This window comes from Mustela putorius, unplaced genomic scaffold, assembly GCF_011764305.1.
Source record: "Mustela putorius furo isolate JIRA1106 unplaced genomic scaffold, ASM1176430v1.1 tig00000281_pilon_pilon_pilon, whole genome shotgun sequence".
Lineage (NCBI taxonomy): Eukaryota > Metazoa > Chordata > Mammalia > Carnivora > Mustelidae > Mustela > Mustela putorius.
In genome coordinates this window covers 30,684,834-30,967,484 of record NW_025421343.1, presented here as the reverse complement: position 1 = coordinate 30,967,484, position 282,651 = coordinate 30,684,834, and the positions used below count along the sequence as shown (strand labels likewise).

General features: G+C 44.0%; 2 protein-coding genes and 3 pseudogenes across 9 annotated transcripts; 3 read left to right on the top strand and 2 right to left on the bottom strand.

Annotated features, from left to right (window-relative positions):
* The first annotated feature begins 12,915 nt into the window (after window positions 1-12,915).
* LOC123391794 lies at window positions 12,916-16,553 on the top strand (annotated as a pseudogene).
* A 23,011-nt stretch (window positions 16,554-39,564) lies between these two features.
* LOC123391812 lies at window positions 39,565-39,721 on the top strand (annotated as a pseudogene).
* A 6,086-nt stretch (window positions 39,722-45,807) lies between these two features.
* On the bottom strand, window positions 45,808-178,052 carry ASXL2 (ASXL transcriptional regulator 2). Of its 7 annotated transcripts, none has more exons than XM_004745947.3 (13): window positions 177,626-178,051; window positions 130,302-130,384; window positions 125,185-125,187; window positions 101,007-101,115; window positions 97,322-97,472; window positions 80,977-81,092; window positions 78,990-79,119; window positions 77,798-77,941; window positions 70,291-70,454; window positions 66,240-66,336; window positions 63,974-64,079; window positions 60,640-61,354; window positions 45,808-57,035 (listed from the first exon to the last, which is right to left on the bottom strand). In XM_004745947.3, the coding sequence occupies exons 1-13, from the start codon at window positions 177,680-177,682 to the stop codon at window positions 54,558-54,560; spliced, it is 4,353 nt and encodes a 1,450-aa protein (XP_004746004.2). In that variant the 5' UTR covers window positions 177,683-178,051; the 3' UTR covers window positions 45,808-54,557. The 7 variants fall into 7 exon arrangements, with proteins under 7 accessions (XP_004746004.2, XP_004746005.2, XP_044935230.1 ...); XM_004745948.3 differs by having other exon boundaries at window positions 77,798-77,938; window positions 177,626-178,049; XM_045079295.1 differs by lacking the exon at window positions 177,626-178,051 and adding an exon at window positions 177,037-177,159.
* Window positions 160,209-160,615, top strand: LOC101675977 (annotated as a pseudogene).
* Window positions 178,053-213,646: 35,594 nt separating the features above from the next.
* KIF3C (kinesin family member 3C) lies at window positions 213,647-248,471 on the bottom strand. Of its 2 annotated transcripts, none has more exons than XM_004745951.3 (8): window positions 246,038-248,471; window positions 227,151-227,252; window positions 226,352-226,474; window positions 225,160-225,278; window positions 224,576-224,692; window positions 216,757-216,865; window positions 216,412-216,578; window positions 213,647-216,160 (listed from the first exon to the last, which is right to left on the bottom strand). In XM_004745951.3, exons 1-8 carry the CDS (start codon window positions 247,610-247,612, stop codon window positions 216,067-216,069), a joined length of 2,406 nt encoding a protein of 801 aa, XP_004746008.1. In that variant the 5' UTR covers window positions 247,613-248,471; the 3' UTR covers window positions 213,647-216,066. The 2 variants fall into 2 exon arrangements, with proteins under 2 accessions (XP_004746008.1, XP_004746007.1); XM_004745950.3 differs by having other exon boundaries at window positions 216,406-216,578; window positions 246,038-248,470.
* Between the last annotated feature and the right edge of the window lie 34,180 nt (window positions 248,472-282,651).

The following is a 282,651-nucleotide window of genomic DNA, read 5'->3' as shown; positions in this document are numbered from 1 at the left end:
CTATAATAAACCTCTCTTGGAATTAACTACTCTAAGTACGTTTCTATTAGCATCTCTCCTTCGCCGTTCTGTACCTCATCACCTCCCACATCCTCAGAAAACTCCTTTCAAACATATTTCGATCATGCCCCAGCTCTCACTCCCAGAATTATCAACCATTCTTACCTTTTCCTTCACCATCTGCTGTGTTCAAGCTTTTCCTGTCCTCAAGAAAAAGAAACCCCTCTGTCCCTCTGCATTGTCTTCTAGGTACTGCTTGCTCCCTTTCTGTAGTTTCCTTCACAAACATCCTGAGAGCAGTTTGCACTCATTGCTGCCAACTCAGCAGCTTCTCCCTTGTCAGCCCACGGTTGTGTGACTTCTGTCCCCACCACATCACCGTGCCACTCAGTCATTAAGGGCTTGCTTGATCAGAAATGCCACAGGCTGTTTTTGAGTCTGTATCACAGAGCTTTTGGTGGCATCTGACGACACAAAGCACCCCAGTCTTTTTGAAACTCCCTTGGCCTTATGACATGACTTATTTCTTCATCCCTCTCACCCCTCCTGAGTCTCCTGGGTTCTGTTCTCAGCTTTCATTTCACCCCACACAATCTCCTGAAGCCATTCCATGTGCCTCCGCCTGCCACATAGGCCAGCAACTCCCAAGTTCATTATCTGGCTCAGACCACTCCTCTGAGCTCCACAGACACAAAAACCTGCTGGATTTCTCCACCTGGATGTCCTACAGTCACCCCGAGCTCGACAAGTGTAAAACTCTTTAGGATCACTGTCTACTCAGTTGCCCAGTTCAGAACTGGGGAAGTCATCCTTGGTTCCTTCCTTCCCATCCCTACCACACTCAACGACGCGGCTGATCCTTTTCATAAAGAACTCTAGAATCTGTCCCTCACCTAGATTGATGCAATAGCCTTTGATCTTATCCCTCTCCTGTGGTCTCATTCCTTCCATTCCATATTCCATACTGCATGTCAGGAAAAAACTTTCCAGAATGTGCTGCCTGTATAGGTTGCTACTCAGCCTGGCAGGCAACACCTTCCATTTATCTAGCTCCTGTCTGTCTCCCCACTCCCTCTTTTGTCACTTCCCACACACATCCCATCCAAACTTCTGGAATGTTCCTACTTTCCCTTGCCTCGACAGCTTTGTGCTTATTTCTCTCTGGGTTTGGAGTGTCATTTGAGTACAAGCAAAGAATGTCCAACATTGGTGTAGCTGAAGTTCCACATATAATGAAACTTTCTGGAAATAAGAAAAAGTGAACCAACATAATGAAAGAACCCCTGTGTACCTGGGGAAATCATCACAAAGCAGTCAATTCTAAGAGCCAGCCTCTTCAAACTATTAGATAAAAATAAGAGTTGCCAAAGCCTCCGTGCAAAAAGCTCAAATTACTTAAAAGGGTAAGGACATGAGGCTGCAGTACATTAAATTCTGCAAATTCTGCAAATTCTTTGTCCCTTCATTTGATCCATGTTGACCCAAGTAAATTGCTTGACCAAAGAATGTGTGATGTATATGGGACTTCCAGGCCTAGGTCATAAGGAGTCTGAAGAATCCACCTGCATCTTCGAGAACACGTGCTCTTGAGGTCCTGAGCCACAGTATGAAATATCTAACTCCTTGGGCACCTGGGTGACACAGTCGGTTAAGCATCCGACTCTTGGTTTCGGCTCAGGTCATGATCTCGGGGTCCTGGGATGGAGCTCCACATCCAGTTCTGTGCTCAGCGTGGAGTCAGCTTGTGATTCTCTCTCCCCCTCCCCCTGCCCCTCTTACTCATGCAGTCTGTCTCTCTCTAAAATAAATAAACCTTTTAAAAAAAAAATCTGACTCCCATGGAGAGGCTCTGAGATGGCATAGAGAGGGAGAGAGGGAGAGAGGCTAGACGGCCCTAGCCAATGTGAGTGAGGCCATCACGAATGTCCTATATTGGTTCAGCCGTCAGCTGGGTACCACTGAGTGACCCCAGTGGAAGCGATGTGGAACAGAAGAATAATCCACCCAGACCCCCCTAAATTCCTGACCCCAAAGATTGTGAAATTACAATCAAAATAGTTCTCTCCTTAAGCCATTACTTTTTTTTTTGGTAAAATTTATTTATTTATTTATTTATTTGACAGAGATAGATCACAAGTAGTCAGGCAGACGGGGGGTGGGGGGGAGCAGGCTCCCCACTGAGCAGAGAACCCGATGCGATCCCAGGACCCTGGGATCATGACCTGAGCCGAAGGCAGAGGCTTTAACCCAGTGAGCCACCCAGGCGCCCCAAGCCATTACTTTTCACGGTGGATGGTTTGTTACCGAATCTGGTAACTGACGTCAGACTTCTCAAGAGCAAAGCAAGGCAATAGTGATGCAGCATTTTCTAAAAACTTAAGCAAAGAAAATGCAAGCTACGGGATTTTGTATCCACCCCCATCCATGCTGGTTTTCAAGCACTGAACTCTATAGAGAGAGGGAAAAAAAAAAAAACCTCTTTTTAAAATGCAAGAACTCAAAGAATAGTATGCACATAAGCCCATCCTAAGTATTTGCTGAAGCAGGGGTCAGCACATTTTCTCTAAAGCATCAGATAGCAAGTGTGTGGGGTTTACAAGTCTAATATTCAACGCTGCCGTTGAAGCACAAAAGCCTCCATAGATACACACAAAGAAGTGAGTGTCGCTATGTTCCAAATAAGTTGGATTTACAAAGATAGGCAGCCAGGGTCGCTGGGGTGGCTCAGTTGGTGAAGCATCTGACTTGGTTTTGGCTCAAGTTGTGATCTCAGGGTCATGAAGTCAAGCCCCACATTGGTCCCTGCTCAGCAGGGAGTCTGCTTCTGTCCCACTCTCTCTGGTTCATTCTCTCTCTCTCTCTCTCCCTAAAATAAACAAATAAAATCTTAAAAAAAAAACTTGAATTGACCTGTAGGTTGCAGTTTGTCACTCTTATACCAGAGAAAAGAAACAGAGAAAGTTATTTCTCCCAAAAAACACAAGGCCCCTATGATTTAAGAAAATAACATACTGTGACCAAATAGGGTGTTCTATTAGTCTGCTAGAACTACCATAACAAAGTACCATAGATTGACCTGAAGAATAGAAATTTATTTCCTCAGAGTTCTGGAGGCTGAAAGTCCACTATGAAAGTGCCAGAAGGATGGAGTGTCTGGGTGACTCAGTCACTAAGCATCTGCCTTCAGATCAGGTCATGACCCCAAGGTCCTGGGCTTGAGCCCCGCATCCAGCTCCCTGCTCGGGAAGGGAAGACTGCTTCTCCCTCTCCCACTCCCCCTGCTTGTGTTTCTTCTCACTGTGTCTCTCTGTGTCAAATAAAAAATAAATAAATAAATAAATCTTTGAGGGGGGGGGAGAAAAAGAAAGTGCCAGAAGGATTGGTTTCTTCTGAGGCCTGTCTCCTTGACTTGTAGATAGCCTTCTCCTCCCTGTGTCTTCACTGTATACTGTGAGTAACTGTCCTAAAGGTACCAGTCATAGTGAAGTAAGGCCCACACTAATAACCTCATTTTATTTTTTTTATTTTTCTTTACTTATTTATTAGTAATCTCTACACCCAATGTGGGACTCAAACTCACAATCCCAAGATCAAGAGTTGAGTACTCCTCTGACTGAGCTGGTCAGGCACCCCCTGATGACCTCATTTGAATTTAAGTACCTCTTTTAAGACAATATCGTCACATTCAGTACTGATTAGGACTTCAACAATCTAATATAAAGGCTAAAACTATAAAACTCTTAAAAGAAAACGTAGGTATAAATCTTTGTTACCTTGGCAAAGCCTCCTTAGCTGCACACCACAAGCACAAATGACAAAAGAAAAAGTAGATAAATTTGACTTTATCAAAATTAAATACCTTTGTGCATCAAAGGACACTATAATAAGATGCAAAGATGTTTCTTTGCATTTTTTCCAAGAAGATATATACATCTGATCGATAAACACGTGTAAAGATGTTCAACATAATTAGCTCTCGGTGGGACGTAAGTCAAAAGCATGAGGTACCACTTCACCCCCACTGGGATGGCTCCCATCAAAATCACAGACAATAGCACGTCTTGGTGAGAATGTGAAGAAATTAGAACCTTGAAACATAGCTGGTGGGAATGTAAAAAGGTGTGACTGTTTCAGAAAACAGCTTGGCAGTCCTCGGATTGTTAAATATAACATTACAGGGCCTCACGATTCTATTTCTAGGTGTATACCCCAAGAGACTTGCAAATAGACACCCACACTACAACCTATACACAAATCTTCACAGTCTTAGTCATAACAGTTAAAAAGTGAACATGACCCCAAACTCCATCACCTGATGAATGGATAAACAAAATGTGGTACATCCATCCATATAATGGAATAGTATTTAGTAATAAAAAGGAACAGAGCCGGGGTGCCTGGGAGGCTCAGTAGGTTAAGCCGCTGCCTTCAACTCAGGTCACGATCTCAGCGTCCTAGGATCGAGCCCCGCCTCAGGCTCTCTGCTCAGGGGGAGTCTGCTTCCTCCTCCTCTCTCTCTCTGCCTGCCTCTCTGCCTACTTGGGATCTCTGTCTGTCAAATAAATAAACAAAATCTTTAAAAAAAGAACAGAGCCAGGGTGCCTGGGTGGCTCAGTCAGTTAAGCATCCAACTCTTGATTTCTGTTCAAGTTGTGATCTCAGGCTTGTGAGATTGAACCCAGCTTGGGCTCTGTGCTGGGCATGGAGCCTGCTTAGGATTCTCTCTCTCTCTCCCTCTTCTTCTCCTACTCCCTCTCCCACCCACACCACCCCACCCACACATGCATGCTCTCTTTCTCTTAAAAAACAAACAAACAAACAAAAACAGAATTGAGCATATGTTATAACATGGAGGGAAGCAGGTTCCCTGCAGAGAGCCCAAATCGGGGCCCAATCCCAGGACCCCGGGACCATGACCTGAGCCGAAGGCAGAAGCCCTAACCCACTGAGCCACCCAGGTGCCCCTGAATGTTACACTTTAAATGGATGAATTGAAAGGTATGTGAGGGGTACCTGGGTGGCTCAGTGGGTTAAAGCCTCTGCCTTCAGCTCAGGTCATGATCCCAGGGTTCTGCGATCGAGCCTGGCCTCAGGGTCTCTGCTCAGTGGGGAGCCTGCTTCCTCCTCTCTCTCTCTCTGCCTGCCTCTTTGCCTACTTGTGATCTCTGTTTGTCAAATAAATAAATAAATCTAAAAATAATAATCATTTAAAAAAAGAAATGTATCTGAATTATGTCTCAGTAAATCTGATAAGACAATCCTCAAAGACAAAAGTATACTTGGAAGAGACATCCTCTGGTTTTTGTTAAGAGTTCAACATCGTTAAGATGACAGTTTTCCTTATATTAACTTATAAATTCAGTAAGATTCTCCCAAAATGGAGAAAAGTTTTTTTTTCTTGTTTTCTGAAGCTAGACAAATTGATCCCAAAGTTCTTGTGGAAGAACAAGCACTTGGGAGCAGCTGGTAGAACACTCAAAGGACATATGAGAGAAGACCAACTCTACTACGGAGCCTCTTGGCTGAAAACGGTGTGATTCTGGCACATGAATAGGCAGACCAGTGAAACCGAGTGGAAGGTGCAGAAGTCAGTCCAACTACATGTGAATTCTAGCATATGAGAAGCAGTCAAATGACTGAGACAAAGAAGGACTTTTTATTACGGTGTTGGGACGACCATCCAGCCACACACAGCCTCACTCTCTTGGTGAGCTTATGGAGATCAAGCATTACTAGAGGGAATGGGAAATAGTACAACCCCTTTGGAGGGGAGTTTGCCAATATCTAACATGCATTAGTCTGTGCATTTCCCTTTCTTTTTTTTTTTTTAATGTTTATTTATGAGAGATAGAGAGAGAGAATGATGGGAGAAGGAGGGAGGGGCCGAGGAGAGGGAGAGAGTCTTAAGCAGTCTCCATGCTGAGTGTGGGGCCAGACGAGGGGCTCAATCTCATGACCCTGAGATCACAACCTGAGCCAAAACCAAGAGTCAGATGCTTAACTGACTGCACCACGCAGATGCCTCTGTGCATTCAACTTTCAACCTAGTACTCCAACTTGTAGGAATTAACTCTAAAGATATCTCCAGAAATAATATGTTCACCTGCATAGGTATGCTTCTTCACTGTACCATTGCTCATAAATACAGAATATCGGAAGCTACCTAAATGCCTGAACAGAGAGGACTGGTTGAGTAAACTTACAATGGACTCCTAGGAAGCAATAAAAAGGAATGAGGAATATCTTTATGAACTGATTCGTAGTAATTTCCAGGGTATATTATTAAGGTCTTTTTAAAATATATTTTATTTATTTATTTGACAGAGAGAGAGAGAGATCACAAGTAGACAGAGAGGCAGGCAGAGAGAGAGGAGGAAGCAGGCTCCCCGTGGAGCAGAGAGCCCGATGCGGGGCTTGATCCCAGGACCCTGAGATCACTTGAGCCGAAGGCAGCGGCTTTAACCCACTGAGCCACCCAGGTGCCCTATTAAGGTCTTTTTAAATTTTTATTTTATTATTATTTTTTAAGATTTTTGTTTATTTATTTGTTGAAGAGAGAAAGAGAGCACAAGCAGGAAGAGCAGCAGACACAGGGGAAAGCAGGCTCCCCACTAAACAGAACTCTGATCCCAGGAACCTGAGATCATGACCTGAACCGAAGGCAGACGATTAACCGACTAAGCCACCCAGGCACCCCATATTATTAAATTTTAAAAGCAAAGTGCAAAAGCAAATGTATAGTATGCTACCTTTTGTGTAGTAAAGATAATAAATTAGAAAATAGGGGTACGTGGGTGGCTCAGTGGGTTAAAGCCTCTGCCTTCGGCTCAGGTCATGATCCCAGGGTCCTGGGATCGAGCCCCACATTGGGCTCTCTGCTCAGTTGGGAGTCTGCTTCCCCCCTCTCTCTGCCTGCCACTCTGCCTACGTGTGATCTCTGTCTATCAAATAAATAAATAAAATCTTTTTAAAAAATAACAAATAAATAAATTAGAAAATAAAATGGAATTGATTCTTTTAGTAAAAGATCGTCACAAGGACAATAAACCAGAAAACAATAAAATTGGTTGCTGGGTGCCTGGGTGGTCAGTCGTTAAGCAGCTGCCCTGGGCTCAGGTCATGATCCCAGGGTTCTGGGATCGAGGCCCACATCGGGCTCCCTGCTAGGTGGGAAGCCTGCTTCTCCCTCTCCTGCTCCCCCTGCTTGTGTTCTCTCTCTCTGTGTCTCTCTCTGTCAAATAAATAAATAAAACCTTAAAAAAAAAATTGGTTGCTTGTAAGGGATTGGGTAAAGGAATAGGCAGAAAGGATACAAGAGGGAGAGACAATTTTGGGGATATCTTTTGGGATAGTTTTGGCTTCAGGAAACATGTTAATGTCACATACATTCAAAAGTAAAATTAAGGGCCACCTGGTTGGCTCAACTGGAGGCGCATGCAACTCTTGATCTCAGGGTTGTGAGTTTGAGCCCCCTGTGGAGATTACTTAAATAATAAAACTTTTAAAACTCATCATAAGAATAAAATTAAATAAAACTAAATCAACAAACATAAGAAAAAGTTAAAAACCTGTAACTAGATGCAAATAGAAACAAATACACCCAATTGTGCTTCAGGTGCGTGACATAACCACATGAAGAGGAAGAAAGAAGTAAACCAAGAAATTTCTTGTAGAGTACTTAGATCCACCTCCAGTTGAATACAGATTACAAGCTGGAAAAAAAAGAATACCAGGAAAAGACAAAACACAGCGACCAATAAACATTTAAAATATTATCTTTATTGCTAAGATTTATAAGTTAAAATAGCAAAATCTTTGATATTTAATATCCAGTGTTAAAGAGTTTTTTGAAGAAATATAAATTATAGGACCTTTCTGAAAAGTGATTTGGAAATATATCTATCTTTTTTTAAATGTTTATTTATTTGACAGAAAGAGAGAGATCACAAGTAGGCAGAGACAGACAGAGAGAGATGGGGAAGCAGGCTCCCTGCTGAGCAGAGAGCCCGATGTGGGGCTCGATCTCAGGACCCTGGGATCATGACCTGAGCCGAAGGCAGAGGCTTTAACCCACTGAGCCACCCAGGCACCCCTATCATTTTTTTTTTAATGTTGATATCCTTTGACCCAGAAATACAAATTCTTGCTGTCTCTTTGACAAAAACACTCAGCAATGTGTAATTAAATTTATGCATTTGGATATCTTACCAGAATTACTTCTAAAACTGAAATTGAAAAAAAAAAAAAAAACAACAGGCATAAGACGTCAATTGAATTACAAGATATCCATTAGATAGATGGAAGATGTCACCACCATGAAAATGATAGTGTAAAAGAATGTTTCGTGTCCTGGGAAAGTATAAAATGGTATGTGTAGTACAATTCTGATTTTGCTGAATAATATTTGTGAGAGACAAACCACCCCTAGTGGAAAAGGTTCAAAAATATAAGCAGACATTTTATAGGAGGGTAAACACATATGGCAAGTCAATGCACGGAAAGATCCTCAAGTTCATTAGTATTCAGGAAAATGCAAATTATTACTACTATGTTATAAATCTACTAGAAAGGCAAAAGTTTTAAAGTCTGACAATTCCAGGGACACCTGGGTGGCTCAATCTGTTGGGTATCTGCCTTCAACTCAGGCTCAGGTCATCATCCTAGGATCCTGGGATTGAGCCCCACGACTGTTTCCCAGCTCAGCGGGGAGCCTGCTTCTCCCTCCCCCTCTGCCTGCTGCTTCCTCGGCTTGTGCTCTATCTCTGTCAAATAAATAAATAAAATCTTAAAAAAAAAAAAAAAAGTCTGACAATTCCAAATATCGGACAGGAGGCTGATCAGATGGAAACATTCTTTATAGCCAAAGATTTCACCCCAAAGACACTCTTGACACATGCACCAGAATGACAAAATACTGAGAACAATTCAAGTGACTAGCAAGAAACGAACAAACACATAAATTATGTGCAACTCGACAACGGAAGTACTGGATAGCAGTCACAAGGGAAAAACTCCAGCGACACAACCCAGTGTGGATAAAGTGAACCCATGTGTTTTTTTGAATGAAAAAAGCAAGAGACATATGATGAGAGCATGATAACATTTTTATAAAGCTTAAACTCAAGTAAACCCAAACAATTTATAAAATCACTTTTTTTTTTAAAGATTTTATTTATTTGATAGACAGAGATCACAAGTAGGCAGAGAGGCAGGCAGAGAGAGAGGAGGAAGCAGGCTCCCAACTGAGCAGAGAGCCCAATGTGGGGCTCGATCCCAGGACCCTGGGATCATGACCTGAGCCGAAGGCAGAGGCTTTAACCCACTGAGCCACCCAGGTACCCCTAAAATTACTTTTATAAAGCAAAGGAATAATAAACCCAGACTTGGAGAAAATAGTTACCTCAAGGGAGGCAAGCTGGGAGAGCCATTAGATAAATGACAATTATTATCAATTATTCATATTGCTCGGCTTCTTGGTGTTTGTGTTAAAAGAGATAGAGGGAAAGAGTATTATAGGGGTGTGTGTGTGTGCATGTGTGTTGTGTTTCCTGAAGAAAAAACTGGAAGAATAAAAACCAAATAGTAGCAGAGATTATCTCTGGGGGGTAGGATTAGGAGTGCTTTTAATTTTCTTTGTATTTGTTTATATTTTCCAATGGTCTTAAACGAATATGCACTTTTTTGAAGAAGGGAGAATTTTATTTTATTTATCTTTTTACTTTGTTTTATATTTATTTGACAGAGATCACAAGTAGGCAGAAAGGCAGACAAATGGTGGGGGCGAGGTGGGGAGAGAGCAGGCTCCCTGCTGAGCAGAGAGCCCAATGTGGGGCTCAATCCCAGGACCCTGAGATCATGACCTGAGCCGAAGGCAGAGGCTTAACCCACTGAGCCACCCAGGTGCCCCAAATGTGCACTTTTTTGAAAACAGGAAAAAATATGTTTCAAAATCTATCTTTAGAGCCTGTCCCATTTGCATGCTGCAGTCTGAACATCCAAGTCTTAGTTTCCACGGTAATAAATGATCCGAGGAAAAGGTACACAGCGGAATCCCCAAGGTCATCTGTGACACCAAGTTTGGCCAGGTAGTGAGCTCACGGTGGGGGAAATAAAGCTGCAGAAGGATGTTAGCGAGCTGCGTGGTAGGGCAGACACCTTCCAGCTGAGAGTCCGTGTGGGCAACAAGGAGGTAACAACATCTCAAGGAAAAGAATTTAATGAACCTGAAAACCATTTCTTGAAGTTACGAATCCACTGCCCTGCCCTGCCCTTTACCCCCTGACAAAAATCCCTGATAACGTGTAGATAAGAATACTGGAAACAAAATATCACAATCCCATCCTTGTATCAAATGATAGGAAACTGTCACCATAATGTGTGTCATTCTGTTCTCTGGCACTTACGGAGGGTACCACGGGACTGGAAAGAGTTCAACAGAGAGTAATTAAAACGGCAGGCGGAAAGAGTGCTCTTCACATGACGACAAGCAAAAAAACCGAACACTGGCCTGCAGAGGAAGACCAGAGCTTAAAGGTGATATGCCAAAGGCATACAGAGTCGGAAAGATGCAGTCGCCGAATCTTCTGGGCCAGCAGTCAGGGGTGGCTGATGGTAGCTGAGAGAGGCAAATTTGGAAGAGATTAATAGGAACTGCTACTTTGCATGGTGGGTAGCAATGTGGAAATCTGTCCTCCCTCCCACAGAGGCTGAATCATTGGTTCTCAGTCTTCACCACACATGCAGTGAAGATGGCCCAGGAGACCCACCGGGAGGCTGGAAGGGACAAGACCACCAGGAAGAGAGACGGTACTGAGACCGTGGTAATCTCGCGCTCCGTAAGGTCTCGTGAGGTCTGAGAGTCTGGGACGGATTGCACGGAAAACCTGACAAATGAAACCTTGTGAGATGTACATTACAGTCAGCAGGTTTGCTTTTCAACAGAACTGTCCTTGGGCGTCATGCTGGGGATTGTACTGAGCCACCCACTGGGGTATTTCCCATGTGCCAGTGGTCACAGGAAGAGCTCCCATTCCGCCATGCTGTAGAAAGCTTGGGAGGCCGGAGCCTAAATGATACACTAAAGATCCTCAATAATTCCCCCAGGAGGGGCACGTGGGTGGCTCAGACGGTTAAGCATCTATCCGACTCTCGGTTCGGCTTAGGTCATGGTCTCCAGGGCCTGAGATCAAGCCCCACATTGGGCTCCACACACAGCACAGATTCTTCTTGCCCCTCTCCCTGTGCTTTTCCCCCTCCCTCTCGCGCATAAGTAAATAAAATTTATTAAAAAAAGAAAAAAAAGAATTCCCCCAGGAAGGCAACCCAGAGGCCACAGCATCAATGGAAGGTAAATCCTAGGTTTCGAGGATTTACCAAAGGCTAATTTTTTATGTGGTGTTTTCAGACACCTCAAAAGATCAACAATTTCTGTATTGACTAAACTTTCTAAAGTGGCTCAGATTTGTAAATCCAGCTGTTCTCAATCTGGCTGCCTACCAATCACCTGGTATATTTTTTTAAAAATCCCTCCATCTATGTGTTGTAATGGGCACTGGGTATTATATAAGACTGGTGAGTCACAGACCTGTACCCCTGAAACAAATAATACATTATATGATCATTAATTGAATTAAAATCAATCAATTAATCAATTAATTAATTAAAAAAGAAATGCCTCTGTCTCAGGCCCACCCTAAATGAACTGGATTTTTCTCAAGTGCCTGCAAACGATAAGAATGTGTAGCTGAAAGGGAGAACCACTGAGCTTCTCCATTTGTCCAAGTTAATTATTTGAAGAGGTTCTGATCATAGGAAGAGGGCAAAGGGCACTTGCGGACCAGCTCAGTGGAAGGAGGAAGACAACTGTGCTGGCGCGCTAGTGCCCACACGGGCCCGAGTGCCCTTCCCCCACACTGCCGGCCGCTCCCTCGTGGGTGACGGGGGCTTTATATGCCAGAAGGTCCCCAGACAGCCTTGGACATTGGAATAAAAGTTTTTCGGGTCCCTGTTACCGTGTAGCGAAGAAAGAGAAGAGAACTACGCATGCCCAGTGCCCTTCTGAGCCCCACTTCTGGGCCCCTCTCTAGAACCAGAAAGATGGACGCCCGAGCCCAGCAGGCCCCGGCACAAGAAAGTGCTTCCTTGTTACCCGTGCCGAGCTGTTCTGCCTTTTCTCGAGTCTCAGCATTCGCTGCTTCCTTGACTTGCGGTTAGCCTCTCCTGCTCCATGCCTCAGCACATTCGTGTTCCTCGTCTCAGCATTTCAGAGCTCAGCCTGTGGCAGCCCTCGGCGCCTTGTTCCCCACCGTGGATTCTTCCAGGGCCTGGGTCACCCCTGCTGAGCGCTTCTCTGGGCCTCCACAGGGGCCTCTGTGGCTTCATCTCATGTCCTATGAAGGGTGCTTCCAGTATGCGCTAGAACCATGGTGTGCCTAGAAAAGTTCCTCCTTTTTCTCTCACTGGGATGTTTCCATCTGTTGCAGAGACGCAGGAGTGGCAGAGCCCAAACGCAGAAAGGAAAAGAGTCACCTGTTGGAACTGAGGAGCAGGGACAGCTGTAGCAAACCGAGTGGAACCCCGGGAAGGCCAACTCCCTCCCTCCAGGCCAGCGGCATCATCCCAGCCGCGCCCCCAGAGCTCTGGGCTCCCCCTTGGGGACGGGGCAGCTTTCCACCTCCTCTACTTCTCCCTTCTTTAACTGCCCCAAATCCAAAACCACTTCACTGTCGGGTGAGGGAAAACTCCAGAAACAAACTTCACCCACAGAGGCCATCTCAGGTACCGAGATGACCCACTGGGTCCAGTTTGATTTGTTGAGGCTTTTAAATGCACATCTGTCCTCTACTTATCTCCCCAAACTTTTTTGTTTCCGCCTCCGGATCTGATTATCTCTACCACACATCGAGGGCTCATTTCCTACCCCATTCATTGGACTCCAGACCTTTCCAGACACTAATACTAGATCATCTTCTATTGTCCCCACCAATATCCATCCATACCCTGTTTCTAGATCAAACTCGAACTCCACCTTCTCCAAAGAGCCAGTGTATTAGATCCAGTCTCCCTGCATTCTGACCACTTCTGTGTTGTATCCCCTACACGGTCAGGCCCAATGGCCGTGTTCTGATTTTTGCCTTGGTTGACATGTTGATTAGTAAGTAGTTCGGGCTTTCTCATATGTGCCCATTCTGCTTCCTCAACTAGATTTCAAGTTCCTCAAAACCCAGGACTCATGGTCAGAACATGTGATGAGAGCCGTGGCCATAAGAGATGAGAGGGAGGCCTTGGGCTTGGGTTGGGCCTCAAAGGGTCTGCACCTGGCTGGGATGCAGGTGTTAAGTGTAATTATGATGGAGGAGACTATATTCTGTTCGTAGACTAACATAGCTTAAACCGCATTCCCACCAGTCAGCATCCTTTCGTGGCTCCTCAGAACTCTGGAAAAGTCATGGACCTGAGGAGATTGAGAACCTGTGTAGTACTTGGGTGTTTGGTGAGAAACATCAAGGAGGAGCTCCATGCCAGCGCCACACAAACTACCATACCTTGTGCTGTGTTTCTAGAACTTTCTTACTATCAGTTCATATTTAATGAACAATTACTGTGTGCCTGGCTCAGTCAGTAGAGCATGAGACTCTTAATGAACAATTACTGTGTACTAGGCTATCAATAGAATAGAAGGTCTAAAAGACAGACCTAGAAATTTCTGCTTAAAGAAGCTTACAGACTTTCCTCAGGTACACAGGAAGATGGCGGACATTCAGGCTGAGCATGTGTACCAGAAACAGCTGACCAGCTTCCAACATAAGAAGAGGGGCCTGTTTGGAGAAACTGGCAAAGAGAAGGTCCTGCGATACTAAAGAAACATCAGTCTGGGCATTGAGATGCCGATGGAGGCCACGGAGGACACCTGTACTGACAAGTAATGGCCCTTTACTGATCGTGTCTCCATCTGAAGACAGATCCCGTCTGGGGGGGGTGACCAAGATGAAGACACAAAGGCCCATTTTCACCCCCTGAGACTACCTCCACCACAACCTAAAGTACAGCTACTTCGAGAAATGCCACAAGAACATATCCATGCACCTGTGCCCCCCTTCCCCGTTTCAGGGACATCCATCCAACATTGTCACCGCGGGTGTGTGCCAGCCCTTGAGCGAGACTGTGCTCTTCAGTGTGCTGAACATCACCAAGGCCACTGGCAACAAGAAGCCAGAAGCTCTGAGATTAGACATCTGCCCATCCATCCCCCCAAAGAAAAAAGTTATGTTCCTAGTCAAAAAAAAAAAAAAAAAAAAAAGAAAAGAAAAGAAAGAAACAGTAGCAGCTTACAGATGGCCAGTGAATTATACAGAAATGACCATTTTAAAGACAGACTATGTTGGGCGCCTGGGTGGCTCAGTGGGTTAAGCCTCTGCCTTTGGCTCAGGTCATGATCTCAGTGTCCTGGGATCGAGTCCCGTATTGGGCTCTCTGCTCAGCTTCCCCCTCTCTCTCTGCCTGCCCCTCTGCCTACTTGTGATTTCACTTGGGGAGCCCAAAGAAGAAGACTCATTGAGTCTAGAGGCATGGTGTGGCTGACTGGAACAGTCATGGTCCCCAGGGAGTCATGCCTCATGATACCCATGCCCTTGGGTGTTGCCTTCCCCCGTCAACTCTGACTTGGCCTCGTGACTTGTCCAGTGGGACAAACGACACACATACACAAGCAGAGGCTTGCACAGTAGGACTTGCTCTCGTTGCCAGGTAAGGAAGCCAGTCTGGCCTAGAGAAGAGCCCAAGTGCAGGAAAACAGAGACAGTCTCGCTGTTGGTCGGCACCCACTGCCAGACGCGGGGGAAAGCCGTCTTGGACACTCCGGTCCCGTTGACCTTGCAGTTATCGTGCAGCCTTAAGAATGCGCCCTAGTAAAACCGACCGAGGAGCTTCCCAGCTGGTGCACAAACATGAGAGAAACGGTAATACTGTTTTAAGACTCCAAGTTTGGAGTGATTGGTTATGCACTAATGGATAGCGTACAGAACTAAGGTAGCACCATAACAAAAGCACAGACATGCAGTATTGGCCTTGGATTGTGTGGCAAAGGGAGGCTGGAGGTCTCAGGGGAAATTTACTGAAGGAAAAGGCAGCCACCTGTGTCCTCTAGCAGTGAAACAGGGAGTGGTGACAGTCGTCCCACAAAGCTGTCCGCAGCAGCAAATTAGAAGGTAGAAAACTTCCCTAATAAGCTTATGAATCTGGCTCAAGGAATTTTCTGGCAGAATGTTAAAAGTGTAAATTGTCTTTTTTTTTTTTTTTTAGAGGCTTTTGCTCTAAGAGACTAGAAGGAGGAATTGTTCAGTGTCCCATAGGAATTTGGAAGAGGGGGGGGTACTGGCTTCCAAAATAACATGTTTCAGGTGCCTGGGTGGCTCCCCCAGTTGAGCATCTGATCCCTGCTTCAGCCCAGGTCAGGATCTCAGGGTCGTGGTAATGAGATGAGCCTCAAGGGTTCCTGACCCAGCATGGAGTCTGCCTGCCATTCCTCTCTTACTTCTCCTTCTGCCCCTCCCCCTGCTCACTCTTGCATGCTCTCTCTCTCTCTCTTAAATAATAGTAATAATAATAATAAATGAAATAAAGTGTTGTGTATTTCCAGTCTCTCTAACCCACAAGTTTCCAAGAAAGACATGGCTTCAAGGTAGAGACCAAATCAAGTTTGAGGCTGTGACTCTTTGTTAAGACCTCAAAAAGAGGGCACCTGGGTGGCTCGGTGGGTTGGGCCTCGGCCTTCGGCTCAGGTCATAATCTCAGGGTCCTGGGATCGAGCCCCCCATTGGGCTCTCTGCTCAGCACAGAGGCTGCTTCCCCTCTCTCTCTCTCTGCCTGCCCCTCTGCCTACTTGTGATCTCTGTCTGTCAAATAAATAAATAAAATCTTTAAAAAAAAAAAAAAAACCTCAGAAAGGTACGAGGTGGTGCCCAGTAGCCCTCCCCAGATCCAAGAATCATAAGCTCGAAGCCCCATAGCTCTCCAACATGGTGCCCAAAGTGAAGAGAGAACCATCTCCAAATTAATTGCAGGAATGGCTTTTGTCTAACCAAGCAGACTCTTTTCTGGGGGGGTCGTTGGACGGGGGGTTCTACTGCAGAAAGCAGGATAAGGGCTCCTCATCTGCAGGCACAGCTCTTCCTGACCAGGAGGAGTATCTCAGAAGGCAGAGCCCAAGCCCTGACCGCAAACAAAGAAGCACCGAGAACAATGGACAGAGGGGTCAGTCCCAGCAGCTCACAGCCGCCCCCCCCCGCCCCAGGGCAGGAGCACGCTTACCTCCAAAGCAGAGAGCCTTGACCGCCCAGCTCCTGCTCTTTTCAGAACTGCCCCATGACTGTGTGTCTCCTGCTGCAGCCGCTTTGGAGGTGAGTACTTACAAGGTCATCCTGCCCCCTCTCACCATCGCTTGCTGGGTGTCTGGAGAAGAGGAGGTGGTTTATCATTCAAGCTCACAGTCCTCAGACCAAGAGCTGCAGAGGCATGGCACCTGCAGAGTCTGCACGCACCGGGACCCGATCTGATCAGGAGGCCCTGCGCTGTGAGCCTGGGGCGTGATCAGATGAGGTGTGAGGGCACCGGGAGCAGAGAGGGGATTTCGCACGTGGGAACGATGGGAGCCATGTGTTCGAGGAAAGGTCCCCTGAGTTATGCCTCCCAGTATACCCACTGTGCATGTCTCCCTCTCCCATAGACTCTGAGTGTGGCCTTGTGATCTGCTCTGGCCAACGGGACAACGTCAGACCAGAGGCTTGACAAGCACATGCCCATTAGAATATCGCCCGTGCCCATTGGGCCCACCGGTGGAGGAGAGGCCACAGGAAGGGGAACTGCGATGCCCCAGCTGTGAGCCAACAAGTACCAGAGATCTTGATGGTCAGCCCTCCTACCCCTGTTGAATGAGTGTTTTCAGGTGAAACCAGCATTGAAAACACTCAACCCACAGAAAGACGGGAAATTACAAATAATTGTTAGTTTGCGGGTCTCCTGGGTGGCTCACTGGGTTAAGCGTCTGCCTTCAGCTTAGCTCATGATCTCAGGGTCCCGGGATCAAGTCCTGCATCAGGTCCCCTGCTCAGCGGGGAGCCTGATTCTCCCTCTCCCTCTGCCTGCTGTTCCTATCTTATGCTCTCTGTCGAATGAATAAATAAAATCTTTAAAAAAAAAAAAAAACGAATAACTGTTAGTTTGAGTAAAAAGTTTCAGGCACCAATAGATAACTGATACATAGGAAGATTTTTTTAAAAAGCTTTCTTGGAGGACCTAGTACTGAAAGATCAGAGAGGGTGAGCACAGACAAAGCCGGAGAAAGGTTATTCCTGGCCCCGCAAGGTAGGAGTCTAAGTGGAGGCAAAGGGGAAGGGAAAGACAGGCTACTTCATGATTAATACGCCAGTCGCCCAGAACCACCCCCAGAAGGAGGAAGGGAGCCCCCCCTTTTTTTATTTGACAGAGATTACAAGAAGGCAGAGAGGCAGGCAGAGAGGGGGAAGCAGACCCCCCGTTGAGGAGAGAGCCTGATGCAGGGCTCAATCCCAGGACACTGAGACCATGACCTGAGCCAAAGGCAGAGGCTTTAACCCACTGAGCCACCCAGGTGCCCTAAGGGAGCCCCCTTTTAGAAGCAGCACCAGTCAGTCTTTCATTATCGCTCAGAGGTCTTGGCTTAGCTGTGGGGTCTTAAAGGTCTGGAGCTTTCCCGCTTCTACTGCCCCAGCATACGCGGTGCAAGAGATGCTCTGGGTGGTACGGTCAGGGGACAAACATGCACTGTCACTTCTCTGCTGTGCATTAACAGGAAAGAAACAAACCCCCAAACTGGGGCCCCTGCATGGCTCAGTAGTTAAACATCTGCCTTCGGCTCAGATCATGATACGAGGGTCCTGGGATCGAGCCCCACATCGGGTCACCTTGCTCAGTGCGAAGCCTGCTTCTCCCTCTCCCACTCCCCCTGCTTGTGTTCTCTCTCTCTCTGCCAAATGATAAATAAATAAAATCTTTTTAAAAGAACAAAACACCCAGACTGCACCAGCTAGGCGTGCGGAGGGCTCAAGGACCAGGCAATCAAGGATTCCTGTACAAGCGCTATTGTTTTCCAGCCCTGCAACGATGAACGCTGTACATGATTTCTCTGGGGTTCATGCTTTGTTCGTAAAATGAGAGGTATCCTCCAGCTCTGAAAGCCTAAGGTTCTAGGAAGATATTTTAATGCAAAAATCGAGGGCCTCCTGGGTGGCTCAGTCACTTGAGCATCCGACTCTTGATTTCGGCTCAGGACGGGATCTCAGGGTCCTGGGATCCAGGCCCCACGTCCGACTCCATGCTCAGTTGGGAGTTTCCTTGGGATCCTCTCCGTCTCCCTCTGCCCCTCCCCCAGCTCATGGACACACAATCTCTCTACTTAATAAAAAAAATCTTTAAAAAGAAATGCATTCAAATATTGTTGAATCTGAGTAGGCCTTAGCAATAGCATGGACTGTGGTATCATTGAAATGCTGTGATCTGTAGGTCAGTACAATTGGATTTTGGAATCCAATAGGGGAATAAGAATCGAGAGTCATGAAAATGTTTGTCCTTTGACTTTGTCATCCCATTCTTGGGAATTTGTCCCAAGGAAATAATTAAACATATTATAAAAGCTATATGCATCAACTCCGATGTAAAAAAAAAAAAAAGCCAGAAACACTCTAAATATCTAATAAAAAGCATAAATAAATTATTGTGTAGGCAATATCATATGGCCATTATAAGAGTTATTATAAAAGGTGTAAAATCACAGGAAAGTATTCGTGATTTCACAATTAGTGGAAAAAGCTATATATATGCATATATCTATCTCATATTACAGCAACTCTATAAAAATAGACTGCATATGGACACAGCTAGAAAGAAACATGCAAATATGAAAATAGTTGTATAAAAGAGCTCAGATCATGGTGAAGGTTTTTCTTATTTCTTATAGGTTGCCTTTATAGTAAAGTGTTTTTAAACCCCATTATTGGATGCCTGGGTGGCTCAGGCGACTGCCTTCCACTCAGGTAGTGATCCTGGAATCCAAGGATCAGGTCCTCATCAGGCTATCTGCTCGGCTGGGAGTCTGCTTCTCCCTCTGACCCTCCCCCTCTCTCTCAAATAAGTAAAATCCTTTAAAAAAAAAAAAAGCCCTTATCTCTGCTCTTCACTCTGGTGACTAATCAGGTATTTCTGTGGGAGCAAGAGAACAGGAAAGCCCACCACATGCACTCTGGAGATAAGGCTCCTTTCAGGGACAGGTCACCGACAACTTTAGACTGAGATTTTCAGGGAGGTGTTTAACACAATTTTTGAAATTATGGCATACTATACATAACAGCAAATTCGCTTTAGCCTTTGTAAAGAGTGTAGTTCTGGGCACCTGAGTGGCTCAGTGGGTTAAGCCTCTGCCTTCGGCTCAAGTCATGATCTCAGGGTCCTGGGATGAGGCCCACAGCAGGGCCTCTGTTCTCTGCTCAGCAGGGAGCCTGCTTCCCCACCCTCTCTCTGCCTGCCTCTCTGCCTGCTTATAATCTCTGTCAAATAAATAAATAAAATCTTTAAAAAAAAAAGTGTAGTTCTGTGGCATTAAACAATTGACATTGTGCAATCATCATCACAATCCATTTCCAAAACCTTCCCATCATCCCCAGCTGAAACTCTGTATCCATTAGACACCAGTTTTCCAGTTTTCCCTCCACCTCAGTCCCTGGTAACCACTGTTCTTACTTTCTGTCTCTAAGAATTTTATTTTCTCTATCTCCTCTTGGGGAAACCATACAATATTTGTCTTTTTGTGACTGGTCTAATTAGCATAATGTCTTCAAGTTTCATCCATGTTGTAGCATGTGCTGTTAAGCCTGAATAATATTATATTTATGGGAGCGCCTGGGTGGCTCAGTCAGTTAGGCATCTGCTTTTGGCTCAGATCATGATCCCATGGTCCTGGGATCAAGTCCAGCATTGGGCTCCCAGACCAACAGAAGTCTGCTTCTCCCTCTCCCTCTGTGCTCATGCTCTGTCTCTCTCTCAAGTAAATAAACCTTTAAAAAAATATATTGCATTGAAAAAAAATATATTGCATTGGATGGATAGGCATTTTGTTTATGCGTTCGTCGGTGAGAGGACATGTGGATCCATTCCAGCATTGGGCTACTGTGAACAACGCTGCTGTTTGTTGGTACTTGTTCAGTCTCTGTTTTCAATGCTGTGCATGTACCCAGGATTGGAACTGTCCACGATGTGTTCTTCAAAACAATGTACATGACCAAATAAAAACAGACCAATACAACTTGGACCACAATGGGTGATGTTGGACCTGTGGGAGCTTGGAACAAGCCAACCGGCCTGGCTTGGGCTGGGGCTCACACCCTGCCTACAGCCCTAGACTAGGGTACCTGGTTCGTCTTTTAGGATTCAAGGCCTGACCCTAGAAGGACATTGGAGCATTTCAATTTTGGGAAGGAAAGGAGCCTGCCAGACCTCCGAAGACCGTTTCTGGAGGCAGAAGCGTGAAGCTCCCAGACCCGCTGTGGCTGGAGCCCAGGTGGTAAGAACAGAGCTGGTCGTTCCTATAAACGAAGCCCCGCTGGGAGGAGGAACCCAGCCTTCCCTCGCTGCTCTGATTCGTGCCTTAAAGCCGGGCTTGGGCATCGACAGCCTCTGCTTCCATCCATGCTCCCCTGGAGTTAGCTCCGTTGTCCTGGGCAGGGTGTTCTGTCCCCCTGATTCTGTTTCCTCCTCTGCCAATCGGGCGGCTGAAAGGATCCAGCAAGTTCGGTGTGCAGAAGTGGCTAACCCAGAACCCAGGGCACCCGAAACTGTCAGTACACGTCGCCTTCCTTCTCTTCCCACCTTCGTGGCTTCCTTCCCTGCCCCTCACCCCGCTTTGGGAGTCCAGGAGCCTAGGAACCCTCTGTTCTCTAGCACCTTCTCCCAGTGCTTCCAGCTCCCAGAAACGAGGCAGAAACACTGCAGCTTTGCCTTCTAGTGGTGAAGCAGGCCCATCGCAGGCGCGGAGGACATATGAGGGTTCCTGCTTGATGGGCTCGCGAAGAGGAGGTCAGGTCTGGTTGACCAGTCCATGTCTGGGTCACCAGCCGTGTCTGACAGGGACTCGAGTTTATTGCTTACTATTATCCATGATGACACACACCAGAGCAGGGTCATTAGAAGCCCCCATTAAATATGTCACGTTTATTTGGTTAGAATGACTGACTCCAACACTAAGTGTACCTATTTGGCCTCATGCTCATCGGCTTGTAACTGATGAGGAGGTGACGGCTGAGGGGTGCAGGAGGCCACCGGGGAGCGCCACCGCCCGGGCTTCCGGGCCCAGACCCAACACAGCATCCCAGAGAGCGCGGACTAGGAAGGCATCCCTTCAGAGGTGATCCGTGAAGGACCCACATGACGGAGGGTGAGACTCCTATGCGGTTTTTCTAGAAAAGCTGAGAAATGGATGCTGGAAGGAGCCTCAGCAGCTGCCAAGCACGGCATTCGCAGTAGCTCCCGGGGTCCTGCTCTCTGACTGGAGAGGGATTCTTCCAGAGGTGGATGGGCCGGTGGAGGGGAGGAATGACCAGAATAAGAACATGTTTCAGGGGCGCCTGGGTGGCTCAGTGGGTTAAAGCCTCTGCCTTCAGCTCAGGTCATGATCCCAGATCCTAGGAGTGAGCCCTGCATCGGGCTCTCTGCTCAGCGGGGAGCCTGCTTCCTCCTCTCTCTCTGCCTGCCTCTCTGCCTACTTGGGATCTCTGTCCCAGAGATCACCCAGGTGTCCCAGGTGATTCCTGTTTCTATTCCTAAGGCTGATTAGCTCTCCCTTGACCAGCCATAGGACGATTCCAGATGCTTGTGCAGGGCCAAGGGGACAGAGCGATGGGATAGAAGATGTGGGGGGCGGGGGAGGAGCCTCCACCTTACCCGCTTCACAACCCCCAGCTGTAGCTGTGCTAGTCCTGGAGCCAAACAGAAGTTCACCATGTGCTCTGGCTTTTGGAGCCTGATAGGACAGTGTGGGTTCCTGCAGTACCAAAAATGACACAGGCCTCAACATTATTCTCTTACATGAGTTTTTTGGTTTTGGCTTGCTTTCTTTCTTCCTTCCTTCTTTCTTTCCTTCTTTGATGAAGCATGAGTTGACATAGATAGAACCAGGGTTAGTCTCTGACAAAATAGGTGAGCGTTTTGGTTCTGTCCTATTACAACCCCATCCTGTGGTACCCGATGGCTTCACATGGCAGCAGATACCAGAACCTTCACTAGGGCTCCCCTGACTACCCCCTCCCCCAGTGACTACTGCGTTCTCTGGCACCTTCTTCAACGGATGACTTCTGCAAAAATCCAAATATGCAGCGAGTAAGGCAGTGCTATGTCACCTGTGGTGCACATGAACTCAACGGATTAGGCAGCCTTTAAAGCTACCATAAAGAGGGGCGCCTGGGTGGTTCAGCCAAACCTTTGACTCTTGGTTTTGGTTCAGGTTATGCTCCCAGAGTTGTTCGATCAAGGCACATATGGGGTTCTATGCGCAGCTCAGAGTCCGCTTGGGATTCTTTCCCTCTCCACTGCTCCTCCCCCTTCCCCACTCTCACGAGTGCATGCTTGCTCTTGCCTATCAAATAAATAAATATATAACATCTTTTAAAAAGGGGGGGCGCCTGGGTGGCTCAGTGGGTTAAGCCTCTGCCTTCGGCTCAGGTCATGATCTCAGGGTCCTGGAATCGAGCCCCACATCAGGCTCTCTGCTCAGCGGGGAGCCTGCTTCCCCACCCTACCCTCCCGCCTGCCTCTCTGCCTACTTGTGATCTCTGTGTGTCAAATAAATTAATTAATTAAAAAAAAAAACACCATAAAGGTTGTATAGAAACTTAGGGCAAGGGGCGCCTAGGTGGCTCAGTCAGTTAAGTGTCTGCTTTCTGCCCAGGTCATGGACACAGGGTCCTGGGATGGAGTCCCACATTGGGCTTCCTGCCCAGTGGGGATCCTGCCTCTCTCTCTCTGCCCCCCATACCCCGCTTATGCTCACTCTCTCTCTCTCTCAAAATAAATAAATAAAATCTTAAAAAATAAATTTGGGGCAATATTCATATTTTTAAAGACTTTTACTTGATTTATTTGACAGAGAGAGAGATCACAAGTAGGCAGAGAGAGAGGAGGAAACAGTTTCCTTGCTGAGCAGAGACCCTAATGCGGGGCTCGATCCCAGGACCCTGAGATCATGACCTGAGCCAAAGACAGAGGCTTAACCTACTGAGCCACTCAGGCGCCCCTCGGGCAATACTTATTAAATAAAATGTACTATGAAGAAAACATGGGCACTTACCTCTCTGAAACTGGTCTTAGCAACATTTTCTAGAGACGTCTCCTCAGGCAAGGGAAACAAAAGCAAAAATAAACTACTGGGACTATACCAAAATAAAAATACTTTTGCACAGCAAAGGAAACCATCAACAAGACAAAAAGGCAACATACTGAATGGGAGAAGACATTTGCCATGATATGTCCAATAAGGGCTTAATATCCAAAATACATAAAGGATTTACACAGCTCAACCCTAAAAAAAAAAAAAAGTAATCTGGTCTTTAAAAGGAATCCTCATGCCCTGTTGTTGGGACTATAAAGTGGTGCAGCCACTGTGGAAAACAGTGTGGAGGTTCCTCAAAAATCTCCTAAAGTAGAGGAGCGCGTAGGTGGCTCAGTCATTAAGTGTCTGCCTTCGGCTCAGGTTGTGATCCCAGGGTCCTGAGATTGAGCCCCGGGTTGGTCTTCCAGCTCAGCAGAAAGCCTGCTTCTCCCTCTCCCACTCCCACTGTTTGTGTTCACTCTTTCACTGTCTCTTTCTCTGTTAAATAAATAAACAAAATCTTTTTTTTTAAAAGTTTAAAAAAGTTAAAAATAGAAATACCGTATGATCCAATAATGCCAAAAGAAAAGAAAATCACTAACTTGAACAGATATATGCACCCGATTTGCAGCATTACTTACATTAGCCAAGATATGGTAGCAACTTCAGTGTCTATCGATAGCTGAACAAAGAAGATGTGGTATACACATACAGCGGAATATTACTCAGCCGTTAAAAAAAGAACGAGAGCTTGCCAACATAGATGGATCTAAAGGGTATTATGCTAAGTAAAATAAATCAAGGAAAGACAAATGCCACATGATTTCACTTCTGTGTGCGCTCTAAAATACGAAACAACTCAACAAATGGCAGGGGACAGGGGCGGGGGGAGGGCAGAAACAGACCCATTAGAAAGAACAAACTGGTGGTTGCCAGAAGGGTAAAGGTGGGGGATGGGCAAAATGGGTGAAGGGGGGAGGGAGGGGCAGACTTCCAGTCATGGCGGGAGGAAGTTACAAGGATGGAAGACAGAGCATAAGGAATATAGCCAATGATCCTGTGACAGTGTCGCAGGGTGACAGATAGATTCTACTCTCATGTGAGCCTGTGAAGCGTACAGAGATGCCCAATCACTGTTTATACCTGAAACTAATGTAACACTCTACTTCAACCACACTTCAATAAAAAAATATGCCAACTAGGGGCACCCGGGTGGCTCAGTTGTTAAGCGCCTGCCTTCAGCTCAGGTCAAGATCCCAGTGTCCTGGAATCGAGCCCCCCATCAGGCTCCCTTCTCGGCCGGAAACCTGCTTCTCCCTCTCCTTCCCCCCAATCCCCTTTTGTGTTCCCTCTCTTGCTGTATCTCTCTCTGTCAAATAAATAAATAAAATTTTTAAAAATATGCCAACTATGCTTCCATTTTTAAAAAATAGGTATTATTAAGTGCAGAAAATACCATTATAGCGACACAAAAATTTAAAATAGCGACACAAAAATTTAGAAAAGCTATGCCAAAAAGAAAACGTATGAGAGTTGTAACCATCTTTGTTTCTTTAAAACTTTTTAAACTGTTTGAGTGTTACAGCCCCTAAAAAAAACGACCTTGTTAACTGTCCCTTTTCTCCTCTGAATTACAAGATGAGAAACCATACCCTGGATGGAAACATTTAGTAACAGAACTGCTTAACTGCTGAGTCTCCACCAACCTTGAAAGGTCAAAAGCATCCCTGCGCAATCCACGATCGATCGATGATGCGCTGGCTGGCAGCTCGGAGCCCAGCCTGTTCTCAGCAAGGGGAGCCTCAGCTCCCAGCAGCTAATGGGCTCTGGCCCAGGCAGGTGAAGAGGAGCAGCCCCGGAGCATCTGCTCAAGCAGCAGGCTGGGAGGGGCTCTGCCCAGGGCAGGAAGATGGAGGTCTGGACAAGGTGGCGGGAAGAGCTGACAGTCCGACTTGTTATTTGGACTAAGGCTGTTTGAACTCTACCATGAATAGATTCCCGCCCCGTGCCACGCTCTACCTCCAGCCTGTGCCTGGACAGGACTAACAGGAGGAGAACACTCCGAAAGGGCCAGCTCCCCTTCCCAGTCTGCGAGGTGGGGGGAGCCACGATCCTGGTCCATACACACTGCCCGCCCGCGGGAAATCCAGGGGCTGGGCACTGCCGGATGAGAATGCAGGGAGGGGTGTCGCTGGGCCAGGAGATGCAGTCAGAGGAATCCTCTGTGTCGATTTCCCGGCTGTGAGCTCAGGGAGTGGCAGAAGCATCTTTCCCTGCGGAAAGAGGGCAGGAAGAAAATGCCGGTTCCCGAGATGTGATTAGAGATTGGGAGGACTTTGCTGGAGAAAGGGGGCCCGCATGGGGCTCACGGGGGATGCGTGTGAACTGGAAGAGCCTCCGCACCCCAGAGATGCGGGTGCTGTGGGGGAGCGGGCTGGCAGAAGGGGAAGAAAAGCATCTTTTTCTTTTTTTTAAAGATTTTATTGATTTATTTGACAGACAGAGATCACAAGTAGGCAGAGAGGCAGGCAGAGAGAGAGGGAAGCAGGTTCCCTGCTGAGCAGAGAACCCGATGCGGGACTCGATCCCAGGACCCTGAGATCATGACCTGAGCTGAAGGCAGAGGTTTAACCCTCTGAGCCATGCAGGCACCCCAGAAAGCATCTTTTTCAAAGGGAAACAATAGAAGATGCTTCCCTTTGGGGCCTTTGGCTCTTCCGATCCCTGGGAAGCTGAAAATTAGAAACACTACATCTTGGAGTTAATTCCACCCACGGGTCTTAAAAACGGTTCTGCGAAATGAAGGTGGTTAACTAGACAAAAAGTTGCTGGCTTACAGAGATAACTTAAAGCAGTGGTGCACTGAAATGAAAAATGCAAATTTCATATTTAGTTTTAAGATTCTACAGTCTGTTGCGGCTTCTTCCTCCCAGGCACAGCGTCTGTAATTTGTGGACTGACAGGATGTGTGCAGCGGGATGGAGCTTTGGCCCCGTTAGCACTAATGGGAAAGACATAACCCAGGTGTGAACAACAATTGGAAAACAGGACATTAATACACAACGTCTTTATGCTCTTTCTTTAAGCACTATAATTCTCAATCCATAGCTACTTCTCCAGTAAATGATCCTTACTCTTTCAAGGTGAGGGGAAGAAAGAAGAAAGGAAGAAAGAAAGAAAGAAAGAGAGAGAGAGAGAGAAGGAAGGAAGGGAGTGAGGAAAGAAACATGTTATACATATCTATCTTCAAAATTTCAGTTACTAATACTGACATAGCAAGTTCAAGTCAAGCCTCGGGGCGCCTGCTCAGTGCGTTAAGCCTCTGCCTTTGGCTCGGGACATGATCCCAGAGTCCTGGGATCGAGCCCCGCATCGGGCTCTCTGCTAGATGGGGAGCCTGCTTCCCCCCACCCCTCTCTCTGCCTGCCTCTCTGTCTACGTGTGATCTCTGTCTGTCAAATAAATAAATTCTTTAAAAAAAAAAAAGTCAAGCCTCAACACACAACAGTTTCTAAAGAAAACTTAGTGCAACATTCCAAAATGTATGGGATGCAGCCAGTGCAGTACATAGAGGGAAACTCATAGTTAAAAAATGCCTGGAGGTTCTAAATCAGTCAGTTAGGCAAGAAAATGAAAAGGGGTGCTCAGATTAGAAAGGAAGAAGTGAAGAAAAATCACGTTCTAATTAATACTGTAAATGTAAGTGTTATGGGTTCGTTCATGTACCCCACCTCCAAAATTTGTTGAAGTCCTAACCCCCCACCTTAAAAGGTGACCTTATTTGGAAATAGGGTAGACGTAATCCGTTACGATAAGGTCATACTGGAGTAGGGTGGGTCCTTAACTCCATAATGCTATGTCCTTACACAAGGAATGCCGGGACACACAGGGAGAGAAGTCCATGTAACAACAGAGGTCAGGACAGGAGTGAGGCAACCATGAACCATGGAACACCAAGGATCCCTGGTGGCACCAGAAGGTAAGGAAAGGGCATGGCATCCACTTCCGCCTAGTGCCTTGGGAGAGCGTGGCCCTGCCCACACCTTGATTTCTGACTCCGGGGCTCTAGAACTCAGAGAGGACAAATTTTTATTGTTCTAAGCCCCAGTTTGTGGGCATCTGTTACATAGCCTGAAGATACTAACACTGTTGAATGCCTCCGTCCATTAACCTGAAATAAAGCCCCCCACCCCCACCCCCCCCCCCCCCCCAGAAACGTTGGAAACTCCTGTTGGCAGAAACACACCCAAGTCCCCTGCCACATCCCTGTCCCTTCTTCGGTATTTGGCCAAGCCCTGTGGATCTGGGGCCACCCACTCTCAGCAGCTCAGAAAAGGAAGTGGGCTCTGCCATTGACTCTCTCACCTCCCACGCCGTGGTAGGCTCTGCTTGGGTGCTCACCCAGCATCCGTGCCCCATTTCCTCCTCAACAAACAGCCTCCCTGCTGCTCAGAGGTCCACTCGTCAGAAACGATAACTCGGTCCCCCGCACCACTCAGGGGTGTTCCCAGGCAGTCTAGGTCAGTCCGGGGATCTGTCCCTCTTGGCGGTGACTGGTTTAGGGGTGGGCACGTGAAGGGAACTCCGCCAGGAAGCTTACGCAAATGGTCGCTCGCTCTAAATAAGAGGTGTTCTCTGGGCGCCTGGGTGGCTCAGTCGTTAAGCGTCTGCCTTCGGCTCAGGTCATGATCTCAGGGTCCTGGGATTGAGCCCCGCATCGGGCTCCCTGCTCAGTTGGAAGCCTGCTTCTCCCTCTCCCTCTGCCCCTGCTTGTGTTCCCTCTCTCACTGTCTCTCTCTCTGTTTCAAATAAATAAATAAACATCTTTTTTTTTTTAAGATTTTATTTATTTATTTGACAGACAGAGGTCACAAGTAGGCAGAGAGGCAGGCAGAGAGAGAGAGAGAGGGGAAGCAGGCTCTGTGCTGAGCAGAGAGCCCGATGGGGGGCTCGATCCCAGGACCCTGAGATCATGACCTGAGCTGAAGGCAGAGGCTTTAACCCACTGAGCCACGCAGGCGCCCCAATAAAAATCTTTTAAAATTTTTTTAAATGAGAGGTGTTTTTTTCTTCCACTGCACCTCCCCGATGAAGGCAGGACCATCCCCAGATATGCGACAGGAGCAGGAGGAAGGCCAAGGTCAGAACGGAAATGCTGAGGGTGCACGAGCCAGCAAGTAGGAAGACTGGTTTTTGCAGGTGAAAGACCCAGGTGACAGGTGGTGGTGTCTTGGGCAGGGTGGTGACAAGTGACTGGATTCTGGATGTATTTTGAAGATAGCGCCCAAAGGACTTGGAGGCCAGGGCTGTAAAGAGTGAGAGGGAAAACATGAGTCAAAGGAAGACTCAGGAGGCTTTAACGGGAGCAGCTGGAAGGAGCGTTGCCTTGGCTGAGACCGAAGGAGCCCCCGGGAGGAGCAGCCCAAGTGGGGAGGCTGTTGGGTGTGAGATGCCAGATCCGAGCGGGGATGCTGCGTGGGTGGTTAGACGTGCTGGGAGAACAGCAGAGAGGTCCGGGCTGGAGACAGGAGTGTACTCTGCCTCCCTGCGGATAGTAGTAAGGACACAGGACGGCATGAAATCGCTAACTGGTGATTGGAGAAAAGAGAAGGAGCCCTGAGGGCTGAGCAGGAGGCAGCACACACACTGAGAAGGTACTACTGTGTAGATAAAAAGAAACAACCGGGCTGCCTGGGTGGCTCAGTTGGTTAAGCCTCTGCCTTTGGCTCAGGTTGTGATCCCAGGGTTCTGGGATCGAGCCCCAGGTCAGGCTCCCTGATCAGCAAGGGGATCCTGTTTCTCCCTCTGCCCCATCCCTCCCCTGTGCTCTTGCTTTCTCTCTTTCTCCCTCTCTCTGTCAAATAAATAAAATCTTTAAAAAAAAAAAAAAAGGAAAGAAACAACCCTCAACAAAACTATCTAAGAAAAAAACCACAAGGGGCTGGTGTGGCTCAGTGGGTTGGACCTCTGGGTTGGATACCTGGGTGGCTCAGTGGGTTGGACCTCTGCCTTCGGCTCAGGTCATGAACCCAGGGTCCTGGGATCCAGCCCCACATCGGGCTCTCTGCTCCTCAGGGAGCCTGCTTCCTCCTCTCTCTCTCTCTGCCTGCCTCTCTGTCAACTTGTGATCTCGGTCAAATAAATAAATAAATAAAATCTTAAAAAAAAAAAAAAAAGAAAAGAAAAAAACACAAACAGGGGTGCCTGGGTGGCTCAAATCAGTGGGGCATCTGACTCTTGGTTTCAGCTCAGGTGAGGTTCTTGGGGGTGGTGGGATCAAGCCCCAGGAGGTTGGGCTCTGTGCTCAGAGGGAGTCTGCTTCCACTCTCCCTCTTTCTCAGGCCCTGCCCACCACTCGTGGAGAGGGGAGCTCTTTCTCCCTCTGAAATAAATAAATAAATCAAAAGAAAGAAAGTACAAATATATAAGGTCAATATTAATTATTATTATTATTTTTTTTACTCAGTAGCCATCAATAGTAATACTGATAGCTTCCTATATGCCGGGCTCTGTGCTCTGTACTCTTTGCATAGTATCTCATTTAATTCTCACAGAACCTCACTAGCCATTTACAGATATCAGTGAAACAAGGTACTATTCCACAAACCAGAATCCATAAAAATGAAACCTGTTGAGATGGGGCTGTGGAGAAGAGATGCCCCGTGCTCCAGCTGGAAGGAGCTCTGAAGTCTGTTGACCTTACAGGAGGAGGAGAAAGTACCTCTTACATGTGTTGTCTGTAGCTCTAGCAAGAGTATTAAAACAAAACAAAACAGGGCGCCTGGGTGGCTCAGTGGGTTAAGCCGCTGCCTTCGGCTCAGGTCATGATCTCAGGGTCCTGGGATCGTGTCCCGCATCGGGCTCTCTGCTCAGCAGGGAGCCTGCTTCCTCCTCTCTCTCTGCCTGCTTCTCTGCCTACTTGTGATCTCTCTCTGTCAAATAAATAAATAAAATCTTTAAAAACAAAACAAAACAAAACAAACCTGAAAATGACTTCAGTCATTGTGAAACAAGCTGCAACGCATTAACAAGAAGGACCAGCCATCTAACCTTTAAAAATGAGACGTGTACGGACTGCGTAGACACAGGTAAGGTGATTTGTCTTGGTTAGGGATTGCTTCCTGCTGACCCCGGGCTCTAGCCAAGTAGCTTTAGAGAAAGGAACACGTGGGGTGCGTGGGTGGCTCAGAGGGTTAAAGCCTCTGCCTTCGGCTCAGGTCATGATCCCAGGGTCCTGGGATCAAACCCCACATCGGGCTCTCTGCTCAGCAGGGAGCCCACTTCCCTTCCTATCTCTCTGCCTGCCTCTCTGCCTACTTGTGATCTCTGTCTGTCAAATAAATAAATAAAATCTTCTTTAAAAAAAAGAGAGAGAAAGTAACATTTATTGGGAGACTAGGAAGGAAGATTTATTGAGATGTATCTTTGGGGTCCCAAGAGCAACAAAATAGCAAGGTGTCTCAAAGACAGGGACGTGTTCTGGAAAGTCATCAGGGACAAGGCCAGCCATCCGAGTGGTGACCACCATTCCCTCCTCGACCAAACTCCAGCCAGGCTTCTCAGAGCCTCTTCTCAACCTTGGCCTAGAAAGGCTTTTTTTTTTTTTTTTTTAAGATTTTAAGATTTCTTTGAGAGAGAGAGCATGGGGGGCAGGGCAGAAAGAGAGGGAGAAATAAATTCCCCTCTGAGCAGGGAGCCCACCAAGGGATCTGATCCTAGGACCCTGGGATTATAACCTGAGCCGAAGGCAGACGCTTAACCAACTGAGCCACCCAGGCGCCTGGTGTAGAAAGACTTGAATGAACACTGACACAGTTGCCAGCAGCTCAAGTCCGCATCCTTGGGATGACGGAAGGCCCCACCTGAAGGGCCTGCTGAGAAAACTCAAGGCTGCCAAAGGAATGTTCTGTTCGTTCCAGTACAGCCCTAAAAACAGAGCCCCTGTCTCTCAGCCTTGGTGGGAGGACAGGGACCTAACTTGGACAAGTGAGCTTGCTGACTTTGGGAGTCTTTAACTGGGAAGTTTCCTGACAAAAGCCAGGAAAGCTGAAATGGTACATGCAAGATGAACATTGACCAAATTCCTTTTTTTTTATTTTTTTATTTTATTTTTTTTTAAGATTTTATTTATTTATTTGACAGAGAGAAAGATCACAAGTAGGCAGAGAGGCAGGCAGAGAGAGGGGGAAGCAGGCTCCCCGCTGAACAGAGAGCCCGATGCGGGGCTCGATCCCAGGACCCTAGGATCATGACCTGAGCCGAAGGCAGAGGCTTTAACCCACTGAGCCACCCAGGCGCCCCAATTCCTTTTTTTTTTTTAAGTTTTTTATTTAATTCCAGTTAACACACAGCATAACATTAGTTTCAGGTTTTCAACACTTCCGTACATCACCTGGGGCTCTTCACGACAGGTGCACAGGTGCGCTCCTTAATCACCGGCTTCACCCAGTTTCCGGTCACCGGCAGTGCCTTCTCTCCAGCTAAGGATTGTTGCTTGGTTTGCATTTTTCCTCCCAACACCCCCCCAGTTTCTCTCTCGTTTTGGTAGTGGTGGGGGGGCGGGTTGTCCTTCATTTTTTATTTTTGCCACCTGCATTTCTGACCCAGGAGCAGGTCTGATGAGATGCAAAACTCTGTGAGGTGCCTGCCCACAGTGCCGCTCCACGGGTGACAGTGCAGCGTTGGCCCTGCCCTCCACCGGCCCTGGAAATGCCACCTCCCCGTGCACCGCGCGTCTGTCCCCTTCGGAGCCTGTCCCCTTCGGAGGGCTTGCAGCCTCCCTGCCCCCACCCGGCTGCCTTCAGCACAGGTCTCCGTTCATCGATGGGGTCTAGGTTTGGGAAAGCAAAGGAACTGATACCTAGTGTCGAGTTTGGTGGAGGAGAAGCTGGCAGGAGCTTCGGGACCCCAGGCTTAAAGGCAGGGATGGGGGGCACCTGGGTGGCTCCGTGGGTTAAAGCCTCTGCCTTTGGCTCAGATCTTGATCCCAGGGTCATAGGATGGAGCCCCGCATCGGGCTCTCTGCTCAGCAGGGAGCCTGCTTCCCCCTCTCTCTCTCCCTGCCTCTCTGCCTGCTTGTGATCTCTGCCTGTCAAATAAATAAATAAAATCTTTGAAAAAAAAAATGGGCAGGGAGGGGCTTCGCCACGCTCTCCCTCCTCTCCATTGGGAAGCAAATAGGAAGGCTGCATGGCCAAGGTCACTGCAAAGAGGAAGACACACATTCTACAGAGGGACAGAGAGGAAAATGGGCTTTTTGTAGAGGTCGTGACAGAGAACACGACCCAAGGGCCCCTGGTCAAGGACACAGCAGGGGGATGGAGCAGGTTTGGGGCCATTGGGAGAGTCTTAAGAAAGGGTTTCCAGAGAATGGTCAACTCCGGGTGGAGAAGAATTGGAAAGGGGAGGGACTGGACGGGGTGAGGGAAAGAAAAGCTGAAAGCTGTCAGCTTCACTGTCTTGCCTGGGGCTGATCTGGAAGTTTTGCCTTAGGGTTGACTTGTGGCTTTGATTCATCGTTGAGGAGGAATTGTTAGAGGGTTTCTTTTCCTTTAGTGCCCAAGGTTCTTGGTCAGGCCTGCCTCTTCTTCAAAGAACAAAGTGCCGGACAGCAAAGCAAAGTTTATTGAGTCATAGAGTAAAGCAAAATTCATTGAGGGATTGTACAAAGCTCCCAAAGAGGGAGGGGACCAAGTTGCCCCACCTTTTTTTCTACAATGTCCTGTGCTCATAGTTTCCGAAACACATTTCAGAACAATTATGTAGTGGTCTCCACGTAGGTAAAAAGGGAGAAATGTTCCACCACCCGTGGTTTGCATATGGATAAGGATCGAGATGTGACAGCGGATTTAGAACAGCCAAAGAAGAAGAGAAGACTTGAGGGGCAGCTGCTACAAGGTCAGTAATTCTGCATTTGGAAGGAAACATCTTCCCACACATTGCCAGTTTCCGGTCTCCAGGGTCCTTAGCGCAGGACTCCTACTCACACTCTTTCTCCATGGAACTTACTGTCCTCTTGTTAATGGAGCCCCATGTGGGGCCCGGATGGGAAAGAAGAGAGAGGCGTGATGTGACTACAGGCTACTAAACCATCCATTTGTGGGTTTCTCCTCCTCGGCCTGGAACAGGGATTTCTTCTTCTCTGTGAAATTCCTGTACGTCCTTCAAAAAGCCCAGATCAGGGGGCACCTGGGTGGCTCAGTGGGTTAAAGCCTCAGCCTTCGTCTCAGGTCATGATCCCAGGGTCCTGGGATCAAGTCCCACATTGGGCTCTCTGCTTGTCAGGGAGCCTGCTTCCCCTCCTCTCTCTCTGCCTGACTCTCCTCTGCCTACTTGTGATCTCTCTCTCTGTCAAATAAATAAAAATTAAAAAAAAAAAAAAGCCCAGATCAGATGGCATTTCCTGAACAGAGCTACTGCTAATCGCTGTCGAAATGACCGCCAGTGCCTTGTGTTCCTATGGCACGTTCTATTTTGGAATTTGACGTATTGTTTTATAATTCATTGTGTGCACATTGAATTATATTTCCCTGCCTTTGCTCAAGGTCAGGGACGATGCTTCACTATCTCTGGCCCTCTGGTATCGATGCAGTTCTCGGCAAACCGGAGGTGCTCAATAAATGCTTGGTGACTAATTGAATTCCTTCAGTATTCCTTCGCTCATGTATTCCTTATCGACTCCTCAATGGGCTGCTAGGGAATCAATATCAGGACTAGTTCAGATTGATCTTTCCTGATCAGTCTGGTCTTCCCAGATCGATGCAGCCCCTCTCAGCTGGGAGCACAGAGAAAGGCATGGAGGGCTCCTTTTTATGTTTCCTGATGTAAGACTATAAAAGAAGGCAAGAGGCCATGGTGTACCCTTAGTAGCTAGAGAAAAAGGAGATCAGATGCCTGCTCTTGCGTGACCTTCCTTCCCTAGACAACTCTATCATTCTTTCCGGCTTCCCAAACTGAGTCCTGCTCTGCAACCAGATGGAAAAGATGGAACCAGAAGGAGAAGGATTCATCCATTTTCCTGCTGTGGGGTCTGGATGAAAATCACACATGCACTGATTTCCTGTTGTTGCTGTTACAAATTATAAAAACTTAGTGGCTTAAAACAACACGAAATTATTTTTTTGTTATTTTATTATTTATTTGTTTGTCAGAAAGAGAGCACACAAGCGGGCAGAGTGGCAGGCAGAGGCGCAGAGAGAAGAGGCTCCCTGCCAAGCAAGGAGCCCGATGCAAGACTCAATCCCAGGACCCTGGGATCATGACCCGAGCCAAAGGCATCAGCTTAACCGACTGAGCTACCCAGGCGTCCCCAAAATTATTTTTTTTAATAGTTCAAGGGGTTAGATGTCCAGTGAGTTTTACAGGACTAAAATCAAGGTCTGCAGAGCTGTTTCCTGCTGGAGGCTCTGGGAGAGAATGCATTGCCTCACCAGCTCTTAGAAGCTCTCCTCATTCCTTAGCCCTCAACACACCGCCTCTTCTGCTCTGCTTTCATCATTGCATCGTCTTCTGCCCATTCAGATCCCCTGCCTCCCTTTCCTAAGGACTCTTGGGATTACACTGGGCCCACCCAGATGGTCCAGGAGCATTTCCCCAACTCAAGATCTTGACCTTCATCACACCTGCAAACAGTTGCCCTTCTGTCTGCCGCATAAAGCAACACCACTTCCATGAATTAGGGTGTGGACGTCTCAGGGGCCCATTATTCAGCCTGTTCCAACCGGCCGAAGGTGAAACTATTCGCCTTTGCAAAGTCCTGCCTGCCCAGAAAGCTCTTCCCCGTTGCTTCTCACCTCCTCAACCGTTGCGGCAAATCAATGCCGTAGCCAACTCACTGACGGCAGATGTGACTGGACAGTGTCGGGGAGAAAGGAGATGACCCAAACGAGCCCACTGGAAGCATAACAGCATCAGAGCTAAGTGGCTCTGCTGAAAAGAAGCTTTTTACCTGCATTTTGGGTTCATGCTTTCTCCAGTTCATGGAGGGGCAGTAAACTATCACGCGTAATGAGCATCGGGATATTATCTAGAACAGTAAGTGTAGTAATTCCGGAAACTGTAGTGCATGGTGTGAAGTTCAGAATATGAGGATCGCTATCTGGAATTACACTGTTTACACACAGCTTTCTTCCCCACCTTCCTTCCCTAGCACATTACCAATGCCAGAGAGAGCAGGAATCTTCCTGTGTCATATGTCCCTAGGATCTGCAACAAAGTTTAGAGCCTAGTTAAAAAAAAAAAGTCTCAATACATGTTTAAAAAATATATACTAGTAACTTCCCACGCATCAAAAAATAAATGAGATTGGAAGACCTGGCTTTTTGAGTTTTTCCCCTGTGTGGACGGGATTGGATTAATGAAATAATAGGAAATCATCTTCATAGTAACATATGACATGGGTTCACTGACAAAGGAGAGGGATGTCCTAAGTGCTCGTACCTGGCTTTCCTCGCAGAAGGAAGAGAGCACCGTGGGAGGTGAGGGCCAGCGCACCTGTTACACAGCAGCCCTGCCCCTGGGGGCGGGGAGAGGCAGCGGGCTCCGTCCAGGGCAGCGCCCCCCCCCCCCCCCCCCCCCCCCCCCCCCGGCTCCTCACACCCTGCTCTCCTTTCCTGAAAGCACCCCCCGCCCCTCCGCGGCTCACCTCTGGGACCACCTGCAGGGTCTGTGTTGGGGGTCTATTTCCTTTTTTTTCTCCATCTCCCAAAGCAGGTCTGTCTGCCTCCCTGCCATGGGATCCCCAAGACCAGGAAGATGCGGTCATGCGTCCCGTGGCTCCTCTCTAAATTAGAGCATGCTAGCTTTCGCCGTCTGTGCTAGAATCGGTTGTGTGCTCGATGTCTCTGCCCAGCTGGACCCCCGGTCTGTCCTGTCTGCCCGACTCCCGGACGCACATCCGGTGACCGAGCAGCTGCCTACACTGTAACTCTTAGTAAAGAACAAGAGAATGCTTACAGATGAAAAAGGGGTACGTGTAAAGAACATGAGCTTCCTCCTGTTCCCAGCTCGCTCTCTTCCCCACCAAAGACTCCAGCAGGCCACCATCCAGCCGGGGCCACAGCAGCAGAGGTGAGCAAGCTCCCCGTCTGGGTGCTGCCTCACACCCTACGGGTCCTCAGGAGATGCTGCATGTTTGCCTTTGCCTGTTCCTACCAGGCCGGTCTGGTCCTGCCCGCTGCTCATCCTGTGTGCTGGCTGCACCCCGACTTTGAGTCGCTTAGAGGCTATTGGCCCCAAGCCAGGTCTTGTTCATCTGCCCCTCCCCAGCCCACACAATAGAGACTGTGACCCACCACCGTGCACCATGCAGGGAATCCTAACGCGTGGAATGCAGGAATGGGTCTCACCAGCTCAGCACTCGGAGAGTTTGTGCGTCCTGCTCTGTACTGTCTGGCAGAGTAAAGAGTCAGCCCAACCCTGCATGGTTCGGATGTTGGGTTACCACAAAGCAGCCTTGTGATGTGAAAAGAGGCATGGGATCTCTTAGGGCCTGTGTTTCCCCGTTCCTACCATAGAGATGATATGGCAAAATCCCTCCATAAGGTGACGGGTAGATTGAAAAGAGGTCAATCTCGTAAAATGCAAGCACACCATTTTGAGAAATGAATGAAATGACTTAGATTCCCAGTGTTCTGGCGATGTGAGCTAAGCCCTTCCCAGTTTCAGCTGGGGTGGGGTGCCACCTGAGTACTGTTTACCCTGGTTTAAGTATTGATGGAGACAAAGATGAGTCCTGAGACTGGCTGGAGTCCCCAGGACAGGAGCAATAATTCCAGGACTCTCCTCATCACCGTGGCACCCCTAGTGTCTTTTGAACCAGGGAAATCTAGCTGGAAGAACGCCGAGGACACGGGGACTCACTCTCTGCCCGCCCACTTCCCCAGAAGGAGCTGCGGCTCTCCCCAGTCTGGTCTGTAAGAACGTTAGCTCATCCAGTTGAGAGCAGAGCCCGGGGGAAGGACAGGAACGGGGAGGCAAGTAACAATTACACAATATCTGATTTTGCTTTATTGAAGAGTTTTACTTTAATGCCTATCCTATTAGTGTCATCGTGACGATTAGAGTTAATATAGGAACATGGATGGCATAGGGCTTGTCACGTAGTATTTGCTCAATAAATCCTGCCTTCATCCCACAACTGTTTATTAAATATCTAGCACGTCTCCAGCCCTATACTGGATCCCAGGACTATGGCAGTAACTAAGAAAGATGAATGTAGTTCCTGCCCTTGGGAGCTTATAATTTAGCAGAAATAACAGCTTGGAGACATGCCTTGCAAGCTATGAAGGTTTTGTTTTTTTTTTTTTTTCAAGATTTTATTTACTTATTTGACAGAGAGGTCACAAGTAGGCAGAGAGGCAGGCAGACGGTGGGGCGGCGGGGAAGGGGGGAGGGTTGGGAAGCAGGCTCCCTGCTGAGCAGAGAACCCGATGTGGGGCTCCATCCCAGGAGCCTGGGATCATGACCTGAGCCAAAGGTAGACACTTAACCGACTGAGCCATCCAGGTGCCCCCCAAAAATTTGATATCTTATATGTATATTTTGGAACAGAACATTCCATCTTCTCTAAAGAAGTAGTTCTCAACAGGGGTCAGTTTTGCTGCCCAGGGGACATTTGGCAAAGTCTGTAGGCATTTTTTGACATTTCTGTCATAACCTGGTGGGAGGGGGGTGCTCCTGGCCTATAATGGGTGGAGGTCAGGGAGGCGGCTGAACACACAGCAAGGCACAGGACAGCCGTCCAGCACAGACTCATCTGGCCCCACATTTCAGTACACTAAGGCTGAGAAACCACAGTCTAGAGGGGACCTGCTTATTCCACAATTGGTTACTTTGGATCACGAAGGGAGAGAAACACATTCTACCCATATGAGTCTTAGAAAAACGAGCCCTTCAGTTCTAGGCTCATGACACTTACCATGTTACAGGAGGCTCTTACGGTTTCTTGAACCAGAAGCTTATTCTTCTCGGGGGCAGAGAGAATGGACCTGGAAGTCTGTCTTCAGCGTACTCACCACTAGAACTGCATTTGACTGACTCTCTTTTTACAAAAAGTTCCGAGGGCACCTGGGTGACTCCGTTGGTTAACTGTCTGACTCTTGATCTCAGGGTCATGAGTTCAAGCCCCACTTTGGGCTCCATGCTGTGTGCGCAGCCTACTTACAAAAAGAAAAAAAAAAGTTCCTGGAAAAGGCCTTATCTATTCTACCCTTTGAAAACCCTACCACGATATGCAAATGAACCAAATTATCTCAAGGCTGCTGAACCCAAGTTTTCAGTCCATTTAGTTTTCTTTCTTTTTAAAAAGTGTTTGAAAAGCTTGTCTGGGCGTAATTAATCCAATTCGGTCTTTAGGGCAGCCCAGACTTCCAGAGTGGCTGGCTTTTGATCTAATGGTTTTCTCGCATCTGTGCAGCAAAGCAATACAAATTTTGGACAATGCAGAGAATGAGGACTAGTGAGGCAAAATAACATGAAGCCAGAAGGAGAGGGAGGGGGGAAGGAGGGAGAGAGAGCACGAGCTCAGGACAGTTAGAGTGAGACAGAGAGAAAGAGAGAGAGATGGAGGAGAGAACCAAAAGACTTGGGGGTGGGTGGGGGAGGGGGGTGGAGTTACCAAGCCCAGAAAGAATGGAAACGGCCAGTCTTAACCTTCTTAGCAATAAGAGTCCTGGATCCTCACCTCAGCTTCCTCCTTTGCCTTCTGTAGTGTTTTCTGGAAGCTTTGCATAGGGCTCTAGCTTCCTTCCCTCTCCTCCAGCTTCTGGGGAGCTCCTGTCTCAGAGTGGGCTTCTGCAGCCGAATCCTGTGCTGAAGCCACATACAGACCGGAAGGGAAGCTAGGTTGTGCACTTGAAATGCAACACTACTTACCATTTCCGCTCACCTTATCGTAGCGGATTATCGGTACCTTATTGATGAAGCCTGAGTAGCGGCGCAGGAGTGCCCGACACAGGATATGTGAGTCATGTCCCACTCATCTGGGTTAGATGATGATTCAGACCAGGCTGTGAACCCTTTGAACTTTGTATTTCATGTCCCACAGGCTGAACAAGCCATGTTCCTTTTCTAAAAAACGAGATTTGGTTTTAAAATATGCAAACGTGGGATCTGAAACATGCCCTCCGTTTTTTCCACAGATGGGTTTACAGATTCTTTGACGAAACAGTTGATCGAGCTTTGCGCAGTGGCAGTATCGTAGCCAATGAGGTTTATCCGAGGCGCGATTATTGCTAATTGAAACAGTTGCGCGGAGCCCACCTGCAGACGTTAGGCCTCTAACATAAAGTCAGCCATGACAGCCAGTAACAAATTGATGAGAATTATTTATAATGCTTGTGCTGAACAGAATTTTGTGTTCTATTAAGCATCGTGCTTCACTTTAAAAATTACTGGGGCACCTGGGTGGCTCAGTCGGATAAGCATCTACCTTCCACTTAGATCATTATCCCAGGGACCTGGGATCGAGTCCCGCGTAGGGAGCCTGCTTCTCCCCCTCCCCATCCCTCTGCTCTCTCTCTTGCTCTCTCAATTAGATTAATAAAGTCTTTTTTAAAAAAAGATTTTATTTATTTATTCGACTAAGAGAGACACAGCAAGAGCGGGAACACAAGCGGGGGGAGTGGGAGAGGGAGAAGCAGACTCCCCACCCAGCAGGGAGCCTGATGCGGGGCTCCATCCCAGGACCCTGGGATCACAACCTGAGCCAAAGGTAGACACTTAATGGACTGAGCCATCCAGGTGCCCCTAAATAGAAGCTTTTAAAAAAACAAACAAACAAACAAAAATTTTGTTACTGTCCCATGCCAGGTATTCTTTTTTTTTTTTTTTTAAGATTTTTTTTAATTTATTTGTCAGAGAGAGAGAGAGTGTGTGAACACAGGCAGAGGGAGAAGCAGACTCCCTGCCGAGCAAGGAGCCTGATGTGGGACTCGATCCCAGGATGCTGGGATCATGACCTGAGCCGAAGGCAGCTGCTTAACCAACTGAGCCACCCAGGCGTCCCCCATGCCAGGTATTCTATGGCTCTCCCTTAATTTAAACGAGAGCTTAGTAAAGGCTTCCTTGAGACCCCATTTCCTTGCTTAAACTTGCCCCTGACATATGAGCCTTCAGTAAGGAAACTCAGCCCCCAAACTTACTGGTACAAGCGCATGTCTTGACCAAGGTTATCTTTCTCCTCTTGAATTTTTCTAACTTTGGTTTTGCATTCGACGCTTAGGGATCCGGGGCGGGTTTCTTCTGCTTTCCTTACAGCGCCTTCTTTCATAAACTCCCCACGTGGCTCGCACCTGTGCTCAGGGAGTGTTTGCCGGAAGGAAGAACAAGGAGGACTTTGTGACACGGGCTGTCGCCGTATCACGCAACTGCCCGGCCGGCTGCTCTGTCCACGGTCTCTGGTCCAGAAGTCTCCCGGACGGAGGGCTCTTTCCCCGGGCCAGCTTTCTTCCAGTTCTAAATGCAGTCATTGTGCGGGTGTGGGAAGCTCGGACCTTCCTCAGCCACCCCCCCCCCCCGCATGTCTTTTCTGTTAACATTTGTCTCCGGGCTGATCCCATGGAAGCTCTAGCTAGGGAGAGGAATGGAAATGATGAGGCCTGAAAATTCCTCACTCTTTGTTCTTCTGATGGGTGACGGGATAATTAGTCCAAACGAGATGCAGCCTCACGCAGACTATATTTAGTCTAATTGCAGAGCCTCTTCCCCTGGAGGAGCTGGGACTCCTCCCCAGCGGGTGGTAATGCCAGAGAAGGAACAAAATCCAGCAGGCCCGCTGCAGCCACAGCAGGGTAAGTGCTCCCCTTCTCCGAAGGGAGGCAGACGCGCGCTTGGGTCCCGGACTCCGGACATGGGGTTCCACTCCCAATTCTGCTACTGACTCCCTGTGTGACTGGAGACAGACCCTTTATCCCCTCGAAGCCTCAGATGTTTACACGTTAAATAAGCATGATGATCTCTACCTAGCAGGAGAGTAACGAGGATGCAATGTGATACCTTTTGGAAAGCAGTCTACTGAAATGTAGGCGAGTTGCCGTAAATAACAGAAGTGCCCAGATGTCCCCCTCCACCAAAGGCCAGTGGCCACTGAACATTCCTGTGTGAGGCTCTGGCCTCCTTGTGAAGTGTGTCACCATCTTCTGGCCCTTCCTCCCCTCTGGGACCACAGTGTCGCCATCCTCACGCTCACGGTGAGTGCTCAATGACTATTTGATGGCTAATATTACTATTTGCAATTAAAGTATTAAACTAGAGGGTGCCTGGGTGGCTCAGTGGGTTAAGCCACTGCCTTCCGCTCAGGTCATGATCTCAGGATCCTGGGATCGAGTCCCGCATCGGGCTCTCTGCTCAGCAGGGACCCTGCTTCCCTTCCTCTCTCTCTGCCTGCCTCTCTGCCTACTTGTGATCGCTCTCTGTCAAATAAGTAAATAAAATCTTAAAAAAAAATAAAGTATTAAACTAGAGATTTATTGACTCTGCAAACAGAAGAGATAACTGTATGTTTGTCTAATATACATTTTGCAAATAAATTGAGAGGTGAGCATTTTTTTTTTATTCCCAGGTACACTTCAAGCAGTACATAACATTGATATGTCTTTGCTTATCCCGTCAGCTTTATTGTGGAATTTAATAATTTTAGTAGAATTTGACATCAAGTTAAATATAATTTGAAATTAGAGAGTTTAATGAACTCTTCCCTCTTTCTGATGGTGCTTCAAAAAACAAAACAGGGGCGCCTGGGTGGCTCAGTGGTTTGGGCTGCTGCCTTCGGCTCGGGTCATGATCTCAGGGTCCTGGGATCGAGCCCCGCATCGGGCTCCCTGCTCCGCAGGAAGCCTGCTTCTCTCTCTCTCTGCCTGCCTCTCTGCCTACTTGTGATCTCTGTCTGTCAAAAAAAAAACAAAAAAAAAAAAAAACCCAAAACTTCCTTCCCCTTGCTTTCTTTTTGTCTTAAAGTTGCAAATGAAGAGTTCTACTTGATTCAATATACATTCACATATGCAGAACTGAGAAAGATGTCTGAGATCTATGGGCTTTTTTCTCCAACTCACCCAGTCGTAAACCTCCTGTTCCCATCTCCACGTGGGCTTGCTACTCAATACCTTGGATTTCAGTGTTTCAAGCTTTCTCTTCAACCTAATTGGCACCTGCAATCCATAATTATTGGGTAATAATGTACTTTCCCTTCCTGGGAGCTCAACCTCCCTGTGCCCAGGCTCCCCGCCACCCTTTCCCACCCACTGGAGTTTATCGCCTGAAGGAAGAGAAAGGTGAAGGGCTGGGGGTGGGGGGAGATATCTGGCTAAAACAAAGCAGTTGTGGCTCAACTCTGGGCTAGAATGAGACTTTTTGAAAAGGTCACCATGAGACAATAGTCTTGAGAGCCAGGGATTTTTGAGAAATAAAAAGGCATTTGTCAGAAATGCTAAAGTTGATTTCTACACTGCCTTTCAGGGGACTGACCACAGGGGAAGCCATACATTCCTGTCAGAGGTGGAGGAGAAAGCCCTTCCAGCAGGGTGGGAATGAGCTCAGAATGAGGAGAAGGGCAGGTTTATGCTTTATTATTTTTGAAAAACTATTTATTTATTTATTTATTTATTTATTTATTTATTTGAGAGAGAGAGAGAGCACATGAGCTGGAGGGGCAGAGGGCCAGGGAGAGAGAATCTCAAGCAGACTCTGCGCTGAGCACACAGTCCAACCAGGGGCTGGATCCCACAACCTTAAGATCCTGACCTCAGCTAGAGGCCCCATTGACCACGCCCCACTGACCATGCCTCCCGGAAATGTGGGGTCTAAATGTAGGTCTCTTGCCTCACCTGGGTGTCAACACTGTGCAGCAGCTAGATGCTAGGTAAGCATGGGTAACATGAAGAATACCGAGACCGGTGTTATGGTTCCCCCCTGAGCCTGAGGAAACTCTAGGCTTCTCTCAGACTTTGGCTTTGTACTGGAAGAGGTGCCTAAGGTACATGGGCCTGGCGTCCATTTCCTAAGATACCAACCATACAATACCAACTTCAAGGGTCAAGTTGACCCTTGAAGGGGGGAGTGGGAGTGTTAGGAGCGTTGACAGCCCCCGCCAGCCAAACGTATAGGGGTGTCTGGGTGGCTCAGCTGTTATGCCTCTGCCTTCTGCTGGGGTCATGATCCTGGGCTTCTGGGAATGAGTCCTGCTCCCCCTGCTTGTGTCCCCTCTCTCACTGTCTCTGTCTCTGTCAAATAAATAAATAAATAAAATATTTAAAGACAACAACAAGACACTACACACTTACTAGAATGGCTAAAATCCAAAAATACTAACAACATTAAATGCTGGCAAAGATGCAAAGAGACAGGAACTCTAATTCTTTGGTGACGGGAATGCAAAATCATACGGCCACTTTGCAAGAAAGTTTGACAGTTTCTACAAAACTAAATATATTGTTATCATATAATCCAGCAGTCATGCTTCTTGCTGTTTACCCAAATGAGCTGCAAACTCAGGTCGAAACAAAAACCTGCACACTGAAGTTTATAGCAGCTTTATTCATAATTGCCGAAACTTAGGAGCAACCAAGATGTCCTTCAGTAGCTGAATGGACCAAGTAAACTGTGGTTTGTCCAGACAGTGGGATATTACCCAGAGCTGTAAAGAAAGGAGCTGTGAAGCCATGAAAATACACGAGGAAACTTAAATGCATATAACAAAAAGAAGCCAATCTGAAAAGTTTACATACTGTTTGATTCCAACTACAGGACATTCTGGAAAAGGCAAAACAATCGAGACAGTAAACAGATCAGTGGTTAAGGGGAGCGAGGGATGACCAGGCGGAGGCCAGAGGATTTTTACAGCACTGAAGCTGTTCTCTCTGATACTATAATGGTACATGTACCATTTGTACACATTTGTCAAAACCCCTAGCAGTTACAACACTAATGTAAACTCTGGACTTTGGGTGATAATAATGGGTCAATGCGGAGTCACGGATTTAAAAAAATACATCACGCTGGTATAGGATGTTAATAACAGGGGATGTATGTGGGCAGAGGGTGTATGTTCACTCTGTCCTTTCCCTTCAGTTTTGCTGTGAACCTAAACCTGCTCTTTAAAAAGTCTATTAAAAAATATATGAAACAAAAACTAATAGAACCTCAAAGAGAGAAATCTACATTGTAATTAAAGATTTCAATATTCCACTCTCAATAGATTCATCGAGTATGCAGAAGTTAGCAAAAATATGGATGACACAAACAGTTCTATCAACCAATTTGACTTAATGGACGTTTTTGTTACAGCAGCAGAATACACATCTTTCTTCTCAAAAGCATAGAGAATGCGAGCTATAATTATGGGCTATAAAACAAGCTTCAGGGGGTGTCTGGGTGGCTCATTCAGTTAAGCGTCTGACTCATGGCTTCCGCTCAGATTATGATTTCAGGGTGATGGGATTAAGCCCCCCATGGGGTTCTGTGCTCAGTGAACAGTCTGCTTGGGATTCTTTCTCCCTTTCTGCCTCTCCCCCTGCTTCTGGACTGGCGTGTACTAGCTTTTCTCTCCTTCCCCCTAAATAAATAAATAAAATTAAAAAAAAAAAAAAAGGGCAGGGGAGGGGTGCCTGGGTGGCTCAGTCGGTTAAGCATACAGCTCTTGGTTTTGGCTCAGGTCATGACCTGCAAATGGGGGGATGGAGCCTTGTGTTGGGCTCCCTGCTCAGCGGGAAGCCTGCTTCTCCCTCTCCCACTTCCCCTGCTTGTGTTCCTTCTCTTGCTGTGTCTGTCAAATATGTAAACAAAATTTAAAAAGCAGAAAAACCCCACAAGTTTTTAGTTTTTAAGGAAACCCCATTTCTGTTTTTTCTTTCATTGCCTGTATTTTTGGCAAATGCCAGGAATCACTGTCAGATCAAATTATGAAGCTTTCCTAATTTTCTTCTAAGGTTTTTTATATTTTTAGCTTTCAATGTTTAGGTCTTAGATCAATTTTGAGTTAATTTTTGTATGTGGTATAGGGTAAGGGTCCGATTTCATTCTCTTGCATGTGAATATTAAATTTTGCCAACTACATTTATCGAAAAGACTGCCCTTTTCTCATTGACTGGTCTTGGCACCCTTGTCAGGAATCACTTGATCATATAGGTGAAGGCTTATTTCTGGATTTTCTATTCTACTTCTTTGGTCTGTACGTCTGTCTTCATGCCATCACCACCCTGCTGGGATTACCGTGACTTTGTAGTATAGGTCTCCTTGTTATCCTTAAACTGCACAACACTTTCTTTTTGGCTCTTTGAGTGTTGCTTAGAGACTGGCACTTTCTGTAGGACCCAAATGGAGCCAGGACCCAGGGATAATTGTGCGATCAGGTGCAAGCAAAGGAGCAACAGACAGGTCATTCAACATGGTATCTGGTTTCTTTGGAAAAGAGAAGGCACGGTCGCTAGAGTAAAACTGTATGCCTTTATTCAACTTAAATGAGTCATTAGGAGAAAATACAATTTGCCCATGTGCAGAAACATTATACATTCAATTCTGAGGAAGGTAGTTTTATACAACCAAGACAAGGAACAGTCTAGAAGTGAGAGGAATAAAGACGATAGTGAGAGGGAGCTAAAAGGCAGAGTTTTGTCTGTCAAAGTGCTAAGGCCTGTGTGCACAGATTTTAAAGTGAGCAAGACCAGCCTAAGGTCATGTCTTCCATTCTGATTTCTCTTGGTGCTGGTGAAAGTTTTGGGGTGTGATGCAGTGAGTCACAGGATTACGATGGTTTAAAAAAAAAAAAACAGGTCATAGCACTTAGGACTAAGAGAAAGGTTTTAATGTCTAAAGTTTCATTAATCATGTACTCGAGATCTTTCATGGATTCTATGAGTTTTGTGAATTTAATAAGAACTTGTCCTTCAATCAGTAGTTTATTATCAAATAACAAATTATCAGCTTCTTCCCAGCCCTGAGTCTATCTCCTTACAAAATAAAGGGGAAACCAAATATGAGACTCTGCGGGAGTTTCATTAATTTTAAGTTGGTGTTAAGTGATTAATGCAGGTTTAGCTGGGGTCCCTACCCGTGTCTTCAAATTGCTATTGCTAGAAAACCTAAAAGGAGAATTGATGACTTAGGGCCAGCCCAACTCTATCATTCCCAAGCTTTAGCTATCTGAAAACATCAGACGCTGGCTTTTGGAAAGCAAGCAAAAAAGTAAAGCTTTTTTGTACCACACTTCCCATAGAAAGGAAATAGGCTGTGTAAAATAATAGTTCTAAAGTATCTTCAAATATTTTGATAAAATTTAATGCATTTCTTTCTTATTGGATTAAATTTTAAATATTTAAGAAGAGGATCCATGATTGAAATTATTAAAATTAAGTGTTGACTCAAGTTGGCTTAATAGTGTTTATGAGCAATGTGGGCATTATTTAACAGAAACCCGTGCCCAACCCTAAATCCTGATCAGCAGCAAAAGCTGCCACTGGATAATTCAATAGAAAACCATCACTTAACACATAAAACGTCTCAAATCAATGTTCTAATCATGGCAATTTAACATTATGTGAACCTAAAACCTTACAAAATTGTCGTAAAAGAGTAAGTTAAGAATAATTGAAAGTTTATTTAAACCTATTTTAAATCCAATCTTGGGTTTACCTTTCTTCTCCCTTAGGCATTTTCTGGGTTTTGTAGCCAAGATGGGAATCAGCAGGTTTTTAATTTCCCTTTAGCCTCTTTTGAGTTAGAAGAACAGGAACATTGTGGAAGTTATTCTTCAGGAGAACTAGCTGTCTGGTCATAGCCCATCTCCACAGCCTGGTCATCTCTGGCTCCCCCCTCCAGACCCAGTCCCTCCTTCCTGTTACAAGGAAGTCTTTCTAGGGATGCCCTTCAACAGGTAAGACTGAAAGCTCCAAGGAGGTATAGAGATTCCTTAAACAGTCTTGATAGAAAAAAAACCAATCTTCTGTGTAAGGTCAACAAGTATTAGGAAAATACAGGATACCCACTGTGCTACTTCCTGGACAAAGCTGAGGCATTTCACGGTGGACTTCGCCAAATACCTCTTTGACTGAAAGGTGAATATGGCTATTTTGGCGTGTAGAATTTGACTTACAAATCCAACAACCTAAGTCAACAATAAATGGTAAGGAAAATTCAAGAATAAGGACTAACAAAATACAACGATTTATCCTTTAAAAACTTTTTTTTTTTTTTTTTTTAACTAGAAATTCTCAAAGGAAGAACTGGGAATTTAGGCCACTAAAAAAGGGGTAGGGTCCTGTTGAAGTTTCTTGTAATTCAAGTTCTGTGATTAGAGATGGGGTGGGGGAGCCAATTCTACAGTATTAGAATAAAACTCTGTACACTAATTTTATCCATTATGGAGAAAAAAACACGGATGCAACATCTCTTTAACAATATAAAATGAAGGGATACACTTCTCAACAGAGTACAAGATAAAAATCAAGGTTAAGTTTCAATTCCCTTTAGTTTCCTTTCAGTTTGAACATCAGTGACAAGCATGCTGCATTATTTATCTAATGGTTATTAGAAAGGGTTAGTTACTATCATCTTTAGTATCTTCCCGGACGCACTGACCAGATTAATTGAAAGGGATTCTCTTCAACTGAGACGTTACTAAGAAATTTCTTGAAGTTTCTATTAAGAATTCTACATCTTCCAGGGGCGTCTGGGTGGCTCAATGGGTTAAAGCCTCTGCCTTGGGCTCGGGTCATGATCCCAGGGTCCTGGGACGGAGCCCAGCATTGGGCTCTTGGCTCTGTGGGAAGCCTGCTTCCTCCTCTCTCTCTCTGCCTGCCTCTCTGCCTACTTGTGATCTCTGTCAAATAAATTAAAAAAAAAAAAAATTCTACATCTTCCAGTGATTGTTTTCAGAAAAGGTAAATTTTATTAACACGGATCTTCAGTCCACATTGTTATTTCACTAGGGGCAATGCCTTTCCTTAACTTACTTCATGTTTTGTCAGTGTTTCATCCACGGCCTCAAACGCTTCCCTTCAATAACTCATTTACACTTCAATTTCCTTCAATTTGCTTGGGAAACAGGCAGCACACAGTACCCCTTGAGCCCCAAACTAGACACATGCTGTATGGCCTCTACCTTGTTAGGAATACCTTTTACAATTCATATGGCTGCTTGTTTACCCCTGCAGAACCCGAACCTTAGTACAGTGCTTACCACATAGTAGGTGCTCCCAGAATTATGTGAGCTAGTGAATAACATGATTTGTACACAAAACCAGCTAAAAAACATTATGTAAAAATCCTATTTCTTAAAACCACTTGTGGTCAAGTAGTGTCAAATCATCGAACACAGCTCTCTGGACTGTGATGTAAATAACGGATGACTGGGGAGTCCAGTTGAAGTTGTGTTCTAGTAGATCATTCTTTCATTCAACTGCAGATCAACTAACTATACATTTAGGCCCCTAGGTCATTAACCTGAATATGAATTTCACTTCTGATGAGGTAGGAGGCCCATTTAAATAATTACAAATATCTACAAGAAACGCCAAGCTGGGGGTAGGGGAGTATATGTCTGGAAACGGCCATAATGGGCTGGTTCACACACATTTAAATATTATCACTTTCACTCCTATTATATATGGGAATTACATGGATGCAGATGTTCCCTGAGACATAAGAATTCTCCTTTAGAAAAAGCATATTTTCAGCAAAGATTTAGAATGCTGTTCTCTTGGACTGGTAAACGATCTTCAATGTCTTTGGGCAACAATGTTTGAAATTTCAATTTTTGAAAAATAACAAGGCGATCTTTTAAACAGCATTCTTGTATCCTTATTAATTTCCAAAATATGCTCTTTTTATCAGTGAAAATAATCACAGCTGAGCGATTATGGGGAGAACTAGGGAACTAGAACAAAAAGTCAGTTTCATGGGTCACTAAGATACATTCATGAAATTCTGACATTTTTTATTTCATCCAGTCTATATTCATTTTTAAAGAATGGGCTAGATACCTTTGTGACCAAAGACTATCTAGGTACCATTCTGCTCCTTCAATTATATCCGAAAACCAAGTTTTTGCAACCACAAAATTCTCTTGAACAGCAGGATCCAGGCTATCTGTAGGTATGAGGACTAAGGGGAATTAAGCCTTCTTAGTACCTGGCTCAGTCCTTGTTTGCATAAATTCCCTTTATGACACTAGTGAGATCAAAATCCAAGTTCTCCTAGCTCTTCTAGCTTTCCGGATCAATCAGGAAAAGCCCTAAACTTGTTAAGAAACTCCCTCTCTGGACCAATCAGGAAGGATATAGAACTGGTTAAGAAACTCACTTCTAAGAGAAGAACTGGGAAACAGAAAACAAGTTTTCGATGGTCTTCATGACATTGTTTCTTCACATACTCCTACACCTGGAAGCTGGTGGCAGTGAATGTTTGCTAAGGAATTATTAACCACTGTTGAGAAAGAAAAACCCATCTTTACCCCTGAGATATTTTCTTAACCATTCTTTGTTTTAGAAGCAAATACTGGGCACATTAAAAAAAAAAAAATGCACGCACCATGTTTTTGTATTTGTTTTTGAAGTTCCCAATAACATCCCATGGTTAAGAGACGGAACAGTTGAAGGGTGAAAACAGAGACAGACAGATTAGGCAGATTTAATATTTTTACTAGAGTTCTGAAAGAAATGTGCTACCCTGAACTGTTTATCACCGAATCTCTCATTTTACTCTTCGGGACAATCTGCAGTAATCTTCCAACGGAAATATAAGGCAACGGCTGAGAGCCCTTCCCGCCCCGCTCTCAGATGGGTGTCAGACCTCAAGATTCACCAAAAACTCCAAGGTTTTTATTTTCACTTTAATTATCTTTTACTTAATAATAAAATGAAAAATAAGAATATATGAATACATACAATCTATATACATATATTTATTGCAAATACTTAAAATTCTTATGTAAAATGATTTTTCTATATCTGTGAAAAAATATGACTTTTTAAATGGTGTTGACACCAACTTCTCTGTACATACCCTCAATTCCAATGTTAACAATTCCTTTAAAAAGGCAAAAGACACAAAAGTTTAGCATTTACCAAACCAGTCTGTACAAACCTTATAAGCCAGAAGGAAAAAAAATAGCTTGTGGTAAATAAGTCGATTTTCTTTTAAAATAAAAAATAAACTCCAAAACTATTCCCCTTATTGCATTTTTTTGGAAATAATCTGAGTGTCTTTAGAGTAACTTCCTTTGTAATAATTTGTGCCTTAACAGTGAGGTCCTACATAAACATACCATATATGAGAAATCGAAGTCTTCCACTGTCACTTTTTACATAGATATTAAAATATATATTACTTAAAATATATTACTGGAAAGCTATTTTTAAAATTGATCTTTAATAGTTGTATCAAATGTAAAGCATTAAAAAAAATAAAGTAACCAAGAATCTATGAAGCTCTTACTTCAACTTTAGGAAATGTTTTACCTATTGTTCCCTTTCAATAGGTACGTAGGTATTGAAACATGGTAGGAAAAGATCCCTGCCCATCATCATGTTTCTCAGTCTCTTTGGACTATTCTATAAATTGAGCTGAAAACTACCGTTGGCCAAGTATTTACTTAGCCCGTTGCTGCAATGCAACGGGGACTTCTCCCTCCGTGCTATGAAAAGCAACCTCTAGGTCCCAGAGAAACCCTGGCACTGCTCACTGATAAAGAGTTCTAGAAATAAATAGTGGCGTAATGACCAGAGAAGACCCCCCTCATTATAACAAATCATTTCACCCAAGAGTTTTTTAAGGGCTCTAAGGCGGAGAAAGGCAGTAATAAACGATTAGGATGGTAACTGTCCAGTTATCAGTATGTATGGATTTATACACCCTCCCCGGGAAGGCAAGGAGGTCTTCCTTTGGCTATGTGAATGAGATAATTCCTAAAACCCCTACAGCTGGGTGCCTTGCCAGCCCATGCAAATATACTTCCCCTTCTCCAAGAAAAATGTCCCATTTGCCAGATCTTATTCTTAGAAATGTTACAGGGGATACCAAGGATAGTCTCGGCGTCTTGAGCACGGGGGTTAAGGAATAGTAGGGCAAACCACCCCAGGTTGTTTAACAGGATGGAGAATTTTTATCAAAATTTTTCTTTTTTTCAGATTCAGGGAGCCTTCTCTACTAGTAGACAACTCAGAACAGTCATTAAGACTGAGATGACATAGTTATTGTTAATGCTATCTCCCCAGGGTGACCTACAATGGAAGGTAGCGGAAGGCTCAGGCTCGAAAAGCATACCCTGGAGGCATAAGCATCAGGCATAATACCTGACTAGTCACTGGAAATAGTGCAACTAAATGCCATTTAAAAAAAAAAAAAAAAAAAAAAAAAGCTCAGCATTTATTAGCAACCTTTCGGATTGAGCTGAAAGGTAGAGCAACTCCGAAAACCTAAGACAAAAAAACTGCTTTAAAGATACCGGTGTACCATGCTCTCAATCATATGAAGATTTTTCTTGTTTCTACTGCTTCATTTTCAAAAGGGCCAGACTGTTAACGTGTTTGGATTGCTGCTGTTGTTTTTCTGCTCAGCTCTGAGAATGAATGATCTTCTACCTGAAACCACTGTTGTGACACAGACAAACAGGTTGTATTCAATTTACTACCAACCCTAGAGAACCAGTCTCTCATTCGGTCAAGATTGAGGCAGTGTAGCTGACAAATCCTGTTTTAGGGACATTCACAAATGCAAGTATTTTATTAGCTGAGTATTAGTTGTTAAGAGAATCTGGGGAAAAATAATGCTTAGGACCGATCTGCAAGAGCCTGGTCAAGAAGAAGAGGCACGATACGGTTTGCTCTCCTAATGGACGTGAAAATCCCTGATCCCTCTCCTCCTCTCCTGGTCAGTCTGTCCAACCGCAGATTAGAGGAACTGCGGAGGAGAGGCTTCCTGTGACAGGAAAGGTGTAAAGAAGAAAGTTCACTTTGATCAATCCGAATTGGTAATTCACATTGAGCACGGAGTCAGTTCTGAAATACTCAGGCACTTCCAGCACAAAGACCAGCCCTCAGGCCTGGCACTGGCGTGGGGAGTGAAGAAGCTGAGCGTGGAGAGTTTTAACCAGCAATAATAGGTCCTTTTCGCCCCTGCCCTTGGATCTACCCCGAGTACTGAAAGTTTGGGGAACCGAACCATGTTTCTTTCTTACTGGATCGTGGCTAAAGAACTTACTCCTTATCCCAGGATCCTTGGAGCCTTCGTATTTTTTAGCTATGTGTGTGCTGGAAGAAAAAGGGAAGTTAAGGAGGACATCCTATTGTCTTGGCTAAAACTAGAACAAATAATCTCGTATTTGCCTTGAGCCACAAAAAATAACAGAAGCAAAAACTGAAAACAGTCAAATAGGTTTCTTATGGGGTTCAAAAGTATTAAAAGCATACAGGGGAAGAATGGGGAACAGAACGGGGCGAGCAAAGAGCATTACTGTCTACTTTCTCCTAATCTGGAATGTGACTTAGTAAATTTACACTGTTCTGCACTTGGTAAGTATCACATCCTGAACACTAAGCACAGCCGTAAGTATACTAGGCTGCAGTAATATTCTTACTTTACACACTTGAAATCGGGAAACTTGAAATCAATATGCAAATGATGCACAATGCAATACCCAATTCTTCAATACCGAATTGTGGTAAACTGTAGATTCATTTTAATGTTCTTTAACCAGGACCTAAATGTATGTTCTCAAAAACTCTTCAGTCACTGGCGACAAGATTTAAAAAACAACAAAGGAAAACCAAAAAGAACCAACAAAAACAAGCAACAAACTTTGGAGTTAATTTCTCTTCCTTTCTAGATGTTCCCTTAACCATTTACTGAAGCCCTTTACATTAGAGATTCCTAGTGCATAGACAGCAGTAATCTAAAACAGAGGATATGTTTTTTAGAACAGCAGAAGTGTCTAACTTTTACTCTGTGTGTGTGTATGTGTGTTTGTGTGTGTGTGTACGTACACACACACATTGTGTTCAAAGTAGTATCTAGTAAGATCACTCCTCAGATGCCTGGGAGGTCAAAACAGGCTTAACAGAACAGGCAAATGTGGCAACAAGGCGCTTTCCCCTCTGCACAACATTGGACTACAGACCGTGAGGGAACAGGGTTGGGCAAGAAGAGGAAGAGAGAGGCTACCTTGCTTCTAGTGTTAAAATCGTTTTCCGAAATTCTTTATGTTCAGTTTCTGCACTTTTTGAGGCCCTGCCCAACCAAACGCACAGTTCAAATCACCCTGTCCCTAACACTCTTTGCTCCTGCTCTCCTAGCATGCCTCCCACCACCCCCGCGTTTGTAAGCGCCCGTGACTGAGTTCCTGGATGTTACTGCTAGAACTGCTGCCCCGCACAGGCCCCGCTAACAGCAGGGGCCAGGGTGTGGGGGTGCATACCCATCCTGGGCCACATTCACGTTCTCAGGGCAGGGCAGGGGGCCTTGAGGGCGGGGCACCCTCAATTCTTGTGGGGGACATGAATTGCCAGCAGAGAGCTTGGCGACAGTACTCGTTTGTGGAAGCCAAGAACCAGGTCAAGAGCTTTCAGAGTCTGAATTACTACCTGTAAAATTAAAACAGTATCAAAAATTTGAACTTAAGAGGTTCTGTTTAAGGTAAAGGGATGGAGTAAACCCTGAATCCAAATCCCGCCAAGGCTGAATAATCTTATGTAAAGCCTGCAGTCAGCCCGACATGACATAATCAGCTTGAATGGTCATTTCTCCAGACCATTTCTTCATTCCTTCCTTTCCCTGGCCTCTTAGGAAAGGGAGAGAAGAGAGACCGCTTCCTTTAACCATGCATGGCATTAAACTTTTCTCAGAGTCACGTGAAGCAGAACATAAATCTGAATTCAAATACATCATTACCTAAACACTTGGGAAAACAATGTTAAAACAAAATGTGACATATTTACATGATTTCGTAAGTGCAAACTTGTCACAAATTCACGAAGTCTTGCTTGACCTAGACTTACTATACAAGGTGCTCTTCCTCTACAATGTAAGATCTGTACTCTGTATTCCTGATTAAGTAACATTTGTCTCTTAAGACAACTGAAACCTACTTATTTATTTCTGTGATTCCGAAAGGACGCAAAAGACCCCACATCTCATCAATCCTTCCCTCCCTGCCTCCTCCCCAGGTATCCTCTTTCTAGTCTTGTTACCGAACGACAAGGCAAGAGACACAAAGTTTCGAGGGGCCAATGCAATCGTCGTGGCAGAACGCTCCACACCCCTTGCACATGATCATGGCTTTCAATCGGCAGTAACATTTCGAAGGTGTGTCCTCTATGCTGTTCTCTTCTGAAAAGGCCTGAACCGGAATGGACTGGCCATGGCTGCTGGGATTCATCGCTTGGCTAGCAGGGATGGTAGTGACAGTCACCGAAAAGGACATGACATCGCCTACGTTGCTGGCCACCTGGCTACAGTCCGGCATCCCCGGGACAGCCGAGTTATGGTCCATGTCAGACGAGGTGGAGACATTGATCATGCCTCTGTAGCTTGGCCCGATCTGGCTGGGGCTTCCGTACAGCTTCGGGGTCTGCAGCGGCGGGAGGAGGAGAGGCTGATGGGTAGGACTGTCTGCGGTCGGAGGAAGGGCAGTCGAACTGAAAAGCTCAGGGCTGCTACGCATCGTCTTGCCTCTCACCGCATGGGCCATCTGTTTCTGGGCGGCCTGAATAAAATCTCTGGCTAGCGTCTTTTCATCAAATGTCTGGCCCCTCGTGAACAGGTAATTCTCCTTGCTTAATGTGGTCTGCTCGTGCACAGGTGTCTCCGCCTTCACGTTCTTTTTTGCCAAACAATCACTGGCGGAGAGGGCTTCTCTGCTGTGGGTTCCCGAACTTGCTTCACACTTGCCAGGACCCTGGGCAGCCTGGGGTTCCTCCTTCACCATGATGGCTTCTTGCTCGTCACCAGAACTTTCCTCGTCGGTATCATCTTTGCCGCTGCTGCTATCTCCGGCGGCATTTTTACAGTCGGTGTATCCCATTTTCAAGGCCTCTGTGGGGCTACTTAGACACAAACGGTCTTCGGGGTTTACAGAATGGGTCCTCCTCAAGCTCTCTGAACCCCGGCCATAGGTGGAAATGTTAAGTAAGTAGTGACCTGCCATGGCAGGCTTCGACGTCCTTCTGCCAGCAAAACCCAGCATGAACCTCTGGCTTGTGGAGATGTCTTCTAACGGGAAACCTGAGTGAGTGAAGTTGAACTGGGAGGGCTGCACAAATGGGAGAACGTTCTGCCTCCGAACCCTCTGGATGAGAGTCTGAAGGATCTGATCTTGGGTAGCTTTGCTGAGGCCTTCCTGGTACTGGTGTGCGTCGATGCTAGAGTCCCTCAGGTCCTTACCTGAAAAGAGCTGCAGGGGTCTTGGAACCTGGGGGAGCTGCGTACTTGGCAAGGCTTTACCCAGCTGCTGCAGCGCCGGGAGGCACTGCCTCTCGCTACCTTCCTCTCTGCTGTTGTTTTCGGCGGCGCCACTGCCTGTGAACACTGCTGCCCCCGGCTCCTCTTTCGTGGCCAGTGGAACCGTTTTCATTTCAACTTTGGTGAGAGGTTTAGGCAGAATTTGCTCCATGGGAACATCCTTGCCCTGAAGCAGCTGAGTGACCAAAGGGTTATTCGCAGGGATACTAGAGCTTGGCCTTGACAGGGGTCCATTCAAATTTGAAGACGTTCCTGGAGTTTTAAGGCTAGAAGCTACTGGCAAAGTGCTCGAGGATGGAGCCGATCCCGTCGGTGCTACACTTACACTGACCTGGGGTACAGGAAGCTTTTCTAAAGTGGCTGCGGTCAATAAAGATGTTAAAGGAGAGGGAGGCACAGCTGCTGAAGCGCCAGCAGATGTCTCTGCTGAGGCCGAAGGGTCTGGCACATTCCTACCAGAACCTGCACTGGGCTCGACGGTGCCATCGGCCACAAAACGAACAGGTGAGGCACCTGAGCGGAGAGCAGGCTCTGTGGGCGCAGAGGGCGCGGTCTCCTGCAGGCAGGTCCCGGGAGCTTGCAGGTAGGTGAGAGAGGCCACCGCGGCCGCTGCCCCCAGGGGATTCAGCCGTTCGTTCGTCAGCTGCCCTACAGCTGCTGGGGGGGCGTCAGTGCGGGCTGGAGAGGGGACGCTTGCGCGCGCTCCTCCACCGGCAGCTGCTGGAGGCCCTGAGGGGGCTTGCTGTAGTTGTGCTCCAGAGACACGAGGAGGCTGTGCCTGGTCTGGGCTCTTGGTCTCAGACTGGGGCTGAGACTCTGGACCACAGGGTAAAAGCTCTCTCGTACCTCCCCTGCTTCCAGTTCCTGCCAATTCCAGTGTGGGGCCCTTTCCAGGTTTGCAGCCTCTGTCTGAGTCTGGACTCCCTCCTCCAGCAGTTTTCCTGTCACCTCCCTCTCCTGGACCTTGTCCGCCCCCGGGGCCAGGTCCCGGAATGGTCCCTCCAACGGCGGCGGCGGCAGCGGCGGCGGCAGCGGCGGCGGCGGCGGCAGCCCTCTGTGCTTTGACCAGCTGGGCTTTTGCTTTGATGTCTGCGAGAGTTCTGGCTCCTGTTCTGTTAGGACTAGTGATGGAGACTGGAAAACGAGCCCTGGGAGAGACCTGCGATGTAGGAAAAGGCATGGGGGAGATTCTGGAGACCGGGATCTGAAAGGAGGAGGGAGATAAAAACCCGGAGCTTAGTTTTCATCGACAAGAAAAACACAACTTCCAGAACACTTAAATTGTTCCAGTGACCACTGCACACCAGTGACGCAAATGGGAGGTCCATGGCCGAGAGACCTCAGAGTGGAGACAGCAACGCGACTGTGCCCCTAGGGTCCTTCCACCTCCTCTCCTGGGGCCAAAGCCTCTCGTCCCTCGACACCCTCCCCACCCCGAATCCCTATGCCTCTTTTCTCAACACAACTCCCTCCTCCTGGCATTGCTACTCACGACAGCTTATTACTTAAGGTTCAGACCTCCCAGGGTATTTGCACTTTCGCATGCGTGCGTGAGAGAGGCAGCATACAGCACTGCACCACTGTCTTTTTCTTCTTAGCTCTCCTGCTAAGCTGCGAGGAAAATTCTTGCTCTCTTCTGCTCTATGCACATCCACACATGCACACTTAACCAGAGAAGCCGAGTTAGCTCAATGACAGAGGTGTCTAGATAGCACCGGAAGGTAGACATGTGGGATCCACAGATGTACCCCACTCTGTCCATCCAGACGAAGGGAGTATAGACAGAACGTATATAATGTTCGCCACAGTCATTTTCACCCGTGGCTGCCTTTATACTTACTTGGGGAGCTGTTTAAAAATAAATGTGCTCTGGGTCCTCTCCCAAAACTGACAAATTAGAACTCTAGAGAAAATATCCACTTCTGAAACACTTCCTGGGAAACTTTGCTACATCACCGAGTTTGAAACCACTGATTTTCACAGCATAAAATACTGTAGCTGAAAGGAATCTGACTCCTGTCTGAAACAATACTTTGGAAGCTATCAGACTTAAATGAGAATGCATCAAAGCCTGGACTCTTCTAGTAAGTTGTTAGAATTTAAAGGAGCAAATAACTGTGACAGATGTTACAGGGCATTTAATTTAAAAAAAAAAAAAAAAATTTAAGCCAAAGGGCTCTAAGAAAATGCATGTCATCCTTCCGGAAGTCCTTAAGTTAAGAATAATAAAGTCACTAAAAATTTTTCATTATTTGCAATATCCATTTCTCAAAAGGTCAGTAGTTCTGAGAAACAGATTCTCTGTCACGCAGAAGTCAGAGCTATGGGATCATGTCACAGCTGTCACAGTCCACACATCTCACATCAGGACACGTACCTACTCTCTTAGCACTGAATCGCTTTTACATCTAACTGCACAGTATTTCAGAAGCTACCAACAGAGGGAAAGAAGCAAATGTTGCCCCTTGGTAATGTCTCCTGTAGATAGCTCTACAACCTGTTTATGTTGTCTGGGCATTGGTAACAAATAAACAAGAAGCCCCACCCTGATAAAGCAAGGTCGATTTTCTTCATGTATCCTGAAAAGATGGGGCGCCTGAGTGGCTCAGTTGGTTAAGTCCCTGCCTTCAGCCCGGGTCATGATCTCAGAGTCATGGGATGGATCCCCACGTTGGGTTCCCTGCTCCCTGGAGAACCTGCTTCTCCCTCTCCCCCACCACCCCCCAGCCCGGCTCCCATTCCCACTTGTTAGCTCTCCCTCGCTCTTTCTCTCAAATAAATAAACAAAATCTTAATAAAATAGAACAGATGCATACCAAATAGGAAACACCGTTTTCCATCTCTCTATACGTATTATGGTACAGACATCCATGTTATAACATGTAAGTGCATACATATGCATGTATATAACATATATACACACGTATAACATTTGTAATAAGATTTTATTTTTCTACTTAAGTTTTGGTTAGAAGATTTTGCTCTGTTATAAATTACAGTAAGTTTTGTCTAAGAACGTAGTAGGATTTGATGGGGTGCCTGGGTGGCTCAGATGACTAAGCATCTGCCTTTGCCTCAGGTCACCATCCCAGGGTCCTGGGATTGAGTCCTACATTGAGATCCCTGCTCTGCAGGAAGCCTGCTTCTCCCTCTCCCACTCCCCCTGCTTGTGTTCCCTCTCTCGCTGTGTCTCTTCTTTTTGTCTAATAAATAAAATCTTTAAAAAGAAAAAAAAAGAAACAAAGAAAGTGGAATTTGAGATACAGGTCTAAGGGGAAGAGTTATTAAAGCAACTTCTGGTAAAAAGTATTCTGCAGGGGGGTGGAGGGTATAAGGAAGAAGAAGAAAACAAAAGAAAGGGAAAAAACTGAGTAACAATAACACGTCATGGTGGACTTTAATTTTCAGTGTGGAGCCTCTCTGGATTAGGGAAGCAGACCAAGCAGATGTAAGTCAGTCTCTATAAAGATGAGGAAAGAGAAATGACACATCTCACAGTATCATGTATATTAAGTAAGACCTGAAATGTGATTCAACAATCAGGTCCACACAGAAGTTCTGACTGACACTCATTACAGAAAGGTTTCTAATATTTTTGTAACAGGAAGAGTGGGGGATAAAAGAATTGTAAAGTGATTTTCATTAAAAAATCACAATCTCTGGCAAAGCATGCAAAGTATGTTAATGGTGGAAAAGTGGCAAACATTTTTTTTTTTTTAAAAAGGGAGATTCCTAAGTGCATAAATCTTAAAATTAAAAAGTAATGAGAACGTCATACAGTTAGTAATTAAGAAGCAACACGAGAGAAAAAGAGATAGTAAATTAAATGGGTCAAGTACTAGCAACTGAATGTCTCTAAGGAATATTATCTGATGGAACTAGCTTTGGTTCATCTAAGTTAAATAAAAAAGAGGGAAAAAGTATTTCTATGTGGCTTTTTTTTCTATTTATATTTCTAACGTGAATGAACCCAATGTCTGGGCCGACAGTAGACACAACAGTATTAATAAACACCACTAATAAAAACTTATTAATATATACTATTTACTAAGTGAAAAAATGAACTGCAAACTGACCTTAAGCACAAGCCCAAGTATTAGTAAACCTTTAGGTCAGAAGTAAAAATATGTTTGGGCTTTAAAGGGCTCACTACTGGTTAGATGCACTCTTGTATACTTAGATAAGGATACCGCTTTATGAATGTGAAATATTTGCTAAGTAGCAACAGAATGCTAACATGAAAGTCAGGGACAAAGCCTTAGCAGCAGAGCTTAGGAAGGCTAGTCTACCTTACTGATGTCCCTCAAGTAACAGCAGCCACACAGGTTTTCTTTAAGAGGGGGGAACTAAAGGTAGTTCTAGAGCCAAAGAACATCCAATCAGTTATGGCAATAAGAAAAGGACCAAGGTACACTTAAAATGTCATGGCTCTTGCTACAAAGATCTCTTGATCACACCAAGGGCTTCCTTCTGTTTATTATTATATTTCTTGTTTTGTCACATGAGACAGAATAATGTCCACAACTATCTTAAGAGTGGCCAGCCAGGAGGATGGGTGGAGGTGGTCCACGTTAGTTAGATATCCAGGAACTTTCCTTACTACCAAAACACTAATAAAGATCTGTAGGAATGCAGTTCTAAATGCCTCTTTAGTCATAATTTTGTTCATGTAAGAACGCAGTTACGTGTTTATCAAATATATACAACTGCTTCTGTGTTAAAAATACCACGAATGACTTGGTATTAAGTAAGACCAGAAACTTAGTGTTCAGACACTTTCTCTTTTTCAATCCTTCCCTCTCTCTTACCTTGAGAGGTGGTACTCTTCGCACCTGGATCCTGTCCCCTCTACTGAGAAAGGGCTGTGGCGAGACTTGAAATGGCTGCTGGTGCTGGCGATTCTCCGTGACACGTGGCCTCTTCTCCCAGCTCACGGGGCCCTCTTCTTGGATGCAAGACTTCCTCTTGAGGCTTTCTGGGCTGTGATCAACAGGGGCCGATGGAGGGTCTTTTGCTGCGATCTCCTGTGAACCAGTTTCTGCCATGGGCTTCATTACCGGTTTTTCCACCCCGGGACTCTTGGGTTTGTTTGGGGACGTAATTAAAGCTTCTTGGCCTTCATCTTTGTTGTAACTAGGAGCTGTGGTGAGATGATTCTCTTTCTCAGACTCCTGTTCAGCAGAGGCAACTGGCTTCTGCTCCAAGAAACTGTCATCCTTTGGGCACTGGATGGGGAGAACGCTGCTAAGCTCTTGCGTATTGCTTGCTGAGGGAAGCAGGGGCTCTGTGGATTTGGGGTTTGGTTGCACCATATCTTGGCTTTCGTGCTCTTCTTTTCTTACTGGGGATGGCATTTGCACCACTTCTTCTTTTGACCCTAACTGGGGAATTCCTGGGACAACACTGACAGGCGAGGCCTCTGATGGAAGCATGGATTTTGGTTGCTCAGCTGGGGTTTTCTTTACTTTGAGATCGCTGGGTGAGGCTGTCAATTTCTTTGAATCCTCAAGGCTCAAACCAGAACTAAAAGGTGGAAGAAAAAAATATCCTAGTTGAGAAATGGCCCATGTTTAGTATTAGGAGATAATAGTATATGGCAATGCCTGGAAGAAACCCTGACACAGAGTAGCTTTTCCTCATATATCATCACCATTATTACGATTATGATTAGTGAAGCTCTGGATCTCAAGTGTTTGGAGGCAAAACCGGGCTCTGATACACACATGTGACATTAAGTCAGTCACTAGTCTTTTGTATCTCAGTTTCCTCATCATATACTGAGGTTCATTACTTTGTATTATTGGTGTGATTAAATTAATGCATATAAAGTACTTAGAACAGTACCTAGCACATATTAAAGCTTGATACTATTAATTGTCATTATTATTTATGCTTATAAAAGGGGCTACCACGTCTAGAGGCAAGCGTCACAGACTACCCACGAAGGAAGTGAAAGAAGGCCGAGACCCACGCCCCCTCATCAACTCTGCTCTGTAGCACCTGCAGAAAGGACGGCCCAAGAAGTCTACGGGCCCCTGAGGAGACAGGAGGAGGTGGCTGTCAATGTTTTCCAGAGGTTGAAAATTTGAACTCTGGGATTTCTGGACGCCCAATTACACTTCACTTAGTATAGTTCCATAATGCTGAGACCAATGACTCTGAGCTGTCCTAGGAGTGATAGTAAACTGGGACTTCCACAGTGTGGCCCCATTAGAATTAGGCTACTCAGCAGAGGTCATCAGAGACCCCTTGTAGTCTTTTAGCACATTGTTTAAACAGGCAAAGGCAGGAGACCCTCTTTGGTGACTTCAAATGATCAGTACTGCACCTCTGAGATAGAGTGGCTAACAACAAAAATAGACAAAAACAAAAAAACAAACAAAAACAAAAACAAACAAAAACAAAAAACAGTCCTCCTGTAAATGCTGGCCAAAAAGAGGTACAGATGAAAACAGAAAGACCCCAAAACTGCTACAATGCTCTATCTGCCTATGGAGGGAATGTACAATATCTACGGAGTGACATCTGTGACAAGAGTCTAATGGAAATACTATCATTTCTGTAGAAAGGCTCAAAACTCATACCAAGAGTGTAGAAATATCAATATATGAGACTCTTTTTTAAGACCAACATGGGGTTCAAACACATAATCCCAATATTAAGAGTTGCACACTCAGGGGCGTCCGAGTGGCTCAGTCATTAAGCGTTTGCCTTTGGGTAAGGTCATGATCCCAGAATCCTGGGATCAAGCCCCGCGTCAGGCTCCCTGCTCAGCAGGAGGCCTGCTTTCTCCCTCTCCCACTCGCCCTGTTTGTGTTACCCCTCTTACTAAGCCTCTCTCTGTCAAATAAATAAATAAAATATTAAAAAAAAAAAAAAAGAGTTGCACACTCTACCAACTTAGCCAGCCAGGCGAGCCCATACGGGAGACTCTTAACCACAAAAGGAACCACTTCCTACGTAACCATAAAGGGGATCGATGAACTACTGGGAGATAAGAAAAAGAGCCAGTAGTTGTCAAACTGTGGTTACAGAGTGTCCTTAAGGTCTGCCATTAGGTATGCAGAAGACAAGGGAGACAAACCAGTAACTCTCTGGATGTTCAATTCTACCTCAAACAACGGAGCTCCACTGTCATCTATTTAAATGCCCCCATTAACATTTTAGTTAGATTTTTCTCTAAAGATTTTATTTATTTATTTGACAGAGAGAACACAAGTAGGCAGAGAAGCAGGCAGAGAGAGAGGGGGGACGCAGGCTCCCTGCTGAGCAGAGAGCCCGATGTGGGGCTTGATCCCAGCACCCTGGGATCATGATCTGAGCCAAAGGCAGCAGCTTAACTGACTGAGCAGCCCAGGTGCCCCTACTTAGATTTTTTATTAGGAAAATAAATCCCCTTGAGATTTTATTAGGAAAATCATCCTCTTGAGAACAGAGTTTGTACCTTCATGCAGCTATGAAGACCTGCCAGAGTGCTTTCTAGAGAGAAGAGGTTGTTTATTGATGCCCTGGGTATAATGGTTCATATTACGGGATTCCTAGAACTCCTTGGTGATTCTAGATGAACTACCATCTCGTGGGATAATTAACTATTAGAAAAAAACTTCAGTGTTCTTTTAACTTATAAACTTACTGGAAGAACAATTCAGACTATTCAAAGAAAGGGACTCCAATTCGAGATAATAATTTTTTTTAAATGAAACATCCCACCCACAACAATAACGTTTCAAGAGTAACCCAATTTTGTACATCCGTGATTCATAAAAAGAAAAAAATATCTTGGTTAAGAAGAATTGGTTAAGAAGAAAAATACGCAGGTTAAGCATCTGCCTTTGGCTCGGGTCACGATCCCAGGGGATCCCTGGTCCTGGGATCAAGCCCCGTGGCAGGTGCCCTGCTCAGTGTGGAGTCTGCTTCTCCCTCTCCCTCTGCCTCCTTCTCCCTCCTCATGCTCTGTCTCTGTCTCTCACTCTCTCTGTAAGATAAATAAATAAAATCTTTTTTTAAAAAAAGAAAAAAACCTGGTATAATAATAGAAGGAAATTGAGGACTAGAATTTCTGCAAAGGTAGTTAAAATGAAACACTGTGTGACACATATGTAGGAATTCACATTTGGTTTATAGAACCTGTCTTGGTATTACCTTTGACCATAGTAGCTTTCAAAGAATTGTTCTTTCCATGGCTCTACTTTTTTCTCCTTCTCAATCTCTTGGCGAATTCTCACCTGCATCTCAGGTGTAAACTCACCTGTAATGTAAAAAAGGGAAAAAAAGGATATTCAACAAAAATATGCTTTTTTAAACTTTTAAATATTTGTAAAAAACTGGTGCAGGAGTCAGAATACTATCATGTGTAAGTTAGAGAAATTTCTCCCAATTTCTCACTGGAAAGAAGCCCCTAGAAGCCACTGGGGGACATCCAGTGCTTACACACCACCGTGAGCAGCTGCCAGTGCTCAGCTGAGGCCACCTGTGTCTTTCCTCTGGGCTTCTCTTACAGCACCTCCCTCCTGCTCCAAACATCATACTCCCTACAGATTTATCACTAACCTTGAATTTGTCATTTCTTAAAGAGTCACATGGTTTCAGTAAATAATACCATTGGGCATTCTGTAATTTTAAAGTTCTGCTTCCCTTAGGCAAGTTGTATTTTGTGCCTTTTGTCTCGTACTGCATAATGAACAGCTGTGACCCAGGACCCAGCTTCCAGGCAGCCGAGGTTCCACTAAAACGGCAGGGAGTTATCTGGGAGTGGTCAGTTTTCAGTTAGAAACTATACCATTCTAGTGCCCTGGCATAAGGCACTGAACATGCCAATGACCGCCCCGCTCTGAATATGACATTTACTTGCATACACCACTATCTACCTCCATCCCTCCCACTCCGACAGCAGAGGACACCTGAATCTCTTGGGTAGGCCATCTTCAAACTGCGGCTCAAAAAGCCTGCTCTTTTTTATACTCTAATACCCAGGACGTCAAGGAAAAATAGATAGAAATGGTAGTGTTCAAGTTTAGGTTTCTTCAGGTTAAAAGAATAGAGAGGAAAAGTGTTGAAGGACATAGTCCTGGGCACGGGAGTAGAAAAGAGGACTTTGCCTGTCAGAATCTAACCCAGAACTACTTTTTCAGGGAGTCTACTGTATACGAGAGAATGAGGAATAAAACATACTGACTTCTGTTCACATGTGTACAGTGTTCAAAGTTTTTGTTGCTCATAAAATACGATCATATGACTAGGCACAACAGTGACTGCTCATATGCAAAAAGAGAAAAGAAAAAGAAAAAGAGAAAAAAAAGAAACACTGATAACAATCAAAGTACCACTGATGACATTACCGACTTTAAAAAACTGGGTGGTGGGGGAACCAGGGGGCGCGAGCGCCTGGGTGAGTCCTGATTTTGGCTAAGGTCATGATCTTAGCGTCCAGAGATCAAGCCCTGCTTCCAGCTCTGCATTGAGCCTAGAGCCTGCTTAAGATTCTTTCTGTCCCTCTGTCTCCCTCCCTCTTACTACTGTTTGGTCTCTCTTTCTCTCAAAAACAAAACAAACGAAACAAACAAACAGACAAAAAATGGGGAGTTAGGCAGGGCAAAAATCCTTCATCAAATTATTCTTAAAGAAAGGCAATAGTAATGCGTATGTTTTAAAGTGTTTATGTGACTGCAGTTCAGGAAAAAAAAAAAGTGGTCTTTGCTCAAGGAAATCTTTAAGAGACAGGACCAGAGTAATCAGTGAGAAAGCATCTCTACACAGAATTGCTTCTCCCCACCCTGCCCAAAAACCACAGGAAGGCAAACATCAACATTGCAGTCAACAATACAGAGGTTAATCAGTTGGTCAAGTAACTCTAAATGCTACTGATCGGACAAAATGTCAGCAAGGAGTAGCATTCCTAATGCTCTCCTTACAAGTGTATTCATTTTAAAGCTTCTCACAGTTGTTTTAGGCTATGTCTTGGTACACCTTCATGTGACCTTCCAAGTGTTAGTTTGTATTCCACGTGTACTGAAAAACAAACATAAGAGAACACTGTAACTCTAATTCTGTACTCTGCTTATTAAAATTTCAATTCCTAGGCATTCACCTAGAATTAAATCTGAATCAAAATCTTTAGGAAGAGAGACTAAAAATCTATTTTTTTAGTTTCCCTAAATTCAAAGGTGACTTTGAATTCTTGAAGAAACATTGCTAGACTCCACCTGGAGCTAGACCTGGTTACATAGGATCCAGACAAAAGTTAGTATATGGTTCCACACAGGATAGCTAGTTCTATGCTACGGAAACATCCTGTCCTTAGCCCACTAAAATTGCTCAAAAACTCGCCGAGGCACAGAGGTGCCAACATGCCCTCATAGTAGCTCCAAGTACATACACACTCTAGGAGGCACAAAGTTTGAACATTTACCTTCTGAGAGTCTTTCCTTCCAGCCTTGGGCTGCTGAAGTGAAGAACTCATTGTTAAGGGCTGAGCCATTTAACTTCATCAGACCATCTGGACCAACCTGAGACAAAGAACAAGCCAAGAGAAGCTTACAAAGAAAGCCAAATATACCATGTGGAATTGTACTTTCTTTAATTTTAGAGAAGAATGTATATACATTTAATTTTATAGAAACCTGAGTATATCATCCTGGATACTTAATGTATCACATTTTCTAATAAATTTCTTTCCTGTTTACCTCTCATCCCTTCTTTCAATTCCATTCCCCATTAAGTATACTCAAAGAATTGGGGTGCCTGGGTGGCTCAGTTGGTTAAGCAACTGCCTTTGGCTCAGGTCATGATCCTGGAATCCCGGAATCTAGTCCCGCATCAGTCTGCCTGCTCGGCAGGGAGTCTGCTTCTCCCTCTGACCCTTCCCTTTCTCATGCTCTCTCTCTCTCAAATAAATAAAATCTTAAAAAAAAAAAAAAGTATACTCAAAGAATCATCTGCAAACAAATAAATCTACATGTAAGAAGGTTTCTCCCTGGGAGGTTTATTATTTCTCTTATAAAACTGTGACCAAGCTTTGAATCTTCTTTTTCTCACGTAACACACTGGGGAAGTCTCTCCAAGTCGACTGGCAGAGTGTTCGCTCCTTCGTAACAGCCGAACATGTTTCACTGTAGGCACGCACCTCAATTCATCCTCCAGTTTCGTAATCATAAACACACACCTTGTTTCCAGTACTTTCCCATAATCAACCAAGCTGCAGTAAGCATTCTGGCAAAGATGAATACACTAGAGCTTTTACTTCTGTGGAATAAACTCTAAAAGCAACGAAATATCTGTGTCTATAACTAGGTATTGTTAGATTATTTTCCAAAAAGGCTACAACAATTCATATTTCTATCTGAAATATAAGAGTGTACTCTTTGTCCTGTGAACAATATATATTAATGCGACTCTTTAATTTCTGCCATTCTAATGGGTTTAAAAAATGGTAAAAATTTCCTTTATCTTGACTACTGGAGTTTTGTTCACCTTTTTGCATATTTATTAAATATTTAGATTTGCCATCTTGTGAAATGCTTATCATTATGTATATTTTTCCAAAAGGCTACTTATTTTTTTTAAGGCTACTTATTTTTATTATCAATTTGTGAGGATCCCTTACATACTATTCATAGTAAAACTGTCACATCCGCAAAAAATACTTTCTCTCATTTATCTGCCTAGAGACTTGATTTGTGGTATCTTGCCAAAAGGTTTTAAGACTCTTTCTATTCAAGATTTTAGATTTCCTATCATGGTTTAGAACCATAAATCTTATTTAAGGACATAAAACACAGATCTAAAAAAGATTTAGACAGAAAAGTTGAGTAAAATTGCCCTTCTCCCCACAGTTAATATCGACATTCCAATCAGAACCTCTATGCAGAGCTGTCATTAACAAAATGATTTTCAAGTTCATAAGGAAAAAACAAGAAAAACCACCTTTCCAATTATTAAACATACCACATACGAAGCCACTGCAGTTGAAAGTCTTATTACTAACACTTGAAGGAACAAAGAAACAAGTGGAAGATGAGAGAGTATGATAAACACACACTGCTTATAACTGAACAGAATACATAATGAAGATGGGATTTCGAACTGTGAGAAAAAGATGGCTGTATCAAATACGTAGTGGTGAAACAAGAGGCTATTAATAAGCAGAAAATACAGTTGAACCCTGATTTCAGAGCAATACAAAAAAAAAAAAAAAATCCTAGGTAGATTAAAAATTTAAATGTAACCCGTAAGTCAAAAACAATTTTTTCAGAGAAAATTTAAGTAACTACTGGGACATCCTAGCAACTGAGGAACTTCCCCACCAGCCTCACGTTCTATACCTATCAGGGCCCACATTATCTGCCCCCACCCCTACTCCCGCCCAGCTCTAGAGCAGAAACTGGTGAACTTTGCCTGTCAAAGGAGCAACTGCAAGTATTTGAGGCTCTGAAAGGACATAGGCCCTCTGCTGCCACTACTTCACATATGCCACTGCTGCACGAACACAGCTCTATGCCACATGTAAACTAACGCCAGTGACCATATGTCGATAAAACTTTATTCACAAAAACAGGCAGTGGACTAAAACTGGCCCAAGTTTGCTGACCGCTGACTTGTTCTCTAGAAAGTGGGAAGAGGGGTGACAGTTTCCCCTGTAAGAACAGGGGACCTCTGCTTGAATGGTCCAGAAACGAGCAAGTTACTCCATCATAAGTCAGTCCATTTCAACAGCTACAGCTGTTTGCATCGGACAGTGAAGTTGACTGGAGCTCCATACTTCTAGACATAAGGACGTTGTTTCTCAAATTACCATGTGTTCTCACCATACTCAAAAAAGGCCAAGTAATGTCCTATTAAGAACTTCCCACCAGCCTGAACTCCATGGGAAATTGAATAGATAAATTATAAAGTCCCTTTTCATTCTAGAATTTTATGTGGCAATCCTTCCTCTGAGAGAGGATAAGGGCCATTAGTCAAAAGCCCATTCTAAGAAACCTACACTAGAGTTCATAGGCCTTTAGTTAGGTCCGAGCATATTCCCAACCTAATAACCTGAGCCTTTAAAAAAAGATGAGAGCAAACCCCAATGAGAAGTTCTTTAAAAACTTTGCAGAAATCTCAGCCTCCTAACTTGTTCAAACCAAAAGGTGGGCATCCCCAAAGCTGTAATTTCCCCCAGGAAGTTTTAAGGAGGGAGAAGCAGTAGCTGGGAAGGAGCAGCTCTACTTTCTTCTTTACCCCACTGCTGGTAGTGTAGCTGACTTACTTGGTCTCCGGGGAAATGGAATCTAACCTGCTTTCCTATGTGCTGACTCACATCATTACGCTACTGAAACTAACATCAGTACAGTTTAATAGAAAGATGATATTCTGAGTTAGAAATATTTTATTTTTGACACAGACAATTAGCTAAGATGAGTTGTATACCTTACTCTTCTTTAATCTCTTACCACAAACCAGGGTATAAATTTAGTTTTCATACTGTTAACTTGGGAAAATGCCTCTCTTTCATCTTGTTTTTATAATGATTAGGAAATGAGGGGAGAGCCCATCAGGTTACTTCACACAGAGTACGTGTTTGGAAATAATAAAAAAAAACCTGGGGCGCCTGGGTGGCTCAGTGGGTTAAAGCCTCTGCCTTCGGCTCAGGTCATGATCTCAGGGTCCTGGGATCGAGCCCCGCATCGGGCTCTCTGCTTATTGGGGAGCCTGCTTCTTCCTTTCTCTCTGCCTGCCTCTCTGCCTATATGTGATCTCTGTCTGTCAAATAAATAAATAAAATCTTTAAAAAAAAAAAAAACCTTTAGAATTAAATAAACCTCAGAAAATCATAATGATTCTATCTTCCTTTTGTAGAGAGGAAACAGATGATCAGAAGGGGGAGTGACTTGCTAGTCACTCTTTCCTTGATAAAAGCTAAAATCTCAGATCTTGACCTTATTACTGACCACTCTTAATCTCTCTGGTCCCTACCCAGAGAGACCAAATACCTTTGGTATTTCTTCTAGCTATCTTTTTTTAAAGAGTATGAACTATATTCGGTTTTGAAAGTTCTCAATTATGAAGGCAATAAATGTTTTTGTTTATTAAAAAATCTAACAAAAGAATGAAATAATTAACATTCTTACTCTCTTAGAAAAAATCCATTCAAAAAATCCTTGTTCAAGGTCTTAGGCAAGACAACTCTTCCTCTTCGACTGTATTCATTGAATACCTCACTTTCTAATATGATAGCTACATAAAGTTTATTCCATGATCTTGACATTCTGATAAGAGTTTTTTTTCTTTCTAAGACTTACAGGGCAAAACTATTACGAATACTTAAAAATGTTCTTATTTCTTGTTTTAGCACATTTGATGCCACTTCTTTATAAGTATATATAAAAAGCTATTTTAAAAGTTTTAAGGAGTGCTAAAGGGGATGTGAAGAAAGCTTCAGAAGGGTTTCTGAGAACTGCTTATGCGTGAAAATAACACACCTGTCGATCCACCTCTGGAAGCAGTAGAAGAAGTCGCTGCTGGCAGTCTCCAGGAAGGACGGAAAAGGTGTGCTTGTTGATCAGCGCCCGAAGGTTTGTATTCACCAGAATGGAGTCTGGGGTCTCAACATCAATTTCAGCACATTTAGTCCTTTTCATTTGCCCTACAAAACAGGGGGAAAGAATCATTTGGGTCTCCTTTACATTCCTTTCTATTTTAAGTATAGCTTACACTGCAGTGCAAAAAAATCACAATTGTAACTACTTTAAATATCACACTGTGAAGAAGGAACACTTAAAAGGGTTTTAGAAATTTCTTCTAAGACGAACAAAAGCAAGGCATGACACATACACAAAATTATCAAAAGAAATCCAGAGGCGCCTGGGTAGCTCAGTGGGTTAGGGCCTCTGCCTCCGGCTCAGGTCATGATCTCAGGGTCCTGGGATCCAGTCCAACATCAGGCTCTGCTCAGAAGGGAGCCTGCTTCCTCCTCTCTCTCTGCCTGCCCCTCTGCCTACTTGTGATCTCTGTCTGTCAAATAAGTAAATAAAAATATTTAAAAAAAGAAATACAGAAAAATTCAAATCTATGTATATCATCCTGAGATCCCTTTTCCTTTGCCATCAGAATTTTTTCATCAATTTTAATTCTGATTACCTAGAAATGTTGTAACTGTAGAGCTTAGTGGTTTCAAGAAACCTGGTCACTATCAAAAGGTTACAGTCATGACAAAAAATATTATAAACAAAAGACTAACTTGCCAAAAACATTTGCAAATCCTGACAAAACTTTACAATTCTTCATATTAAAAGTGCATCTAGGGGTGCCTGGGTGGTTCAGTGGGTTAAAGCCTCTGCCTTCGGCTCAAGTCATGATCTCAGGGGTCCTGGGATCCAGCCCCGCACTGGGCTCTCTGCTCAGCAGGGTGCCTGCTTCCTCCCCTCTCTCTCTCAGCCTGCCTCTCTGCCTACTTGTTATCTGTCAACTAACTAACTAACTAAATAAATAAATAAATAAATAAATGCATCTAGGGGCGCCTGGGTGGTTCAGTAGGTTAAGTGTCTGTCTTCAGCTCAGGTCATGATCTCAAAGTCCTAGGTCAGAGCTCCACATGCACTCTCTGCTCAGTGGGAGGTCTGCTTTTCCCTCTCCCTCTGTGCTTCCCCCACCCCACCGTGGCTTGTACACTCTCTCTTTCTGCCTCTCTCTCAAATAAATAAATAAAAATTTAAAAAATAAATTAATAAATGTGCATCCACATGGGGTGCCTGGCTGACTTAGTTGGTAGAACATGCGATTCTTCATCTCTGGGTTGTTGAGTTCAAGCCCCACACTGAGCATAGAGCTCACTTTAAATTAATAAACAGACTGGTAGATAATTTTTTAAAAAGTTTACGGGCATCTATAAATCAACATGGAAAAGAAATATTACCATGAGAAAAATGAGCACAGGTAATTAATAGTTGGCTAACCATAAACAAATCCTACGGTATTATTATTTTTTTTTTTTTGAGGATTTTATTTATTTATTCGACAGACAGAGATCACAAGTACACAGAAAGGCAGGCAGAGTGGGTAGGGGGAGAAGCAGGCTCCCCACTGTGCAGAGAGCCCAATGCAGGGCTCGATTCCAGGACCCTAAGATCATGACATGAGTCGAAGGCAGAGGCTTTAACTCACTGAGCCACCCAAGCCCCCCAAATTTTTTTAAATGCCCATTAAACCAATGAACACTTTTGTCTATCAAAATGGCAGATACTGCAATATAATGACAAAGCTACACACAGAAAAAGCAGAGACAATTGTCAAATACTGCTGATGTGTCCCAAATTAATATAATCTTACTGGAAGAAAATTTATAACAGATGGAAAAATTTAATTGCAAGGAATCGAAGATCCAGAAATTTCACGTTTAGAAATACATGCACAAAGCTACACAATCCTGGATGTGGATAACCTCTGCTCCTGGTTGAAGGTGAAACAAAAGTAATCTCTCCTAAGAGGAAAGGAATTCCCTTAAGTTAGGCCCATAGGATCTTACAAATTAAAATCCAGCACTATCTCACACAGAGACTGCCGTGACAAACCACCAGACATTCTACCATGACAGAGTCAATAGAAACCAAAAATAAAAGGTTGAGTCCTAAAAGTACTGCTACCACTGAAACTGTCAAACATAAAATACTGAACAGTGCAGAATGAAATGATTAAAGAAATAAAGCATGTGACTGTAAAAATGGGGATAAAATAATCAGGAATGAAAACAATCAGGTCTCAGTAAATTCCACATAATGATCAGTAACAGCAGCACTAAACACTTCTAGAAGCTTCACTAGTGCCAGGCATTATTCTAAACACTGATAGGTGTTCACTCACTTATTTTTCACATAACCCTAGGAAGTGAGACGCTACTACTGTACATTTCACAGATCAAGAAAATGAGGCTCAGACCTGGTAACTTGCCCAAAATTGTACTGCTAAGTTAGAGTGCAGGAATTCGAACCCAGCACTGGGGCTTCGGACTCTGTTTTTATCACTGTATAGAGGAAGAGCCATCATAAACAGCATGAACTCTGACTACTAAGTATTTAAGTTAAGGGTTCATAACAGAAACATAAAATACATACATATTTTATAAAGACCTTATTTTTTTTTAAAGATTTTATTTATTTATTTGACAGAGATCACAAGTAGGCAGAGAGGCAGGCAGAGAGAGAGGAAGAAGCAGGCTCCCTGCAGAGCAGAGAAGCCGATGCAGGGCTCGATCCCAGGACCCTGGGACCATGGACCTGAGCCGAAGGCAGAGGCTTAAACCACTGAGCCACCCAGGTACCCCTAAAGATCTTATTATTAAGTAATCTCTACACACACTGTGAGGCTTAAACCCACAACCCTGAGACCAAGAATCACATACTCCATACACCGAACCAGCCAGGTGCTCCCAAATCCCAATATATATCTTTAAAATTTTTTATTTAAATTCAATTTAATTAACACACTGGATTATCAGTTTCAAAGGTAGAATTTAGTGATTCATCAATTGCATACAACACCCAGAGCTCATAACATCAAGTGCCCTCTTTAATAGGCAGAGAGAGAGAAGGGGAAGCAGGCTCCCTGCTGAGCAGAGAGCCCAATGCTGGGCTTGATCCCAGTATCCTGTGATCATGACCTGAACCAGCGGCAGAGGCTCTAACCCAATGAGCCACCCAGGTGCCCTATCTCTTTCGTTTTAAAAAGCTGCACTATACATGCAGCATGATTCATTTAATTACACACCCACCCATAGGTGGTTACCATTTGTTGTTTGCATGAACAATTCTACGAAGGTTCCAGGGAATGAGAACAGCACCCTAGTTCTGCTCTCCCATATGACTGATGAAATGATAGTGTCAGCAATCCTTGAACAGTTTTCACTATTTGTGCATTCATTCTGTATATCTACATCGGAATCAAACTTTAATTAAAAAAAAAGATGAGGGCGCCTGGGTGGCTCAGTGGGTTAAGCTGCTGCCTTCAGCTCAGGTCATGATCTCAGGATCCTGGGATCGAGCCCCCGCATCCGGCTCTTTGCTCAGCAAAAGGAGCCTGCTTCTCTCTCTCTCTGCCTGACTCTCTGCCTACTTGTGATCTCTACTTGAGATCTCTTCTCTGTCAACCCCTGAGTTGGGCTGTGAGCTCAGTGGGGAGTCTGCTTGAGATTCTCTTCCTCTTCCTCTGCCCTGCCTTCTTGTGCAGGTTCTTGCTCACTCGCTTGCCCCCTCCCACCCTCGCTCCCTCTTCCCCCACCTCTCTCTGAAATAAATAAATAAATACTTAAAAAAAAAAAAATAAGGGGACCTGGGTGGCTCAGGGGGTTGGGCCTCTGCCTTCGGCTCAGGCCATGGTCTCAGGGTCCTGGGATAGAGCCCCGCATCGGACTCCCTGCCTCTCTGCCTACTTGTGACCTCTGTCTGCCAAATAAATAAATAAAATATTAAAATAAATAGTAAGTAAAATAAAAAATAAGAAAGAATTCTTGAAATCTGGGAGCACATGGCTGGCTCAGTCAGTGGAGCGTGTGACTCTAAATCTCAAGGTTGTGAGTTCAAGACCAAGTTGGGTACAGAAATTGGTTAAAAATAATAAAATCTTTAAAAGAAAAAAAAAGGATAAATTTTTTTTTAATTAATTTATTTATTTCACAGAGAGAGAGAGACAGCGAGAGAGGGAACACAGCAGGGCAGTGGGAGAGGGAGAAGCAGACTTCCCGAGGAGCGGGGAGCGCAACACACGGCTCGATCCTAGGACTCTGGGACCATGACCTGAGCTGAAGGCACATGCCTAACGACTGGGTCACCTAGGCATCCCAAAGAATTCTTGAAATCCAAACTTGCCTTTCTGGGACTGATTTACATTTTAATTATAGTGCTTTTGGAAAATTATGCTACATGTGTGGATGTAGAGGCATTTCTGGTCCCGCAGGAGCTGTGGCTCAGGTACCCTGGTGCCTGCAGAGAGCAGGACCTATTGAATTTGTTCCTGCTCCCCAAGAACATGCTTGAGTGACAGGTAAGGCAGGAAAGGAAATAATTGAAAGATCACCAGGCACAATTCAAGAACCTAGTGTACAACCGGCCGGAGGCACCAGCTTCTTTGCCTTACTGCCCTCCTTCCAGCAGCCAGACAACTTCCTTGTAAAAGTTGGTTTGCTTCTGGGTGGATAATAAAATGGAGCATTTTTGTTAGAGGCAGTATCTGCGATAAACTAAGCATACCCTTTGATCATCAATTCCACTACCAAAGATTAAAATTATTCATAAATTACATACTTACAGAATGTATACTAATATGTCAAACCCAGAGTTTGATCTCATGGCCCTGAGACTATGACCTGAACTGAAATCAAGAGTAAGATGCTTAACTTCATTGAGCCACCAGGCGGCTTTTTTCGTTTGTTTGTTTTTTAAGATTTTATTTATTTATTTGACATACACAGATCATAAGTAGGCAGAGAGTGGAGAGAGAGGAGGAAGCAGGCTCCCTGCTAAGCAGAGAGCCCGATGCAGGGCTCAATACCAGGACCCTGAGACCATGACCTGAGCCGAAGGCGGAGGCTTAACCCACGGAGCGACCCCAGGTACCCTCTTATTTTTTAATAAATAATTTCATAAAAACAAACAAAAAAAGCACAGTCTGAAAATATTATTAATTCTGTTGTCACACTTAACAGCTTGGAAGGGGCTGGAACCTATAAATGGGTCTGGTATAAACTAATCCTATGAATTTTGTCAGCATTGCTGCACATTTTGGGCCTCTATTCTTACCGAGATGTTGATCATCCCAATTTTTGCATCTCTGTATATGAAGTATTTTCTTTTTCTTTAGTTGCTTTTTTGGAATCCTCTCATTATCCTGGGTGTTTTAAAATTTGAAAGAATTCCCTTGGAACAGGTTTCCTTTTATTCATGTTTCTTTCTTTCTTTCTTTCTTTTTTTTAAAGATTTTCTTTATTTGACAGAGAGAAAGAGATCACAGGTAGGCAGAGATAGGCAGAGAGAGAGGGGGAAACAGGCTCCCCACTGAGCAGAGAGCCGGATGCAGGGCTTGATCCCAGGACCCTGAGATCAAGACCTGAGCGTAAGGCAGAGGCTTAACCCACTAAGCCACCCAGGCGCCCTTTATTCATGTTTCTTGACACCAATTACAAACTTTCATCTTGGGAATCTGTGGCTTTCAATTCTCTGGAATTTTATTATTTCTCTTATTATCTCAACCCCTCTTTCAATTTCTGTTCTTTCTGATGGTCCTACCATTTTTTAAAATTTTATTTATTTGTCAGAGAGAGAGAGCACAAGGACGGGGAAAAGCAGACAGAGGGAGAGGGAGAAGCAGGCTCCCTGTGGGCTTGATCCCAGGACCCTGGGATCATGACCTGAGCTGAAGGCAGATGCTTAACCGACTGAGCCACCCAGGTGCTCCATCTATTATTACATTTTATTTCAGTTACTTTCTTATTAATACCCTGGAACTCTTTGCTTATTTTTCAGTTTTTAAAACTGCAGTCTGTTCTTTCATGGATGCAGTATCATCTTTTATATCTTTCTGTGGGTATTACAGTTTTTGAAGTTATTTGTTTCAAATCTTCCGGAATTGCCTGTTTCTTCTGAATCTGGATTTCAGATTCTGTGTCTCATGATGGAGGTCTTCTTCAAAGGCAATCACAAATAATCACAATGGAAAGGCATTAAAAGGGGTGACTCAAAATTGTGGGTGGATAGGTGAGTCTTACAGAATTGTGTGCTTCCCAGAAGTGTGACCAAGAGGATTTCTATTTAGCTGGGAATCTATAAATTTGCCTTCAGATGTTTTTCTGTAGGCTATTTTTTTTTTTTTTAAAGATCGGATTTATTTATTTGGCAGAGAGAGAGAGCACAAGTAAGGGGAGAAGCAGGGAGAAGGAGAAGCAGGCTCCGCGCTGAACGGGGAGTCCAATGCAGGGCTCAATTCCAGGACCCTCGGATCAAGACCTGAGCCACCCAGATGCCCTAAGGCTATTCAATTTCTTAAGGCATCAATCCACCCGTCTGCTGCTGGAACACAGCTGGGGCTGGAAGGAAGCTGTAGTGACAGAAATATGCCTTACTACTAGCATTCTGGAAGCCAAGCAGAAAGATCACTATTGGTATTTATATTTTTCTTGATTTCCCTGATTTCAGTACACGGTCTCATTATCTGCCATTAGCCATGAGTGGTATCTCTGAGTTTGAAGTCTGTACGGTTGAATGTCACCTCAAAAATAAACCACTTGAGGCACCTGGGTGGCTCAGTGGGTTAAAGCCTCTGCCTTTGGCTGAGGTCATGATCCCAGGGTCCTGGGATCAAGCCCCACATCCGTCTCTCTGCGCAGCAGGGAGCCTGCTTCCTTCTCTCTCTGCCTGCTTCTCTGCCTACTTGTGATCTCTGTTTGTCAAATAAATAAATAAATAAAGTCTTTAAAAACATAAAATAAAATAAACCACTTATCTCCTGCCAGGGTGAGGCATCAAACTGCTTCCTATTAACCTTCCAAAAAGGTTCCACTTTTCAAGCCTGGACTTTACCCTTCCCCGCTATGATACACGAGGTCTCCTATTCTTGACTCTTTCTCGTGTTCTGCAGCCTTAGTTAGCTTGCTTGTTATTGACATCAGCTGCTCAGCATCCAGTTCTCATCAGAGTTTCTTGACACTGCTTGTGCTTGCTGATCTGTTGTCTCCTTGTTTTATTCACTCTTATGAATCTGATCTTTTGTATTTCCATATTCCCATCTCAGTGGGATTTCAAAGGGAGCAGGAAAAAAGGGTCAGTTTACCATGTTTCATTATGAGTCCTTCTCCTTTTCTGTGCACAGAAGTAAGGCATAAATAATGCCAGACAAAACAACCTACTGCCAGAAAAAGAACCAAACCCCACAAAAGAGCTGATGAATTTCAAACACGAAGTTGACAAATTAAGATGCAGAACCAAAGTCTGTAAATTAACTTACTTGTGTGGAGCCTGTCAGACCTCTGGAATGACTTCTTCCCCAAGCCTAGCAAGGGATTTTCCACTTGAACGGAACACGAATAGCTGGAGTTGGAGTTCTGAGGGCTGCCTGACTGCCCATCAGACGGCTTTCCTTCCCATACTGCTAAGAGAAAAGATACATCAGAGACTGGTGACACTGAGGTTATAGATAAAAACCAATCGAACAAATCATTCAACACAAACTGAAAGGAGTTATGTGTGATGCAATGTGACCCTGCAAATGTGTTTTAAGTCTGCAAATTCAGAGTTAAAAAGTAAAATAAAATCACTTCCTTCTCCCAACACATTATTTGCTTCTGGTGTTAAACTTCCCTCCTAACAAAAATGCAAAGTTCTGCAAGATGCCTTTTAAATTTGGCAGGCCCATATAACCAGCTAGGATAAAAATGCATGGATAATATAATACAAAGTCTGTATCTAATCTGGGGGTTAGATGAAAAACAAAACAACAACAAAAATCCAAAGGCCTGTGTTTCTATCTAATGGAAACGCAAATGTAGCCTATGTTCTTAGGAAAGCTTTTTATCTTTTTTTTCCCCCCCAAGAGCTTTATCATTTTCTTTTTAGAGATTACTTGTGTCTCCCCCCACCCAAGATTTTATTTATTTATTTGACAGAGAGAGAGAGAGAGAGAGATAGATATCACAAGTAGGCAGGGAGGCAGGCAGAGAGAGAAGAAGAAGTAGGCTCCCCGCTGAGCGGAGAGCCCGATGCAAGGCTCGATCCCATGACCCTGGGATCATGACCTGCACCGAAGGCAGAGGCTTTAACCCACTGAGCCACCCAGGAGCCCTGAAAGTTTTTTTATCTTTAAAGCAGAGAGCTGGTAAAGAGTTTAGTCTGGTTTAGTCTTGGCAACATCACTTTGTAAGGTCACTGTTTAGAGGCATCCAATATCAGTGGGTTACGCATCTTGGAAGTCAGTCATTGATTTCATTCTAATGTGCCTATTTTGCCAATTTATTTTTTCATAACTGCATGATGATTCTGCATAAAATTTTCCCATGTATCCTGAAAGGATTTATATTGATGATCTGGCAATAATAGACTACGTAAAGAAACCCAGTAACTTGAAAACAAATGGTAAGGTATACAAATTAGAAAATTAGCTTAGAAACACTGGAAAAAGACAGACACCCATGTCTGCCTACCAGGTTTGGTGGGTGCAGAGTCATTGGATGCTTTGACAGTCTTCAGAGAGAGAGGCTGGCTGGAGGAGATGGACATGCTCGGCCTGCATTGCTGTTGCTGCTGCTTCTTTTGCTGTTGCTGTTTCAAAGCCTGTAAGAGAAAACTAATTAGAAGCAATAAAATAAAATCATTTTTTAGTAATAACAGAAATTGAACGATTGCTGTTTAAGTGATGAGCAACATGATGATCATCCAATTTCTCTGAAATCTTGATATCAAAGTAAACAAGAACCTAAATGAGACGAATTAAATACAAGTCCAAAATGATATTTAAGAGTCGGAATATTTTTTGGCAGTATTACTCTTGTGTATAAATATGAGAATTACTCACAACCATTTTTAGAACTTAAAATCACCAGTAAAGCATGGACTTTCCATACTTGTAGCAGTGTAAAAAATTAGAGGTTTCCAATCTTTTCTGGAAATAAAATTCTAAGCCCTTCACCAAAAAGAGTACCACTTCCATTAGCTCTATGTAAAAATATAAATATTTAGCTTACATCTATTTCAGAGATGATCCACTTGAACAATAGGTGTTAAATAATTACTTGATTCTGATCTCCTGTAAGAGCAGTAAGATTTGGCCCAATGACCAAATCCTCAGCAATTTATCGCAACATAGTGAAGAGATGGGAAGAGAAGTCAGAAAATACTAGTTCCAGGAATAGTATAGTTTCTTCTGGCTATTTCAGCATAGTTTCATTTCTATAATGTTTCTAGTTTATATCAAACACAACACTAAACTATTCAGAATGAATAAGAAGACAGCTTCCTAGAGTTTAGTCATGAAAATATGCAAAGACAACTTTTTAACACAAGGGTTAAAAAAAAAAAAAGACACAGAATCTAAGAAAGTGAAGCTACATTTCAGAAAAAGATTGGAAATCTATGACCTTGCTAAATTGCCAGTTTAAGCTTTAACCTTCAAGACAATCATGCAAAAAAGGAAGAAAAAAAAAAGTGTGGAGTAACTGGCTACTCGGTTCCCACTGCCTCTTCATACTCATTTCCCACTATGTTCTTTTCTTTTTTTAAAGATTTTATTTATTTATTTGACAGAGATCACAAGTAGGCAGAGAGGCAGGCAGAGGGGAGAGGCAGGCAGAGGAAAGGGGGAAGCAGGCTCCCCGCCAATCAGAAAGCCCGATGTGAGGTTCGATCCCAGGACCCTGGGATCATGACCTGAGCCAAAGGCAGAGGCTTTAACTGAGCCACCCAGGTGCCCCTATGCATTTTTTAAAGTTAGATGAAATAGACTATTTTTCTAAGAGATATATATAAAATTAAGAAAAATTTTTTTCCAAAATTAGTTTAAAAAGCAGGAATCAAATGAGTAACAGATGAAACTGAAATGTTAAGAAAACACTTCTTAATTGTTTTCCAAAATCTAGAAAAATAAGCAAGCTACCCAACTTATTTTATTAATAACCACCCTGATTCCAAAATTGTACAAGTATTATACAAGAAAACAGCAAAATCCAAGCAAAAATCTTAAATAAGAAAAATTCATAACATATTAAAAAATATGTAAGAAACATGTAATTTATTCCTGAAACCTAAGTATATGTTAACATTAGAAAATTCTAGTCATGGAAGTTGATATATTAGCAAATTTAAAGAGAAAAGCTACCTGATCATCCCAATAAATGCTGAAGAAACAAACCTGAAAAGTTCAACACCTATTCATAATTTAAAAACCACAAACATGCACACAAACCTCTTAGCAAATTAGGAACAAATAAAGAGCTTTTAAAACGCGATAAAAAGACTAGCTACCACAAACCTAAAACACACAAGTACATAAATTATTAAATCCAAATTGGGAAACTGCATGAATTTCTCCTTAAAAGGACCTAATGCCCTTTCAAGAAATTTTCAGTGACTTCTAGAATCATGAATTTATAATGTAGGAGATAAGACTTGATATACACAGATTAGCATGATTACCTGCTTCAGTGCCTTCTTGCTGTGCTTCTGTGACGGAGAAATGACTTTACCTGCTGGAATGGTAGGTGATGGGCAGCCTGACTGGGGAGAGGATGGCTGCGACAGTCTAGACGATACTGATGGAGAGAAAAATGACAATAAATAATGTGGTTATCACAGTTGGTATCAAGCACCATTCCTTCCCCAATCATATGCTGCTACCTGTATTAAGAACTGTGACCAAACACTTTTGGGAAGGATCTTCTTTTTGGAGTTCTACTGCAAACAGCCTCCCTTTTCAGATTATTTCCTCAGAAAGCTCTAGTGAAGGATGATAGGATGGGGAAGGGATGGGTGTTAGTATTCATTACTTTTCATTCTTTGAATTTTTCAATAGATTGACTGAAACAGGAAGCAGAATATACCATGAGTCATCAAGTTAGATAAAACCTGAGAAGATTCTAGAGCTTGCTGGATAGTATGTAGGTTCTTAACGTACATCTAAAGACAACATGATATAGTGAAAGAGCCCTGGACTGACAGAATGGGTCCCGGTCTTCCTTATCTTTAAAATGAAGGCAGTAAGGCCATTCTACCTCAAAAACTATACTACAACTTTAATTCTTAATATTCCTTCATCTCTTAAACCAACAGTTTCCGGCCCACCAGTGGAAGAGCATGCTTCGGGACTTCTCTCATGGAAGCAATGCACATTTGCACTGGTGTAATTCCTCTCTCCTTCATCACTACTTGTCTCAGACCTCATCAGAGCTTGCCCAAACCTTAGCCTTATGTGAGTTACAGTTTTCCCTTCAGGAGCCTATACCCTACTATACTAAAATAGCAATCAGATTTTTATGTTCTGTAAAGTTCAGCAATGCATTACTCATGGTAAGAGGTGACAAATAAAATGCTGATTCAGATCCCTTAAAAACAGAAATAATAAAACAGTAATCCCTACTGCCAGTGAGGACTCTGGAAGACTAACACCTTCTCCATTCCACAGTAATTGGACTGAAAGGCCCGGATAGGAAAATGGCATCTCATGGTGTAACTACAGAGTTTAACGACACCATGTAAAATGTGTTGGTGGGTAGCTACCTGATTTAACAATGCAGAAGCATGGTTCACTGGACTATACAAGTTTGGGAAAACAGCTTTTCAACAGATTCTTTTAAGTCCTAAGAAAGGAATACATAGCAGATAACATTGAAAGAGGATGCAACAGCAGACGATACTAAGAAGGTGACTTCTCACACCTGGCATACCTGCCTTTGCACTCCCTCCCTTATGATCAGGTTTATATATGGGAAAGAACTGACATAAAGTACAACATCAAGAAAAAATTCAGTGTGATATATTGTACAAAATACAAAAATAAAGATGGATAATTCCTGAGATAACTGAGCAGCAAAAAGAAACCACATCCTTTGTCTACTTATGTTGACCAATTTTAAAAAAACAACGGCTTACTCATAGAAGATTTATGTAAGATACAACTCACCTAAAGTGTAAAATTTCAATGGCTTTGGTTAAAAGTTGTGCAACCATCACCAGAATCAATATCCACGACCCACAAACATCCTGTACTGGTTGGCTATCACCCCCCTTTTCCCTAACTATGCCCCCAGTGCTATGCAATCACTAATCTACTTTAAGTCCCTATACATTTGCCTATTTTAGACCTTTCATATAAATGGAATCAGACAATACAAGCTCTTCTGTGACTAGCTTTTTTTCACTGAGCAGGTTTTAAAGTTTGATCTATACTGAAGCATGGATCAATGCTTCCTTTTTATCATCGAACAATAGACCACTGTATGCGAATGCTGCATTTTGTTTATTCACTAGGTGATGGGACAACTTGGGTTATTCCCCCTTTTGGCCATTCTGAAATATGATATGAAGAAAACTAATTAGCATGATTTTGTGTTGGACATATATTTTCAATTCTTCTGGGTTCAGATCTTAAAGTAGAACTGCTGGGTGGGGCGCCTGGGTGGCTCAGTGGGTTAAGCCGCTGCCTTCGGCTCAGGTCATGATCTCAGGGTCCTGGAATCTAGTCCCCCATAAGGCTCTCTGCTCAGCAGGGAGCCTGCTTCCCTATCTCTCTCTCTCTCTGGCTGCCTCTCCGTCTACTTGTGATTTCTCTCTGTCAAATTAATAAATTAAAAAAAAAAAATCTTAAAAAAAAAAAAGAAGTAGAACTGCTGGGTGTCTTACATCAACTTTATGTTTAACTTTTTGAGGCACCGTCAAAATGTTCTCCAAAATGGCTATACCATTTTTACAATTCCACAGGAATGTAGGAGGGTTCTAATCCTTCTCAACACTTGTTACTTCCTGTCTTTGATTTGACCAATGTTCTTAAAGGGACATAATAAAAATAAAGACTATTAATATTTGACTATGTTCCTTCTTTTTAATGGTTTGCAGAAATCTGAAAATATACATTTCCTAACCTGCCTCAAATACTACCCGAGAATAAGCAGAAAACAAACAAAATAATTCTCTTAAAGTATATAAGAATTGCACTTTGCAGCCTGAAAAGTAGACAATAAAGCTATCTCTAAGTACCTCGGCAAACTATTTGGACCGTTCCCCCTTAAGGCAAAAGCCCTTTCTAACAAAAGAACCATAAACATATCTCAAGCCAGCTGAACTAAATGAAAATTTCAGGACCCACCAGTAAGGAACATCTCCCAGAACTAACTCAATGCCAAGTACAGGTCTCGTAACATCTATGAAACTTAAACTTTGTCCCAACTTTTAAATATTAAAGGCTTAAAAATATGGTGAGAAACTTCTGTCTCATAATTACTTCCAGTGGCTACACTGTCTTCAAACACAATTTTATTAGGAAGAACAACCAAAAGTAATTATCTCGTATGCCTCTAACAGCATGCTAGGTTCATCTGAACAGGATTTCACTGAACTACCCTCTAAGACGGTACAATTGGGGGACCTGGGTAGCTCAGTCATCAAGCGTCTGCCTTCAGCTAAGGCCATGACCCCAAGGTCCTGAGATCCTGTCCCATATAGGACTCCCTGCTCCCTGCTCAGGGCTCTCCCTCTCCCATTCACGCTGCTTGTGTTCCCTCTCTCACGGTGCCTCTGTCAAGTAAGGGCGATTTTTTTTTTTTTTAAAGATTTTATTTATTCACTTGACAGAGATCAAAAGTAGGCAGAGAGGTAGGCAGAGAGAGAGGAAGGGAAGCAGGCTCCCTGCTGATCAGAGAGCCCGATGCGGGACTCAATCTCAGGACCCTGGAATCATGACCTAAGTCGAAGGCAGAGGCTTTAACCCACTGAGCCACCCAGGCGCCCCAAGTAAGGGCGCTGTTCAAAAAAAAAAAAGTAAGATGGGTAAAAGTCCTTTCTATTCCCATCCAAACTCTTCCAATTCTACCCGCAGAAATAACTAAATGATATATTTGGCTTAGCATCCTTACTGACATTTTTCTACACAAATAAAAATATGAAAAGATTTTTAAAGACATATATTAATTTTTTAAAACGTTTTAGTTATTGATTTGAGACAGAAAGAAAAAGAAGCACAAGCAGGGGGTACCAAAGGAGAGGGAGAAGCGGACTCTCCACTGAGCAGGGACATGACACAGGCTCAAACCAAGGACATATATTCATACCTAAATTTCAAATATATACATTCTTTGTATATTGTAATATCATCTGAATTTTACATATCAGGAAATTTAATTAGTTTACCAGAGGACTCAGGGGCACAGCCAAGATTCAAACTTAGTATATTTTCTTTTTCTTTTTTTTTTTTTTTTAAGATTTTATTTATTTGTCGGAGAGAAGGAGAGGGAGAGAGTATACCAGCAGGCACAGAGGCAAGCAGAGGCAGAGAGAAAAGCAGACTCCCTGCCAGGCAAGGAGCCCAAGGCAGGACTCGATCCCAGGACCCTGAGCTCATAACCTGGGCCAAGGCAGCGGCTTAACCCACTGAGCCACCCAGGCATCCCAAACTCAGTATATTTTCAAAATGAATGGGTAGTTGTTATGGGATGAATAGTGACCACCAAAAAATTATGTCCTAATCCCCAGAATCTGTGCATGTTACACTATTTGGAAAAAGAGTCTTGGCAGGTGTAATTAAGTTAAGGATCTTGAGATCATCCTGGATTATCTCAGTGTCCTAAATCCAATGACACAGAGGGCAGACAGAAAAGAAGGTGAAGACAGGCAGAGATTGCAGTGATGCGGCCACAAGGCAAGGAAGTCAGCAACCACCAGAAACTGAAGGATACAAGAAACCGAGTTCTCCCGTAGAGCCTCCATAGGGAGTGTGGCTGACACCCTGATTTCAAATTTCTAGCCTCCAGAAAGGGAGAAAATAAACTTCTGTTTATTTTATTTTAAGGCACCTGGCTTGTGATAATTTGTTTCAGCAGTCTCAGTAAAGTAATGGTATGTAAAACTGATTTTGAAGTGTCATCATCAACCCACTGACGTTTATGTATTTGGAATGTTTAAATCAAAAACAATCATTATGAATTTGGCACTCAAACTGTAACCTTTTGGTTTTATGGAAGACCCTTCAAGTTGTGAACCACCTCTGCGACATGGCTTCAGCAGTATCCAGCTTCTTCACTATATGCCACAAGAAATGTCTCAGGCAACCTTGCATATTTTTTTGCCCAACTTGGATCAGCCCCTTCTACAAAGACCCTGGTGTCTTTTAATTGGAAATGTTGTTAAAAAGACCACATGGTGCATGGTAGGGAGTGCTCACTGCTATGTGGTTACTGCTGGTTCTAGGACTTTTCAATGGCTGGAACAAGAAAGGCCTTTCTTTTAGAAAGAGAAAAATAAATTCATGGATGGATACCAAACTAAATTAAAGATCACAGGACTGGCACCTAACTTTTCTGATTCTATTATTCTATCACTTCTCTTCTTCCTTGATAATCCTGGTTCCTGATAACATTACTGTAATTATCAATTTGATTTCTACTATAGATCTAATTTCAAAGAAACCATACCTATTACTGAAAATAAGACAACTGAATGAAGTCTAAGATTTATTGGTGTTTGGTCTCCTGTAACTAAGATATATTCCAAACAACATACTTATATCATTATGCCACAAATTTGACATATTCTTGAGCTTGTTGTGTTTCATATTTCTACAAAGTACATTTTAAAAACTTACTTTAATTATGTAAAGTGATAAAACAACTTACTTCCATGTAAGTCTAGCTCCCTCCCCTGTATATACCTCTTTATTCTCCCATTTAGGAGGTCATTTATATTAATTTATACCCTTCCACTGCTTTCTTAAAAATATTTTTTAAAGATTTTATTTATTTATTAATTTGAGAGAGAGAGAGAGAGAGAGATCACAAGTAGGTGGTGTGGGGCAGAAAGCCTGATGTGGGGCTTCCGAGGACCCTGAGATCATGACCGGAGCTGAAGGCAGAGGCTTTAACCCACTGAGCCACCCAGGCGCCGCCCCTTCTTCCATTGTTTTTTAACTAGTGTTTTTGTTTTGGTGAAAACAGTATAGATATTTAGCTCATTTAAGCAAAGAATCAAATATCATAAGCTGTCCAGAATATTGATTTTTTAAAAACTTAATATATTCAATATATCCTTGGGAACATTCTGGAACAGAATATAGAGATCTTCCACATTCCTTTTCCTAGGTACACAGAACTCCACTGTGCAGATGTACTATAATTTCTTCAACCAGAATGATGAGTATATTGGTTCTTTCTGGACTTTTGCTCTTATTACTACAATCTTAACCAGTGGCTCTTAAGGTATTACACTAGGAAAAACACAATCAGTATTTAAAAATCTGTTGGGGGCGCCTGGGTGGCTCAGTGGGTTGATGCCTCTGCCTTCGGCTCAGGTCGTGATCCCAGGGTCCTGGGATGGAACCCCTCGTCGGGCTCTCGGCTCCATGGGGAGCCTGCTTCCCTCTCTCTCTGCCTGCCTCTCTGCCTACTTGTGATCTGTCAAATAAATAAATAATATCTTAAAAAAAAAAAATCTGTTGGAGGGGCACCTGCGTGGCTCAGTTAAGCATATGCCCATGATCCCAGGGATCTGGGATAGAGCCTCACGTTGGACTCCTTGCTCAGCAGGGAGCCTGCTCCTCCCTCTCCCGCTCTCCCTGTACCCACTTCTCCCTCTCAAATAAATACAATCTTGGGGTGCCTGAGTGGCTCAGTGAAGCTTCTGCCTTCAGCTCAGGTCATGATCTCAGAGTCCTGGGATCGAGCCCCACATTGGGCTCTCTGCTCAGCAGGGAGCCTGCTTCCCCCTATCTCTGCCTACCTCTCTGCCTACTTGTGATTTCTCTCTGTCAAATAAATAAAATCTTTTAAAAAATAATAAATAAATAAATCTTTAAAAATTAAAAATCTGTTGGAAATGGAATTACTAGATCCCAGCCCAGGTCCACTGAATCAGAAACTCTGAAGGTAGGGCCCAGGAATCTGTGTCAAAATAAGCTCCATGGAGGCACCTGGGTGGTTCAGTCCTTAAGCGTCTGCCTTTGGTTCATCAGACTCCCGGCTCAGCAAAAAGCCTCCTCCCTTTCCCACTCCCCCTGCTTGTGTTCCCTCTTTTACTGTCTCTCTCTGTCAAATATATAAATAAAATCTTAAAAAAAAAAAAAAAGCTCCATGTAATTTTCATGCATGCTCAAGTTTGAGAGGCATTAGTTTAAGCTATGTTATTTTGTATTGCTGATGGTGTGTCTGTGGATTGATTCTGAGAAGTGGGTTTGCTGAGTCAGGGCATAAAATCACACACTTCCAGAAACAGTTTAAAGTTTCATTATTCTCAGGTTTTAAAAGGAATTCACACATGCTTTCCCTAAGTACTTTGTTTCATGTTTTACATTATATCCCTCATTTTTTGGGAATTTATTCTAGAGTATGGTATGAAAAATAGACCCATTTCACATATGGTTGAATTTCCCTGGAAAACCATTTAAGTATGGTGTTCATTTGAAGGGGAGCTCTTCTATATTACTATTTGTATGAAAACTTATTGTTTAGATTTTCTATCTCTATTGGGTTTAAGTTTTATGCATTCTATTTTCCTACAAAATCATCCCATTTCATCTAAGTTCTTAAAGTACTATGAAAAAGGTTTTCTTGTTTTGGGCTTACTTCAACCTGAGTTTGTGTATGTAGGTCTTTTTCCTTTTTAAAAAAAGGCAAATTAGTGCTTTCATCACTGCATACCACAAATTTTGATACATTGTTTTCATTTTCATTCAGTTCAAAATATTTTAAAATTTCAAGACTTCTTCTTTGACCCTTGTTTTTATTCAGAGTATGTTGCTTAATCTCCATGTATTTCGCTATTTTCCAGTTATCTTTCTTTTTTTTAAGGTTTTATTTATTTATTAAGGAGGAGAGCATGCACACACATAAACCAGGGACCAGGCAGCAGACGCCACGCTGAGTAGGGAGCCTGACGTGGGGCTCCATCCTAGAACCCCAGAAGCACAACCCAAACGGAAGGCAGACACAACCAACTAAGATACCCAGGAGCCCTCCAGTTATCTTTCTATTACTGATTTCCAGTTTAACTGTGATCTGAGAGCAGACATTAGATAATTTCCATTCCTTTAAATTTGTTAAGGCATGTTTTATGGCCCAGAAGAAACTATTTTCATGTCAGTGGGAGAGGAAATTTTCTTAAGGATGTACTGGATTATATTAAAAATTGGGAAATTGTATGCCTCAAAAGATACTTTTTACAGAGTAAAAAAGACGGGCCATAAAGAGGGAGTAGTTACTTATAAGATATATATTCAATAAGGCAATATATTAAGAACTACAATCATTAAGGAAAAGATGACCCACGAAAAATGGAAAAGACTGGAAAAGGCACCCATAAAGAGATATTCAAATGATTCATAATGAAGAGGACTCTAATTCTGTTGGCATTATGAAAATACAACTTAAAACCACATGGAACACTATTACATATTAACCAAAGTCTAAAATTTAAAAGACCGACAATAAGTGAGCGTGTGAAAGAGCTGAACTCACACACTGGTGGGAGTATAAATTGGTGCAACCGCTCTGAAGAATGGGCAGGACACACTACAGTTAATTCTGCTCCCAAGTACATACCCAAAAGAAAGGAGCACACAAAAGAAAGAGATACAAAAGCATTCACAATAGAATAGGCAAATACTAAAAATAACCTGATGTTTACCAGTGGTAGAATTGATAAGTAGAGCTCTTGGGGGAAATAGCTAATAAAACAGAATACTACACAGTTTTAAGAATCTGTTGAATATATACAAAAGCATGGATGAAAACTTACAAACATTACTGCGCAGCCCCCTCCCCGCCGCCAAAGGCATGATTTAAGTTCAAGAACAGCTTCTGGTTCTGTCCCAGGCAGGTCTTATCTACACTAACAGAAATTATTACAGTGGTTACTTGGGGCAACGGTTATTACCAGAAGGGAGCAGAGAGAGGACTACTGGAGCACTGACAATGTTTTGTTCTTAGATCTGAACACTGGTTCTCAGTGCTATCCCATCTGTGAAAATCCAGCAAGCTTTATAAAGTGTGTTTTTCTGAATTTTATTTAAAGATTTTATTTATTTATTTGACAGAGAGATAAATCACAAGTAGGCAGAGAGGCAGGCGGAGAGAGGGGGGGGAAGCAGGACCCTGCTGAGCAGAGAGCCCAACGCGAGGCTCAATCTCAGGACCCCGAGATCATGACCTGAGACGAAGGCAAAGGCTTAACCCACTGAGCTACCCAGGCGCCCCTCTGAATATAATTTAATAAAAGTTTTAAATAGGCAAAACTAATCTATACTGACAGGGGCCACAACAGTAGCTACTTCTAAGGAAGGATGAGCAGTGACTGAGAGCTGGCCTAATGCCTCTGCAGTGCTGGTAAACAATCATTATAGTTCATTATTTGCTCAGGAAGGTGGAGTTATTTTCCACTCTAAATTCAAAGAAGGGGGGGCAAGATCATTTTATGTTGTTCTTCCTTTAAAGGAGAAATACAAGATTTTCCCTCCTTCCTTGTTAAAGAAAAACCGCATTCCCAATAGTTTATAAGACTAACAAATCATTTAAAACCACTGCTGTTTAAATGTAGTCCAGCTAGACTATTACTATTCAAATATAGTCCAAAGACCGGTCTGTTACACAATAAATACAAAAAGTGAGAACAAACATTTAGGTACTTTCAAAGAAATCTGACATCGCTGGGCCATTTTTACTATATTTTACTTAAGTTTCAGTCCATAATAGACAGAGGAGGGAAGAGAAGAATACTTTGTGATGAAAAGTCTGGGAATAAACCAGCTGGCCGGGGAGGGGAGGATGCAGGGTAGGAGGTGTATGGGAAAGGCATGGAGAGTTACAGAGAGTTACAGAGTTACAAAATAAGGAACTAAGATCTCCTAGAGCTACATTTTAAAAAGGATAAAGATATTAAGAATAGGACATTGTTTGAAAAATGAACATTAATGCTGCATTTTAACTTGATCAAGCACCTATTTATCATCTTTTTTTAAAAAAAATGACATTTATTTCTTGACTATTCAATGACAGTATGTGTGTTGCAGGTTAATTTCAGTGTAAATTCAATTTCAGTGCAAGACACATTATATTTCTTTAGCTCTCAAATCAACACAAAGCAGTGGGAAATCATGATTTTTGCTTTCCCTCCATTCCAATGTTTCCTGGGTTTCACAGATCACTGGTTAGTGCTAGGATACCAGTGTGTTGGCCCACAAAGTCCCACAAGGACTGAAACACTGTTCATAATCCTATCTTACACAGTGGCACTTGGAGAAAAATCATCCCTCACGCTTCTATATTATCAGTTTGTTTTTATTCCAAATAAAACCAATTAATGTTACCAATTAATCCCATCCTATATCAAGGAAATCCACAGAACAAATTATTTTTTCAAGAGTGAAATGGAAATGAACTCTTTTAGCCCAAATACCAGTGATTAGAAATAAACTGAACTAACATAAATGTAGAGGTTGCTTTTAGGCAACAGGCTTGAGCAACGGAATGTAGAACCAGGCAAAAGGGCCCCCTCCTCCCAGCCCCCTGGCATAATACAGAAGGGTCCCCAGTGGACCCTAATCTGACCAATATCCACAAGCCCTAACTGACCAATGGGCGACTTATAATCAGACACAATTACCACAAAAGGGGAAGATGCCATATATCCCCATATGTCCGAGCTCTTCTCCTTTAAAAACAGCCTTCACCTATCACTTTGTGCAGACAGTCTCTGTTTTGCTGTCTTGCCTGCTTCTCCCTTGTGGTATGTATTCAATAAACTTCTAGCTCCTTCGTTCTGCCTCAGGTGAATTGACTGCCAGTGCCACCAGCGCCACCAGCTAACACCTGATTGTTGCCCCACATTTGGGGGCCCCCATCCAACTGAGAGAGACACCACAATCAACAATAATCAGTAGAAAAACAAATCAAACCTAGTGGATTTAATGAACTGGAATTTAAATGAAAACTTGAAAGAAAAAAATAAATAAATTGAAATTAAAATTTCGAAAAGCTAGTGTAGTAACTCAGATCTTAAATGGACAAGAGGATGAAACCAACAGCAAAAGGTCTATAAACAAGAATTTTGTTCCTCGGGGCACCTGGGTGGCTCAGCTGGTTTAAGCATCTGCCTTAGGCAAAGGGCACGATCCCAGGGTCCTGGGATCGAGTTCTGTTTAAGGCTCCCTACCTGTTTCCCTGCCTGCTGATCCCTCTGCTTGTGCATTCTTTCTCTCTCTCTGTCAAATAAAATCTTAAAATTTTTTTTTTTGTTCCTCTTGGTATGTGGCTATGAAAACTTGAAGTCAGTGGTGTTGCTATTCCCTGACCTATACATACTACATTTCTTAATTCTCCTAAGAAATCACTTTATGCACAGCAATACCCTATAACTAACAGAGACTAGCATTAAGGATGAACAGACTGATCCCTACACTTCTTTCCACGAATTTCCCCCTCCACCCAAACTTATCTTCATATGGCTTCCTTTCTACCTTCTTGTCTTTATGTATGTTTTCTTTCCATGATACATCCGGTCTTCCTTAGAGGTTATACTCCATCCGGTCTTCCTTAGAGGTTATACTCCAAATGGAAGAAAGTATATTAGAATATCCTGTAATTCACACAATACTTACTAACCCAGGTAAAGTTAACAACTTCTTACTCCAATGTTGCCATAACATGATACATAAACACTTGTTACTTATTAAAGCCATCTGCTAACTATCTGCTTCTTTTTCTGTACTTCTAGATATGGACAGGGCCCATACCTTATTTATATTTCCTAAATACTTGACAAACAGTACATACGTACCAGAGAAGGAATGAGTGCGGTGAGCAGTCTAAATAGAGATATTTCTTTGATTTTGTAAGTAATCTAATGAATGGCCTAAATAATACTTCTCAAGATTATATCCTGATCTACTGGTGCTCCAATGTGGACTGCTCAATGCTTAAAAGCTCTCTTACTAGACAACTATCACATGACCTCACCGATATGAGGAATTTGAGAAAGACAGAGGAGCATAGGGGAAGGGAGGGGAAAATGAAACTAGATGAAACCAGGAGATAAGGCATAAGACACTCTCAATCTCAGGGAACTGAGGGTTGCTGGAAGGGAGGCGGGTGGGAGGAATGGGGTGTCTGGGTGATGGACACGGGGCGGGGGGGTGGGGGGAGAATGTGCTATGGAGAGCGCTGTGAATTGTGGCAGGCTGATGATTCACAGACCTGTATCCCTAAAGCAAGTAATATGTTAATTAAATATGTTAATTTTTAAAAAAACCTTATTTAGGAACATTTTAGTATCTAATTAGAAACAAAAATGCTTGCTTTCATATAAATACATAGACATAAAATATTAGCCACTTCTAAAAATATTAACAAACTCTGATCAAAGGACTCACAGTTATTATTTGACTTAAAAATCAACTCCCACCCCCCAGCAACCTAGCAGAGAAGTGAGTTTTTAAGCTTATTTTCAGAAAATTATTGTTATTTAAATATTATTATTATTTAAATTATTTAAAACAAATTTTAGAACTTGAGGCTTGAACTCATGACTCTAAGATCAAGACCTGAGCCAAAATCAAGAGCTGGACGCTTAACCAGCTGAGGCACCCAGACGCCCCTAGAACTTGAGGCACTTAAAGCCAGTTTTACATAGTTGACTGAAGCAGTTTCAGGTTGCTGGACAACTACTACTACCCACTGAAAATATATACATTCAGAAGATATTACTTTTCAGATATATTACAGCACTGAGAATTTTCTATTTCATTGGTAATATACTGAACAAGGTCAAAAGGATATAGACTATCCATATTAGATGCCTTTGAATTAAAGACTTTAGTGAATAATCACTATTGTATTTCTTCCTGAAGACATCTAAGGGGCCCCTTCTCAAGTATTAGAAATACTATCAGACATAATGAAGCAGTAACAACAAAACTGAAGCTCATTTTTCTATAGTTGAAGGATTAATAGCTGAAAGACTGATTAACAACTAAAGTATCCAAAACTGTTATAATCTTCCTAAACCATAATCCTTCTCCTAAGGGAGAGTTTTTACTTTCACCAGTCTGTCTTTTGAGGAATTTCATTTCCAGAAGTTAACAGACTGTTTCGGTTTTAAGTATCTTCTTCCCACACCAAGTAGAGAGAGTCTACCTCAAACTCGGCAGGGTGCAGCTACTGATTAACATTCAAACAATCCCCTGATCAAAGATGAAGAGGCCACACCTGGGTACCTTTCCTTGCTTCTGGGTATCCTACCTATCCAAGTCCTAATAGAGCCATGTTTAATACATGACGGAACTCAAATCTCTTACTCAGCCACCAACCACAAGACATAAAAAAAGAAGATCTCTCTCAAAGATCGCTCTCCACATAAGTTAACTTTGCCCAAAGGAGTTTTTCTCCCAAGTAAAGGACACATTTCTATGCATAATCATCCCCATTCAGTAAACTTACATATAGAAATGATTATTACAGGGCAGGCAGGTCTTTGGTATGGGAAATTAACTCTAAACATGGTATTTATCAAATTCCTAATTTAAAGTAGCTTTGAACAAGCAATTAAATTAACGTTAGATTATGCCCCTGGAAAGAATTAGTAATTCCTTATAAGTAAAAAGGTGTATTTTATATAATTAACTTGTTTCTTAAGACTCTTTAAAAGCAGGCCAAAATTGAATAAACTTTCTCTACCAGAAGATAAAAATAATACTTCTATCATTGCTTCATGCATCAATACTTATATTTTATTTTGGGGAAGAGACTCTGCTTAGCTATGATTCTACCAAAAAAGCAACAGAAAAAGTTGATTTTAATCTTTTTTTTCCTGGATTTAGTCCACCTTACCTTGGCTTGGAATTCCATAAAGCTCTTCTCTGAACATTGTTTCCTGTCTGACAATTAGGAACCAAAACTATGAACTTCTAAGTTCTTCCACTTTACATGGAAATCAATAAACTACTTTTAATATTGGACTCAATTTCAAAGTTCTGTTCTCCGTTCCTATTTGGCTGAAAGGTATACCTATTATCAAGCCAGTTTCTATCGATTTTCAACTAGAAGTATCAGTTTTGCTGTCAGAGCTCTTTATTTTTGTACATAAAAGGAAGTGGGTTTTGATACTATCTCAATGTTCTTCCTGTCTTACAATGCATTTGAAATAAAGTGATGTCAGATTGAGAGTTAAAGCCCTAAATAAGACAAAGGAATAGGCACAATTACTTTTCTCTACCTTTATTAATAAATGCAACTGATTTAGAAATGCTCTGTCGCACACTGCTGCTAACACCACTAAGTACAAGCTTTGCATGTTAACTTGCACCAGAGGCCATGAACATTCACAGGTTATATAATATGTACCTAAAAATTCACACATCCATGCCATATGCCGTGGTATGACCCGTGAACAAGAGAAGCACATCCTATGAGAAACAGAATCATTCTGCACTGTTGGTCGCTCAGCAAAGAGTAAACATGAATTCCATATGACATCATGCACACCTCTTACCTTCATCTTCCAAACACCATCTATAGCCCATTCTACTCTCAGTTTAGACTACCTATAATCAGAAAAGAGCTTTACAGAACATCTCATCTTAATGTAAACTGAAGATAAATACACAATAATATGATCATTTCTAGAAGAAGAATGAATAACAACGCAGTTCAGTAACATTTTATCTGGACCACAATTCTGAATTTGCTATCATATTGCTATTAAATATCTTCTGTTACAATGCCAAATATAGTACAAGGTTAGGCTATTTAAATCTATAAAACTTCTGACAATGGGACTCTGTTGTTATTTCTTGGATCTTCTTATATCACAATACATACACCTTAATTTCTTGGACATCCCCTGTAACAAATATGTTACAGCCACTACTCAGAACAGCTACTGCAACATATGTGGCTATTGAAAGTGGAAAGGACGGGGCACCTGAGTGGCTCAGTGGGTTAAAGCTTCTGTCTTCAGCTCAGGTCATGATCCCAGGGTCCTGGGATCGAGCCCCACACCGGGCTCTGTTCAGTGGGAAGCCTACTTCCCCGTCTCTCGTTGCCTGCCTCTGTGCCTACTTGTGACTTCTGTCTGTCAAATAAATAAATAAAATGTTTCAAAAAAAAAAAAAAAAAGTAAAAAGGAATGACCTTTGAGACCATGATTCTGTTCCCCAAATTTCTAGTCTGGCCCACTTAGTTATTGATTTTCCTGTCTTTGGACACATCCAGAAATTATGAATCTTACTGTTTCTCCTGCTTGATGATTTGGCTTGGTTTCTAATCTTAGATCACCAACTTCCAAAATTTAAACTAGGTGGGGCACCTGGGTGCTGTAGTTGGTTGTGTCTGACTCTTGGTTTGGCTCAGGTTGTGATCTCAAGGTTATGAGACCAAGCCCTGCGAGACTGCCTCCACACCAAGCATGAAGTCTGCTTGGGAATCCCTCTGGCCCTCATGCTTGTACTCTCTCTAAAACAAATAAAAAGAAATCTTCAAAAAAAAAGTTTAAACTCGGTACAAGCAGGAATGACAGAGCCCTTAACACTTTCGGTTCCACCCTCCCAAAGATCCTTAGTGGACTCTGAGGAATGTAAGGCCATACCTCCTTTCACCACTGATCTAAAACATATCTCTATCTCAAGAATACTGGTCATATGAGCTAGCTTTATCTTGACTTTATCCTATTTGTTCCTAACATCTGAGATCTGGGTTACTCTCCAAGTGAATGTGATCTTACAGCTAAAATGCTCTTATTATAAAACGTGCCCAAATTTGTATGTGTGGTAGCTTTACCAGAGAACACAAACGATGCCACCAATTATCTCAGTTCTCTCCAGGAGTATCACACATATGAATGCAGGGATGGTAAGGAATCAGAGTTTTTTCTGATACAGCACCAAATCAATAGTTCCAAAGCACTTAAAATTAATGAATCAAGTATTCCTACATATAAAACTCCAGGTTCTAGATCCAAAGACTGCTCACCTGTAACACAAACCAAAGGGGATATCCAAGCTAGGGAAATTCTTGGATGTCATTTTGTTCTAGAATATCACTATATCAGTCCTTGCAAAGGAACCATCATGAGCTGGCTTAAATCTGCCCTGCCGTGTACGACTAAGTTTATAAATATTGAGGTAAAAACAATGTGCCCTCTTCAAGAAGACTCTGCTAAGAAGCTACAGATAATTACCAAGAATAGATAATAAAGTGTATCCCTAAGTGGAAATTCTATCCCAGGGAAGCTGCAGCAACAGACATTACTCCCTAAAAAATGGTTTTTTGGGTAAGCTATGAAGCAGACACCAAGCAGGGGAGAGCGAAGAACAGACTAAATTTAGTCCTTGCTAGTACTTTCCCTGGTAAGTAGAGGGCTGTTAGAGCAGTAAGTGTTCAAATTTTAGAAGAGAGGATTAAAGAGGCAAATAAGAGCATCCTTCAAAAAGGCTATGGATGACCAAGAGCTGAATATTCATCCAGGTAAAACATAGAGAACCGTGCTGTCCAATTGATAGCCACTAGCCATGCGTGACTATTCAAATGAAAATTTAAAAAGAAGAACAAATTCAGTCCCTCAGTCAAACTGCCATATTTCAAGTGCTCACAGACATAACGAGCCACTGGCTACGTTGGGTTGGACATCACAGACACAGGATATTTCCTCATCGCAAGAAATTCTACTGGATGGTACCAATCTCAAGGGAAAGGAAAGAGACGGACTGTCCCGGGGTCTGAATACAGAGGAGCTACTAACAAGGGCATGTGTCCTATAGCATTCAAGACTTTATCGAGAGATCAGGTGGATTTACCTTTCCTTTTCCACCTGCTCTTTTTTCCCTCCTTGTTGCTGCCACCATCACTGCTGCTGCTGCTGTTCTCAGAACTCTGGGAATCTGACTGACCATCACTGCTTTCTTCTGAACCTTCTGATAGCTCTTTCACCCCATCAGGCACGTCTTTCTGAAAATGCAGGCATCCAATTAGGATTAATCATTACCATTTCAGCAAATAGGAATTAGATTTCTGATATACATTGTTGTAACTTAACTGTGCTGATTAATTTTGAGTATTATAGGGTTCAGTAGCAGAACCAGCAATATTTTCTGAATTCCTGTCATCTCCCTTCTGTGGGTCAAATTAGCTCATGTTTCCATCTACATCCAAAGATAAAAATTATACATGACAATCACATGAAAGCACAACACAGAGGCTTAAATTAGAACAAACTGGGTCTATGGAAGTCCAAGTAAATGAGATGTTCAGAATTTAAAAACTACAATAATAATTTTGTGAAAGGTAGATATACTCATTATCCATCGATATGTGCTTGTTTGTGTATGTATTTGTTAAGTATTGTGAGTTCAGCTGACTCTGGATAGGAAGAAACAGTACATTATTTGAATCTCATTGATTTCTAAATACTGGTTAGTAAGCAGCAAGAGTCAAATACAAAAGGAATAATTCCAATCCTTTTTTTCTATTTTTAAATAAACTCTTCATGTGGGCCTCACACTTACAAGCCCAGGATTAAGAGTTGCAGGCTCTACTGAATGAGCCAGCCGGGCACCGCAAAAGGAAAAAGTTTTTTAAGAACTCACAGGACTCTTTGGTGTCTACACTGAATAGTGACAATGCTAAACTGAAGAGCATCCTTCAAAAAGGCTATGGATGACCAAGAGCTGAATATTCATCCAGGTAAAACATAGAGAACCGTGCTGTCCAATTGATAGCCACTAGCCATGCGTGACTATTCAAATGAAAATTTGAATATTTGAATACCTGTGTCAGCAGAGTATATAAGAGATATACAGTAGGATAGGTGCAAGATCAAGAACTAGAAAATGAAGATGTTCTGGAGTTGAATTCTGGCTTTATCGTCTGCTAATTATGCAGTCCGATCAAAATCTTAACCTCTTATGCCTCAGTTTCCTGGTCTAAAACATGGAAATAATAATACCTACCTTATGAGATCATTCTGAAATTAAACGAGTTAAATGTAAAACGCTTAGGATAGTGCCTGGCACATAATAAATACGAACTACTATGTACACATGTAGTATATAAAAATATACACAGGTAAACATATTAGTGAATTTCTAAGTTAAGAAACTATGGCTAGTTCTTTTTTCCTCTCAATATATTTTTTTATTTTCCCACATTTTATAATCAGATAAAAAATAATTCTGACCGTGTGACCCTCCTTCCTAGAACTGACTCACAACATTATAGCCAAGATAATAACCTCTGATCCAGAAAGGAACTGCTTCTTCCCATGATATTTATATCCTTTTGCCATTTCTAAGACATTTCTTATATACTTTTTTAAAATACACCCCCCATATTTTGCTATCCTTTCCTTCAAAACATGGAAGAGCTCTTACAGAGTTAGTTGCCAGTCAGACCCCCTGACCTGTAGGCGCCATTAAGTATTTTAAGTACAAATGTAACTTCTTAAGCTTAGATTCGTAACCTATCCAGGATCAGCTGGTCAACTGCGAGTGTGGCATATCTCTGAAACATTTCACCCCTCCTTTTCCCCACTCCACAGTATCCATTTTATTTCTCTAATGTCCCTTGCCTCTCTTTTACTGATCTCATAGTTCAGGCCAATTATCTCTTGCAAACAATCCATTTTTACCCTTAAATCTATCTGATTTGAATTATCTTCCTAACACAGATTTGATCATACTATTCTGAAAAACCTCTGCCATCTCTTCAGCTCTCTTTCTCTCTCTCACTCTCAAACTGCAAGTCAGGTTTTCAAAAAGCCTCCAAAATTTGATTTTCACTTAATGTTTACCCCGTCCCCAAACCCTTACCACACTGGCCCACACACAGAGGATGGTAACCACTTCTCTATCTACGCTGGTTTCAAATCCATTCTGAATCCTTCTGTGTGTGCCTCTGCTTCACTAGTTCCTTATCCTGGAAGGTCCTCCCCACCAATTACTTATCAGCCAACATTCAATGCAAATTTTAAAAGTTAAAACAAAAACAAAAGCTTCCTATAGCCTCTTATTCAAAATGCATCTTTGTTTCTCTACATTATGTTGATGCCTTATAATACAGTACTTTGTATCACAACAGTCTGGCAGTGTGCAATTACTTCAGTAATCATATGAGCCTCAAGAGATAAGGAACCACAGTTTATTCTTCTTTACAGTCTCTACAGTGTTCAGCACAGAACAGACATTTAATTAATGTTATTAACAATATGGAAGGTCTAGAATAGCTAAACCTTAAAAGGAACACAAAAAGCTCCCTGTAGGAGTAGAGCCTTATATCACAGGAAGTTTAATAAAGTGTATAAGAAGGAGGTACTATAGGCAAATTAGAACTTTCTAATGTTAGTGGGCCATTCACAACCACTGAGCATAGTGATGACTACAGCTCAAAGCTAAAGAGGGGACAGAGCCCACGTACACATGGATAATAGTCAGTGCATGCCAAGTATTAATTCTCCTCCTGCTGATAATTCTTTTGGCAAACAATCCCTTTCCTGAATTCATCTGGCAGAGGGCTTCCTCTCCACCTGATAGCAAGAGTGATCATGAACCTACAAATCGCCTATCAGAAGACTCAGTGCATTTGGCAACAGTGATTATTCAGGCAGAGACACATGGGCCAAGCCAAACCAATTAAGCCAAATCAGAACTAACTCAAGAGGTCCCACTTCAGCTCCTGAAGCTCTTTTCTCTTCAGACTTACAGCCTACAGAGTGGGGGTTAACAATCAAGTCATGTATGATAGGAGAGAACCTGCCAACAATAAAGCCAAAAGAAAGCAGAGAGATCAATCCCCAATGACATCATTTGAGCTCCTGGATCCAGACTGAGTGTTCTTAGAATCTATAGTTACATGAACTAATAAACTCTCTGTTTTAATCAAGTTCATTTGAGTTGGTTTTCCTGTTTGTGACTCAAGGGACACTGATAAGTCAAGGTGTCTTCTCAGCGCCAGAATTAGAAATCAGCAAGACTGTTATAGTAAAAAGAACAGGAGCTCAGAAATTTAGTCAAATCTGGGTCCACATTCCAGTTCTTACACTATCCGTCAAACACAAAGTAAGAAAATCTGATCTTCTGAACTTGGGCGTTCTCCATTACAAAAAAAGAAGAACTGCAGCTCTGATTTGTAATGGAGAATTAAATAACAAAGTAATAGAAAGCATCAAGGCTCTATTTGCTGCAAGGTAACACTCACTACTCAAACGCTATGAGGTCTTTTAAAAAGGCACTGGAAGAAGTCATTTTCACTTCATCCTTTCAAGATAGCATTATCATACAGAACGAAAAATATAGTTAGTTCTCTGGTCTACCTACAGATGCCCACAGATTAGTATAAAAGTGCACAGGATACAGAGTTACACATATTACCTCTTTCTGAAAATAAGCTCTTCAAGAACAGAGTTCTGTATTTATGATGCAAGTATCATTTAGATGTAGTCACTTCCTGTTTTTACCTTATAAATGATGCCCTAACAGAAATATTTACCTTTAAAGTATATACTCCCATTCTACCTGGAACTTTATAGAAGATGCCTTCTTCACCTCGGGAGTTTGTATGCAGCATTGCATTCAGGCAAGCAAGAGGGGAAGTCCCGCTGCAAAAAAAAAAAAGAAAAGAAAGAACAAGAGGAATACAATGGTTAGTTTCTGTCTCGGAGTAACGTACGTTACACTGACTAAGATAAAATTAACTGATCAACATCATTTGACAGAAACACATTTTATAAACTATAAAAAGTCTATCCATCTATAGAGAGGCTGCCATGGAGAAAACTGATGTAAAATTCACCCCCATGTATCTAAAGGAAAAAAAAAATTTTTTTTTAATATTTTATTTATTTATTTGACAGACAGAGATCACAAGTAGGCAGAGACCCCCCAATGTGGGGCTCGATCCACGAACCCTGGGATCATGACCTGAGCTGAAGGCAGAAGCTTTAACCCACTGAGACACCCAGGCGCCCCCCAAAATTCTTTTTCTTAATCCTGATCCAGTATTTAACATGTAAGAAAACATGGACCTCAGAGAAATCTTACAAATATATTTTGTAAATATTGTATTTCACTTATGATTTTGTCAATTATACCTCAGTTAAGGTGAAATTAAAGAAACAAAACAAATAATCCCCTTCATTTAACACAAACTTTACAGGTCCAGAAGTAAAACACAGGGAGGAAAGAACACATCTACAGATTCCAATAAACAATATTGCTCTCCCCTAAAAAGGTAAAAAAATTAAAATATATATACATACACACACATCCATTCTCTTGCACACTGCGGCAACAGACTGAATCTGAGGTGTGAAATGAACACATTTCTATTGCCTCTTATATTTTAAGTTTTTTTATTGATATAACTGACATATATTAGTTTCAACTGTACAACATAGTAATGCCATGCATACACACATGTACACACACACATACAATGCAATGGTTTCTTGTACTTAAACCTACCACGATTTCACTTAAAGAGGTAAGAGGTAAGTTCTGGAATATTTATCATCCATGTAGCACCATGGTTAAAGGTTTACTAATTCCAATACACATTTACCATATTTCTAGAATTTGGGGCCTATAATAAATCATCTGTAAAAAAATAAACATATTATTTTCCTTTCTGTTATCACATTATATTTCCTATCTTTTTGTACTTCTCTAACATGACAAATAGCAAAATAACAGAAGATGTGTGGCATCCTATATTTTTAAAAAAAAATCCGTCCTGGGAGCCTGGGTGGCTCAGTGGGTTAAGCCGCTGCCTTCGGCTCAGGTCATGATCTCGGAGTCCTGGGATCGAGTCCCGCATCGGGCTCTCTGCTCAGCGGAGAGCCTGCTTCCCTCTCTCTCTGCCTGCCTCTCCATCTACTTGTGATTTCTCTCTGTCAAATAAATAAATAAAATATTAAAAAAAAAAAAAATCCGTCCTAACACCTGAGGGATAAGGCATCTTATGTGCACATTTTGAGCTGTTCTCCCTCTCAGTTCTCTGCGGGTACCACTTAGTATATCTCAAATAAGCCTACGGGAAGATGCTGCTAGGTATCTTGGGTATAGTTAAACATAGGAGTTCTCTGTAGGGGAGAGCAGGACCATGAGTCCATTGTCCCCTGGTACTTGCGAGAGTGTTGAGGGTCAAAAACTGTAAAGAAGACAGAGGGCAACCAAGAAGATTTTTCAAAGAATTTTTTGTCAAGGAAATACTGAGAGTCTCCAGATTGATTCTCACAGTTATTTTTATATAATTTGGAATTTCCATCTTAAAAATACACATGCCATTCTAGTCAGAATCCCAAAGTTTGTATCAAATAAATATGTAAGAAATTTCTGGGGAAAAAATGATGGGAGCCTTAAGAAGATATTAAAATGTACTCTAAGCTACTACTATTGAAGCAATAGGTTTCTAGGACAGGATAAATAGGCAAATGAACACTAGGCTGTTGCCAGAACAAATCAAAATACAGAAACAGATCATAATAAATGTAAAAGGTGCAATCTCTGTACCTTTGTACAATTCTGCACCTTTCTGTAAGAGCTACGATCTGGTCACCTGTGGTCTGATTCCCTAGCATCTACGCAAACACTCTTCAATACCTAAAATTTCCCATAAAATATTATCCCTTTCCTGGGCGTCTGGGTGGCTCAGTGGGTTAAGCCACTGCCTTCGGCTCGGGTCATGATCTCGGGGTCCTGGGATCGAGTCCCACATCGGGCTCTCTGCTCAGCAGGAGGCCTGCTTCCCTTCCTCTCTACCTGCCTGCCTCTGTCTGTCAAATAAATAAATAAAAATCTTAAAAAAAAAAATATTATCCCTTTCCCACCTTCATACAGGGGGTTGAGACTGAATTAATACCCTGCACATCACAGGTATAAGTCCAAACTGTTACAGCACATTTCCTGGTTGAAAAAGCCAGTGAGCATCCCTGTGTGCACTCTATTCTTCCCCACTCCCACAGTGACAAATTCAGGACCAGACACATTACTCAATCTGGGGCAACAATCTAAGGAGCTATTTTCTTGGGCATTTAAGAAAAGAAACTTTTTCTGCTGAGAAGCCCCAGAAAGAGACTCTTTCTCCTCCCCTGAGCAGTAAGAGGAAGTAATGCCTAAAACTTTCAATATGTGACCATGAGGAAAATATCTGGGATTGGGGTAAACAACAAACAGGACAGACAAGGAAAGGGTTGGGTAAGGATCACAGAGAAAAACACAACACCCAAAAAGGCACTGAACTGCAAAAAAACAAGGAAAACAGCAATAATTTTAGCAATATTACTTTTGTCACTCTATCAAGCCTTGCCTTGAGTCATTCCTACCTTTGGTATTGCTGAGGTTTTACATCATACACAACCAAAAGAGTCGTAAATAAAATAGTTTATGTTAGGTAGTGCTGGAATAGCATGTTATACATCTGTGGAAAATAATTCTCACAGAATACCTAAAACACATCTTAAATGTATTAAAAAAAAAAAAAAACACTAAGTAAAAAAGGAGAAAGTATAAAGTAGAAGGCATTAAAAGGAAAACAGGGAGTGCTTCCGTGGCTCAGTCGGTTAAGTGTCTGCCTTCTGCTCAGGTCGTGATCTCAGAGTCCTGGGATGGAGCCCTAGCTGCTCTGTAGGGAGTCTGTTGCTCCCCTCCCTCTGCTTCTGCTCTCTCTCTTCAATAAATAAAATCTTTAAAAAAAAAAATAAAAAAAGGAAAATAGTATATAACCTGTCAGATGGATAAACCTTACTAAAGAGAGAAAACCTAAGAATCACAAAAGAGAAACCAACTGACTAAATAAAAATAAAAAGCTCTACGTAGGAGGAAAAAAGCAACAACAAGATCAACCAAACTACAGAGTGTAAGAACCTGAAATAAATAACTGCAGAACAAATGGCAGACAAAACGATCAATAGTCCTGGGGTGCCTGGGTGGCTCAGTTGTTGGGCCTCTGCCTACGGATCGGGTCATGATCCCAGGCTCCTGGGATTGAGCCCCATATCAGGCTCCCTGCTCTGTGGGAGGCCTGCTTCTCCCTCTCCCACTTCCCCTGCTTGGGTTCCCTCTCTCTCAAATAAATAAATAAATCTGTTAAATAAATCTTTAAAAAGAAAAAACAATGGACAGTCCTAAGAGAGCTGCTTTTACGAAAACACAAATTTAAAAAAAGGATAAAAGGATATGAATAAATGATCATAAAACATAAATGGTCACTGGAACACATGAAGAGAAGCCCAAACTTACTAGTGATCAAAGGAAAAAAAAAAATCAAGATACCACTGATCAGACTGGAAGAAATCAAATGAACCCAAGTTTAGTTAACAGGACTGTGCTAACATCAATTGCCTGACTCTGTTATTGTATAACAGTTTTATGATGTTACCACTGGAGCAAGCTGGGTAACATTTGCACGGGACTATCATTCCAATTTTCTGTAAGTCTGTAATTACTTTAAAATAAAAAAAACAGAGGCTCCTGGGTGGTGCAGTCAGTTAAACATCCAATTTGAGCTCAGGTCATGATTTCGGGGTCTTAGGATGGAGCCCCACATCATGCTCCCCGCTCAGCAGGAAGTCTGCTTGTCCTTCTCCTTCTGCCCCTCCCTGACACTGCTCATGTGTGAGTGTGCACCAATGCTCTCTATATCAAATAAATAATCTTTAAATATAAACAAATAAAGCACTGAAAATGACTTCAAAGTCCATTAATAAGGGAATGGTTGATCATATGTTAGCAAAGTGAACAACAGGATATGCATGAATCAGTAACAACTACATTAACAACTGAAATCTAGGAAGCATTCTGTTTAGCCCTCACAACAATCCTTCGAGGCAGGCAAAATTGTTATGCCATTTTTATAAATGAAAAAACACAGAAGGGTGTCAAGTAGCAAGACCATATGATTAGGAAACAGTGAAGCCAAGATTCTAGTAAGGAGAAAGAAAACAGAAGCAGAACAGGAAAAAGACTGCTTAAATAGAAAATTAAGACCAATGAAAAAACATGTTATCTGTAGTTCAATAATCCACCTGGTGAAAGTTTGCTGCATCTAATGGTATTCAATTCCAGTATTAAGTAGCCACTCTGTTTAGCCCTATAAACTAGGGTCTCTGGGTAGGTCCAAAGAGGAAATCATTCTTAGCTCAGAAAAGGGAAGACAGAACCAGAGCACACCATAATCAGTGCTATCAAAAGAGACACAGGACCACAATCCGTGACCCAAAACACTTAAGGCCAAATGTTTTAGGTATAAAAATCTTTTGAATTTTAGAAAAGTAACATGATATGCCATCTATTAGGTAACACCATCAAGACGATTAGAGACAGCATCCCATAACCAAACATACTGAAACATAAATGTTTACACTATATAGGATAAACTAATAATATATATAGTTTTATGTCAGTTTAAGGGAAATGCTATTGTCAAACAAGTTTTGGTATGTATGAAAAAGTTGAAGCATGTGGGGCGCCTGGGTGGCTCAGTGGATTAAAGCCTCTGCCTTGGGCTCAGGTCATGATCCCAGGGTCCAGGGAGCCTGCTTCCTTTCCTCTCTCTGCCTGCCTCTCTGCCTACTTGTGATCTCTGTCTGTCAAATAAATAAATAAAATCTTTAAAAAAAAAAGTTAAAGCATGTTGGATTTTAGAATTATGGAATAGAGCCTGCAGATCTGTATATTTAAAGTACTTTGGGGTACCTGCCTGACTCAGGCAGTAGAGCCTATGACTCTTGATCTCTGGGTTGTGGGTTCGAGTCCCATCTTGGATGTAGAGATACTTTAAAAAAAGAAAATCTCAGGCGCCTGGGTGGCTCAGTGGGTTAAGCCGCTGCCTTCGGCTCGGGTCATGATCTCAGGGTCCTGGGATCGAGTCCCGTATCGGGCTCTCTGCTCAGCAGGAAGCCTGCTTCCCTCTCTCTCTCTCTCTCTCTGCCTGCCTCTCCATCTACTTGTGATTTCTCTCTGTCAAGTAAATAAATAAAATCTTAAAAAAAAAAGAAAAAGAAAAGAAAATCTCAGGTTGCCTGGGTGGCTCAGTTGGTTAAGTGGCTGCCTTCGGCTTGGGTCATGATCCCCAGGTCCTGGGATCGAGCCGCACATCGGACTCCCTACTTGACGAGGAGTCTGCTTCTCCTTCTCCCTCTGCCTGCTGCTCTGCCTACTTGTACTCTCTATCTCTCTGTCAAATAAATAAATAAAATCTTTAAAAAATATAAAATAAAAAAATGTATAAATAAATAAAAAAGGAAAATCTTTGAGTTGCCTGAGTGGCTCAGTAGGTTAAGTTTCTGCCTTTGGCTCATGTCATGATCCCAGGATCCTGGGACTGAGTCCCACAACAGGCTCCCTGCACAGAGGGGAGCCTGCATCTCCCTCTCCTGCTTCTCCCCAACCTGTGCTTACTTTCTGTCTCTCTCTCTGTAAAATAAAATTTAAAAAAAAAAAAAAAAAAAAATCTTTAAAATTTTTTTAAAAATAATAAAGTACTTTAACTCTAAAAGATACAAATATCGCAATCTAGGATCTAATAATAACTAGAACCCCAAAAAAACAAAAACAAAGAAAATCAAAACAACCTAACCCAAAGCAAAAAACTCTTTAAAGTAAAACCCAAGAAATGAAAGTAAATGACATGCACATCTGGTGAAAAGATGTGGTAAGGTCACGAAAACACCATCATAATACTTTCCATGCAAATCTGGGTATAATTTTCCTTTAAAGGAAATAAGGAAGTTTGGAATAACCCACAAGATATACAGAACACATACTGTTTTCTTTTCTTTTCTTTTTTTTTTTAAGATTTATTTTTTTATTTGAGAGAGAGAGCTTGCAAGCAGGGAAGGGGCAGAGGGAGAGAAAATCTCAAGCAGAACTCGAGGCCTGGATCTTACAACCTGAGGTCATGACCTGAGCCTAAAATGCCTGAAAGAGTCAGATGCTCAATCAAATAAGCCACGAAGGCACCCCCAGAACACTACACCATTCAAAACAAAGTTTTAGATTTGGTTTCAGGAAAATACAAAAAGTCTAAATCCTGACAGAGTTTCTTCTTATGAATAATGAAGCAACGGCAGAGAAGTACGATAAGCCACGGTTCCTGTGATGGAAGGAATAGATCTTCAAGGAAAATAATACCAGAATTATATAATGAAATAAAAATAACTGGATTAACTCCAAGAAATAGGTACCATCTGAACAAGCAGTAACACCCTGGTACTGAGAAGATGAGCGCCAAGGCAAGGTCAAGTACAGTACAGTATGAGGGAAGTCCAGACACCCGAAGCATCTAAAGCTAGAGTGTCTCAAAAGATTACATGATTATCATGAGACAACACAGCCTCTGATTTTTCTTACATGTGCTCAAGACAGCAGAGCTGGAAAGGAGGGTCAGGAAAGGAAGAAGTGCAGAGCTAAAATCTTACGCTGAATCCACCTCACTTACGGAAGTACACCAAGATGTTTCATACACAAAGCCCCAAAAAAGAAGTTCCTTCAGGGGCGCCTGGGTGGCTCAGTGGGTTAAGCCGCTGCCTTCGGCTCGGGTCATGATCTCAGGGTCCTGGGATCGAGTCCCGCATCGGGCTCTCTGCTCAGCAGGGAGCCTGCTTCCCTCTCTCTCTGCCTGCCTCTCCATCTACTTGTGATTTCTCTCTTTCAAATAAATAAATAAAATCTTTAAAAAAAAAAAAAAAGAAGTTCCTTGAGTTATACTGCCAACAGACCTTACTTAGTTCTCTCTGCAGGGAAAGTGGTTACTTAGCAGTGGCAAGTAGGGCTGAAAGACCTGAGGTTTGCAATTACACTGCTCAGAAGAAGCATTACATACAGTAACTAATGAAAGGAAACATCACCTTGTAGCAAAAAGAGCCCAACTCAGATATTCACGAACACATTCCAATTCAAATCTGACAGTGGCCATGGGCAAGTCACTTTAAGCTTCATTTTCTCCTCCATAAAATGGATGCAATCCCACCTACTTTGTAATTTGATTGTCCAGATGACAGATAATACACAGAAAGTGTATTGTGAGAGGAGAGATCTGGCGACTGTGGTCATTACCCTAAAAACCTGCTCCTCCAGTCCAGCCTCATAGTGTTCCAGCACTCCAGGTCTCAAGTGAGAGTCGATTCACCTTCACCCCCAACAGTTCTCCACTCCAAAGCCAGGGGAAACTTTTAAAAACAAATATGATCATGCCACCTTGCCAAACTTAAAATTTACCCATGATATATTATTATATTCTTAGAATCAAGTCCAAAATAATTACTATGACCTGACCATGATCATCTGCCTACACCCTCTGCTCCAGCCTACTCTAGCACAACCTAAATCTATTAGTGAGAAAATAGCAGACACATCCAATTTGAGGGACAGAAGAGCTGGCCATCTTTAAAAATGCCAAGTCAGGGCTCCTGGGTGGCTCAGTCAGTATAGCATCTGCCTTCGGCTCAGGTTGTGATCTCGGGAACCCGGGATCAAGCCCTGTGTTGGGCGCCCTGCTCAGCTTCTCCCTCCCCCAATCCCCTTCCTTCTGTTCCCTCTCTCGCTGTGTCTCTGTCAAATAAATAAATAAAATCTTCAAGAAAAAATAAAATAAAAATGCCAAAGTCATGAAAGACTAAAGAACAGCTCTGCAATTAAGGAGGCTATGAAGACACATGGAAACTAAATGCAAAGGCAATGTGTGAGCCTGAATTAGGACATCAGAGGAAGAATTAACTAATCTGAATAATGTCTGTTGATTAAATAATAGTAGTATTATGTCAATGTTAGTATCCTAATTTTGAGACTTACATTGTGGTTATGTGAAAGAATTTACTTTCCTCTAGAAAACACAGTGTGAAGTGTTTAAAGGTGAATGGGGCATCAAGTCTATAACTTATTCAGACATTTAAGAAATACAAAATAGATACAATGATAAAAAAAAGTATAAAACATTGACTTTGGGGAATTTGGGTAAGAGTTACATAAAAATTCTTTGTACCACTCTTGTAACTTTTCTTAGCCTGAAATTAGTAGGCCAAGCAAATAAATAAAAAGCTAAAAGCATGCATTATATGAGAAAAGTCTTCAAAAACAGTATGCGCCAATGAAAAAGTACAAAGTACTGCAAAATGCTACAATATGGATTAACCTCAAAAACCACATATGAGGGGGTGCCTGGGTGGCTCAGTGGGTTAAAGCCTCTGCCTTCAGCTCAGGTCATGATCCCAGGGTCCTGGGATCAAGCCCCACATCGGGCTCTCTGCTCAGCAGGGAGCCTGCTTCCTCCTCTCTCTCTGCCTGCCTCTCTGCTTACTTGTGATCTCTGTCTGTCAAATAAATAAAATCATTAAAAAAAAAAAACAACAACACATATGATTCCATTTATATGAAATATCCAGAAATGCTCATTCTATAGACAAAGTAGACTAGGGCCTTGTCTGCAGGAACTTCTATTAACTGTATACATGTATTAGGGATCTTACTGGGAGATGGAAATATTCTAAAACTGGATTATGGTGATGGTTTCACAATCCAAGAAACTTACTAAAAATCATTGACTTGTACACTTGAAATGGGTGAAGCTTATAGTATGTATACCATACCTCAATAAGGCTGCTTCGGTTTTGTTGTTGTTGTTGTTGTTGTTTTAAGATTTTATTTATTTATTTTGACAGACAGAGATCACAAGTAGGCAGAGAGGCAGGAAGAGAGGGGGGGGGAGCAGGCTCCCCACTGAGCAGAGAGCCCGATGTGGGGCTCTTTCCCAGGACCTGGAGATCATGACCTGAGCAGAAGGCAGAGGCTTAACCCACTGAGCCACCCAGATGCCCCTGCTTCTGTTTTATATTATTTATTTCAGAGAGAGAGAGAGAGAAAGTATGGGCAGAGGGAGAGGGAGATAGAGAATCTCAAGCAGACTCCATGATGAGCACAGAGCCTGATGGAGGACCTGATCTCATAACCCTGAGATCACAACCTGAGCTGAATCAAGAGTTGGTCACCAAGGTGCACCAATAAAGTTGCTTTTCAAAAAGAAACAATGTGGAAAAGAAGTTAATCTGGTTTCTCATTCACTGAAACATTTACAGAGGAGCAATCACATAAGCACAGGGTAGTAAGTGTTGGTGATATAAAAAAGGAAGCAAAGGTTTCCGTAACTACACATTCTTACATTTTAATGTAAAAATAAGAAGCACCTGGGTGGCTCAGTGCAGTAAGCACCTAACTCTTGATCTGGACTCAGGTCATGATCTCTGGTTCTGGACTTAGTCAGGGCTCCATGCTCAGATTCTCTCTCTCCCTCTCTCTCTATGCCACTCCCCATGCTGCTATGCACTCACACACTCACTCTGTAAACAAATAGTAAGTAATAAAAGTAATGGAACTTGCACTGAGCAGAGCCAGATAGGTTTTTATTTCCTAGTGCGTGCACACACACTATGCACCGTCATTAAGCTGATGATTAACTGGTATTTCCCTCCTACCAGAGAGATGAGGCACGTTGGTGCTGATTTTAAATGTGCAGTAACCAAAAAAACTTGGCCGTATTTGCAATTTTGCTATAAATTTAAGAACTGAACATAATCAGAGGTAATTATATACATAACCATAAACCTAAAATGGACCATCTCAACCTAAGTGTACACTTGACTCACACTTAAGTACCTTCACACTGTTTATACAACCAAGCTCTAGATCTCTTATCTTGAGAAACTCCAATTCTATTCCCATTAAACCCCTCTTGATTTCTCCCCTACATCCAACCCCTGGCAACCACTCTCTACTTTCTGCCTCTATAAATAAGATACATGTAAATGGAACCACAAGATTTCCCTTCTTGGGTCTGGTTTATTTCACTTAGTAGAGTATCTTCGAAGTTCATCTACAGTGTAGCATATGTTAGAACTTCCTTCCTTTTTAAGGCTGAATAATAGTCCATTGAATATATATGTCACATTTTGTTCATCCATTCACCCATTAGTGAATCCAAAGAAATGTAAGAAATTTTACAGTCCATCTGCAAAATTCACCACAGTGGAACGCCTGGGTTGCTCAGTCAGTTAAGCATCTAACTTTGGCTTAGGTTATGATCCCAGGGTCCTGGAATCGAGTCCTACAACAGGCTTCTTGCTCAGCAGGGAGCCTGTTTCTCCCTTTGCCTGCAGCTCTCCATGCTTGTTCTCTCTCTCTCTCTCTCTGACAAATAAAATCTTTAAAAAATAAAAATAAATTGAAAAAATAAAAATTAATTAAAAATAATTAATTAGGGGCAGCTGGGTGGCTCAGTGGGTTAAAGCCTCTGCCTTCAGCTCAGGTCATGATCCCAGGGTCCTAGGATCGAGCCCCACATCGGGCAGCCCACTTCCTCCTCTCTCTGCCTGTCTCTTTGCCTACTTGTGATCTTTGTCTGTCAAATAAAGAAATAAAATCTTTTTCAAAAAAAAATTAATTAAAATACAATAAAATTCCCTAATGTCCTCTTGTATTTATTATGCCCATTTCAAAGCACTGATAAAAAAGCTTTAAGGGGCAGGGGGTGTGGGTGGCTCAGTAGATTAAGTCTTTGCCTTTGGCTCAGGTCATGATCTCAGGGTCCTGGGATTGAGTTCCATGTTGGGCTCTCTACACAGCGGGGAGCCTGCTTCCCCCTCTCTCTCTGCCTGCCTCTCTGTCTACTTGTGACCTCTGTCTGTCGAATAAATAAATAAAAATCTTAAAAAAAAAAAAAAAAAAAAAAAAAGCTTTAAGGGACTTCACCAGTCTAATTTATTTATTCTTACTGACATTTCTCCTTGCAATAAATTACCCAGCCTAATCTCTAATCTCAATCTCTTGTTCATCTTTCTGTACCCCTTCCTACAGAACAGGCTTGTCAAAAGTAGGCCTCAATTAATCAGCTTCCCTATCTCTGACTAAACTATTATACACTCTATATTTATCCTTCAAAGTTCAATCCCTTGAATTTCAATAGGATTAAGTAACACTCAGACTCCCAAGGTTAAAAGAAATGTAAAAGGTCATCCCCTTCCCCAAACAGATGCTTGAATGCCCTATTTCAGGTCAATTTTAAATATACAAAGATAATAAACATGTAAGACTCTTTCACTCACATGATATATGTTACCTATACAAACACAGAAATGCATGTACAGTAATTATCCACATATAAACTAAAAATTCAGCACCAATAACTTTAAAACTAAGAACTGATTTTGATGGCATGCCTACCCACACAAAACGAAACAGAACTCAACAGCACCATTATGCTGAAAAATAGGGAGTTTAGGGGCACCTGGGTGGCTCAGTGGGTTAAGCCGCTGCCTTCGGCTCAGGTCATGATCTCGGGGTCCTAGGATCGAGTCCCGCATCGGGCTCTCTGCTCAGCAGGGAGCCTGCTTCCCTCTCTCTCTCTGCCTGCCTCTCCATCTACTTGTGATTTCTCTCTGTCAAATAAATAAATAAAATCTTTAAAAAAAAAAAAAAAAGGAATGGCTAAAGGAAGTTCTTTTAATAGAAAGAAAACGATAAAAGGGATACTAGAGGGCACCTGGCTGGCTCAGTCAGTTAACCATCTAACTCTGGCTCAGGTTATGATCCTAGGGTCCTGGGATTGAAGCCCACGTTGTGCTTCCAGCTCAGTGGAGAGTCTGCTTCTCCCTCTCCCTCTGTCCCTTCCCCTGCTCTTACAGGTCCCCCCCCCCAGCCTTGCAAATAAATAATTAAAATCTTTAAAAAAATATTTTTTAAAAAAGGGATACTGGAGGGGCGCCTGGGTGGCTCAGTGGGTTGGGCCGCTGCCTTCGGCCCAGGTCATGATCTCAGGGTCCTGGGATCGGGTCCTGGGATCGAGTCCCGCATCGGGCTCTCTGCTCAGCAGGGAGCCTGCTTCCTTCTCTCTCTCTCTGCCTGCCTCTCAGTGTACTTGTAATTTCTCTCTGTCAAATAAATAAATAAATAAATAAATAAGTTTTTAAAAAAAAGGGATACTGGGGGGCGCCTGGGTGGCTCAGTGGGTTAAAGCCTCTGCCTTCGGCTCAGGTCATGAACCCAGGGTCCTGGGATCGAGGCAAGCATTGAGCTCTCTGCTCAACGGGGAGCCTGCTTCCTCCTCTCTCTCTGCCTGCCTCTGCCTACTTGTGATCTCTCTGTCAAAATAAAATAAAATCTTAAAAAAAAAAAAAAGGGATACTGGAGGGGCACCTGGGTGGCTCAGTGGGTTGAGCCTCTGCCTTCAGCTCAGGTCACGATCCCAGGGTCTTGGGATCAAACCCCACATAGAGCTCTCCGGTCAGCGGGAAGCCTGCTTCCCCCTCTCTCTCCCTGCCTCTCTGCCTACTTGAGATCTGTCTGTCAAATAAATAAATAAAATCTTAAAAAAAAAAAAAAAGTGAGGGGGATACTGGAGCATCAGGAAAGAAGGAAGAATAGAAATAAGGGTACATGCAAGAGACTACCCCTCTCATGAATTTTTAACTAATATTTGATGACTGAAACAAAAAACTGTAACATTAAGTGCTAAGACCCTAAATGGAATGGGTTCCACACTTCAAAGTGGTAAAATGTTCATTCCATCAGACTGATAAATCACATAAGTACACTGTAATACGCAAACACTGAGGAAATTATGCAGATACAAAGAAATACACTATAAATAAACCAATATGGAATCCTAAAAATATAACCCATGAGAAGGCAAGAAAAGAAAAATAGAACAAGGGGGGGGGGCCTGGTTGACTTAGTCGGTTAAGCATCTGCCTTTGGCACAGATTATGATCTCAGGGTCCTAGGATCAAGCCCCACATTGGGCTCCCTGCTCAGCAGGGTATCTGCTTCTCTCTCTTCCTCTCCCTCTGTATTCTCTTTCTCTCTCTCTAGCTCTTGCTCTCAAATAAGTAAAATCTTTAAAAAAAAAAAAAAAGTAAAAGAAACAGAGGAAACAAACAGAAAACAAATAATAAAATGGCAGACATGGGCGCCTGGGTGGCTCAGTGGGTTGAGCTGCTGCCTTCGGCTCAGGTCATGATCTCAGGGTCCTGAGATCGAGTCCCACATCGGGCTCTCTGCTCGGCGGAGAGCCTGCTTCCTTCCTTTCCTCTCTCTCTCTCTGCCTGCCTCTCTGTCTACTTGTGATCTCTCTCTGTCAAATAAATAAATAAAAATCTTAAAAAAAAAAAATAAAAAAAAAAATAAAATGGCAGACATAAACTCTTATCAATCATTACCTTAAACATATATGATGTAAATATGCAAATTTAAAGGCAAAGATTAGCAGAGCTGTCCTTAACAACCCCCCAACCCAACTATATGCTATTTACAAAGAATCCATTCCTATATCAGAGAAATTGGATCTCACATATAATGCCAGTGAGAATGTAAAATGGTACAATTACTCTGAAAAACAATGTGAAAATCTCTTTAAAACTAATACGCACTTACCAGACCATCCAACACTACACTTCTGGCCATTTATGCCAGAGAAAAGAAATTTATGTTTACACAAAAACATATGTGTAATTTATGTTTACACAAATTTTCATAAAAGCTTTATTTGTGGGGCACCTGGGTGGCTCAGTGGGTTAAAGCTTCTGCCTTCGGCTCAGGTCATGATCTCGGGGTCCTGGGATCGAGCCCCGCCATTGGGCTCTCCACTCGGCGGGGATCCTGCCTCCCCCCTCTCTCTGTCTGCCTCTCTGCCTACTTGTGCTCTCTCTCTCTCTGTCAAATAAATAAATAAAATCTTAAATAAAAAAAAAAGCTTTATTTGTAATAGTCAAAAACAGGACAAAGAAAAACTGGAAACAGTTCACATGTCCTACTGTGGGTGAATGATTAAATAACTCCGCTACACATGTCACTGAATACTACTCAGCAATAAAATGGAGTGAAATATTGACACATACGACAACCTGGATGTAATCTACAGGGAATGACACTGAATAAAAGCCAAATAATTACATAATTTATATAACTCCAACAATACAAATTCTTAAAATGGCAAAATGACAGAAATACAGAACACATTAGTGGTTTTCTGGGGTTTAGGGGAATGGATGGGCTGGCACTAGGGAGGTGTGCTTGTGAAACCGACAACACAAGGGACTTTCTTGTTGATGAACCTGTTCTGTATTCTGACAGATAGTAGATCCATGAATCTATACATGTGATTAAAATGCACAACCCAAATATACATCCATACGTCTGTCCGCGCACGCGCGCACACACACACACCCACACACACACAAGCACAAAGTAGACTGCAGCAAAAACAATATTCTGATCATGATACTGTACTAGAGTACAGCACATGTTACCACTGAGACAATCTGTAAAAGGGTTACTTATTACAACTGCTTGTAGCTTCTACTTTTCTCTTGTAATTTTCTACCATGAGCAACATGTTTTTTCTCTCCTTCTGGAAACAGTGTGTACTTTGCTTTGGGGGAACTATGACCTACCCTATTGGAAAGTCAAAGTATCTCACCATGCCTAGACAGTGAGCCAGCCAGGTTCACCCTTTCTCAAATTTTAACCTTGAACAGAACAGAGACTAACTCATCCCAGCTAGAAGTGTCTTGATGAGTCAATCCGTTAGTTCTAGCTACCTTAGTTAGTTAGTTAGTTAGTTCTGAAGCTGCCTTAGTTCTCTCAATTTCAGAGCCTGTTTCTTTCCTGAGGTTATGAGCTACCCCACATTCTTTAAAAAAAAAAAAAAAAAAAAAATCCCCATTTTGTTTTAATCATTCACATTTGGTTCCTGTTACTTGTCCCTAAAGCATCTAATCAATATTAAGTCCCCCTAAAAACATACACACACGAGGACGCCTGGGTGGCTCATTCGTTAAGCGTCTGCCTTCATTTCAGCTCAGGTCATGATCCCAGGCTCCTGGGATCCCACACCAGGCCCCCTCCTTGGTGGGAAGCCTGCTTCTCCCTCTCCAACTCCCCCTGCTTGTGTTCCCTCTCTCTCTGTCAAATAAATAAATAAAAATCTTGGGGTGCCTGGGTGGCTCAGTGGGGTAAGCCGCTGCCTTCAGCTCAGGTCATGATCTCAGGGTCCTGGGATCGAGTCCCGCATCAGGCTCTCTGCTCAGCAGGGAGGCTGCTTCCTCATCTCTCTCTCTCTCTCTGCCTACTTGTGATCTCTCTCCTGTGTCAAATAAATAAATAAAGCATCTTTTAAAAATAAATAAATAAATGGATGAATGAATGAATAAATAAAATCTTTTAAAAAAATACACAAAACTTTTCTTATCTAGTTTTTAATATTTTAATTTATAATTTTAACTGTTTGTACAACCTGGATTAAGGTTTCCTCCATAAACTGATACTCAAAAATGAATAAATTCTTGTAAATGAACTTAATGGAATGCAAATGTAGCTGGAGTTAAAGAGATGTACTAAAAAAAAAGTACTAAGCTCTAACTAAATGTCATGCCATGGCTATTTACATGAAAATATATTGTTGTGATTCCTGTTCTCATGTCTCACAGGCAAGGCAGATAATTATAATATGTAACTATAATATAACAGAGGAGTTGTTAAAACAGAGGTGTGTCTAAAATGCTATGTCAAGCACGCTTGGGTGGCTCAGTCAGTCGAGCAACTGCCTTCAGCTCAGGTCATGATCCCAAAGTCCTGGCATCAAGTACAGCTCCTTGCTTGGTGAGGAATCTGCTTCTCCCTCTCCCTCTGCCTACTTGTGCTCTGTCAAATAAATAAATAAAATCTTTTTTTTAAAATTTAAAAAATAAAAAATAAAATGCTATGTCAACACACACAAAAAAAGCCAATTCAGTAAAGGATCCAAACTATGAATTTTAACCTGTTCTAGCCTGGTTTTAAATAAGTGTTCCCACAGAAGATTTGGCCAATACAGTCTCTAAATCAGAGCATAAACATATATATTTTCAATCCTACTGCCATAAAGCAAATGTTAGCCCACATATTTTCAAACTGAAATAGTTTCTGCAGAACACTAGGTATCCCAATGATAGTATAAGTCAAATGATAATTTTAAAACTAAATGTTGATTGGTTTCTAAAATTATGACCAAATAAAGTTTATTACAAACAGCAAGGACAAAAGAGCACATATAATAAAACATTTACACAGTCATTTCAGTCTTATTGTTTCTAGACTAATTGTTTACTTATAAAGTAAAAATCATGCATCCAAAGGTGAGTTCAATTAAACTTGTAGAAGAGACTTTATCATTGTACATACATCCTTAGAATAAAGTAATACTTCTTACCTTCTGGAGTTGGAATGTACCCCAAGAAAATGAAAGAAAGAGAAAAAAACTTTTAATTTTAACAATAAAGGCAAAAAATAAACTCTCCCTTCCCCTCCCAGCAATATCCACAATTCTTCAAATTAGCACCCTCCCCCCACTTTGCTAAATAAAACATTTATTTCTTCTTTAGAATTCGCAAGTTAGCTCACAATACAACTTTGTCTAAAAATGCAATTAAACTCAGCTAAATAATCTAAACCATTTCAGAAAGCAGGTGCAGTACCTCAATTATATGGCATACTAAAACTATTAAAGCAGTCTGGAGTTAAATGCGGATGAATGAATATTCTTTAATATTCTTCCCATGCATTTCAGTTTCAAGGAGCCATCATAAAGCCATCAGCTATGGACCCTAAGGTTTACTAGCTTCCCTTTGATCCATAATAAACTCACTACCATGAAACTTAACACAATGGATTAGAATACTCTTTTCTGTCAATATCCAAGCCTTAGGGGGTTATTTTTTCATCATTAATCCTTTTTGACATCCCTACAAAGTCTGTGTTCGAAAGCAGACTATAACAGACAGATAAAGAAAACACAGGCCGAACTCAAAGTCAGCTAATTTTTAGTTAATATGGCATCAATTTAATCAATAATGTTCTTCATTCTTAAACTGAGATCTTTTCTAGTGAAACACCTTAAGACAAATCAGTTTGGCAAATAGTCCAAAGACCTACTCTGCAGGGATAATGATTTCTGCTGAAAAGCACAGACAATGTTGACTGTACTTCCCTTGCGACCTATTTTACATAAGGACAGACAGGAAAAAAACAGGTGCTAGGATTAGTTTTTGGTATGAGATGAACAAAAACATACTATGATACCATATGAGGGGGATTATTTTGCTCATAAGTAAATGTATTAATACTAATCAAACTCAACCAGGACTCCACTGAAGAGGTAAAATTTCAATCTGGCAAATTGTTTACTGAGCATGATCTTTGCTAACTGGTTCCCAGGATTCATTACAATTCCAACTCTAAAGAAGCTTGCTTGGGATTTAAGACTGAGACGTTAAAAAAACAAAACAAAACAAAAAACAGAAAAACAACTTTTGTTAGAAAAGAAACTGAAGCAATACAAAACAACAATATAAAGGTCTATTTAGGGGCACCTGGGTGGCTCAGTTGGTTAAGCCTCTGCCTTCGGCTCAGGTCATGATCGCGGGGTCCTGGGATCCAGCCCCAGGAGCCTGCTTCCCCCTCTCTCTCTGCTTGCCTCTCTGCCTACTGATGATCTCTTTCTCTGTCAAATAAACAAATAAAATCTTATTAAAAAAAAAAAAGATCTGGGCGCCTGGGTGGCTCAGTGGGTTAAGCCGCTGCCTTCGGCTCGGGTCATGATCTCAGGGTCCTGGGATCGAGGCCCACATCGGGCTCTCTGCTCAGCGGGGAGCCTGCTTCCTCCTCTCTCTCTGCCTGCCTGTCTGCCTACTTGTGATCTCTCTCTGTCAAATAAATAAATAAAATCTTAAAAAAAAAAAAAAAGATCTATTTAAATACCCCATTATTATAAATTCTTAAACTTGTACTGGCCCTTAGGTGGCTCAGTCGGTTAAGCCTCCAACTCCAAATCTCAGCTAAGGTCTTGATCTCAGGGTCATGAGTTCAAGTCCCACACTGGGTCACACACACCCCTACCCCCAAAAATGTACCAGCCCTTTCAGAATCCAAGTTATTATAATGTCTGAGGTTTTTGTTTCAAATTCTTCCAGAAAGCCATTTACAGTTAGACAGCAACTATCCTAAAGTTATTATATGTCAGCACATAATATAAGTTTGATTTGAAAAAGAGACTAATCAGAAGAGTAGGGAAAACTAGGGATGTAGAGGCAATATGATACACTAGTAAGAACAAAACTTGAAGCAGTAAATCTGGGTTTCTAGTTTCATAGAACTTGTATGACCCTGACCAACCTCCACGGGCCTTAATTATTTAGTAATAAAATGAAATTAAATGGTAAATTCCAATTATCTCTGCCAGCTATAATATTTTATGACTAAAGTAACATAACTGGCTTAGAAAAGGGGTTCAGGAGGGACAAAAGGATGAGGAATGCAAGAAATTGCTCTTTAAATTGGGGCTATGATTTGTAAACAACTAGAGAAACTTCATTTGCAAGAAACCCACAACCACGCCATCTGCTTGTCCCCAAATTTTCCAAAACTACTATATAACTAGCATTTAGTCTTCCTTTGCAGGTCTTTTTCCATCAAGAACCAATGCTTTTAAATACTTCTCGACTTCTTTGAGGAGGGGCAAATAAGTAATGATCAACCTAACTTAAAAGCTAGGTAGTTGGCTACACTCTTACTAGCTACATAACTTATTCTCCCATATCAATTTTATGGAAGATTTAAGATTCAAATTCATGCCTCACCAAAATTATTATATATCAAGAATCCTTCTGACTACTCATAATTGGCCTAACTCAGAAAATACTCAATCTGTGGATGATAAATTCATAAAACCAAGAAATCTTCCTAATTTGTCTTTCCTCTTCTACTTATGAATGTAAAGAAAAAACAGGAAGAGAACAGCATCTCAGAAAATTATTTTGTTATTTTTCTCTCCTTTCCTAAAAACTTTCTCTATTAGCATATATAAGAAGAGTCAAGGTGGGGCGCCTGGGTGGCTCAATGGGTTGAAGCCTCTGCCTTCAGCTCAGGTCATGATCCCAGGGTCCTGGGATCGAGTCCCGTATCGGGCTCTCTGCTCAGCAGGGAGCAAGCTTCCCCTCCTCTCTCTGCCTGCCTCTCTGCCTACTTGTGATCTCTGTCTGTCAAATAAATAAATAAAATCTTAAAAAAAAAAAAAAAAAAAGAAAAAGAAAAATCAAGGTAATAGACCTAATATGATGAACAAGGCAGGTTAAGAAAACTTGGGGGTGAGGGACAGGCACCAAAAGCAATGGCTACTTTAGAAGGAAGGCCTGAGTCCCACATTTAATGCTATGAAAATACACTGTAAACATCAATGGTTGCCAAGCCGATGAAGGGGGGAAACCTGATGTACAGAAGACTAAGGAAAAAAGTAATGAGGGATAACAGCAAGGATTAGCAGGAATGGTCTCACATACATAAAGCATTAGCCTTTGTATGCTTTACCCACAGTAGGCATACTTAACGTCTGTGCTTAGCTGCTCTCTTTCTGATAAGACACAATATCCAGTTTGCACTCAGTCTTTTAACTTCTCAGCTGTTAGATATATACTGCAATGCTGAAGTAATAAAAATGCCTAAGGCTAACTTCAATATAGTCTGGGGTGGGAAGACCATTTATAGTTTAGCTGGAGGATATATACCTTTGTTTCAATTTGCAATTTTCTAAAAGTAAACATTTATATTTAAATAACTGACTTCAGTTCCTACCTTACTAACACAGACTTGTAACATAAATGAAGTATATTATCATTTAAAAAAAAAAAAAAAAAAGGAGGGGCGCCTGGATGGCTCAGTGGGTTAAGCCTCTGCCTTTGGCTCAGGTCATGGTCTCACAGTCCTGGGATCTCTCTGCCTGCCTCTCTGCCTACTTGTGATCTCGATCTCTCTCTCTCTGTCCAATAAATAAATAAAATATTAAAAAAAAAAAAAGGATATATTCTTGGATTCTGTAACACACCAGGAGAACTCCTTACTCACTGATTTCCAGAACAGGTATTGGGTATTTATCACAGACAACAGATACCTACTCTACAGCTCCAGATCATTCTACCTTTTCACTGCTATCTCGAGACTTATAATCAGGTCCTACACCAGAAGACCTTCGCACCTCTCCAGACATTCAGAGCTTTTCTTTTGAACCCACAAGTACATGCTCAGTGAATCCTTTATCAGTTCCTCACATGACCAGTTCCTCTGTTCTTTTCTACAGTAAACGGTAGCTACTGAAACCCAGAAATCATTTCTTATCTCCTCCTTCCTTTTCCTTCCCACATCCAATCCAAAAGCAAGTCTTAAAAGATGTATCTCAAATCAGTCTATTGCCTCCAGCACTAGTCAGGTAATCCAAACCACCGCATCTCATCTACTCTAATAAAACAGCCCCTTTATTAACCTCCTTAACCCCTTCAGTCCAATTTCATGATTTAAAATTGAGTGGGTGAGACCTGATGAAGACAGAGTAGACCCACAACAGCCTCTTTCCCTCTGGCTGGTTACAACTAAAACCTGTGGACAAAAATACAAAAAGCAATTTCCTATATAAATACATGTACACAGATGTTCACAGTAGCATTATTCCTAATAGCCCAAAAATGAAAATAACCACAATGTCCACCAACTGATGAATGGAGAAACAAAATGCGGCATGTGCATACAATGGAATACTATTTAGCAATAAAGGAACAGAGTACTGATAAATGTTACAGTATGAATGAATTTTCAAATCATCACACTATATGAGAAAGCCAGTCACAAAAGGACATGAATTTCATATAATGATTCCATTATATGAAATACCCAAAACTGCAACTCCATGGAGACAGAAAACCCATTATTGGTTGCCTAGGGCTGGGATACTGGGGCTAAGGCAAGGCAAGGAAGAGGAATGACAGCTAATACTGCAGGGTTTCTCTGGGGATAATGGAAATGTCCTCGGTGAATATATTAAATAAAAAGACTATGGGGCACCTGGGTGGCTCAGTTGATGAAGCATCTGCCTTTGGCTCAGGTCATAATCCCAGGGTCCTGGGATCAAGTCCCACATCAGACTCTGTGCTCAGCACGGTCTGCTTCTCCCTCAAACCCTCCCCCTGCTTATGCTCTCTCTCTCTCTCTCATAAATAAAATCTTTTTTTAAAAAAGAAAACACTGAGCTGTATGCTTTATAATGTTTTTAGAGTATGTTCATTATATGTTAATTTTTAAAAAGCAACTACAGGGATGCCCGGGTGGCTCAGTGGGTTAAGCCTCTGCCTTCGCTCAGGTCATGGTCTCAAGAGTCCTGGGATCGAGCCCCGCATCAGCTCTCTGCTCAGCGGGGAGCCTGCTTCGCCCTCTCTCTGCCTGCCCCTCTGCCTACTTGTGATCTCTCTATGTCAAATAAATAAATAAAATCTTAAAAAAAAATTAATTAATAAAAAGCAACCACCTTAAACATTAAAAATTAAGAAAACTGGCACATTTGGGAAATCAAAACTTGATTCATATGGGAGTATGTAAAAAGAATTTAACTTTACCCAATGAGAGGTCTGGTCATTGCTCCTGGAAATAATCACAAGGCCCTATGACAGAGTTGAGCAGCCAGACAGCAACACTGTAATTTCGGGGAGGGTCTTTTATTTTTTTAAGATTTTATTTATTTACTTGACAGAGAGAGACAGTGAGAGAAGGAACACAAGCAGGGGTAGTAGGAAGCTACCCACTGAGCAGGGAGGCCGATATGGGATTCGATCCCAGAACCCTGGGATCACGACCCAAGTGAAAGGCAGACACTCAGCAACTGAGCCACCCAAGGACCCCATGGGTAAGAGCTTTTAGCCACATTGACAATAAGATTAAGAGTGAGAGCTTGGTCCACACAGTAACAGATTATCTCTAGAGGGGCTAGATACTAGAAACTCAAGATCAGCCACATGGGTCATAAATCATGCCTAGAGGATGAACCACCAATAAAAACTCTAGACACCAAGGCCTGAGTGATACTGGCAGTGTTCCAGGCATATTATCACAAACTGATATTGATATTTAACACTACCCTAAGTCATAGGGCCAGGATGACTGGAAGGTCTGTATTTGGTAATTTACCTTAACTCTGCCCTATACATTTCTTCCCTTGGCTAATCTTCATCTGTATCCTTTCCCTGTATCCTTCCCATAATCGTTAAAGTTTTCAGTGAGTTATACAATTATGGAAAATTTATGGATTTAAATTTTAAAATTATGGAGCCTTGAGAGTAGTCTTAAGGTTCCCTGAACTATACAGTTGGAACTAATAAGTGAAGTCAATCATGTGAACTGTTCCCTCTAACGCTGCAGTTGGCTAAATTCACACATTGTGAGTTTTCTGGGGGTTTTCTCACCATTTTATTAAAGTGGCTCCCAGACCCTGGTTGAGGAGATATACCACTGTAGGTGACAGATAAAATTATGAGAAAAGCTCTATCTTTCTGGCTAAGACAGGGAAAAAGAACACCAAAGGCTGGGGGTAGGGGAGATTGTACTCCTGAGAGAAAAGAATAGGACAAGGAATACCCTAATTCTCACAGGAGCCGTGGGCTCATCCTGGAGCTCTGTATACTTGGGACATTCCCAATCAACACAGGAAAGGCTTTGAGAACTGATCCACAGCTCACATCTCAGACTAATAACCCTGAGTGGCACATGCATGAAACAAATCTCACCTACAGAAAAGTGAACATGTAGTCTGATGACAACAGGATTGACTTGAAAGAAGGATGAAAGGAACAAAGCAAGGAATCACCATTCTCCAGAGGTTTATAATAGTAAAGCAGAGCCTAAAATAATATAATATTAAAAACGTCCAGAATACAATCTTAAATTTCTCAGTAAACAATGATCCAGGAAAATGTAAGCAATTCTCAAGGGAAAAGCAATGGACAAATGCCAACCCTGAGATTACCCAGATGTTAGACTTACCAGATAAAAATGCATTCAATATTACTATACTCCATGAGGGAAAGAGAAATGAACTAATATATATGTGAAAGAAAAACATATTATACTGCAAAACTCAAATTATTCAAAAGAAGGCTCAGATGGTTAAGTGTCTACCTTCAGCTAAGGTCCTGGAATCGTGCCCCATGTTAGGCTCCCAGCTCAGGAGGGAGTATACCTCTCCCTCTGCCTCTCCCCCTGCTTGTGCTCTCTCTCACGTGAATAACCAAAATCTTTTTCTTTTTGTTTTTTAAGATTTTATTTATTTGACAGAGAGAGAGAAACACAGTGAGAGAAGGAACACAAGCAGGGGGAGTCGGAGAGGGAGAAGCAGTCTTCCTGCCAAGCAGGGAGCCCAATGTGGGGCTCACCCCAGAACTCTGGGATCATGACCTGAGCCAAAGGCAGCTGCTTATCGACTGAACCACCCAGAACCCCAAATAAATAAATAAATAAACCGTTTTAAAAATCCCTAAAATCCACCAGATAAACAGGCTAAATAAGAAAAAACATATGAGTTGGTTTTAAAACACTGTCAAGATTTTTCATAAAAAAGTGAAGATAAAAGATTAATCGATGTTCTAAGGTGAGAAATCCTAGATCCCATACAGAAAACAGTCTTGTAACCACTCCGCTTGAGAGCAGATGGAAACAAATCAAGTAAACCAAAGTGGTGTGTGGGGCCAGACAATGATCTAAGTTATTCCACTGAAAAACCACTGAAGGCTGCTCAGCTACTTATCAATTTACTGATTTTTACCTCCAAGTTCAACCTTCTTTATCTTTCTCTGTGGTAGTGGAGCTGGACCCTATAAACACTTCTCCTTTGCCAGCTGGCTCGGTATTAAGTTCTGTCAGCAGAGCGCTGGAAGAATGCTGCAGACTGAAAGGGGGCTTTTCTTCTGGTTTTACTGTGCTCTTGCCTGCCCGCTCTTAACGGCAGGCAGCACCCAGCAACATGAGGGACATTCAGTGGCACCCAACCTTCAGCAAGGTTCAGCAGAATGACTGTGGGTAGCTTCCCAGAAAATTCTGCTGGTGCCTCAGCTGGCTCTGCAGTCAATGTGGGATAACTGCCCAGCAGGAAGCTTTCCAGCAAATTCTACTAATACCCAGTAGGCAGTTTCCTATTTGCCAGGCCAGGCTACAGCACCAGTGATCTTTGTCTCCACTGGCAGAGCCCCACCTACTTCACTAAGAATCACAACCTTGGGACATAGAGGGAGACCTTGAAAGTTACTCTTTCTTAGGGCACTCTGCCTCAACCCTATAGGTACTGGTTGCTCCCCTTAAATAGTTAACTTCTGGTTAACCAACTAATAACTTAACCAGTTAACTGAATAACTTCCCTGTTCACATTACCATGTAGCTTTTGTTTGGTGACCAGACCCTGAGACTTAATAAAACTGTATAACACCAAGACTGCAGAAAGCATCCTGAAAAACCCTTTTAAGTTCTTGAAGAGACTAGTACATCAGTCTTTCTCAGCCAAGAGCCAATCACTTCATGTTTAATACTTTTTTTGTTGGCTGGTTGGCTGGCAAATATACATAATGTACAAGTTACCATCTAAACCACTTGTAAGTATAGATTTCACTGGCACTGAGTACACTCACAATGTTGCACAACCATTACCACTGTCCATTTCCAGAACTTTCGGATCATCCCAAAAAAAACTCTGTACTAATTAAAACAGTAACTCTCCGATCTTCCCTATTCTCAGCCCCGGGTAACCTCTATTCCACTCTGTGTCTCTATCAGTTTGCCTGTTCTAAGTATCTCATATAAATGGAACTGTACAATATTTATCCTTTTCCCCCCTGTTATACCACTATTTGTCCTTTTGTGTCTGTCTTATTTCACTTAGCATGTTTTTCAGGTTCACCCACATACATGTATCAGAATTTCAATTCTTCTTTTTTTTAAAGGTTTTATTTATTTATTTGTCAGACAGAGAGAGCGCACAAGCAGGGGAGCAGCAGGCAGAGGGAGAAGAAATCCCTCATGTGGGACTCATCCGAGGATTCTGGCATCATGACCTGAGCTGAAGGCAGCCACCTAACTGACTGAGCCACCCTGGCGCCCCAGAATTCCAATTCTTCTTAAGGCCAAATAATATTCCATTGAATGTGTATACTACACTTTATTTACACACTCATCTTCTGATGGCCATTTGGGCCGTTTCCACTTGAATATATTTTAAAATAAAACAATATAATATGGACTACTCAAAATTAAGTGAGCTTCCTCAGAATGGGGAACACATGGAAAACTAGAAAGGGAAAAAAGGATTGAAAGCCATGTACTGAGGACTGAAGACTGAAAATTAACTAAAAAGTAGCACATCTTCAATAAAAAAATTATCTATTTCATTCTGTCTAAAATGACCTCTCTAAAAACTTTAAAATTTTAAGACTATCACTTAACATATCACTGCAGCAAGAGGATAAGCTGTGACTACATCAGAGTATAATCTTCCAACGTCTGATACTTCATACACGTATTAACAGGTAGGTTTTTCAATGTCTGGTATGTATCAAGCACAAAAGAGGAGGGGGAAGAAGAGATGCCACTGCCCTCACGCAGCTCCCTTAATATAAGCTATAGAAAAGCTGTGTGATTTTTTTTTTAAGATCACGAAAATATGTAATTTCAAGTCTTATGAAGAAATAAACAGAACACTATAATACACTAAAAAAGGAAATTTGCTCTAGCTCGTAAACTCAGCCAAAGTTCTCTGGAAAAAACATATTCAAACTGAAACCTGACAAATAAGATGGAACTGAGAGAAAAGCACATTTCCTGCTATGAAGGCAGGATATACAAAGGCTAAGGTGGGAAAAGCTTTCCTACCTCTTTGAGAATTGACAACATATAATACTTAAAGCGATGATAATGGAAAATTGCACTTAAGGTAGAAGGTAAAGAGCAGGGATGCCTGGGTAGTTCAGTCGTTAAGCGTCTGCCTTTGGCTCAGGTCATGATCCCAGGGTCCTGGGATGGAGTTCCACATTGGGCTCCCTGCTTAGTGAGCCTGCTTCTCCCTCTCCCACTGCCTGCTGCTCCCCCTGCTGTGCACACATGCGCTCATGCCTGTCGAATGAATAAATGAATGAATGAATGAAAGAAAAAGATACTGAGCAAAAAAACTGAGATGGAAGAAGGAAGAATGCCTGTGGTCACTTCAGGTAACAAAAGAGAGTTTCAGGAAGGAAGCAGTATTCAGCTGTGTTAAAAAATGTTGAGAAGCAAGAGCTAGGTACTAAAAGTCACATGGAGTTAACAAAATGGAAGTCACTGGTGAGTTAGAATGGCTTTGTGGTCCCATAACTGCATCACAACAATATAGTTTAAACAAGAACATCTACTTATAAATTGTTACCACTAAGCGAAGCCAGAAGCTATTTTTGATGACTCTTCCATCTGGTTACTTTTTCTAAATTTCTTCTTTTTATCCTTCTTTGTTTATTTACTATTCTTTACTTATTTACTATTCTTGCCTGCTCCCTAGAAATGATAATGACAAGTATAAAGTCATAGAGCCTTAGAAATTTGGAGCTTGGGGCGCCTGGGTGGCTGAGTGGGTTAAAGCCTCTGCCTTCAGCTCAGGTCATGATCCTAGGGTCCTAGGATCGAGCCCCGCATCCGGCTCTCTGCTCGGCGGGGAGCCTGTTTCCTCCTCTCTGCCAGCTTCTCTGCCTACTTGTGAGCTCTGTCTGTCAAATAAATAAATAAAATCTTAAAAAAAAAAAAAAAGAAAAGAGAAATTTGGAGCTTGATGACTCTGCACCTGGCATTCAGAGCTAAGGGACTGATGGGAGTCTGGTCTCTATACACCAGATACCCTGGTCAATTTCCCCAGTGTTTCAAAAGTCTAATTTCTATTCTATAACTTAACACTGTTATGAAACAGTATTAGAATACCTTAGCAGAACTGTTTCTCAGACCACAAAAATTACTGTCTTTTTCTCCTATAACTTTGCACAAATTGGTGGTATTAAATAGACATTATGCGGGGATGGGGTAACTGGGTGATGGACCTTAAGGAGGGCACGTGAGGTAATGAGCACTGGGTATTACATAAGACTGATGAATCACTGAACTCTACCTCTGAAACTAATAATACACTATATGCTAATTAACTCGGTTTAAATTTTTTTAAAAAGTAAAAAAATTAGGGGCGCCTGGGTGGCTCTGCGGGTTAAAGCCTCTGCCTTCGACTCAGGTCATGATCCCAGGGTCCTGGGATCGAGCCCCACATTGGGCTCTCTGCTCAGCGGGGAGCCTACTTCCTCCTCTCTCTGCCTGACTCTTTGCCTACTTGTGATCTCTGTCTGTCAAATAAATAAATAAATCCTTTTTTTTTAAGGTAAAAAAATTAAATAAACAGGCATTATCCTTTAGTCTTAATCTAATAAATCTTATCTAATTCAAGTAAATATTTAGATTTGTATCATTGATAAATTAAGAGATTACTTTTTTAATTTACAAAAATGTTTAAAAGCTAATTCTTTGGGGCACCTGGGTGGCTCAGTGGGTTAAGCCTCTGCCTTAGGCTCAGGTCATAACCCCAGGGTCTGAGATCAAGCCCCACATTGGGCTCTCTGCTCAGCAGGAAGCCTGCTTCCCCTCTTTCTGTCTCTGCCTGCCTCTCTGCCTCCTTGTGATCTCTGACTGTCAAATAAATAAAAAAGCTAATTCCTCAAATGCATTTTAATGTTTTAATTTACAAATGTTCACACAAATTCTGAGATGCATTACATAAAATGAAATAATACTAATTTATATTTCATTGTTTCATAGTAATAAAACAAACCTAATTTGTTCCCGGCCTACTGACATTTGGCCACAAGTCAAAACAAAATTTTTTTAGCTGTGTTAGCAAAGCGCCAAGAACTCAATTTTGTATTAAAGAAAATGAGAATTAAAATCTAGAACATGCAATAGCTACATATCAAAAAACTAATTATTGTCCATTTACATATATTTCAGCACAGCTCACTATTACTCTGGCATCTGACTGAACAATTCTTTGGAGTGAAGGACTATATAGCATAATATAAGACATTTAGTCTCCCTGTTTCTTGAACATTACATGCCACAGTTCTCCCCTTCTTTCCAGACACTCTGAAAATCAAAAATAACCCCATAAATTCTGGACACCTTCCCTAAGGGCGTTTACACAATGCCACCCCTACTTGAGAACAACTAGCAGCGGCTTTAAAGCACTGCCACCCTTTCCACCTTTTAGCGACAATATCAGGCAGACTCCCAGATTTCCACATTAACAACACCAAGTATGTGGACCGTAATTTTAATGTTTCTTGATGGCAGAGGATCTTGATTATGAAGTGACTATTATGTGCTATTATTAATACAAGGCTCTAATAATTAAAGTATGTTTTATCTTTGGTCCTGTATTAATTGACCCTAAGCTGTTTTATTTGCTATACATAAAACTATTACTTGAAATATATACTACTTTGTTCGTATCTTTTCCACTTTATTCCTCTGGGCCAAGGTTATTTCTTCCTAGACTGTCCACCTCGAGAATTTTCCCTGTACTAGACAGTACTTTTCACCTGCTAATGACAAGCTTACTAAATCAAAAACCTGAACTCATAGATGAAGGCTTGAAGATGGCTCCAGGCCTTCCTAAGAATTAAAGTGCATGGGTTGGACACAGCTAAGAATTTTTTTTTAATTTACTTGTGGTTTTGTGACTGTGCTATTACCGAAAACTTAAAAGATCTAACAACTAAATAAATCAGAAACTAGCAAAGCAATTATTACTAAATAATCAATCTTCAGGAGTAATGTATACTGCTTACATGATGAAATAGACTAATCGAGTATTATAATTATCACTAATAAAATTTAAATAACTCACCTGATTTCTTTTAGTCCTTCTCTCTGGATAACTTGAAGAATTTCTTTATGACTCATGGGTGTATTGGGGTATTTTTCTAAGACCTGAGAAACAAGTATATAATAATAAATTATTTTTAAATTTTAAGTTACAATAATTATATATGTAATTATATTTCTTATTCTTATTAAAACTAAGTATTAATTTCTTCCAGCACATATATATCCACAGACTTCCTACCCTTTTTATTTTGGGACAATAGGAAAAACAGAAAATTAATGGAATATAGATTCTTCTCTTTTTCAGCCACAAACCACATGTCAAGTCCTGAAGTAAAAATAGATCAAAAGGATAAGATTAATAACTAAATTATTATTGTGTAATATGAAATTCTTTACTTTCTGCCTCTACCCCCATCACATGCCTAACTGTGGATCTACTGTAAGTACTTAAAGATTATCCATCTTTACATTTCCAGCAAAGATTAGTATGCCAAGAGTGCTCAATAAATTCTTAACCAAAACAAATGAGTAATACAGTTGTAGGAATATTAAAAGGTACCTATGTTCTGGCGCCGGGAAAAGAGGAATAAGCATAGTCTGTTCTGTCTCTCAGGCTGAATATAACTAAAAACCTGGACACAAGGCATGAAGCAGCTATCTAAGGACCCTGGAAATGGTAGTCAGCCTGGAGAAGGAAACCACAACTCTAAGTCATACTAACCCCAGAGTGAATTTTCTGGTTTTGTTTCCTCTGGGACCACTCAGCCTAGACTCAAAGGCAGTACAAATTCAGAACTGTCAGCAAAGTACAGACAGAATTGGCTCCAAAAGAATTCTTTTTGGTCTAAGTATACATAAAGGGGGCCCCTAAGGAGATGGAGTTTTCTAGGTTTTTCCCTCTTCCCCTTGACCTATGCCCCCAAACAAGCCAAGGGCAGCAGCCCTGGCATTGATAATATCAACAGTGGCCAAACAGGGACCTAAAACTCCAATAAAACAGAATCCTTTTGTTTCCGAAAGCATGAAGGGAATCCACATGGCTTTCTTTCTCTGCCATCTTGTTTGGCATCAAACTCAAATGTGGTTGTGGAAGTATACAGTAAAACAGAGAAATGAAGCCCCAACTGTCCAGCCATGGGACAAGGAAGAGAGTCTCTAGGAGCCAGAAAGTATCAGGGAACTTGTAAAGAGAAAAGAGCTCGAAAAACTGATACCATGAAGATCTAGAAACACTCCTGGGGTCACTCCAGAACTATGCGTATGTGTATCTGACCATAATCGTACCATGAAGATCTAGAAACACTCCTGGGGTCACTCCAGAACTATGCGTATGTGTATCTGACCATAATCGTACTATCACGTCCCCAAATTAGCCACTAGGGGTGCACACTTGGAAGAGACCCAAAGCCCTCTGCAAAGGCTTTGAAAACTAGACATTGGAATTTTAGTGCAAAGAAGACGGGTTTAAAGTTTGTGATCTAAACCTAACAAAGTCAAATGCCTGCTTTTATTTTTTTTTTTTAAAGATTTTATTTATTTATTTGACAGAGAGAAATCACAAGTAGATGGAGAGGCAGGCAAAGAGAGAGAGAGGGAAGCAGGCTCTCTGCTGAGCAGGGAGCCCGATGTGGGACTCGATCCCAAGACTCTGAGATCATGACCTGAGCCGAAGGCAGCAGCTTAACCCACTGAGCCACCCAGGCGCCCAAATGCCTGCTTTTAAAAAACCGTCCTCCCCCCATCTCTCTCCACTGATTTTAAACTTGACTTTCTGAAGCACAGTTTTAACAGCTGCTTTAAAGTCTTTGTCTGGGGACACCTGGGTGGCTCAGTCATTAAGTGTCTGCCTTCAGGTAGGGTCATGATTCCAGAGTCCCGAGATTCTCTGCCTGCCACTCCACCCACTTTTATGTGTGTGCACATACTCTTGACCAAAAAAAAATTTTTTTTAAATAAATTCTCTGATAATTCCAACATCTTTGTCATCTTGGGTTTATTGTGTGTAGGTTGTCTTTTCCTTACGAGTTCTTGAGGTTTTCCTAGTTCTTCATTTGTCAGGAGATTCTCGATTGTGTATTAGACATTTTGATGTTATGTTATCTTATTGTATATCTCTTTAAGTACAATGGAGAATGATTGGGGGGATGGATTTTTAAGGGAAATCCACAGTATTAATCTGGCTTGTTTCACTTAGTATACAGCTACCACCACACATATGGCAGATCTCCTTCTTTGTTTGTGGCTGAATAATATTCCATTGCATATATATAGTAATTTTTTTTCATATAGTAATTTTCTTTATCCCATCATCTGTTGTTAGACACTAAAGTTGTTTCCAGAGGCACCTGGTGGCTCAGTTGATAAGTAGCTGCCTTCAGCTCAGGTCATGATCCCAGAGTCCTGGGATAGAGCGCCATGTTGGCCCCCTGCTCAACGGAGAGCCTACTTTTCCCTCTCCCTCAGCCTGCTGCTCTGCCTAATTGCACTCTTAATCTCTCTGTCAAATAAACAAATTTTTAAAAAAATATATAAATATATATAAAAATTAAAATAAAGTCATTTCCATTTCTTAGCTATTGTGAATAATGCTGCAATGAATACAAGGGTGCAGATATCTCTCCAAAGATACTGATTTTATTTTCTTTGGATATATACCTAGAAGTAAGATTACTGGTAGTTCTCTTAAATTTTTTGAGGAACCTCCATATTGTTTTCCATAATGGCAACTTATGCCCCTTATGTAGCAAAGAAAGAGGTTATTTTTTTGTTTTTTGCTTTTTTTTAAGGTTTTATTTATTTATTTGATAGAGAGAGAGAGATCACAAGTAGGCAGAGAGGCAGGCAGAGACAGAGGGGGAAAGAAGCAGGCTCCCCGCTGAGCAGAGTCGGATGCAAGGCGTGATCCCAGGACCGGAGAGCATAACCTGAGCCATAACCCAAGCCGAAGGCAGAGGCCCAACCCACTGAGCAATCCAGGCACCCCCAAAAAGAGCTTTAATATAGAGATATACACACAAAAGATGATCAAATAAGAACACAAAAGACTGATATACTTAATATAAAAACAAAACCTGAACCCACAAAAAACATTATCTTCCTATAAAGACTATTTTCCTATTGTGCTACCCAGATAGAATTTTTACATTTCTCCCTTAATCTGTAAATATTTCTCACTGGCTCATGGTTTACAAACCTTGCATAGCCATTCTACTTCATCTGACCCTCACAACAATGCAAGAAAGAGCAGAAGAAGGTACGTCAATTTCACAGGAAGAAAAGTAAGACTCAGAGAAGTTACAAGCATAGCCTCAACTTAGAAGGTAAATAATGTATATGAAAATAAGAACATCTATTAAAAAAAAAAAGAATATCTTTAACTTATGGAGTAACCATGAGCATCAAAGGAAATATTTTACTTTGCTTAAAACTGGAAAAAAAAAAAAAGCAAATTCTCAGGAATTGTGTTACTGATTCTTTTTTCACTGTAACAAATGCCAAATGTTTCAGATTATTTTTAAGTTTTCAAACAAGGGGAATTGCTGCATAAAGTTATTTTAAATATTACCAAATTGCTATCCACCAGATGTATAGGAGTTTCAATATACCCTTAACTAGCATTTGTATCATTTCAAAAATCCTTGGCAATTATTTTAAATACACAGATACATAATTTTAAAATGTTAGTTACTAATGAGGTTTAATTTTTCACATCATTAGACATTTATATTTCCTCTGCTGAATGACCCTGATATAAGGTCATGAGCTACTTCATCTAAATAATAAAAATCGGATTAAAAAATAAAATTCTTGGGCGCCTGGGTGGCTCAGTGGGTTGAGCCTCTGCCTTCGGCTCCGGTCATGATCTCAGGGTCCTGGGATCGAGTCCCGCGTCGGGCTCTCTGCTCGGCGGGGAGCCTGCTTCCTCCTCTCTCTCTCTCTGCCTGCCTCTCTGCCTACTTGTGATCTCTGTCTGTCAAATAAATAAATAAATAAATAAATAAATAAATAAAAATGATTAAAAAAATAAATAAATAAAATGAAAAATAAAATAAAATTCTTGGGGCGCCTGGGTGGCTCAGTGGGTTAAGCGTCTGACTTCGGCTCAGGTCATGATCTTAGAGTCCTGGGATAGAGCCCCGCAGTAGGTTCTCCGATCAGCAGGCATCCTGCTTACCCCTTTGTCTGCCTGCCTCTCTGCCTACTTGTGATCTCTCTCTCTCTCTCTGTATCAAATAAACAAATAAAATCTTTAAAAAATTGTTCTTAAATAAAAAAAATAAAAAAACAAAATTATTTAAAAACGTGTAAAATTGAACAACCACGGGGTGCCTGGCTGGTTCAGTCAGTGGAGCATGGGACTCCTGGTCTTGGTGTAAGGAGTTTCTGCTCCATGTTAGGCATAGAGCCTACTTAAAAAACAGATAACAAACAAAAAACTTAGCAATTATATCACAGAAATATCAGAGTTGTCTTAACACTAGAAATAACACGGTTTTTATTCCATTACAGAAAGCAAAATAGTCATTGAGTTTGCCAAGTCTACCTAAATGGATTTTCTTTCAACAAGTAAAAGAGTAAAACTGTACACCATATTTGCCCAAAGCAGAAAACTACATTAAAAGCACTGGTATGGGTATAGCTCCGTATTTAGTTGCTATTCTAGGCAGACTCAGTTTCAACACAGAACTTCCCTTCAAATAATTCATTTGGTTGCTCAAAGGAAACACAAAGCCACTGAAATCGACAAGGAACTGCAAGTTCTTGGAAAGTGGGAAGATGTAGAGGGTTTTGTAGACCATACTGAAAACCCGGGAGTTGACAAAAGACCACTTTGTGCAACAGACATTATGCTTGCCCTGGTCAAGAACTAGAAGGGATTTCTAGGGAAACTGATACAGTCCTCAACCTGGCGATTAAATTTCACCCTGTTACTAATCATTAGGAAATCCGGAACACTAAAACCACATAATACAAATTTAAATAAGGGCACAAATAAGAGATCTTGATTTTCTTAAATGGTATCAAGTGATTACAATAAATATTCCTCTCCCTACAGACACACAGCAGTGAATAGACTGAGGCTCTGTTTTGGTCTCTGTAAGAGCTATTAACATAAGTAAGGGATTTAGGCTGGAAAAAAAATTTTAATTGATGGAAAACATTCAAATGTTTCAAGGCATAGGTACAGAGGTCAAACAGCCTGCTTCTAATAGCTCTAAGAATACATCCTAGGTGACTAAAAGACTCTAAACCCCGATCCTTCATTGCTAGAGTGAGGATTAGAACATTCTCATAAACAGGAACATGAAATAAAACATTCTGCAGTATTCTTAACTTACCATAAGTGGTTGATAAACAAAAGTGGCTTTTGTTATTATTAATCAGCTATAACTATACAACAAAACTGTTTCCCCAGTTCACATTTCTGTTACTACCCTCATTTAAAATTTCACCAGTGGGGACACCTGGGTGGCTCAGATGGTTAGGCATCTATCTTTGGCTCAGGTCATGATCCCAGGGTACTGGGATCGAGAGCCCCACAGTGGGCTCCCTGCTCACTCACTATCTCCTTCCCCACTGTCCCCCCTACTTGTGCCATCTCGCTCTGTCAAATAAATAAATAAAATCTTTTCAAAAATAAATAAAAAATAATAATCAAGTTTCACCAGTGTTTGTAAGGGAGATGAAAAACACAAAGAAGGGCTCCTGGGTGGCTCAGTCAGTTAAGCGGCTGCCTTCAGCTCAGGTCATGATCCCAGGGTCCTGGGATCCAACCTCACATCAGGCTCCCTGCTCAATGGGAAGCCTGCTTCTCCCTATCCCTCTGCCTGCAGCTCCTCCTGCTTGGGCATTTGTGCTCTCTCGCTCTCAAATAAATATTTTTTTAAAAAGCTGAATATTTATGGGCACCTGGGTGGCTCAGTGGGTTAAGGCCTCTGCTTTCGGCTCGGGTCATGATCCCAGGGTCCTGGGATCGAGCCCCACATCGGGCTCTCTGCTCGGCAGGGAGCCTGCTTCCTCCTCTCTCTCTCTGCCTGCCTCTCTGCCTACTTGTGATCTGTCTGTCAAATAAATAAATCTTAAAAAAAAAAAAAAAAAAGCTGAATATTTAGAAACAACAACAAAAAAGGCTACCTGCCTTTTGATTTTTCCACTATTTTCATCTCAGATAATTAACAATGCCCTACACTAATTCCTACTGGTAGTAACAAACAATTACACAAGCAAAATTTACAATATGAAATAATTTTACATTAAATGGCAAGACCTGGGGCGCCTGGGTGGCTCAGTGAGTTAAGCCTCTGCTCAGGTCATGATCTCAAGATCCTAGGATCGAGCCCCCAGCCCTCCATGGGGGTGGGGGGGTCCTCTGCTCAGCAGGGAGCCTGCTTTCCCTCTCTCTCTGCCTGTCTCTCTGCCTACTTATGATCTGTCAAATAAATAAATAAAATCTTTAAGAAAAATAAAATAAAATAAATGCCAAGATGTCACAATCATATCATTTCTCTAGACTTTTTTAAAAATATTTTATTTATTTAACAGAGAGAGATATCCCAAATAGGTAGAGAGGCAGGCAGAGAGAGAGGGGGAAGCAGGCTCCATGCTGAGCAGAGAGCCCAATGCAGGGCTTGATCCCAGGACCCTGAGATCATGACCGGAGCCGAAGGCAGAGGCTTAACCCACTGAGCCACCCAGGTGCAACTTCTCTAGGCTTTAAATCCTGTCTACATTACAATTATCTAACTATATAGAAGACCAGCTATAAGACTATTCTGCAAGAAAAAAGAGTGAAAAATTACTGAATAAGGCACTTGCATTCATTTGCAAAAATATTTAATTAATGATTATGATTTAATTAATCATAACGAGGCTTTTCTGTCAGCCCGAAGAGCTAGAAAATGGAAATTAATAAAACTTTCTCTGGTGGGGCAGCTAACTGGCTCAGTCAGTACATTTAACTCTTGATCTTGGTGTCATGAGTCTGAACGCTATACTAACTGTAGAGACAACTTTAAAAAAATAAAATAGTTTTTAAAAAGAAATTTAAAAACTTTAAAAAAAATCAAAAATAAAAATTTCTAGGGGGCGCCTGGGAGGTTCAGTCACGTAAGCATCCAGCTTGTGATCTTAGCACACGTCATGATCTCAGAGTCATTTCGACGGACCCCTAAGGTCTGGCTCTACATTCAGCAGGAAGTCTGCTCAAAATTCTTTCCCTCTCCCTCTGCCCCTCCCCCACCCCAAGACCTGGGCATGCACTCTCTAAAATAAAAAAAAATTTCTATGGCATATCAGATTTTTTTAAAGATTTACTTATTTGACAGAGATCACAAGTAGGCAGAGAGGCAGGCAGAGAGAGAGGAAGGGAAGCAGGACCCCTGCTGAGCAGAGAGCCCGGTGCTGGACTTGATCCCAGGACCCTGAGATCATGACCTGAATCGAAAGCAGTGGCTTAACCCACTGAGCCACCCAGATGCCCTAAGATTTTATTAACTTATTTGACAGAGCGAGATCACAAGTAGACAGAGAGGCAAGAAGCAGAGAGAGAGAGAGAGAGAGAGAGAAAGAGAGAGAGAGAGAGAAGGAAGCAGGCTCCCTGCTGAGCAGAGAGCCCAATGCGGGGCTCGATCCCAGGACCCTGAGATCATGACCTGAGCTGAAGGCAGAGGCTTTAACCCACTGGGCCACCCAGACGCCCCTGGCATATCATATCTTAACTGGAAAGTCAGTACTAGGGAGAGCCTGGATGGCTAAGTCAGTTGAGCCTCTACCTTTAGTTCACATCATGATCCCGAAGTTCCAGGATCAGGTCCTACATCAGGCTCCCTGCTCAGCAGAGAGCCTGCTTCTCCCTTGGCCCCATGCTCTATCTCTCTCTCTCAAATAAATAAATAAAACCTTTTGGGGAGGGTATGTGTTGTGGTGAACACTGTGTGTTGTGTAAGACTGATGAATCACAGAACTGTAGCCCTGAAATAAATGATACATTGTATGTTAATTTAAAAAATAAATAAATAAAATTACACCCAACTAATAAATAAAATCTTTCAAGAAAAAAAAAGGTTGGGGTGCCTGGGTGGCTCAGATGGCTAAGAGTCTGCCTTCGGCTCAGGTCATGGTCTCAGGGTCCTGGGATCGAGCCTGGCATCAGCTCTCTGCCAGTGGGGAGCCTGCTTCCTGCCCCCTGCTTGCCTATCTGCCTACTTATGATCTCTCTCTGTCAAACAGATAAATAAAATCTTAAAAAAAAAAAAACATTATTTGTGGGAATGCCTGGGTGGCTGAGTCAATTATTCATCTGCCTTTCGCTCAGGTCACAATCCCAGCATCCTGGGATCGGGTCTCTCACTGGGCCCCTTGCTCAGCAGGGAGTCTGCTTCTCCCACTGACCTCTCTCCTCTCATGCTCGCTCTCTCTCTCTTGCAAATAAATTAATAAAATCTTAAAAAAAAAAAAAGACTGAAGTACTCTATTTTTAATTTTTATTATGAAAATTTTAAAATATATACAAAAGTAAAGAGAACACTACAATCAAGAATTACAACACATGGCTTATAGCTTATTTCATCTATACCATCAGCCTCTTTCCTCCACAAAACTGGATTATCTTGAAGCAAATCTCAAATAGTTTATCCCTAAATACTTTAGCTATATCTCAAAAAAAAAAAAAAGACTCATTCTCTAAAAAGCAAAAATACCATTTTAAGGGGCACCTGGGTGGCTCAGTGGGTTAAGCCTCTGCCTTCAGCTCAGGTCATGATCCCAGGGTCCTGGGATTGAGCCCCACATCGGGCTCTCTGCTCAGCAGGGAGCCTGCTTCCTCCTCTCTCTCTCTCTCTCTGCCTGCCTCTCTGCCTACTTGTGATCTCTGTCAAATAAATAAAATAAAATCTTTAAAAAAAATAAAAATATAAATATATAAAAACTAAAATAAAGTTGTTTAAAATAAAGTTGATCTCAGGGTCCTGGGATCAAGCCCCGCATCAGGCTCTCTGCTTAGATGGGAGCCTGCTTCCCCCTCTCTCTGCCTGCCTCTCTGCCTACTTGTGATCTGTCTTTCTCTCTCTCTCTCTCTGTTAAATAAATAAATAAAATCTTTTTTAAAAATACTATTTAAATCTTCAAAAAGTAACTATAATTCTTTAATATCAATTTAGACCATGTCCCCAATTTTCATGGAAAAAAAGCGTTTTTCTTTTTTAAAGATTTGAGGAGAGTAAAGAAGCGCACGCGCGCGCGCACACAGGAGCAGGGTGGCAGGAGAGGAAGAGAGAATCCCAAGCATACTCTGATGTGAGCTCTGGGCCTGACACAGGGCTCAAGCTCACCACCCTGAGATCAAAACCTGAGCTGAAACCAGCTCAGGTCATGGTCTCAGGGTCCTGGGATTGAGCCCCACAACGGGCTCTCTGCTCAGCAGGGAGCCTGCTTCCCCCTCTCTCTCTGCCTGCCTGTCAAATAAATAAAATTTAAAAACAAAACAAAACATAGTTGCTTTGCTCAAAACTGTATCCAAAGATCCCTACACATCACATTTGGTTAACACAAGTCTTAAACTCTCTTTGATTTTATGACTTCTTTTTTTCTTCCAATTTATTTACAAAGAAACCAGGTAGACTACACCATATAGTTTCCCACATTGTGTATTTCACTAATTGTATAGGTTTGTGTCCCTCATATTTCCTAAAAATTAGAATTAACACCTAAAGGCCTGCTCAGATTCAGGTTCTATTTTAGGAAAAACACTTGACAGGCAGTATACTTCCTGTCACACCCTATCAGAACACACAAAATTACCTGTGGTCTCTTTTTCTGAAATGACTATTATAAAGTTTCATATTATAAACTACAAATTATTTTATATTACAAACAACAGTTTCCCACCAGCATTCCAACCTCTTGTCGTAACCACTACTGATCACCACCCTAGACTTGTTATTTTATTTAGGTGTTCACAAATGGTGATAATGTCTACTATGCCTTCTTCATTCATCAGCTAGAATCCTTCTAAAAAAATGTTTTATCCCCATCTACTATTTGGTTACCTGAAGGACACATGGCTCATACAGAAAAAGGGTAAGTGCTTATTTCTTTTAATGATTTTAAGAATAATTAACTGGCTCCCCTAGTATACTCTAAAGGTAACCAGTAAATTTGGGTTTTTTTGGGGAGGTATCATTAGAAATATTTTATGAATAACATTTTATGGAATGTTATTATGAATTTTAATATACTTTTGTGAATTACTGTATTTCCTCCCTTGCAAACTGGTTATTCATGACCACCGCCCACTTAGTATATATTACATTTGTAGAGTTCTATCTTCATATTCAATATAGTAAAACTTTAAAATAAATAAGTAATAAAACTTACTGTCACATTTCTTACAAATATTTTTTCCAGCTTATTATTCATCTTTTCATTATGTTGCCTTTCCATGGAGGTTTTTATTAACTTCACATATCACAACTGATTGGTCTTTTCTTTTGATTTCTTTTTTTTTTAAATTAACATATAATGTATTATTTCTTTGGATTTCTTTTAGCACTTCTAAATTTATCTTCTCTCCCTTCGATAGCTTAATATTTTTCCATATTTTCAGTTCCATCTAACTTTGAATTCACTTAATTTTTAATAAGAAAATATGCACAGGGGCACCTGGGTGGCTCAGTGGGTTAAAGCCTCTGCCTTTGGCTCGCTCGGGTCGTGGTCCCAGGGTCCTGGGATCAAGCCCTGCATGAGGCTCTCTGCTCAGTGGGGAGCCTGCCTCCTCCTTTCTCTCTCTCTGCCTGCCTCTCCGTCCACTTGTGATCTCTGTCAAATAAATAAATAAAATCTTAAAAAAAAAAAAAAAAGAAAAGAAAAGAAAATATGCACAGGCAGAGTGACAAAAAAATGTACGCATAGTAGAGAAACCCAAGAGTGAAAGACGGAGAAACAAAATGGCTACGTAGATTTCTGAGCAAAAATAGTGTAGTCCATCAAATCAGTATTACATACTATTATATATTGTATTACTAGTCCTATTACATTATTTTACTGCAAGTTTAATGTAAACAAGACAACAGTACCTTTACAAAACATGTAGCTTACTTTAACCACAGGAGGGCAGTGTTTATCAAACAAAAGTATCATTTCTTTGGAATTGTTCAAGGAACTACTTCTAAAACAGTTTTTATTACTACTTCATGACAATCGGAGTAGGTCCTCAAAAGAATATTTTGTTTTAATGTAAAACCTATGCCCAGCGTGAGGCTACAACTCACAACCAAAGATCAAAAGTCACCAGCCAGGCGACCGGGCTCAGAATAATTAAAATTAACACCACACTGAATTAAAGCATTATAAAATGGGTTTTTAACATGTACTTAAAGGGTGCCTGAGGGGCTCAGTAGACTGAACATCTGCCTTTGGCTCAGGCCATGATCCCAGGGTCCTGGGATCAAGACCCACATCTATCTCTGCCTGCCACGCCAACCCCCCTCGCCCCTTGTGCACATTCTCTTTCTCAGACAAACGAATCATTAAAATCTTTAAAAATAAAGTCCACTTAATACATCTGTTTCTTTACTCATAGATTCTTCCATCCAGCTAATAAAAAAGATATTAAAATTATACTTTCAGTACCAGGAGTAATGTAGAGAGCCCCTAAGACTCAAGTTTAACTCTAGCATAAATAACAGCAGTATTTCCATTATTCCTGCACTTAGGAGCTCCTTCCAGATACGCGGAGATATGCAGACCCCAAATTCTACATCATCTAGATGATTTTATTTTGCATTTAAAATGTACAGGTAAAATATTATAATCTTTATAGATTTGTCTCAGTGTTATATGACTTACTATCCAAAAGTTTCAACTGGTGTAACTAATGTCGCAGTAATGAAGGAGGTCACCCAGAGCACATGCACAATGACGAAAGCCTATGCTACAGAACCAACACACCAATGCCACAGAGTCACGAGAAAAGCCAGTGAATAACTAAGGAGAAGAACAGGAAGAAAATCAGAAGATCATGAGCTCTCAGAAAAGACAGAAGATTTCTAAGAAGGCTGGAATGGTGAACAATGTCAAAAACAGATAGGAGTTGCGATAACAAACCTCAAAATCCACTGTATTTTGCAACAAGGAGCTCTTTAATTAGCTTTACAAGTTCAGATTCCACTTAAGAGGGAAGAAATCAAACTTGAGAGGGTCTAAGCACTCCACAGGAGGTCCAGAGGCAGCAACAGGGAGTTAAAACAACTCTTCCTACAACAGTGAAGGAAATGTGGAATCAAGGAAAAAATCCTTTAGTCAAATGAACCTGATCAAGTTTTCAAGAACCAGGATAAAAGGAAACAAAAGTACCCCTAGCTGCCCAATTCCCCCCATTCCAACATGAGAGGGGAATAGATGACCCAGACCAAGTTCAACAAATCCTTCATTATCCAAACTTGTGCTACTTATGGTTTCACCCTTGGGAACAAGATGAATTCCTAGGATGCAGTACCCCCGACCTACCAAACTATCAAAAACTCTCTAAGTGAGTTTAGAAGCGAAACAGATAACAACACATGGAATTTTGAAGGAATAACTAATAAGAGTCAAATATCTGAAACGGAAAGAGGGAAAAGGACCCTACCTGGCTGCTTAGCGTATCTGTTGATCACTACCTCTGTCCTGAGATGCACTCCTCTGTTCAGCGCCGTGACACCAGACTCTCCTATCCCTCCTGCCTTTCCACCTGCGACTTTTCATTCTCCACAATCCTTTAACATTGATCTTCCTCAGGATTCTCTCTTAATTTCTAATCTCCTTGCACCTTTTCATCCTCACATGGTTTCAAAAACCAATACGCTTCTACAGTAGCATTCTACACACACACCCCAATAAATACAGCTTATCACACTGTATTTATTATAAATGCATTTTTTAAAAGAATTATTTATTTGTTTGACAGAGATCACAAGTAGGCAGAGACAGGGAGAGAGAGAGGTGGAAGCAGACTCCTCGTTGAGCAGAGAGCCCGATGCGGGGCTCGATTCCAGGACCCTGAGACCATGACCTGAGCCGAAGGCAGAGGCTTTAACCCACTGAGCCGCCCAGGTGCCCCTATAAACACATTTTAAATCACTGGTCTTGCCCAGTGGTATGTAAGCTTCATAAGGGTTATGCCTTCCTCTCTTGTACATAGAGTATCCCTAGTACCTATCATATGGCAGATCTAAAACGTGGTCGCTGACTGACCAAATTAAGAACACAGGTGGCAAAACTGTCTTTAGACAATAGTAAAAATACTTGTGTGGTTTTCTTTTTTAAAAAAAGAAAGAAGGATGAAAGGTGAATGCAAATGCAAATAAGTTTATAGATTCAGGGCAGAAACTGAAATATAAGAAGTGGCAGAAAATATTTAAATAAGAGGAGACAGCTACAGATACCAGAGAATTACTGCTGGCTTCGTGAAATCACAAGTATAGGTTTACCTTAAGGTCCCTCAATTCTGAACAGCTCTATCAAGTCATTCTGATCTAGTCCATTCTATTTAGACTCCTTTTACCTGATTATCCAGGAAGTCTGTATGTCATGCACACTCCTTAGGTTTAACCAAGAAGAGTTCACAAAACATAATTCTCCCAAGATCCTTGATTTAATACTTATCTAGCAGTTAAGTGCCAGCAGTTAAGTGTTGGAAGTGCTTAATCATACATCAGCTCATTTAATTTTTATGGTAAACCTATAAGGCAGATATTACAATGGCATTTTTTATTAGATGTGAAAACTATGGCACAGAGAAAATAAGTAACTTGCCCAAGGTCACAACAGCTAGTAAGTGATGGAGGACAAGATTCTTTCCTCCTAAGCATTATGCTGTCCTGCCTCTCTCACTCGGTAACACATCCACACTACTACAATTAACCATTACTGTAATATACACAATTACTAAGTGCCAAAACCTGGGGCTGCAAAGACGAGTAACAATCAAGTCCTATAATTCACAACTAGGGTAGAGACAGACTGGTGACACAAAGAGAAAGACAATTATTAGACAAGAAATACTAAAAAGATATAAAGAACTATGGAAACATTGGGCCCCTGGGTAGCTCAGCTGTTAAGATCAGAACCTTCAGCTCAGGTCCTGATCCCGGAGTCCTGGGATCCAGCCCCACATCAGGCTCCCTGCTCAGCAGGAAGCTTGTTCCTCTCCCACTCCTCTTGCTTGTGTTCCCTCTCTCACTGTGCCTCTCTGTCAAAAACATAAATAAAATCTTTAAAAAAAAAAAAACTATGGAAACAAAGATTTTATTTATTTATTTGACAGAGAGAGATCACAAGTAGGCAGAGAGGCAGGCAGAGAGAGAGAGAGGGAAGCAGGCTCCCTGAGCAGAGAGCCCGATATGGGACTCGATCCCAGGACCCTGAGGATCATGACCTGAGCCGAAGGCAGCGGCTTAACCCACTGAGCCACCCAGGCGCTCCAAAAGTTCAGGTTTTAATAAAAAGAGAACTAGAAAAAAAAAATCTCCTGAAGAGGACAGGTAACCAGGTAATTCCAACCTAGAGTTACTGAATTTCGCCTTCTTTTAAAAGAAAACTCAAGTTTTGTTTTGTTTTCTCACTGTGATTAATACCATGACCCCTATAGTATCCCCCTAGAGGTACAATTTCTATTTAAAGCTCCATGAAAAAGTGGATTAAAATACCCTTTTTCTGGGCACCTGAGTGGCTCAGTGGGTTAAGCCTCTGCCTTTGGCTCAGGTCATGATCTCAGGATCCTGGGATCGAGTCCCACATTGGGGTCTCAGGGAGCCTGCTTCCCCTTCTCTCTCTCTCTGCCTGCCTCTCTGCCTACTTGTGATCTTTATCTGTCAATGAATAAATAAATTGTTAAAAAGAAAAAATACCCTTTTTCTGCCCTTGCAAAGTTTAAAAGAAAAAAAAAAACAAAATCACAGGCACTGTCTAAAGAGAACTTTACTAAATAATGAGGGAAAGTTGCACAATACTAGGAAGGAGAAATAGCATAATTCACACTTTTCTATGAACACATTGCAGAATCTCACCATAATGACCTTCTAATACCAATACTCTCTGCTCTAGTTCCTGCCCTTCCACCTCCTCAGCAGCTGACAGGAGGTCCAGCCAACTGCCAGAGTTCATGCAAGAAGTAAGAGCCATCATTCCTCCACAATTAGTAAGTCCAGGGTTAGCTCAAGGTCAGTGATCAAGCTACATACTAACAATTCTCCACTAACCAAAACAAGATTAAGTTAGGAGGGGGCAAAAAAAAAAAAAAATTAAGCTGAAACACCAGTGGTGTTTGCCACTGGGTGGTACATTAGCAGGTGATTTTTTTTCCTTTTAAGCCTCCCCACATTTTCTATCACATACAAGTATTATTTTGACCCACAAAAGTTTTTTTTCATTTTTATGCAGTCAAATCTTATCCCTTATGGATTCTGCTTTTTGTTAAGTATGCTTTCCACAGGATGACACAACAGCAGGGCAACAGGAAGAAACACAGAATCAAAGGTGGACTACATAAAAATGAAAAACTTGGTACCGTAATGTGCATGTGTATATACATGTACACACACAAACCCATAAACAAAGTCTAAACAAAAACTAGGGGAAAAATTGGAAAATATATCACACACATGGGGCAACTGGGTGGGCTCAGTTGGTTAAGAAACTGACTTTAGCTCAGGTTGAAATCCTGGAGTCCTGGGACTGAGTCCGTGTCAGGCGTATCAGGCTTCCTGCTCAGCGGGGAGTCTGCTTCTCCCTCCGACCCTCTCATGCTCCTTCTCTCTCTCAAGTAAATAAATAAAATCTTTAAAAAAAAATTAAAAAAAAGGAAAGGAAAGAAAAAAAGAGATGCTTGGATGACTCAGTTGGTTACATGTCTGCCTTCAACTTGGGCCATGATCCCAGGTTCAGAGAGCAGCCTTCTTCTCCCTCTCCCTCTGTTGCTCTCTCTCACCCTCTCTCAGATAAATTAAATCTTATAAAAAGTTGTGTAAGTGAGAAAAGCAATTAAAAAAAACAAAGGACTGCCAAAGGATATAAAAGCGTAGGTCAGAGAAGAGAAATACAAGCGTTCAGTAAACATCACAAAGATGTTCAGCCACAGCCATACATCCATAAAGATGGAAATCAAAATCAAAACCAGGGTGTGTTTTTTTTGTCACCTATGAAGCTTGCCAAAGTCAAAAGGACTAAAAAGCTCGTTATTTGCCCAAGTGTGGGGAGCAGATACTGTCTCCATTGCTGCAAAATGGTAGGACCCGTCTGAAACAAAATCTGGTACTCTCCAGGGCTGGATAGATAGGTCTTTGACCCATCAATTCCAATATAAAAATGCACTCTATGGCTACATTCTGACAAGAACACAAATATGTACAACACTTACTTAAAGTATTTCTGCAACATCATAAATAGCCTAAATGACAATAAGTAATCAGTAAAACAGATTGATAATTAACCAAATAAAAGAGGACTATACCACTATCAAAAAGAGTCATGAGGACATCAAAAGAACAGGTAACAAAAGCCAGACACGGGGGGTGCCTGGGTGGTTCAGTGGGTTGAAGCCTCTGCCTTCTGCTTGGGTCATGATCTCAGGGTCCTGAGATCCCCCTTACTTTTCCTTGTGCTCTCACTCTTTCTGAGACAAATAAATGAAAAAGACTTAAAAAAAAAAAATAATCGGGCGCCTGAGTGGCTCAGTGGGTTAAGCCGCTGCCTTTGGCTCAGGTCATGATAGAGTCCCGCATCGGGCTCTCTGCTCAGCAGGGAGCGTGCTTCCTTCTCTCTCTCTGCCTGCCTGTCTACTTGTGATCTCTGTCTGTCAAATAAACAAATAAAATCTTTAAAAATAATAATAATAGGGACGCCTGGGTGGCCCAGTGGGTTAAGCCACTGCCTTCGGCTCAGGTCATGATCTCAGGGTCCTGGGATCAAGTCCCACATCGGGCTCTCTGCTCAGCAGGGAGCCTGCTTCCTCCTCTCTCTCTGCCTGCCTCTCTGCCTGCTTGTGATCTCTGTCTGTCAAATAAATAAATAAAATCTTAAAAAAAAAAATAATAATAATAATAATAATCATGTAGCACCACCTATATATAAAGGGGCCCAGAAATAAAATATTTGGGCAGCTGGGACAAGTACCCACTCTGCATATTGTTTCTCACCTTTGACCTAATGAATTAATAACTTCCTAGTAACAAAAGAACTTTGCATTCTTAGAATAAACTGGTTAATCATGGTGTGGTGTTCTACTATATTGTTATATTTAAAATTTACATATATATATACTTAATAAGTCTGTTTTCCTTTTCTGTCCTATTTTTAAGCCAAGTTTTTTGTATGAGTTAGCCAGTATCACTTTTGCTACACACATGGTAGGTGTTCAATAGTAAAGTAAGGGGTGCCTGGGTGGCTCAGTGGGTTAAAGCCTCTGCCTTCGGCTCAGGTCATGATCCCAGGGTCCTGGGATCGAGCCCCACATCGGGCTCTCTGCTCAGCGGGGAGCCTGCTTCCTCCTCTCTCTCTGTCTGCTTTTCCGTGATCTCTTGTCTGTCAAATAAATAAATAAAATCTTAAAAAAAATAGTAAAAGTAAAACTCCTATCCTGTCAGAAAGGAAGACAGAAAGAAATTCAACAATCACTTATCAACAGACGTACAGATCTTAGCTGCCACAACATAACAGAAGAATCACTACAGGGGCGCCTGGGTGGCTCAGTGGGTTAAGCCTCTGCCTTCAGCTCAGGTCATGATCTCAGGGTCCTGGGATCGAGCCCCGCATCGGGCTCTCTGCTTAGCAGGGAGACTGCTTCCCTTCCTCTCTCTCTACTTGCCTCTTTGCCTGCTTGTGATCTCTGTCTGTCAAATAAATAAATAAAATCTTAAAAAAAAAAAAAAAAAGAATCACTACAGAAACATAGCAGTGAACAAACCAAGAAGCTGATATATTCTCAATAATAGTTGTGTTAAAATTTAAAACTAAAGGGTCCCTGAGTGGTTCAGTCAGTTAAGCATCTGTCTTTGGCTCTGGGACCTAGTCCACACCAGGCTCCTGCTCAGTGGGGAACTTGTTTCTCCCTCAGCATGCAGCTCGCCCCACTTGTGCGTGCGCAGGTGTTCTCTCTCTCTCTCTCTCCCTGACAAATTAATAAAATCTTAAAAAAACAAAAAAAAACTTAAAATTAAAATGCCATCATCTTCCTAAACCCCTTAAAGGACTCATAAATTTTTCGATGAAGCCCTGGACACCACATGCCACAAGGAGGAAGGCTGATACCCTATGTAAATAATCTTCGACAGGCCAGTGCCAATCCAGAATCATTCCAGATCTGGAGTTATCTAGCATCTAGGCAGGACATTCAACATGAGAGGAGTTGAGTAAATAGAGACAGGAAGGAAGACCAACCAAGAAACCCAGAGAACACGGTGTGGTCCTAGTCATGACACATCACCTCCATGACTTTAACTTCTACACCTCTCCTCATCACTGTGCTCTAGCCACACCTGCATCCTCAGCATTACTAGACCAAGACTGGCACATTGTTGCCTCAGTCTTTATGCTGACTGCTCACTCAGAATAGAACTCTTTCCCTGAATAACTGCAAAGCTTGATCCTTCCACCTCCATCAAATGTTTGGTCAAAAGTCAACTTCTCAGAGAAGGCTTCCTTGATATCCCAATTAAAACTGCAAACCACTCCAGTCCCAGCCCAGCATTCTCCAGCCAGGGCACTTTCCTCTTCCCCTTAGCACTCATCAGTAACATAATACGCATACAATTTATGTATTTACTATGTTGCCTGTCTTCTATTCCACCCACATATTGTAAAGTTTCATGCTGACATGGACTTTTTTTTTTCCTGATTTGTTCACTCCTACATCACAGAAAGGTACCTGACATAAGTCCTAAATAAATATTTAAATTAAATATTCCATATACTGAATCTCCAAAGATTTGACAGTGAGATAGAGTGTTTGCAAACTGATCCTAACCTAGGCCAACCTAAGATATTCCCCAAAGAACTGATCCTTCCATTAGCTTACAGATCTAAAGACCTGACATTTTAAAATTGACAATATTTAGGGGCACCTGGGTGGCTCAGTCAGTCAAGCGTCTATCTTCAGCTCAGGTCATGATCCCACGGTCCTGGGACTGAGCCCCGCATCAGGGTCCCTGATCAGCGGGGAGTCTGCTTCCCCCTCTCCTTTCTTTGCCCTTCCCCATGCCTGTGCTCTTCACTCTCTCTCTCTCAAATTAATACATAAAATCGTAGGGGGGGGGGACAATATTTATAATGATACTGTCATCCTTGGTCTCTGCCTCAATCTCTCACCCTACACGGAGAAATAAGAAAAGGTTTCAGAAGAAAGTCTTCTGGCCACCCCACCCCAGAGTATGTCAATTCGGTGCCTTGCTTCACTTCACAGCAGCCATTATCTTCATCTCCATTTTGTCTACTTCAGGGACAATTTAAAAAACAAAACAAAACTAGAGTTAAGAGGGGAGCTGGTAAAGGAAGAAAGGGGTCACAATAAAATACAGTTAATGGGTGCCTGGCTAGCTCTGTTGGTTGAGTATCTACCTTCAGCTCAGGTCATGTTGCCAGGGTCCTGGGATCCAGCCTCAGCTGTGGACTCCTTGCTCAGCAGAGGTTGCTTCTCCCTCTCTCTCTACCCCTCCCCCCTGCTCCTGTGTGAGAGCAAGCTAACAAATAAATAAAATATTTTTTAAAAACAAAAAAAAGGGGCGCCTGGGTGGCTCAGTGGGTTAAGCCGCTGCCTTCGGCTCAGGTCATGATCCCAGGGTCCTGGGATCGAGTCCCGCATTGGGCTCTCTGCTCAGCAGGGAGCCTGCTTCCTTCTCTCTCTCTCTGCCTGCCTCTCAGTGTACTTGTAATTTCTCTCTGTCAAATAAATAAATAAAATCTTTAAAAAAAACAAAAACAAAAAAAAAAAGAAAAAGGGTGCCTGGGTGGCTCAGTCAATTGAGCATCTGCCTACCACTCAGGTCATGTGGTCCCAGGGTCCTGGGATCGAGCCCCACATCAGGCTCCCTGCCCGTAGGGAAGCCTGCTTCTCCCCGCTCCCAGTGCTCCCTCTCTAGCTGTGTCTCTCTCTGTCAAAGAAATAAAATCTTAAAAACAAACAAACAAACAAACCCAACACTGAATTTTATAGAAGAAAACTTCAGGCTGATATATGTGTTTAACCACTTATATTTTAAGCTTTTCTAGCCATATGAGGCAATATTATTTAATCTGAACTTCCCAGCTATCTTATAACTTCCAAGAAGCCATAGTATCCAGTATGTGGCAAAACTGGTGATCCCATACATTCCTAGAAGCAATCAATAAAAATTGGCACAATCCTTTAAAAAAAAGCAGAAAGTCAAAGAGCAGATCATAACCAACCACATTTCTAATCTCCCCAAAGGAAATATTCCAAAAATAGGGATGCATCCCAATTCCAAGTTAAGATTGGGTAAATATATTCCAGCCTGTCACTCCCACTGGAATGTAGCTATAAAACTTGAGCAGAACGGGGCGCCTGGGTGGCTCACGGGGTTGAGCCTCTGCCTTTGGCTCGGGTCATAATCTCAGGGTCCTGGGATTGAGCCCCACGTCGGGCTCTCTGCTCCGCGGGGAGCCTGCTTCCTCCTCTCTCTCTGCCTGCCTCTCTGCCTACCTGTGATCTCTGTCAGATAAATAAATAAAATCTCTAAAAAAAAAAAAAAAACGAGCAGAATGAAAGGAGCAGCTGAGGACTCTGCAAAGAAAATGGCTTCTTCTCATGCTCACATGGAGCGTGCACCAAAATACAGCACGCCATCAGCCATAAAATACAGCTTAATAAATTTAAAAGAACAGGGGCACCTGGGTGGCTCAGTGGGTTGAGGCCTCTGCCTTCAGCTCAGGTCAAGATTAAACAACATATATTTTTTAAAGATTTTATTTATTTGAGAGAGAGAGAGAAAGAGAGAGAGCATGAGAGGAGACAGGTCAGCCGGAGAAACAGACTTCCTGACGAGCAGAGAGCCCAACGTGGGACTCGATCCCAGGACTCCAGGATCACAACCTGAGCTCAAGGCAGTCGCTTAACCAACTGAGCCACCCAGGCACCCCTAAACAACATAATTTTAAACAATACGTAGGTTAAAGAAGAAATCTCAGAAGAAATTTTAAAATATTATGAACTAAATGAAAATGAAAATACAAGTAATCAAAATTTCAAAATGAAGGAAAAGCAGCACTTAAAAATTTACAGCACTGAATGGATACATTCATACATTAGGGAAAAAAGATCTAAAATTAATAATCTAAGCGTCTACCTTAGGAAACCGAAAAAGAACAAAGTAAATTCAAACCTAAGTAGAACAAATAATAGAAATGAGGTGTGCCTGGGGGGCTCAGTCAGTTAAGAGTCTGCCTTTAGCTCCCCTGCCTTAGTCCCAGGGACCTGGACTGAGGCCCGATTCTGGCTCCTTCCTCGGTGGGGAGCCTGCTTCTCCCTCTGACTGCTTGGCCTGCTCTACCTGCCACTCCCCCTCCTTGCTCCCTTCTCTCTCTCTGTCTGAAATAAATAAATGTCTAAGAAAATAAACAAATGAATAAAATCTTTAAAAAAAGAGACAAGAAGTAATAAAAATGAGAGCAATAGGGGCGCCTGGGTGGCTCAATGGGTTAAAGCCTCTGCCTTCGGCTCAGGTCATGATCCCAGGGTCCTGGGATCGAGGCCCGCATTGGGCTCTCTGCTCAGCAGGGAGCCTGCTTCCTCCTCTCTCTCTGCCTGCCTCTCTGCCTACTTGTGTTCTTTGTCTGTCAAATAAATAAAAATAAAATCTTAAAAAAAAAAAATGAGAGCAATAATCTGTGAAACTTCAAAGAGGAAATCATAGAGAAAATCAGTAAAACCAAAAGCTGGTCCTCTGAAAAATCAGTAAATCAATAAACCTACGGCTAAGAAAAAAAAGAAGATACACATTATTAGTATCATAAGTAAAAGAGAGGACATCATTACAGATTCCACAGACGCTGAAACTATAATAAAAGAACGTAATGAACAACTCAACGCCCACAAATTTGATAACCTTGATGATGAAATGAAACCTATTCCCTGAAAGGCATAATCTGTCAAAACACAGCAAGAAGAAAAAGACAATCTAAATAGGCCTGTATCTTTTAAAGAAATAGAATAGGGGTGCCTGGGTGGCTCAGTAGGTTAGGTGTCTGCCTTCAGCTGAGGACATGATTCCAGGGTCCTGGGACAGAGCCCCACATTGGGCTCCCTACTCAGCAGGAGCCTGCTTCTCTCTCTCCTCAATGCTCATGCTCTCTTCTATCTCTGTCTCTCTCTCTCTCAAATAAATAAGTAAAATCCTAAAGAATGAATGAATGAATGATCTTCCAAAACAGAAAACACCAGGCAATTCAAGACAGAGAGCAGGAGGGGGAGAGGGAGAGCAAGAATCTTAAGCAGACTCTGCACTCAACGCTGAGCTGTACACGGGGCTCAATCTCACAACACTGAGATCAAGACCTGAGCCAAAACCAAGAGTCAGAGCTTAACTAACTGTGCCATCCAGACACCCCACCAAACATTTAAGGCAGAAATTACACCAATTCTCTACAATCCTTTCCAGAAGACAGAAGCAGGAATATTTCCTAACTCATTCTGAGGCCAGCGATACTCTAATACCAAAACCAGAACCGAAAAAAAAAAAAAAAACTAAAGATCAATATCTTATTAACAGAGATGCAAAAAATCCTTAACAAAATATTAACAAATCAGGGGCCCATGGGTGGCTCAGTGGGTTAAAGCCTCTGAGCCTCTGCTCAGGTCATAATCCCAGGCGACTGGGATCAAGCCCTGCATTGGGCTCTCTGCTCAGTGGGGAGCCTATTTCCTCCTCTCTCTCTGCCTGCCTCTCTGCCTACTTGTTGATCTCTGTCAAGTAAATAAATAAAATCTTAAGAAAAATAATAATAACAAATCAAATACAACAAAGTGAATGGTAGCAGACAGCCTAGAGAAGACCAGACTTCAAAATACCACCAACTGGCAATGAATTTAGCAAATATTTCCCTCTACTGTCTCTCAATCTGAACTCAACAAAGCCCAACCCGAGGATACATACAGGCATCAATGTAGATGGTTCCATTCGGATGGAGTTTCCTAATGCTCAGCAACAAAGTAAGAATTTCCCCATTTTCTGTCTTTCCTTCATTTTTTTTTTTAAGATTTTATTTATTTACTTGAGAGAGAGACAGTGAGAGAGAGCATGAACGAGGAGAAGGTCAGAGAGAGAAGCAGACTCCCCATGGAGCTGGGAGTCCGATGCGGGACTCGATCCCGGGACTCCAGGATCATGACCTGAGCCGAAGGCAGTCGTCCAACCAACTGAGCCACCCAGGCGTCCCTTTCCTTCATTTTTAATTTTCCTTCTTCTCTCATACCTCAAACCCCAAGTAATTCTGTGGCAACAACAGCCACAGAGTTAAGTAGGTGCGTAGAACTCTGAAAGGAGGAAACCTTCCCCTTCTTACCTAAGGTGTTATGGTACCAAGAGAATGAGACAAACCCCATTGCTCTTTTAACCTCTCATCTCCTGCTCCTTGGCCCAAAAGGGACACAGCTGCAGGAAAAACAGAGTGGAATAAAGAAAATTTCTGGCCAAAGATGAGAAACCGGAGTCCCAAGGAATCAAACAAAAGAACTCAAGAAAGTGACCCCTTAAAGTTGTGAACAAACTCCTCAACTAACACCTGAGTTACATGTGTGTGGACTGGATACTGAAACAGCAGAGAACAGAACTATAGGATAGAATAGGGTCAGCAAAACTTTTCTATGAAGGGCCAAACAATAAATATTTTAGGTTCTGTAGGCCCAACATTCTATGTCACAACTGTGACCACTAAAGTATGAAAGCAGCCACAAAAAACACAAACAAGTGGGCATGGCTGTGTTCCAATAAAATCTTACTTATAAATAGGCAGTGAACTAGATCTGGCCCACAGGCCATAGTTTCACAACCCACCACCCAAATCCCAAATGCTATGATGGTTCACACAAAGGACAAATCCAAATAGCAGTTAAAAGTCTTTAAAGACTTAACTGACATTAAAACAACCCACAGAAGGCTGGTGAAAACTTGAAGCCTCAACACAATTCAGTCAACCGTTCACTAAAACAAAACTATTAACATTCTCCATAAAATTTAAACAAGACAAAGAGTATCAATTACAATCTAAATTGACTTGGTATTGGGGCATCTGAGTGGCTGAGTGGGTTAAGCCACTGCCTTCAGCTCAGATCATAATCTCAGGGTCCTGGGATCAAGCCTCACATGGGGCTCTCAGCTCAGCAGGGAGCCTGCTCCCCCCCCCACCCCGCCTGCCTCTCTGCCTACTTGTGATCTCTGTCAAATAAAAAAATAAAATCTTTTTTAAAAAATAAATAAATAAATGTACTTGGTATAGCAAGACCCAGAAAAATCTCAACTTGCTTGGGAAAGAAAATCAAAAGATAGAAGCAAAAAGATAATGCTGATGATGAAAATGTTTCAAAGACTTAAAAGCAGGTTTATAAAAATGCTCCAAGTAAAGGTAAAACACTCTTGAAGGAAGAGGAAGATACAAAGTAGAATATAAAGAAGAATCAAATGGAAATTTTAAACAACCAAAACAAACAAAAAAACACCTCACTGAATTAATCAACAGCAGAAGAGGAAGTGAACATGAAAACAGAAAAACAGAAAAACAGAAATTAACTAATGATTGGGGGGAGGGAAAAAACCTTTACTCAAAATTTAAATTTTTTTTATGTTACAGATCAAGAAAGTAAAAGAAGGGGCGCCTGGGTGGCTCAGTGGGTTGAGCCTCTGCCTTTGGCTCAGGTCATGGTCTCAGGGTCCTGGGATCCAGGCCTGCATTGGGCTATCTGCTCAGCAGGGAGCCTGCTTCCCTTCCCCTCTCTCTGCCTGACTCTCTGCCTGTCAAATAAATAAATAAGGGGCGCCTGGGTGGCTCAGTGGGTTAAAGCCTCTGCCTTCAGCTCAAGTTGTGATCCCAGGGTCCTGAGATCGAGCCCCGCATCAGGCTTTCTGCTCAGCAGGGAGCCTGCTTCCTCCTCTCTCTCTGCCTGCTTCTCTGCCTACTTGTGATCTCCGTCTGTCAAATAAATAAATAAAATCTTTTAAAATAAATAAATAAATAAATAAATAAATAAAATCTTAAAAAAAAAAGAGAGAGACTTCTATGCAATATCTACAAATAACTCTTACAAACCAACAAATGACAAATATCCCAACTAAAAAAAGAGAAAAGGGAAAAAAAATTGGCAAAGGATACGCATAGACCTTTCTCCAAAGAACATAGACAGTGGTCAGTAAACAGATAAAAGGATGCTGTAAAAAGCACCTTTCAAAAAAGCACATGAGAGGCATGTGGGTGGCTCAGTGGGTTAAAGCCTCTGCCTTCTGGTCAGGTAATGATCCCCACGTCCTGGGATTGAGACCCCCATCGGGCTCTCTGCTCAGCAGGGAGCCTGCTTCCCCCACCCGCCTCTGCCTGCCTCTCAGCCTACTTGTGATCTCTGTCAAATAAATAAATAAAATCTTAAAAAAAAAAAAACACACATACATGAATAATATCATTTATTCATTAGGAAAATACAAATCAAAACCACAATAAGTTACCAGTTCACATCCACTAGAATGGCTATGATTATTAAAAGAAAAAAAAAAAAAAGAGGAAAACCACAAGGGTTGGCAAGGATGGGAAGATATTAGAATCCTCAAATATTGCTGGTAACAACGTAAACAAATAGATGGCAAACAGTTTGGCAAACAGTTAGGAAACTCCCCAAAAGTTAAACATAGAGCTAACAACCTAGCAATTCCACCCCTATATATATAACAAAAGAATTTAAAAACCAAAAAGAAAAAACTAAAAAGAGGCGTTTTAGTTCTTTTTCAATTTTGCTCCCTCTGCACAAAGTCCTCTCTTCTGCTGGCATTCTCTAGCACACTCTGCAGGGCAGGAGTGTTGCAGGAGTGTTGTCTCCAGCAGCCACACGCAGCAGGGAAATGTGGGCTGAAACAGGGTTAGCGCTGCTGATACAAAACGTTGTACATGAAATGTTCACAGCAGCATTATTCACAATAGCCAAATAGTGGCAACAACCCAAATGGCTATCAACTAATGAAAAGATAAAAGGGAGTATATCCATATGATGGAATATTATTCAGCCATAAAAAGGACACGCTACAATACAGATGAACTTTGAAAACATTATCTTACATGAAAGAAGTCAGACACAAAAGGCCACATATTTATTGTATCATTCCATTCAGAAGAATCCAACAGAGGCAAATACTCAGATATAGAAAGTAGATTAGTTATTACCAGAGGCTGAGAGGAAAGAATGGAAAGTGACTGCTAATAGTAACAAAAATAACAGGTAAATATCAATGAGGCTGAAAACAGAAAAATAAAGAAAAAACAAAAGCTGTTCTTTCATTAGATCTATAAAACTGATAAACCTCTAATAAAAGGAACAAAGAAAAAAAGAAAAGACACAAATTACCAGTATTAGGAATAAAGAGGCGTATCACTACAGACTCCACAAGCAGTAAAGGAATACTACAAAAAAGACTCTAGAGGGACTCCTGGGTGGCTCAGTTGGTTGCTGCCTTCGGCTCAGGTCATGATCCCAGAATCCTGGGATCAAGTCCCACATCGGGCTCCTTGCTCGGCAGGGAGCCTGCTTCTCCCTCTGCCTCTGCCTGCCATTCTGTCTGCCTGTGCTCGCTCTCTCCCCTTCTCTCTCTCTGATAAATAAATAAAATCTTTAAAAAAAAAAAAAAAGACTCTAGAGACATAAATTCAACAACTTAAATGAATGGGGTAATTGGTCAAACTCCTAAAACCTACTCAAGAGGACAGAGATAATCTTAATAGTCCTATAACTAGGAGCGCCTGGGTGGCTCAGTGGGTTAAAGCCTCTGCCTTCGGCTCAGGTCATAGTCCCAGAGTCCTGGGATGGAGCCCCGCATCAGGCTCTCTGCCCGCCTCACTGCCTACTTCTGATCTCTCTCTCTGTCTCTCTGTCAAATAAATAAATAAAATCTTAAAAAAAAAAAAAAGTCCTGTAACTATATAAGAGATTGAATTTATAGTTACAAAACTTCTGTAACGAAGTCTCCAGACCCAGAAATTTTCACTGGTGAGGGCTAGCAAGTATTTACAGAAGAAATAACACCAGTTCTACAAACTATCCATTCTCACTATTCACAACAGTTATGTTCCATAAAGTCACTGTAAACACTATTTAGCAAATACTGAACCACTGCTCCTGGAGGAAACAGAGGTTCCTGAAAGACTGCTCACATTTTTGTCAACAATCAGTACAACTTTGATTTTATGTGCTTATATTTGAAGATATTTTATTTAATACATGTTAATAATGCATTAACAATGAACTCATGGCCGACAGCACTGTAAAACTCTTGCCTATATAAAGCTTATCTAACACAGGCAATTTCTCCATTAGGAACATCGCAGCTTTTTGCCTTTTTTTTTTTTTTAATTTATTTGATAGAGAGAGAGGTCACAAGTAGGCAGAGAGGCAGGCAGAGAGAGGAGGAAGCAGGCTCCCTGCTGAGCAGAGAGCCCGATGCGGGACTCGATCCCAGGACCCCGAGATCATGACCTGAGCCGAAGGCAGCGGCTTAACCCACTGAGCCACCCAGGCGCCCCGCCTTTTTTTTTTTTTTAAACAGCTTTCTTCAACTTAAGAATACTAGATAGTGGGGTGCCTGGGTAGCTCAGTGGATTAAGCCTCTGCCATTGGCTCAGTTCATGATCTCAGGGTCCTGGGATCGAGCCTCGCATCAGGCTCTCTGCTCAGCAGGGAGCCTGCTTCCTCCTCTCTCTCTCTCTCTGCCTGCCTCTCTGCCTACTTGTAATCTCTGTCTGTCAAATAAAATAAAATATTTTTTTTTAAAAATCTTTTAAAAAAACAAATAAATACCAGATAGTACTTCAGCACTACACTTGGGGGCCATTTTAAACAGTAAGAGCACCAACAAAAATGCAAAAGCCAAGGCACTAAATAGGCCACAAAAAGGACACAATTTCACTATGAGAGATGAAACAAGAAAGCAAAGCAGAGACCTCAGGTGGGAATATCCACATTAGGTGAGTCAAATTTTTTGCCACACTGTCTACATCCATGGATGACCACAAAAATGTCATGAGTACTGTTTCCAGTGTTAGGCATAAACTTTAGGGGGTGTCTGGGGTGGCTTAGTCTCTTAAGCTTCTGACTTTTGACTACAGCTCAGGTCATGATCTTAGGGTCGTGAAATCAAGCCCTACATCAGAGCCTACTTAAGACTCAGCTCTCCCTCTCCTTCTGTCTCCCTCCCTACCAGGCTGCTCACACTCCCTAAAAATAAAAAATAAGGGGCACCTGGGTGGCTCAGTCAGTTAAGTGTTTGCCTTTGGTTCAGATCATGATCCCAGGGTCCTGGGATCGAGCTCTGCATCAGGCTCCCTGCTCAGCTGGGAGCCTGCTTCTCCCTCTCGCTCTCCCACTTCTCCCTCTCCAGCTCCCTGTTTCAGTGCTCTCGCTTTCTGTCAAGCAAATAAAATAAAAAAAAAATTTAAATAATAAAAATAGGGGCACCTGGGTGGCTCAGTGGGTTAAAGCCTCTGCCTTTGGCTCAGATCATGATCCCAGGGTCCTGGGGTCGATCCTACATAGGGCTCTCCGCTCGACAGGGAGCCTCTCCCCCCACCTCGCCTGCCTCTCTGCCTACTTATCTCTCTCTCTGTCAAATAAATAAATTTTAAAAAAGAAGAAGAAGAAGAAAAAAAAACAAGAGTAAATTTTAGCAATAGATAAATTCACAAATACTGATCTAGGAATGATGATAAAAGAATAGGGGAGGGAGACTTCTTAACTGATTTTTATGAGACCAGGATTATCCCGGAATCAAAACCCAGAGGCAGATGATAGAAGAAAACTACAGATGAATATCCCTCATGAACAGAACTGTAAATGTCCTCAAAGAAATACTGGCAAATCCAGCTATATATAAATTATATATAAAAAGCATAATACAGGGGCGCCTGGGTGGCTCAGTGGTTTAAGCCTCTGCCTTCAGCTCAGGTCATGATCTCAGGGTTCTGGGATTGAGCTCCGCGGCGGGCTCTCTGCTCAGCGGGGAGCCTGCTTCCCTCTCTCTCTCTGCCTGCCTCTCTGCCTACTTGTGATCTCTCTCTATCAAATAAATAAATAAAAATCTTTAAAAAAAAAAAAAAAAAAAAAAAGAAGGCATAATAAACCACGACCACCAGGTGAATTATTTTTTTCCCCAAGGACTGCAGAGCCAATTCAAAATTTGAAAATCAATGTCATCCACCATAGTAATAGTCTAAAACTTTAAAGCAAATGATCTTGGCAACTGAGTCAGAAAAAGCATCAGACAAAACCCAACATCCACTCATAACAAAAACTCTTGGTAAACTAAAGATAAAAGGGAGCTTCCTGAACCTGACAGTAAGTGTTTACAAAAAACCTATAGCTAGTACACTTAACAATCAAAGACGGAATGCTTTCCCCTGTAATTAGGAAAAAAAAATATATCTACAAATCATATTCAGCGAAGGATTTGTACCCAGAATACATACAGAATTCTAGTACCATCAGAAGAACAATAAACAACCCACTTAAACAGTGGGAAGAAGACTTCACCAAAGACACTTCACCAAAGACGATACAGATTTGGAAAATAAGCACGTGGAAAAATGTTCGAGAGTGACATGGCCCACAGTAGGCAGTGAGGACACAGCACCCTTGTTTCTTCCTCATTCGTGACTCCCTTTTTACGGTAGCAGCTGCCCTGGCCACAGTTCTGTCTCTGACATGCAGCTCTTTGTCTGCACCCAGGAACTACACACCCTCAGGGTGACTGGGCAGAAGACAGTCGCCCAGATCAAGGCTCCTGTAGCCTTGCAGGAGGGCACTGTTCCCACAAGATCAAGTACTGTTCCTGGCAGGCATGCCTTAAGACCATGAGACTACCCTGGGTCAGTGTGGAGTAGAAGCTCTGACGACCCTGGAAGTAACTAGTTGCACGCTTGGAGGTGAAGTCCATGGTTCCCTGGCCCATGCTGGGAAAGTAAGAGGGCAGACTCCCAAGGTGGCCAAACAAGAGAAAAAAAAAGAAGACAGGCTGAGCCAAGTGGCAGATGCAACACAACCGGCGCTTTGTCAACACTGTGCCCATCTTTGGCAAGAAAAAGGGTCCCAATGCCAACTCTTAAGTTGTCCCTTGTAATCCTGGCTTTCCCCAATAAAGATACTTAGTTCAGTTTAAAAAAGAAAAAAAAGATGCTCTTGTGCGCCTGGGTGGCTCCATCGTTCATTGGCTGCCTTCAGCTCAAGTCATGATCTTGGGGTCCTGGGATCAAGCCCTACATCAGGCTCCCTGCTCAGCAGGAAGACTGCTTCTCCCTCTCCCACCCACCTGCTTGTGTTCCCTCTCTCGCTGGGTCTCTCTTTGTTAAATAAAAAATAAAATTAAAAAAAAAAAAAAAAAGGATGCTCAACAACATAAGCTATAGGGAAATCAAAATCACTATGATTTACCATTACACATTTATCAGGATGGCTGAAACAGGGGTGCCAGGGTGGCTCAGTGGGTTAAGTGTCTGTCGGCCTTTGGCAGCATCCTCTCAGCGTCCTGGGATCATTTGCGGCATCAGGCTCCCTGCTGGAGGTGGGGGTGTCTGGGGTCTGTTTCCCCTCTTCCTGCTCATGTTCTCTTTTCTCTCTCTCTCAAATAAAATCTCTTAAAAGGGGCGCCTGGGGCACCTGGGTGGCTCAGTGGGTTAAGCCGCTGCCTTCAACTCAGGTCATGATCTCAGGGTCCTGGGATCGAGTCCCGCTTCGGGCTCTCTGCTCAGCGGGGAGCCTGCTTCTCTCTCTCTCTCTCTCTCTCTCTCTCTGCCTGCCTCTCTGTCTACTTGTGATCTCTCTCTGTTAAATAAATAAATAAAATCTTTAAAAAAACGGGGGGGCGCCTGGGTGGCTCAGTGGGTTAAGCTGCTGTCTTTGGCTCAGGTCATCATCTCAGGGTCCTGGAAATGAGCCCCACATCAGGCTCTTTGCTCAGCGGGAAGCCTGCTCCTCTCTCTCTCTGCCTACCTCTCTGACTACTTGTGACCTTTCTCTGTCAAATAAGTAAATAAAATCTTAAAAAAAAAAAAAATCTCTTAAAAAAAAAAAAAAGGCGGGGCGCCTGGGTGGCTCAGAGGTTAAGCCGCTGCCTTCGGCTCAGGTCATGATCTCAGAGTCCTGGGATCGAGTCCCGCATCGGGCTCTCTGCTCAGTGGGGAGCCTGCTTCCCTCTCTCTCTCTGCCTGCCTCTCGGTCTGCTTGTGATCTCTGTCAAATAAATAAATAAAATCTTTATTTAAAAAAATAAATAAAAAGGCTAAAATTAAAAAATGCTGACAGGGGCGCCTGGGTGGCTCAGTGGGTTAAAGCCTCTGCCTTCAGCTCAGGTTGATCCCAGGGTCCCCGGATCGAGCCCCACATGGGCCTCTCCCTCTGCCTGCCTTTTCTGCCTACTTGTTATCTCTGTCAAATAAATAAGATCTTTAAAAAAAAAAAAATGCTGACAGTACCAAGCACTGGCAAGGGTGAAGAATAACTACATTTCAAACAGACTGCTGGTGAGAATGCAGCCACTCTGAAAGCTTCCCAGTTTCTTACAAAGCTAGACTATACACTTACCAATTATGCAGCAATCCCACTTCTGGATATTTACCCTGGAAAAATGAAAACTTAACGTTCAAAGGAGAATCTGCCCACAAATATTTATTGCAACTCCATTCTTATTTGCCAAAAGCACAAACCATTCCTCAACAGTGAATGGGCTAAACCATTATACATTGGCACAATGAAATACCACTCAGCAAGAAAAAGGAATAAACTATTAATACACAAAACAACACAGATGAACCTCAAAGGCATTAGAGTGAATTAAACAAACCAGTCTCAAATGGTCATATGCTATATGATACCATTTATATAACATTTTCAGAAAGATAAAACTAGTGATGAAGAACATATCATTGGTTGCCAAGGGTCAGGGGCAAGTGGAGGGTAATTACAGCAGAACAGCAAGAGAAGAGTTTCCTGGCTTGTACCTGACTATCGTGGCGGTGGTTACGTATGCTAAATTCACACAACTGTGTAACAAAAAGGTTAATTTTTTACTGCATGGGAATTTTTAAAATAAACTTCTAAATGAAAATAATGGAGTGAGGTACCAGGGCTGTACGTAAGTAGAAAATAAAAAGATAGTCACTACAGCATTAGTGGCCATTTTAAGTTTCTCATTTTAATACTGTTGAACATTTATGACATAACCACATAATGGAATATTCTTTAGCCATAAAAAAGGGTTACTATTAGCAACTCCACAAAATGACACATAAAAGTATTTTTTAACATGAAAAACCAGAATAGAAACTGAGAGACTAATTACAACCAAGCAGAAGAAAACGTATCAAAGACTAGAAGGAGGGGCGCCTGGTTGGCTCAGTGGGTTAAAGCCTCTGCCTTCTGCCCGGGTCATGGTCCAGGTCCTGGGACAGACCTCGCATCGGGCTCTCTTCTCAGCAGGGAGCCTGCATCCCTCATCCCTTCCTCTCTCTCTGCCTGCCTCTCTGCCTGCTTGTGATCTCTATCTGTCAAATAAAGAATAAATAAAATCTTAACCAAAAAAAAAAAAAAAAAGACTAGATGGAAATATCCCAAAATGTTTACATTGTATCAAACAGCAGAATAAGTAAGGGGCACCTGGGTAGCTCAGTGAGTTAAAGCCTCTGCCTTAGGCTCAGATCATGATCCCAGGGTTGTGGGATCGAGCCCCACATCAGGCTCTCAAAGGGAGCCTGCTTCTTCCTTCTCTCTCTGCCTGCCTCTCTGCCTACTTGTGATCTCTCTCTGTCAAATAAATAAAATCTTAAAAAAAAAAAAGTCGAGTAAGTGATTTTTTCCAAATATTACTTCTATAATTTAAATAATTCATAAGATTTTTGCAAAATAAAGGAAACGTGTTACATTTGCTGTAACTAAATACATTTATTTTAAATTTCAATATGTATGGACCAAAATGGTATTATGCTAAGCAGTCAAATCTGTATGATTTCCCAACCAACAAACAGAAACAAACCCACAGATTTAGACAAGCTGATGGTTGCCAGCAGAAAAAGTGGGTGGTGGGGGAGGACCAAGTATGTGAAGGAAATATGACGTAAAATCTTCCAATTGTAAAGTAAATAAGACACAAGGATATAATGTAGAGCATAGAGGATACAGTCAATGATATTGTAAAAACTTTGTATGACAAATTATATGCATTTCAAAATATATAAATATTGAATCACAGGGCACCTGGGTAGCTCAGTTGTTAAGCATCTGCCTTCGGCTCAGGTCATGAATCTTAGGGTTCTGGGATCAGGCCCCACATCAGGCTCCCTCCTCAGCAGGAAGCCTGCTTCTCCCTCTCCCCCTGCTTGTGTTCCCTCTCTCGCTGTCTGTCTCTGTCAAATAAATAAATAAAATCTTTTTTCAAATTAATAAATAAATAGATAGATGGATAGCTACTGAATCGCTGTCTGGTACAACTGAAACTAATACAATACTGTATGTTAACCAATCTCCGATAATGAACAAATCTCAAAAAAGTGAAAAATGATATAGTAATCCTAACTCTGAACCAAGATTCACAAACAATAAAGTGAAGTAAATTTCTGAAATATCAAACCTCATCTAGGTCATTAACCAGAAAAAAGACTGACAAAAAATGTCTAATACAGACTAAGAAAACATCTAAAAATGATACAAAGTAGAGTAAAACCATTTACAAATAAATGTTTCAAGGCATACACAATTCATACCACAAATATGCTCACACCATTTTTAAGATTAGCTTTAAAGCATAAAACTTAACTGTTCTTCATATAGAACTTTCAAAACCCCTTGAATTAGGGGTATCTGGGTGGCTCAGTCGGTTAAGTGTCTGCCTTCAGCTTAGGTCATGATCCCAGGGTACTGAGATGGAGCTGCGCTCCTGGCCCACTGAGAACCTGCTTCTCCCTCTCCCTCTGCCTGCTGCTCTGCCTACTTGTGCTATCTCTCTGTCAAATAAATAAATAAAACCTTAAAAAAAAAAAACTTTAAAATAATCTACAAATTCCTGGTGGGAGGTCCACAGAAAGTTAAACAATCATTTTCATTAAATCTGTGTCATTTGCTACCTCTTGTCAGCTAGAAAACAATCCTAAGAAATAGATATGAACCAAATCCAGTAATAAATGAAAAAATGGGAGCACGAGGGTGGCTCACTGGGTTAAGCCTCTGCCTTCGGCTCAAGTCATGATCTCAGGGTTCTGGGATCAAACCCTGCATTGATTGGGCTCTCTGCTCAGCAGGGAGCCTGCTTCCTCCTCTCTCTCTCTGCCTGCCTCTCTGCCTACTTGTAATCTCTGTCAAATAAATCTTTTTAAAAAAATTTCTTTTAATTTTTTTAATGAAAAAATGGGAAATAATCGATATATTTTTTTTAAGATTTATTTATTTATTTGATAGAGAGAGATTACAAGTAGGCAGAGAGGCAGGCAGAGAGAGAGAGGAGGAAGCAGGCTCCCTGCTGAGCAGAGAGCCCGATGCGGGACTCGATCCCAGGACCCTGAGATCATGACCTGAGCCGAAGGCAGCGGCTTAACCCACTGAGCCACCCAGGCACCCGGAAATAATCGATATTTAATGGTGTTTTCACAAAGAACATCATGCATCCCAGAGCTACCACCGTATCTGACTCCAGGAAACAATTCACTGAAATACAGTATGAATGGCTCCTCCTTAAGAGTTGTGCAACACACAGCCCTGATTCTACACCTGCCCAAACCTGAAGACCAAGGGTACAGAAGACAGCGGTATGGGAAGAACTGTCATCAGGAATCCAGAAATAAGAAAAATCAACATGAGCTAGAACAACTGGGGAAGTTTTGCTTTCTTTTTTCATCTCAAGAGCAGTAACATCTTCTTGTGCTCAACAGCATTCTACAACTTCCTGTCTGTGTGAGAACTTCAGATCAGCAGAACTTTGGTAAAGGCTTCTGTTGGAAAGCTGTAAATGGGGTAGGTGTAGGTAGAATAGATAAGAGAAAAAAATTTGAATGGTATGAAGAAAACGTACACCTCCTCCAACCCTTTTAATCCAAGAGAGCCCTCTACAGCCTCATCTCACAAAATGACCCAAACTGCTCAAATACAGATGTGATGTTATCTCCTGTATTAAAAAAAAAAAAAAAAACTCTCTGTGAGTTTTTAGAATAAAAACGTCAGCCCAACTTCTACAACTCTCCACATTTTGGCCCCAACCTACCTGTTCTGGCGTTAACTCTCAATATACAATACTCACAGGTAAATTAGCCAGGCATCAAACATGCCCTGCATTTTTTTATTCTCCCTCTTTTCAGCTCTTCCCTCTGCTTAAAATGCCCTTAAAATCATCATCCATTAATACCGAGGCTAAATATTCTGAGACCAAGCCTGCATAATCCCCTCCCCACCAAATTTGAGTATTACTACAGTTTGCTAGTATACGACCTCTGTAACACAAATTTATTTTTCCATTATTTATGAATAATTATGAAACTTAGGTTAAAACAATAAACTATCTCAGTTTTTTAAGCTTATCTATTTTTTTAGTGATCTCCACACCCAGTGTGCGGCTCAAATCCAGGGCCCTCAGATCAACACTTGCAAACTCTTTTGGCTGCACCAGCCAGCTATCTCTGTTTCTGTGTTGTCAGGATTCTGAGCAAGGATTAACTGAGTCTTGCACTTAGGGTCTCACTAGGCTGAAATCAAAGTATCAGCTGGGACTGTGAACTCATCTGAGGCTTTGGGTTCTTTTCCAAACCTCCTAACAAGCTTCCTTGTTGGCAGGTTTCAAGTCTCTTTCTGTTTCCTTGCTGACTCTAGGCCAGGAGTCGCACAGCTCCAGGAGGCGGCCTGTCATTCCTTGCCACATGGCCCTCTTCATGCAGTTCACAACGTCTAAGTTAAGAGCAGGATTTTGTGCAGAATTTCCTGAAGCAGGAGATGGATCTTTCAGTGAGTTCCCAGAGTTGTTCAGAGCTAGTTTAACTCTCTGTGTGATTCCACATTCACCTTGGAAACAATTGGCAAATGGGGTCCGTGAGGTTAAATGGCTTTTCATTTATTTATTTTTTTTTTAAAGATTTTATTTATTTATTTGACAGAGAGAGATCACAAGTAGACAGAGAGGCAAGCAGAGAGAGAGAGGAGGAAGCAGGCTCTCCGCTGAGCACAGACCCCGATGCGGGACTCGATCCCAGGACCCTGAGATCATGACCCGAGCCGAAGGCAGAGGCTTAACCCACTGAGCCACCCAGGCGCCCCAAATGGCTTTTCATTTAAATAGTCTCAAACCTGTGCTTATTTTCTAAGAAATAACTTCACAACATTTAGTTTTCCCATTCAAAAAATGTAAAACAAAACATAATTTACAATATGTATTTTGGGGGCACCTGGGTGGCTCAGTGGGTTGAAACCTCTGCTTTCGGCTCAGGTCATGATCCCAGGGTCCTGGGATCGAGCCCCACACTGGGTTCTCAGCGCAGCAGGGAGCCTGCTTCCCCCTCTGCCTCTCTGCCTACTTGTGATTTCTATCAAATAAATAAATAAAATCTAAAAAAAAAAAAAATAGTCCTATTTTGGGAACCTCAATGGCTCAGTTGTTGAGCATCTGCCTTTGGCTGGGATCATGATCCCAGAGTCCTGGGATCGTGCCCCAAGTCAGGCTCTCTGGTCACCAAGAAGCCTGCTTCTCCCTCTCTCACTCCCCGTACTTGTGTTCCTGCTCTTGCTGTCTCTCTGTCAAATAAATAAAAATCTTAAAAATAAATAAATAAATAAAGTAGTCCTATTTTACCTGTCATGTTTTTATTGAGTGATTAATGATATATCTGAAAACTGTTTTCCTATTACCTTTACCTTGTAATCCATCTCTTTTTTATATTATACACACAATACAGAAAAGAAAAACCTTGGGGCGCCTGGGTGGCTCAGTGGGTTAAGCCGCTGCCTTCGGCTCAGGTCATGATCTCAGGGTCCTGGGATCGAGTCCCACATCGGGCTCTCTGCTCAGCAGGGAGCCTGCTTCCTCCTCTCTCTCTGCCCGCCTCTCTGCCTGCTTGTGATCTCTGTCTGTCAAATAAATAAATAAAATCTTTAAAAAAAAAAAAAAAGAAAAAAGAAAAACCTTTCATAATACATTAACGTATTTCACAGGTAAAATCCATTTAAATATAAAAATTTGTATGGGGGCACCTGGATGGCTCAGTTGGTTAAGCATCTGACTATTGATTGGGCTCAGGTCATGCTATCAGGGTGCTGGGATCAAGCCCTGCATCAGGCTCCACACTTGGTCTGTTTGAGATTTTCTCCCTCTCCCTCTGCCCCTCCTCCCCTTCTGTCTCTAGAATAAATAAATCTTCTTAAAAAATGCGTCTGAACCACTCAAATCATACAGGAAATTAATCTCTATAAATCAACAGAACACATTACAATTTTACATTACTATGTAGAAATGTCACTAACACCACTAAGCACTTTACTTGAAACTGAATATAGCTAAACCAGCTACTAAATAATTCAGACACCAGTGGGTTCAAGATTCAAGATGATTTGGGCCATCCCAACCTGTGAACTCCAGTGACAGTCCATTCTAAAGGAAGTATCAAGTTTTAAATGTCAGCAGCCAAAGAATTTTCAAATGAAAATTTGACAACATTCAACATTATTTCCACATTATTTTTACCAAAAGATGGATCAAATTACTCAAAAGACACTATAAGATTTTGAGTGTTCCCTGATGCCTAGTACTAAGTACATGTGCATTTACCATTAGCCAATTTTAGGTTTTTTTTAGATTTTATTTATTTGACAGAGAGAGACACAGTGAGAGAGGAAACACAAGCAGGGGGAGTGGGAGAGCAAGAAGCAGACTCCCCTCTGAGCAGGGCTCAATCCCAGGACCCTGGGACAATGACCTGAGCCAAAGGCAGATGCTTAACGACTGAGCCACCCAAGCGCCCCCAATTTTAACTTTCTTAAGCAAGTAGGCAGAGAGGCAGGCAGAGAGAGAGCAAGTAGGCAAAGAGGCAGGCAGAGAGAGAGGAGGAAGCAGGCTTCCCACTGAGCAGAAAGCCCGAAGCAAGGCTCGATCCCAGAACCCTGGGATCATGACCCGAGCCAAAGGTGAAGGCTTTAACCCACTGAGCCACCCAGGCACCCCCAATTTTAGCTTTCTTAAGCAAGGTCAGAAGTAAGAATTATTGGGGCGCCTGGGTGGCTCAGTGGTTTGGGCTGCTGCCTTCGGCTCAGGTCATGATCTCAGGGTCCTGGGATCGAGCCCCGCATCAGGCTCCCTGCTCCGCAGGAAGCCTGCTTCCCTCTCTCTCTCTCTCTCTCTGCCTGCCTCTCTGCCTACTTGTGATCTCTGTCTGTCAAATAAATAAATTAAATCTTTAAAAAAAAAAAAAAGAAAAAAGAAGTAAGAATTATTACAGAAATTTCCCAATGTTGGGACGCCTGGGTGGCTCAGTTGGTTGAGCAGCTGCCTTCGGCTCGGGTCATGACCCCAGGGTCCTGGAATCGAGTCCCACGTCAGGATCCTTGCTCGGCAGGGAGCCTGCTTCTCCCTCTGCCTCTGCCTGCCTCTCTGTCTGCCTGTGCTCACTCGCTCTCTCTCCCTCTGTCTCTGACAAATAAATAAATAAAATCTTAAAAAAAAAAAAAAAAAAAAGAAAAGAAATTTCCCAATGTCAAGGGGTGCCTGGGAGCTCAGTATGTTAAGAGCCTGAGTCTTGATTTTGGCTCAAGTGGTAATCTCAGGGTAGTCTTAGGGTCATGGAATCAAGCCTCACGTTGGGCTCCATGCCCAGTGGAAAGTCCATCTAAGATTCTCCTTCTCCGGGTGCCTGGGTGGCTCAGTGGGTTAAGCTGCTGCCTTCAGCTCAAGTCGTGATCTCAGGATCCTGGGATAGAGTCCTGCATCAGGCTCTCTGCTCAACAGGGAACCTGCTTCCCTCTCTCTCTCTGCCTGCCTCTCTGTCTACTGTGATCTCTGTCAAATAAATAAAATCTTTAAAAAAAAAAAAACAAAAAGGTTTTCCCTCTCTCTTTCTGCTCCCCCAACCCATGTGCATGTGTGCTCATGCTCTATAACATATTTTTTTTTTTTTAAAGCAAGAAAAAAAAACAGTAAAGAAAATTCCCCATGTCCAACCATAACTCTTTTGAGTCTTTGGATACCGTGGTGTATCTTGGAATAATTTTCTTTCCCAGAACAAGAGAACCTTGACCAGTGTTTGTAGCAAACAATACTATTAAAGTTGACTAACTTTATTCAATTGGTGCTCTCCTGAAAGTTAGAACAGGATCCTCTTTATCTCCAACTTAAAAAGGTGAAGAGGGGGGGGGGAAGACTTAGCACTCACGCAAAAAAGTGAGTTAAACTTTGCAGATAGAAACATGTAAACCTTTAGGCCCCTCTTGCCTTTAAGGTCATCTTTGTGGCTTAGCTTATACAGCCCCTCTTCTTACTCTAGCTTATACAGCAATTGATTCTTCTTCCCAGGGTCATGAGTCCAAGCCCCACACTGGGCATGGAGCCTACTAAAAAAAAACAAAGACTGTCTTCCACCAGCACAGTCTTACTAAAATATAAACTAAATTCCCCTTATTTGTTCAGAGTAAAACATATTTTATTTAAGGAAGATATGCCTTTGAAACTAAACATTTTTTAAAATTTACAGGGCACCTGGGTGGCTTAGTCATTAAGCATCTGCCTTTGGCTCAGGTCATGATCCCAGAGTCCTGGGATAGAGTTGCACGTCAGACTCTGATTATCAGGAAGCCTATTTCTTCTCCCTTTCCCTATGCCTGCCCCTCTGCCTACTTGTGTGAGAATGCTCTCTTGCTCTAATAAATACATAAAATCTTAAAAAAAAAAAAAAATTCAGAGGGCACCTGGGTGGCTCAATCATTAAGCATCTGCCTTCAGCTCAGGTCATGATCCCAGGGTCCTAGGATCGAGCTCTGCGCCCCTGCATCGGACTCCCTGCTCAGCAGGAAGCCTGCTTCTCCCTCTCCCATTCCCCCTTCTGTTCCCTCTCCTGCTCTGTCAAATAAATAAATCTTTAAAAAAAAAATTCAGAATTCGGTTCCTCACACTAGCCACATTTCAAGTTCTCCATGGCCACATATGACTGGGAACTACTGTGTCGCACAATACAAATACAGAACATTTCTACTAAGTTCTACTGAATAAAAGAAATGTATAACAAAGTGGCAAAGAGTAAAGATTGGAAAGTCCTTGGAATAGAGAAAAGTAGGAAAAAACAGTGACCTTCAAAATTTTAGAGGGGACTATAAATTTGCACAAACTCAAAGTTTACAAACTGTTTATCCCATTCACAGAAATGCACGTGCACATGCACACATACAATGTACATGCATACATACATATCTGCCCACTTGCAGACACTGAAGTATTAAAGGAAAAAAACCTATAAATGGCCTATATGTCAAAAAAATCAAGGACTGATTTTTTTTTTAAGATTTTATTTATTTATTTGACAGAGACACAGCAAGAGAGGGAACACAAGCAGGGGGACTAGGAAAGGGAAAGTAGGCTTCCCACTGACCAGGGACCCCAATGTGGGGCTCGAGGGGCTCGATTTCAAGATGCTGGAATCATGACCTGAGCTGAAGGCAGAGGCTTAAAGACTGAGCCACCCAGATGCCCAAGGACTGATTTTTTAATGATGGTACATCTAAAAACAATGGAATATTAAGAAAACATTAAAGAGAATGAGACAGATACGTAAGTCATAACATTAAAACCCATCCATGATGTCAGTCAAGCTGCTGCCTTAAGTTCAGGTCATGGGATCAAGCCCCATAGTGGGCTCTCTGATCAGCAGGGAGCCTGCTTCTCCCTCTCCCTGCCACTCCCGCTGCTTGTGCTCTCTCTGTGCAAATAAAGAAATTAAAAAAAAAAAAAAAAAAAGATCCATTGATAAGTCATAACCAAAAACAAGTTTTGGAACTGTACATAAAATATAAATAGGTATACATATTTATGTATATCGCCACATTCAGGGTTAAAAGTCCAGAAAGCTATATTTGAACTCTCAACCATACTTAATTACAGTGTGGTCCCTCTATTTTCAATATTTCAGTATGCAGACTTTCACTTAATCCCATTTTAATTACAGTGACTCAGCAAAGATTAACTCTTTACAGTCTTCTGTTTGATGAATGAGCCTACACAACTTCAACAGAATCTCATAGCAATTAATACTGTTGTTTTTAAGTCAGATTTAAAGAGTTCTGGGGTGCCTGGGTGGCTCAGTCATTAGTGCCTGCCTTTGGCTCAGGTCATGACCCCGGGGTCCTGGAATCGAGTCCCACATGGGGCTCCCTGCTTGGGGGGGGGGGGGGGCTTCTCCCTTTCCCACTGTGTTCCCTCTCTTGCTATCTCTGTCAAGTAAATAAATAAAATCTTGGGGTGCCTGGGTAGCTCAGTGGGTTAGAGCCTCTGCCTTCAGCTCAAGTCATGATCCCAGAGTCCTGGGATTGAGCCCCGCATCAGGCTCTCTGTTCAGCACGGAGCCTGCTCCCCACCCCCCCGCCGCCTGCTTGTGATTTCTGTTAAATAAATAAAATCTTGGGATGCCTGGGTGGCTCAGTTGCTTAAGCGGCTGCCTTCAGCTCAGGTCATGATCCCAGGGTCCTGGGATCAAGTCCCACATGGGGCTCCTTGCTTGGTGGGGAGCCTGCTTCTCCCTCTGCCTCCTCTGCCCGCCTCTCTGTCTGCCTGTGCTCACTCAATCTCTCTCCGTCTCTGACAAATAAATAAATAAAATCTTTAATAAACAAATAAATAAATAAAAGCTTAAAATAAAATAAAATCTTTTAAAAATTAAATAAAATAATAAAATAAAATAAATCTTTTATTTTTTTTTTAAAGATTTTATTTATTAATTTGACAGAGAGAAATCACAAGTAGATGGAGAGGCAGCCAGAGAGAGAGAGAGGGAAGCAGGCTCTTTGCCGAGCAGAGAGCCCGATGCGGGACTCGATCCCAGGACTCTGAGATCATGACCTGAGCCGAAGGCAGCGGCTCAACCCACTGAGCCACCCAGGCGCCCTAAATCTTTTATTTTTTAAATAAAAATAGAATGGGGCGCCTCAGTGGCTCAGTGGGTTAAGCCTCTGCCTTAGGCTCAGGGTCCTGGGATCAATCCCTACATTGGGCTCCCAGCTCAGCAGGAAGACTGCTTCCCCCGTCTCTCTGCCTGCTTCTCTCCCTACTTGTGATCTCTTTCTGTCAAATAAATAAATAAAATCTTTTTTAAAAAAATACAATAAAGAGTTCTAAAATTTAGGATTTTAAGTTTAGTATATCCAATAACCTTTAATTTTTTTTTAAGATTTTACTTCTTTCTTCACTAGAGAGAGTGCAAAGAGTGAGCAAGCACACAAGTAGCAGGAAGAGGGAAAGGGAGAAGCAAACTCCCCACTGAGCAAGGAACTTCACACAGGGCTTGATCCCAGGACCCTGGGATCATAACCTAAGCCGAAGGCAGATGCTTAACTGACTCAACCACCCAGGCACCCCCAAACAGCTTTTTGTAGTGAAAACACAATGCCTTTCACCAACAGCAAAACTGCACAGCCAGCCTTTTAAGAGAAAAAAAAATCTGTATAGGAGGAAATAGCAAGGAATTCTGCAAATGTGATGCTATTCTCTAAGCTCCTAACAGAATTCTGGGAGATGCACAGAAATTTTTCTTTTTTTAAGATTTTACTTATTTGACAGAGAGACAGTGAGAGAGGGAACACAAGCAGGCAGAGTGGGAGAGGGAGAAGCAGGCTTCCCACTGAGCAGGGAGCCCCATGTGGGGCTGGATCAAACCCAAGCCCAAGGCAGACACTTACGAACTGAGCCACCCAGGCTCCCTTGTATTTTTAATTTTTAAGAAAAAATTATAATAAAGATCACGGGTCCTGAAAATTTCTAAGACTTTCATTTTTTCTAAAGCATATTTTATTTAGATGTTTTCCTAAACACCTTTCTGTTCATTATATATATATATATATATTTTTTTTTTAAGATTTATTTATTTATTTGACAGGCAGGGATCACAAGTAGGCAGAGAGGCAGACAGGGAGAGAGAGGAAGAAGCAGGCTCCCTGCTTAGCAGAGAGCCCGATGCGGAGCTCGATCCCAGGACCCTGAGATCATGACCTGAGCAGAGGCTTTAACTCACTGAGCCACCCAGGTGCCCATCATTATATATTTTTATCATTATATTTGGTTCTTTTTAGAGAAAGAGCACATGCCCGCTTGAGCACACAACTGAGGCTGAGGGAAAGGGAGAGAGAGAATCAAGCAGTTTCCGTGACTTAGTGGGAGCCTCTCACACGGCTTGATCTAACTAAACCCTGAGATCATAACCTGAGTGAAATCAAGAGTCAGATGCTTTAACCCACTGAGCCATCCAGGCACCCCCATTGTATTTCCAGTTATTTTTCATTTTTTGTACTTCCTACACAAAGTAATTAAACTCTGATTATTCCTCTAACGGAATTTTTTTTTAATTAAAAAAAAATTTTTTTATTTAATGGACAGAGAGAGAGCACAAGCAGGGGGAGTGGGGAGAGGGAGAAAGAGGGTCCCCACTGATCAGATGCGGGACTGGATCCCAGGATGCTGGGCCACCCACGTGCCCCCAGCAGAAAAAATTTTCTATCTTCCATCTTGTTCCCCATAGTTAAATAACTCTAGGTAAATGACAAAAATAAAAATCTATGTACACTCAAAATAATATTAACCACTAAGGGAACTCTATAGATAGCATCCCCCCCCCCCAAAAAAGCCACCTTTTCTTAAATCAAAAAACCACATGCTAAAGATATACAAGACAGACTGCTGTGCTCCTCACCTCTAACACCCATACTTCACTCCTCATACCTGATCACCTTATTCCCAAGATATCCAAAGGTACTTCTAAGTGTGTAACTCTATGGTCTGTCTCTCTGTTCCCTCCACTTAACAAGCACAACAAACCTGTCCTTTTAGGACAATGCTTCCCTAGTTGTGGTGCATAATAAGGGAAAAGTCAAAAAAGAAAACAGGATCAACAAGATTGTACTATTTCAAAAGCTCTGCTTTATAAAAACAGCTAAATTACTCAGGGATGTCATTAAATATTTAGACGATACAAGGGTTTTGGTTTTGTTTTGCTTTGTTTTGTTTAAAGAATGAGCGTAACTGGGTGTGCTCACAGTTCAGTGGAATGGTCCTCAAGATCTCTGGCTTACTACAAATTTTTCTATTCAAACTGCACCAAACTCTATACTATAGATCCAAATCATTTCATAACCATCACTGCCACCCTTCAAATTTAAAACATGTGTGGCTGTTAACGAAATGTCTGAGTAATGCTTTTTATAATTAGTGTACTTATATAGGGCAAATATAAGATCAGTCAGATGGTCCTATGTGGTGAATGACATTCAAGTTCTGTGGAATCTCAACTCTATTATCCCTCTCTCTGGTGTCCCTAGTTACTGGAACCAGTTTATACACTTTATTTAATCAGCCTCTTAGCATAATTTTACTATCTAACAGTAATTATGAATCTTATTATCTTGTTTTTTCAGACTGTTCATAATAACCTTACATCAATCGGTAGCTCTCACACATCCACACACTACCTTCCACCATACATGGATATATTCACTTATAATTAATTGTATTTATCTGTTGCTATATTATTGGTCAGAAATATAACCCCGTTTTAATAGTGCTCCCAAAACAAGACAGCTCTACAATGCATGTACCAAGAACACAATGAAATAAGATATAACTTGTTTTCATAAATAACTTTATTCTTTCCTTGCTGAAACTGTTCCTAGAACATTTGACCTTAATGCTTATAAGTTTCTTAAGATATACTTCTCCTAGTCCTCTTAATCTTATAAATATATGCAACATTTCTTAATTTAGGTCAAAGTTACTTCCATTTGCCAGATCACTGATTTTCTGATCTCATTATTTTGAAATATTAAAGATTTACTTTTATCTATTCCCTCTACATTTACTTCTAAATAGGACTTCCTACAAACGGAAATCTTTTGAATACAGGGATTTAGTTTAATTCCTCACTTTACAGATGATAAACCAAAACGAGTAAGGTGATTTTTTACACTTTGGCTACTAGGGAAAGACAAGTTTTAGTGTCAGCATTCTCTTTCTAAAATTCATTTTTACTAAGATTGAGGCCTTACATTTGCCAGAACCAAATAATACCAAGCCCCTTCAAGAACTCACTCAGTACTCTACTTAATAAACGAGCCTTTCCATCTTTTAGATACTATTTTTCCGCATAGCTAGCTAGGCATGAAATGTTTATTATGAATTAACAAATATGTTAAGTATAGGAAAATCTAATCAGCAAATGCAAATTTTTCCTACTTGTCACCATCTCCTAATGATTAGACTATTTTATCCAAAGAGATCATAATTCAAAAGTACTCTTAAGATTCTAGAGACTTAATTCACATAATTAGGGTTGTGGTCGGCTTACCTATAATTAAAATCTGCCATCTTTTTAAAAAAAAAAGAAAAAGTCTTGAGGTACTCATCAAGTAGAAGAGAGCTTAACAGCCACCTGTGAAGGAGCAATTTCCTCACCTCCAAAAAAAATTATTTCTAGAATTTAGAAGGAAACTATCAGCACAGTCACAATTATGAAGAGAGACTGTTAAGTGAAAACACTCAATAAATAAAACGTGCTTTTATTAATTCACTAACTTTTCACATTTCCAACTAAAACAAATACAAGCTTAAGACTCATCAATCCCCTATCACATCAAATTTACAAAACAAATGCACAGGGTTTACAAAAATGCACAAGATTGAATAAACAGCAGGATCCAAATGTGGGGAAATAAATTAAAAAGACTGAATAGTAATATAACAAAACATTAACAAATATAGCTGAAGGGTGAAATAAGTGATTTCTTATTTTCTTCTTTATACGTTCCTTTAATTTTTCAAAATTTCCCAGTTTACATTTATTACTTTCATAATCAGAGAAAAAAAACCCTCATTTAAAAAAACAAACCGTACATCATATAAAAAAGGTTCATTTGGGAAGGTTCTCCATATTATACAAGTAAAACTGACATGATTCACCATTAAAGATAATATCTCCACACTTTCTCAGTTTTCAATACTAACATGCTGCTGTTTTATGTCCTATTACTTTTCCACTGCATCGCCTAATGTTTCATTTCTACATACATTCACGCTTTTCCTTTTTTTCATACGACACAATGAAAGTCTCACTGAGCACTTAAATCCTACCTCTAAACCCCGTTATGAAAAATTAGGGGGAAAAACAGATGCTTTTACCTACTAATTACAACTTCGTGAACCCACCATCACTTTAACTACGGAAAAGTCAAGGCCGGGTAAACTACACGTCCCACCATGCATTGCTGCCTTGTTCAGAGTAGATCTCTACGGAAACTGAAAAAAAAAAAAATCTACAAGTCCCACCTGTTACTTCGTTTCTAAACACCTCCTGCACTTTCAGCTTCAACAGCAAACAAAAACAAGAGCCTCGTGACCTCACGTTGGATCTGGGAGCCCAGACGAGCAGGGGACCCGGGGTCAGGCGGCATGTCTGCTATAGCGGGTAAATTCTACCAAGATCCAGCGCTCCTCTCTTCTTTCCGGGGCTGGGTGCACGCACAAGCCTTCTCCTATCTGCATCCAATGGGGGCTCTTCAGCCGCACAAGGGAGAAGAACCGGTTACTGTGCAAGCACAACAGACTTCCCCATGCCGGGGCGGGAGCTACCACAGAGTGGAGGTGAGAGCGACGTGACCCCGAAAGGCAGCTTCAAAACACCAAGGGGACTCGTTGCAGACGCAGGGAGAAGCCACAGCCCCGCGGCGACCCTCTTCCGCTGGGCGCCTCCATTCCCACAGGGATCACAACCCCGACACTAACCGCCGCCCTCTCCGCGCGGTTTTGTGCCCCCTTCAGCCGGGTCGCCGGGCCAATGACCTCCCTTCCCCTGCGACCGGCAGGCGGCGAGGAAACAAAATTCTCCCGGGCTTCCCCTTCGCTCCCTCCCCCTTACCGTCTTGGCGGCCTCCGCCCAGGTCCTGCCCTTCTTCCTACGGCCCTTTTCCCTCATGTCGGGTCTTGAACTGACTGGGAGGCTCCCGTGTCCGGGCTCCGGCCGCCCTCCCTGCCTGCTCTGCCCTGCGATGCTTTTCCCGCGGTGCCGGGAAAGGTGGGAGAAAGGGGAAGTCAGGCCGGAGGAGCACCCAAGCAGAGGAAGCGACGGGGTGGTGCGCGGGGGGGCGGGGGGGGTCTATGGGGCGGCCGGTCCTCCTGCTGCCGTTGCCACTGCTACCGCCGCTGCCATATTGGGTCCTTACTGTACGGGCAGCCGCTACGGTCACGTGACCGCTCCCGCGCGGCCGTCACTACTGTACGCAGCCGGCCGCGCGAACGTGCGCGCGCGCGCCCCCGCCTCCCGCGCTGGCCTGCAGAGCGAACGAGCCGGCGGTCCGCAGCGTCTCCTCCCTCCCCCGCCCTTCCGCTCGCCGCCTATCCTTTGGAGCATGCGCGGGAGGGAGGGCCGACGCTGATGTGCGTCGGCCTTCCAGCGCTCACGCCTACAGTGAAAATCCGCCTGCGGAAGCGGAACTTGATCCATCCCGGAAGGCTTAGTGAGCGTATGCTGACCGCGTGCTGCACGCCGCGGTGGGTTTAGAACATTGGAAGAGCCGGACTTTTACCTCAAAGGACGATCTTCCTGGCTGTCACTTTCAATAAGCCTCCTACTTGTGTTTTTTTCTTTGTCCATGTTCATTTTTACAAAGGTTATGTTTTTGACGATTTGCAACAGTTCTCGTCTGCTTACTATCCCCTTTCGATAGATGAGAGATGAGTTTGAGTGACGTACGAAGCTCATCTGTCCAGGACGCGGAGAAACCAAGAATCAGTTCCAGCTCGGAGCCCTTTTTCCAGCTCCTACAATGTCTCTGACACTTAGATGATTCCCCTCGCGCCCCCTCCACTTTTTTTTAAAGGCCACAAGTAACATCCGGGCTTTTTCAAGTGAAGAGTCTCATCAAGGACCCAAATGGTGTCTTTTTTGTCTGGGTGACCTCAGTCACTGGCACAATGCCTGTAAATATCAGGAAACGAATAAATATTTGCTTAACGATTCATCTAGGTCTGTGGTCGGAAATCTTTATTTGTAGAGTCAATAGCATCCTGAAGAATCCAGAATGTGGCATCTTCCAGCGTATTATCCATGTTTTTATACTTTGCAAAGTAAAACGAACTCGTGTACTAACACCTCCTTTTCTCCAAAATACATCTGCTTCCAGAAATTGTTTCCGGTCTAGTTTAGTAAAAGGCGAAAGATGTATGACATCTGAAGAGAAACCAGAGTAAATCTAGCTCTCTACTCTATTTTAAAATAGGACTGAGAGGCTGTTTCTTGGAAGGAAAGAATGGTGAGAGCAATCGTTAACTTGGAATCCATGGTTTGGTGTCAGAAGTTCATGGACCCCCTAAATCTATGAACAATATTTTTGTGTGTAATTGTGCATTTTTGGGAAAAGAGGATTCGGAGGCTCCTGGCTAGCTCAGTTGGTAGAGTGTGTAACTCTTCATGTCGGCTCTGACTTCTCGCCCTACAATGGTCATGGAGCCTACTTTTTATTTTTATTTTTTAAATAATTTATTTATTCATTTGAGACTGTGAGAGCAGAAATACAAGCAGGGAGATTGGAAAACGGAGAAGCAGACTTCCTGCTGAGCAGGGAGCCCGATGAGGGACTCCAATCCATACCCTGGGATCATGACCCCATCCCAAGGGAGATGCCCAACGACTGAGCCACTCAGGTGCCCCTGGAGACTACTTTAAATAAATAAATTAGGGGCTCCTGGGTGGCTCAGTTGGTTAAGCAACTGCCCTCAGCTCAGGTTATGATCCTAGAGTACTGGATCAAGTCCTTCCCTGCTTAGCAAGTAGCCTGCTAGTCCCTCCCCTTCTCCTGCTGTCTGTCTCTCTCTCTCAAATAAATAAATAAAAATATATATTTTTTAAATTTCGGGACACCTAGGTGGCTCGTCGTTAAGCGTCTGCCTTCAGCTCAGGGCATGATCCCCTCGTCTTGGGATGGAGCCCCACATTGGGCTCCCTGCTCCGCAGAGAGCCTGCTTCTCCCTCTCCCTCTGCACACTGCTCTGCCTACTCGTACTGTCTCTCTGTGAAATAAATATATTTAAAAAAAAAAAAAAACTGGGGGGCACCTGGGTGGCTCAGTGGGTTAAGCCTCTGTCTTGGGCTCAGGTCATGGTCTCAGGGTCCCGAGATCCAGCCTTGCATCTGCATCTGGCTCTCTGCTCAGCAGGGAGCCTATTTCCTACTCTCTGCCTGTCTCTCTGCCTACTTGTGATCTCTCTCTCTGTCAAATAAATAAATATAATCTTTTTTTAAAAAATTCTTTTTTTCAAAGGGAGCTGTAATACCAAAATAAAAGTCTTATTTATTAGACAGAGAGAGACACAGTGAGAGAGGGAACACAAGCAGGGGAAGTGAGAGAGGGAGAAGCAGGCTTCCCACCAAGCAGGGGGCTCAATCCCAGGACTATGGGATCATGACCCAAGCCAAAGGCAGACACTTAAGTATTGAGCCACCCACATGCCCCAAAAGACCCAAAACAGTCTTAATGGGAGTTTGAGAAGCCATCTAGATATGCGCGTATAGTTCTCCTTCCGGCACTGATTAAACAGCTCCATAACAGTAATTGAGATGGGTTTATTTTCACAAATCCTTTTAGGAACTCATAGCATTATCCATAGCACTCAAGATACGTACCATCTCCCTCTAAACCGTAAGTCTAGGGGCACCTGGCTGGTTCAGTCAGTAGAGCAATAGAACATGCAACTCTTGGGATCGTGAGTTGAGCCCTACCTCAGATGTAGCAATTACTTAAAAATAAAGTCTTGGGGGACACCTGGGTGTCTCAGTCAATTAAGTGTCTGCTTTTTGCTCAGGTCATGATCCCAGGGTCCTGGGATTGAGTCCCACACTGGGCTTTTTGAAAAGCAGGAAGCCTACTTGTCCCTCTGCCTGCTGTTCCCCCTGCTTGTCTTCTATCTCTCTTTCTCCAACAAATAAATGAAGTCTTTATTAAATAAATAGACAAATAAATAAAATCTTTATAAATAAATAAAGTAAGTAAGTCTTTGGGGTTGAGATGCCTGGGTGGCCCAGTTGAGTTGAGCATCTGACTTCAGCTTGGGTCATGAGTCCAAAGTCCTAAGATCAAGCACGGCATTGGGCTCCCTACTCAGCAGAAGTCTGCTCCTTCCTCTGCCACTCACCCCACCTGCACTCTTTCTCTAATAAATAAATAAAATCTTAAAAAAAAAAAAAAAGTCTTGGGCACCTGGGTGGCTCAGTTGGTTAGGCTTTGGTTCAGGTCATGATCCTGGAGGCCTGGGATTGAGTTCCACATTGGGCTCCCAACTCATCGGGGAGTCTGCTTCACCCTCTGACCCTCTCCCCTCTCATGCTCTCTCTCACTATCTCTCTCTCAAATAAATAAATAAAATCTTAAAAAAAAAAAATCTGGGGCGCCTGGGTGGCTCGGTGGGTTGAGCCGCTGCCTTCGGCTCAGGTCGTGGTCTCGGGGTCCCGAGATCGAGTCCCACATCGGGCTCTCTCTGGGATCCTGCTTCCTCCTCTCTCTCTCTGCCTCTCTGCCCACTTGTGATTTCTCTCTGTCAAATAAATAAATAAAATCTTTAAAAAAAAAAAAAAAATCTTTGGGTCACCTGGGAGGCTCAGTTGGTTAAGCACTGGACCCTTGATCTCAGCTCAGGTCTTGATCTCAGGGTTGTGAGTTCAAGCCCTACATTGGGTTCCACAAGGGACATGGAGCCTGCCTAAAAAATAATAATAATAATAATAATTCTTGGGGTGCCTGGGTTGCTCAAATGGTTAGGCACCTCCCTTCAGCTCAGGTCATGATCCCTAGGTCCTGGGATCAAGCCCCACATCAGGCTCCCTGCTGATCAGGGAGCCTGCTTCTCCCTCTCCCACTCCTTGGGGTTGTGTTCCCTCTCTCATGGGGTCTCTTTCCATCAAATAAATAAATAAAACCTTTAAAAATATAAAAATAAAAATCTTGGGCATGTGGGTAGCTCAGTCGGTTAAATGTCTGACTCTTGGTTTCAGCTCAGTTCATAATCTCAGAATCATGAGATGATCCTCACATCAGGCCCTGAGCTCAGCAGGGAATCTGGTTGAGATTCTCTCTCTCTCCCTCTCTCTCTACCCCTCCCCCCACTTGCACTCACTCTTTCTCACTCTCAAAATAAATTAATATTTTTTTGTTTCTTTTTTATTTTTTAGATATTTATTTATTTGAGAGCAAGCATGAGAGAGAGAGAGAGCATACGAACTGGGAAGGGGGCAGATGGAGCTTGAGAAGGAGACTCCCTGCAGAGCAGGGAGTCTGACAAGGGGGGGGGTCTCAGTCCCAGAACCCCAGGATCATGACCCGAGCCAAAGGCAGACACTTAGCCAACTGAGCCACCCAGGTGCCCCTCAAAATAAATAAATCTTTAAAATATATATTTATTATAGATAGATAAATAGAAATACTTTGCCTCCTTACATGTCTAAATAGATAATATATATACACAGAAATAGTAGACTGTGGATATAGATAATAGATTCATAGATACATAAATAGAGTAGATAGAGACATCTCCTTGTTGACCAGGCCAGCGTCCAAATGGGCAGTATCTGCTGGAGCACCTGTGTTGGAAAATAGCTTCCATCATGATGGTCATGGGCCACATGCCAGGCCCATCAGGGATAGAGATGATATTTTCAACATCTTTTATGAGGCAGGCATTGTCAGAAATATTGCTAGATCAATTTTGTAAAGAAGCAACTTTTTCATGAAGCTGTTACTAGAAATCTAATCATCATTAAGATTGTTAAGAAAGATGACACTAGTTTTTGCACATCTGTAAGAAATCATTATTGGCCAAGAAATTTGAGTTTCTGGCTTGCCACAGGGTGGAATGAGGGAGGAGTCACTCTGGTTTCACTTCCATGTGCACAAAAGCAAGAAGTCAAGACTAGCAATTCTCAAGGCCTGTTCCTCAGGTGTTCACAGTTACAGCCATGGACCCCTACTCTCCCACCCTCTCTACCCTCAGGGCCTGGATTTCTTTTCTTTCTTTTTTTTTTTAAGATTTTATTTATTTATTTGACAGACAGAGATCACAAGTAGGCAGAGAGGCAGGCAGAGAAAGAAGAGGAAGCAGGCTCCCTGCTGAGCAGAGAGCCCAATGCGGGGCTCGATCCCAGGACCCTGGGATCATGACCTGAGCTGAAGACAGAGGCTTTAACCCACTGAGCCACCCAGGCGCCCCAGGGCCTGGATTTCTGATTGTCTTTTCAAAGCAGACTAGGATGTTATTATAAATTGAACAGAATCCTGGACATTGAGCCCCTAGTTCGCACAGCTCCATCATAGAGCTAAGTCTGTCTGACACAAAGACCATTTCCTACACAGTTTTCCCAGTACCATTTATTAAAGAAACTATCCTTTCCCCAGCATATATTTTTGGCTTCTTTGTCATAAATTAGTCTGTTATACATGTGTGGGTGTCTTTCTGGGCTCTATATTAGGTTCTGTTGACCTATATGTCTTACATATCAATACCATACTGTTTTACTACTCTAGCTTTGTAATAGAGCTTGAAATCAAGAGTGTGATGCCTCCAGCTTTGTTCTTCTTTATCAAGATTGCTTTATTTAGGGCCCTTTGTGGTTTCATACAAATTTTAGAATTGTTTTCCATATTTCTGTGAAAAATGCCACTGGCATTTTTTTTTAAGATTTTATTTATTTATTTGACAGAGAGAAGTCACAAGTAGGCAGAGAGGCAGGCAGAGAGAGAGGGGGAAGCAGGCTCCCTGCTGAGCAGAGAGCCCGATGCGGGACTCGATCCCAGGACCCTGAGATCATGACCTGAGCCTTAGGCAGCGGCTTAACCCACTGAGCCACCCAGGCGCCCCGCCATTGGCATTTTGATAGAGTTTGTATTCAGTCTAGATAGCTTTGGGTAGTATGGACATTTGTTTTATTTTATTTTTTAAAAAGATTTTATTTAGGGGCGCCACTGAGCCACCAAGGCACCCCTTCTTAAGTCTTTTTCATCAGAGTCCTATAATTTTCAATGTTCAGATCTTTCACCTCATTGCTTAGATTTATTTCCAAGTATCTTATTCTTTTTGATGCTATTATGAGTGGTATTGTTTTCTTAATTTCCCTTTCAGATAGGTCATTGTTGTTATGTAGAAACACAACTGATGGGGCATCTGTGTGGCTCAGTGGGTTAAAGCCTCATCCCTTTGGCTCAGGTCATGATCCCAGGGTCCTGGGTTTGAGCAGGGAGCAGCAGGGAACCTGCTTCCCCCACCTCTCTCTGCCTACTTGTGATCTCTGTTGGTCAAATAAATAAATAAAATCTTAAAAAATAAAACACACAAATAAGTTTTCTATATTGGTTTTTTTCTGTTTTTTAAAGATTTGTTTATTTATTTGAGAGAGAGAGCGCAAGCAGACAGAGAGGGAGAAACAAGCTCCACAATGACAGGGAGCCTGACTCTGGGCTTGATCCTAGGAACCTGGGACATGACCTGAGCCGAAGGCAGAACTCTTAACCAACTGAGCCACCCAGGTGCCCCATCTATATTGGGTTTGTATGCTGCAAAATACTAACTCATTTATTAGTTCTAACAGTTTTTTGGTGGGATCTTTAGGGTTTTCCACATATAATAAGACATCTGCAAATAGAGACAATTTTACTTCTTCCCTTCCATTTTACTTACCTGTTATTTCTTTTTCTTCCTAATTTCTCTGGCTAGGACTTCCAGTACTATGTTGAATGAAAGTGGCAAGAGTGGACATCCTTGGGGTGCCTGGGTGGCTCAATGGGTTAACTCTCTGCCTTCGGCTCAGGTCATGATCCCAGGGTCCTGGGATGGAGCCTGACATCAGGCTCTCTGCTCAACGGGGAGTCTGTTTCCTCTATTCTCTCTGCCTGCCTCTCTGCCTACTTTTGATCTCTGTCAAATAAATTAAAAAAAAAAAAAAAAAAAAAAGAGTGGACATCCTTGGGGCACCTGGCTTGCTCAGTTAATGCATATGGTTCTTGATCCAAGGTCATGAGTTTGTGCCCCACATTGGGTATAAAGATTACTTGGAATGGGGAGAGAGTAAATTAAATTAAAAGAGAGAGAGAGCATCTTTGTCTTATTCCTGACCTTAGAGGAAAAGGTTTCAACTTTTCACCATTGACTATGATGTTTGCTGTGGGTTTGTCAGATATGGTCTTTATTATGTTAAGTTATAGTCTCTGTACACCTAGTTTATTGACAGTTTTTATCATGAAAAAAATGTTGATTTTTGCCAAATTTTTTGCATCTATTGAGATGATCATATGATTTTTATTTTTCATTTTGTTAATGTGGTATATCACATTGATTTGCAGCTATTGAACATCCCTGGAATAAATCTCAATTAATCAAGGTGTATGACCCTTTTAATGTACTGTGGAATTTGGTTTGTTCATTTTTTGAGTCCTCTCTCTCTCTTTTGATGAGTATGGTTAGAAGTTTATCAATTTTATTGATTTTTCAAAGAGTCAGCTCTTGATTTCATTGTTCTATGGTTTGCTCATTTTTTGCTTAAGGATTTTTCTACCCATGTTCATCAGGGACATTAGCTTGTAATTTTCTCTTCTTGTAGTATCCTTATCTGGTTTGGTATCAGAGTAATACTAGCCTCATAAAGTGAGTTTGGAAGTGTTTCTTCTCTATTTGAGATCTTGAGAAGAATTGGTGTTAATTTTTCCCAATGTTTGGTAGAATTCACCAGTTAACCCAGCTAGTCTTGGACTTTTCTTTGTTGGGAGGTTGTTCATTTTTTAAGATTTTTATTTATTTACTCGACAGAGAGAGAGCACAACAGTGGAGGTGGGGGGAGCATCAGGCAGAGGGAGAGGGAGAAGCAGGCTTCCCACTGAGCAGAGAGCCTGATGCAGGGCTTGATCCTGGGATCCTGAGATCATGATCTGAGCTGAAGGCAGAGGTTTAACCCACTGAGCCACCCAGTAACCCTATAAGTCTTGATATATTATATTTCCATTTTAATTTGTCTCAAAGACTGTTTTTTCTTTCTCTTCTGATTTCTTTGACCCACTGATTCTTCAGGATCCTGTTGTTTGATTTCTGCATACTTGTGAAGCTTCCAGTTTTCTTCTTGTAACTGATTTCTAGTTTCATACCATTGTGGTCGGAAAAGATGCTTGATAAGGCTTTAATCTTCTTAAATCTATTAAGACTCGTTTTGTGGGGCGTTTGGGTGGCTCAGTGGGTTAGGTCTCTGCCTATGGCTCAGGTCAGGATCCCAGCGTCCTGGGATTGAGCCCCGCATGCAGCTCTCTGCTCAGCGGGGAGCCTGCTTCCTCCTCTCTCTCTGCCTGCCTCTATCTACATGTGATCTCTGTCTGTCTAATAAATAAATAAAATCTTTTAAAATAAATAATTAAATAAATAAATGAAGACTCATTTTGTGACCTAACATACGATCTATCCTGGAGAATGTTCCATGTGCCCTTGAGAAGAGTATATTCTGCTACTTTTGGAGGAAATGTTCTGTGCATGTCTGTTAAGTCCATCTGGTCTAGCTCGTCATTTAAGTCCAATGTTTCCTAATTGATTTTTTGTCTGGATGATCTATCCTTTGTTGCAAGTGGGATATTGAAGTTCCCTCCTATTGTATTGCTGTCCATTTCTCCCTTCAGTGTTAATGATTGCTCTATATATTTAGGTGCTTCCATGGTGAGTGGTAAATATTTACAAATGTTATAGCCTTTTGATGAATTGATCCTTTTACAATTATAGAGGGATTCTACCTGTTTCTTGTTACAGGCTTTGGCTTAAAGTCTTTTCTTTTCTTTCTTTCTTTTTTTTTTTTTTTTTGAAGATTTTATTTATTTATTCATGAAAGAGAGAGAGATAGGCCGAGGTTGAGGGAGAAGCAGGCTCCTGCGGAGCATGGAGCCCGATGTGGGATTTGATCCCAGGACTGTGGGATCACGACCCAAGCCGAAGGCAGCCACTGAACCAACTGAGTCACCCAGGCGCTGCCTAAAGTCTATTTTGGGTGATGTAAATATAGCTTACCTCTAGTTCCTTTGGTTTCCATTTGCATGCAATATCTTTTCCCATCCTTTACTTTCAGTCTATCTGTGCCCTTAAAGCCCCAGGCAGGGCTCGATCCCAGGACCCTGAGATCATGACCAGACCTGAAGGCAGAGGCTTAACCCACTGAGCCACCCAGGCGCCCCGAAAAACCCATTTTTAAAGCTATTTCTGTCCCTATGTTAAGAGATACCCAGGTACTCGTTGTATTTTGTTTTACGTTTCAGTTTGGTAAATTAGGTAAATAATGCATTATTTGTATCATTGTATCAGAATGCATTACAATGAACTTAAATAGATACCCCAGTTTGGTAGAATTTATCCAACTCTGTCTAATGACCATGCAAAGAGAATATTTTTTTTAAGAGACTTCTTCTGTAGTTTCACAGATAGCTAGGCCAACATTGCTTCCGGAGGGAAATAGATTGAGCAATTGTTGTAAAAATGCAATATGAGGGGCACCTAGGTGGCTCAGTGGTTTAAAGCCTTTGCTTTCAGCTCAGGTCATGATCTCGGGATCCTGGGATGGAGCAAGGCATTGGGCTCTCTGCTCAGCAGGGGGCCTGCCTCCCCCCCTCTCTCTGCCTGCCTCTCTGCCTACTTGTGATCTCTGTCTGTCAAATAAATAAATAAAATCTTAAAAAAAAATGCAATATGGGATAAACAGCATTGTATGAATGTGCCAGAAAACAAGGCTGCTGTTAGCTCTGCTCTCATCAAGTCTGCCCTCACCACAGACTTCAGCTTTAAAAAGTGGGCCATCTCAAACACGCTTGCTGTGTCTTAGGTCAGGACCAGGAGGAAGGCTGTAGGAGGATCCTGTTCAAAGTCCTCACCTCTGGGGGCGCCTGGGTGGCTCAGTGGGTTGAGCCGCTGCCTTCAGCTCAGGTCACGATCTCAGGGTCCTGGGATCCAGTCCCACGGCTGGCTCTCTGCTCAGCGGGGAGCCTGCTTCCTCCTCTCTCTCTGCCTGCCTCTCTGTCTACTTGTGATCTCTCTGTCAAATAAATAAATAAAATCTTTAAAAAAAAACAAAACAAAACAAAACAAAGTCCTCACCTCTGCCCCTATAGCAGTCGATAACAGTCACTGCTTAGAGGCAGAGGTGCTATGAGGACTATTGAGTCTGAATGATATTATACGTGTCTAGAAGCACCTAGAACAGTGTCTGGTACATTGGAAGCTATCCATAACTGTTAGCTATTGTATCTTATGTGTCATATATGACCAGAAAAAAAGGACAAAAGCAGACCTTCTCAACTCTTCTTCCCTCCTGCAAAACTTATAAATAACGAGCTAGTCCCATTTCTCTACTAAGCAGCAAGATTTAGCTTACTTGCTCACAAGGCCCGCAAGAGCCTAGAGGAAAGGAATAGATCTGGCAATCTATATAGGAGGATACAAAGACTGAGAAACTTCTCAAGAAACATTTTTGTTTTTTAAGATTTTATTTATTTATTTGACAGAGAGAGAGAGAGATCACAAGTAGGCAGGGAGGCAGGCAGAGAGAGGAGAAAGCAGGCTTTCCGTGGAGCAGAGAGCCCGATTTGGGGCTCGATCCCAGGACCCTGGGATCATGACCTGAGCCGAAGGCAGAGGCTTTAACCCACTGAGCCACCCAGGCGCCCCTCAAGAAACATTTTTTAGGGGCACCTGGGTGGCTCCATTGGTTGAGTTTCCAACTCTTGATTTCAGTTCAGGTCATGATCTCCGAGTCTGAGATTGAACTCCAAGTTGGGCTCCCTGCTCAGCACAGAGTCTGCTTGTCCCTCTCTGTCCCTCTCTGCCCCTCCACGTGCACTCTCTATCTATCTAAAATAATAAGTAAAATCTTCTTTAAAAAAAATTTTTAGAGGCACCTGGGTGGCTCAGTGGGTTAAGTCTCTGCCTTCAGCTCAGGTCATGATCTCAGGGTCCTGGGATCGAGCCCCACATCTGGGCTCTCTGCTCAGCAGGGAGCCTGCTTCCCCCCCACCTCTGCCTGCCTCTCTGCCTTATGATCTCTCTCTATCTCTGTGTCAAATAAATAAATAAAATTTAACATTGTTTTAGGGACAGTTTCTGCTGACTAGTAATATAATCTTGATACTCAATCCAATTCAATTAAGCAGGTTAATTTGGGGTACCTGGCTGGCTCAGCAATTAAGCATCTGAGTTCGGCTCAGGTCATGGTCCCACAGTCCTGGGATCGAGCCCCACATGGGGCTCCCCACTCAGCGGGAAGCCTGCTTCTCCCTCTCCCACTCCCCCTGCTTGTATTCCCTCTCTTGCTGTGTCTCTCTCAAATAAAAAAAAAATCTTAAAAAAAAAATTAATATATTTCATTCATGAGCCAAACACTGAGGACCAGAAATGAATGCAACACTGCAAAGCAGTGTGGTCAGGGCCTGAGTCTGTCATGTTTATTATATTTGCAGTGCCCAGAATAGCACCTTGTAACAGGAAGTGCTCAATACATTTTTATTGAATGAATAAGTAGATACAGGAATAAATAAACAAGACACAGTCTTTACTCTCAAATAACTCATATTAAAATATGAAAGACCAGGACCCCAGGATCATGACCTGAGTTGAAGGCAGCAGCTTAACCCACTGAGCCACCCAGGAGCCCCGAGTCCTCATTTTCTTTTCCTATCTTTTTTTTAAGTGAGCTCTATGTCGCATGTGGGGCTCGAACTCACTACCCGAGATCACTACCGAGGAATTGCATGCTCTCCTGACTGAGCCAGCCAGATGCCCCAAAAGGGTCCTCATTTTCTCTCCTTCACCTTTTATTAGTAATTTTGAGGATCAATGAAGTGTCAACACAAGGTTCCCATTTTCTGCAAAGAACTAAAAAGGCAGTTTCCTGAGAATGTAGGCTGACATGTAAACCAGACTTAGAGATGAAAGGTCCCCACAGAAACAATCTTAGTCCAGGTTCTTGAAAGCGCAAATCTCAATGCTACTGACAGGCATGGACCTGCTCACTTCATGGGTATGGGAGCCCAACTTTGACTGCGCGGGACTGCAGGTGGTCCAAGGCTCAGAGATGCAGGAAGCAGGAAGGAAGGCAGAGGAATTGGAGGCCAGCCAGGAACAAGCTAGGAATAGCCAGGATGTGCTGCTCCTTAGTTACCGTGGGTTTTGTCCAGCCAGATGTCCTCAGCATCTCCTTGGTTTTCTGCCTGAGGAATTCGACTATTCATTCTGAAGTTATCTCACATGCTGTCCACACTCACAAATGCTCCTTCGAGGCCAAATACATCTTCAAATCTTCATTCTAACGAGAGACTGTTTACATAGATGTGGATACAGCCTGGACCCAAGTAGATTTAGGTTCGAGTCCCAACTTTGTCATTTATCCAAGGGAACATAAGCACTTTATTTAGAATCTCTAATCTTTACCTTCCTCGTCTGCCAAAAAGTTCAGATAGTTTACTCAATAAAGATTCACTTTTGGGTGGCTCAGTGGGTTAAGCCTCTGTCTTCTAGTCAGGTCATGATCTCAGGGTCTTTGCTCAGCCGGGAGCTTGCTTCTCCCTCTCTCTCTGCCAGCCTCCTCTCTGCCTACTTGTGATTCCTCTCTCTGTCAAATAAATACAATCTTAAAAAAAATTCATTTTTGAATTCCTATTATGTGACAGGCTCCCATTTGGATATTGAGAGAACAGAAGAAAACCACGTAAGGAAGCATAATTCCTGTGAAGACCAGGGAGAAATAAATAGATAAGACTTTAGTACTAGATGTTGATAAAAGCTTGGAAGACAATCCACCCCAAGCGGATTTGCAATACAGTGACTTGCAATACAGTGACTGAATTGGAGCATCTTTGGATTACAAAGAAAGGCTCTCTGAGAATTTGACATTTGATCTGAGAAGGAAGAGGAAAAAGACAAGAAGGAACTAGCCCTGTGAAAATTAGGGTGTGGAGCATTCCAATTAGAGGGAAAGAGAATTTTAAAAGCCCCGAGGCCTAAGAAGAGTTTGGTGTGTCCTTGGAATATAAAGAAGACCTAGTGGAAAGTGAGGTGGAGAGAGAGGTCTGGGAAGAGGTGGGCGAGGTAGGCAGGGCTGAGGAAGTGGAGGAGGATGTGAGAGCTTTGAGAAGAGCCATGAATGCGTGAAATACTTGTTCGGGAGAATGGGGGAGAGAACATACTGGAGAAGTGTAGTAGGGTTGCCTGGCAGCACTGAGACTCCTTTTGCGGTGTGTGGTCATGAATTTCAACTAGAACTAGTTGGCATAGTGGATGTTGCTCTGAGGATAAGATCAAGTGAATGGAAGTTTCTGACACGTGATAGATGTTCCGAAAAGCTCACTAGCTATTCTGAGGGAGAAAATATTAAGATGAAGGAAACTAAACCAACTCATGTATGTTTTGCCACCATTTGCAATGCAGAGGGAGTGGAAAATGATATGCTATGGATTCTGATACTTGGGTTCAGGCTGAATTTCCCTTCTAAAGGGAGTTTTTTTGCATTTGGATATCTCAGATGTGCGTGGTTTTGCAAACCCGCTGCAAAATGCTGTGATTTTTTGCTCTTGCGGTCTTAATAAACTGGAAGTAGATTTCTTTCATCCGTCTCTTGTAGAACCACTTCCTTATATTCCAAGTACGGGAACACAGCTCATGTCAGTATATGCACAAAATTTGCTTTGCTTCATCTTTTTTTGCACGTTCAGACAAAAGAAAGATTTCTTCTCGTAACTTTCCAAGATGTTTTGAAATGTTAATTCACAACATTTGATAACCTGGGAACAATTGAGCAACCTTGGATACCGCATCTATTGCAAACTTAAATAGAATCTCCCCAGCAATGGCAGACATGGAGAAAAATCACACCTGAGATGTTATGTAATTTCACCTCACGGATGAGATCTTTTTTGACACATCCCTTTTTAAAACTCCTTAAGGTTTGGATGTCCTGATATGGGAAAAGCTGATATGGGTGCATTAGATTTGAAGGACAGGACATGGAGTTGGTGGGGACCTCAAGGACAGAGGCTGAAAGACAGGGAGGTGCCAAGAGGTGAGAAGGATGGGCGGTTTGCAGGAGGTTAGTGAGGAGTCCAGTCCGGTAGGGAAAGGGGGCTTGCTCACTAGGAAGCAGAGAGTGATGGAGAGGAATCTGAGAGCAGGCAAAACGTGGGATTCTAGGCCTGCAGGCTGAGAACAGGCTGGAGAACTGCGGCTCTTAGAGAAGTTGGAAAGAATGAAGGAGACCCCTCCAACCTCCGTTTTGGACAGCCCCCACCTTTGTGTGCTGCAAACTCTTCCCCTACGTGGTGGTGTCTCCCACAGGTATTATCCTGTCTGAGGTCTGCAGTTCGTCAAAGAAACATCCTCCTCTCCACCTTCTCCCCCACGCCCCATGCAAGTTGGAGAAAAAGAGCATCCGAGGTTGTAGGAAATGCAGCTGGTCTCCGTCACATCCGCCCAATACTCAGTGTTCTCCGTATATGCTGACAGCTCCTTCCTGCGAACATCTGGGATTCCCTGCCTGAGAGTTTTCCCAAAATCACTGGTGCACGCTTGGCTCATGAGTAGGGCAAATGAGGAAAGGTAGGGTTTTGATGTCCCCAGAGCCACCATCAAACAATGATTGACTGGAGTTCAAGTAGAAATACATTACTGTTACATATTGCTGTGTAATAAACCACTCCAAAACTGGTGGCTTAAGACAATGATTTGGTATTTCTCATGGTTCTGTGGGTGGACTGAATGGTTCCTCTTTCAGTTTTGCCTGGGCTCGCTTACACAGAGGCATTCAACTGTGGTCAGCTGGGCAGAAAGGTGGCCTTACTTACATGTCTCGCGATTTGCTTTGGCTGTTGACTTGGAACACTTTGGTATTCCTCCACATGGCCTTTCTTCTTTACCGGGCTAGACCAGATTCCTCAAACATCTCAGCATTCAGGAGGGCAGAGGCAGAAGCTGCCAGACACCTGGAGATCTAGGCTGTGTCTCAGGCACAGTATCACTTCTGTCATTTTTATTGGTCAAAGCCTGTCACAAGATCATCCCAGATTCAAGGGCAATGGCTCATAGACAAGGGTGCACCTAGGAAACAGAAAGAGGAAAGATGGGCAGACAATAGGGGTATTGCTTAATTTACATAACAAAAGATCAAGAATGAATGTGAAAGAGAGGCATTCCACCTAGGGTGAGGCCCCCCTCCCCTCACCAGTCACCCTCCTGTATAATCCCCTCCTCTCAAGAACCCATACCTTGTTTCTAGCCCAGAGAGTATAGTAAAGGTGATGGGATGGTCACTTCCTTAATTGGGTTATGTTATGAAAGACACCATCTTAGCCGACTGCCCTGCAAAATCTTCCTGCTGGCCTTGAATGAGGAAGCTGCTAGAAGGTGAAGTGCCTGGAAGAGCTAGGGCCATGATCAAGAGCTCTTGCTTTGTTTGGGCCATGGTCAAGAGCACTTGCTTTGTCCTACAACCGCAAGAAACTGAATTGCATCAGCAAGGACTTCACCTTGAAAGAGTGTTCTGAACTCCAGGAAGGAACTCTCCAGAAAGGAAATAGTCTGCCTGACACTTCCATTCCAGCCTGTGAGACTTCAAATGGAGGACCCAGCAAAGCCACTTGTAGACTTCTGACCCATGGAAACTGTGACTAAAATGGGGTGTGTTCTAAACTGCTATGTTTGTGGTCATTTGGTAGGCAGCAACATAAAATGGATACGAGGGAGTAGAAAGCCGAGGTCAGCCACTGTGAGGGAAAATCATAATCTGTCACCCAGTTTCCAGATCTAGAGCCCATGAGTTGAAGGGGATCCCAAGTCCTCTTGAGGAAGGACCCCACAGGGCTGCAACAATTATACACAGTAGTGATGCCATTATTCTTTCCACATGGGGACTGTGGCCATTTACTAGGATAACTGGGCAATGTGGAAAAGGGAATATCTTGACCCTCCAAGAGGTATGAGCTGACACTGAGAGCAAGTAAGGCAAAACCCCAGCACGGTTCCCTACTGGGGGATCTACTGCCTTAGCGCCCTTGGTTCTCAGGCAAGGGCTCCATAACCAAAGAATCAGACACATTTCCCAAGGATGGAGACAAGCAACCAAGACCAGCAAAGATCCGGCTGAGCGGGAGGGAGATCCAGAATAAGTGGAAAAGGAGGGAGATAAGAGATACCAGGACAGCTGCAGGATCTGTGCAAGTGCATGGGCTGAGGCAGTTCTATGAACTCATCTCAATTAATTTTTATTTTATATATGGTTCCTGACTACCACCTTGAAGAGTCAATGACAGAATGGAGTCAATGAAAGAATGGAGTTAATGTGGGATAGGAGTAGAGCAGAGGCGCAGAGGCGGACAAGGTGTACTTGTGCCCTGCATAATCCCTTGGCCTAAACCTCTCCTCAATCTGATGGCTTTTTCCGGCTGTACCTGCAACCCTTTGCCTGCCGCATTTCTCTCTGCATATTTAACGCACACTTGGAGCAGACCGCCATGGCCAGAGTGTTAATGGACTCTGAAGCGACTCTCAACCAGTAACTGAAAGGAGTTGGTATACACCCCCGGCTTCTCTGCTTTTCTGGGGGACTGCTCTGAGACATGTTCTGCACAGTTGCCTGGATCTGCCCCAAGACTGAGCTCTAATTGCTAGTGAACGCCTCTGCCTGGCTTCCTCTCTTCTGTTTCCTTCCTTACTCCCTGACCAGGCCTTCCTGAGATCAACTCCTAGCAGATTACTTGCACTGATGGTCCTGTCTCAGAGTCTGTTTTTGAGGACCCCAACCTCAGATATGATATCAATTTGAGAAACGTGGTACATTTCAGAATCTCTGGATGGGGAGGCCAAGGTGGGAAATTTACATAGCAAGAACGCCTCCTCTACAACCAAGCCTAACAAGATGGATGTAGCTCACAAAAGCCATGTTGAGTGAAAGGAGCCAGACACAGAAGAGCACATACTGTATTATTCCATTTCTATAAAGTACGTCAACAGGCAGGATGAATTGGTGGTTGTGTTTATTTCCCAGGACCCTGGGATCACAACCTGAGCCAAAGACTGCTGCTTAACCAACAGAGCCATCTAGGTGTCCCCAAATGTGGTCTTAAGAGGCATTATGAATTTTAGTATCAAAGAAATTTTAGTATCAAAGAAAATTTTAGTATCAAAGTTGTTTTTAGAGAGTCTACACTGAAGTCTCTAACTGGCCAAGAAAGGGTCGTCTGGTCTACCTATAAAGTAGTTCAGCCCTACTTGGGTATTCCAATTTTCCAATGAAACTTCTTTCAGAGAGAAGTGGTTCTTATATTTTATATCCACTTCTTCCCTAAATCTTTTTAAACTTTGCCTAAATGGTATATCCTAGGCTCATATTATTTTGAAGCAAATTCCAGATACCACATCATTTCATCCAGAAATGTTTCACTGTATCTCTAAAAATAAGTACTCATTTATAACATAACCACAGATTATTAACATACTTTAAAAATTAATAATTCTGGGGCGCCTGGGTGGCTCAGTGGGTTGAGCCGCTGCCTTCGGCTCAGGTCATGATCTCAGGGTCCTGGGATCGAGTCCCGCATCGGGCTCTCTGCTCAGCAGGGAGCCTGCTTCCTCCTCTCTCTTTCTCTGCCTGCCTCTGCCTACTTGTGATCTCTCTCTGTCAAAAAAATAAATAAAATCTTTAAAAAAAAAAAATTAATAATTCTGAGGGCGCCTGGGTGGCTCAGTGGGTTAAGCCTCTGCCTTTGGCTCAGGTCATGATCTCAGTGTCCTGGGATTGAGCCCTTGCATCTGGCTCTTTGCTCAGCAGGGAGCCTGCTTCTCTCTCTCTGCCTGACTCTCTGCCTACTTGTGATCTCTTCTCTGTCAAATAAATAAATAAAATCTTAAAAAAAAAAAGTTAATAATTCCATAATCCCATTTACTAGTCAGTCAATGTTCAAATTTCCCTAAAGGTGGATGTATATATATATATTTTAACAAATTTAGTCATTTCTGTTCAGTGTTTGAACCCTGCCTGCCCCCATTCATCTCCACTTTTACACTCGTCTCCTTTGCTTAGATCGTGCTTCCTTTCTCACCTCCCGAGCAAGACACCGCCTTCCAAATCTGTTCAAATATCACCTCCTTCAGAAATCTCTCCCCAGCAAAACTAAGCAGTTGGTCACTCCTACAGCACGGACACCCGGCTTCATCTGTGTACACACCTGTCTCTCCCTCAGACTGTGATTTCCTTGAAGACATGAACTTTATTCTCTGGGTCTTTATAACCCTTCTATCTAGCATGGTGCCAGGTCCATAGTATTTGCTTGAAGCCAGCTTATTATTTCCAAGGACAGGCTCCCAAGGCCCTTCCGTTGTTTTTGGTGTTGATCTAACCTTTTCTAAAGTTCAATGTCTTCTGCACAGATAGTGTTTTTCCTTCCTGATCTGGACTGGGGATTGACCTGGTGTTGGCAATCTGAAAGCTTTTAGAGAGCACTGGAGACAGTATTAATTGGTTTAGAGTCCCCGGCCCGCCTTTTTTAAGATTCCAAGATTGATATGAAGCAGAAGGACTGAGGGAAGAGAAAGCCACTTTGTCAATCAGCAGCCTGCTCTGGGACGAACGCCCTAAGAGCTCTACAGAACTGGAAAGAAAAGGGTATTATCCTTCCCCTCTAATTGAATACCATCTACAGATCTACAGACCTGGCTCTCTGAGAAGGACCTTGCAACACACTCGCAGTTTCTAAACTGTAATGAATAACATTTTGAATCATACTTTTCAAGTGTTTCTTTAGCTCAGAATCCCTTCTTTGGGTTTTTCAAGTCTATAAGATCAATATACTATGCAGATAGAAGCACTGGTAGAAAGGTGGCCAGCAGATCTTTGGGGCACCGCTCTATTGGGGTCCCATATTGTCTCTCTCATGTGGTGCCTGAGACAGAACGCAAGGCATCCATCATTCATCCAATCTGTTACCGTTCAACAATTTATTTTATCGAGGACCTGCTGTGAGTTCTGTACTGGTGACACTATGCAGAACAGGATGTGCTTCTCTTTTCTTGGGGTCTACACGCTAGGCGGGGCACAGGGGAGAGAAAAGGTCATCACTGTAAGCCAGAGTTCTCAAACTTTATTTTTCACTGGACTCACCCAGAGGGTTTGTTAAAGTACAGATCTCTGGCCCCGACCTGCAGAAGGTCTGATGCTCTGATGCCGTAGGTCTGGAGTAAGACCTGAGAACATGCAATTCTAGGAAATTCCCAGGGGATCCTAAAACTGCTAGTCCAGGGGTCACACTTTGCGAACTGACGTCAATAATCACATGCTAAAATACCTTCAGATAATGGTAAGTGCTATGCTTTTAGAAAACAAGAAAAGGAGAACGGAGTAGAGCATTACCTGGGTGGGGAGCCACTTTAGATGGAGTGACCAGGGCACGCCTCTGTGAGGTGATACTTGATTGAGATCAGAATGATGGAAAGGAGCCAGCCGTCTAAAAGTCTGAGAAAAAGACAAAGAAAAAGACAATTCCAAAAAAAAAGACAAAGCAAGTGCAAAGACCCTGAGCAGGGAACAAGCACAGCATATTTGAGGATCAAAATAGGACCTTAAAAGTGCCAGCAGACAGGATTTTTTGAAATGCAACATAAAGAAAGCCATTGGAGACTTTGAAGCAGAGTGCTAGTATGAACTCCTTTTGCATTTTATTTTTTTTTTTTAAGATTTTATTTATTTATTTGACACAGAGAGAGAGATCACAAGTAGGCAGAGGCAGGCAGAGAGGGAAGCAGTCTCCCAGCTGAGCAGGGAGCCCAATGCAGGGCTTGATCCCAAGACTCTGAAACCATGACCTGAGATGGAGGCAGAGTCTCAACTCTCTGAACCACCCAGGCGCCCATCTTTTTGCATTTTGAATAGAACTTGTTTGCTATGGGGAAAGGGCAGGAGGGGAGGGGACAGCAAGGCGGAGCAGACAGACTGGTTAGGAGGCTCATGATGGGGGCAGGGAAGTTACTGGGGAATTGGTGACAAATGGGTGAGCTAGAGAGTGGTGAACACCGGGTTTGCACTGCTTGGTTCCAGGTAGGGATCAGCAGATTGTCACCGAACAAATGAGAGAAAGAATGAAGCTACCTTCCTTTCTGAAATGATGACGATCATCTTTAATCCTTCACTGATGAAACGAAGAATTCTGCACATCATCATTCCCCAAACTGGGTTCCCGTTGCCTACTTGGTCACAGGGATTTTGTGGAGGTGGGAGGAGTGTAGGTGTGGGCGTTAGCTGAATCTTTTTGGCTCTCCAAGCCCCTTCGCTCTCTGGCTCTCTTTTGAAATATTTCACTGCACCCTCCCCCACTTTTTGCCAGATAGAATGCAAGCTTCCAACAGCTCCCTGAGAATCATTTTCCCTTTGTAAAGCAAATTGAGTGGGGGCGGCTGGGAGCTTTGCGATTCCCCTGGGAGGTGTAAGGCGTTGGTTGGTCTCCCGGGACTCTGGTTGCTGGGAGAGGCTGGGAGTGACGAGCAAATCTTCCCTGCCGCGCTGAGGGCAAAATCAATTTATTCCTCTAAGTCATTTTCGCTGAGCTGTTTTATTACCGTTTTCCACTGCATCTCATCCCGCTAGAACAAAATGCAATCAAAACATAGATTTAATTTGACAAGGGGAAAGGGCCATGAACAACTGTAAATTGTCAGTACTGTGGCAGACGACAGCCCTGATCTCTGCAAGAACAAAGATGAGTCAAGCAGCTTCCGCAGATTAAAGAGAGCTGTCAAACCGCTCCACGGAGGAAGCTTAGGTGTGGGGGAAAGCATCTGAAACACAAGTCACTCCTTGGAATGCTAGCAAAACTTTCAGAATTCCCTGTTAAAACAATTCCATCGTTTTAGCATTAAGCTATTGTTTTAGTATTAGGTTTCAAAAAGTTAAATAATAATCCTAAAAGGAAAAAGCCTGTTTTTTGTTGCAGCGGTGACATTGAAATTCTTGCACCAGTCAAAAGGACTCAAGGGTCAGCTCCCAGGACCCTGGGGGGCCCGGGGGTTGGGGGCAGCAAGAGCACAAACCCCTTCCTGCTGAGCTGTCTCTCTCCTCCCAAGAAGCCCTTGTTCCCTTGGAGTCATCCTTTCCGGGTCCTGGGCTTTCTGGATGAGGTCCCTGGAGAGCTCTCTTGCACCTTTCTTTTTTTCTCTTTCCTGCAAATCCATTTCTCTCTCTAATAACGTCTCTTAACCAGGCAAATACAAAAGCAGCCAAGGAACAGAACTTTCGTAGGCTTTTTAAAAATATATATTTAACTATTAGTTCTATGTTCTCAGTTCCTGATTACAAATTTACGTAAGTAAAATGTATTAGCATTCTTTCTCAAAAATAAGAAAAAAAAATCTGTTTTCTTTTTCTTTTTTAATTTATTTTTGTTTTGTTTTGAAATCACAATTTATCCCCTGTGGGCCACTGATGGGAGAGAGAGAGAGAAATGGAGAGAGAGAATAAGAGAGGAGGGGAAGGAAGAAAGCAAGGAAGCAATGAGGTAGGAATGGAAGAAGCTCTATGCTCTTAGATTCCTTTCTGTGGGGGCCGCCTAATTGTGTCATCAGACTTTATGCCTATTTTTAAAGAAAGATGTTATTTGATCGTCTACGTTCCAGGGTCGGCACTAGCTCAGGAAAGGGAGGTCACACAGACCGACATCAAGAATGAACATTTGTGTGTGACTATGTAGAGCTAGAAATCGTTCATCCTCCCCTTTGGAGAGAGACCAAGCAGATGGCTGAGTGAGGAAGCATGTGTTTAAAGGGCATCATGGAGAGAAGAGTGCTAGCCAAACAGAACACACATTCCACATGGTACCAGATGTGTAGCCCAGGTCTCTAAACCTGCGTAGGGGCACAGGAGTGCCTGCGCATGCTCACCTCTCTCCCCAACCACAGCGCCACCCACCCCCCAGCAGCTCTTCCTTCCATGAATGCAGCTTGTGAGCTAGGCACAGCCCCAGAACGGGGTGGGCAGCTCTTAGCTACCCATTCTCAATAGTCCCCAAATACATAGATCAAAACATTAAAATTATTTATCTAAATATTGCTTAATTCCTGTGTATATGTGTGCATGTACGTGTATGTTTCTTTATTTCTACATTTCCGACTTGGGAGATATTGATCTCATAATTAAAAACTAGTTTCTGGGGTGCCTGGGTGGCTCAGTGGGTTGGGCCACTGCCTTCGGCTTCGGTCATGATCTCTGGGTCCTGGAATCGAGTCCTGCATCCAGTTCTCTGCTCAGCGGGGAGCCTGCTTCTCTCTCTCTCTCTCTCTCTCTCTCTGCCTGCCTCTCTGCCTGCTTGTGATCTCTGCCTGTCAAATAAATAAATAAATAAAATCTTAAAAAAAAAAAACAAAAACTAGTTTCTGGTGTACCTGGCTGGCTCAGTTAGAAGAGCCTGCAACTCTTGGTCTCAGGGGCATGAGTTTGAGGCCCAGATTGGGTGTAGAGATTACTAAATAAATAAATAAATAAATAAATTAAAAAAAAAAAAACAGTCTCACGGCGGGTGGGGCGGTGTCACCTGAGTGGCTCAGTTGGTTAAGCTCTGCCTTGAGCTCTGGTCATGATCCCAGGGTCCTGGGATCCAGTCAGGCTTGGGGCTCCTGCCTCAGAGGGGAGCCCACTTCTCCCTCTGCCTGCTGCTCCCCATGCTTGTGCTCTCTTTCTGCCTCTCCCTGTCTCTGACAAATAAATAAAATCTTAAAAAAAAAAAAAGTAAGGAAGGAAGGGAGGGAAAATTTTTTCTATGGGGATACTCGCCTATTTATGTTTTCTTTATCAGAAGGAGAGCAGCCTTTGGGATGGAGGTTGGGGAGTGGGGGGTGAAGTGCTATGGAGGAGAAAAACAGCAGAAAAACCAGAGCTAAGTTGCCAAGGGGGAATTTGAGGTTGGCTTCTAACTTGAATTGCTTTGCCTTAAAAGCTCTGCCCAATGGCTGCAGGGACTAAGGTAAATTTACTCCAAAGCTACTGAAGCTTAGTCCCTAGGATACCCCTGCTTGCAGGGCCCAGTGAGGAGCCTTAGCGATGTATTTATATGGTCATATGTTCCTTACAAAATTCTATAAGATATTTCAGGGACACCTGAGTGGGCTTCAGACTCAGGTTATGATCTTGGGGTCCTGAGATGTAGCCCGTGCTCAGCAGGGAGTCTGCTTCTCCCTTGTCCTCTGCCCCTCCCCTGCTTGTATTCTCTCTTGCTCTCTCTCTCTCTCTCAATAAATAAAATCTTTTCTTAAAAAATATTTTATTTATTTATTTGACAGAGATCACAAGTAGGCAGAGAGGCAGGCAGTGAGAGAGGAAGGGAAGCAGGCTCCCTACTGAGCAGAGAGCCAGATGATGCAGGGCTCCATCCCAGGACCCTGGGATTGTGATCCTGGGATCATGACCTGAGCCAAAGGCAGAGGCTTTAACCCACTTAGCCACCCAGGTACCCCTCAATAAATAAAATCTTTAAAAAAGGGAAAAAAAAGATATTTTAACTGGAGTTACTTAAAACCACTGTCTCTTTCTACTCCCACTTCCTTCATACCTTCATGGCATGGCTGCAGACATTTTTGAATTCTAAAGAGAAGTTGAGTTGGAGACAGATGTAGTTTGGTTTAGTGGGATATATTTATGTGGTTCACAGTCACTTGCACGTATAGCTATATTATTGCTAGCCGGCCTAGTGCGGGAATGGCTGCCAGGAATATGGCCCTCATCCACTCGGCCAACTCATCTGGTAGCAAAATGCAAGGGTGCAAGGCCAGACATTATTAATGGGTAATGAAGAGTCGTGCAGTGCCTGGCACCGGAGATAGTGAAGGAGAGACGATACTGACATTTACAGAGCCCAAAGCTAGTCTGCAGAAATCTCTTCCAGCTACCAGATGTGCAAAACAGTGGAACTGGACTGTTCGGTTCTCTGCAATGCCTGATCAACTTGGAAATACCCTCCTGTTAGGAATGTACATGACACAGTGTATATGACCATAAGATACAGGTGCCTGGATGGCTCAGTCAGCTAAGCATATGCCTTCCTGCTCAGGTCATGATCCCTGGGAGGTCCCTGGGCAGGGGTGGGGGTGGGGGTGGGGGTGGTGTCTCTGCTCAGCAGGGAGCCTGCTTTTCCCTCTCCCTCTGCCTGCTGTTCCACCTGCTGCGCTCTCTCTAGTAAATAAATAAAATCTTAAAAAAAATAATAACCAAAATTAAAAAAAAAAAAGATGAAAACAGAGGGAGGCAAACCATAAGAGACTTAACTATAGAGAACAAACTGAGGGTTGCTGGAGGGGAGGTGGGGGGGTGGTAACTGGGGGTTGGGCATTAAGGTGGGCATGTGATGTAATGAGCACTGGGTTTTGAATGCAACTGGTGAATCACTAAATTCTACCCCTGAAAAAAATAAAAAAAAAACGTATACCATCAGAAAAAAATAATAATAACCATAAGCAAAATTTCTTTTTTTTTTTTGATGGATATTGTGCATAAGAGAATTTATCAGGATTCTTGTGTTTACAGGCACAATCTTGTGGCCATAATAAAAGAGTTACTACATCTGTGTTTATGTTTTCTGCATCCCTGCAGATACTGACATGCGAAAATAATACCAAAAATTTAGGGGAGCCTGGGTGGCTCAGGGGGTTAAGCCTCTGCCTTCAGCTCAGGTCATGATCTCAGGGTCCTGGGATGGAGTTCTGCATTCAGCGCTCTTCTCAGCAGGGAGCCTGCTTCCTCCTCTCTCTTTGCCTGCCTCTCTGCCTACTTGTGATCTCTGTCAAATAAATAAATAAAAATCTTAAAAAAAAATTCATATGAAACCATCACAATTAGAACATTGCCAACAAACTGGTTAATAAGCATTATTATTTCAAACAGTGTTTAAGTTTAGTTATTGGGCACACACAACTTGGAATGTCCTGAAATCTTATAGCTCAGAGATGAAAAAAAATTTGTTAGAGGATTCCCCAAATTTGTTTTTTTTTTAATTTTTAATTTTTATTTATTTTTAAAAAAGATTTTAGGGTACCTGGGTGGCTCAGTTGGTTGAGCGACTGCCTTCCGCTCGGGTCATGATCCTGGAGTCCCGGGATCGGGTCCCGCATTGGGCTCCCTGCTTGGCGAGGAGTCTGCTTCTCCCTCTGACCCTCCCCCTTCTCATATTCTCTCTCTGTCTCTCAAATAAATAAATAAAATCTTAAAAAAAAAAAGATTTTATTTATTTATTTGAGAGAGAAAGAGAGCATGAGAGGAGAGAAGGTCAGAGGGAGAAGCAGACTTCCCATGGAGCTGGAAGCCCCATGTGGGCCTTAATCTCAGGACTCCAGGATCATGACCTGAGTTGAAGGCAGTCGCTTAAGTGACTGAGCCACCTAAGTGCCCCTATTTTTATTTTTTTTATAAAGATTTTATTTATGTATGTATTTGAGATAGAGAGAGAGAGAATGAAAGAAAGATAGAGCATGAGAGCTGAGTGAAATAAGTCGAGCAGAGAGAGTCAATTATCATATGCTTTCGATTATTTGCGGAGGATAAGGAATAACATGGAGGACATGGGGAGATGGAGAGGAGAAGGGAGCTGGGGGAAATTGGAGGGGGAGATGAACCATGAGAGACTGCGGACTCAGAAACAATCTGAGGGTTTTGGAGGGGAGGAGGGTGGGAGGTTGGGGGAGCCTGGTGGTGGGTATTATGGAGGACATGTATGGCATGGAGCACTGGGTGTGGTGCATAAACAATAAATTCTGGAACACTGAAAAGAAATTTAAAAAATAAATAAAAATTAGAAAAAAAGAGAGAGAGAGAGCATGGGAGGGGAAAGGTCAGGGAGAGAAGCCGACTTCTCGCTGAGCAGAGAGCCCAATGTGGGAATTGATCCCTGGACCCTGGGATCATGACTTGAGCCAAAGGCAGCTACCCAACCAAATGAGACAACCAAGCACCCGGAGGTTTTCCCAAATTTAACCATAGTTCTAAGGATTTACATGACATTAACAAGAAAGAGTTGAAGCAGAAAGAAACTTCTAAACTTTCAGTAAGGGGCACCTGGGTGGCTCAGTGGGTTAAAGCCTCTGCCTTCGGCTCAGGTCATGATCCCAGGGTCTTGGGATCGAGCCCCGCATCTGGCTCTCTGCTCAGCAGGGAGCCTGCTTCCTCCTCTCTCTCTCTGCCTACTTGTAATCTCTGTCAAATAAATAAATAAAATCTTTAAAAAAAAATAAATAAACTTTCAGTAAGAGAAAGACTGAATTATTTTTCTATTTTTGGGGAAGAAAACATTACAAAATTGCTGTCAAAGGTAGAGGTATCCAAAAAAAATGCACTGTAGAAAAATACAGGGCAAAAAGTCTTAGAGAGTTCTGTCATGTATTTAAAATACCAGTTTTGGGGCGCCTGGGTGGCTCAGTGGGTTAGGCCGCTGCCTTCGGCTCAGGTCGTGATCTCAGGGTCATGGGATCGAGTCCCGCATCGGGCTCTCTGCTCGGCAGGGAGCCTGCTTCCCTCCTCTCCGTCTGCCTGCCTCTCTGCCTACTTGTGATCTCTGTCTGTCAAATAAATAAATGAAATCTTTAAAAAAAAAATTCTCTTGGGGCGCCTGGGTGGCTCAGTGGTTTGGGCTGCTGCCTTCGGCTCGGGTCATGATCTCAGGGTCCTGGGATCGAGCCCCGCATTGGGCTCCCTGCTCCGCAGGAGGCCTGCTTCCCTCTCTCTCTCTCTCTCTCTCTCTCTGCCTGCCTCTCTGCCTACTTGTGATCTCTGTCTGTCAAATAAATAAATAAAATCTTTTAAAAAAATTAAAAAATTAAAAAAATTCTCTTAAAATACCAGTTTTGTATTATTTTTCTGAATTTTGCAATGTGCTATTTGTTAGCTTTTTAAAAAGATTTTATTTATTTATTTGACAGACAGAGATCACAAGTAGGCAGAGAGAGAGGAAGGGAAGCAGGCTCCCTGCTGAGCAGAGAGCCCAACGACTTGACCCCAGGACCCAGGCGCCCCTATTTGTTAGCCCTTAAACTCTGTAATATGTTGTGATTTATTTTCTTATTCTAAACAAATATTCACTCTGATGTCTAATTTTGTTTCATAATACCTTTTCTTTTTCTTAATAAGTGCTCTCTTCCCACTCCCCAAAATTGTGTAAGGTCCAAATCCCCCAGACTTTGTCTCTACTGTTCCTGGCATAGACACATCTGGACTTTGCTGAGGCCATAATGAAAAGCCCAAAGAGGGGTGGCTGGATGGCTCAGTGGGCTAAAGCCTCTGCCTTCCACTCAGGTCATGATCCCAGGGTCCTGGAATCAAGCCCCACATCGGTCTCTCCACCCAGCGGGGAGCCTGCTTCCTCCTCCCTCTCTCCGCCTGCCTCTCTGCCTACTGGTGATCTGTCTGTCAAATACATAAATAAAATCTTAAAAAAAGAAAGAAAGAAAGAAAGAAAAGCCCAGAGAACACAGGGCAGGGGCACCTGCAGAGTTCAGTTGGTGGAGCCCACAACGCTTGATCTCAGGGTTGTGAGTTCGAGCCCCACCTTGAGTGTAGAGATTACTTAAAAATAAAATCTTAGGGCGCCTAGGTGGCTCAGTGGGTAAAGCTACTGCCTTCGGCTCAGGTCATGATCTCAGGGTCCTGGGATCGAGTCCCACATTGGGCTCTCCACTCAGCAGTGAGCCTGCTTCCCCCTCTCTCTCTGCCTGCCTCTCTGCTTACTTGTGATCTCTCTCTGTCAAATAAATAAATAATATCTTTAAAAAAGAAAAATAAAAATAAGATCTTAAAAAAAGAATTGGGGCGCCTGGGTGGCTCAGTGGGTTAAGCCGCTGCCTTCGGCTCAGGTCATGATCTCAGGGTCCTGGGATCGAGTCCCGCATCGGGCTCTCTGCTCCGCAGGGAGCCTGCTTCCCTCTCTCTCTCTCTGTCTGCCTCTCCATCTACTTGTAATTTCTCTGTCAAATAAATAAATAAAATCTTTAAAAAAAAAAAAAAAAAAAAAAAAAAAAAAAAAAAAAAGAATAAAGGGCATACCCCGTGAACAGGTAAAGGGCTAATACATGCAATAATACTATAATAAAATCCCCGATAATTCGTCACTTAGAAGAAAAACACAGGTTTCCACTTTGAAAGGAGATGGGGCAAAGTTCTAACCAATAGGAGTATGCAAATTCCAGGTTCCCATAAAGGAATAGGGTGTGTCCTCTACTTCTTCAACACTCTGAAGATGTTCACCAACAATATGCAAGGGGTCTTGGTCTCTACTTCCACGGAACAGCCCTATCAGTCCCCAAAGGAGCCTTGGTCCACTTAGACCCATAATACTACGTGAGCAAGTAATAAAGTTTGTACCTTGTTTAAGCCCCAATTGTTGTAGATTGCCAATAGGCAGCTGATCTTACATCCTAAGTGATACAACAACCATAATGATAACATAGGGTTCTTTTTTTGTTTTTTAATTTGACAGGCAGAGATCACAAGTAGGCAGAAAGGCAGGCAGAGAGGGGGAAGCAGGCTCCCCAATGAGCAGGGCGCCCGATGCAGGGCTCCATTCCAAGACCCTGAGATCATGACCTGAGCCGAAGGCAGAGGCTTTAACCCACTGAGCCACCCAGGCACCCCTAACATAGGGTTCTTAATTGTTTATAAAATTCTGGTGTCTCTTATCAGTAGGTGCTGGTGAGGGGGTGGGGCAGGGAAAGGTCATCAGTTTGACCTTTTCTATGAGGATCCTGAAGCCGAGGATGTTGACTGACTTGCCTAGGAGCATGTGGAGGAAGGTCCCAAATACCACTACCTCACCAATGGGGACAAGTGCCAGGTGGAAGCCACAGTGTGCACATTGGGCATCAGCACGGGTGATGAGTGTGCTGGCTCTCCGCTCTATTTATTTATTTATTTATTTATTTATTAAGATTTTGTTTATTTATTTGACAGAGACAGACAGAGATCTCAGGTAGGCAGAGAGGCAGGCAGAGAGAGGAAGGGAAGCAGGCTCCCTGCTGAGCAGAGAGCCAGATGTGGGGCTCTATCCCAGGACCCTGGGATCATGACCAGAGCCGAAGGCAGAGGCTTTAACCCACTGAGCCACCCAGGCCCCCCCCCTTTTTTTTTAAAGATTTTACTTAATTTGAGAGGGAAAGAGAGAGAGAGAGAGAGCACCTGAGCCAAAGGTAGGCACTGAGCCAACTAAGCCACGGAGGTGCCCTGAATTTTTGCTCTTAATATTTACACCTATTCTATTTGTAAACTCCTAGAGTAGGGACAGTTTACATCCTTGTTTTTTTCTTGTCTTCTTGTACTTTTCGAAATTTGTTGTGGCACATGGAAAGGAATATAGGATTGGGGGGGTTCTTGCTTCAAAAATAATGCGTCTCTCCCCTTGTCCCTCTTTAATTTTCTCCTTTCCTCAGGGATTCAGTTTAAAAAGCCATCAGGTGTGGCTGCAGAGCAGGGCCTGGCAAAGGTCGGTACCCACTGGAGGGCAATTGAGCATGGTGGCAGCGCCAAGAGAGTCAAGAAATTGGCCACATGCAAGGGAATCTGGCAAATAAGTAAATCCGCTGGGGTTAATGGGAACCAGATGTCTCATCTGTCAGGGAAAGGAGTTATAAATATGAAAAACGGGAACACCAAAACCAACCCTGAGATGCTGGGTCGACAGTGGAGGAATGGGGGCACCTGGTTGGCTCCGTCAGTAATCGTCTGCCTTTGGCTAGGGTCCTGATGCCAGGGTCCTGGAATCGAGTTCTGCATTATGCTCCTTGCTCAAAGGAGAGCCTGGTTCTCCCTGATGTTCTGCCTGCTTGCACTCTCTCCTTCTGTCAAATAAATAAATAAAATCTTAAAAAAAAATTATTTATATATTTGACAGAGACAGATCACAAGTAGGCAGAGAGGCAGGCAAAGAGAGAGGAGGAAGCAGGCTCCCCGCTGAGCAGAGAGCCCCTCCCCTCCCCATTTGGAACTTGATCCCAGGACCCTGGGTCATGACCTGAGCTGAAGGCAGAGGTTTAACCCACTGAGTCACCCAGGTGCCCCAATAAAATCTTTTTTAAAAAGATTTTATTAATTTTTTTGACAAAGAGAGAGTAAAAGAGAGCACGCATGGGGGAAGAGGCAGAGGGACAAGCTGGCTTCCCACCAAGCAGGGAGCCCAATGTGGGGCTCAGTCCCAGGACCCTGGGATCATAACCTGAGCCAAAGGCAGCTGCTTAACCAACTGAGCCACCCAGGCATCCCAGTAAAATCTTCAAAAGAAGAAGAAGAAGAAGAAGGAGTGGGAAATTTACATAGTTCTCAGTCTCTCCTGACAAAATACTATTCATTACGAAAGGTTAAGGAAGAACTACTTTATAATAGAGAAGCTTGGTAGACACCGCCTAAATAAATGATCCAAGTCACTGGTAATAGGATAACACAATGTCATTACCTGCCACCTAATGGTGTACAGTGAGAAGGCCACAGCGTCCGAGTCTGCATCACCTGGATCTAATTAGGAGGAAACATCAATCCTTAATTGAGGGACAGCCCACAAATTAACTGGACTAAAAGACTGGAACATGTTAAGGGTGCAAAAGTCAAGAATGGAGTAAAGTGGCGGGGTGCTGGCTGGCTCAGTCGGTGGATCCTGTGACTCCTGATCTCAGAGTTGTGAGTTCAAGTCCCCTGTTGGGTGTAGAGGTTATTTAAAAATAAAAAATATATATATATTTTTTTCAGATTTTATTTATTTATTTGTCAGAGAGAGAGCGAGCACAGGCAGACAGAGAGGCAGGCAGAGACAGAGAGAGAAGCAGGCTCCCTGCCGAGCAAGGAGCAGGATGTGGGACTCTATTCCAGGACACTGGGATCATGACCTGAGCCGAAGGCAGCCGCTTAACCAACTGAACCACCCACGGGACCCTAAAAATAAAATCTTAAAGGAGCACATGGGTGGCTCTATCGGTTGAGCAATGGACTCTTGATCTCCACTCAAGTCTTGGTTCATGAGTTCGAGCCACGAGTCGGACCTTACACTAGACACGGAGGACTACCGAAACTAAAAAAAAAAAAAAAAAAAAAAAAAAAATTTTAATATAAACAACAAAAAAAAAGAGTCTATGGGTGTTCTTAGTAAAATTCTTGCAAGAAATTCTGTGAGTTTCTATTTATTTATTTATTTATTGTTATTTTTTAAAGATTTTATTTATTTATTTGACAGACAGAGATCACAAGTAGGCAGAGAGGCAGGCAGAGAGAGAGAGGAGGAAGCAGGCTCCCTGAGAGCAGAGAGCCCAATGCGGGCCTGGATCCCAGGACCCTGAGATCATGACCTGAGCTGAAGGCAGAGGCTTTAACCCACTGAGCCACGCAGGCACCCGAGTTTCAAATTATTTAAAAAATAAAAATAAAATCCACACACAACAGAAAATATAAACAGTGAGTTAGATGAGTAAATCTTTATGCCTTCCAAGTCCATCTCACCTGCTGACCATTTGTTTGACTTTGGGAAATCACTTTCCATTTCTGGGTCTACTTTTGCTTATTGGCACGTGGGAGATTTGGATGTGAGCAAATAGTCACGTTGGTTTTTCTAGCCCAAAGGGGATAGCACCTTACCTCTCCCTCTGTCCCATTGTGAAGAAAAAATGAGGCATGACTGAGTACAGGGGCTCCAGGGGCTCTGAGGGTCCTTGAGGGACTTAAGTCTTCCTCCTCTACCATCTTTGAGTGTGTTCCTGGTGTCTACACAACCCCCCCACCCCGCTTCCGCTGGCAGGTTGAAAGGCAGGTCCTCTGGGAGCGTGACTTGGAATTGCAAATTGGTTTAAGGAGATTCTCACCCTTCAGTGCGAATTCACGGAGATCACCTGGAGGTGTTCGTTTCACATGCAAATTCCTGGCAAATCCCCCCCTAATACTGGTTTAAACCTGTAGGGATTTGTCTGCCACCATTATTATTCTTTTTTTTAAAGATTTTATTTTTAAGTAATCTCTACACCCAGAGTGGGGCTTGGGTTTAGAACCCCGGGATCAAGCGTCACATGCTCCACTCCAGCGACTGAGCCAGCCAGGTGCCCCGTCTGCCACCATCATCAAACCAGATGTGAACTGACCCAGGCTGGTGTCCCTTTTTTTTTTTGGTGATAAAGGTTTTATTTATTTGTTAGACAGAGAAAGACAGGGAAAGATAGAACACAAGCAGGGGGAGTGGCAGAGGGAGAAGCAGGCCTCCCACTGAGCAGACAGCCCGACAGGGAGATTGATCCCAGAACCCTGAGATCATGACCTGAGCCCAAGGCAGACGCCCAACTACTGAGCCACCCAGGAACCCCCTCCCCCCACCACGTCTCCCTTCTGGGCTTTATTTTTCCCAACAACACTATCACCATCTGACATGCAATGTGTTTTCCTTGTTCAATGTCTTTTTCTCCCTACCCTATAGTGTAATTACCAGACAGGGGTAGGGGGTGGGGAGGGCAGGGGCTTCTGTTTATTCTGTTCACTGCTGTATTCCCAGCACAACGCCTAGAATGAATATGTGGGTAACAGGTGCTCGGTAAATGGTTGTTCAATGAGAGAATGCATTTCCAGGGGGGTGCATGTGATTTTTAGGAAGGAAGAAGAAGGGGAAGAGGAAAAACATTTCCACAAATTCGTAACCAACTTCCATTTATGTCTGCTTAGCCAAAACCATGTTACATTGCTGCAGGAGAGTCTAGCAATATGAATATTTTTAGTTGGATACACTGTTCTCCTTTTTTTTTTTTTAAGATTTTATTTAACAGAGAGAGAGCATAAGCAGAGGGAGTAGCAGACAGAGGGGGAGGGAGAAGTAGGCTCCCGGCTGAGGGAAGAGCCCCAATGGCTAAGGGACTGATCCCAGCACCCTGGGATCATGACCCAAGCCTAAGGCAGCTGGTTAACCAACTGAACCACCCAGGCGCCCTATGCTCATCTCTTTGAGCAATTTTTATGAATAAGGAAGAAGGGAAGAATGGATATTGGAAAGACAACCTATAGGGTCTACCCCATGCATCTGTACTTGACCTAATGGAGTAGAAAGAATCTCTGAGGGTGTTAATTGTGATGCAGGTGAGCCTTGGACCATGTCCTAAGAAAAATAGCCAGAATAATAGGATGGCTGCAGAGCAAACTTTCTTTCCTTTTTTTTTTTTTTCCCAAGATTTTATTTATTTTTTTGAGAGAGAGTAAGAGTGAGCATGAGAGGGGAGAAGGTCAGAGGGAGAAGCAGACTCCCCACTGAGCTGGGAATTGGAAGTGGGACTCGATCCTGGGACTCCAGGATCAGGAATGGAACCAAAGGCCACTGCTTAACCAACAGAGCCACCCAGGTGCCCCAGAGCAAACTTTCTTTCTTTCTTTTTTTATTCCGAAGATTTTATTTATTTGACAGACATAGATCACCAGCAGGCAGATAGGCAGGCAGAGAGAGAAGGGGAAGCAGGCTCCCTGCTGAGCAGAGCCTGATGCAGACTCCATCCCTGGACTCTGGGATCATGACCTGAGGAGAAGGCAGAGGCTTAACCCACTGAGCCATCCAGGCGCCCCAGAGCAAACTTTCTTAAGCCATCATGGGTGACGGATGCACACGTCATAGATGGCTCACAGTCACAGACAGCTGTGCAGACCACACTCCATCCCCAGAACTACCCCCAGCATCTTCTTTGAGACAATCTTTATTTCCACTCCCCCTCCATACGCATGGTTACAGCCACAGAACTTTCGGAGGTCTTGGTCAGATATCGTGTTTCCACCCGCCTGACCCTAACCACTGAACTGGAATCACATTCTCATGAATCTGGCACTGGGAGTGAGATTCTAAGTCTCTCTGGGTGACTGGATTGTGTCAACAGAGAGCTGCTGCTGGCAGATGTATATTCTACGTCACGAACTGGAGTAGCCGAAGAAAGAGCTCGAACCCCACAAGGAAGAAGTTGGGTGAACTAGAGAGGGTCTTTGTGGCATTTGAGTCCCCGGGACTCGATTATTCCTGAGCACTGGTTCTGTCCTTGCCCTTGGGGTCCACGGCACACTTTTCTGTGTCCTTATTTCATTCAGGCCATTTTAAATGAATCTTTAGTATGCTCAAGAGTTTCCACTAACACACATCCCGGCCTCTGGAGATCAGGGGCTCAGTCTTGGAGGAGGAGGTGAAACATGGCGGCTTCTTTATCAACAAACAGTTAACCAAAGATCCCGGTGCCAAGGGAGAGTTTCTGCCCTCTGGCTTTTTTGTGAAGCTCTAGAAAACCACCTGTGTCAGCCATACAGGTGACCCCTGACTGCTAACAGGAGAAAGCGAGTGTTTTTTTTCTTCTTCTTCTTTTTCTTTCCTTCTCTTTCTTTTTCAAGGATTTTATTTATTTGACAGAGAGAGAGAAATCACAAGTAGGCAAAGAGGCAGGCAGAGAGACAGGGGGAAGCAGGCTCCCCGCCGAACAGAGAGCCTGATGCAGGGCTTGATCCCAGGACCCCGGAACCATGACCCCAGCCCAGAGTCAAAGGCAGAGGCCCGACCCTCTGAGCCATGCAGGTGCCCCAAAACAAGTGGTTTTAAAAGAGGACCTCTACGTTCAGGTTCTGAAGATTTGGTTTTAATTCTGACCACTCCCCTTCTATCCCTGGCCTTCGCTACTTATAAAACACACAGGGTACCTATCATTTTCCTGAGGAACAGCTGAGCTCGAGGGGTGGCACAGAAGGGAAAAACAAAACAAAACATGGGCTTTAGAGTGTGGAAATCCAGCCTCATCACTACCCACATGTCTTGAGCCAAGTTAGTTCGTTTTCCTAAATCCCATCTGTGAATCAGCGACAATACCTTCCATGGGGGAGGCTGAAGTGAGCGTGCACGGGGGTGAAGGACCTAACCCAGCACCTGGCAGAACTCCAGCAGCAGAGCCATTCCAGCCCTGACACTCCAGGCTGGAACAGGGCAGGTGGGCAAGGAGCCCTTCAAGGGGAAGGTTGACCAACTGGTCAACCACAGTGCTCCCCGAGGGCCTCTCCTCCCCGGAGGTAGGGGCTTTGTGTTTGTTTGTTAGCAGCAAAATGACTTTTCATTTCCCATAAGGCCTCCGTGCTCCAGGAAACCAACAGCCAGAACCCAGATGGAGGGAGGGAAAGAAGCCCCGGGAAGAGAGCTGAACGGGATATTAGGTTTTTTTTTTTTCAAAGATTTTTATTTATTTAGGGATATTAGTCTTTTTTTTTTTTTAATATTTTATTTATTTATTTGACAGACAGAGATCACAAGTAGGCAGAGAGGCAGGCAGAGAGAGAGGAGGAAGCAGGCTCCCCGAGGAGCAGAGAGCCTGATGTGGGGCTTGATCCCAGGAACCTGGGATCATGACCCGAGCCGAAGGCAGAGGCTTTAACCCACTGAGCCACCTAGGCGCCCCGGGATATTAGTCTTTTAAACCATTTTAATTCCATGCCCACGATGTGCCAGCCACATCTATGTGCTTTACACACATTACTACCCGCTTTCATCTCTCCTGACTGATCAATGGAGGGGCAGAGCTGTCACATGGTGATCGACAAGCTAATCTGGACATCCAGGCTGTTCAGACACCTGCTAACAGCTCAGAATGAACGGGATCGGGACTGTTCGCCCGGAACACGAACAGCAATTGCCATGGCTCTCACACAGACTTCAGGCTAGAGCTGGGACCTTCCTCCAGGCCCGGTTGGGCACATGAGTCCCCTTTAAGCTGCCCATTCTTCCCCAAGGTCCTGATAGCTGCAGCTGAGATCTGAAAACTTCCCAAGCCCTCTTGGAAAAACAAGGAAGAGAGAGAAAGGAGAAAGTGCATAAGCAAGTATAAAGAAGTAAAAAGGGAAGAGAAGGCAGGCAACCAATTCTGTGACGATACTCATTCCTTTATTATTGACTGTGTTAATTTGGACAGGGCTGGGCAGCAGGCTGCCGGCAGCACCAAGCTGCAGGTGCGTTTCAGCTCAACAGAGAGGCCTCATCTGAAGCCAAGGAGCCAGAGGGTAATGTTTTTTTTTATATATATTTATATATTACATACGTCCCCGTATAGTCATATGTATAGAGTGACAAGAATGGGCCACTGCATTAACTGTTGTCCTAAATAAAGACCATAGCAACAGACACAGAAATATGGTCCTCATCAAGGCCTTCACTTTGTCAATCAAATGTTCGATACATCAAAAGGGAAAGGAGAGAGACAGAGAGACTGAGATCCAACCACCCCGGTGGTCCTGTTCCCAGCATATCTTACACTGAGTGTCGAGTGTCCCCCAAGTGTAGAGCGGAGGTAAACACACACACACACACAAGAACACGCACACACACACGTACACAAAGCCGCAGGCAGGAGCTCCTCCTTCGACACACCTCGGGCCCAGCCCTCGGACCGGGGGGGTGGTGAAACTGGGTATTTTGTGCTCTAAGACTGTGAGGGTCAAGTGACCAGATGACGCAGAGTCGATGTGTCCAAGTGATGAATGGGGGTGACACGTGCTGTTTCATCCACAAATAGGAAAGGTCAGCAGGAGAGGCTGTTCAGTGTAGGCATGACGTCCCTTGGTGCCCAGGCCGCCTGGGGGATTTCTACACATAATTCCTGTCCCAGACACAGTCAAACCTCTGATCCGAATCCTGAGTCTCAAATAATCTCTTGCGCTCTGATGAAGAATGGTGTTCCCCTGAAGGACGGGAGCAAATGGCAATTGAGTTGTCCAACCATCTAGTTGTTGTCATTTCTGTCATTTTCTATGGCAGAAATGACAGCATCAGTGAAGGAAACCAAACCATAGCTTGGTCCCTAGAGCAGAACTTGAACTGTGCAAGAAGGGTTCACTTCCTGATGGAACAAGAGAAGACCCAGGTAATCAGCCCCCATCCCTGCCCCACCAAATGCAAGCATCTCTGTCAGTTTCATGCTTCTGTCCCAATGACTAAAATCCTTTTCTTTCTGGGAACCAGAGATTCCCACTATGAGGGCATTTTGAGATCTTAAATCACTTGTTTCTTTCGTGATTGCCTGTTTATTCCTCTACCAAAATATACACTTACAAAGTAAATCAATGAAAATTAATCTTTCTATCTTTTTTTTTTTTTTTTTTTTGGTCAAAACTTACTACTTGAGATAACTGGAAACATTTTCAGATGTCACAAAAGGAAGTGGGGAGCATTTCCCTAGGGACTAATTTGCACAACGCTGAAGAAAGGATCCGTTTTCAACAAAACAGTGCTTGACAAACGGGATACAGAAACTGGCGTTAATTGGCAAAGCTCGCAGATCGGGCCTGGGTCTCTGTCTCCTGTGCTACGTGAAGGGGGAAGCAACAGATTCCGGTACCTTTGTGTAGCCAGAGGGAGAATGACATTGATTCCTGCCTCCCTGAACTGGGCTCCAGGCAGCTGCAGAGGAAAAGGACCACAGCAGGAAGGAGCAGCATCTCAAAAAACGGGGAGTTGGCTTGATCACTTGACCCAAGTTATTTCTCCGTGGGGACAGAAACGAAGGGACTCAGAGACGGGACTTCCTTTGATGACTGTCCGTGTTGTCTCCATTACGGTTTCGTTTTCTGCAGGTCCTGAAGGGGGGCCTCCACCGGTCGGTTCACAATTCCCATCCAGAGGTTGGGACAGTGGCCAGGAAGCAGAGCTGGGTAAGCCATGAGTTTTTGCCGAAGCCGAAGAGCATGGGCTGTGTCGGTGAGGTCATGTAAGTCCTTGAAAAGGAGCCCAAGAGGCCGAAAGAGGTTATCTGAGGTCCGGAGAGGGAAGTGCAGGCCTCTGTTCGCTGGGAGCACAGGCCCAACGCTGTCGGGACATCTCTGGTCCTTTGTGGACATCGAGCGTTTTTCTAGTCCCAGAAAGTGCTTAGGAACTGCTCACGGTCAGCTGGAGGAGATGGATGATGGAGTGAGACAGGTAGAAAGAGTGCTCTCTCCTCAGGCCCTGGCTACCTTCCCTTCTGGGAGCAGCTGACAGAGAGGAGCTTGAGGTCTGACACGGGGGTGGGGGGTTCTAAAGTCAGAAGGAAAGGAGGCTCTGTAGTGACCACGGCAGGCTCAGGCGAGGGCATCTCCCCCAAAACCGAACTCCACAAATAAATAACATTAATTAAATAAAGGAGGCTGAGAAGAGCGGGCCGACGCGCGGTCTGCCAGGGTCTCGCCCCCTCACACATACGCACACGCACATGCACACACACGCACGCACACTGAGTGTCAGGTGAGACGATCCAGGGTTGGCTCCCCGTCCCAGGAGGCTCTTGGCCGGGCAGCCTGACGGAAGGTTGTCACTCATGGTCTAGCACTGTTGTGGGGCGCAGAGCAGCGGAGGCCAGTGAGGCCTGTGGGGTAGAGGCTGGAGGCCGCTGAGGAGTCTGGCACCTGCAGAGGGGAGGGATGAGGTGTGAGAATGGGGAGGCTGAGCAACAGCAGGAAACCGAGAAGTGAGGAGTGGCCTTTGCCTCATTCTGTTGCTGTGGGAACTCTTCCCCGAAGACCCCAGTTATCCCTTCCCCCCACCCTTAATGCCTGGCAGGTACAACCAAAACCCTCCTCAGCCTCATCCAGCCTCTGTGGTCTCTGTGCCTCCTAAGTCCCCTGCCCACTCTGAGCACAGGGGTACTGACCAGGACCTGGACTTTCGAACTTTAGATGTGGAAGGTCTTTCCAGAAAGCTGTCCAAGCGCATGAGCCTCTCCATGTGTAGCGCGCGGGGATCTTGTTCTTGGTCATGAGAGAATTCCATCTCAAAGACAGCTGGGGGGGACACATCCAGCTCCAGGAACATGATGTTTTCAGCCTGTGGTGGGAACATCAGAGCAGACGTGAGCAGCGGCCCTGAAGGTTCCATCTCTTCGGCACTCCGTTGATATTGGGGATAGCAGAGGTGGTGAGGTAGGCAGAGCAAGCAGAGATTATGAGCATCACCTCCCTTGGGCTCCCTCTCCTTCCCTCCCTTCTATTTCCCAGCTTCTTACCCTGTACCTGGGGTGGGACCCCATTGCCATAGCAACCCGAGCATACTGGCTGATAGGCCTCTTGTAGCCCACTGCGGACGTTGGACGCTTCTTCATTTGGCTGTTGTTGCTGTGGGGGAAGAGGCTATATTAGAGTGGGTTTCTTTTGAAATGGGGGAAATGATACGAAGAATTAAGTATCATTCAAAGTAGGCAGGAGGTTCTGCAGATACTCCACAGGAATGTTCTTCTCTCTTTTTTTTTTTTTTTTTGTTTTTTTAAGATTTTATTTATTTATTTGACAGAGAGAGAAAGCGAGAGAAAGAACACAAGCAGGGGGAATGGGAGAGGGAGAAGCTGAGTGGGGAGCCCCACGAGGGGCTTGATCCAAGGATATTGGGATCATGACCTGAGCCAAAGGCTGATGCTTAAGGACTGAGCCACCCAGACGCCCCTCTTCTCTTTGTTCTAATACAGCTGGACAACTAAAAACTATCATAACCCAAGAAACCATATATTTCTTTACTCTTGTATTTTTTCTGTCCCCGCCCTGCCCCTCACAGTAAAATGGTTTGACTAAGGGCTGAAATGAAGAAAAGAAATCCAATCTTCTTTTAGCTTTCAGATTCATAGGCTGATCTCACAGACTATGCAAAACCATTGACGATGAGTGGCTCTTTTCCTTTTTCTTCTTAAGAGTCCAAAAAAAAAAAAAAAGATTAAAAAATCAGGCTTGAAATGCAAGGGTCCCAAAATAGCCTAAACAATCCTCAAAAAGAACAAAGTTGGAGGGTTTGCATGTCCCAGTTTCAGAACTTAATACAAAGCCTACAGTAATCAAGGCTCTGTGGTACTAGCATAAGGACAGACATGGAAATCAATGGATTAGAATTGGGAGTCTAGAAATATATCCTTATATCTACAATCAGTTGATTTTCTATAAGATTATCAAGACCATTCAATGGGGAACAAACAGCCTCTTCAACAATCCGTACTGGGACAACTGGATGTCCAAAGGCAAGAAAAATGAAGTTGGATCGTTACCTTGTATCATCTATAAAAATTAACTCAAAATAGATTACAGACTTAAATGTAAGTGCTAAGAAAAAAGTCTGCATTTCCAACAAAATGTTAATAGTTATTGTCTTTGGATGGTTTGATTACAGATGATTTTTATTATCTTTATGCTATTCTGCAAAATCTAAACTTTTTTATAATGAAAATATATCACTTTATATCTAATTATCTCAGATATTCAGATATTCAGAAAAGTATAAAAATAATTTATGTACACTTAACATTAAGCTTTGTCAAGTCATCTGTTTCACATTTTGTTATACTTACATCAAATTTTTTTTAAGAGATAAAGTGTAAGCAGTTTTTTTTTTTTTTAATGTAAGCTGTTTTTAAATCTCCTGTCTCTCCCTCCCCAGAGTTAATTACTCTCTTGAATTTGCGGTGCTAATCAACACAGTGCATGTTTTTATAGTTATTTATATATGTGGATATTCATAAACAATATACATGGGTATTTGTATGCCTATTGCAAAAATTTGAACGTGTGATATACGTACTGCATTTTCTTTGTGCTCAACAAACTTTTTTCTTTTAGATTTATCCACATACCTCTAGATTAGATTATTAAAGTTTTGCTTATATTAACCATTTTAAGGTTGCAGTATAACATCATATATATTTATGTATATGTATAATATTCTCTTGTTAATGGACATCTAGGTTGATTTTTTTTTTTTTAAACACAGTGCTGTTGTGAACATTTCTGTATAGATATCTTTGAGTACATATTCAACAGTTTCCCTGGGGTATACACCTAGGAATGCAATGGTTCCATGGTAGGGTATGTACATTTTCAACTTTGCTAGATATTGCCAAATTGTTTTTCAGATTGGTTATGCATTTGAACACTTCGTTGCTTTCTATCCTAGCCATCTCACAGGATAGCAGACTTCTTCCTTTCAGCAGTTTGATGAATGTGGCCTATTGCTTTTATTATCCAAATAAGCAAACCAAGATAGGAAAGAAATCCACAAAGTATTTCCATTAAAACAAAGTAACACAGGTTTTGGAGTAAGACCTATCTGAGTTCAAACTTTGGCTCTGCCCCTTAAAGCTGTGTTACTTTTCGAAGTCACCAAATACCTCTGAGACTCAGCTGTGTCACCCCCCCACCCCCCACCCTGTCACACAGAACTGCTGAGATGAAGCAAGACAAGCACTTAGCAGAGCACACAGCAAAGGCTCAACCCCCCAGCAGCTGGGAAGATGATTTATTCTCCATTCAACTTGATAATTTCAGGCAGAGATACAAAGGAGCAATGCAAAAAAAAAAAAAAAAAAAAAAAAAAAAAAAAGCCAAAAGGCAGACAGAAGACAGAAGAGGAGAAGAAACAGGCGGAGTACTTCACAGATAGGACATCCTGTCCTTGAGGAGTGGAACGAGCAGTGCAGGGGCTGAGGGAACGGTGCCTGCCTTCTGCAGCAGAGAGTACCCAACAATGTCATTCTTGTGGTTCATTTTATCAAGCATGTAAGAGAGTGCTGGAGCCCACCTAGGGGTCCCCTCTGGCCCTACTTTATGGGTAAAAACAGGGAAGGATGGAACTGTAGAAGCCCCAGCTCACTCTGCAGCTGTGTGGTCCCTGGGGCAGGGGGGAGGGGTGCGGGGGGGGGCAGAGGTGCAGGGGTCTGGGCGGGGGAGGGTAGGGAGGCTGTGCATAAGCACAGCAGCAGCCCTGACAACTCCAGGAGAGAGGGGGAAAATTAGTAACATCACCTCTTATTTCTACGGTGCATCTACACATCCTGTTTGAACTTGGCCACAATCTCCCGAGGTGTACACAGGGCAGAAAAATAGCCTGAGGCTCGGGACAAGCAAAATGCCTTTGGATTAGGAAGACGTTTGGAACTGGATCTGCCCAGATACTCTTTTTAGGATGCTGCTCTGTGTCTCAGGAGGACACCAGGCCAGGCTGGGGCTGGGAGCGTCTGCAAGCTCTGGGAATAGGACTGGGGGACAGGGCTGGGAGAGCCGAGTGGTGGATCAGTGCAAATTGGCAGCCTGACCCAGTAAAGATGCCAGGGCTATTCTGGGTGGCATGCGGGAAGAAGGGGCTGGGGGAGGGGAGTCTGTAATTGGGACACCAAATTTCCCATCTACTCCCTCTTCTGCCCCAGGCCTACTTTCCATGATTGATCCCTCTCTAGTAAGAGGCAGTGGCTGACTGCCCAGAGCAGGGGCCTGGCTCTGCCTAAAAGCCCCCTCCCAACAGGGATCCACAGTAGTTACATGCTGCGTAGATACTAAGACTTGTCCTATGACCCACCCTTGCTGCTATATGGCTGCTATCACAGTATTTTTTTCCCCTTAATACTAATAAAAAGTGATCTCTCAGCTCTTAGGGGCTAACCCCGATGTCATTATCAGATGTTTGGTTTCCCCCCTTTTTCTCTTTTGTGCTGCAAACTGGCATCCAACATCATAGGGAGAGTTTTCTTTCCAGGTCATGCCCAATCCTCTGCCACAGCGAGCCTGGTCTCTTCGATCTAGTCCCTGTGTCCCCGCAGGCCAGCAGTCCACCAGGCAGCATTCCCTGGCATGTCTACTGACCCCCCCCCTTTTTTTTTAAGATTTTTACATTTATTTTAGAGAGAGAAAACACGAGCAGGGGGAAGGGCAGAAGAAGAGGGAGAGAGAGAAAAACCCCAAGTAGACTCCCCGAGGAGCACAGAGTGGGACTGGATCCCAGGACTCTGAGACCATGCCTGGAGCTGAATGCAGCCGCCCAGCCAACTGAGCCACCCAGGCCCCCCTAAGCGGTATAACCTGCTAGAAAGGTAACTTGGCAGTATGTTCTAAGATAGACAAAATGTTTATACTCCTTCATCAGATCCTGAAATTTTCTTCTAAGAAAGTCATCTGGGAGAGCCTGGGTGGCTCAGTTGGTTAAGTCAACTTCACGGGTGAAGCAATTTGGGTTCACAGAGGTTTAAAAACCTTTCCCAGGGGTGCCTGGGTGGCTCAGCTGGGTAAATGGCTGATTGTTGATCTCAGCTTAGGTTGTGATCTCAGAGTCCTGGGATCCAGCCCGAGGCCAGTCTTCACGCTCCGCAGGCAGTCTGCGGCCCTTACCCCATGCTCAGTCTCGCCCTCTCTCCCTCTCAAGTAAATAAAATCTTTTTTTTGGGGGGGGGGATTCCATTTACTTATTTGATAGAGCATGATCGCAAGTAGGCGGAGAGGCAGGCACAGAAGGGGGGGGGGAAGCAGGCTCCCTACTGAGCAGAGAGCCTGATGCGGGTCTCGATCCCAGGACCCCGAGATCATGACCCAAGCTGAAGGCAGAGGCTTAACCCACTGAGCCACCCAGGTGTCCCAAATAAATAAAATCTTAAAACAAAAACTAAAACGTTTTCCAGGCCACAAGTAAGTGGCAGAACAGGGACTAGAATTCAGAATGTTCTAAACCCCAAGTCCAGTCTCTTCCTACTGCACCATGATGCCTTTGAAAAGATTCTAGGGTAGCTGGGGTTGCAAAGGGCCAAGGGCTAAAGTCACAAATAGAATTTTATGAACTATGAACCAATGGCTACAGTCATTGCCAAATATAAACCCCTAGAAGACAATTTTGTATAAATCCAATGAAAATTAAAGTCTATAATAAGAGGGGCGCCTGGGTGGCTCAGTGGGTTAAAGCCTCTGCCTTCGGCTTAGGTCATGACCCAGGGCCCTGGGATCGAGCCCCGCATCGAGCCCCGCATCGGGCTCTCTGCTGGGCGGGGAGTCTGCTTCCTCCTCTCTCTGCCTGCTTGTGATCTCTGTCTGTCAAATAAATAAAATCTTTAAAAAAAAAAGTCTATAATGAGAAACTAAACATTCAAGGTCATATTGTACAGTAGTTTTTGCTGGAGCTGGCTGTGAAACTGGTTTCTCAGTTCAAGTTTCTTTCAAAATTGTTTGTGAGGATAGAAGGCACCTTACCTGTGATTCAACCAATGGTGATACAGAGATGTTGGAGAAAAAAGAAAACGGGGTAGATTTCCCAAATAAGTACATATGGGCGTGTTTTAGGAGTTGCCTGGCGGGTGTGCCTGGCTAGCTCAGTTGGTTAAGTGTCTAACTCTTTTCTTTTTAACTTTTTTAAAATTTTAATTTTTTAATAAAGATTATGTATTTATTTAACAGAGAGAGACATATAGTGAGAGAGGAAACACAAGCAGGGGGAGCGGCAAAGGGAGAGGGAGAAGCAGGCTCCCAGCTGAGCAGGGAGCCAGATGTGGGGCTCCATCCCAGGACCCTAGAATGTGACCTGGACTGAAGGCAGATGCTTAACGACTGAGCCACCCAGGCACCCTGAGTGTCTGACTCCTGATTTTGGCTCAGGTCAGGATCTCAGGGTTGTGAGAGGGAGCCCTGCATAGGACTCTGCACTGGGCCTGGAGCCTGCTTGAGATTTTTTTGTTGTTGTTGTTGTTTTAAGATTTTACTTATTTATTTGTCAGAGAGAGAGCAGAAGCAGGGGGAGCGGCAGGCAGAGGGAGAAGCAGGCTCTTGGGTGAGCAAGGAGCCCAATGTAGGACTCGATTCCAGGACCTGGAGATCATGACCTGAGCCAAAGGCAGATGCTTAACCGACTGAGCCACCCAGGTGTCCCACTTAAGAGCCTTTCTCTCCTGCTCCCTCTGCCCCTGGCGTGCTGTCCCTCTATTTCTAAAATAAAACTAAACCAAACACCCCCCCCCAACATACCCCTGCATGCAGTTTGGGGGGCAACTCTGTGCAAGTTGAAGTCAATATGTAGGGCCTGATTCTTCCCAAAGATTTCTGTAAAGAAAACACTACACAGATATGCCCCAGTGGGAAGCTTTTGAGAAATGATCAATTTTCAGGCTTTCTGATGGCAAGGAAAACACCTTTTCTCTCTGCACTACTCTCCTCGAGCAAGACAAGACGGATGGTGGGGAAAAGAGGAGAGAGAGAAGAAGGGGGAACAGGGCCTCAAAAGCAACTAAGCTCTCCTGTTCTGCCCAGAACTGTTTGGTGTGGGGAGGAGGGGGTTGAGGCACACAAACAGCAGGTCAGGAGCACAGCTTCACCTTTAAAGCCAAAGAGACGGAGACAATGGGCTAGGAAAGCCAGCAGGCATCCGGGGTATATGGAAATTCTTTGCACTGTTCTTGCAATGCTCAGTTTTCAAAATAAAAAGTTAAAAAACATGCCTTCTCAGAGTCTCTCATCTCATCTCTATCTAATGTAAAGAAATTCCTCAACCTGCAAACTTTTTTCTTTTCAAAGCTTTTATTTTGGGGGCTCCTGGGTGGCTCAGTTGGTTAAGCACCTGACTTCAGCTCACATCATGATCTCAGGGTCCTGGGTTGAGTCCTGCTCACATCAGGGAATCTGCTTCCTCTTCCTCTTCCTATGCCCCTTACCCTGACCCGATCTCTCTCTAATAAATAAATAAAACCTTATTTGTTTGTTTATTTGAGTGATAGAGAGCACAAGAGAGGAGAAGGTCAGTGGGAAAAGCACACTCCCTGCGGAGCTGGAAACCTGATGCAGGACTGGATCCTGGTACTCTCCGGGATCATGACCTGAGCCAAAGGCAACAGAGCCACCCAGCCGCCCAATAAATAAAATCTTTAAAAAAAATTACTTTTAAGTTATTTCTATACCGAACATGGGGCTTGAATCCACAACCCCAAGGTCAAGAGTTGCATTCTCTACCAATTGAGCCAGCCAGGCACCCCTGTAAAACTTAAGTTGAGAAACTCAGAATTCTAACTACAAAATCAATAACCCTACAAATCAGAAGCCTCACCAGCATCTCTCTCCAGCAGAGGGCACTAGAGTAGTGGCTTTCAAGCTGGGCTTCCTTTCAGAATCTCCTGGAAGCTTTGCGTCAAGTCCAAAGGGACACCATTGAAAAGTCCTCTATTCATGAACTTGCCACTTACAAAGCTGCAATGTGTAAGCTTGGGTAGGGCCAGCCTTTTAGACAGCAGATCGATTAACTAGGCATCTGATGTTTTGGGGAGAAGCCAGAGACCTTTATAGCTAGCTTCCCACCTAGTGTTGGGGAGAATCCTGTGCTATCTTGTCATTAATATTCCTAAGATAAAGAGAGCAAAGAACCCCCAGGAAAGTGCTTTGGTATTCAGCCTCCTAAACAGCCCTGTACAGATTTTCAGTTAAAGGACTGTGGTTGGGCTGAGTGAGGCAGTCAGTCCCTCTGTTGGGTTTGAGGAGCATCTTATTCTTCAAGCCACCAGCAGGGGGAGCGATACACCAAGTCGGCGGATGCAAACTGTCCCTTCCAGCTTGGCTGTAGAGAAACAGGTGGAAATGCTGAATCACCAGGCTGAGCTGCTTGACCAAGCCTGGGTCACACCGCTATCATTTCCTGATCTGATCACTTCCCTGCATTCCTGACCGGGCTGTGAGCTCTGACCGTGTCTGATTTACCTTCAGTCCGGAGAGTCCTGTACACAGTGCCCAACACAGGAAGGCAAATATTAACTATTGTTGCTGTTTTTGGCAGCCGATGAATGAATCTTCTCCAGACTGACTGGATGTTGTCATTCACTGGGACTGCCAAAAGGCTGAGACGCTCTTCCCTTCCTTGGGTCCCTCACGGGGCACCTGAGACATTTTGTTTTAGGCAGAACACCCTTCCTTCGTGAAGACGCCTACGTTGGAGAAATCCATCCTCCACCTGCATCTTTCCTACCCATCTCCAAATCCACAGAAAACCGCTGTCACCGCAGACCCCTGGCCGCCCCCAACCTGGGGTGCACCCAGACCAGGCGGTGAGGGACTCACACTCCGGCGGGCACAAGTGGCTGGAACTTCCACTGTTCCTCCTCACAGTCCAGGAAGAGCCGGTTCATGATCTTGTTCTTCTCCTCAGGGGGTATGAAGTTCTCGATGATCAGGTACCTGGGAGCAGGAATGAGGTAGAGATGGGAAACTGGGGAGGGAGAGACCACAGGGGGCATGCGAAGGTTGGAGCAAGATGTCAAGAGGCAAGTCAAGAGGGAACAGAGGAGACGGAAAAACCGGACAGCTGGAGAAGTGAGGATCCCTACAGCAATCACAGAACTTGAAACCCCTGCTTCTGGGGCAAAGACTGTGGACTCAGGGCCCAAGGGGTCACTCCTGGCCAGCACCCAGCATGCACTTCGGGAGACTCATCGCTGCGGCCGGGCAGAGGAAGGAGAAGGAAACAGAGGCGGTATAAGCAACTCGTCCTCCCCCCTCAGACACATTTTATTCCTAAGGGATGTGGACTCCTGGGGGAGTAGACGGCTGGAACGAGGCCTTGAGGAAGGAATAAGCCCCTCAGAGAGAGGCCAGGTAATGATGGACAGCGGAGGACCAGCAATGGGAAGAGGAGGGGGCCCTACTTGAGCTTGAGCTCCCGGGTCTGCTCATTCTGCGCCTCCTCCAGGTCCTGCCGAACGCGGATGTACTCGTCGTGCTGGTCCTGGATCTCTGCCTTCACCGCCTGCAGCTTGGCGTAGAGCTGTGCGGGGACAGGCGCCGCTCAGAGGCTGCGCCGTGGGGTGACGAGGCCCCTGTCTCCCGGCCCAGACCCCGATGCTGCAGGCTCAGGCTCCACCAGCAGAGTCCAGGGCGAGGCCCCTGCCTCCTCCCTCCTGCCCTACCACAGATGAGGGCGGGGTTTTCAAAGGGCCACCCTGTCCCTCCTCCCCTAGGACCTGTTACCTGCTCCCTCTCCGAGGCTGTCACCTTGTGGAAAACTGAAAGGGACCCGAGAGACATTTTAGTCCCAACACCCTCTTTTGGTAGAGGAGGTGACTCAGGGACACAGTTGCTCAAGGTCACACCACTAGTTACAAGAGTCCGGGTCAGGACCCAAGTACAGAACTGCCGTGCCGGAGTCCTGGAGGGAAGGGGGCCTAAGCCAGTTTGGAAGGTGACCTGTCCCACTCCTGCCTCTCCAGGATCATGATCCGGCTTTCCTGGAGCGATCCCGCTCCTAACCCGCCAAGAGGAAGATACGTCCCTGGAAACTGCCACTGCAGCTGGGCCTCCTCCTGGCCTGCTCTGGGCCACTCACATCAGCAACCCAGCGGGTTTTCCAGGTTCTTCCCAGAATCTGGGCTGGAATTTGCCGCTTCCTGTCCCTGTCCACGCCCTTCCCTGGCCCTGGACTTTGCAGGGTTCCGGAGATCAGTTTCATTCCTTCCTGTGTCTACAGAGGCCTGCGGCTCCCCTCCAGAGCTCCCCCAGGCTTGCGTCTCCTCAGGCCTCCTTGACACTCCTGTCCTGGGCCTGGCTACCCAACCGTGACTCGCTGGTGACACTGCACAGGGAAAGTTACCCACCGCTGTCAGGATGGCAGCAGGAGACTGGAGGTGAAGGCCTTCCCAGCCCACCAGGCCCAGCCTGGCCCAGGAGAAGAGGCTCTAGTCTGCCCCAGCCCCGGACCCCTGCCTTCCCCCCACTCCTCAGGCCGGCAGCCCTGGCGAAGTCACTCTGGGCTTCAGCAGTTCCCTAAAGCACAGACCCCCTCAGGTGGGGTCAGTGACTGCCTCGGGCCGAGGCTGCACCCCCCCCCACACAGCCTCTCACCTTCTTGAGCTTCTTGGTTTTGACCTCCACCTCCTGCTGCAGGGACGTGTATGTGCCCCGGAGCTCCATGGTCTCCTCGTCGCGGAGCAGCATCTCTTGCTGCATTTCCCGTTCACGGCGTTTCTAGGCCAAGGCAGGGCACAGGGGCTCAGTGGGCCAGCATGTCCCAGGGAGGGCCAAGGGAGCTCAGGGTACAAGCTCACTCTGCCTATCACAGGATCTAGCTCCACTGTGGCCACAGACACCGGGAAGGAGAAGAAAGCGTCCCATGGCCCATGGCCCCTGCTCCTACCCGTCAGCGGAGCCTCTCTGAACCTCCTTCTTAGCTCATGTAGCCATGTCTGTGCCATACACTGCCCCCTGGGGATGGAGACCCCCGCCCGAAGAGCTGGCCCATTCCAGGAGTATCAAGCCAAGATAGATTCGCATCATACTGGCTTCCCAGCTGCCTTGCCCTCTCCCCATATGGCATCACAGATGACTGGTAGGACCAACAAATTGTGGTTCTTGAAGATTCAGGACATTGTCATACGGTTGGCACAGAACTCACACCTTTGTGGAAGGCCTGGAGAACCACCAGCCATGGAGAGCCACCACTTCCTCTCACCCCTCAGCTGGCGGTGCCCTTGACAGAGGCAGCTCCTGGGCTGGGGGACCCATGGGACCCAGGGCTGCGTGTCTGAGGTTCTTAGCAATGTATCCCAGGGATGCTGAGTCCCTGACGGCTCACTGCCCTGTGTCCTCCAGACAAGACCTCAAGGCCATGAGCGTCCACGAGACCTGAAGCTCCCAGCCCTACCTGCTCCGCAATCTCCTGCCTCTTTAGTTCCAGCATCTTCTGCTGCTCGTTGGTATGATCCATGATGTTCCTGCCCCCGATGAGTAGCTTGCTCTCCATGGCCTGCGGACACAGAGGGGTTAAAGGGATGGGATTCTCAAAGATGGCCACAGCATCTCCAACTTGAGAGGTTTGCTTCCCTGCTCTGTGGTCCGTCCAGGAGTGGACCAAAGATGTGTCCCTGATGGGGCCTCATGGCCCTCCCTGAGAACAAAGTTGCCCCTCCAGCCTCCTGGGCTCCCGCCCAAGGCTTCCATCATCAATAAGACCATTAAGTGAGGCAAAGAGAGGGCATCCCTCAGGGAAAATAGGCACCTGATCTGTTTGATTTGGATACAGCTGGAAGGTTGGTTCACCATGCCTGGGAGGGGCGTGCAGGAGGCTTTTGAATCCTGGCATTTAGCTCCTAGCTGGTGTTTAAGAGTGGGGAGCAGTGACCGGGCAGCCCAAATCTTTAGTTAACAGGCTCCTGACTCAAGAAGATGGCTCTCAACACAGGTGTAATCTTCAGCTGACATGGAAAGCAGAAGAAGCTTCTGCAGCACCAAGGGGCAATGTGAGGCCCCAGAAGCCGCATGAGCTTTGGGGGCAGCCAGAGAGACGCCACTAAGTGCAAGGCCTAGACCAAGGGTCCCCTTCAGCTCTCACATCTGTAATATCAGAATGGCCTCTGTTCCAGGATGTCTGACAAATATTGCTGAGTCCTATTTTTGAGGGGCTGAATTCAGCCCTTAACAAACATGATCTCCATCCTCAGCCCAAGAGAAAGCTCCTGTTACTCTCCTCACTTAACTGAAGAGATGGAGAGAAACTCGACCAAGGTCATGCCGCTAGTGAACGAAGAGGTAAGATTTGAACCCACCACCTCTGGCCCCACTCTGTGAGCCCCGGTGCTCAGCACAGACCTGCCGTACGGATAATAGATGCGTATAAACTGGGTAAACCAGGGTGACGTGAAACACATTCTCACTCCTGCTCATCAGAGGGTGCTGCCCCCGGGCACTCCAGCTGTCCTCTGATTTCATCGCAGGCTTCCCGGAAGGTTGAAATCACCTTGAGCCACTGGATGATATTGGCTGCGTCCCTACTGGAATTTTTTCCAGTGGGACCAGCTGACCTGCTTCCAGGCTCGCAAGCAGAGGCTGCTGTCATGGTGTGGGGGCAGGGGACCCCTCTGCCACCTGTGGAAGCCCCATCACGGGGGACGGAGCAGGACAGGGGTGGAGGGCTGCTTTTGGGGGGCCAGGGGTGGGGCTCTGTGAGGATGCCATTGGCCCCTGCATGACAGCGGGCCCATCGGAGTGGCCCCACGCAGCCTCCGAGGCCAAGAGAGAGCTCCTGCTGAGCTCAGGGCCCTGGAGAGCCGCCTGTCCTCACTGCCACCCCACCCCCTGCCACCAGCTGTGCTTATACCTCCCCCAGGCCTTGCTCCGGGACGCTGTCTCACCATCTGGCTCACCCTGACAGCACAGGCCTGAACCCATCCCAGACGCTTCCTTCTCACTCAAGCCCAGAACCTGCACGATCTTTTGAGTGAACGAGGCCTTCAATTTTGTGCCCTGTGTACCTTACCGCCCTCTCCCCAGGCCCTGCCCCGAGTGCGTCTCTTGCCCCCCTATCAAATCCCATCAAGTCTGCCTTCTTGTTAGGGCTCCCACCATTCCCCGCTTTCCATCTGCGAGTACACGTGCTGACTTCACCGCGACTCTCCTGACTCGCCTGGGTCGTTGCCCTCAGCTTCCCCATCCATCCGTCTCCCCGTGACACCCAGGGGCATTCACCAGAAACACAAGTCAGGGGGTGCCTCTCCTCTGCTGCCAAGTACCTCAACAGGCAAAGAACATCTGTTCTTTGCATGATGAAACCCAGAGTCTGCTGCGGCGCCCTGCCCGGTGGGCTGGCCCGGCCTTCCAGCCTCCTCTTACCACTCACTCCCCAAGTGCGCTCCAGCTCCCAGAAGAATTCCAGCTCCCGGAATGTGCTGGGCCATTTCACAACACTGGGCTTCTCTTGCCACTCCACATCTGCCTAGAAAACCACTGCTTATCCTGCAAGACTCAGCGGAAGCGACTTGGGGTGTGTGCTCCGATTCCCTCACATCGGCTCCTTTCCTCCTTTGGTCCCCGTCACTAACCAGGACACATTCCTCTTCTTTTCCCTGCATGGACCATTATTGCTTACACCCTGTCTCCCCTCTGAGCTTCTTCAGGGCAGGGATCATCCCAGGGCTTAGCACAGAACTTGGCACATAGTAAGTGCTCAATAAATGTTTGAGGCCCTGAAAGGAATCCCTGGGCTTGTGGGGTGGCGGTGGGGGTTAGGGGGAGTTCCAAGTCTTTTCCTGGGCTCTCTCATCTGGAATAGAACTGACCCTTTATCCCAGCTTCTCCTCCTTCAACAGACAAGCCCACACTCGTTGTCGGAGGGCAAAAGGGCAGAGCAGCAGGGTCTGCGCTTCTGGGAAACCTGGCAGGAGGGAGGGGATGGGTGTGAGGAGGGAGGAAGGGGAGACAAGGCAGGAAACCCCCTTCTGCTGGGGCCATGGATAGCGGATCCCTCCAACTACCCGGGACACAAGATCTCAGGGACCTGGTGTCTGGCCTGGCTTCCTATTCTGGGGCACTCCAGCCCTGAGTCCTTGTACCGCCCCTTGGTAATTGACGTCATTCCCGTGTTCTTCACTCTTTGCAATCTCATAAAGGCACTACTTCTCAAACTTGGTTGCTGTATTAGAGTCACTGGGGAGCTTTTAAAATTCCCACTGCTGGACCACATCGCGTTATTATCTTGGGCCCCGCCCCTCATGAGTGGCTTTAAGAACTCCCATGCCAGGTGCTCGGGGAGGAGTCTCGAAGCCAAGCGCAGATGCTGGTGCCCTGGTTTTCCTGACTGATTGATGGGCTGGGGACTAGGGCAGAGAGAGAACAGGGCAAGGAACCGGAAAGAAGAAAACCATGGTTTTCTCTGCCTGTCGGGTGTTTCACATTTACTTCTAATAACCCTTTAAGAAGTAGGTCTCAAACTCGGATGCATATTAGAATCATCCGGGGAGTTCTTCCAGGCCCAGCGCCCAGACTACATCCCACTGCCAATCAAACTGCAAAGGGGCTGGGGAGTCCGCCATGAGGTCCAGGCATCAGTGGTTTTTAAAGGTTTAAAGGTTTTTAAAGGTTTAAAGCTTTTGGCTCAGGTCGTGATCTCTGGGTCCTGGGATCCAGCCCCGGGGTGGGTTTCCCAGCTCAGCGGGCGGGGGTGGGTGCGTGGGTGGGGGAGTGGGGGGGTCACCTGCTTCTGCCTCTCTCCCTGCTTGTACTCTCTCTGTCTTTCCCTTTCTCAAATGAATACATACAATTTTAGAAACAACAACAACAAGAACCACTGCTTTTTGAGGTCCCCCAGAATCAGTATTACCTGGGGACTTGTTAGAAATGTAGGATCTCAGGGGCGCCGGGGTGGCTCAGTCAGTGACGTGTCTGCCTTTGGCTCAGATCATGATCTCCAGGGATGGAGCCCTGCATCCAGCTCCCTGCACAGTGGGGAGTCTGCTTCCCCCTCTCCCTCTGCCTCCCTCCACCCCCATTTACGCTCTCTCACTCTCTCAAATAAATACAATCTTAAAAAAAGAGAGAGAAAGAGAAAGAGAGACTTGCAGGATCTCAGGCCCTACCAGACCTAGTGAATCAGAATCTGCTTTGTAATGAGATCCCCAGGTGGCCTGTGGGACATGCTCTAAGGGACATGGTAGTAGCAGCAACAGCTTCCTCATATAGGCTCAGACTGGGTAAGTCATCCATCCAAGGTCACATTGCAGCCCTTCAATTTAAATGGAAAACCCAGGTCCAGGTCGGCCTGGCTCCACAGCCCAAGCTCTTTCCACTCCAGACATTCTTTCTGTTTAGTTTTTAGGAAGCAGAACCTGCTCAAAGAAAAGCAACACGTTTCCAGCAGGAGGAAATCACATCTGACTCATGTCCACGGTTATTCCGGTACTTAGGGAAGCCAGTAACCAGTCCTTTAGAGGTTAAAACGCTCCCCGCCCCTCATGGTTCTACATCAGAGGGGTGGGGGGCTGTGAGGAGACAGAGAAAGGGAAGCACTTTCTCATAACGCAGGTGGGGGGATGGGGGTGGATCAGGGAAAGGAAACAGAAACAAACAGGCATGTCTCTGGATGGAAAAATGTGTGGATATGAAAAGACAGGACTGATCGCCAGTAGAAATCATGCAAGAAAGACAGCACCAGGCAGACCCCCAGCCCCACAGATGCCCCCAGATCTTCCTGAGTGCTAATGTTCGAGAGCATTTCTAGGCTGTGTGAGCTGACAAAAAACGTCCTATGAGCTTCAGTTACAGTTTTATGCTCTGGGAAGAAGTACTCCTAGCTCTACAAATTAAATGATAGCTGGGAGCAGTCAGTTGTAAGCTGAAAAATAAAAAATAAAAAAATAAGAAAAGAGTAAAAGAACAGCACGGGGTGGGGGGGAATAATTCTCTATTGTTCCCAGAAGACATTGGCTTAATATGCCACCAGAGCTAAAAAAGCCACCAGCATCTGGCCAGCCACCACCATAAAGGCCTTTTGGAAACAAAACAAAAATCATTCCACCCAAATATAAAATGGTGGTGATGCGGCTGAATCTGGGCTACTGTGTGTAGTTCCATCGCTGCGTCTCTGGGGACAGGCAGGAGGGAGAGAGATCCAGAGGACAGCTAAAACCATCCAAGGGCTATTAAAAAATAGGACTCTTCAGTGTGCAAAGACGAAGAAAGGTTAAGAGGATAGACCTGGAAACTGCACGATCAGGTGTGGGGGCGCCTGGCTGACTCAGTCTGCAGAGCTTGAAACTGTAGATCTCAGGGTTGTGAGTTTGAGCCCCAGGTTGGGCGCTGAGCTCAGGTAATTAAAAAAATAAAATAAAAATAGGTGGGCGCCTGGGTGGCTCAGCTGGTTAAGCGACTGCCTTCGGCTCGGGTCATGATCCCAGGGTCCTGGGATCGAGTCCGGCATCCGGCTCCCTGCTCCATGGGGAGTCTGCTACCTCTGACCTTCTCCCCTCTCATGCTCTCTCTCACTGTCTCTCTCTCAAGTAAATAAATAAAATCTTAAAAATAAATAAATAAATAAAAATAAAAATAGGTGTGAAAAGGAACGATCTGGACTTTTCTAATCAATCCTGGTACATAGAGGAAGAGCTTATACTTTGGACTTTAAAGGACAAATAAAGGGAAGTTCTACTGCTTACAGAAGGTAATGCCTTTATGGAATTTGTTATCTCAGGAGGACTGTATTAAATATCTAAGAGTTTATTAAGGGATTCTAGGGCCACATTTTTTGTAAGTGAGCTCTATGCACAATGTGGGGCTTGAACTCAGGACCCTGAGATAAAGAGTTGTATTTTTTTTTTTAAGATTTTATTTATTTGACAGAGATCACAAGTAGGCAGAGAGGGAAACAGAGGGAAACAGGGAAGCAGGCTCCCCGCCGAGCAGAGAGACCAATGCGGGGCTCAATCCCAGGACCCTGGATCTGAGCCAAAGGCAGACGCTTTGGCAGATGCTTAAGTGACTGAGCCACTCAGGTGCACCTGGGTACCTATTTTTAACGTTTTATTGTCTTTCCTTTTTAGAAAAAAAAAAAACTAATATCAAATTAAGTACAGAAACAAAATTAGAAAAACTTTCTCATGAGATATTTCTCATCTAATCACCTTTTTAAATTTTCCCAGATTTTTCCAAATGCACACATCATTTTTTCACACCAATAGATATGGTATAAATATAAGTTCATGTCCTGCTATTTCCATTTTATCAAATCTCTCCAGAATTTCCTGTTATATCCATAAGATTTGTGACTATAAATATAATGGCTGCATAATATTTACAGTAGATAATTTAACTATATCTGAATAGCCCCATAAGAAGATATTTTGGTTGTGTACAATGTTTACAATAAACACCCTTGTAAAAAAAAACTTTGTACATATAATTTTTTTTTCATCTAAAAAAAAACCTTTTTTTTTTTTAAAGATTTTATTTATTTGAGAGAGCATGAGTGAGAGAGCATAAGCAGAGGGAGCAGCAGAGGCAGAGGGAGAAGCAGGCTCCCCGCTGAGCAGAGAGCTGATGTGGGGCTCCATCCCAGGACCCTGGGATTGCCACCTGGGCTGAAAGCAGACGCTTAATGAAGGGTTATAAACATTTTGTCTATCTTAGAACATATTGCAAAGTTACCTTTCTTTCTTTCTTCTTCTTTTTATTTTTAAAAGATTTTGTTTATTTATTAGAGAGAAAATGAGAGAGAGAAAGCATGAGAGGAGAGAGGTCAGCAGGAGAAGGAGGCTCCCTACTCAGCAGGGAGCCTGATGTGGGACTCCATCCTGGGATTCCAGGATCATGACCTGAGCTGAAGGCAGTTGCTTAACCAACTGAGCCCCCCAGGCGCCCCCGAAGTTACCTTTCTAACAGATTATATCACCAAGGGTCATCTGGGTGGCATAGTTGGCTGGGAGGCTGCATTCTGCTGGGGTCATGATCTCAGGATCCTGGAACTGAGCCCCACATTGGGCTCCCTGCTCAGTGGGAAGTCTGCTTCTCCCTCTCCCTCTGCTGCTCCCCCTACTTGTGCTCTCTCAAATAAATAAAATCTTAAAAAATTTTACCACTTAGGTGCCTGGGTGGCTCAGTGGGTTAAAGCCTTTGCCTTCAGCTCAGGTCATGATCCCAGGATCCTGGGATCGAGCCCCGCATTGGGCTCTCCGCTCAGCAGGGAGCCTGCTTCCTCCTCTCTCTCTGCCTGTCTCTCTGCCTACTTGTGATCTCTGTCTGTCAAATAAATAAATAAAATATTAAAAAAAAAGTTATACCACTTAAATGACTGCCAGCAATAAATAATGGAACAATTTTTGTTATACTGTCATAGGCATAATTATCATTATTTTTTAAATTTGCTATGATAATAGATATAAAATTGAACCTCCATTGATTTTATATTCTCTAAATCGTTGAGGTGGACTTGTGGAGGTCCGATCTCTCCTTTCATGGCATACCCCTTTATGCATTTTTTTAATTATTTTTTTTCTTGGTGATTTTTTTTTTTCCAGATTTGACACTGAACTGACTGAGCCACCCAGGCGCCCCTCTTGGTGATTTTTAAGTAAGGAGCCAGACCTCTGATTCAAACAATGCTTTGTTCAGCCTCCACCTTCTCCAACTACCCACACCTAAGTCTCATGCTCTTTTCATTCAAAATTCTGGATTCAAGAAACCCATGTGGACACGGGTAGGCGGGATTTGAGCTGCCAATCAGGCCTGGAATCTGATGTATCAGCCAAGACTCCCAGGGCCCCCCAGGTTCTAAGCCCCTCTCCCACCCCCCATGACGTGATTCCCAGGACAAGTTTCTCTCTGTTGGTTCTTGCTCCTCGGCCTTCAGCTTAGATCCCTTCCTTGGACCTGAACCCTGCTTCAGGATCTCCCCTTTGAGCCGGGTCCTGACCTCCATGAAGAGAATTCTGGATGATGTCTGACTGTCCATCATCACCCAATTCCATTCGTCCACTGCCCCTATGCTTCTCTGCTAGCCCCGCTGAGACCCAGCGCAAACGTGGTCTGAATGACAACTGAATTTGCCTTTCTGGTGACTCGCCAAGGCTTGCCCACTTTCCTAGCCCACATGATCAGCCAAGCCTGCCTGACAGAGCCTGTCTTGTGCTAGAAGAGGGGGCTGGTCCTGGCACAAAATCTGTGGGTGGGCCCCAATCCAGGTGCAAGGTCTCAGCCGCTACCTTCTCCCCAGTCGTAGCCCATGCTGGCTGTTTCCCCCCCACGCTCTGAAATGCATCATGCACGACTTCAGTTCTTTGCTGAACAGGGTTTGGGGTTTTTTTTTGGGTTTTGCTTGGTTTTTGCTTTTGCTTTTAATTTCCCCCCATTTTTCTGAGGATACCACTGGCCATCTCCTCCTTTTCTTTTCTTTCTTTTTTTAAAAAAAATATTTTATTTATTTATTTGACAGAGAGAGATCACAGGTGGGTAGAGAGGCAGGCAGAGAGAGAAAGAGAGGGAAGCAGGTTCCCTGCTGAGCAGAGAGCCCGATATGGGACTCGATCCGAGGACCCCGAGACCATGACCTGAGCCGAAGGCAGCGGCTTAACCCACTGAGCCACCCAGGCACTCCCCAGCCCCCAGTACTCATTAATGCTGATCTGAAAAGCCAGAGAGGAGACAGCAGGCCCAGCCACCCACTTGTCTGAGAAGATACTATCAGGTATGATTTCACAGAGAAGCCAGATAGGCTCCGCTCGGCCACTGCCAGCTCATCTCTCACATGCTGCAGGAGACAGGAGTCTCAGAGGCAACTTGTCATGTGCCTGCAGCTGGGCTAGTTCCCTTTTAAACGAATCATCCTATTTGGTCATCATAAGAACCACGCGAGATAACGAGTATGATCCCCACTGGACATAAAAGAAAACAGGGATTCAGACAGGTGACGGACTCCCTCCAGCTGACGGAGCCAGCAAATGGCAGAGGTGAGATTTGAACACCAGCCTCTTAATTCCACTGGTATCCCTCTCCCTGGGCCACAACTTTCTCCCAGGCTCAGGCAGCAAGGTGCCTTGGAGAGCAGCAGCATTTGGTCTCGGTAACATTGCCAGATCAGGAAAGCTCAGGGCACCATTTCTTTCTCTGAGAGCTAAGACAGGCAGATCTCTGCTGAAGATGCTTCTACCCGAGGTGCCTTATGGGGGCCTCTGAGGTGAGGGGATGAGGGTGTTAATTATGGGATTCGGGGAGGTTGTCAGGATCCCTAGCCTCCCGGAGAGAAGTCAAGTGCTAGGATGCTCGTGGGAAAGGCTGCCTCCTGGGTTCCATGGAGGGATGACAGCCAGAGCACTGGGCAGGTCAGACAGTCTGAATGCTAGTACATGCTCTGCCACCCTTTTTTTTTTTTTAAGATTTTATTTACTTGACAGAGAGTGAGAGAGATCACAAGTAGGCAGAGAGGCAGGCAGAGAGAGCCGGGGAGGGGGGAAGCAGGCTCCCTGCCAAGCAGAGAGCCTGATGTGGGGCTCAATCCCAGGACCCTGAGATCATGACCTGAGCCAAAGGCAGAGGCTTAACCCACTGAGCCTCCCAGGAGCCCTGGCCACCCTATTTGCTATGACATCTAGGGCATCTGATTTCTCATCTGGAAAACGGAAGAGAGCACCCACTAACCTTGCAGGCTTTGGTAAGCGGTGAGTTGGTTACAGAGGTGAAATTACTCGGTAAGTGATAAAGTACAATCCTGTGTCAGTGGTTACTGGTCAATCAGTATCTGATTGATGGGTATTCACGACTCATCACAAAGAGCAAAAAACCCCAATTAGTGGACCATCTTTGCTTTCCTCTGTTATTACAGCCACTCCGAATGCCACAGAACGATTTCTCCTTTTGGGGCTCCCTGGTTATAGACTTCGAGAAGCCAGCAGTAAGGGAAAAAGAAACAAAGGAGACAACAGGAAAGGGAAGAACAGTGCTAAGTTCAGTGATTCTCTGCCCTGAGGAACCAAAATCAGGAGACCCAGACCGTTTCCTGCCTTCAGTCTCCTTGGATGGCTTAAGACACAACAGAAATGATGCACGTCTCAAAGGCTGGGAATTCTCTCATCAAGAAGGAGACAGTTTGGGCTCAGGAAACGTATTGGCTGGGGAGTGAGGTAAGCTGGACTCCACCCGCAGCCTTGTCCCGGACGGGGGTGTGGATGCCCAGTAGTACATCGATGCCCCTCAGAGAAAAGAAGGAATAAAAAAAAAAAAATCAGCCCATCGACTTCAGTGAGAAAACCATAAGCATCTCAGACCTGATCCCTAACTTCTTCCTTCCCCCCTGTTCCCCTCTGGCCAACAATAGAATGCTACAGTGTCAGGACTGAGAAGACCTAACGAGGCTTCAAGTGCAGACTCAGCATTTGACAGCCGAGGCATGGGCCCAAGGGGCTTCTGTGGGTCATCCAGGGTCATGTGGCCGGTGGCTCCCAGGCAATGGTTGGTCATTCCTCTCCAGTTCTCACTGCCTGTCATTCAGGCTGACCTCTAACCCTGGGCTCCTGACCTGCTGCTTCCCAGGTGAATCTGCAAATAGTACTGAAAGCAAGGAAGCACCTACGGATGATTTCTTAAAGTCCCTGGGAGGGGAAGAGACTTGTCCAAGGTCACAGGATTGCCCATAACTGGGTATCACTGAGATTATTATCAACACTGGGTCTCCCTCAATTATTCATTTTTAAATTTAAATTTATTATTATTATTTAAGATTTTATTTATTTATTTGATAGAGAGACAGCGAGAGAGGGAACACAAGTAGGGGGAGTGGGAAGGAGGAAGCAGATTTCCCGCTGAGCAGGGAGCCTGATGTGGGGCTTGATCCCAGGATCCCGGGATCCTGACCTGAGCCAAAGGCAGACACTTAACAACTGAGCCACCCAGGTGCCCCTTTAACTTATTATTTTTAAGATTCTATAGAATTATTTGAGAGAGAGATCAGAGAGGGAGAGTGAGAGGGAGAAGCAGATTCCCCACTGAGTGGAGAGCCCAACGAGCTGGGGGCTCTTTCCCAGGACCCTGAGACTACGACCCGAGCCTAAGGCAGATGCTTAACCAACTGAGCCACCCAGGGCCCCAATCATTCATTTGTTTAAAAAGGTTTAAAAAACCCACTGGGTGGCTCAGTGGGTTAAAGCCTCTGCCTTCGGCTCAGGTCATGATCCCAGGGTCCTGGGATCGAGCCCCGCATCGGGCTCTCTGCTCAGCAGGGAGCCTGCTTCCTCCTCTCTCTGACTCCCTCTCTGCCTACTTGTAGTCTCTGTCTGTCAAAAAAAAAAAAAAATAATAATAATAATTAAAAAAAGGTTTTACTTATTTATCCCAGAGAAAGAGAGGGAGGGAGGGGAAAGAAGCAGAGGGAGAGGGACAAGCAGACTCCGTGCTGAGCGCAGAGCCCGATGCAGTGCTCAATCCCACGACCCTGAGATCATAACCTGAGCGGAAATCAGGAGTCCGACACTCAACCAACTTAACCTTCCCAGTGCCCCAGTTATTCATTATTTTTAAGCCAATCTTCCAAAGAGGTGTTAACACATTTCTTTTATATTTTCTTCTCACTTAAATTTTTAGGTTAGTTTTTATTTAACAAAACATATGTTTGTAGTGAAAGTAAAAAAAGTATAAAGTAAATAAATAATAAATAAAAGCCCCCCCCTTCCCCACTAAAATTCCTAGAAATAACTACTGTTGGTGAATTCTCGTGATTCCTTCCAGAAATCTAAAAAATTTGAAGACTTCGTTAACTATACCTGCTGACTTATGTTCTTGGTTATGGGTACTTAAAAAGATTTGTTGATTATATGAATGGACAGAGCCAGGTGAGTCGGAGGCTGGGGGTTTGCATCATTAGGAAGGACAGAGATGGGTTGAGCTAAGCATCTCCACAGACAAGAGCTCCCACTGGGGCCTATTAGCTAGGGATCTGGCAGGAATCTTTCATTTCCGAAGCTGGTAGTATAGTGTGTGGGGGGGTACAGATCATGGGTTCTGGAGTCAGGCAGACAGAGGCTCCTATTCTGGCCACAGTACTTCCAAGGCATGTGACCTTGGGTTGTTCCTTCCTTAAGGAGTCTCAGCATCCTCATTTGTCACATGGAGATTAAAATAGTACTACTTCATGGTGTTATTGTGAGGATTAAAGAAAACGAATGCACATGAAAACAGCGGCATGCTTGGTGTTAGACATGCACTGAAGAAATGGTAGCTCTCGGGGCGCCTGGGTGGCTCAGTGGGTTAAGCCGCTGCCTTCGGCTCGGGTCATGATCTCAGGGTCCTGGGATCGAGCCCCGCATTGGGCTCTCTGCTCAGCGGGGAGCCTGCTTCCTCCTCTCTCTCTGCCTGCCTCTCTGTCTACTTGTGATCTCTCTCTGTCAAAATAAATAAATAAAATCTTTAAAAAAAAAAAAAAAAAAAGAAATGGTAGCTCTCGGGGCACCTGGGTGGCTCGGTTGGTTAAGCGTCTGCCTTTGGCTCAGGTCATGGTCACAGGGTCCTGGGATGGAGCCCCACACTGGGCTCCCTGCTTGGTGGGAAGCCTGTTTCTCCTGCTCCCTCTTCTGCTCCCTCTGGCACTCCCCATACTTGTGCTCTCTCACTCTCACAGTTTCTCTCTCTCAAATAAATAAATGTATAAATATATAAATAAATAATCTTTAAAATTAAAAAATAAATAAATAAAATAAAAGGGCACCTGGGTGGCTCAGTGGGTTAAGCCTCTGCCTTCAGCTCAGGTCATGATCCCAGGGTCCTGGGATCGAGCCCCGCATTGGGCTCTCTGTTCAGTAGGGAGCCTGCTTCCCCCGACCCCCATCCCCACTCTCAGTCTGCCTCTCTCCCTAATCGTGATCTCTGTCAAATAAATAAAATCTTTAAAAAAAATAAAATAAAAAAATAAAGAAATGGTAGCTGTCATCGTCATTACTATGGTTGCCATTATTATCTTGCAGACTCACCTCAAGAAAGGAGAAAGCCTGCAGGCCCATTACCTATTGCTATGGAAACAGAGCAGCCCAGGTCCTGGTCCTCCTCTGCTGGGGACATCTGGCAGGAGAAGGAGACAACTAAGCAGGAACTCTTTAGTATGACTGGGAGTTAATGCCCAAGAATTTCTCAGGATATTACAAATTCCAGATCCACCAGACTACAAGAGCAAGTGGCCCCTGAACCCTGAGCACAGGTGGGGTGCCTTGCGCAGAGGGCGGGGCTGAAGGGCTGCATCTTTGGGAGGAGGGAACCATCTTCTTATCTTCTCAGGCCACCCGGGTCTGGAGCTCTCAGGCCCAGAAGGCTCCAGAAGTGTGCAAGACTGGCCAGGTAAAACTGGCTAGCAGGACATGGCCAGAGAAGGGTGCCCTTCTCCGGCTGCATTCCAGGCCCTTCCCCAAGTCCTCAGAGCACAAAGAGAACATTATCACACCCACTTCATGCAGTCGTGCTCTCTGGGGGCTGGCGGTGACTGAGGGCCGTGCGTAATAGACTCCTCCAGCCAAAGCACATCGGGAGAAACCCAACACTGGACCCGAAGGCCTGCGGAGCCTCCACGTAACTTGAAGCCCCAGACCTCTGATGGGAATGTATTAGTCAGTCTTCAGTGCTTCCTGCCAGTCAAATCTTTATAATTACAAAATGCCCCCAGCTCGCGACAGTTCTGTGAAATGATAACACTGCCAGGGATGAGTAGTTAACTGTCCCCTACAGCACTTTCTCTCCTATGGGGGCTTTTCCCCGGGATTCCTGCTGTTCAGCCCTTTACCTACACTCTCCCTCCTGCCCTGGGCCTTTATGACTTCACTTCTCTTTCCCCTCTTCCCCATCCCCTTCTATTTCTTCCCTGTTTTTCTCTCCATTCTCTTCTCTCTCTTTTTATTGTTTAAAGATTTTATTTATTTATTTGACAGACAGAGATCACAAGTAGGCAGAGAGGCAGGTAGAGAGAGAGGGGGAGGCAGGCTCCCCACTGAGCAGAGAGCCCCATGCGGGGCTCAATCCCAGGACCCTGAGATCATGACCTGAGCCAAAGGCAGAGACTTAACCCACTGAGCCACCAGGTGCCCCCCCCCAAAAAGAGTATTTTTAACAATCAAGGACTTTTAGGAGGAGGAGAATTTAAAGGCAATCAAGATTAATGGTTTTGTTGATACATGAATCCCTTTAGAGCAACTCTGACACTCCATTTCTCCTTGAGCACTTCCACGGTTTGGAGCCTGCTACCTCTAGGAGCGGTCCATTTCTAGGTGTTAAGAAGTTCTTTATATTGAGCTTAGTCTGCTCCCCTAATTCCCATACCCTGGCTACCAGGACAATCCAGGATATAAAAACAGTGCAACAGCAGAAAGGCAGTGAGGTACATATTAGGTTCAAAAGATTGAGGTAAACCAGCTGGCTGTGAGGTCTCTCACTGGAGTAGCTTGCTTGTGGGGTCAAGACAGAGGAGACATAGGGCAGCCGGTCTCTGCTAGGTCTTGAATGCCAGTCTAAAATGTGGTGTGTTTGACTTATCAAGGCAAAGCCAAGTGAGACTGTCCATTAGGCAGTAATAAAAAGCTGTGCTTACATCCCAGGAAGTGTGCAAAGCACTTTAACATTATCTCATTTAATCCTCTCAAAAACGTAAACGTCGGTACTGTTATTATTTCATTTTATAGATGAGGTGACTGAGGTCTTTCACGAAACCCAGGCCTGTCTGTGTCTGATGCACATGATCTGAATACAGCACTCTACAAAATAACGTCAGCAGCGACCAGGATGGGAGGTTCTGATCTGGGAACGCATTTACTAGACAGAGAGAATGTCCAAAACGGAGGGCCTGGGTCCGCTTTGAGCACTCTTCTACAGACAGGCCCCGAATCTCCATTGCTAGTCTCCACAGATCCATTTCCAGCTGCCCACTGGATTTTGTCGCCTCAAATTCCATGGCACAAGCTTCTGCCAGTTTTCACCTAGCACCCAGTTCCCAAAACTGATATTCCAAATCTTGAAGCATAAAAGATCACATTTTGTGTTTAACCAACCTGGGCTCAACTAGATTTGCCACATAAAACTATGAGGCCTCGGGCAAGTTACTTAACCTCTATGGGCCTCAGTTTTCTCAGATCTAAAATGGGAAGAGTAACAACACCGTTCTTGGAAGGTGCTTGCGTAGATTAAATTCGATCATGTGTACATAACCAGTAGTACAGTGCTTGGCACATAGCTGGTGTTATGGAAACAGCATCCTTATAGTGATGACTGCTGTTTCTGGGGCTTGAATCTCCCTCTTGGTAACCTTTTTGTGGTTAATCCCCATGCTGAGAGGTGGGGGGAAGAAGAGGGAGCCACAGAGTGGACAGTAAGCATTCAGTGTGGTTTGCATTCTCTGTGATGACCTCGCCCCTTTGGCTGTGGGCGCCACTTCGGCAGGGTCTCTCTTCTACACCCGCTGCAGACAGAGCCGGGTTCTAGCTCTTCTCCCTCCAGACCTGCTCACGTGGGGATAAACAGGCAGTGCCTCTTCCACCCCTCCTTTTAGCTGAAACCAGCATTTTGTGTCATCTACAACCCTAACGTCCCTTAGCCACCCTTCTTTCCTTCTAAGAATCTAGGATCAGTTACAGAAAGCACCTGGTCCAATCCCTCAAAAAAACTGAGTTCAAAAGTCAAGGATCTTGCACAATGAACTGTGAGTAAAGTGGGCCTTCTCTCAACCCATCCACACGCTTTCACGGGTCCTCACTGCAGTCCACACATTGTGCACGAACGTCTGAGCCCCAGCCTCAGTGGTGGGTCTGTGACTCTCCCTGCACCCCCTTCCTCACAGGCCTAGCGTGCTATCAAGCCCCTGGGGGATACTCCGTAAGGAAGCCGCCCTGATCACAATCACGAGCCCGCACGCATTTGCACACCCTCACATCCCCCGGGGCCCCCAGTGAATATGGAAGGAGATGAAAGGAGACTCCAAGGAGACAGGCTCGGTGTTTGTACACAGTGAGGGGAGAACAAAGGAAACGGGGAGCCCGGAGGTGGCAGGCAGGGGAAGCAGGCGGGCCAGGCTGTAAGAGGAGTCGGAGAGAATGAGGGCAGTAGGTCGTACCAGCTCTGGCTTCGACGCCCCCAGAGGGTGGTGTGAACTGGAAGAAGGGAATGGGGGGAGGCGGTTAGGGGAGCTGCTGCCGAGAAACTGAGAAGTGGGACCTGGAGAGAGTGTGCAGCAGATGGGGAGCAAAAGCTCAGTGAAGGGAGCAGGAGCTCCCTCTCTTCTGAGTCCTCCTGGCTCTTTCTTGCCCAGCTCTGCTTCCAGAGCTGTAGGGTTATGGCGAGGCAGCTGGGATCGGCCGGTGGGGGTGCGGGGGGTGGAGAAAAGAGTCAAGCTAACAGCAAAGATGTCAGTCCCCCAGATCACTGGATGCCGGCTTGATCCACAGAGGCCACCCTGTGGCTGCTAATGCCCCTCCTTTTATTTGGTCCTTTCAACTTATTTCCAACGCCCTCCCACTAATGATCTCATTTCATCTTGAGCACAAACTTGTGAAATAGGCAGGCCTGGCATTATCTCTGATGTGCTCCTCCCCTCTAATCTGTGATCCCTCAAGAGCTCTCAAATTGTTTCCTCCATCCTAGGAAGATCCAATGCAGAATCAGGCCGTGCCTTGGGAATAAGAAGAGGTTGGGGTTCTCTGTCCAGGCTCCACTCAAGTTGTCTTGTTCGTGTTTGTCCTGGGCTGGGTGTGACAAGAAGTCACAGGATACGGACTCATTCCCCTCCTGGAATTTCCCAGCCAACCCGCCCCCTTCCCTCATGTCTGAAAGCCTGGCACATAGTGACCATGTCCATCAGTCTCCAGGGAGATATGTCAGACTTCTCTTCCTTAGGAGAATAGAAACCTGAGGCCTAGAGAGGCAAAAGCCTTGGCCCTGAGTCACACAGTGAGCAGACAGGGAGGGATGGTGATGACTTGGGAAGAACAGGGGTCCGGGAGCACCAGGAGACCTGAGTCCCAGTCTTCGCTCCACTATTTTCTCAGCCCAGGGGCACAGAGACAGGCATTCCATCTCCCCAGTCTTGGTTTTCTTAACTGTCAAATGGGGACAGGAACACCCATCTCTTGGGGTAGCTTGAGATGAAGATGTCAAAGTGTTACATAAAAATGAATTATTCTGATTATCAGGTAGCACAGGTAACGTTAGGACTCGGGCGTAAGGGGAAAAGGCTGGATCAAGCATAAGGAGTCTGGGATCTCACTAACTCACCTATATGGCCCTGGGCAAGGCCAGGCCTCAGTTTCCCAAGGCCTCTGCCACCTCTAAGAAGGAGGGTTCTGTGGACCATACCTCTATTGCAAGAATTCTGGCGCTGGCTGCCCTGACTTCTTGACTGTCCTATTATTTCTGCCCCACATTGCCTTAGATCCAAGAATCTTACTGAGGGAGCTGGTCAGTTGCCAAGAGTGGGAGATCCCATTGTTCCCAATGGGAAGGATCTGCTAGATCCTTCACACCAACCCCTCTCCCATTTCCTCAGGGCTGAAGTGTGCTTCTGTACTGTCTTAGCCTCCACTGCCTCCCAGCTTTAAGGGGAATGAGGGTGGAGAAGGGAAGTAAGGGGGAAGGGGCTTCCCTTGGTAATGAAACTAATGACAGATTGCCCATGTAAGATTTTCCAGTGGAAAGCACCAGATTGCCTGGATTCCTTTCCTCCTAGGGAGGGCTGAGTCTAACTATTCGGCTATCATCTTGCTTCTCCCCAGATGGCCCCAAAGGTGCCAGGCCTCTGGGCCATTCTTTGAGGAAGCATCTCAGCAGAACCCTTGCTGAGCTCATGGAGGTGAATTAAATATTAAAGACACAAGGCCAGAGCCCCTGTGCAGCAGCACATTCCCATAACCCAGACAATGGCACACAGCTCATCTGCCCACCTTCCCAGCAGCCGCCACTCTCCCTCCCCAGGCTGAGTTCCTTGCTCCCCAGCCCACACTCTTGAGAGGGCATAAAAAATAGCTATGTTTTGTTCTCTCCAGCAAGTGATCAGCTCCTGGTTCCCTGTGTCCTCCCTCCAACCCTCAGCACTGAGGAGTCCAGGGACCTGGAAATGCCTGGAACATTGAGTTGTGGCATCTGCGGCAATGAAACTGAACAGGTCTGTGGCTGGTCTGACAGAGCCCTCTGTAGCTTAGCCCCACCTTGTGCCTGGAGGCCCCAGCAGGAAGATCTGGATAGCTCTCAGGGCAATGGGAAATTAGATCTTGCTGGGATGAAGCCTGGGTGGCGGGGGGGGGGGGGGGGGGGGGGGGGGGGGGGGGGGGAGCAGTTTGCTTCTCAGCTTCGAAGAATTTCAGAGATCACCCAGGCCACCTCAGTTTTACAAAAAGGGAAGCTGAGGCTTTAGGAAAGGAAAAAGTAACTTACACAAGGTCACTCGATGAGCGATAGAATAGCTAGGCCCAGACTCCAGTTCTCCAGGGTAGAGCCCAGTGCTCTCGCCTACCCTCCCCATGATCTCTGGATCTCCTTCCTAATTCTAGCAAGCACTGGGCCCTGCATGGGTCCTATGGCTGCTTTCAGAGGGCAGGATCCATTCCTAGTTCCTCTGGCTATCCCAGAACCAAAAGAGCACAGCGTTCGTGCGTTCCACCTCAGCTTTGCCACCTGGTAGGATGGTACCTTGGTCATTGCACCTCTGAGCCTTAGTTCCTCACCCATAAAATGGGGGCTTAAGAACCAGTGCCCCGGATGGCTAAGGATCAGATGAGATCGTGTCTGTGGGGCATTTGGTAGACAGGGAAGTGCTATCCAAATGTCAGATATTATTAAAATGGTGTGAGGTGTGAAGGTGCTACAGAGGGAGGAAGTCCCAGGAGAGGCCGCTATGCAAGGGAACCCACCCCCAAATGGGGCTGAGGCCCTGCCTCAGGACCTGACTGATCCTGACGGCCACCAACCGAGACTGACAGGCAGTTGGTCAGACCAACCCAAGCTCCCCGGCTTGAAAGACCACCTGCCTGCTTTGCTTTGCGCGCACGCGCGCGCGCGCGCGTGTGTGTGTGTGTGTGTGTGCACGTGTGTGGTTTGTCTGTCCTCCTAAGAGCTCCTGGGATGCTCTGCCCGGCAGCCCAGAATTGTGGGGATTTATTTCCCTGGCTGCTCCAGGGGAGTATTGGGCAGGAAGGGAAGCGTGTTGTGCTGAGGGAGGACACCTTGCTTCAGGTAGGATCAAAGACCCGAAAAGAAAAGCCTGCCAGCCCAGATCCCCTTGGGCACCTCTGGAGTCCCGCTGCTGTCTGGGGCCCTTACCTTGTACTTGGCCGCGAGCAGCTCCGTGGCCTGCTGCTCCCGCCTTAGGTCTTCCAGCATCTTCTCCTTTTCCTCCAGCAGCTTCTGCTTCTCCTCGCTCACCAGGCTGCGGTCATCCTGGATGGCCGCCTTCTCCTCCTCCAGGCGCTCCTTCTGCTCCTGCAGGTAATTCTCCATGTTCTTATCCAAGGCTGACTCCAGGATGGGCTGGGGTGGACGGTGGTTGTTGTTGTTGTCATCCTCCTCTTCGGCCACCCAGGCCTCTATCACCGGCCCCTCGGGGTACCCAGCTGGGGCCGACACGGCCTTCTTCCTGCGGCTGCTCTTCCTCCGGAGCCGCTTTCCCAGCATCCCCTTCTTCTCCAGCTGGGCCTTCAGGCGAGCGATCTCCTCCTGGAATTCCCGCAGCAGCGTGTCCTTGGGGTCCTCGTTCACGCGGGGCTTGTTCTTGATGTTCTTGGCCCTGTTGGCAAAGCGCAGGGTGGAGAGGCTCTCGTCGTAGCTGTGAGAAGCCGGCCCCAGAGTGGCCACCATGATGGTCTTGGCGTTCCCCCCCAGAGAGTCTTGGAGCAGCCGGGTCAGCTTGGAGTCCCGGTAGGGGATGTGGGTGCTCCTGTTGCCTGCCAGAGCAGCGATCACGTTGCCCAGGGCAGACAGCGAGAGGTTGATTTTGGAGGCTTCCTTAGGCCTCTCTCCACCACTACCACCACCACCACCACCACCACCGCCGCCGCCGCCACCACCCCCACCTCCACCGCTGCTGCAGCCCGTGGACTGTGTGGCCGTCCCTCCGGCGGCATTGGGGCCTGCCTTGTTCTGCCTCTCACTGCCAGCCAGGTCCACCAGGTTGAGCTTGCCCACACGGATGTGGTCCTGGCCATCTGAGCCCCGCTCACTGCACTCCACAGTGATGACGAAGATGGCATGGGAGCGGGAGCTGACCTCATTCATGTGCGTGCTGCCCACCGCCCGGGTCTGGTTCCCCAGGTTCATCACGTGCTCGATCTCCTTGACGTTCTTGGTGACAAAGGAGGAGAGGTCCTTGATGTAGACACCGGTCTCCGGGTTCTCCTTCAGTTCTAGCCTCTTGCCAGGCTCTTTGGAGAGCAGGTCCCGGATCTCCTCCTGGTAGATCTCCAGGTAGGAGGCCCGAACCAGGTACTGCTGGTTCTGGGAGCGAGAGATGTGGGTGAAGATATGCTCAAAGGCATTGGGGATGACCCCCCGCAGCTCGGGCTCCACCCAGGTCCCCTGCATGGTGTAGGTCTTGCCGGTGCCCGTCTGGCCATAGGCAAACACCGTGCCATTGAAACCCTGAAGTACCGAGTCTACCAGGGGCCTCACGGTTTCATCATATAAGTCTGCCTGCTTGGAGCTGGCATCATACACGGCATCAAAGGTGAAGGACTTGGGCAGTTCCCCTGGGGCAGCGCGGGGGTTCCGCAGGGTCACCTGGCCCAGTTTCACGTCCATGGTCAGGATCTGCTCGTGACCAGCAGCCTCCTCCTTCCGGCTGAGGGGGCGGCACCGGGCCACCACCTTAAGGGCCTCGCTGGCCTTGGTTTTACTGGCCATCTTGATGCTCTGTCCTTCCTGCTCCCCAGGGCCCCTCCGCAGCCTGGGCGGTCCTGCTGGCCTCCCTAGGTTGGGATCAGCGGGGCCAGCCCAGCCCCCAGGCGCCGCTCTTCAATCCGCATGCAGCCTCCTAGGGTGGGGATGCTGGGAGGTGGCCCCGCCGCTGCTGCAGTCCGGGCCTCCACCGCTCTCCGGTCCTCGCTGCACGGGCCGGGCAGGGGGAATTAGGCAGAATCCCCCGGCAGCCGCGGGAGCCGCGCCGGCCGAATGGCAGTGCCCGGAGCCCGCCCCATGCTGGGGCAGAGGGAGCGCTGCCGTAAACAGCTACGGCAACAATGAGATAAAGGAAGAGGAAAATGGGATGGGGGGTGGGCGGCGAAGCTGTCTTCTCCTCCTCCTCCTCCTCCTCTTCTAGGGATCCATGGCGGGGGCTGCCGGTCCTGGGCGGCCGGGGGTCCCGGCCCTCCCGAGGGCAGAGGCTCACCTGGAGTCCTCCCCCCGCGCTGGGGGATCATTCATTGCAGCCCGCGCGGCTGCTGCTGCCCCTGCCTCCACCTTCCCCGCCGCTGCCACCGGAGAATGAGAGAGAAAAACAGAAGGGGATGGGGCGGAGCAGCGGCGGCGAGAGTGATGTTGCCGCCGCGCTGCGGCCCCAGCTAAGCCGCCCGGCTGGGGTGGGGCAAGGGGCGGGGCTGCGGGGCGGGAGGCGCGAGCCCGGCGCGGCCCGCGCGCTGGGAACAAGGGGGCATCGCCTGCTCGCACCCCCGCAGACCCCTCCGGAATTACAGGCTCGGGTGCCGACCCGGGTCCCGCGCCCACCAGGCGGGTGCGGCGCAGACACCGCCCGCCGTCACCCCACCGGGCCCGAGCATGCTGGGAATTGTAGTCCTGCCTTTGTTAACCCGGTTCTGGCAGGTTGCTGATGCCTTCTCCGGTCCGGGAGGCCCCTCCCTCTCTGGCACGCAACCTAAGAGGGACTGCTGAGGTCGCAGCCTACCTGGGACTGGGGTATCCACCACCCACACTTGTTCCCTCCAAAGACCATCCTCCATCCCTCCACTGCTCCTGTCTTTCAGCCTGCAGACGTGGACACGTCCCCCCTTCCCTTCGGAGGGTCGCTAGGTACCTTGACTCCTGCATGTTTCTCGATTCTTCCCTTCCCTTCTCCTGAGCCTGGTTTACTTCTGGCCTTCCCCTTGTCTCTTGAAACCACCTTCCAGCTGATTCTCTCTTCACGTCTTCTCTGCACATGTACCCGGGTCCCCTGCCTTCCTCCTCTTCCTCTTCTTCTAGGCTTCCAACACGTATACAAGCCCCACCATCTTCTGACCCCGGCCTAATTTCCCAGCCTCCCCTCCAGGTACTCTCCCACAGAGAACCTGCGGTCCAGAAGTTCATTCCTTCAAGCAGTTCCCCCGGGGCCTGCTGAGCTCCTTGTCCACAAGGACCTCTCATTCTAAGAACCTTGTTTTGACCGTGCTGTGTTGCATCCTTGTGCCTTTGCCCAGAGGGCGCTGTCACCCTTCTACACCTGGCAGCCTGCCACTGGCGCAGTTCAAGCACTTCCTCCTCTGGACATCTTCCCTGATCAATTTCTTTTCTATAGCAGAAAGAGACGCAGAATTTGCATAAAACAAAGCTCGGGTTCAACTTGCACTTCTGATCGCCATCCAGAATGGTGTGACTTTGAGCAATCTCTTATCTTGCTCTAGCCTCAATTTCCTCATCTGTTTAAAACAACTAGAGGGCGCCTGGCTGGCTCAGTCAGTTAAGCCTCCAACTCTTGATTTTGGCTCAGGTCATGATCTCCTGGTCCTGGGATGGAGCCCCCCTCAGCTCTGGGCTCAGCTTGTCCCTCTCCCTCTGCTCCTCCCCTCCCTATGTAAGTAAATAAGTAAGTAAGTAAATAAATAAAATCTTAAAAAAAAAAAAACAGTTGGATGGAGGAGGGGAATAATTTCTATGGAGTGGCCATGAGACTCAGATGAAACAATTAATAAACTCTTCTGCCGATGAGAAGACTTTTTTTTTAAAGATTTTATTTATTTATTTGACAGACAGAGATCACAAGCAGTCAGAGGCAGGCAGAGAGAGGAGGAAGCAGGCTCCTCACCGAGCAGAGAGCCCGACTCAGGGCTTGATCCTAGGATCCTGGGACCACAACCCGAGCCGAAGGCAGAGGCCTTAACCCACTGAGCCACCCAGGTGCCCCAAGAAGCCTTTTTTTAAAAAGATTTTATTTTTGAGTAATTTCTACACCCAGCATGGGATTCAGACTCACTATCGAAGACCAAGAGCCACATGATTCACCTATTGAGCCAGGCAGGAGCCCCTGAGAAGACTTTTTTTTAAAAGATTTTATTTTATTTATTTGACAGAGAGACAGAGAGAGAGCATGAGAGCACAGTTAGGGGGAGGGGCAGGCAGAGGGAGAGGGAGAAGTAGGCTCCCGGTTGGGCAGGGAGCCTGATGTGCAGCTGGGCGTGGAACTCATCCTTGGAGCCTGGGAACAGAACCTGAGCTAAAGGCAGAGGCTTAAACAACTGAGCCACTCAGATGCCCCTGAAAATAAATAAATATTTTTTATTTTATTTTGTCTTTAAAAAGATTTTATTTATTTATTTGACAGACAGAGATCTCTGTAGATCAGAGTAGGCAGAGAGGCAGGCAGAGAGAGAGGAGGAAACAGGCTGCTTGCGGAGCAGAGAGCCCGATATGGGGCTCGATCCCAGGACCCCGGGATCAAGAACTGAACTGAGGGTGGAGGCTTTAACCCAGGTGCCCCCCGAGAAGACCTATTTTTAAGCAAGCCCTTAAAACATGCTTGTGGCCTGGTTTGGTTTGCCTGACAGCTTTCACTTTCTTGAGTATCCTCGATAGACCAGTCCATGTTTGCTGTTCCTCTTTGCCGGTCTTCGTATTTTTCCTCTAGGATACAAATCAGGTATAATTCCTCAAGTCCAAGGACCAAGCCAGTGTCACCCATGTCCTACTCTGCGGAGGGCGGTTGCGTCTGTGGACTGAGTCTGAGTTGTCCTTCCTCTCTGAGATCCAGAGCGAGGAGGTAATTATTTGAAACCTCAAGGCCCCTCCCCACAGAGACACTGGAAGAATCTTTGCATAAAACATCTCTGATCATGTTATTCTCTGGAGGACCTTTTTGTTTAGTTCTTCACCTTCCAATCTTCACCTTCAAATGCCCTTCAGGACCTGAAGGGCAGCTCGATTGGAATCTTGAGGCTGAGCTGGTGGCTTGCTTACTTGTGAACTTTCCTGGCTTTCCTCAACCCTCTCTTTGATCAGGCTGTACAGCTTGTGAGTAACTTGGCTTTTGGACCAATTACTGGGTGGGGTTTTGGCTTTGTAGACTAACCTTTCTTGGCTCTGGCAGCCTGACTTCTGGATGGACCGACCATTGGCTCTTGGACTATTTTCTTGTTGCATTTGGCTTTAGTTTTTGGACTACCCTTTCTCTCCTTTGCCTAACACCTGATGCCAGGGTGCTGCCGGACAAAAGGGATTCTGGTCTCATTCTCCCCACTTGATACCACCACCTGGCAAGGCACTTGCCCAGATCTTCCTGCGTGGAAGGGAGGCTGGAAGCCGATTGCTCACATGGGCAGATGTATGATCCTCAGTAAAGGAAAAGTTCCCTGAATAGCTTATTTTCTCAGAATTAAGGATTCTGCCATCACTCACAGGGTTTACATGAGTATTAAGGGAGATAATGCAGAATCTCCCAGGATGTAGAAGGCATTCAAGAAATCGTAGTTTTCCTGCCTTTTGTCCTTCGTATTCAAAGTTGTTCACATCCTGCATTTCCCTTTTCAGCTTCTTTATCATCCATTCTTTCTTCCCTCTCCCTGTTCCACACTCAAGTCTCCAACCACTTGGGTTTGCTCGAAGTCCTCCCAACACATCATAATTTGGGGGGTCTCCATATGATTTTGCCCATACTGCATCTCTGTCTGCAGTGTTCCCCTAACTTTGTTTCTGTCTACACAGGCTCACCTCCTATTCATTCTGTACCTTGATATAGTTTCTACTACCACTGCTCAATAAAGATTCCTCTTGCCAAGGGTATCAGTAACCCCACAGTGCCATTTCTAGTGGGCCCTTTTCAATAGAAGCTTTTGACACAACCCACTTCTTCCTTCTTTAGCAAACTCTCCCTCACTTCCTATGGTTTTCATGACCCTATACTTTTCTGGGTTTCTTCCTCCAGCTCTCATGAGTTCTGATTGCTGAGTTTCAGTCTCCCTAATCAATTGACCTCATTCAGCTTCAACATTGAGTGTTCATTAAAGTCCTAAGCCCTCTTCTTCTTTCAATGTCACCCTATAATGATCATTATAGCTCATGGCTTCAATTGATATTTAAATGATTCCTAAATTGGTATTCCAGCCCAGACTTCTCTGAGCTCCAAATCTATATATCCAATTCTCTAAGGGATATAGCTACTTGGATGACTCCCATGTGCTTGAAATTCTACTTGTTTTCACTGAACTCATCATCCTCCCTTCCAAACTTTGTCCTCCAAGAATGGTCCCTAACTCTGTAAACAACTCTTCCCCCACCCTCCATATATCCCTCCAAATACCAAATCTTATCAATTCAACTTTCTTAATATTTGTCAAATCTATCAACTTTTCTTCACTTCCACAGCCAATATCATGACCCAAGCCACCATCTTGTCTGGCCTGGCATCCCCACAATGGCCTGTAGTCTGGTCTCACTAGATATGCTTTTGCCTCCACTTATTCATTCTTTACAAAGTAATCTTTTATTTTATTTATTTTTTAAAATTTATTTGACAGGCAGAGATTACAAGTAGGCAGAGAGACAGGCAGAGAGAGAAGGAAGCAGGCTCCCTGCAGAGAAGATAGCCTGATGTGGGGCTCGATTCCAGGACCCTGAGATCATGACTGGAGCCGAAGGCAGAGGCTTAACCCACTGAGCCACCCAAGCGTCCCCAAAGTAATCTTTTATTTTATTTTATTTTTTAAAGGTTTTATTTATTTATTTGACAGACAGAGATCACAAGGTTTTATTTATTTTTTTGACAGACAGAGATTATGACCTGAGCCGAAGGCAGAAGCTTTAACCCACTGAGCCACCCAGGTACCCCCCCCCCCGCAAAGTAATCTTTTAAAAACACATGTCTGATCAAGTCACTCCATGCTTAAAACATTTTAATGCTCATCACTCTTCTTAAGTTAAAGTCTAAATCATGAATGTAGCCCCCAAAGACCTATACAGTCTGGTGCCCATCATGTCTCCAGTCACATCTCATGCCACTCTTCCCTTGCTCCCTGGGCTCTAGTTACAGTGGCCTTCCTCAGTTCTGTTCCAACTTCCTACCACAGGACCTTTACATAGGGCCTGTCTCTGCTACATAGAACATTTATCTTCACCATCTTTACCTAGATACCTTCTCTTCATCCTTAAGCTCTCAGTTTGAATGTCAATTCCTAAGGGTATATTTCTTGACTTTCCCACCTGTTTATATTCCTTTGTAATATGTTCTTTTTGTTCCCTGTACTTTCTTTCATGGAACTTAGCATAATTGTAATTAAATTAATTATTTACCTACTTTTGTTGTTCTTTTTTTTTTTTTTTTTTTTTTTTTAAGATTTTATTTATTTAGGGACGCCTGGGTGGCTCAGTTGGTTGGACAACTGCCTTCGACTCAGGTCATGATCCCAGAGTCCCAGGATCGAGTCCTGCATCGGGCTCCCAGCTCCACAGGAAGTCTGCTTCTCTCTCTGCCCTTCTCCTCACTCATGCTCTCTATCACTGTCTCTCTCTGTCAAATAAATAAATAAAATCTTTAAAAAAAATTTTATTTATTTATTTGACAGAGAGAGATCACAAGTAGGCAGAGAGGCAGGCAGAGAGAGAGGAGGAAGCAGGCTCCCCACTGAGCAGAGAGCCCGATGCGGGGCTCGATCCCAGGACCCTGGGATCATGACCTGAGCCGAAGGCAGATGCCTTAACCCACTGAGCCACCCAGGTGCCCCATTATTTGCCCACTTTTGTTGTTCTGTGAAGATATAACATGACTGTTTCATTCATTTCCTTTTTTTCTTTTCCCCCCTAAGGAAACTCTATGCCCAATGTGGGCCTCAGACTCACGAATCTGAGATCAAGAATTTCATGCTCTATCAACTGAGCCAGTCAGGCGCCCCTGTTTCATTCATTCTTTTTTTTGTTTTTTAATTTTTGATTTTTTAGAAACATCTATTTTTATCCCCAGGGGTACAGGTCTGTGAATCGCCAGGTTTACACACTCACCAAAGCACATACCCTCCCCAATGTCCATAATTCCACTCCCTTCTCCCAAACCCACTCCCCCCAGCAACCCTCAGTTTGTTTTGTGAGATTAAGAGTCACCTATGGTTTGTCTCCCTCCCAATCCCATCTTGTTTCATTGATTCTTCTCCTACCCACTTAAGCCCCCATGTTGCATCACCACTTCCTCCTATCAGGGAGATCATATGATAGTTGTCTTTCTCTGCTTGACTTATTTCACTAAGCATGATACGCTCTAGTTCCATCCATGTTGTCGCAAATGGCAAGATTTCATTTCTTTTGTGGATGCATAGTATTCCATTGTGTGTATATACCACATCTTCTTGATCCATTCATCTGTTGATGGACATCTAGTTCTTTCCATAGTTTGGCTATTGTGGACATTGCTGCAGTTTTGTTCATTCTTGCATCCACAATGACTAGTCCAGTTCCTGGCACACAGCATGTGCTCAGGAATATATTTTTTATAAGTCAATGAAAGCCCTGTATGAATATTACCTCTTCTGGGAAGACTTCCTTGATTCCCCTAATTCTATCTATTCTAATTAATCTTTCCTTTCCTCATAATTGTATAACTCCTTGTTTAACTAGTCTTTTTTTTTTTTTTTTAGATATTGTTTATTTATTAGACAGAGAGAGAGATCACAAGTAGGCAGAGAGGCAGGCGGGGGGTGGGGGAAGCAGGCTCCCCGTGGAGCAGAGAGCCCAAGTGGGGCTCGATCCCAGGACTCTGAGATCATGACCTGAGCCGAAGGCAGAGGTTCAACCCACTGAGCCATCCAGGCGCCCCTTGTTTAACTAGTCTTATACTACTCATACAGTCTGTCTCATACTACAGTTACCTGAGTTTGTCTCTCTCCCTATAATACGAAGCCCCTGAAGACAGGAGCTATCCTCTTTGTCTCTGTGTCTCCTTTCCCCATACCTAGCATGATACTGCTATATTCACTTTAGGTAATCAGAATCGATTGTTACACAAATGAATGAATGAATGTTCCAAGACCTTCAAGGGCAAGAAAATGGGGAGGGAAGACAAGGAAGCAATGGCAAAAAAAAAAAAGAAAAAAGAAAAGAAAAAAAAATTCTTATATCCATAGAATGATTTACAGTTAATAAAGTATTATCACTTATTACTGAGGAGAGGGGCAAATATTAGTATCCCGTTAAAAGGAGGAGTCCAAGCTTCAGGCTAAGGGACTGGGGAAGGACACCCTGCCGTCAAGTGGCACAGTCTTCAGACTCCAAAACTTTAACCCTGGTCGTCTGTCTCCTGTGCCACAAGGCGAGCTTCCTATGGACATGGCAGGATGGCTACTTCTCAGTCCTGGTTTGAGTAACAGTTTCATAGGAGTGGAGACCTATGGTTGGCTCCGTGGGAGGAAGAAATTCCCTTCCCCGTGTCTTCTGTGACAATGACAGTTCCTTTCCCAGAGGATTCCCATAAAATCACCTTCTTCCATTGTGGTCCCAGGAACCAGTCAGGGTGAGATTGTACCAAGAAGGCAGGGTTAGCTGTTTAGTAATCCTGGGGCCTGCAAATTTTTCAGACCCAAGTCATTGAGATTTGGGGTTACCCTGCAAAATCAAGTCCTGCCAGCAGAGGGAGACATGACTATGTGACAGAATCCCTGAAGAAGCTCTAAGTCTCTGGACTAGTCATCACTGTGAGATTTATCTAACTAGAGACCCCAGCTGTGTCCAAGTCTAGATTACTAGCAGCTCTCCTTTTCCTAACAGTTTATTTTCTCCTTTACCTGCTGTATTTTCTGGTAAATGGGAATGGAGTCAACTTCCCATCCCCTCCACTCAAAATACAGAAAAATCTGAAAATTAAAAAAAACCCTGAATATTAAAAAAACACTGTCCTTAGTAGCTACCCTTTATTGGGCACCTAATAGGTGGATCACAGAGTGTTGAGCAGAGAGCCTGATGCGGGGCTCGATCCCAGGACCCTGAGATCATGACCTGAGCTGAAGGCAGAGGCTTAACCCACTGAGCCACCCAGGTGCCCCAAGAACATGTTTTTTTTTAAAGATTTTATTTTATTTATTTATTTTTAAAGATTTTATTTAGTTGACAGTCAGAGATCACAAATAGGCAGAGAGGCAGGCAGAGAGAGAGAGAGGAAGGAAGCAGGCTCCCTACCGAATAGAGAGCTTGATGCAGGGCTCAATGCCAGGACCCTGGGATCATGACCTGAGCCCAAGGCAGAGGCTTTAATCCACTGAGCCACCCAGGTGCCCCATTAAGATTTTATTTTTTATTTTTCTTATTTTATTTTATTTGAAGATTTTATTTATTTATTTAGAGAGGGAGAGAGGGCAGGTGCGCAAACAGGGGGAGGAGCTGAGGGAGAGAGAGAGAGAGAGAGATTCTCAGGTAGACTCTTCGTGGAGTGTGGAGCCGGCTTTGGGGCTCCATCTCACAAGGCTGAGATCATGACTTGAGCCAAAATCAAGAATCAGTCGCTTAACTGACTGAGCCACCCCGGCGCCCCTAAAGATTTTATTTTTAAGTTATCTCTATACCCAATGTGGGGTCCGAACTTGCAACCCCAAGATCAAGAGTTGCACACTCCTCCAACTGAGCCAGCCAGGTGTTGCAAGAACAGGTTTGGAAGAGTTTTGACCATACCAAATGGTGTATATTAATTTAAAAAATATATATACATTACCAGGGTGCCTGGGTGGTGCAGTCAGTTAAGTGTCCAACTCTTGGATTCAACTCAGGTTGTGATCTTAGGGTCTTGAGATCAAGCCCCGCGTCAGGGTCCACACGCAGCAGGCGTTCTGCTTGAGATTCTCTCTCCCTCTTCCTCTGCTCCTCCCCCCTCATTCTCTGTCTCTCTCTCTCTTGTTCACTGAAATATAAATGTAAGTATAAATATATTTATATTTATATAAATATATAATCAATTCTTTTTCTGCTTACTCTCCATGCAGTCCATCAACAGATCCTACCTGGGTTCTACCTATAAAATCTACCGGTCCTGGGACGCCTGGGTGGCTCAGTTGGTTAAGCAGCTGCCTTCGGCTCAGGTCATGATCCCAGCGTCCTGGGATCGAGTCCCACATCGGGCTCCTTGCTCAGCAGGGAGCCTGCTTCTCCTTCTGCCTCTGCCTGCCATTCTGTCTGCCTGTGCTCGCTCTCCCCCCCCCCTCTGATAAATAAATAAAAATCTTAAAAAAAAAATTAAGTATTCTTAAAAAAAAAAAAAATCTACCGGTCCTGATTCCCACCACTGCCACCATGGTCCATGCCACCTTCTCTCTCACCGGGACACTGCAGAAGCATTTTTAACAGGCATCCCCGCTTCCTTCTCCTTCTCCATAGAACAGCCAGATTTCCTTCTACTCTATAAATCAGATCATACTACTTCCTGCTCTCAACCTTCCAGTGGCCTCTCATTACTCTCAGAATAAAAGCCAGAGTCCCTTGCCTGGGCAAGGGGACTGTCTGTGATGGGTCCCGGGTTCCTTCTCCTGTTTCATGTGTACAGACTCTGCCCTGGCTACGCTCTGATTCAGGAACACTGGTCTCCTTGTTCTTCAGTTCCACGAGCACATTCCAGTCATGCGGCCTGTGCACTTGTTCCTTCTGCCCGCGGGCGTTTCCTCCCATGGCCTCTGGTGGCCTCTCTCCTCCACTCCGTTCCCTTGTGTTTCCAAATCCATTAGAATGCGAGCACCATGACAGAATCCAATTCTCTAGTCCAGTGTCTAGAAGTGTGCCGGCTTCATAATAAGCCTTCAGGAAACATTTGTTGAATAAATAAATGATGGGCGCTTGGGTGGCTCAGTCAGTTGGGTGTGTGACTCTTGGCTTGGGCTCAGATCGTGATCTCAGGGTGGTGGGATCGAGACCCTGCATCCAGCTCCGCACAGCCAGGAGTGAGAATCCTCTCTCACTCTCTAGCGTGAGGCTTCTCTCCCACTTACTCACGTGTACTCTCTCTTTCTCTCTCTCTCAAATAAATAAATACATCTTTAAGTAAAGTAAGCAAATGTAGTTATTAGTGGCCTTTACAATCATCGTTTTGAATGGCTGGTTATCTTCATGTAAACTGGGTTTTACTGTGGACTATTAGGTCGAACCATCTGAAATTACCATTTTGTTTGTTAAAAATGGTTGACACTGGCAATTTTACATAGTTCAGTTTAAAAAGCACACTCAGAATGTTGCATTGCCTGAGAATACTGCTTAAAGAATTATTATAAAACAATATCCTCTCCCCACCTAAAAAATAAAAAAATAAAAAAAACTCCAAAAAACCCCGCATCCCTGGGCCGGCCACCCAGGCTGAACACAGGACCTTCCCGGCATCCCAGGATCTCCATGCAGAATCCTCCGGCATCCCATTTCTCTCCTGCCTCTCTAAGGTAACCACTTCTGGTTTCATATTATTCACTTGCTCACTTTTCTTTGCTCTTTTACCGTCTAAAGAGTATGGTTTTGTTCTGCTTATTTTTTTATTTTATTTTATTACTTATTTATTTATTTTTAATTTTTTTTAAAGATTCTATTTATTTATTTGAGAGAGAGCATGAGAAGGGAGAGGGCCAGAGGGAGAAGCAGACCCCCACTGAGCAGACAGCCCGATGAGGGACTCCATTCCGGAACTCAAGGATCATGACCTGAGCCTAAGGCAGTAGCTTAACCAACTGAGCCACCCAGGCGCCTTCTGCCTGTTTTTTAAAGTAAACTCTACGCCCAGTGTGGAACTTGAACTCACAACCTGAGATATAGAATCACGTCCTCTACCAACAGAGCCAGCCAGGTGCCTCCATTTTGCCCATTTTTGAGGTTTATATAATTCATACAGTATGTATTCTTTTGTATCTAGTTTTTTTCTTGTTTCTTTTATTTGATAGATTCATCCATGTTGTGTCTGTTGTGTGTAGTGTTATTATTGTATGATATTTCATTGTGTGACTCTATCACCTATTGCCTCCTCTTTTTCTTTTCTTTAAAGATTTATTTATTTATTTTAGAGCAAGAGAACAAGAGAGCATGAGAGGAGGGAGGGGTGAGGGGAGAAGGAGAGAGAATCCTCAAGCAGACTCCCTACCGAGTGTGGAGCCCAATGTGCAGGGCCGATCCGAGGATCCTGAGATCATGGCCTGAGCCGAAGCCAAGAGCCAGACGCCTAGCTGGCGGAGCCACCCAGCACCCCCAAATTATCATCTACTCTTGGTGGACATTTGTGTTGTTTCCAATGTGGGGTTATTACAGGCTATGCTGCTGTGAGCATTCTGGTTTATGTCTCCTGTGTGCTTTTTTTTTTTTTTAATTTTATTTATTTATTTGACAGACAGAGATTACAAGTAGGCAGAGAGGCAGTCAGAGAGAGGAGGAAGCAGGCTCCCTGCTGAGCAGAGAGCCCGATGCAGGGCTCGACCCCAGGACCCTGGGATCATGACCTGAGCCGAAGGCAGAGGCTTTAACCCACTGAGCCACCCAGGCGCACCCTCCTGTGTGCTTTGAACCCATTTTTGTTGCATGTATCCTGGAATTGCTGGACCATAGAGAAAGCAACTTTCGACTTCAGTTGGTGAAGTCAAACTGTTTGCCAAAGTGGGTGTAACAGGCTGCACTGATAGCAGTATATGAGCATTCCAGGTGCTTCACATCAGAACTAACACTTAATACTGGCATTCTTCATTTTAGATACTCGGTATCTCATTGTGGTTTTAATCTGGATTTCCCTGATGGCAAACAAAGTTAAACATCTTTCCATATGCCTGCTGACGTTTTATATCTTCTTTTGTGAATTGCCCCTTTCATATCTCTTGCTTCTTTTTTGAAATTATGGATGGGTTTTATTTATTATTTATTTATTTAAAGGTTTTATTATTTGACAGAGAGAGAGAAACAGCGAGACAAGGAATACAAGCAGGGGGAGTGAGAGAGGGAGAAGCAGGCTTCCCGTGGAGCAGGGAGCCCGATGCAGGACTTGATCTTAGGACCCTGGGATCATGAGCTGAGCCAAAGGCAGACAAGTAGCAACTGAGCCACCCAGGCACCCCTCTTGCTCATTTTTAAAAGATTTTACTTTTAAGTAATCTCTGTGCCCAACATGGGGCTCAAACTCACACCTCCAAGATCTAGAGTCTCATGTTCTTCTGACTGAGCCAGCCAGGCACTCCTCATGCTCATTCTTCTGCTGAGTCACGTGTCTTGTTCTTTTTTTTTTTTCCTTTCTTTTTTTAAGGATTTATTTATTTATTTACTTGCCAGAGAGATCACAAGTAGGCAGAGAGGCAAGCAGAGAGAGAGGGGGAAGCAGGCTCCCTACTGAGCAGAGTACCCCTTTGGGGGCTTGATCCCAGGACCCTGAGATCATGACCTGAGCCGAAGGCAGAGAGGCTTAATCCACTGAGCCACCCAGGCACCCCACCTGTCTTGTTCTTATTGTTTTATAGGAGTTCTTTTATATTTCGGCTTTGAACTTTCCGTAGTTTATATATGTTGCAACCATCTTCTCTGTGGCTGTTTTATTCTTTTCATGATGCCCTTTTCTATCCAGGATTCCTTAAATTGAATGCAGACATATTTCTCAATCTTTTTCTTTGATTAGTGCTTTTCATGTTTTGCTTTGAAACTCTTCCTCTAGGGCGCCAGAGTGGCTCAGTAGGGTCAATTAAAAAAAAAAAATCTTTAAAACTCTTCCTCTACCCAAGGTCACAAAGATATTTTCCTATATTATTTTCTAAAACTGTTGTTTTATTTTTTTACACCAAAAATTTTGACAATTTTATACAGAACCTGCCAAGTTTGGGTGTTTAATATTAAGCCGCATAACTGACCAAGGTCCAAGATGTGAAGTTACCATGTTCAAGAAACTGGGGGGAATCACTGTATAAACTCACTAGACAGTGTATGATAGAAGAATGCACACTTTATCATAGAAAACCTGTTTACCCATAGCAGTTGCTTCAAAAAGCCTTTCAGTCTTCTCTTGGATTGTAAAAATGGTGTTTAGGATTTCAGTGTAAATTAGCAACTTTCAACTCTTTGGTGTGCCAGGTATCTTATCTTCATCTTCCGTTTCTTCCACCCCAGCCTGTGTCACGAGGTTCTCACTATTTTCCTCTAGGTCGTCAATGAGACTACTCATGCCAACAATTCTTCCCATGATCTGGTTGGACATAGTCCGATGTTTATCTTGCATCTGTTGCGGGAGTGTCTGCATGACCAAGGTGAGATCCAGCAAGTGCTGGGGTCAGTCTTGGCTGTCTGTCCCATTCTCAGCTTGCCAGTGAAGTCTCAACCATCACCTAGACTCTAAAAGCACCATTGTTGGGGGTGCCTGGGTGGCTTAGTTGGTTAAATGTCTGCCTTCGGCTCAGGTTATGATCCCAGGGTCCTGGGATCGAGCCCCGCATCAGGCTCTCTGCTCAGTTATTGTTTTAGATGGCAGCCACTTTATAATTTATTTCAGAATATTCTATCTATTGTTTGCTCATTGAAGGTGACCCTTTTGTTTTTCTCTTTTCAAACACTATTTTAAATGTGGGAACAACCTCATCCAAGCCCTCTGGGACTCAGGCAAAGGAAGCGAGGGTGAGGTGGGGTGAGAGGTATTGCCCCCTAACATTCTAGCTTTGCTCTGCTCCTGAATTCCATAAGGTTCTTCCCTTGCCTGTCAGCCAAGCTTGCCATCATCACCTAAGTTGGGAGGGGCCTACAGGATAAAGTCAAGAGACCTGAGCTGAGGCGAAACTCTGGCCACTCTGGCATTTGACCTTGACAGGAAAAGCACCCGACTCTCTCTGCCTCATCTGACCTGTGCTGATTAAGGCACAGACTCCTGCATCTGCAGACTGCTGGGTCTGGTGCCCTTTGCCCTGGTCTACCACCGCCAATCCACTGTCAGACCAAGGACTTGGCTTCTGCATCCTGGAATGTTGCAGGGGCGGTTTCCTGGGGTGATTCACAAAGTGCAGGAATGTTTCAGTCTGACACAGGGACTGCCATGGGGGAGGGGGATGCGGGTGTCCTCAGCCAGGAAGCTTCCTCAGTGTCTTCCCATGTCCCCAGGGATCTCTGCCTTTCTGAGCTCCTCATTGTGACTCTCATCCTGGAGGGTCATCCTGTCACCTTCCCCCGCACCCCAGGGCACTACACCATACTCTTTGCTGCTTCTCATGCGATGCTGTTTCTCCCACTCTGAGTCAGGGAGCATGTGTGTGATTCTCTGCCTCTGCCCGCCCAGCGGCTGGACACGGAATACACTCTCTAGCTGTGAGAGGGAGACATCAAATAGTGTTGGGAGGAAGGATTGCACAGTGGTCCAAATGCACACCTCTGGCCTGAGTGGTGGCTGACTGCTGTCCCAGAGGAGTCCCAGAGCTGGAACAAATGCCCACAGGCCAGGGCAAGGTTTTCAAAACCCAAGTCTGTGTCTCCGGTAAAAGTTCTGGGGTTCTCTGCAATAGTTTCACCCAAAGGCCATGCTAAATGCCAAGGGGAAGTTAATGCCCTTAGAAGATCCAGTCTGTACCCTCTGAAGGTTTAGAAGTGAAAGAGAACAACAGCTGTTATGAGTGCGGAGCGGCGTGGCTCCAGGAGCTGGGTGCAGGCTCTGAGTTGGAATCAGGAAACCTGAGCTCTGGCCTGGCTCGGCCACCGTGTGCCCCGTGACACTGGGCCTCCTGGTGACTTCACCCCTCTGAGCCTGTGCCTGGGTAGGCCCAGCAAGGGGCAGCCCTGCCCAGCTCCTGCACCGTGACAGAGTCAGAACAAGGGACACATGTATATAGAAGTACTTGGAAAAGCTTAAAGTGTTGTCATGACATAAGGGTTATTAGAAAAGCGCTGGTATAGGAAAGGGGTAGGCCGCTGACACTTCTCGAGGTACTTCACTCGGTAGTAGGAACAATCCTTTATTTGTTCAGTACTTGAGAATTTACAAAGGGTTTCCAGGCTTTTTATCTCACCTGAGCCCCACAATACCCAGCGAAGCAGGGCAGGGATCATTCGCCCTGACCACTGAGCCGGTGAAGAAAAGGAGTCTTAGAGACCACAATTTTCCCATGGTTCTAGAGTCGCAGAGCCAGGACTAAAACCCCCTTTCTGTAATGCTATGCTCCTTAGGATGGGCCCATTATGGCGCTCCCTGTTTCAGTTGCTGCAACCCCATGGGGCAATTTCCCACAAGATATGTGAACACACCCGAGCAGGCCCCAGAACCCCCATATGAGTGGAAGTGGTGGGGAAGTCAGGGAGAGAGAAAAGAAGGCTGTAGTTACCTCATGAGCATGGGAAGTTACTAAAAGTGGGGGAAATACTGTGATCAGAGCTGTGTTTTTTTAAGAAATGTTTTTCTTCTCTACCTCTTCCTTCCTCATCTGCTCATTCTTTTCTTTTCGCCTTCTCCCTTCTTTCTCCTCTTTACTCTTCATTTACTTTGTATAATTCTTTTTTTTTTTTTTTTTTTTTAAGATTTCCTTTATTTATTTGACAAAGACAAGTAGGCAGAGAGACCGGCAGAGGGAGAGGGGGATGCAGGCTCCCTGCTAAGCAGAGAGCCTCATTCAGGGCTCCACTCCAAGACCTTGAGACCTGAAGGCAGAGGCTTAACCCGCTGAGCCACCCAGGTGCTCCTACTTTGTATAATTATCCATTATACAATGTGAGAAAGAAAGGAAATAAGAGAAAGAAATAAGAAAGAAATAATAAGAGATTTCTCTTGAAATCTTGAGATTTCTCTCAATAAGAGAAAGAAAGGAAAATTCTGGGATCTTCCATCACCAAAACCCTTACGTGTTCAACCAGCTGGAGCCCTAAGTCGCTGGCACCTTGCATATATAGGACGTCAGGGTCCTGCCCAGAGACTCCCCTCTCCAGGCGGGGAGCTTCATGCTCCAGGAGAACGCCAGGATTCAGTGAAGGGATACGACTTAGCAGGCATGTACAAGTTGGAACCAGGTCCCTGGGTCCCTCCCTGGCCTTCTGGAAAGAGGCTTGCCCCCCAGAACTGCCTGAAGTGGCCCAGAACCTGAGATCCTGGCAGGATGCTCTTCTCCACGGGGTGCCTGCCCTTCAGAGTTACTTCCAAGGCCACTAGCAAATGGCCAGGTGGCTGATGTGTACATCTGGGGTGCCCCCTGCGGGATGCCTGACCCTTCTTCCTCCCCAGCTGCCTCTTATAAGTTACAGGCTGACCTTCCTCTACATCTGTCTGTGTCCCACAGAGACCACACGCCGGGCAGCTGGGGTCCCGGTCCCACGCTTTGGGGAGGCTCTGCCCCGGAAATCAAGCATGGACGTCTGCGCATGTGCGCACGTGCCCAGGTGCGCACGTGCCCAGGTGCGCACGTGTCCAGGTGCGCACGTGCCCAGGTGCGCATGTGCGTGCGCGATGAGCGCGTGGCGTCTCGGGAACGAGAGGTTCCCGCTGTTCCTACAGAGAGCCTCTGCCTCGTTCATCTCTCTCAACATCACATCCCCACCACCAGGCAAGTAATTGGCACCGAATGAATATTCTCTATAGGAATGAATGAATGAAGGATGAATGAACTGGAGGATATGTAGGGCCTGGCTAGCGCCAACCAGAAAATTGGGGGCCTCGCTAGCACTTTAAGGCGTCCCAGCAGAGCAAGCTGCGAGGCACTGGGGCAGCTTTTAAAGAGCCTGGAGTGAAGCAAGGGAGGCTGCAGGGCAGTGGGAGGGGGTGGGGGTGGTGTGGGGATGGGAAAGCAAGAATCCTGGGGAGAATGTCACTGGCCACAGGCCCTCTCGCCCTCATCCACAGCAGCGCTGCTGGGCTCGGGTCTCCCCCTGCCTCTCCTTCCCAGACTAAAACCAGCCTCTCTTTTCTCCTGCTTTCTTCGAACACAGACCTTAGAGCTTGCCCCCATCAGGACCTGTTTGTCACCCAGTTGGTCACCTCTAGACACTTTTAATAGTCTTTCCTTCTGGCGCTTCTCTCGGCTGCTTTGAGAGTAACCTTGCCTCCCTGTGGGGTTCCCAGGGCGCTCCAGCTTCTTCTGCCAGGTGTGCCTTCCCTCCTGGAAAACGGAAGAAAGTGGACTGCAGAGGCAGAGAAGAGCAGGGGGAAGATCCCACGGACCCAGAGATACAGAGGGAAGAGCCTCTTTGACTTTCCAGTTCCCCAACTGAGCTGGCGGGAGGAGGCTTCCATTCCTTCCAACCAAATGATACCATGACAGTTTGGGCATTCCCACCTGGGTGGATTCCAAATGAAACCAACCTTCCCCTCACCCCCCCAACTTACCATCCCCAGCTAGGTCTTTCACTCTCAGCTGCCCTGTCTCCACCATCATTGCCAGTATTTGGAGTTCATTTTTCTCATGCTCTCGTTCTCTCAGGAAGTACCTCTTACTTTTCCCATCCCCTTCCATCTCTATTCCTCTCCACCTTCTACTCCATACCTTCCTTATCCCAAGCCTCTGCCTCAGAACCAAGCTTCCTTCCTGTGTCTCTGATGCCAGGGTCTCTCTCTTACACCCCATTCTATAGACCAGACCTGCCACATTATTTATTTTCTTTTTCATTTAAATAAATTATTGGGGGGGGGGCGCCTGGGTGGCTCAGTGGGTTAAGCCTCTGCCTTCGGCTCAGGTCATGATCTCAGGGTCCTGGGATAGAGCCCCGCATTGGGCTCTCTGCGCAGCAGAGTGCCTACTCTGCAACCCCCCCCCCCCCCAGCCTCTCTGCCTATTTGTGTTCTCTGTCAAATAAATAAATAAAATCTTTAAAAAAAATTATTGTGGGGAGGTGTGCTTGGGTGGCTCAGTCTGTTCAGTGTCTGACGTCAGCTCAGGTCATGATTTTGGGGTCCTGGGATCTGGCCCTGCCTTGGGCTCCTTGCTCACTGTAGAGTCTGCTTCCTCCTCTTCATCTGTCCCTTCCCCCAACTCATGTGCATGTGTATGCTCTCTCTATCTCTCAAATAAATGAGTAAATAAATCTTTAAAAAAATTATTCAGGGGGCGCCTGGGTGGTTCAGTGGGTTAAGTCTCTGCCTTCAGCTCAGGTCATGGTCTCAGGGTCCTGGGATCAAGCCCCTCATTGGGCTCTCTGCTCAGCAGGAAGCCTGCTTGCCCCTCTCTCTCTGCTTGCTTCTCCACCTATTTGTGATCTCTCTGTGTCAAATAAATAAATCTTAAAAAAAAAAAGGAAAAGTTTGAACTACATTATTTAAAAAAAATTATTTAATATACCGTGTATTGAGAAAAACTTGCCAGGGTCAAGAAAAACAGAAAACATATATGCCTAATTTAGCATGAATGATTATGGGCTCTAACCATCCCCATGTTAGGAAACAGAACTCTGTCTGTGCCATTATTTTCTTTCTTTTTTTTTTTTTTTTAAAGATTTTATTTATTTATTTGACACAGAGAGATCACAAGTAGGCAGAGAGGCAGGCAGAGAGAGAGAGAGAGAGAAGGAAGCAGGCTCCCTGCTGAGCAGAGAGCCCGATGTGGGACTCGATCCCAGGACCCCGAGATCATGACCTGAGCCGAAGGCAATGGCTTAACCCACTGAGCCACCCAGGCACCCCCATTATTTTCTTTAAATATCTCTTTTAAGTTGTTCCAGAACATTATCGGGCTTCCTACACTTTTTTTTTTTAAAGATTTTATCCATCCATTTGATACAGAGAGATCACAAGTAGGCAGAGAGGCAGGCAGAGAGAGAGAGAGGGAAGCAGGCTCCCTGCTGAGCAGACTTGGACTTGAACCCAGGACCCTGAGACCATGACCTGAGCCGAAAGCAGCAGCCCAACCCACTGAGCCACCCAGGTGCCCCAGGCTTCCTACTCTTTGTCCAGCTTCCCTAGCATTTCTTTTGGCCTGGCCCCACCAGGCTTAATAATTGTTTGCCACACTAATTGACTCTAAGCATTACACTTTGTCTAAGAGCACAGGATCAGAAACAAAAAAACCTATATTCTAGTTCCCTGTTGTTAATTGACTCTCTAAATTTAAATATACTTCTAAGCATGTGGGGCTTGGTCTCACAACCCTGAGATCATAACCTGAGCGGGAACCAAGAGTTGGATGCTTAACCAACTGAGCCACCCAGGTGCCCTCGAATCAGGACTCTTTCAATAGCAAGTAACAAAAACTAAATTCAAACTAGCTTACATCAAGGAAATGTAATGACTCACTTCTCTGTGTTGGCTTTTTTTTTCTTCTTCTTCAGGTGTTCCAGCAAAGGTTCTGGATGTTTCTCATTGGCGGGCTTGGATCATGTTCCCCTCCCTGAAGTACTGTGGTAAGTGGTGGGCCAGTTCTGGTTGGGAGTCTGAGAGTGGAGAAAGCGCTTTGCCAGGGAAAAATGGGGTCCCTGTTGCAGAAGATGGGAGACAGCAAGCAAGAGCAACAGGTACTCTCCAGTTCTCACTTCCCTTGTGAGTGGGAATCTCTGTTCTGCCAATTGCTTAAAGCTACTGGGAAAATAAAAAGTACATCAAGGTTAGGAAGATGCTCTGAAAAAGTTAAAATTCAAGAGAAATGGGAGTGATTTTGAAGGTGATGGTTTCTTTGCCTGTTCCCCATCCTGTTCCCCTGTCCCAGAATGCCCTTTGCTTGGCTCTCCAAAGCCTGCCCTCCCTTCTGCCCTCAGCCCAGTGACAAGCGGAAATTTTCAGCACCTAGAACCTCTTGGGAGCCTTTGGACCACTCAATATTTAACTAGACATGGTCTTCATTGTCTTGTTTATTTATTTTTTTTTTAGGAATATTATAGTTTATTTGACAGTTCACACAAGGATCATCCACATTTATGGATGAGCAGGAAACAGTTTTGGGTCCCAGGATAGCTCCTCCTCTCTGCCTGGGATGCTTAACTCTTTTACTGTAGCCCAGCTGGTGTCTGCTCAGGGAGTTAGGATAATTTTAATTTTGGCTAAAAGAGAAACAAAAAAATCCTAGCAGTTGCACTGTTCCTTAGGGGTTTCCCAGGCCTTATTCTCCTCTCTCCAGTTACTTAGTAGCCTCTGTGAAGGGAGAATCTGTATCTTTGTTCTCTACTTCTCCTCCTAAGACCATGCCACAGTGAGCACATTTTAAGTGTGCTGTATATTTCTGTTAGTTGATGTAAAAGTTGATCTTGGGGTGCCTGCGTGGCTTAATTGGTTAAGCCTTTGCCTTTGGCTCAGGTCATGATCCCAGGGTTCTGGGATCAACATCCTTCCAAGTCAGGATCCCTGTGCAGTGGGGAGCCGGCTTTTCCCTCTCCCTCCTGCTCCTGGTCTTTCTCCTGTACTCTCTCTCTTCCAAATAAATTAGTAAAATCTTAAAAAAAAAATAAAAAAAAAAGTCTGCTCTTGTGGATACCTGGCTGGCTCATTCAGTGGAGCATGGAACTCTTGTTCTCCGGGTTGTTGAGTTCAAGTCCCATGCTAGGTGTAGAGATTACCTAAAAATTAAAAAAAACAAAAACAAAAACAACTTTAGAACATTAAATAAAAAAATTTTTTTTAAAGATTTTTATTTATTTGACAGACAGATCACAAGTAGGCAGAGAGGTAGGCAGAGAGAGAGAGGAGGAGGAAGCAGGCTCCCTGCTGAGCCGAGAGCCAGATGTGAGGCTCGATCCCAGGACCCTGGGATCATGAGCTGAGCTGAAGGCAGAGGCTTTAACCACTGAGCCGCCCAGGTGCCCCAAATAAAAAAATTTTTTTTAAAAAGTTGATCTTGTGGGGGCGCCTGGGCGGCTCAGTGGGTTAAAGCCTCTGCCTTCGGCTCAGCTCATGATCCCAGGGTCCTGGAATGGAGCTCTGCATTGGGCTCTCTGCTCAGTGGGGAGCCTGCTCCCCCCCACCCCTGCTCTCTTTGCCTGCCTTCCCACCTACTTGTGATCTCTGTATGTCAAATAAATAAATAAAATCTTTAAAAAAAAAAAAAGTTGATCTTGTGAAGCAGCAGAAAAATAGGCCCCAAAAACCTAGATTGGAAAGGTTTCTACTATATCATAGTTAACTTAAGTCTCAGGGCCTGCAAATCTCCCACTGACCTCTGGTCTCATGATATTTCTGCTAGTCTCAGAATCCTGGTGTCACTCTGGGCACTTTTCCTGGGTTTCATGTCCTGGCTTTTGTCTCCTCCTTGGGGATGTGCCATCTTTCCACTTACTTCTCCAGAGCTACTCCCTTTGTAACCAGAGCCAAGAAAGTCTTCTTCCATTCCTTGGAACTCTTCCAACAGTCTGGGTTTCTACTTTATGGAATACACTTTGTTCAGGTAACTGGAAGGAAGGCAGAGCTCGACCCTGAACCTCACCTTCCAGAAGAGACCCTGCCTTCTCTGGTCTACCGTGGATAGTCCCTTCCTTCTAGCCTGACGGGGGTCTATTGCAATCATCTAATGCCCCGAACAAGTGTACAAGACACACATACATACAAAGTGGCATGAGGACTTAGGGACAAAGAATGTCAACCCAAAGGATCTCATTCTCTTAGAGGGGTACCCTTCATTCTGGCAGGCCATGGGGAAGATATGTGGGGACCCTGGGGTTTTCCTTTCACTTTTTTGGGCTCCCAGAAACCACCTCTGGTGACTCAGTAACATGAGCCTAAGGGTCAAGAAGGTGGGGCACAACTTCCCATCCAGGTTTACCCAGTTTTACCAGGCAGAGGAGTGTGCTGAGGCTGCAAGAGAGGAAACCCAAAATAGAGGAAGGAGAGGGTGTTGGTTCCTCGGCTTGTTGAGACCAGAGTTGTGTAGCAAGACAAACTGGAGTGTGTTCAGCATTTCTCCTTCCTGACTTGGGTTTCATCTTAGCCCCAGTTCAGTGGTGGCTCTGGTAGTTCAGGGCGCTGACGGATCCAAGAGGAAGAAGCCTGCACAATCCTTCATCTAGTGGGGGTGGGGGTGGACATGGGGCGACTTTTAAAGTAAGCCACTGGCAAAATCCAAGTCGGTTACATTGCCCCACCTCTGGATACATCTTCTTCTGCTTCTCTACCCTACCCGTTCTGCCCTCCAGCCATGACAAATTCCTTATCATTCCTAAGCATGACAGACATGGCTGCTGTGTAAAGATTCACGGGTTGTGTACTGCGTAATTCTTAGAGGTGCCATTTCTATAGACAAAGGAAAGAATCATGTACAATTTTACCAGGTAGTCTTGAGCCAGGTCCTTTTATGACTTCTTTTCCATATATTACTTTCGCTGCCAAGGATACCCTTGTTGGCTTTTCCTCTCACTATGTATTCACCTGGTGAATCATCTAACACTTAGTTTTCAAATTCTGCTCAAATAATGTTGATGAACACAAATGTAACTACTGAATGCTTTGGGAAAGGCTCCCAGGCGTCTCAAACTGGCACACTGTTCACTCATTCCGCCTGGTAGTTTTGTTATGCCCATGGGGTGTTCTGAAAGGCAATGTAATGTAAAATCCACTGGAATGATTAAAATGAAAAAAACATAATGACAAGTGTTGGTGAAGATTTGGAGCAACTCAAACATGCATACAATGCTAATAGGAGTGTAAATTTGGGAAGACTGGTGGTGTCTGCTAACGTGGAAGAGATGCCTAGCCTATGACTCAGCAGTTCTGGTAGAAATGCGTACATATGTACACACACACAAATGTGCAAACGTGATCACAGCAACACTATTCATAATCGGTCCAAGTGAGAAATAGCTCAAATGCCCACTAATGGAAGAATAGAAGACTAATGTGATATATTCATAAAATAGAATATTGACACAGCAATTAAAATGAATTAATTATTGCGTCATATAATAGCATGAATCTGGCAAACACAATGTTGAGCAAAGAAAGCCAGACATTAAAGAATATACATGCTGCAAAATTCCATTTCTATAAAACAAGTACTGTGGTGCTAGAAGTGAGAATAATGTTTGTTCTGGGAGGACAGGTAATGACTGGAAAAGCACATGAACTTTCAGTGGTGTTAGCCACGTTCTATTTATGGACACAGAATTGTCCCATAGATGTGTTTATTCTGTGAGTTTGTTGAGCTGTACATTTAGGATTTGGACACTTCCATGTGTGTATGCTATGCTTCAAAAGAAAAGATTACTTTTTTTTTTTTTTTAAAGATTTTATGTATTTATTTGCCAGAGAGAGGAGAGAGAACATAAGCAGGGAGAGCAGCTGGCAGAGGGAGCTCCCCGCTCCACTCAGCGGGGAGCCATTTCAGGACTCCATCCCAGGACCCTGGGATCATGACCTGAGCAGAAGGTAGATACTTAACTGACTGAGTCACCCAGGCGCCCCTAAAAAAAAGATGACTTAAAAGAATAAAAGTAATGTCTGTTTTGGGCAGTGATAAAGTCTCAGAATCTAGATGTATCCTCTGCCTTAGTCAATTATAAGACTGAACAAAATATATGAAATGATGGTTTGAAGACATTGGATAACAGGCACCTCAGGACAGTGATCCCTGAGAGAAGAGAAACAGATGGGATGAGTCCTACAAGTGTCTCAGCTTACCGCCTAGTGAGAGCTTCCAGGCTGCTGCAGAGACAGAGAGAGGCAGAGAGAGGCAACTCTTGGAGACCTGCAGAGGAGTCTCCCTGAATTGTTGCTTGGGTACCGATCAGTATATGTGTGTACAGAAATGGCCACCACGGGGAAAGAAGCTGGGTAGAGGACTAGGAGATGGAACAGCCAGCAGAGCTTATGCAAGGCTGGGAAGAGTTGGTGTTCCCACCAGCAGGAGCAGAAAGACCTCCCAGCACAGCGGGCATAGAGCCCTCAGAAAAAAATTACCCCCATAGTCATGCCAGATTAGTCCCATTCTAGGAGTTGTTCTGGATCCCACCTAACAAAGCTGAAAAGCAAGCCTTGAAAGGGTCAGTTTGTTAAGCTTCTGACTCTTAACATCAGCTCTGGTCTTGATCTCAAGATCGTGAGTTCAAGCCTCATGTTTAAAAACAAAATATGATAAAATACGCAGAACATCAGTGAGTGGAGGCAGCATTGAGCAGCCTTACATGCATGTAGCCGGAGTCTCAAAAAGAGGCTATGAGGTCAGGAGAGGACAAAAAATATATTGGAAGAAATAATGGCTGAAAGTTGCTTAAATTTGGTAAAAACTATAAACCCACAGATCAGAGAAACTCAACAAACCCCATACATAGAAAATGTGAAGAAAAATTGCATCAAGGCACATCATAGTCAAATTGCTAAAACACAATGATAAAGAGAAAATGTTAAAAGCAGCCAGAGGGAGGGGCGCCTGGGTGGCTCAGTGGGTTAAGCCTCTGCCTTCATCTCAGATCATGATCTCAGGGTCCTGGGCTTGAGCCCCGCATCAGGCTCTCTGCTCGGCAGGGAGCCTGCTTCCACCTCTCTCTGCCTGCCTGTGATCTCTCTCTCTCTCTCTTTCTCTCTCTGTGTCAAATAAATAAATAAAATCTATTAAAAAAAAAAAGGCAGCCACAGGGAGAAACCCATCATGTGCAGAGGAACAAAGATAAGGATGGTAGCAGACCTCTTGCTGGCTACATGCAGGCCAGAAGATAATGGAGAGACATCTCTAAGGCACTGAAAGAAAAAACCTCTGACCAAGAACAGAAATACCTTTCAATAAGAAAGGTGAAATAAACTTTTTCAGAAATACAAAAGCTGAGACTCTGCTTCTGAGTGTCATAAAAATTTTTACCATGTGAGGGGCTCCTGGGTGGCTCAGTGGGTTGAGGCCTCTGCCTTTGGCTCGGGTCATGGTCTCAGGGCCCTGGGATCGAGCCCCACATCGGTCTCTCTCCTCGGCAGGGAGCCTGCTTCCCCCCTCTCTCTCTGCCTACTTGTTATCTCTCTCTCTGTCCAATAAATAAATCTTTAAAAAAGAAAGAATTTTACCATGTCAAAAAAACAGAAAACAGTCACCACTGCAGAAAGCAGTAACCACTCTTGGGCTTACTATAAAAAGGAACTGCGTGAAGATCCTGGAGAGAACGGAATCTGATCCACTCTCTCCCTGCCTCTCTGACCCACCTCGCTGACTCATGCCCGGGGCACACACAGTGCAGCTCAGCCAAAGGCAGACAGGGCTGAGGCTGGGGCTGGAGCCCGCAGGTGGCGATGAGGGAACAGAAGGAGGGAACAGAAGCAGACGGGCAGAGTCAGACCGAGAAGTCCTCGTTCTCTTAACCCGGGGTGCAGTGCATCCTTGTTGCACACAAAGGGCGCTTGGCTTCACAGGGAAAAGCACACAGTCCTTCTGATGTGGGAAACTGGAAGAAAAAAGGAGCCAGGGAAACAGTAAAGACCGAGAAGAGTGGAACCTTGGAGAGGAAAGAAGTGGGGGCATCTGGCTGGTTCAGTGGGATGAGCATGACTCTTGATCTCTTCCAGCCCCACCTTCGGTGTAGAGATCACTCACACAAACAAATAAACTTAAAAAAGAAAAGAAAGCACCAGAGAAGGAGATCTCCAAGCTGTCGACCCATATTGTGAGGTTCCCAATAGGGTCGTAGCCGGAAGCGTCCGGAAGCGTGAGTGGTGAAAGAATTCACACAGAGAGAACAAAGGAGGTAGGGGTCTATTGAATATACCAGAAGCGGGTGGTGGTCAGGACAGCACAGGAGAGACTGTCATGTGTCAGGTGGTGGTGAGGGGCCATAGTTACAGGGCTCTAGGGCAGAGTGAGGGAGTACAGGGACACATGGAATTTTCCCTTTTTTGATAATCTTAGGGACAGTACCTGGTTGTGATGGGTCAGTTAGGGTCTATGGCTGTCTTAAGGTGGGTTGCTTAATGAACCTATTTGCCTTCAGCTGGGTGGTCTCTGTGGGATCTTTTGCCTAATTAAGTTTCCAATGCTCGAGCCTGTTGCCGAAAGCAGCCTCTACACATATTTCTGACTGATGCATGAATCACACATGCATGGAACAGACAGAATGAAGAGGCTGCAAAAGAAGTGGGATTTGCCATTCCAGCCTAGCCAAGAAAATTTTTTGCTAAAACAAAGGAAATAATACTCATTGGTGAAAAATAGCTGTATTAGGGTACTCCAGGGAAACAGAGCCAAATTTGTGTGTCTGCGTATGGACACAGGGAGAGAGGGAGAAAGAAATTGATTTTAAGGAAGTAACTCTGCTGGCAAAATTCCTTTTTGGTCAGGGGAGGTCAGTCTGTTTTATTAAGACTGATTACATAAGGCCCACCCATTGTAGAGGATAACCTACTTTACCTACTTTACCCAAAGTCCACCGATTTGAATGTTAATCTTTTTTTTTTTTTTTAAAGATTTTATTTATTTATTTGACAGAGAGTGGGCACAAGGAGGAGGAGTGGGCAGAGGGAAAGGGAGGGCCAGGCTCCTCACTAAACAGGGAGCCTGGGGCGCCTGGGTGGCTCAGTGGGTTAAAGCCTCTGCCTTCAGCTCAGGTCATGATCCCAGGATCCTGGGATCGAGCCCCGCATCGGGCTCTCCGCTCGGCAGGGAGCCTGCTTCCTCCTCTCTCTCTACCTGCCTCTCTGCCTAGTTGTGGATCTCTCTCTGTCAAATAAATTTTAAAAATCTTTAAAAAAAAAACAATAAAAAATAAAAAATTATAAAAAAATAAATAAATAGACAGGGAGCCCAGTGCAGGGCTTAATCCCAGGACCTGAGCTGAAAGCAGAGGCCCAAATGACCCAGCCCCTCAGTGTCAATCTTATAAAAAACAAAAACCAATAACAATCTCCACAGAAACATCCAGAACAATGTTTGAGCAAATATCTAAGCACAGTGACCCAGCCAGGCTGACACATAAAAGTGACCATCACAATAATTGTCTCCAGCATCTCCACAAATTCATATTCTTAATGATGATAAAAATAGCAATCCAAAATTACTTCTGAATAAAAGACCAAGAAAATAAAACATTCTCAAGAGAAAAATAAAAATTGAAGCAAAATTGATAGAGTTAAAGGGAGAAACATAAAAGCCCATAACCATAGCGGAAGTTTAAACTCTCTCTTTTGGTAATTGATTAAACGACTAAAGACAAGATAACTCAAATAGTTCTGTTTTTGGTAAAACTGTCTTTATTTGTAGATGACCTGTTGTGTATGGAAAAAAAAAAATACCCTTAAGAATCTACCAGAAAGAGGCACCTGGGTGGCTCAGTGGGTTAAGCCTCTGCCTTTGGCGCAGGTCGTGATCTCAGGGTCTTGGAATCGAGCCTCGCATCAGGCTTTCTGCTCCGCAGGGAGCCTGCTTTCTCCTCTCTCTCTGTCTGCCTTTCTGGCTACTCATGATCTCACTCTCTCTCTCTGTCAAATAAATAAATAAATCTTTAAAAAAAAACTTTATTTAAAAAAATAGGGGTCGGCGGGATATAGATCAAAGGAAAGTAGAGAGTACTACTCTCTGTACTCGCAGAGTCCAGAAATAAACACTAATTCATCAAATCGAGTATTTTTTTTGTTTTTGTTTTTATAAGAGTGTCATCATAATTCAATTACGTTGAAAGAATACTCTTTCAAACATATGATGCTGTAGTGACAGGATATCTGTATGGAAAAAAAACGAACTTGACGCATACCTCATATCAGGTATAAGACTGAACTCAAAATGCATCATAGACCTAAAACTGTTAACCTTCTAGAAGAACACATAAGGAGAACATTTTGTGACATTTGATTAGGCAAAGAATGTGATAACAAAATCACAAATTATAAAATAAAAATTTGAAAAAAAAGAATTTGGTAACAAGTGACAAGAGACCACAGCCGAGCATGGCCTTTTCCCAGGACTGTCTCTTTTCCTTTTTTTTAAAAAGATTTTATTTATTTATTTAACAGACGGAGATCACAAGTAGGCAGAGAGGCAGGCAGAGAGAGGAGGAAGCAGGCTCCCTGTTGAGCAGAGAGCCCGATGTGGGGGCTCTATCCTGGGACCCTGGGATCATGTCCTGAGCCGAAGGCAGAGGCTTTAACCCACTGAGCCACCCAGGTGCCCCTCTTTTCCTTTTTTATTAAATTAAAAATTAAAAAAAAATTTAAATGTATTTTTATTATTATTTATTTATTTAAAAAATTTTTTTAAAAAAAGATTTTATTTATTTATTTGACAGACAGAGATCACAAGCAGGCAGACAGGCAGGCAGAGAGAGGGAGAGGAGGAAGCAGGCTCCCTGCAGAGCAGAGAGACTGATGCAGGACTCGATCCCAGGACCCTGAGATCATGACCTGAGCCAAAGGCAGCGGCTTAACCCACTGAGCCACCCAGGCGCCCTGACTCTTGATTTTGACTCAGGTCATGATCTCGGTGTTGTGAGATCAAGCCCCACATTAGGCTCCACGTTGGGTGGGAAGCATGCTTAAGATTCTTTTTCTGTCTCTCCTCCCCCTTTCAAAATAAATAAATAGGGGCGCCTGGGTGGCTCAGTGGGTTGAGCCGCTGCCTTTGGCTCAGGTCATGATCTCAGGGTCCTGGGATCGAGTCCTGCATCAGGCTCTCTGCTTAGCAGGGAGCCTACTTCCTCCTCTCTCTCTCTCTCTCTGCTTGCCTCTCTGCCTACTTGTGATCTCTCTCTGTCAAATAAACAAATAAAAAAATCTTTAAAAAAAAAAAAATCAAGAGTCAGGGGGCGCCTGGGTGGCTCAGTGGGTTAAGCCTCTGCCTTTGGCTCAGGTCATGATCTCAGGCTCCTGGGATCGAGTCCCGCATCAGGCTCTCTGCTCAGCAGGGAGCATGCTTCCCTATCTCTCTCTCTCTCTCTGGCTGCCTCTCCGTCTGCTTGTGATTTCTCTCTGTCAAATTAATAAATAAAAGCTTTTATAAAAAAAAAAATCAAGAGTCAGATGCTTAACAGGCCGAGCCATCCAGGTACCCCTAATTTTTTTTTTTTTTTAAATTTTTAAGTAATCTCTATGCCCGATGTGGGGCTGGAACTTACAACTCTGAGATCAAGAGTCATAGGCTCTATTGAGTGAACCAGCCTGGTGCCCCAGGACCCTCTTTTTCAGTTTTGCAGATGATGGGCCTCAGAGAAGGAAATACATTCTTTTTTGTATTTTTTAAAATATTTTACTTATTTATTCGACAGAGAGATTACAAGTAGGCAGAGAGGCAGGCAGAGAGAGAGAGGAAGAGAAGCAGGCCCCCTGCCGAGCAGAGAGCCTGATGCGGGGCTTGATCCCAAGACCCTGGGATCATGACCTGAGCTAAAGGCAGAGGCTTTAACCCACTGAGCCACCCAGGCGCCCCTCTTTTTTGTATTTTTTTAAGAATTTATTAATTTATTTGTTAGAGAGAGCAAGCACAAATCCAAGCAGGGGGAGCAAGAGGCAGACAGAGAAGTAGGCTCCCCCGTGAACAAGGAGCTTGATGTGGCTCAATCCCAGGACTCTGGCAGACACTTAATAATGATTGAGCCACCCAGGCAACCCAAAGGAAGTACATTCTTATGCTTTAATATTCAAAGGCTCGTCTTTCCATTACATCTTGTTCCCTTTTTTTTTTTTTAAACTGAACAATATATGTTGAGCAACTGCTCTCTGCCCTGTGCTGGCTAGGTGCCAACAATATTTAAGTGAACAAAGCAAATATATATATTTCTTTCCTTTATCTATTACATCTGGTTCTTAGAGGCAACCTAAAGACAATTGCCTTTACCATATACTTTCTCCTCCCTGCCTTCAAAGTTTTGTACTTCCAAACTAAGCTCAAATACAGGCCGACTGGGTGGCTCAGTTAGTTGAGCATCTGACTCTTGATTTTGGCTCAGGTTGTGATCTCAGGATTGTGAGATTGAGCCTGGCATCAGTCTCCACGCTCAGTAGAGAATTTGCTCAGTAGGGAGTCTGCTTGAGATTCTCTCTCTCTCCCTCTGTCCCTCCTCCTCATGCATGCACTCTCTCTCTCAAAATAAATAAATACATCTTTAAAAATGAAACAAAACAGGGGTGCCTGAGTGGCTCAGTGGCTTAAAGCCTCTGCCTTTGGCTTGGGTCATGATCCCAGGGACCTGGGATCAAACCCCACATCGGGCTCTCTGCTCAGTGGAGAACCTTCTTCTTCTTCTCCTGCTCCCCCCGCTTATAAGCTCTCTCTGTCAAATAAGTAAAATCTTAAAAAAAAAATAAAAACAAAACAAAACAGAAAACAAGGCTCAAATAGTGAAGAGACTCTTAGGTCCATGCCACCAGAGTATTATCAAAGGTGGCTTTATGGGTGACTTTAAATGCTCTTTGTTTTCTGTATTTTCTGAAGTTTCAACATCTGTTTTTTATAAAGAAAACAAAAGTTACTTAGGAAAAATCCTCCAAAATCTCAAAGTAAAGCTCTTTTTCTCAGGGAAACTTTCCCTGGCCACACCACTTTCAAGTGTGACTCCGTGATCCCTCTTCTGTCCACGCAGTCACCCTGCATTTCCGTCCTTCCTAGCCCAGAGGAGAAGTAGGGGAACCATTACAGTGTATCTCTTTACTTGCACTGTGAACTAGAGGGCGGGGACCATATCTTACTCATTTCTGAATCTCCAGCCCCAAGCACAATGCTTGGTGTTCGTCAAGAGCTCAGGAATTGTCTGTTGAATGAACAAATAGATGAGGTTATCAAGTCATGGGTAGGAAACAAGATGGAGGCCCAGGGCCTAGAGCTATGGTGGTGAGGAATGCCGTAGGTCTTAGGTGTTGTTGTTACTGAAACAGATTCTCAGGGAGCAGACCAGACCAGAGGGGAAATTTCATGCTGAGTCCTCTGAGACTGGGCTAAAACTTCTTAAGTCATCCTGGGGAAATGAGAGGGGGAGGGTTGCAGAACCTGGGATATAGCCCAGCCTGTTGGAAGGAATTCAATAATCATAGGTGTGGAAGTATCCCAGTTTGAAATTATCTATTGATTTGTTTGTTTTGTTACTTGTCACCGCTCAGTAGCGGGTGCACTCCATGAGGAGAGGTCCTTATCTTGATCACAAGGGCATAGACCAATGCCCGTCACATAGATGGCACTCAATAAATATTTGTTGAATTAACGTTGAATGAATAACTCTGTCTCCACCAGGCCCATGAGAGAGAGCCCCGAAGCAGCATTATTCATTCATCCTGTAAAACATAATTGACAATAGGCCTGAAGAAACCCCAGTCAGCACATTCTTCCCTCTGTGGGAAGGCGTGTTGCGGAAGCCAAAAGTAGATCTGAGAGTTGCTTGGTAAATACAGAGTTGGACTAAGGGGACTTGGAAGATCTTAAGAGACCGTGTCACTGAGCTGGGGCACCCTGATGAGTCATGCTTTCCTACATGAGGACAGATGTTCCTTGCCAAACAGGATCCTGCCTTGCCCAATGCTGCCTTCTCTTTCCTGTCACTGTGGGAGAAACACTGACCGTCTATCCCCATTCTTCTTTCTCGGTGTGCTCTATCAGCCCTAACACTCTGGAGTTCTTAGGCTTTCCCTCACATTACTGTGCCCAGGATTACAGTGTCCCTTCCTGGTTACATTTCCCACTCTGGCTTCAAAAGAAGATTTCAGCTGTCATTCCCATATCCTGCTAAAGATGAACAATCCTAGACCTCAGTTTGAGACCTACGATCTGAGTTGCAAAGTCACTCATTGTCGCTCTACCTCAATTTCTCTATCTTTAGAAAATGAAGTAATGACACCTTTCCATGTGTCCCACAGGATATTAAGCAAAAGAAACTGAAGATGATGCGTATGTGTGGTTCAGAGCTTGTGTTTCAACCCTTATAATGAAGTTCCATACCCAGTTGCCACTAATGAGCTACAAGGACATGAAGTCATTTTGTCTGATACTTAGGCCAGCATCTTATTCTTAGTAAGCAGGAAGTCTTGATATGGCCCTATGACCATAGAATGACCCGAGACAACTCCCCACTTTCCCAAAGGAGCATACTTAAGGAAAGATAGTTGCTTTTTGGGTAACTAGTGTGCTTTTACTTTGTTGAGTGTCATATATAAACTTGAGACCGGGGTGTCTGCCTGGCTTCTTTGCAAGAACATGTGACTCTTAACCTCAGGGTTGTGAGTTGGAGCCCTATGTTGAGTGTAGAGATTACTGTAAACAAACAAATCAACCTAAAAAAACCCCCAACTTGATACCATAGTTAAATAGTTTAGGAGAAAAAGGGAATTTCAGAAGTCACGTAGTAGGAGGGATGGAGAGAAAAGACCTCGCAATGGAGAAAACTTTTTCTTCTAAGATTTTATTTATTTATCTGACAGAGAGAGAGAGAGAGAGAGAGAAAATCATGAGCAGGGGAGTGGCAGACAAAGGGAGAGGGAGAAACAGGCACCCTGCTGAAAAGGGAATGTGACATTGATATTGACATCACAGGGCTCAATCCTAGGACCCTGGGATCATGAACCAAGCTGAAGGCAGACGTTTAACCAACTGAGGCACCTAGGTGCCCCTGGAGAAAACTTCTGAAGGAAAAACAGGTCTAGCTGGTCAAATGGGGGAGTCTAAGTTTTGCTTTGTGGTATACGATGTAATAATCCTCTTCTCCATGTTCCCATGAAGTCTTCAGTAAAGTCTCATTAGTCCTAAATACTTTGGAATTGGAATGTATTGGAGGGGTTCAGACAGAGTGCTTAGTCTGGCTGTGATGTAGATGATGTGTAGAGGGAGTGAGGGTGAAAGCCAATCATCTTCCAGTTATATAATCAATTTTAAACTGAAGAGGTGAATTATGTAGTCCAATGGGGTCTTCCAGTCCTAGTATTTTATAATTTGATATATGGAATAGAGTGTTGCCAGGAAATTCCTTTTTCTCTTTGAATCTCTCTTATAATCTTTTTAGGTTTTAGTAACTGACTTTTTAAACTTCTCTTTTTTAAAAAAATATTTTTATTTATTTGACAGAGAGAGAGAGATCACAAGTAGGCAGAGAGGCAGACAGAGAGAGAGGAGGAAGCAGGCTCCCCGCTAAGCAGAGAGCCCGCTGCGGGGCTCGATCCCAGGACCCTGAGATCATGACCTGAGCCGAAGGCAGAGAGTTAACCCATTGAGCCTCCCAGGCGTCCCTAAACTTCTTTTTAAAAATTAAAAAAATTAATTACAATAGAGTTGACATATAATGTATAGTTTCATGTGTACAACATAGTGACTTGACAATTATATACATTATGATGTACTCACCATGATAAGTGTACTTAGCACCTGTCACCATAATTATTACAATATTACTGACTATATTTCCTATTCTATGCTTTTTATCCCCATGAGTTATTTATAACTGGAAGTATGTATCTCTCTCTCTCTCTTTTCTTTCTCTCCCCCCCCTTTTTAATATAACCATTACTCCAATGGGGGGCTTGAACTCATGACCCCAAGATCAAGAATTGCATGCTCTCTGACTGAGTGAGCCAGGTACCCCAGGAAGTATGTACCTCTTAATCCCCTTCACCTTTTTTGCCTATCTCCCCACCCAGCCTCTGGGAAATTCTGATGCAGTAGATTAGGATGGGGCTTGGCAATTCCCATTAACAAATATTTCCCCAGATGATAGTGATGTACACCAAACTTTGGGCATCATTGTACACATACTTATTGTATTCTGTGGCCAAATGTTTATTTGCCCAGGGAGAATCACCCTTCTCCCAATCCCTACCATGCAACATTGCTGACAGAAGCAACAAAGGTATATTCCGAGAATGTTAATTCACATTAATATTTTTTGAGTAAAACATGCTTACAAAAATAATGTTGTATTGGTGGGGGAAAATACAACAAATGGTTCTGGGACAATAGGATATCCACATGCCAAAAAAAAAAAAAAAAAAAAAAAAAAAAAAGAAAAGAATTTGGACCCCACTCACTCCATATTAAAAAAAAACAAAACAAAACTCAAAAGTGAATCATGTACCTAAATTTGGGAGCTAAAACTATAAAATTCTTTTTTTTTTAATATTTTATTTATTTATTTGACAGAGAGAGAGAATACAAACAGTCAGAGCAGCAGACAGAGGGAGAGGGACAAGCAGGCTCTCCATGGAGCAAGGAGCCTAATGCGGGGCTCAATCCGAGGACCCCAGGATCATGACCCGAGGTGAAGACAGCCGCTCCACCAACTAAGCCACCCAGGCACCCCTAAAATGATAAAATTCTTAAAAGGGGATATATGAGTAAATCTTTCTATCTTTTTTAAAGATTATATTTATTATTTGAGAGAAGGAGAATGAGAGAGAGAGAGAGCGTGCACCAGCAGAGGGAGAAGGAGAAGCAGTATCCCTGTCAAGCATGGAGCCAGACATGGACATGGGGCTTGATCCCGGGGCTCTGGGACCATAACCCAAGCCGAAGGCAGATGCTTAACCCACTGAGCCACCCAAGGGTCTTACAAGTAAATCTTCTTGACTTTGTATTAGGCAATGGTTTTTAAGACATCGGGGTGCCTGGAAGTCCTAGTCAGAAGAGTGTGTGACTCTGATCTTGGGGTTGTTAAGTTTAAGCTACCCACATGGCTTGTGGATTACTTTAGAGATTACTTTAAAAGAAGAAGAAGAAGAAGGGGGAGGAGGAAGGGGAAGGGAAAGGGAGGAGAAAGACAAGGATATAACAAAAGTAGGAGTGAGAGAAAAAACAAAAGATAAATTAAACTGTCAAAATTTAAAGCTTTTGGACTTTAGGAGACACTGTCAGGCAAGTGAGAAGTAAAGCCACAGAAGGGGAGAAAGTATTTGCAGATCATATATCTGATAAGAGACTTGTATCCAGAACATAAGTAACCTCGGCAAATTAAAAAGACAACCTGAAGTGCCTGGGTTGCTCAGTGGGTTAAGCCTCTGCCTTTGGCTCAGGTCATGATCTCAGGGTCCTAGG

Bases quoted from the DNA above. Each gene is read 5' to 3' on its own strand.
- KIF3C (XM_004745950.3), bottom strand. From the start codon at position 247,612: ATGGCCAGTAAAACCAAGGCCAGCGAGGCCCTTAAGGTGGTGGCCCGG. The intron at 224,693-225,159 runs GTAGGGCCCCCT...TCCTGCTCCCAG, and splicing joins ACCCGGGAGCTCAAGCTCAA to GTACCTGATCATCGAGAACT. The intron at 216,161-216,405 runs GTCAGTACCCCT...TCCCCTCTGCAG, and splicing joins GTTCGAAAGTCCAGGTCCTG to GTGCCAGACTCCTCAGCGGC.
- ASXL2 (XM_004745947.3), bottom strand. From the start codon at position 177,682: ATGAGGGAAAAGGGCCGTAGGAAGAAGGGCAGGACCTGGGCGGAGGCC. The intron at 81,093-97,321 runs GTAAATCCACCT...TCTCTCCATCAG, and splicing joins GAGCAGGTGGAAAAGGAAAG to TATCGTCTAGACTGTCGCAG. The intron at 61,355-63,973 runs GTAATACCAAGA...TCCACCTTTTAG, and splicing joins GAAAGCTACTATGGTCAAAG to TTCTGGTTTGAGCCTTGAGG.